Source organism: Balaenoptera acutorostrata, chromosome 18, assembly GCF_949987535.1.
Source record: "Balaenoptera acutorostrata chromosome 18, mBalAcu1.1, whole genome shotgun sequence".
Lineage (NCBI taxonomy): Eukaryota > Metazoa > Chordata > Mammalia > Artiodactyla > Balaenopteridae > Balaenoptera > Balaenoptera acutorostrata.
Genome location: NC_080081.1, coordinates 55,412,626 through 55,662,649, shown reverse-complemented (window position 1 = coordinate 55,662,649; position 250,024 = coordinate 55,412,626). Strand labels below are relative to the sequence as shown.

The 250,024-nt window shown below is 39.3% G+C and overlaps 4 protein-coding genes, 1 non-coding gene and 1 pseudogene across 20 annotated transcripts; 4 read left to right on the top strand and 2 right to left on the bottom strand.

Annotated features, from left to right (window-relative positions):
• Nucleotides 1-25,850: 25,850 nt before the first annotated feature.
• On the bottom strand, nt 25,851-94,497 carry NAA16 (N-alpha-acetyltransferase 16, NatA auxiliary subunit). Of its 8 annotated transcripts, none has more exons than XM_007186788.2 (20): nt 94,358-94,497; nt 90,523-90,607; nt 88,838-88,942; nt 87,237-87,394; nt 84,236-84,370; nt 77,788-77,941; nt 74,997-75,116; nt 72,123-72,218; nt 66,458-66,564; nt 51,198-51,270; nt 48,656-48,825; nt 48,164-48,316; nt 40,753-40,881; nt 34,609-34,822; nt 33,582-33,775; nt 32,192-32,300; nt 31,668-31,766; nt 31,182-31,325; nt 28,654-28,751; nt 25,851-27,450 (listed from the first exon to the last, which is right to left on the bottom strand). In XM_007186788.2, the coding sequence occupies exons 1-20, from the start codon at nt 94,409-94,411 to the stop codon at nt 27,253-27,255; spliced, it is 2,595 nt and encodes an 864-aa protein (XP_007186850.1). In that variant the 5' UTR covers nt 94,412-94,497; the 3' UTR covers nt 25,851-27,252. The 8 variants fall into 8 exon arrangements, 7 of the variants coding, with proteins under 7 accessions (XP_007186850.1, XP_007186851.1, XP_007186853.2 ...); XM_007186789.2 differs by having other exon boundaries at nt 31,182-31,301; XM_007186791.2 differs by lacking the exon at nt 88,838-88,942 and adding an exon at nt 87,967-87,996.
• On the top strand, nt 94,373-149,576 carry MTRF1 (mitochondrial translation release factor 1). Of its 9 annotated transcripts, none has more exons than XM_028167527.2 (13): nt 94,373-94,505; nt 103,526-103,686; nt 105,508-105,598; nt 105,832-105,906; nt 106,422-106,847; nt 111,406-111,497; nt 113,338-113,419; nt 114,532-114,639; nt 120,549-120,721; nt 134,821-134,938; nt 140,144-140,280; nt 144,291-144,389; nt 149,201-149,576. In XM_028167527.2, exons 5-13 carry the CDS (start codon nt 106,430-106,432, stop codon nt 149,312-149,314), a joined length of 1,341 nt encoding a protein of 446 aa, XP_028023328.1. In that variant the 5' UTR covers nt 94,373-94,505; nt 103,526-103,686; nt 105,508-105,598; nt 105,832-105,906; nt 106,422-106,429; the 3' UTR covers nt 149,315-149,576. The 9 variants fall into 9 exon arrangements, with proteins under 9 accessions (XP_028023328.1, XP_028023326.1, XP_057388719.1 ...); XM_028167525.2 differs by having other exon boundaries at nt 144,291-144,398; XM_057532734.1 differs by lacking the exon at nt 94,373-94,505 and adding an exon at nt 94,668-94,782 and having other exon boundaries at nt 144,291-144,398.
• On the bottom strand, nt 117,843-117,949 carry LOC114238471 (U6 spliceosomal RNA). The gene has a single exon (XR_003623823.1). It is a non-coding gene; the product is annotated as a U6 spliceosomal RNA (small nuclear RNA).
• Nucleotides 149,577-157,633: 8,057 nt separating the features above from the next.
• Nucleotides 157,634-162,369, top strand: KBTBD7 (kelch repeat and BTB domain containing 7). Its single transcript, XM_007186787.3, has one exon. It carries the CDS (start codon nt 158,014-158,016, stop codon nt 160,057-160,059), a length of 2,046 nt encoding a protein of 681 aa, XP_007186849.2. The 5' UTR covers nt 157,634-158,013; the 3' UTR covers nt 160,060-162,369.
• Nucleotides 162,370-221,623: 59,254 nt separating this feature from the next.
• Nucleotides 221,624-232,641, top strand: LOC103005111 (cell division control protein 42 homolog; annotated as a pseudogene).
• Nucleotides 232,485-237,336, top strand: KBTBD6 (kelch repeat and BTB domain containing 6). Its single transcript, XM_007186786.3, has one exon. The coding sequence runs from the start codon at nt 232,784-232,786 to the stop codon at nt 234,866-234,868; it is 2,085 nt and encodes a 694-aa protein (XP_007186848.2). The 5' UTR covers nt 232,485-232,783; the 3' UTR covers nt 234,869-237,336.
• Nucleotides 237,337-250,024: the final 12,688 nt, after the last annotated feature.

Below are 250,024 nucleotides of genomic sequence, written 5' to 3'. Positions count from 1 at the left end.
TAAGACAGTTTTCAGTCAATGTTGAAATGCATGGGGGAATTTAATTTGTCAAAATGCAATGTTTTAATTTATTGGTTGTGGAAGTCATGTAAATACTCAAAAGGATATAAATTTCAATGATTAAAGGAATGTTAATTGTTCAAAATATGCATAAGAGGAATACACTGTTACATTAAATAAGGCATAATAGAAGGAAGTGGTCCTCGCTTGCACAAAAGCCTCTTACACATTCAATAATGCATCAGCATGCATCGTACAAACACCTCCAGTCTTGGTCAGCACGAGCACACGCATTTGGCAAAGTTCTCATCAGTGTGCATAGATGATCCTGGGTTCTGTTTTTTCCACTTAATGACATTTCATATGTACGATATTAGCTATAGAAATAGCCCACAGGACTTCCCTGGTGGTGCAGTGGTTTAAAATCCGCCTGCCAATGCAGGGGACACGGGTTCAAGCCCTGGTCCAGGAAGATCCCACATGCCGTGGAGCAACTAAGCCAGTGCACCACAACTACCGAGCTTGCACTGTAGGGGCCGCATGCCGAAACTACCGAGCCCTCGTGCTGCAACTACTGAAGCCTGCACGCCTAGAGCCCGTGCTCCGCAACAAGAGAAGCCACTGCAATGAGAAGCCCGCGCACCGCCACGAAGAGTAGCCCCCGCTCGCCGCAACTAGAGAAAGCCCACTCACAGCAACGAAGACCCAACGCAGTCAAAAAAAAAAGAAAAGAAATAGCCCACAACGTTGTTGTTTTTGAGGTTCTGATAAGGCATCTGTGATATACCATAGTTTGATGATCTTTTCCTCCATTGTTGGGGCTTAAGTTCAAAATCATTAAAAATTATAGTTACCAATCGTTTCTTTCTCGCCATGGTACACTAGCAATACCCAGACCTGGCTCAGAATCCCGGCTCCACCTTGTCATAGCCATGTGACCTTGAGCAGACCACCTGACCTTTCTGATCCTTACTTATCCCAGGGTTTCCAAAAAGGATAAAATAAGGCACACCTGCAGCTCCTGGCACATAGTAGGTGCTCAGAAATGTTGAGCCCTTCAGGGGGCGAGGGTTCTATCCCTGGTAGGGAAACTGAGATTAAAAAAAAAAAAAAAAAGAAAGAAAGAAAAGGAAAAGAAATGTTGAGCCCTAGATCTAACACGTATTTTCCTGATGTACATACTCTTCAGAGCATCCAAGCCTTTCAATTTTAGTGTAACAATTACACCACTTTGGACCTGATATTCTTCATATTCTAGCCATAATCTTCACTGCTTTTCTTTTCTGAGAGTTGATTTACACTTCCATTTTTCATTCCTTCAATCCATTATATTCCTAAATTTTGTTTGTTTGTTGTGTTTGTGTTTTTGCTCCTACTTTTTCCATCTGCTACTCTGTCTGTAATTCATGGCCTTCAAATCATTTGTGCTGCATTTTCTCTTCTCCTGTTTGGTGTCTATCTTTTCAGTCTGTTTTCTTTAGGCATACATTGGTGTATACATTTTAAATAAGATCATACGTTATATTCTGTTTGTAACCAGTAATCGTATGATCAGTTTCCACGTCAAATATGTTTTCTCATTATTTTAATAGATGTGTTGGTAAATAGCAATTTAATCAATTCCTCATTTTTAACATTTAGATTGTTTTTACTTTTTCACTTTTATAGGTGATGCTTTGATGAATATTCTAGTAGCTATATCTTTAGGCTCATCCGTGATTGCTCCCTTTGAATTAATTCATACATGTTAAATTGCTGGGTCAAAAAAAACATAGAATTCTAGGTCTTTTAGTATGTATTTTCACATTATCTAGATAAAGATTATACACAATAGGGTTATAGCTTCCTGCAGAAAATCCAAGGCAATATTATCACATCGATTTCCTTTAGATACTCCCCTACAGATCAATCTTCAGAAATATTAATATATTGAGCCGTTTTCCTGAATAAAAAATTATAAATAAACTATTATGAGCTCACATTTTTACAATCTGATACAAAAGAAGTAACTACTCTCTGGAATGTCACCTTTATTAAACCAGTGCTCTCTGAGAGCACCTTACAATGTAGTGCCTGTTTTATAAAAGCACATTCATTTGATTTTGAGATCAGTATGTGAGGGGGCCTGGGGGCATTCCCATCCTCTTTTGTGCTCTCATTCGCCCTAGCAATGCCGACTAAACACTTTGTTTTCAACCACAGGGTCTGGGCCCTCCATAGCTATACCATGCCTTTTAGATTAAATCTGATTCCTTCCTTCAAGTGGATGCTTTATTCTCATAGCCAACAGGTCACAGAGTTCAGAGAAAGAAGATCATGTTCCATAATGTTTATTAATGTCTTAAAACTATGTGCCCATCTATTCTGAGTCTGAAAGAAATCGAAGTTAGTCTTACAGAAAATCAGGTGCAGTGAATCAATCAATTAATTAATCATTGCTGAGTGCCAACAATGTGTAAGGCAGCAGAAGTCCTCCAAATCAGAGAATAAGCTTAAAATACATTGGTAAATATTCTTCTTTCATTTTAGTTGCTTTTCCTGGAATATTGGATGAATGTTTAAGTTTGCATTTTGTTTTTCTAGATGTTATTTTTTCTTAGCCTGGAGGAAGACCATAGTAGCTAAGTTTTTAAAGTATCATGTATTTCCTCAAAAGATGCTTTTTAAATTGAGGAGATTGAGTGTCTTGCAATATGAATATTGGCTTTATGTGTTTCCTCTTCTGTGAAATGTCCATTTATGTCTTTTGCTTATTTTTCTATTGGGTTATTGTCCTTTGCTTACTGATTTGTAGAAGTTCTTAAAATATTCTTGATAGAGATTCTTTGTTATATATGATACATCTTCTCTATTTGTAGTTTACCTTTTCACCTTCTTTAACATGTCTTTTGATTAATACTAGTTTTCAATTTCAATATAGTCAAAGTCATCACACTTACTTGATAATGGGCTTTTTCGGGTCCAGTGTTTAAGAAATCCATCCCTACCCTCCAGATCTAAAGATATTCACTCATATTTTTTTTCTGAAAGTTTTAAAGTTTTGCTTTTGATATTTGAATCCTTAATCCATCTGGAGTTGATTTGCATGTCTGATGTGAGATAGGAATCTGATTTATTTTTCATATGGATAATTTTTTTCCTGTTCCATTTATTGAATTCCTCATAAATAATCCAGGAAACGCAAATCAAGACCATAAAGAGATACCAATTTACATCCGTTTAGCTGGCAAAAATTGAGAAGTCTGACAGTACCAAGTGCTGAAGAGGATAGATCAATAGGATGGTGAGAACATAAACTGTTACAACTGCTTTGGAAAACAGTCTGGCTTTATACTGCAAAGTTGAACATTCATACATCCTACAACGGACCCACATTCCATTCATAGGTATAAACCGAGGGCGACTCCAGCAGGTATGCACTGGGAGAGAAAACCACTTATGAGAATGCTCATTAGAGCAAGAAATGTGAAAGCCTAGACTCCAGCATCCAGGAGGCCAGATAAATAAATGCTGGTATAGTCAAACAATGAAATACTATACCTCAGTGAAGATGAATGAATCACTGCAAACCACAACTCTTAGTAATAGAAGTAAATGACTCTTAGTAATAGAAAACTAAATGGGAAAAAAGTCCCAGAAGACTATATACAGCATAATATCCTTTTTATAAAAGTCAAGAAGAGTTGAAACTAATCATTAATTTCTTTGCGTGCATATATGTGTGATAAAAAATAATTTAAATCGAGAATGAATAAAAATACAAGATTCAGAATTGTGGCTATACAGGTGGAGGAGGCAGGGGGATGGGCCAGGGCAGGGCACACAGAAGGTGGAAGTTTTTGTCAGTGTGTTGGTTCGCTGACTGGATAGTGAGATCGTGGGTGGTCGTTATATTATTTTATTATATTTTTTTAAAGGTAACTTTCTAAAATTGTTTATTTATTTATTTATGGCTGTGTTGGGTCTTCGTTGCTGCACGCGTGCTTTCTCTAGTTGCAGTGAGCGGGGGCTACTCTTCGTGGCAGAGCCCGGGTGGGCTCTAGGCGCGTGGGCTTCAGTAGTTGTGGCACACAGGCTCAGCAGTTGTGGCTCGTGGGCTCTAGAGCGCAGGCTCAGTAGTTGTGGCGCATGGGCTTAGTTGCTCCGCGACATGTGGGATCTTCCGGGACCAGGGATCGAACCCGTGTGCCCTGCATTGGCAGGCGGATTCTTAACCACTGCGCCACCAGGGAAGTCCTGGTCGTTACATTATTAACAAATAAACACACAAGTAGATAAAATAAAAGAGGGCCAAGCATGGACCAGTGATGAGAGTGGGAGAGAAAAACCAGCACAGAGCCTTTGAGGAATGAGCCGGCCTAAGGTGTGAAGTGATGACACTCAAAACGAAGGTCAAAAAGCAATTTGAGGGAATTCTCTGGTGGTCCAGTGGTTAGGACTCTGCATTTCACTGCCGAGGGCCTGGGTTCAATCCCTGTTCGGGGAACTAGGATCCCACAAGCCGTGCCGCGCAGCCAGAAAAAAAAAGGTTTTTGATGTAAGTAACAGTTAAGTATTACTAAATCAAAACTCCTAACCTTAGTAATTTTTTCACTAGATCCTGATTAGGTATTAGTTAGTTTATATATGCAGGCTGCCTAAATTCCATGTCATTTCAGGTCTGTTTGGATCACAGTGAAAAACATAAATTCTCTAGGGAGAGACTAGATAGAAAGAGAAGCAAGCTGACTAAGAAAACCTTCAGTTCTTCCAAGCACTCTCATTATGTCACAAGAATAAGTTAAAGACTATGGCATTTCCAAACTTCTAATAATAAAAGCAGCTTACATTTTTCTGGGATTTTATATTTGCTTAGTGTTCTCACATACATGCTTCATTTAATAATGCGTCAAAGAGCCTGAGAACTTACAAAATCAAGGCTGTCAGATGTTGGTGACAAGAAATAATAACAATACAAATAAAACTGAGTGCTGGGGTTATTTCAAAGCTGAGTCTCTGTAGATAAGAGCTTACTAAAGACAAATCAGAAAATGGGACATAAATTTATCAGCATGATCTTTTTGTGCTTCATTTTCTTTAAATCTTAGTCTAAACGGGAGGTTACCCTACTGTTGTTCTAAAACTCCAACTCAACAAATATTCGTCGAGTTCCTAAAATATGTAGGCACTGTGCTTGGATCTAGGAATAAAACAATGAACAAAGAAGACAATAGCCATGGAGCTATTGACAAACAATGTTTAGCAAAATAAATATATTTCTATTTTTATTTAAAAAACTGGATCATACATGATATCTTTCATGAAGGTTTACTTGCCTTTATCCAAAACATATCCAGTAGAATTGATGACCCCTCCTCTGTCCCCACTAGACCTCACTGTGCTTCCTTTATAGTATTCGTCATGCTGACTTACAATCATTTGCATACACGTCTGCAGTAGATGTCTGTTACTTTTATTCTGTCCAGGACCTTTTCTTCTCAGGAACTCCTTTCTCCACTTTCTAAGGCTGTCAGTTACATGCCCCCGCTTCCCCAGTCCGTGGGGAAGCACAAGATGCAGGCTGGCCACAGAGAGAAGGTGGGTCTGTGACCCAAGTAGAACCTTTTTTGGAGGCTTGATTTACATCCTGGAAGAGAAGAATCTGTTTCTCCTCCTAAATCACTAGTACTAATATGGATGCCTAGAACTTTGCCTCCATGGGAAAATCTAAGAACACAGAGGAGAACAGAATTGTGAGATGGAGAGAGAGACTGAATCCTGATGATCCTCTTTTTAAAATATGTATTTATTTATTTGGTTGTGCTGGGTCTTAGTTGCAGCAGGCGGGCTCCTTAGTTGCAGCTTGCGGGCTCCTTAGTTGCAGCTTGGGGGCTCCTTAGTTGCGGCATGCAGTCTCCTTAGTTGTGGCACGCATGCGGGATCTAGTTCTCTGGCCAGGGATTGAACCCGGGCCCCCTGCATTGGGAGCGTGGAGTCTTAAACACTGGACCACCAGGGAAGTCCCCTGATGATATTCTTTAAGCCTGAACCAGCAGTACCTGCAACCCATTATCCCAGTTAAAAGAACCAATATATTGACTTTTAACTTAAGCTTGTTAGGTTAGTTTTTTGTCACTTAAAACTAGGAAATCCCAGCCAATAATGTGTATGTCTCCTCCCAGACTGTCAGCTTCTAGGAGTACCTATGAGCGAGGGCCTAATTGGCACCTACACTGACCTGGTGGCAATGTCTGACAGGGTGACATGGCAGGCAAATGCCTAGATAAAATTGTTCAGCCTCTAGAGCAGGTGTGTGTAACCCTAGGCCCATGAACTCCTAATTGGATCCGTGAGTGGATGTGTATATGTGGATTTTTCAGGTAAGAAAGTTAATACTTGTCATCAGATGCTCAAAAGGATCCCAAACCAAGAAAGTTCAGGAACTCTCACTGGTTTAAAGGCTGTGCCTCGCAAACTCAGCCTGGTTTCAGTGACAGCAGTCATCACATCTGGATACATGGAGTCAGGGGAGAAAGAGCTTTGCTCGAACTTTCCTTCAAGTCTAGAGAATGCAAAAGCTTGCTGTATTCTAAGCGCAGTCATGCCATGTTTGTGCGGTTTGTTCCTTTTCGTGTGTGAGGATGCTTTCTCGTCTGCTCTTCTAGATCCACTGAGGGATATAGCTGGGAAATGTAAGGTAAGAAGAGAAATCCAACCCCCTTTGACCACAGCCCTCACTTCATATCACATAACTGACAGAACCCCTCCTGCACTCCCTCCCAGTCCCTGGGATCCCTTGAGCACTGACCACACCTAATCCTGTTATTAATCTCTAGATCCATTCTTTTCTTTTTTATTGTGGGAAAATACACATAACATACAATTTACCATCCTAACCATGTTTAAGTGTACTGTTCAGCGGCGTTAAGTACATTCACGTTGTTGTGCTACCATCACCACCATCCATCCCCAGAACTTTTTCATCATCCCAAACTGAAACTCTGTGCCCATTAAACACTAACTCCCCATTCACCTCTCCCCCCAGCCCTAGGAAGCTCTATTCCACTTTCTGTCTCTATGAACTTGACTAATTTAGGTACCTCATATAAGTAAAAATCATACAATATTTGTCCTTAAACGTCTGGCTTTTTGCACTTAGCAGAATGTCCTCAAGGTTCAGCCATGTGGTAGCATCTAGCTTCCATTCTGAGTCACCTGTGGACCACAGTGAGTTAGCTTCCCAAACCTGCCTCTTCACGGCTGACACATAGGCTGGCTCTCAGAGAGCCGGACCGAATGCTGAGCCAGATGCTGTGAATCTTCACTTCCCTGGCACAAATGAGCCTCTCTCAGGGGCTTCCTGGGGAAGACAGATGGGAGAGATTATTATCCCAGGCCCATGAGGTCTCCAAGTATTGCCAAATTAATTCATATGGATTTTCTTGATGTTTTTCTTTTTTTATTGAGGTATAATTGGTCTATAACATTATATTAGTTTCAATTGTACAACATAATGATTCAACATGTGTATATATTGCAAAATGATCACCACAATAAGTCTAGTTAACATCTGCTACCATACAATGTTACAAATTTTTTTTTTCTTGTGATGAAAACTTTTAAGATCTACTCTCTTAACAATTTTCAATTGATGTTTTTCAAAGATAAAAGACTGTCTTTGTGGGAAATTCCCTGGCGGTCCAGTGGTTAGGACTCCAAGCTTCCAATGCAGGGGGCACGGGTTCAGGGAACTAAGATCCCGTGGGCACGGCCAAAAAAAAAAAAAAAAGACTATCTTTGTGCACCAAATATGCACATGAATAGAAAAGGCTATCAGATCTTTCACTAGGTGAGGTTGGAGCAAGTTCTGGAGAAGCTCTAGTGAGGAAGAGAGGGGATGCTAATGAAGAATCAACCAGGACTGGTAGATAGTCCCAAAGCATCAGCTTTCTTCATGGGAAAGTTGGGCTGGAGAACACAGTGGGACCTCCTACTCCAACCCCACTTGACTGAGAGCAATCAGGCCTGTGGCTGTAGTGAGGATGTGACTCTCCTCCAGGAGGCCCTGCTCCAGGGTGCCTACAACACGAAGGTTGGAAGCACAAGACCTGCTCCACCTGAACACAGGCAGGTCCAAGAGGGGACAGTCAACTGCTCATGCTGCACAGGGGTACACGTGACTTTGACTGGTCAACCCACCCTATTGAGGATCCTGATCGAACTTAGCCAATGATCAATAAATCACTCTTCTATTAAGAAGCAGCCAGAAAAGGGATGAAGGGGGAGGCAGGAAGTGAAAGTATTGGGGATGGTCATTCCTCTCTGGGCTGAGGCAGGATGAGGGGATAAGAGGAAAATAAATCCACCTTGCAAATTCCAGAAAAGCCAGCCTCACTGTGCCTGACAGCAACGGCCTTCAAACTGGACGTAGCAAAGAGAGTTGCTAGTTTATGAGCTCTCAGCAACTTTTAGGGAATTAATTTTCAGATCCTGAACTTGAGTTTGTCTTCTTTCTTAAAATTGTCCTGCCAGAGAAGCAGTGTGGTCAAACTATTATACTGGTGCTCTATTTCTACCTCCCTGTTCTCCATAGTGCTTCTCCCACTTAGGAAAAGTGTTAGGGTTAGGGTTAGGGTTAGGGTTAGGTTTACGGTTTGGGTTTGGGTTTAGAGTAGGGTTAGGGTTAGGGTTAGGTTTGGGAACTCAATCTCTCGCTCATCTGAATCTTCCAATGGTGCATTGCCACTCAGTATAAAAATCTCCAGGCACCCAACAAAGGGCAATTTAAAATAGTGGTGTTGATGAGAAAATGAATAACTCTAAAGGAATGTCTTAGGTTGGTGTATTAGTTTCCCATGGCTGCCATAACAAGCATTTCCACAAACTTGGTGGCTTGCAAAAATAGAAATTTATTTGCTTACAGTTCTGGAGGCCAGAAGTCCAAATTCAAGATGTCAGCCAGGACCAGCTCCCTCCTAAGGAAAAATAATCCTTCCTTGCCTCTTCCAGCTTTTGGTGGCTCCAGGCATGCCTTGGCTTGTGGCTGCATCACTCAATCTCTGCTTCTGTCTTCATATGGCCTTCTCTGTCTTTGTGTCTCCTTGTCTTTCTCTTATAAGGACACTTGTCTCTGGATTTAAGGCCCCTCTTCTGGGGTAGTCCAGCATGATCTCATCTTACAATTCTTTTCTTTTTTTTTTAAATTTTTTTTCTTTTAATTAATTAATTAATTAATTATTTTATTTTTGGCTGCATTGGGTCTTTGTTTCCGTGCGAGGGCTTTCTCTAGTTGTGGCAAGCGGGGGCCACTCTTCATCATGGTGCACGGGCCTCTCACTGTCGTGGCCTCTCTTGTTGCGGAGCACAGGCTCCAGACGCGCAGGCTCAGTAATTGTGGCTCACGGGCCTAGTTGCTCCGCAGCATGTGGGATCTTCCCAGACCAGGGCTCGAACCCGTGTGCCCTGCATTGGCAGGCAGATTCTCAACCACTGTGCCACCAGGGAAGCCCCATCTTACAATTCTTAATTATATTTGCAAAGACTATTTTTCCAAATAAGGCCATATTCACAGGTTACAGGAGTTAGGATATGGACGTATCTTTTCGGGGGCCACAATTCAACCTACTGCAGCTGGGTTACCCCAGAAGCATTGCCAAGATCAAGACCTGAGTGCAAATTCTTTTTTAGGGAGGTGATCCCAGGAAGCATCAGCAGGAGAGTGGGAAATGATTGACGGAGAAGAGAAGGAAGCCAATACAGAGTACCTTAATGAGTTACCATTGTGAGAAACAGGGGTTCACTTCCAGAGAGAGCCCTGGGGAGACGGTGTAGAACACACCTCAGGGTTCTGAGTCAGGGAAGCTGTAGTATTCATGCTCAGAATCTCGTTTGTCATTGACTGAAGGCTGTCCCCAAGGGTATTAACTCCCTGATCCTTGAACACTCAGGCAAAGTGAAAGCTTTCAAAGGATCATTCATATATGTATTTGAATACGTAGTGCATGTACTGAAATGCTAAGTGCCTAGGGGATGTGGGTGGGGTATTGATAGCGTCTGCTACTGGGCAAGTCAGGTAGTTTTTATTTCATTGCTTCTATCAAAATTGAAGAAGGAGCTACTAGAGTTGTCCGCCGACAGGTCATTTAAAATAATATTTAATGGAAGATCACTGAGTGATTTTTGGCATAAAACCGAGAAGAATTTCAAAAAATTGAGTGACATTAGTATACAAATTACTTCCAGACTCCTCTGCACATTTATTTGAACAAAGTTAGTTACTATATATGGGGATTAAGTAGGAATATGTGATATTCATCAATATATAATATTTATCACTGGACACATGAATTAAAAGTTTAAAAGGCCAATAAAATTTTACTTTATGTTGTATAATTATGAAATTACATAGCATATTTAACTTGCTTTTAATACACTTAAAACCTTATGGTCACTGCAAATTTTAACATTTCTAATTTCAATTTACATAGGTATTTTTGTTCTGGAGAATTAAGATGCTGTGATCAATAAAAAATGAACAATTTGGAATGGAAACATAGGTTTAAAGGGAAAAGAGAATGATGGAAAATGTCCTGCTGTTAATATAGTGCTTGTTTTTTTTTTAAATGGATGATGGATGGATAAATTTAAGGGATGAATTTAGATACTGCTGGATATGGGTAAAAGAGTGACATGATTATTTTATTCTAAAATGTAAGTATTGGGCTTCCCTGGTGGCTCAGTGGTTAAGAATCTGCCTGTCAATTCAGGGGACATGGGTTCGATCCCTGGTCCAGGAAGATCCCACATGCTGTGGAGCAACTAAGCCCGTGCGCCACAACTACTAAGCCTGCACTCTCAAGCCCGCGAGCCACAACTACTGAGCCCGCACACCACAACTACTGAAGCCCGCACGCCTAGAGCCTGTGCTCCGCAACAAGAGAACCCACCGCAATGAGAAGCCCGCGCGCCGCAACGAAGAGCAGCCCCCGCTCACCGCAACTAAAGAAAGCCCACACGCAGCAACGAAGACCCAACGCAGCCAAAAATAAATAAATATAATAAAAAAATAAAATAAAATAAAATGTAAGTATTTATGTAACCCAGGAAATAACATCCTTTGCAATTCCATATGCTTACAATGAAAAATTTTAGAAGTCACTCTAAACTTCTTTTAGGAAACATTAACTAACCTCTAAATCTGAATCACAGATTCCTAGAAAAGAGGGTCTGATTGGCCCAATGTGGATCAGATACCTACCCCTGGTAGAATCAGTTGTGGTCAGTGAGGGTGGGGTCACACGGACTTTCTGTCCACTTGGTAGGGGCTGTGAGGGGTTGGGTAGCATGTGCTAGATGGTTCTTGGAGAAAAAGGTGGCACCCAAGAAAGCTTGACTACTTAATATGCAAGTGAACCCCAGTAAACTGATTTTTACGCTGAATCCTTTTTTTTTTTTTTTTTAATTTAGTGGGAGATTTTTGAATGAAATTGATACAGGCTAACGTCTTTTTTTTTTTTTAATTATTATTTATTTATTTATTTTTTTAGCTGTGTTGGGTCTTCTTTTCTGTGCGAGGGCTTCCCCTAGTTGCGGCAAGCGGGGGCCACTCTTCATCGCGGTGCATGGGCCTCTCACTATCGTGGCCTCTCGTTGCGGAGCACAGGCTCCAGACGCGCAGGCTCAGTAATTGTGGCTCACGGGTCCAGCCGCTCCGCGGCATGTGGGATCTTCCCAGACCAGGGCTTGAACCCGTGTCCCCTGCATTAGCAGGCAGATTCTCAACCACTGCACCACCCGGGAAGCCCCTGAATCCATTTTTTAAAATATATCTTTTGAGGGAATAGATGGTGGTCACTCAGAAATACATTAGCACCAACTCTCCAGAAAATCTCTAGGCACTGATTTTCAGAGGCAGTTGAGGGTGCTGCCCACGCAGCCAGGCCCTACCAGCTCTGTTTGTCTCCACTGTAGGATGAGAAGCAGATCGGGCTCTTTGTTCATGGATGGAAACACTCAGAACATGAAATACCACATAAACCTCCCTCATAACATAAATTTCCTTCCTTCTTCCAGGCAGTGGTCCAACATGTATTTTAGGTTCCTTCTTTAGCATCTGTCAGTGTCTCTACCTCTTATTTCATAAGCCAACCTATATTTTGCTCTTATATTTTTAATCAGGTTGAGTAATGCAGCTACTAGTCTAGACCAAAATTGGATTGATTTGCTTGTGACGATTAATAACACAACAGGGAATAAAAAGGAAACATGTGCAGACAGTGTGTCTCTGGAGAGGTACCCGAGATTCTCTGAGGAACCGGAGGCTCCAGTTCAGTGTTTCCCAGCATTTTGGACATTTCTGTACTCTCTTCATGAACTTCACTATATCGCTGACTTGTACTATTATAAAAAATAGCTGTGTTGAATTGTACACTCACCATTTAGAGTATACAATTCAGTGTTTTTTAGTATATGCACAGAGTTGTGCAACCATCACCATCAACTAATTTTAGAACATTTTCATCCTCCACAGAAGAAAGTCCAGACCCACTAGCATTATCTCCCCATTCCTCCCCTCTACCCGCCCCTACCCGCAAACACACTTCCCAGACCTAAGAAACCATTAATTGATCTACTATATATCTCTACGGACTTGCCTATTCTGGACATTTCATGTATATGGAATCATATAATTTGTGGCTGGCTTTTTTCACTCATATAATGTTTTCAAGATTCATCCATGTTTTAGCATGAATTAGTACTTCAATCCTTTTTATTGTCAAATAATATTCCATTATATAGATATATCTCTGTATTAGTCAGAGTTCTCCAGAGAAACAGAATCAACAGGATGTGTATGTATGTATATATAGAGATTTTTTAAAAATTTTTATTTTATATTGGACTATAATTGACTTACAATGGTGTGTTAGTTTCAGTATGTATACATATATCTATTCTTTTTCAAGTTCTTTTCCCATTTAGGTTATTACAGAATACTGAGCAGAGTTTCCTGTGCTATAGAGTAGGTCCCTGTTCGTTATCTATTTTATATATAGTAGTGTGTATATGTCAATCCCAAACTCCCAATTTATCCCCGCCCCTCCACCTTCCCCCTTTGGTAACCATAAGTTTTTTTCTAAGTCTGTGAGTCTGTTTCTGTTTTGTAAATAATTTCATTTGTATCATTTTTTTTAGATTCCACATATAAGCGATATCTTATGATATTTGTCTTTCTCTGTCTGACTTACTTCACTTAGTATGGTAATCTCCAGGTCCATCCATGTTGCTGCAAATGGCATTATTTCATTCTTTTAATGGCTGAGTAATATTCCATTGTATATATGCACCATATCCTCTTTATCCATTCATCTGTCGATGGACATTTAGGTTGCTTCCATGTCTTGGCTATTGTAAACAGTGCTGCAATGATCATTGGGGTGCATGTATCCTTTTGAACCATGGTTTTCTCCAAATACATGCCCAGGAGTGGGATTGCTGGATCATATGGTAGCTCTATATTTAGTTTTTTAAGGAACCTCCATACTGTTCTCCATAGTGGCTGTACCAATTTACATTCCCACCAACAGTGTAGGAGGGTTCTCTTTTCTCCACACCTGAGAGAGATTTATTTTTAAGCAGTTGGCTCATGTGATTCTGGAAGCTTGGCAAGTCCAAAATCTCATGGAGTAGGCTAACAGGCTGGAGCCCCAGGAAAGAGCTGCAGTTCAAGTCCAAAGGCAGTCTGTGGGCAGAATTCCTTCTTGCTCAGGGGAGGTCAGTCTTTTATTCTCTTTGGGCTGTCAACCGACTGGATGAGGCCCACCCTCATTATGGAGCATAGTCTGCTTTACTCAAAGTCTATAAATTTAATGTTAATCTCATCCCAAAAATACCTACACAGAAACATCCAGAATAATCTTTGATCAAATATCTGGGCACAATGGCCCAGCCATGTAACCATATCAAATCAACCATCACAACTATGTTTTATTTATACACGCACTGGGTGATGGAAATTTGTGCTGATTCCATTTTTTAGTTATCATGATGCTGTTATGAACATTCATGTACAAATTTTTGTGTGGACACATGTTTTCATTTATCTAGGAGTGAAATTACTGAACTAAATGACAACTCTATGTTTCACATTTTGAAGAACTGCCAAAACATTTTCCAATGCAGCTGTACCATTTTATAGTCTAACCAGTAATGTATGAGGGTTCTAGTTTCTCCATAACTTTGCTAATACTTGTCATTATCTGTCTTTTTCAATATAGCCTTTCTAGTAGTTGTGAAGTAGTATCTCATTTCCATTTTCCTGATGACTGATGATATCAAACTTCTTTTCACATGCTTGTTGAGTGGCCTTCTGTATATATTCCTTGGAGAAATATTTATTCAGATCCTTTGCCCATTTGTTAACTGGGTTATTTCTCTTTTTATTATTAAGTTATGAGTTCTCTATATATTTGGAATACAGGTCCCATATTTGATATATAATTTGCAAATATTGTCTCCCATTCTGTGGGTTGTCTCTTCATTTTCTTGATGGTGTCATTTGTAGCAAAAAACTTTTTACTTTTGCTGAAGTCTAATTTATTAGTTTTTTTTCTTTTATTGCTTATGTTTTTGGCTTCAGATCTAAAAAAAATCGCCTAATCTAAGGTTTCAAAATTTACTTCTATGTTTTCTTCTAAGAGTTTCATAAATTTAGCTCATATAGATGTGTCTAATTTTGATTTAATTTTTGTGTGTGGTGTGAGGAAGGGATTTAACATCATTCTTTTGCATGTGGCTACCTAGTTGACCCAGCACTTGAATTTTTGCTTTTATTACCTAACTTGTCCTGAAATCAATTCATTTTCTGATGAATTGATTTCAGGAAAATAAACAAATTATTTTAAAAGAAAACGTTATAACACTACCATAAGCGTAAAGCTACTATTATTTGCCATATAAAGAGGGGAACATAAATATAAATACTAAGAAAACAAAACAACCCTATAAAATGTTAGAGATACAGATAACTGCTAAAGGCCTCCTTTCTTTATTATCAATAAAAAGGGAAATCAGTGAGTATTAGGGAGTTATTAGGGATATACCAGCACCAAATGGAGATGTTCCAAGTTAGAAGGATAAAAAGAAGGAATTAAAAAGGAAACATTTGTCTCACTGAGTGATTTGGGGTGAATCAGGGCCTCCCGATGAATGAACAAATAGGGAATTCCCTATGCCCCCTAAGCGTGGGTCCCACCCGGTGGGAAACCCTTCTCTGTATCACTAACATCAACAGTAATGGAAAGAACCTGGGCTGACGGGGGAGCCCACTGTGGGTTTGATCCCAGGCTCATCACTTATCACCTGATTCTGGGCAAGTTACTCAGCCTTTCACAACACTGTTTGCTCAGCTTTCCCTTCCGAAAGGGTGGTCTGAGGATTTAATATTGAGGTGTATGGAAGGCAGTTCAACAGAGGGTAGGCATAAAGAAATGTGAGTGCCCTCTCGCCACTTCCAGAAAAACAGAGAATCCAATACCCAAGCAGGTGGGGTTTCCCAAAATGTGGGATGCTAGTGACATTGGAATCTCCCTGGAGAGGAGATTCCGTTGCACACAGTTGGGGGACTGCTCTCATAGACCTGCCTTGGGTCTCTATGGCTTCTGTCACTTCTGTTTTGACAGACTGGCCTTAGTGAATTTTCCATTCCTGAAGACACATCCTCTGACAACCACTCCCAAGGTCCTCTCAAGGCTCGGGGAATTTGGTTTTATGAATGACAGGAGAAAAAAGCTAAAAACATGGAGAATCCAAACACACTGCCAACAGAAAATACTTAGCTTTGAAATGGCAAACTCCTTAATTAACATTAAAAGTCCATTCCAGAGGCTGGCCAATGAAGGTAATTACAAATGAACACATGAATAAAAGTCTTCGGAGTGTAATCCTCCAGGTTACTAATATCAACTATTTAGTCAGATTTTGTTAACTGATTTTCATGTTGTGAAAAAAGTCTAAATATATGATGGCATTTAACAAGACAGTAAAAAAAAAAAAATGTTCTATATCTTGACCTGACTGGTGGTTAGACACACACACACACACACACACACGTGTGTGTATGTATGTATTTGTGTGTGTGCATGTGTATCCATCATATTGCACCCTTAAAATTTGTGTTACCTCTCAACAAAAAATAAATATAAGAAATTACTATAAAAAAACACACTGCCAAAAATTCAACCTTCCTAAAGACAGTAGCAGCATCCACGGTCTATCGCACTCGCATCCTCTTCCCAACCGCTGGTGACAAATACTAAGAAGCAGAAACAAGGTACCCAGGCTACCTGTGGGCTGCATAAAGGAGGGCTGGAAAATCCCAGCTGAGAATAACCAGTTCCTGAAAACCCACAAGCTCTTTCCTGCCATGAAGAGTTACTGACCCCTTCCCTCCAGACTGAGCCAGGCAGGGTGGGGTACAGATGCGAGATGGGATACAGGAACCCATACCTAGAACCTCTCTGCCCAGGTGGGGAGATGAACCACACAGGAGGGGTCCCAAGGTGTGACATCTAATCTGAGTTCAGGGGAAGGATGGAGAAATAGTGGCCGGAGAAGGAAAGAAAGCATATATTCCAGAAGACCAATGGGTGGAGAGGCTGGAGAGCTAAGATGCACAGTGGGGTGGAGGGTGGGCCTGAGGGGGAGAAGGCAGAATGGAAACAGATATCAGAAACTTGGTGTTCTTTCTTTAAAACAATCAATTCCATCCTGCCCCCCATTAGGTCCTGTATTTCCGATTCAGGAAAGAATGAGATGATGCCATTTGCAGCAACATGGGTGGACCTAGAGATTATCATACTAAGCGAAGTAAGTCAGACAAAGACAAATATCATATGATATCACTTATTTATGGAATCTAAAAAAATAATACAAATGATAAATAAGTGATATCATATGATATTTGTCTTTGTCTGACTTACTTCGCTTAGTATGATAATCTCTAGGTCCACCCATGTTGCTGCAAATGGCATCATCTCATTCTTTCCTGTGTTGTATAAACTTTAATCTCAAAACATTTCATGTGAGGTGGTAATGGTATGGTGGTTATAGAGGGGAGAAAAACCAGAGAAAGGACAGCATTACTAGAATCATACTGTTCCATAAATGGGTTGGGGGAGATAGAGGAACAGATGAAATCATATTGGCAGCCGCTGGGGCCAAGTCAAGTGGACATGGACCCCTTTTCTCAACCCTTCCCCAATTCATTTCACTCAGTTGAACCTGGGTGATGGGTACATGGGGTTTTTTTATCCTATTCTCTCTACTTTTTTGTATATTTGAAAATTTCCATAATAAAGAATTTTTAAATTGCCTAATTGATTATAATGTAGCTGGATATACCAAATTGTATTTAAAATGTATTTAAGAGGTATTTGTTGCTCCCAAAGTATTTCAAGTTTCAATTACTTTGTTCAACTGAAGACCCTGATTGGATGGATGATGAATAGATAGATTAATAAACAGATGGAGGGATGCATGGTCAAATTGCTGCTAAAATAAAGACTTGGTCTCCGGAGCCCTGGCCACAGCTCCAGAGTGCACTTACCTGCCCAGTTCTAATGTACTAACCCTTGCTGCTTCCATCTTTGATTTTCCTTCTAAAGCCAGATCTCTGTATCAAGACAGATAGACAAGATCCTTTTCTCTCCACCTCCAATTTCACTCAGGCTCCTTTTGGGTCACTGACATACCTGAAAGATGTGAAATGGTGACCTCAAGATGAATGGCTCCAGGGCCTGTTACCAAATCCCCCAACAACCTATTTTCAAACAACAGGCTTAAATTATATCTTAAATGTGGGTGTTTGCTGTTATTTTAAATTTTATTTATTTTATTTATTTTTGGCTGCGTTGGGTCTTCGTTGCTGTGCGCGGGCTTTTTCTAATTGTGGTAAGCGGGGGCTACTCTTTGTTGCCATGCGCGGGCTTCTCACTGTGGTGGCTTCTCTTGTTGCAGAGCATGGGCTCTAGACATGCGGGCTTCGGTAGTTGTGGCACATGGGCTCAGTAGTTGTGGCTCTCGGGCTCTAGAGCACAGGCTCAGTAGTTGTGGCACACAGGCTTAGTTGCTCCGCCGCATGTGGGATCTTCCTGGACCAGGGATCGAACCCATGTCGCCTGCATTGGCAGGCAGATTCTTAACCCCTGCGCCATCAGGGAAGTTCCGTTGTTTGCCATTATTAAGATTTCCTGCTGTTCTTCCCCATCCTGATCGTTTTTCCTTTGGGAAATTAATAGAGGTCTTGCATTCACTCAATCACTGGTTGACCCCCATTTGTTGAACTCCTATTGTGTGCTACTAAAAATTAGCAACACGGAACCTGCCATGGATTTTTTTGTGGTTCTATGAGGATTTACTGTTAACACAATTGCTTATATGAGGATAGTGAGGTCTTCAAACTCTTCGGGGTGCACTTTCCAGTGGTGTGCTCGAGCTGGCTCAGCCAGGCTCCAAAGAGCCTACTGTGGCTTCTCTTCCCAACTTCCCAACTCTGTATTCAGTGACGCTAAACTGGCAGCTTGCAACCAGCCATAAGAGGAGTATTTACACCACAAAACCAGCACGTTCTCCAAATCAGGGCTTTCTCCCCTCTCCCCCCTCAACCTCAGAGCCAGTTATTAAACATTTACCAGGACACAACAGACTTTTTGCATGTATTACCCCATTTTCTCTCTACGCTACTCCTTAATGTAAACAATTTACTCATGAGAAAAGCCAAACAAAACCACTAACTGCAGGACAAGACTGAGTGAAAGCTGCAGCCCGGTTCTTATGACTCCAAACCAGGGGCTCTTCCCCCGACAACCCACACTCCCCCCTAACCACCTCCTCCCCACCCACCCTCCTAACTGTAACTGGCTCTCCTTTACTTCTCATCTTTTCCCTTCACTTTTTCCAACCAGATTTTAAGGACAAGAAATAACAAGATAGAAGATGAAGGGGAAACAAGGCAGGCTATGGTTTTTTAAAAATATAACTTTTTTAAAGTAAATAACAAAAGTAGCATATAACCTAGAGTAGCACTTGTTATGGGCTCCATTATTCATAAGGATCCTCACAGGCTAGCCTGGGGGATTTCATAATATGTATTGAAAAGGGTGGATATGGGCAGTGATAATAGTTACTCTAAAGACCAGTAGGGGTCTTCCCTGGTGGCACAGTGGTTAAGAATCCGCCTGCCAATGCAGGGGACACGGGTTCGAGCCCTGGTCCGGGAAGATCCTACATCCCGCGGAGCAACTAAGCCCATGTGCCACAACTACTGAGCCTGTGCTCTAGAGCCCGCAAGCCACAACTATTGAGCCTGTGCACCACAACTACTGAGGCTGCATGCCACAACTACTGAAGCCCATGTGCCTAGAGCCTGTGCTCCGCAACGAGAGAAGACACAGCAATGAGAAGCCCGTGCACCGCAACAGAGTAGCTCCCACTCACCACAACTAGAGAAAGTCCACGCACAGCAACGAAGATCCAATGCAGCCAAAACAAATTTTTAAATAAATAAATAAATAAGACCAGTAGGATATTAGAAATGAAAAAAAGAATTATTAGCAATAGATTATTTATATTCCAAACAATAGAGACTATAGATAAGAGACCAGAAACTCAGAGCCTTGGGATTTTCAATCTCTCTCCATATATCTCTGAATTTGGTTTCTTTCTCTTTTTTCATTATCTGAGTACCCAGGTGCTGTGACAAATATGAAGATGACCTGTTAGAACCCGCAACTTGAATTTTCCAGGCTGGTTCCAATTTTTTTTTTTTTTTTTAATTATTAGCACCTTTAATTATTATTTATTTATTTATTTGGCTGTGTTGGGTCTTCGTTCCTGTGCGAGGGCTTCCTCTAGTTGCGGCAAGCGGGGGCCACTCTTCATCGTGGTGTGTGGGCCTCTCACTATCGCGGCCTCTCTTGTTGCAGAGCACAGGCTCCAGACGCGCAGGCTCAGTAGTTGTGGCTCACGGGCCTAGCTGCTCCGCGGCATGTGGGATCTTCCCAGACCAGGGCTCGAACCCGTGCCCCCTGCATTAGCAGGCAGATTCTCAACCACTGCACCACCAGGGAAGCCCTCCAATTTTAAATAATTACGTATTGTATCAAAACCCTAAATTTGTTACCTAAAGTCATTGAATTTTTATCTTTTTATAATCCTTTTCATATAACCATTCACAATTTTTAATATGATTTATGAGGTTTAGCCTGGGTCTTTGGTTCAGGAAACACAGCCACTGTATTGGGGACAGTCCCGATCCAGGGCACTTGTGGATTGCTGGAAGAGCTGGCTGTAGTTTCCGATTCAAGGTGGGTGAAGTTGCTTTGAAGAAGCAATTGCCTCTTTGGGCTCAGAAGGCTCCAACCAACTACCTTGCAGAGAAATAAAAAAGAGATTCAAACATTTGCTACACTATAGCGAACAGCTCCCATTTACAGACTGTTGCACAGCAGGGGCAGGCTATTACCAACAAGGCACAGTGGGGAAATGACTTGCCCAAAGTCATCCAGCTTGAAGAGCATCACCAACCAACTTGAAAGGCAATGCCTGTCTTCCTCCAAAACCTGTGTTCTTTTCCTCAGTGCCCCGGTCTCAGGTCATGTGCTGGCAAGAGATTTGTGAAGAACTAGGAAGATGTTCCTAAATAAAGCGATGAATGGTCTCCCGGATCCTCCTGCTACTTCCCTCCAGCACAGCCACCCCACGGTCTGCAAACTCCTCACCTCCTATCTTATCACCTCCCAGGACAGAGCGTCTCAACATCAAAATTAGTTCCTTAAAGGGAGCTTTAAAAAAATGTCTAAGGCCAAGCCTCCCCGCCCCCCTCCAGGTCAACTGAATCAGAATATCTGGAGGGAGGGTCCTAAGCGCAGTAGTTTTTAAACTCTCCTCTTGTAATTATAATGTGCAGCCAGGGTGGAGAACAATTGTCCCAGAGCCAAACACAGTAGTTCTCTGCCTGGGGCACACAGGGTTTTTTTGGTTTTTTAAATTTATTTATTTTATTTTATTTTTGGCTGTGTTGGGTCTTCGTTTCTGTGCGAGGGCTTTCTCTAGTTGCGGCGAGCGGGGGCCACTCTTCATCGCGGGGGCCACTCTTCATCACGGTGCGCGGGCGTCTCACTATCACGGCCTCTCTTGTTGCGGAGCACAGGCTCCAGACGTGCAGGCTCAGTAGTTGTGGCTCACGGGCCTAGTTGCTCCGCGGCATGTGGGATCTTCCCAGACCAGGGCTCGAACCCGTGTTCCCTGCATTGGCAGGCAGATTCTCAACCACTGCGCCACCAGGGAAGCCCCACACAGGTTTTTAAATAAAAGAAACATTCCCCAGCTTCTGTCCCAGGCCAATCAAATCCAAATGGCTTAGTGTTGTCTTTTAAACCAGCGGTCCCCAACCTTTCTGGCAACAGGGACTGGTTTCAAAAGTGGAAGACGATTTTTCCATGGTCGGGGCGGGGGTGGGGGCGTGGGGGGAATGGTTCAGGCGGAAATGCATCTGCCGCTCCCCATCACTCCCCATCGCTTGTGTTTCCGCCTGGACCGCAGCTCACCTCCTGCTGTGCGGCCTGGTTCCTAACCGGGGGTTGGGGACTCCTGTTTTAAACCATATCACTCTACAGTCTAATGCAGGGGTGTTGTTAGGATGCTATGCTTTGTTAATCTGTTTTCTTTAGTTAACTTCTGGGGCATATTCTGACCATTATTATACACTGATAATTAAGAAGAAAAGAATCTCGGTGAGGGGCCTAGCGTGGGTTTCTTAAGCTCCCCACCTGATGGCCATGGGCACCTCGTGGGGAGCCACTAAACACAGTGCTGTTTCCTTCAGGCTGATAGAGCACAAAGGAGTCAGAGGTCCCAGGAGGTGTCGGCCACAAAGCTCCTATTGTCTAAAAAGAAATTCCTCAAGGCACAACGGAAAGCCATCCTACTCTGTAGAATCCATCAGGAGCCCACATCCTGGTAGGCCTCCCTAGCAAGGAGGTATGGGAGAGACAAAGATAATAACGATAACTGCAAATGCTGATACGGCACTGTGTTCAGGCACTGTTCCAAGCGCTTTGCACGTGAATTCATTAATCCTCGCTGAAGCTAAGTCTGTGAGTCAGAGAGCCATATAAATGACAGCAATAAAGAGGGGTCTAGGGTAGTACCGCCCAGTGGCATTAATCTCCAAGAAACATGGGTTTTTGTATAATAATGGAAGAGTAATGGTCTGGAAGCAGTAGCTGGGAATGAGGCTAATGTGAACCGTCTCTCCAGATACATATTTTCTGTGAGAAAATAAACAGCCTCCGCTTGAAAGAACTGCATAATGGGTGGAGATCTCTAAGTTAAAGTTTTCAGTTAAGGTCAAGAGAAAGGAAAATGTTGAGGGCAGAGAGTGAAGATGTATAGAACTATAAAAACCATGGAATGGAACATTTCCAGAGGATAAGTTGCAAAGAATACAAGGAAGAGGCATAGAAGGAGGCTTGGCTAAGGAAGAGAAAACAGAACATGAGGATGAGAGTACGGTAGAAGGGAACAAGCCAGAGGGGCTTACGCCTTAAGTGGTCACTAAGAGATTAGCCACAGGTCTGCCAAGAGTTATTAGTCCCAACAGATCCCTGGTGGATTAGGAGTAGGGTGCAGATAGGGGGGTAGGCTTTCAGGCTCTCAGAGTTCCACAGTGGTCCAGATAGGAGTCCTTTCAAAGGCAGTCCTAGCCTCTGATGATTAGAAAAACTCCAACCAGTCCGAAATCAGCTGTGGGGTGAACTGATTATATGGCCGTAGATTCAGAGGCTACCAAGAGCCAAAGGTAACATATAATCCAACTCAGGTGCTACGAAGACACTTGAGGAACTTGGAGATAAAGAACGTTCACTTGATCACAACAGTTATCCTGAAGTGTAAAGTCACAAAGTACAGCTAAAATATTAACAGCAATTTGTATTCTAGAACATCTACACGTTCAGGGGGAAGGAGGTAGGGCTAGCAGGTATGCTATTAGTGATTAAAATAATTTTCTTTAACAATTTGTTAAGAACAAAATCTATTATTGAGGCTGTCCAGTCTAAGTTATTTCAGATAAAAACTTATCAGACCTCATTAACTATCTTCTCAGAGGACAGGAGTCACCAGGCACTGAAATCTGTTACAATTCTTAAGTTTCTGAATTACTTAAACCTACCCATCCAAATGTTTTCATTCCACAACATATTAAAGAACTTAAGACACACTGCCACCCAGCTACTAACAATTCTCACCTCAAGACCTTGAGCCGTTTTAGTCCTCCTGGAATATTCTTCTCCCCAATATCTGATCTGCAAAGCTGTCCAAATGTCATTCATTAGAAATGACTTCTTGCCCCATCCTACTTAAAAACAATAAACCCTTCCCAATCACCTATTTAGTGTAGAGTTCTATTTATCAATACATACTAGCTCAAACTAATTACTGTACATGGTTTGTCTTCAATAACTGCTCTCTGCTTGTCTGCTTTATCTTTCAGTTTTCGAGAGGGAAAAGGTGTACTAAAATCTGCAACTGTTGATATTTCTATTTCTCTCTTCAGCAATCTATTTTTGCTTGATATAATTTAAAGCTATATTAAATGCATATAAGTCAACAGTAGACATTATCTTTTCATATTTTCATTGACATATGATTGACATATAACATTTTATTAGTTTCAAGTATACATGACTCACTGTATGTATGTATATATTGGAAAATGATCACCACAGTAAGTCCAGTTAACACCTATCACCACAGTTAAAATTTTCTACCATTTTTTACCATTTAATTTTTACTGTTAAATTTGTTATTTTTTAATCAATGTATAAGTAATACCTCTTTGCCATTGTATTTTGCATTAAATTCTATTCACTATTCTCCATCTTTATTCTGGTTCATAGTAGCTTGCTATATCTATTTCCAGCCTTTTATTTCAATTTTTAAGTGTGTCTCCTGTAAATAATCTTTAATACAATCTGAGAATCTGAGTTTCCTAATTGGTTAATTTACCCCATTTACACTTACTGTCATCAGTGTTTCATCAGAATTTCTGCCACCTTATTTTTCATTTACTGTAATCTTTGTTCCTCTCTTTTTCTGCTTCTCATCAGATAAACTGAGTTTGCTTCTGATTTGAGTTTAACATTTGTGGTCTTACGGTAGTTTTTATAACCATATTCATGTTTTGTGCATGACAAAAAATTCACCAATTTCTTAATCTTTTTAACATCTATAACTTCCTCTTAAAAGGCACTTTAGCTCTCTTTTTTATTTTTATTTTTTAAATTTTATTTATTTATTTAATTTTTGGCTGCATTGGATCTTCGTTGCTGTGAGCGGTCTTTCTCTAGTTGTGGCGAGTGGGGGTTACTCTTGATCGTGGTGCGCGGGCTTCTCATTGCAGTGGCTTCTCTTGTTGTGGAGCACAGGCTCTCAGCGTGCAGGCTTCAAGTTGTGGCATGCGGGCTCAGCTGTTGTGGCACACGGGCTTAGTTGCTCCACAGCATGTGGGATCTTCCCGGACCAGGGCTCGAACCCGTGTCCCCTGCATTGGCAGGCGGATTCTTAACCACTGCGCCACCAGGGAAGCCCTGCCTAAGGATATTTTTAAATGCTGTCACATACTAATGCTAATTTGGTTGGATATAAAATTTTAAGCTCAAAATTATTTCTCATCAATACTTAAAAAAATCCCTCATCTTCTTACATTCAATAATGCTTTTAAGAAATCTGGTTTTTCTTCACAGTAATTATCACTACCTGATAGTTTATCATAGATGTGTTTCTCTCTCCCCCTACTAAAATATAAACTCCATGAAAATAAGGACAATTTTGTTCACTATTATATTTGTAATATCTAAAACAATGTCTGAAGCATAAAAGGTGCTCAATAAACACAGATTGAATTATGGTTCTTTACCCTTTAGGCTTTGCCTGTTAAATTCATTCCTCAAGAAAGAAACCACAAGAAACCTAAAGCCAAATTCTGAAGTTATCACACTGTCACTTGAATCTCTGTCTTTTCCTATCTGTTCTGATAAACTTGGCAAGATCAACAAAGGACTTTTTGTGTTGAGACTAGAGGCTTCACTAAGTACTTGGTTCTCAGATGCCTCTCCTTTAGGTTTGCTTATCATTATTCTCTTTTAGCTTTCCAAAACTAAAAGGCCCTCTGCCAAAGTTGGGGGTAGGCTGGAGGCAGGGGATGGAGGGACATGATACAAAACCCTGCCTCTCTTACCTAAAAAAGATCCCTATGCATATCCCAGGTTTACAATGTTTATACTCAAAGTGGGATGGGAGTAGGTAGGAGAATAGATAGAACCTCTACACACAGAGGAATATGCTACTGGATCTCACTCATCCCAGTGTCACTCTTTATCCTGCCTGCCACACCTTAAACCTAACTTCTCACATCTCCACTGTATCCACCCTATATATTTCAGAAACTCCAAATGATCTGAATGAAATACTTTTTAAAGATTGCTGTTGAAAGCACAATTTCCACATTAATTATGATTAACTGGCATCTTTTATAGAAATGGCATCTTGCTGAAAGTTAACATGACAAATTGCATGTTTCCCAGGATATTCAGTAACAAAGATAGCCTAGTTCTAATATTATTAAAACTCTAAAAAGAAGTCAAGCTGCTGTGGCACTAGAATATATTGGTAGTTGGTTATTTTTTAAAATAAACTTGTAGAAACTAAGATAATTAAGTTTTTACTCCCTCCAAGAAAAAACATTTTGCAAAAATATTTTGATAGTGTGAAACAATAACACAAACACAAATAAGCAACTGTGTACAAAATAATTTATTATAGCATTACATAGGTTGGCATTATTTTACAGTAAGGTTTTTTCTCTCAACAATTATGAATCTAAATATTAGCTTAGAGTGAAGGAAAACCATTTTAATTAGAATTGTTTCTCTAAATAAAATCTCCCCTTTTGAATTTATATTTGCCTTTAAAAGGAAGTATTAATGTTACAGACATTTATACAGTTCTGAAACATATTCAATGATTCTATTACTGTTTTCTGTACAAGATAGAACAAAAGCTACCCCCCCAAAATATTGCTCAACAATACTATGTTTTAATAGTTAAACTAGCTGATAGTTTAAATTCTCATCTTGTTGATATAAAAATGTATTTAATAGTCAATGCATGGCTATAAGAGTAAGAATATCTCATTGTAATTTGTATTCTACCCTATTATAGTCCCTTGAAGCACTCACATACAAACTACTTGGTAACGCAAAGCAATTTAGCCAAGAAAGCATAACTCTTGCCTGTGGGTCTTTAAGACTGATCTAGATATGCAACAAATTTACCAGTGAACCTCCATGATTAAGAGGCAAACAGATCCCCGTATTCTGAATCATCAACATAAAACTGGAGTACCCTTGTTCAACAGAAAATGGCATTTTCACGGCTATTAAAAAGGAAAACGGTAAATCACAAAAAAAGTAAAGTGGACAAAAGGTCAAACTGAAGTAAATTTTAAATAAATATCTGCCAAAAGGAGTTCCATATCACTTCTGACATATAGTTAACACTTTAATATTGATGTGCTTTAATAAAAAGCAAACAAACAATAATAAAACAAACCAATAAGGGATCAAAACATAAGATTCTGAAACGAAACCCAGATCTAAAGAAAATAATACAGTAGAGCTGTAGGCAACTTAGGTTAATTAAGAAATTATAGTTATGATACGAAGTGACAGCACCAATCACAATGCTGATAATTCAAAAGTTTAAGAAAGCTGTACAGGTATATAACAGGTAATTTTAAGAGCTTTTTATGTAAATTGGCATAGTCGGATAAAGAATAAAATAAGCTTACAGCATACTCCATTTAAAAATTCTATCCAATACAGTTGACCTTTGAACAAAGCAAGAGTTAGGTGCACTGACCCTCCCTCCAAGCAGTCAAAAATCCACATTTAACTTATAGGTGGCCCTCTGTATAAGCAGTCCCTCCCTATCTGAGGTTCTGCATCCATGGATTCAACCAACTGAAGATCGCATAGTACTGTAGTATCTCCTATTGAAAAAATCCACATACAAGTGGACCCTCGAAATTCAAACCCATGTTGTTCAAAGGTCAACTGTACTTCATTTCATATCTATCTTAACATACAAGCTGGAAAAGGAACCCTGATCTGAATTCAGCTTTGAGTTTTACAGAAGTCAACTTTCTACGGGATTTCAAATTTCACTTGCCAAGACATCACAGTTAGCTGTGTGGTTTAGAGCTGCGCTATGACCGCCGACTTCACTCACAGCAGGCAGGAAAGCAGAAGTAAAAGGAAGCAGGTTATGACAGGCCATCCTGTATTCTTCATACTGAGAATTACAGTTCCCAAAGCTTCCATCAAGCAGTGCCTCAGAAACCTTTATTAAAGTCTATTTAAACAAGGGAAAAATAAAAATTATTTTTATAAAAAACTCTGGTTAATAACTATTTTTTTGTTAATAACTATTTTAATCAAAAGATGCAATTTCTTAATTAAGCAAGAGAAAACCAACAATGCCACACTCTAAAATAACTTCTTGCTATCTATAATAAGTAGTCACCACAAAAAAAAGAACATTTAAAAAAATCAATTCTACAAAACCTTAAAAAAGCAATAGGGAACTTGCCTGCTGGTGCAGTGGTTAAGAATCCACCTGCCAATGCAGGGGACACAGGTTTGATCCCTGGTCCGGGAAGATCCCACATGCTGCGGAGCAACTAAGCCCATGCGCCACAAGTACTGAAGCCTGCGTGCCCTAGGGCCCACGTGCTGCAACTACTGAAGCCTGCACGCCTAGAGCCCGTGCTCCGCAAGAAGAGAAGCCACTGCAATGAGAAGCCTGCACACCACAACGAAGAGTAGCCCGCGCTCAGCAATGAAGACCCAACGGTCAAAAAAAAAAAAAAAAAAAAAAGGCGATAGAATTCTAATACTTAAAAAAAGTGAGGGGCTTCCCTGGTGGCACAGTGGTTGAGAATCTGCCTGCCAATGCAGGGGACACGGGTTCGAGCCCTGGTCTGGGAAGATACCACATGCCACGGAGCAACTAGGCCCGTGAGCCACAATTACTGAGCCTGCGTGTCTGCAGCCTGTGCTCCGCAACAAGAGAGGCCGCGATGGTGAGAGGCCCGCGCACCGCGATGAAGAGTGGCCCCCGCTTGCCACAACTAGAGAAAGCCCTCGCACAGAAACTTAGACCCAACACAGCCAAAAATAAGTAAATAAATAAATAAATATTAAAAAAAAAAAAAGTGAGTATCTGAAACTGTGATCACTGAAAGTGTCCTTTATTAATAACAATAGTTCCCATTTACTGAGAGCTTACTATGTGCCAAGCACTTCACAGTTTACTATTTCAGTTAACACCAACTCTGAGATAGACAGTATTTTCATCCTCACTTTATAAATGAGGAAAAGGATGCTAAGAAAGGTAACTTGCCTAACATGATACAGCTCAAAATTGGTAGAAGAGCTGAGATCCAAATCCATACATAACTCTGAAGGGCCACTCAAGAATTAGGTTGTAAAGATATGTTTTGTTAGATCACTCAGTATCCACAATCTCTGGGAATCAGTGTGTAAAAACTCTTACCTTTACATTTTTATCTTTTATGGTTTCATCCAGTCTAGTGGCAATAGCAATTGCTTTCTCTTGCCTTGACTTGTCCAGAAAATACATCATTTTAGCACCTGAAATACGAAGACATTACAAAATGAGTACATTCCTATGTCTTACATTTGATTTGATTTATACTGATCAGTGACTTAAAACATGGTTCCAGAGACTTCCCTGGTGGCGCAGTGGTTGAGAATCCGCCTGCCAAGGCAGGGGACACGGGTTCGAGCCCCGGTCCAGGAAGATCCCACATGCCGCGGAGCAGCTAAGCCCGTGCGTCACAACTACCGAGCCTGCGCTCTAGAGCCCGCAAGCCACAACTACTGAGCCTGCGTGCCACAACTACTGAAGCCCGCGTGCCTAGAGCCCGTGCTCCGCAACAAGAGAAGCCACTGCAATGAGAAGCCCGCGCACCACAACGAAGAGTAGCCCCCGCTCGCTGCAACTAGAGAAAGCCCACGCGCAGCAACAAAGACCCAACGCAGCCAAAAATAAATTAAAAATTAAATAAATAACAACAAAAAAGCCATGGTTCCAAGTATCCAATTGGTGGGCTAGAGCTGACTGTGATATCTTTTCCCAACTCCCTGTTCCATGACATCCCATTGATAGCTTAGGGTCACAATGGGAGTATTTATATTATGGCAAAACACTACAAATCAGGGTTTTTTCTGCCACAAAGAGATGGCTGTTAAACATTTACCAGGAGACCAGATTTAACAACTCCACCCCTCAGAAATGCTATAACTCAAAATGTAAATATGGGTTACCCCTGTGGCATCAATCAATATTTCAACTAAAATCATTTTTAAAAGATGATACCCTAAAATAAAACACCTAAGGAACAAATTATTATCAAAGAGCAGTGTGGGTACTTCCCTGGTGGCGCAGTGGTTAAGAATCTACCTGCCAGTGCAGGGGACACGGGTTTGAGCCCTGGTCCGGGAAGATCCCACATGCTGCAGAGCAGCTAAGCCCCTGCGCCACAACTACTGAGCCTGTGCTCTAGAGCCCACGAGCCACAACTACTGAGCCCACGTGCCACAACTACTGAAGTCCGGGCGCCTAGAGCCCGTGCTCCACAACAAGAGAAGCCACCGCAATGAGAAGCCCGTGCACCGCAACAAAGAGTGGCCCCCGCTCGCTGCTACTAAAGAAAGCCCGTGCACAGCAGCGAAGACCCAACACAGCAAAAATAAATAAATAAATTTATTTTTTAAAAAAAGAGAGCAGTGTGACAGACGGACAGCAGGAAAATGTTTGCATATTCATGAAGAAAATAATTTTTAAAGCTGTTTTAAAGTAAAATCCAGTTTATATTCCCCCTATGAATTACACGGTCCATGTTCTATGCTCATTTTTCTATTGGGCTTTTATTAATCTATATTTCTATTGTTAATTTATAAGAGTAGTATGTATATTATTAGCTTTTAATTAGTTACATATCTAATGTATTTTTCCCACTTGGCCTTCTGACTTTATGGATTTTTTTTTTAATGTGGCAAAAATTATCTTTTCCTTAGAATTTCATATGATGTTTAGAAAGGCATTTCCCATTATTATAATAAAGAAATGTCTCCTTCCATTATTCTGTGTTCTTGAAGAGAAATTCTTATTTGCCCTTACTACCAAGAAGTGCTGTAATTTTTCACAAGAATTAACTTTTTTCCATAGATATCACAACCAAGCAGTTTCCCTTTACAACAAGAAAGCTTAGGTTAAAATATTTAAAGTAGGAGCATAGTTAATTATATTATGTACTCCATTCCTTTTGTCCCCAACTGCTTTTCCACAATCTTTTTCCAGTTTTCATTTATGCCATCTTGTCATTTTATGAATTTGTATAAGCTGCCTAAAATCCTTCCTGTAACATGACAGGATATAGTAAATCCTCAAAACACAAAATACGGGGACTTCCCTGGCGGTCCAGTGATTAAGACTCCACACTTCCACTGCAGGGGGCGCGGGTTTGATCCCTGGTCAGGGAACTAAGATCTCACATGCATGCCATGAGGTGTGGCCAAAAAGTGAAAAAGAAAACAAACAAACCCACAAACGCAAAATATATACAGTAATAAAAAATACAAGAGGGGCTTCCCTGGTGGTGCAGTGGTTGAGAATCTGCCTGCCAATGCAGGGGACACAGGTTCGAGCCCGGGTCTGGGAAGATTCCCACATGCCGCGGAGCAACTGGGCCCGTGAGCCACAACTACTGAGCCTGCGCGTCTGGAGCCTGTGCCCCGCAACAAGAGAGGCCACGACAGTGAGAGGCCCGTGCACCGCGATGAAGAGTGGCCCCTGCTTGCCACAACTGGAGAAAGCCCTCACACAGAAGCGAAGACCCAACACAGCCAAAAATAAATTAATTAAAAACAAAATGGTATTGTGTTCATTTCTTTTTCTCTGATAGTTAGTGAGGTTGATCATCTTTCCAAACTTTTCTTTTTTCATCACATTCTAACTTTTTTCCATAAACATTTTAACCCTGGGAACTAAATACCAACCTGAAAGTAGATGCTGAAGAGAGGTAGCATTATGTTTGAGAAAATCCTCATTAAAACTTTCCAAATCCTTGTTAACAAATATTTTCTGCATTTCTTGAGACAGAACTTTGCTCACAACGTCTGGAAGATTACTATGATTAGACACTATAAAAACAGAACGTGTGAAGTTTATAAAATTTTTGGTCTGTGCTTTGAAACAAAATCAATTGAAATACATCTATATTTATTATTAAGCTTGATATATTTTACTTAATAAAAATAGTATTACTCCTTTGTAATATAAATACATTCTAGCTTAAAATGCACTAATTTCTAACATATCTTTGCTAGCATGTTCATTTTATAGATATATCTCCATTTAAATACTATAAACATTATACTTTTTTTGCTCTACATTGTTACAAATCTCTTTAATGTCCAGCTTAATGGAAGACAGCTGAACTGTCAAATTTACTTTTACATAAATATCACCTTTTTTATACTTACCAGATTTAGAAAATTTAATTAAACATTCATGTAACCATGGGTTATTCCTGTTGATGGCAAAAGCTCGTTTGACAGACTGCAGCATTAACAGAAACTTTCCTATGTCAGAAAAAATTATAAAAGTAATAGCATCAATATTTATGTACGTTATTTTCTTCACTTTATTTTAGCCTCACTTAAAATCCAGTAACAAAGTGTTATCTTTCCTATAACATTCAAAAGCAAAATTCAAAGCTGCCTTTGGTTATCAAAGATAATATTATTTTCTAAAGAAATGCTTGAAAAATCATGAAGAATTGCTTCAGGTAAGCAACTTGTATGACTATTCAAATTATTCATTTGATCATAATATTCCAATTTATTACTCAGTAAAGTTTTGAGTAGCAAAGGAAAAAGGAATTAAGAGCCTTTGTGGAAGGTTGAAATGAAACTCTAAGAAACAAAAATAGATCTAATTCACAAAGAGTCTACTGAATATGGCCACCAATAAAATCAAGGATTAAAATCTGAATTCAAACTATTACCTTTTCTAAAATATATTTCAAATGCTAATAGATGAGTGTCAATGTTATCAGCAACAAGGTTCTTAAGAGGTATAAGAAACTTGATAGCTTCTTCTAATGGATTTTCTATCTATTTTGAAACAGAAAGAAAAATTATTGTATTTAAAAAGCAGTTACACAAGTCAAATTTCCCCCCAAATTTTATATTAATACATAGCTGAAGTAATTTAGACAGTTCTCTTCATATAACTAGGTAAGCAAGAAAAAATTTTAAAACTATCAACTATAAACAACTAGTCAATACTTTTCAAAAAATGGAAATAGCTCTATTGCTTTTCTGATTATAAAATCAAGATAATTTTATAAAAATCCAAAAAAAAAAACAGGAAATTATTCCACAGACTTGATGAAATGGTACTACAAGTACCATTATGCTACCAAGCCCCTTAAACTACAAACATTTAAAGGAGACAAATATAATTGCACTACACAGTTGAAAAAAAGGACAAGTTTAAAATACTTATACTAGATTCATAGTGAATAAACCAGAAAGCTATTTCCCGAAATATTTAGCTATTCCCCTAAATAGGAAATATTTCCCTAAATCTGGTTCTTAAGTAACTATTAACACTTTGAGAAAATCCTGGAGATAAGATGTTATTCTCTTTGTAGCTAAAACATTATCTAGAAAGGTGTATGAAATGCTTCCATATTTAATTGTATTGCTGCTCTAACAAATTACCAAAAATTTACTGTATTAACACAAATTTATTATCTTGCAGTTCTGCAGGTTAAAAGTCCAACATGGGTCTCACCGGGCTTAAATCAAAGTGTCAACAGGACTGCATTTCCTTTTGGAGGCTTTAAGGGAGAATATGTTTCAATGCCTTCTTCCAGCTTCTCAAGGATGCCCACACCCTCTGGCTTGTGGCTCCCGCCCCACCCCCCTTCAAAGCAACAACAGAGGATTGAGTCCTTTTCCCACCACTGAGCCCTCCTCTCCTGCTTCCCTCCCCCACGTTTAAGGCCCCTGGCGATTAGTTACATTGGGCTTCCCTGGATAATCCAGGCTACTCTCCCTATTTAAAGGCCAGCTAAGTACAACCTTAAATTCCATCTGCCACCTTAATTCCCTTTGCCATGAAATGTAACATATTCACAGTATCCAGGGATTAGAACACAGACACCTTTGGAGGGCCATTATTCTGCCTACCACAACTACAATTCTATCTATAATTTGCATTAGCCAAAATTTGCATATTATCACTCAAAAATAATTGATGACTATCATAATGATCTTGGCTAATACTACAAATAACTTCTGATTTACAGATTTAAATAAATTATGTTTACGGTCAGAACAGAACAAAATAACAAATTTTATCAAATAAAGACAGTAAGTTCATCTCACCCTTTCTAATTTTTCAGGTATAAGTTCTTCTTTGAGACCACTGGTTTCTTCTTCTTCTTCATCTCGTTTTTTCTTTTGATTTTTTTGTTGACGTTCCCTTTCCACATGCTTTTTCTCTTCTTCTAATTTAGCCTTTTTCTGAGCTCTTCTCTGCTTGCTAAGCATTTTCTTCAATTCTTTGGCTGACAGATTTTCTATAAATATCCAAATGAATGAAAATTCTAGTCAATGTTTCCAATTTCCTCATATTCTTATTCAATACATACTATTAGTATAGTTTTTTGGGGGGCAACTACATAGAAGTCTTTAGAAAGTGTACTCCTAATGACTAGCTCAAACCTGGCACACAAAATGCAATAGCAAATGCTGCATCAACTAAAATTAACCAATTCTAGCCTGGTTCTGCTTCCTACACAATACATGGGTTTAGGCAAATCATCTTCTCTCAGTCTCAAGTCCCAAACTGTATAAAGTGGAGCTGAAGACTATCCTCTTGGAATATCAATATATCAAGGATAAGTGCCATGCACATAAACACCCGTGATCTGACCAGAAATTTGCCTCCATGCATTTCTCAAATATTCTTAGATATTAACATTTTAGTGAATAAAAGGCTCTATACAGATATTCTCATTGGCATTATTATTTTCAATCAAGTAGGTATTCGAAGTTGTACAAATATATTTTGTTTCCCCTATAAAGCTCAAAACTATCTTCAATTCCAATTTAAGAAAAAAAAAAAAAAACCCAGCCCATAAACATTTCTATTTTTCCTGAATGGGCCCTACGAACGATAAAAATTAGAATGATTGCAGGTCATTCCATTAGGGTAATTTAGAAGCGTCAGCTACAGCACATCATCCTGTCAACTTTTTCTAAGTCTTCCCCCCACTTTTTTTTGGTATATCAGTTATCTAATGTTGTCTTCACATCCATCTGATAATATACTTTTTCATCATTATGTTAATGATGTTCTGAAATTTTGTGTTCTTTTCAAATCTCTTTAAGCAAGTCCCTTTTCAGTTACCTGAATTTATTTCTTGTTGTTTGCTTTCATTGGTCAAGGGATTATCATACAATTTCAAATATATTTCAATAGCTGATCTAGCGGCCTTGAAATAGAAGGCATGTCTCCTGAGTATATCTTCTAATCTCAAAAGGTCAATGTAGGCACGAAGGGTCATCTTTCTCATGCAATAAGTATGGAAGTCAAATTGATCGTCGGTTATCTCAAAAAAATGCTTAAAAACAAAACCACAAAATTATCTCTTACGTTTATGTCAATAATGTCTACTTTTGAAAAGAAAATCATAAAAAGCCCGAAAGATAATGTAAGCAGTCACAATTTCACTTAGTTGCCCTCTCCAGTGTTTAACATATGAAGGACCTCAAGGTGTTCTTTGCATTAAACTTAAGTTTCTCTTCTCACGATCCATGCCCATTCCCTATACATCATGTTTTATTATGATACTCAATTTCTATGAAATAAGTCAGATGAAGGGAATTCCCTGTTGGTCCAGTGGTTAGAACTCAGCGCTTTCACTGCCAGGCCCGAATTCAACCCTGGTCAGGGAACTAAAGTCAGATGATCAGGTTATTTTTTAAACCTGGAAATTACAACATACTGATATTTTAGTTTTAATGAAATACTTCTCCTCAGTATTCCCCCCAAAAGTAGCAACGCAGAGTTAAACAGAGCTGAACGGAGACTAAATATATATAGGTTCACACTGAATGTCTACAAATTAGACAGTTCTTTTCAACCAAGAGCTCTTCAAGGACAAGCCTGTCATATCCATCCCCACTACCTGGCACAGGGCCCAGCACAGCAGACATTCAATAAGCACAATATTTGCCAACTCAGGAGAGAAGCTGCTTATCAGTCATGTGACTTGTTAATTTCCTAGAGCCTCCATTATTTAACCTAAGTTAGGAATAAAGATATATCAATACATACAGCTAATTTCATAAGGTTGCTAAGGGATCAAATAATTATTTTAAAGTTCATCCTGAACAGTAAACTGCTTTACAAATGCAGAGCATTATGGTTTTCTCTCACTCATTAAACTCCCATTTATCTACTGACATTCCATTTTAGCAAAAGTTCTTAATCTGGAGTCTATGTATAAACAAGCATAATAACATTTTCCTAAGGCTCTGAGAGCTTGAGGCTTTCATCCAATTCTCAAAGGGTCCATGGCCCAAAAAGGGTTAAGAACTAATCCCTTACACGGAAAAAAGACAACTAACCCTCCGACAAAACAATTTATACTTTTATTTTCTTCCCTACGTGCATCTCTACCTCCATCTTCTTTCTTTTCCCCTATTCTAGCTTCGCCAAAAATATATAGAAAAAATGAATGATTCATTACACAAACACAGATCAAACTCTGCTACTACTTCATTTTCCCTCTGTCCTGGAGGCCTAGTGACTCACTGTGCAGAGACCACATTAGTAATTGTCCATATCATTTGATAATTTTAGTTATCTTGGTAATTAGAAATACACTATACACAGAATTACAGTAAGTACCTGAGACTTTAAGGGAAGAATACGAAGATAAAAAGAATAAAAGTATACACTGTGAAGGAAAGAAATGGGGAAGAAAAAAAAAATGAACATTTTAAATTAGTTTATATTTCCTACTTCAAGAATCATGCTTTAATGTTATATTTGAAAGCTGCATTCCTCCCATTAATAAGACGAACAATAACATAAACTTTTTTTAAATCAAGGAATTACATAGTTGTTCACGGCTAATATAAATCAAGTTATATCTAGCACTGTAATATCTTAAAATTCAATACAGCTGACTGAGGAAAAATGGCAGTGCCCAAAATCATGATGGAAACATCTAAGAGATTACAGGACTTTTTTTTAAGGGTGAGAAACACTGACGTGTAAAAAGGCAGACACAAGTTTCAAGAGATGTTCCTAGAGCATTAGTAGACATAGATTTAAGTCCAGTCTCAGAGGGAGTCATGTGGAACCACAAACATTTAAGCCGCCTCTTTATCAGTAACAGCCCATAGGCCGCCTCTCTCCAGTTAATGTCTTCCGTAAATAGGGTAACCAACTTATCCCGGTTTGTCTGAGGCTTTCTCAGTCTTTCCACTGAAAGCCCTGTGTCTCAGGAACCTGCTCAGGAATGGCATATTCCTACTTAAAAACAATTAAATAATCTTAGGTTGATTTTCTGTTTTAACTTTTAATTTTGGAATAATTATAGGTAAAGGAAGTTGCAAAGATAGTAGAGATGTCCCATATACTCTTCCCTCAGTTTCCCCGCAAGGTTACATCCTATAGTAACTATCAAAACAAAAACCTGACATTGGCTTAATGTGTGTGTATAGTTCCATGTGATTTTATCGTGTGTAGATTTGTGTAACCACCACCACAATCAAGATAAAGAACTATTCCATTACCACAAAGATCTCCCTAGAACTACCTTGGGGTGATGTTTAAGTCTCCAAATTTATAAAACATAAAAATATACTAGATAACACAAACAGGCAAATAGGTAAAGTTACCTTCCTTGCACTTCAGCCAAACATGAACATCATATGGTCACTTAGGTCACTGCAGAAATTAGGCACCCTAATTTTAACATACAGCTCATGCCCTTAACTCACTTTCCCCCTCATCATGAACACTAGTTCTCTCTTTCGGGGGTGAGGGAAAATGCGGGGGGAATGCCGGCAGGAATTGCTTAAGTTGTCAAAATTAGGCTTGTATCAAAGTAAGACAAGTCAGCAAAAACTTAAGAAATGCTATTCACAGCTTAAAAGTATGGTTTTCTTTAGGAATTTCCTATTAGGCCTTCTCTTCTGACCCAGATTCTCCCACCCGTTACTTCTCAGAGTTGCTGCAGGAGACTAATAGGAGCTCATACATAGAAAGGCTACAAAAATCTTTGGACTTAAGAAATAATAATAACTAGACCAACTAGGGCAATAAGCAACTCTATTTCCTTTATAGAAAATTGGTTGTTATAAAAGCATGTGTCAGGACTTCCCTGGTGGCACAGTGGTTAGGAATCCGCCGGCCAATGCAAGGGACATGACTGACTTCGATCCCTGGTCCGGGAAGATCCCACAGGCCACGGAGCAACTAAGCCCGTGCGCCACAACTACTGAGCCTGTGCTCTAGACCCCGTGAGCCACAGCTACTGAGCCCACGCACCACAACTACTGAAGTCTGAGCGCCTAAAGCCTGTGCTCTGCAACAAGAGAAGCCACCGCAATGAGAAGCCCGCGCATGGAAACCAAGAGTAGCCCCCATTCGCCGCAATTAGAGAAAGCCCGCGCGGAGCAACAAAGACCCAATGCAGTCAAAAATAAATTAATTAAAATAAATAAATTTTAAAAAATAAATAAAAGCACATGTCAATTTGATAAAGATTAAGATGCACTAGAAGATAAATTTATGAACTTCCTATGGTTTTGATCTGTCAGAAATCTTAGATCTTATCAAAGTTTTAGAGATATACATTGTTCCTGTTTCAGATATAAATCAACACACTAAAATAATGAGAAACTAATCACCTGAAAAAAAAGGAAAAGAAAGCTCAATTCTTGAAAGATAAAATAGTTAAAAATATTATTCTGAACTCAAGTTTACAGCCAGTACTTTGAAGGTGGTCATTTTGTCTTATTTTTAATAAAACAAGTTCTAAACATCGGATTGGGTTGGACTACGTAATCTTTATATATAATCCTAAAATCCTATAAGGGAGGCAAGATGAAGGCAGAAAAAGTACTACAGTGGGCCATTCTAGAATTCTAATGTTTCAAATCCAATTAGTAAGAGCACACAGCAGTATGTCCTAAGCTGAAACTGCCTTCAATGAAAGAACTCTTGAATGAATTCTTGAAGGGAGAAGGACTTAGCCCTTCTTGAACTTATTTCTCTATTCAATGACCTTCTATTTAGAAGGTCAACTGCAAAATTTTATATCTGAAAGGTGCTCATTTCTTTACTAAAATATTTCAAACCTAGGCACAAAAGTAACTCAGATACCTATTATATCTTTGATTTCTGTAATTACTCGTAAATCCTTACAATTATATCATCAAGAATTTTCTTTTCGATTATATTAATTTTATTAGAAATTAATTTCAGAAGCATTAATCAGCAAACATTTAATCACCCTATTTGTACTATACACTAATGTTTTCACACATAACCACTAGAAGAGTTAAGTCTTACAATATTTACTTTTTAGTATAAATTATTCACTATAAAGACTAGCTTACAAGTGGAATATGAATAGGACCTTTTCTTACTTATCTGCTTCTGGTTATATTTTCAAGCACCAACAGCAAACCCTAAAGACACTCTGTAAAGTTTCTAGCAATAACAGTTATATAACATGACCAGAGGGTGACGATTTCTACCATGTTTTAATCTCTGATAACCAATGATTTCCTCTAATTTTTTTTCCTTCAAAAATGCTTTCTACCAGTCAAAACATATTTCTTGAACTGGAAGTACAGCTGACCCTTGAACACCACCACGTGGGCCCACCAATATGTGAATTTTTTTCAACAGTAAATACTACAGTACTACACAGTCCACGGTTGGCTGCATCCACGGATACAGAACCACGGATACGTAGGCGTCGCACATACAAAGGGCCAACGAGAAGGCACAGAGGGATTCTCAACCTCACACAGCGCTGGCACCCCAACGCCCACTCTGGTCAAGGGTTCAACTGCAGTAGTTCAAAATCACTGAAAACTCAGGGGAAAGCAAAATCTAAATGAAACTTAGTAATGGAGTAGCTAGCAATCATAGTCTAACAATCCTCAAAAAATATGAAAAAGAATAAAGTAGTACAGTTACTAATGTTAGGAGGAATGGGACTAGAGCTGGAAAAGTTCATGATGACCCCCCAGGTGTTCAAATTTGACTTTCACAGAAAGTCTGATAAATTTCTAATTATGGTCTTGCTGGAATTACTGGTCCATACGTGCCGAGCAAGCTGTTCATTCAGGAAACAATCTACCGCTCCCTGAGAATGTCCTGGTTAATAAAAATGTCTTTCCTTAGTAACAAGCAGCATGCTTTAAAAGTGACCATCATCTAGGAGTGTCGAAACAAGTTAGTGATCTAGGTTTTGTCACAGAAATAAGAGCCTGATTTAAACTTAGAATGCTTGGATACTGCCTGAATATTTCACATATCATCCAAAGGCTTTATATTTTCCAAGAAGATGAGAAGGATTTTCCCCAGCAATCCAGCCATCAAGCCCAGGCTTAAAAAGGAAAAAAACAAAACAAAACAAAGCAAAGCAAAAACTAAGCTATTTCTAAAAGGGCGCAGGTAGAATCCTAGTTCCAGTTCCCGACCAAAGCCACCCCCTAAGATTTAGCCTTCCTTTTGGGCAACCTCAGAAGTTTCATGTGGGAAAAAGGCCAAAGTGACTGCCAGAGTGCAGACATCAGGCTCACCTGACTACGACGCCTGTGGCTCTATACTGCGTCAGCTTGGGACAGTGCTGCCGAGTGACCCCCAGCTGAGGGCTGCTGAGGGCTGCCTCAGGGGTGCATTTGTGGCTCTTTTCCTCCTGTGGTCCATTTGGAAGGAGAGTGCTTCAGAGATGACAAAGAACAGGAAAACAAAAATTCACACACAAGGAAAAGAAAAGTCCCCTTACCAAGGCACATCACACACATAATCCTAGCAAGTAATAAAATAAGCTTGCCAACCAGCCACACATTGTGTACAAAGTGCCGAATGTGAGAACAAATATCCTGGGAAGACAAACTGGAGAGAGGCTGACTATAGAGCAGATCCTGACATAAAGAGGAGAGAGGTGGCCATCAGCTTGTGCATCTTTCTAGGCTAGAAATGAAAATCAATAATGGCCTGATTAGGGAATAGAAATTTTGAGTATATATTAATAATAGCAACAATAACTGACTAATCTTTTCCTTCTTCCTTCAGACAAAAGTATGCAGACATGTCGAAATCATAACCATTTGAGGATCAAAAGAAAGCAATCATTTATTCACAACTTTTGAATGTTTGAAAGGCTAAAGATCAAGAATTTTTTCAAAATGAAGTTTCCAAAGTAGTTATAAGAGGTAGATGATCCCATGTAGAAATCTACCTGCTTTTTTGGTCACCTTACAGGAGAAAAATAAAGCCAAAACTCTATTAACTTACCCTTTCTACTTCATGGCATTTTTTCAAAGCATCCCCGTATCTTCCCAAACGCTGATAAGCTGAAATGCATTCTGTTTGAAACCACATACATTGCATTTCATTTAGATTTTCCATGGCAGATGTTCCTTCCTGAAATGGAAGCAATCATAAATAAAGGAAACAAACAAATAAAAGAGATCCTAAAAATCTCATTTTCTCTTTTACAACTATGTCTACGAGGATTATTATGACAATAAATAGCATTAACAAATTATATAACAAATATATCAGTGCACTTCCAAAAGGCTCCTATCAACTTAAAATTACATGTCTTATTTTCCACCTCTGCTGAGATATTCAACAACCTACAGAGAAAAGACTGCAGATTACTGAAGCTAAGTTTTAAACACCAAAGCTTTTACTTAATCTATTTAAGACAGTAATCCTACAAAGCACTGCCTATCTTTTGTCTATTAAGCAAAAGCTGCTTACTTAATCTTTCCTTGCCAACTTAGGATCACTGTTATTTACAACATCATTTTCAAATCGCTTACTAGTAGTTCCAAGCCCGCTTTTCAGTTTCCCAAGTCTCTTCCCCCTCCACGTCAGGCTATCAGTTGTCACTTCCTTTGTACCCATGTGTCTGCTTCTAACAGCATGTCCTGTTCCATGCCAACTCTTTGCAGTGGGCTGACAAAACCAAATAATGGAATTTATTAAGAATATTTGTTAACTCAGGCTCAGTGTGTATTCTAGAAGAGTGTAAGACATAGAGCACCTAGTTTCAGCGCAGGGGCACTGGAGTTTTGTCACAATTTAGAACAGTTATTTAAAATATACTTTATGTGACCCCAGGAAAGATAGTAAAAATATGGGTACATTTATATAAGTTTAATATTCACTTCTCTTTCACAGCCATTGTGAGTTACCAGTTCAATTTTCAGAACTCAAGTATAAAAACCAGTTATCTCTGGGTAAAGGAAATTACGGTGGTATTTTATGTCATCTTTAGGGCTGCATATATATTCCATTTTTTGATGACTACATATGTTTATAAGAAATCTACATTATTTTTCATTTCAAAACTTTACTAACTAGAACTTTCCAACTTGCATCAGCAACTCTACAAATATTCTAAACTGTGAAAAATCTGCAAGAAGGAAATATGAGCACTTCACTCACTTATTACCAAGCAGATACAAACTGATTATCAGAGTCAGTAGCAATTCTCCTCCCCCAGTTCACTGTTACCCACCACACACTAGGGACACGCCTGGCCAGGGAAGCAGTGTGGCTACACTAACAGGCTCTCCATACGGCACAGCAGCTTGTCAAGAGCGGATGATCGGAGATGATCACGACGAGCAAGCTGAGCCCCAGACTCTGAGGACTATACTCTCCTCAAACAACCAACCTTTCCCCTTCTTTCTTCCCCTTCATTCTTCTGGGCCTTTTCAGACATATCCTAGTTGGCTGTGATTTGCTGTGTGGGTGCTTTTTGTTCTTTATTTTTTTTTTAAACCACTGAATTTATTTAACTTAAGAAGTTTTATATACTCATTTCTAATTGTACTTTACTTCTAATCTGGCTTGGCCTTCCAGGTGGTACTTTTCTCTACAAGCATCACTGCTTTTACATCTACTCTTGGACTTTCTTCTAATTTCTAATCTTCAAGATTGTGACACAGTGGAAAGGGCATTGAAGAGTTTGAGCCCCAGTACTACTGACTATGTGACCAAAGATGATTCAAGTAACCTCTTCAGAGCCTTAATTACCTTGCTGTAAAATGTCATGTGATTTTACATGTGATTAGGTGTTACATGAACATAAACAGTATTACTATTTTCCTAATTTTATTTTTCTCTAATACCCATCATCCTTTTTTTATTGATATGGCTGATGTACAATAATTTGTTATAGGTGTATAACAGTAATTCACAATTTTTAAAGGTTATACTCCATTTATACAGTTATTATAAAATATTGGCTACATTCCCTGTGTTGTACAATATATTCCCGCAGCTTATTTATTCTATACACAATAGTTTGTACCTCTTAATCCCTTACCCCCATCTTGCCCCTGTCCCCTTCTCTCCCGGCCCACTGGTAACCACTAATTTGTTCTCTATATCTGAGAGTCTGTTTTTTTGTTATATTCGCTAGCTCTATTTTTTAGATTCCATATATAAGTGACATCATACAGTATTTGTGTTTCTCTGTCTGACTTACTTCACTTAGCATAATACCCTCCAAGTCCATCCATGTTGTTGCAAATGGCAAAATTTCATTCTTTTTTATGGCTGAGTAGCATTCCATTGTATATACATATATACCACATCTGCTTTGTCCATTCTTCTGTTGATGGACACTGGTTACTTCCATATATTGGCAACTGTAAATAATGCTATGAACATTGGGGTGCACATATCTTTTCGAATCAGTATTTTCATTTTTTTCTGGATCTATACCCAGGAGTGGAACTGCTGGGTGATATGGTGTTTCTATTTTTTCTGAGAAACCTCCATACTGTTTTCCACACTGGCTGCACCAATTTAGATTCCCACCAACAGTGTTCCCTTTTCTCCACATCCTCACCAACATTTGTTATTTGTGGTCTTTTTGATGGCAGCCATTATGACAGGTGTGAGGTGACACCTGACTGTGCTTTAAATTTGTGTTTCTCTGATGATTAATGACGTTGAGCATCTCTTCACATGCCTGCTGGCCATCTGTATGTCTTCTTTGGAAAATGTCTATTCAAGTCTTCTGCCCATTTTTTCATCACGTTGTTTGTTTTTCTCATGTTGAGTTGTATGAGCTGTTTATTTTGGATATTAACCCCTTATGGGTCACATCATTAGCAAATCTTTTTTCCCATTCAGTAGGTTGTTTTTTCATTTTGTCGATGGTTTCCTTTGCTGTGAAAAAGCTTTTAAGTCTAATTAGGTACCATTTGTTTATTTTTGCTTTTATTTCCTTTGCTTTAGGAAACAGATTCAAAAAAATTGCTATGATTTATGTCAAAGAGTGTTCTGCCTATGTTTTCTTCTAGGAGTTTTATGGTTTCCAGTCTTACATTTAGATCTTTAATCCATCTTGAGTTTATTTTTGTATACAGTGTTAGAGAATGTTCTAATTTCATTCTTTTACATGTAGTTGTCCAGTTTTCCCAGCACCACTTACTGAAGAGACTGTCTTTTCTCCACTGTATATTATTGCCTCCTTTGTTGTAGATTAATTGACCATAAGTGTGTGGGATTTATTTCTGGGCTTTATTCTGTTCCACTGATCTATGTGTCTGTTTTTGTGCCAATACCATTCTGTTTTGATGACTATAGCTTTGTAGTACAGTCTGAAGTCAGGGAGCTTGTTTTGGCTATTCAGGGTCTTCTGAGTTTCCATAAAAATTTTAAATTATTTGTTCTAGTTCTGTGAAAAAATACCCTTGGTATTTTGATAGGAACTGCACTGAATCTATAGATTGCCTTCGGTAGTACGGTCATTTTAACAATATTAATTCTTCCAATCCATGAACACAATATATCTTTCCATCTGTTTATGACCTCTTCAATTTCTTTCATCAGTGTCTTACAGTTTTCTGAGTACAAGTCTCTTACCTCCTTGGATAGGTTTATTCCTAAGTATTTTATTCTTTTTGATGTTATGGTAAATGGGATTGTTTCCTTAATTTCTCTTTCTGATAGTTTGTTCTTAGTGTATAGAAATGCAACAGATTTCTGTATATTAATTTTGTATCCTGCAACTGAATTCATTAATGAGCTTTAGCAGTTTTCTGATGGTGCATTTAGGATTTTCTATATATAGTATCACGTCATCTGCAAACAGTTACAGTTTACTTTCTTTCTAAATTGGATTCCTTTTATTTCTTTTTCTTGTCGGATTGTTGTGGCTAGAACTTCCAATACTATGCTGAATAAAGGTGGCAACAGTGGGCATCCTTGTCTTGTTTCTGATCTTAGAGGAAATGCTTTCAGCTTTAGAAAGCATTTAGAAATGATTTAGAACATTACTGATGTTCTGTCTGGATGATCTGTCCACTGATGTAAGTGGGGTATTAAAGTCCCCTACTATTACTGTGTTACTGTCATGTCTCCCTTTATGTCTATTAATATTTGCTTTATGTATTTAGGTGCTCCTATGTTGGGTACATATATGTTTACGATTGTTATATCTTCTTCTTGGATTGACCCCTTGATCATTACCATCATTCTTGCTAATACTCTGCACCACCACTACATCTGCCACTTTGCACCTACTGTTGATCCTATGCCATATGAGTTTTAGAAACACTAGTTTGTTTCCTACTACACAATTCTAAAACATGGGTTTTAAAGAGTCTACCTAGGGCTTCCCTGGTGGCACAGTGGTTAAGAATCCGCCTGCCAATTCAGGGGATACGGGTTCGAGCCCTGGTCTGGGAAGATCCCACATGCCGCGGAGCAAATAAGCCCATGTACCACAGCTACTGAGCCTGCGCTCTAGAGCCCGCAAGCCACAACTACTGAGCCCACATGCCACAACTACTGAAGCCCACGCACCTAGAGCCCGTGCTCCACAACAGGAGAAGCCACTGCGACGAGAAGCCCACGCACTGCAACAAAGAGTTGCCCCCGCTCACCGCAACTAGAGAAAGCCCGTGCGCAGCAATGAAGACCCAACGCGGCCAAAAATAAAAAAAAATAAGTTAAAAAAAAAGAGTCTACCTAAGCTAGAATCCTGTTTCCAAACGAATGACTAGCTGGGTGAGCTCCAGCTGGCAGAGTAATTGACCTCTCTAAACATTCTCTTAACTGCAATATGAAGGTAATGATATAGGATTGTATATACAAACAGTAACATGTATATAAAGTACTTGGTTCAGTGATTAGTAATTGTTAAAGCCATTTTTCTCTTTTCCCTTACAAATGGTATACAAATTATTAGCATCACTCTAAACACCAGAAAGCAGAAGTCAAGCAGGTTCAGATGAAAAAGCTCTTTTATGGACTTCCCTGGTGGCGCAGTGGTTAAGAATCCACCTGCCAATGCAGGGGACATGGGTTTGATTCCTGGTCCAGGAAGATCTCACATGCCGCTAAGCAACTAAGCCCGTGCGCCACAACTACTGAGCCTGCGCTCTAGAGTCCGTGCGCCACAGCTACTGAAGCCCACACACCTAGAACCCGTGCTCCACAACAAGAGAATGCACTGCAATGAAAAGCCCACGCACTGTGACAAAGAGTAGCCCCTGCTCACCACAACTAGAGAAAGCCCACATGCAGCAATGAAGACCCAACGCAGCCAAAAGTAAATTAAAAATTAAAAAAAAGAAAAAGAAAAAGCTCTTTTACGATGAGAGAAACAAATGATCTATAAGTAGTAGCCTTTAATGAAAAATTAAACCTATATGTGTATATGTACATCACATGCATAGACCATACGTTGTTTCTTTCTCATCATTAATATATACACAATACAGATATATGGTATACGTATGTGAGATGTGTGTGCATGTGTGTGTTTGTGTATGAATGACATACCATTTGTCAATACCAAGTAATGTCAGACTTAAATTTCTGGGTAATTTCATGGGTAAAAAAATGATATATTGTCTTTTTCCCTGATTACTAATGAAGATATCTTTTGGCCATTCCATATTCTACTTCTGTGAACTAGTTATTCATCTCCTTTGCCCATATTTGTATTGTCTCATCTTTTTCTTATTAAGTATTGTGTGTGTATGTGTATTTAATGCTTCTATGACATCATTCTTGCAAGTAGTTAAATTTTCACAATAAAAGTTCAAGCTATTCTGTGGCTTCTAAATTATAACGGGTTTCAATTAACACCCAGACACAACTAGAATCTAGTTAACGTTTAAACAAGGTGGTACACTGGTGCTGTATTAGTGATACATTAGCATCACAGAGCACAGTGGTAACTTATTTTCATCCTAAACAACTTACTTACAAACACCAGCACTAAAGCCCTCCACTTTGTATGTAATGCACTTGGAGATATAAATTATTTATTTTGAAGTATCTTAATTAAAACTTGGAAATCAAACTTGAAACATGGTTTTCTCATAATGCCTCTATGTTACATTCAATGTGTAACTATTTCAGTGAATTCTTTGGCTTTCTTTATAAATTCTTTTCTTCTTATATGAGTTGGAAATATCTTCTCCAATTCTATGGTTTGCCTTGTCACTTTGCTTATAATTATTTTTTGTTATACATTATCCTTAATTTTGATATAATCAAGTGTATCAATTTTACTCTTGTACCTTTATGTGTTTGGTGTCTTAAGAAATGTTTCCTACCTTGAGCCCTAAAGATAAACTTCTATACTTTCTTCTAAAAGTGTGAAAGGTTTGCTTTTAGATCTTTAATCCACCTGTAACTGATCTGTGTGCAGTGTAAGATAAGGATGTCATTTTATTTTTTTCAACACGAATAAATAATTATCCAAACAATATCTTTTCATCTCTGATTTTTAAAGCACCTCTGATACATACCAAGTTTCCAAATATGTGTGAATAGTTTTCTATTCTGTTCCATTAGCCTCCTTATATTTTTAACCATAAGCATGTACTGTTTTTACAATATAACAGAAAGGCTGTGTAGAAAAGGATATGAAAGGATAGTGAAAGATGAAACAAAAGGAATAAACGTTTAGCCTAACAATTTGAAAGAACTTAAATTCTTCAATGTCACAGAGACCAGTAGTCCTCAGAAGTTAGTTCTACAGAGAAAGAACTCTATGAGCTGTTATGAAGTTAAGACACGGTAACTGAGAAATTAAACAGCAGTCACAAATTACTAGTGAAACAAAAGAACAATAAATCAAATCTTGCATATAAGCACTTAAGTATGGCATAATGCTTATTGCTGTATAAAGGTATTTTGCTCCTGTTATTGCTTTTTAATCATCTCCCATGAGAAGCACATGCACATACATCAACCACAGTAAGAAACCATACTCAGGATATGAGCTAAACAAGATTAAAAAGTAATAATAACAAAAGTGGGCTTCCCTGGTGGCGCAGTGGTTGAGAATCTGCCTGCCAATGCACGGGACACGGGTTCGTGCCCTGGTCTGGGAAGATCCCACATGCCGCGGAGCAACTAGGCCCGTGAGCCACAATTACTGAGCCTGCGCGTCTGGAGCCTGTGCTCCGCAACAAGAGAGGCCACGATGGTGAGAGGCCCGTGCGCCGTGATGAAGAGTGGTCCCCACTTGTCACAACTAGAGAAAGCCCTCGCACAGAAACGAAGACTCAACACAGTCATAAATAAATAAATAAAAGAAAAAAAATTATATATTAAAAAAAAAAGTGAATTCTTAGGAACTTCAGCAGCAAACTTCACACATCACCACAGAACTTAAGTTTAATTTTACTAACTCAGACAATTACACGCCATTTCCTACCCTTGTGAACTTGGAGCACATTTCCTCTGCTTCTTTTACCATATTTGCTCGAAGCATATATTTTGCACACTTGGAGTTGATGAATCTATCGGCTGTGTCTAAAGACTGAGCTTCATCCATCCACGTGGCAGCTTCTCTGAGATTACCTATATGCTTTAAGAAATGAAAGTATTAAAGAAATCACTGTTTATGACTAAGAGAATATGGGTACAACATAATGGAAAAAGTTCTTAAAGACAAATTAGAAATCTGTTACACTTCTGTCAAATTTATCTAGAAATCTTTAGATACATTACAATTAATATTTACTAAGAGTTGAAACTATTAATACTGACTATACAACTATATAACATAAAACTCCTCAGGATTATTAGAATATTAGGAATAGATTATCAGGGTGTCCTAACAGTTATCTCTACACAGAAAGAACTCCAAGCGTTCCTAAAATGGCCAAATTCTTCAACTACTCAAAAAACATGACAAAGATTTTACCTTGTAGATTTTTGCTTTCATATAGAATAATTCTATTAGAGTTGGAGTACTAGCAATTGCAGCATTAATATAATCCAAAGCCAAAGAATACTGCCCAAGTTTATCAAAGTGCTGTGCCAGGAAATACTGAACCCAGAGTAGTGTCGTTGGGGGTTCTGTCTCCCCATTCTCTGCAATCAAACAAATATAAAATCATTACAGGGAAGAAGGCAAAGTAGAGCAACTCACATACTTTCTTTCTCCCAATGCATACTGAAATTAACTATTACGATAAGCAGTAAAAATCCAGCAAAAATGACCAAGTTCAACAGAAAGAGATATGACTTCATGTCATAAAGTCCAAAAAGTAGCAGCCAAACAGAGAAACAAGATGCTGGTTTCATAGGCTTCTACCCATACCTCACTCCAAAGAAATAGTTTGGGGAAAAGAGGTAAATCAATCTAACTCTACGAATTCTCAGGCTGAGAGCATAAGGCAGCAGGTCCAGGAAAAGTCAAGGAAAATAGCTTGAAGAAAAGATGTCCCTAACAATCACTGCAAAATTTCCACAAAGGCAAGAATGGCCAGGGCTTACTTAGCATTGTAAGCAGGCCTCGACACTACATCAGGGAAACCCAAAGTTGAAGGGTATTAGGAGGACACATTCCTGACAAGATGGTCACATAGAATCAGCGGAGCTCTATCTGGTTCCCCACTCTGTACCCTCAAGCTACAGAAGAGTAGATAAAGAAATACCAAGCTCTCAAAATGGATTTCAGAAGGGAAGACACACAGGTATAAAATGAGGTAGAAAGAGCAGAAAGGAGAATTTACCCATGCCACCTCAGAAAACACAGAAGGTCTCCTAGACTAGATGACCAAATGAAATGACAACAATGAAAACACACAGATTAGCATAAAATTAAAACACAAATAATAAACATAGGCAAAGAGCCAAGCATTTATCTTGCTCCTCTCATATAAACTATATTTCAGGGGAACCAAATATTTGATGAAGAAAAGTTCTTTACTTGGGATTGACAATATATACACTAACATGTATAAAATAGATAACTAATAAAAAAAAAACCTCTCTATAAGAATTCCAGCTAATAAATGCAGATGGAATGATGATTAGAATGAAATAAGGGATGAAGGCAACGATTCTCAGTGGCCGCAAAAATCATTAGGTGAGTGGTCAATGAAGAAATTTTAATGGGCATATTAGGCTGACAAACATCAAAACCCTGATCAATCTTAATATCACAAAAAGGGAGACAACCAGAATGTTTTCTGCCTTCAGATGTGATATAACAGGAAGTACAAAGTGTCACGTATGAAGTATTCACATGGAACCTGAATCTAATCAAGCCTGTAAATCTAGGGGAATTGCCTGGCAGTCCAGTGGTTAGGACTCCACGTTTCCACTGCAGGGGGCACGGGTACAATCCCCGGTTGGGGAACTAAGATCTCACTTGCCACACGGCAAGGCCAAAAAAAAAAAAAAAGTCGGTAAATCTAACTCGAACTCTGTAAGAAATATGGATGACAGCAAAATGTATTAAATGATACCACGAGAAAACAATCAGCCAAATTCAAAACATGGTATGTTCCACAAGACAAATGACCTTTCGACAGCCTTTTTTTTTTTTTAAAAAAAGGGAAAGGAGTGGACAGTACTGCTCAAGATTAAAAGAATATCAGAGACATAATCAAATGTAGTGCGGATCTTAGCTGGACCCATATTCGAATAAACCAGTTATACAATTTTTTAAATAATCGGGAAAATTTGCATGCGGACTGGGTGTTAGATACTGTGGTATGAGAGTTAATTTTGTGTAAGACAGTGGCTACATCTTGTGTTTAAGTGTTTTAAACAGTTAGAGATGCATACTAAGGTACTGACAGGGGAAACAGTATGTCTGCTTTAAAAATACTCCAGGAAAAAAAAGTCGACAGAAGATACTTCAAATAATACCGGGAAACACTGATAAAAGAAGGTAGGTGATGGGGACACGAGGGTTCATTATTTACTTCTGTGTCTGTTATTTTATTGTGAAATTTGTTTCAAACTAACAAGAACAAAAGGGCGATAACAAATAAAAGATGCAAGAAGAAACCAAAGTTACCATTTGCATGACTGAAAGCATTCTAGAGTGTTTTCTAAATAAAGCTGCCTTGATTTACATATGCCCCTACAAACAGAAAAACAAAGAACAAAATTATACAGGATTTAAAGTAATATAAGAGTAGAAAGAAGAAGTAGGAATTCAGGAAAAATACATTTCAGCATAAACTACTTGATCTTGGTCAAGCTGCTCAACCTCTCAATTCTGTTTATTCATATTAAAATGGAGTCAACTCCTCCCGACAAGATTAGGACATTTTTAATTACTTAAGATTGCAAGTGCTCTTCTCATTTCATTCACTAATTCAAAAACTATTTAGGGAACAGCTATCATGTAGCACATACATAATAAACATAAGATAATGTTAGTGTAAGTGACTAAAAATGGATTGAAATGAGTAACCAAATTTCAACTCAATCTAATTTAAACTTACCATAAGGGCTAAAAAAGTCACACGTTTTCAGAGAGGCTTCATAATTAGTAACAAGCTCCTGGATTATAGAAATCTGTTAAAGAAACATAGTTTTAAAATTTAAAAATATTTTATGATGATATTTTTATTTACTATGGATTAAATTAGATTTGTAAGCAATATACAGCTTATTCCAGAACAATAAATTAATTATAAATTGGAGTGTCTGCTTTTCCCCACTCCCTGTGTTGGGGGAAAATGAGAAAAACAGAAAACGTACTGCTCTCTTTATTAAGAGTAAAACAGAATCTCATTAATTTCTCATCTCAATAAATATCAAGTTTCAGGTTTTGATGGACAAATCATCACTAGTTACCACACACTCCTTTTTTTCTTTTTGGCCAAAGAACTCACCTGTATAATTTATTATTATTAACAATTTATTTGCCTTTTGCTTCCCATTGTTACAGGGTGAAGTTGTAAGCCATTATATATTCAGATTTTCTAAAATGTCACTCATTACAAAAAAGTCAAGTGAAATCATCTAAATTATACAGTGAGTTGATGGAAGAAGTTAAGTAAACTCCTAACAAGATGTTTAAACTACCTTTGTTTTTAGTGATCATTTTGATATTTTCATTCCAGTGCTGCACTTAGGTAGGACTGAAATATTATACACTACACTGTAAACATGCTATGCCCTGAAAGTGCAAAAGAAAAGTGACATGAATTAGAAGTGGCAGGGGAAAAAAGTAGCTTCTATGCATGGTTTGTTTTAAATGTCTGTTGATGTTACCTGTTCAAAATGAGTTAGAAAATATAACCACCTTATTTGTGAACTTCAGAAAAACAAAGGTCAAAAGTGAAGAAAAACCATTAAAACTTATAATAGTATGTGACCAATACAGCATTATTTTAAAACTGTCCCACTGACAGCAGTCAAAAAAACAAAAAAGGTCAAATTAAAACACTTCTCAGGCTTACATGATATCTTTCTGACAAGAATGTTGCATTGTAGGGCATAATTCTCTTAGATAGAAGGGCAATAAGGAATAGGTGGGACAGTACACATTAAAAGTGGGGGAAAATATGTAAGTAACATATAAAAAACAGAACATGAAAAGAATTTACACACATTATGACTTCACCAAAACATATATGTATAGATACATACTCATTGGAAATATGACCAAATGGATTGGGGTAGTAGAATATGAGGACACTCTTTTAAAACACAATAATGCTGTATTATTTTAATAAGATTTTTAAAACAAAGACTGTTTAAAAAGAATGGTTATTAAAATGTGAATAGACCTATAACTAGTAAGGAGATTGAACCAGAAATCAAAAACCTACCAGAGAACAAACATAGGGATACCAAGGGGGGAAGGGGAAGGGCGATGAATTGGGAAACTGGGATTGACATATATACACTGCTATGTATAAAACAGATTAACTAATGAGAACCTACTGTATAGCACAGAGAACTCTACTCAATGCTCTGTGGTGACCAAAATGGGAAGGAAATCCAAAAAAGAGAGGATATAGCTGATTCACTTCGCTGTACAGCAGAAACTAACACAACATTGTAAAGCAACTATACTCCAATAAAAATTAATTTAAAAAACAAACAAACAAAAAACCTACCAACAAAGAACAGCCCTAGACCCAAGGGCTTCAATGGTGAATTCTACCCAACATTTAAAAAACTAATACCAAACTCTGCCAAAAAATCAAAAAGAAGGGAACACTTCCAAACTCATTCTGAGGCCAGCATTACTCTCATACCAAAGCCAGACAAGAACACCACAAGAAAACTACTGACCAACACCCCTGATGAATATGGATGCAAAACCCTCAACAAAATACTAGCAAACATGCCTCAGCAGCATATTAAAAGGATTATACACCATGACCAAGAGGAATTTATTCCTGGAATGCAAGGATGGTTTAACATAAAAATTGATCAATATAACTTGCCACATCAACAAAATGAAGGAAAAATACCCACATGATTATCTCAATTGTTGCAGAAAAAGTATGTGACAAAATTCACTACCATTTCCTTATAAAAACATTCACCAAACTATGAATAGAAGGAAACTATCTCAATATAATGAGTGCCAAATATGAAAAACCCACAATGAACATCATACTTAATGGTGAGAGACTGAAAACATTTCCACTATGATCAAGAACAAGGCAAGGATGCCTGCTTTCATCATATCTACTCATCACAGTACTGGAAGTTCTACTGCTGGAAGGCAAGAAAAAGAAATAAAATGTATTCAAATAGTAAAGAAAGAAATAAAATTATCTCTGCAGATGATATGATCTTACTAGTAGAAAACCCTAATGATTTCACAAAAAAACCTGTTAGAATAAATGAACTCAGCAAAGCACCAAGATACAAAAAGATAATACACAGAAATCAGCTGCACTTTTACACACATGAACAATCTGAAGAGGAAATTACTAAAGTGATTTCATTCACAACAGCATCAAAAAGAACAAAATACTTAGAAATTAACTTAACCAAGGAAATGAAAAACTTGTACAATGAAAACTATAAAACATTGCTGAAAAAAATTCAAGATGACACAAATAAATGGAAACACATCCCATATTCATGAATTGGAAAAATTAATATTATTAAAATATCAATACTACCCAAAGAGATCTATAAATTCAACATTATCTCCATCAAAATCCAAATGCCTTTTTTTTTTTTTTTGCAGAAATAGAAAAGCCCATCCTAAAATTAACATGGAATCTCAAAGAACCCCAAAGAGCCAAAACAATCTTAAAAAAGAACAAAACCAAGAGGACTCACTCCTGATTTCAAAACTTACTACAAAGTTATAATCAAAACAGTGCGGTACTGGCTTAAAGAAAGATGTAGAGACTAATGGAATAGAACAGAGAGTCCAGAAATAAACCCTCACATATGTGGTCAAATGATTTTTGACAAGGGTGTCAAGACCAATCACTGGAGAAACAGAAGTCTTTTCAACAAATGGTAATGGGAAAACTGGATATCTACATGCAAAAGAATGCAGGTGAACCCTTACCTAATACCATGCACAAAAATTAACTCAAAATGGATTAAGGACCTAAATGTAAGACCTAAAACAATAAAACTCTTAAAAGAAAACATAGGACAAAAACTTCACAATATCAGATTTGGCAATGATTTCTTGGATATGACACCAAAGGCACAGGTAACAAAAGAAAAAACTGACAAATTAGACTTCATGAAAATTTAAAAATTTGTACACCAAGATGCCATCCATAGAGTAAAAAGGCAACCCACGGAATGGGAGAAAATATTTGCAAATCATGTATCTGATAAGAGGTTAATATCCAAAATATATGGAGAACTAAAATTCAACAACAAAAATCCAATTCAAAAATGGTTGCTAAAATACTTGAATAAACATTTCTCCAAAGATATACAAATAGCCAGTAAGCACATGAAAAGATCTGCAACATCACTAGTCATTAAGGAAATGCAAATCAAAACTACAATGAGGGGCTTCCCTGGTGGCGCAGTGGTTGAGAATCTGCCTGCTAATGCAGGGGACACGGGTTCGAGCCCTGGTCTGGGAAGATCCCACATGCCACGGAGCAGCTGGGCCCGTGAGCCACAATTGCTGAGCCTGCGCGTCTGGAGCCTGTGCCCCGCAACGGGAGGGGCCGCGATGGAGAAAGGCCCGCGCACCGCGATGAAGAGCGGTCCCCGCACCGCGATGAAGAGTGGCCCCCGCTTGCCGCAACTGGAGAAAGCCCTCGCACGAACCGAAGACCCAATACAGACAAAAATAAATAAATTAATTAATTAAAAAGAAAATCCTTAAAAAAAAAAAAAAAAAACTACAATGAGATGCCACCTCACACCCAGGAGGATGGCTACCTTAAAACAAAACAAAACAGAAAACAACTGTAGACAAGGATGTGAAAAAAACTGCAACCCTTGTGCACTGCTGGTGGAAAATGGTACAGCTGCTGTGGAAAACAATATAGCAGTTCCTCAAAAAATAAAAAATACAACAACCAAATGATCCAGCAATTCCACTTCTGGCTATATATCCAAAAGAACTGAAAGCAGATCTCTAAGAAATATTTGTACATCCATGTTCATATCACTGTTCATAACAGTCAAAACGTGGAAGCAACCCAAGTGTCCGTGGACGGAAGAATGGATGAGCAAATGTGGTATAGACATACAATGGGATATCATTAAGCTTTGAAAAGGAAATTCTGAAATGTGCTACAACATGGACGAACCTTGAGGACATTACGCTAAGGGAAATAACCTAGTCACAGAAAGACAATTACTGTATGATTCCACTTATATGAGCTACTTAGAGTTGTCAAAATCGTAAAGACATAAAGTATAATGGTTGTTGCCGGGGGCTAGAGGGAGGGAAAAACAGAAAGTTATTGTTTAACGGGTACAGAGTTTCAGTTATACAAGATGAAAAGAGTTATGGGGATGGATGGTGGTGATGGGTGCACAAAAATGTGAATGTAGTTAATACCACTAAACCGTACACTTAAAAATGGTCAACATGGTAAATCTTATGTTAAGTGTATTTTGCCTCAATAAAACAACAACAACAAAAAGGTGGTTCTGAAAGTGCAATCCTCAGACCATTAACATCATAAATGTCAGCATTAGCATCACCTGGTAGTTTGTTAGAGATGCAAATTTTTGACCAAATCCCAAATTTATAGAATCAGAAACTCTTGAGTCTAGCAATGCTTTTAGCAAGCCGTCAGATAATTCTGATATACCCTAGAGTTTGAGAACTGATTTTTAAAAATGCTGCAATAAGACTATTACTACAAAGCAAAATAAAAACTAACAGGCACTTTTAGGGACGTGGTGCAGTGGTTAAGAATCCGCCTCCCAATGCAGGGGACACAGGTTCGATCCCTGGTCCAGGAAGATCCCACATGCTGCAGAGCAACTAAGGCCGTGCGCCAGAACTACTGAGCCTGCGCTCTACAGCCCGCGAGCCACAACTACTGAGCCCGTGTGCCACAACTACTGAAGCCCACACGCCTAGACCCCGTGCTCCGCAACAAGAGAAGCCACCGCAATGAGAAGCCCACGCACCGCAACGAAGAGTAGTCCCCGCTCACCGCAACTAGAGAAAGCCTGTGCTCAGCAACGAAGACCCAACACAACCAAAAATAAATAAATATATATTTATTTATTTATTAAAATTAAAAAAGTAATAGGCATTTTTAACCCACCAGGATCAATCTCACTGAGAGTATGTGTAACTTAAAAAACGTTCAGGGTTAGAAATTCAGTACTCAATTTACGGAAGCAAATAGTTTTCCATGAACTTACACTGCCATCTACTGGCAGTTACTAAAACCACAGCTAGAGCTTTAAATAAGGGTGTACCTTTCCATCTCTAGGGTGAAATAAATTTTTAAAATCAGTTTTAATCATTTTAAAAAGTACAACAAAATATATACTGAAGTTACACATAATTCTTCATCATAAAGGAGTGTAAAATACTACTGAATAAAATAGAATCTTCAGCTTCAGAACTTCAAAACAAGATTTAATTGAGGAAATAAATCAAGGTAATGGAAAGTTCACATGAAATGTCCTAAATAAAAAAACTGCAGAGAACACTGTCCTTCCTGGTTTATTAGGCATATTTATTGAATCTAAAAAATGTATATTATAGTCACTCACTCAGTAATTAAGTGAATAATTCAATTTTCCAAACTTGTCTATGAAAGTTAGTCTAAGGAGTTTTACTAAGGTATAAAGGACCCATTTTACTTCAAGTTTACTTACCATTTATATTTCAGTAATACTGCATAACTGTATATTCAATTATATAATTGATATACTGTATAACTATATTCAATTATACAATATAACTGTATATTCAACTCCTTTCTTGCAAAACAACATGTAATGGCTATTCTTCTTGAAAATAGCTATCTGCTGCTGCCAGTAAAATCAAGAAAGCCAATCCACTTGTTAGGTATCTAAGATCACAATAAAACTTTAAGCCTCAAAATAGACAGCTTAAATTATACAGTCAAAATTTTTTATGAACTGAAAAAATTTCCAAGTTCAACCACCTTCTCCTGATTTAAATATTTTCTTCTAACAGTTATAATTTGACCAGGATTGAAAAAGCTTTGTTTCTGCTAACAAAATCTAACCTGGGCAAATGTTGTGACTATTGTATATTTCCTAAATTACTGCCCTTATCCAGCTTTTCTTATGTATGAGTTAAAAGAATTCTTTACTAACCTTAAAGACAAAGCCCTACAAACCACATCTGATACACAATTTTTCACAGTATAAATACAGATCCCACTTAAAATGTTACTGTAACGTGAAAGGCACTGAAAGTGTCTTTTCGGATTTTTTTTTTAATCCAAATTAGAAAGCTAAATAAGCACAATACTTTATCAACAAGGACCAAAATTGTTGGATTAATTTCTAGTAAATGTACAATTAACAGTGACAATTTTGGTTCCAAAGGAGCTAGCTAGAGATAAGTTGTCCAAGAACTATGACACTAAAATGAAACTAGGTAACTTCTTGCAGAGATGAGGTGTGACCGGTGGGGATGGTGAGAGAACGACCAGTTCTTGAAAACCCTCTCTGAACCAAGCACTTTACAAACTTTATCATTTAATTAAAGAACACAGCAAATCCTTAAGTATTATCTTCCCCAACTTTATGATCCAGAAACAGATTCAGGTAGTTGCTCAAGCAAATGTGTGATGGAGTCAGGATTCCAAACCAGGCCTGATTCCAAAGCAATGCTCCTTTCCCTATACCAGTATTTCCCAAAGAGTGGTGCCCACGGTGGAACAAGAGATGATTACAGCTAATTCACCAACTGAAACTTTTTAGGTTAGATTTAATTTTATGTGTTTTATAAAAACTATACTAGCACAAATCTGTAGTTTTTACGAAAAACAAAAAAAGTAACCAAATTTACTGGAAAATATTTTTTAAATAACACTATAGGTGTTATGTAGATTTGGCAAAAATTGTGAAGGGGATTAATAAATGTCAGCAGACATTATACTATACTTTGATACCTTCCTAGGTATAGGAATACCTAGGAAAAGTATTGGGTTGGCCAAAAAGTTTGTTCGGGTTTTTCTGTAAGATGTTATGGAAAAACCCGAAAGAACTTTCTGGCCAACCCAATACTTGCTTTTATTTTCTTCTCCCCAAATTTAACTGTTTTTAAACAAACAAAAAATGAATTCATGAACATCATTACAATTACCATTAACTGTTGATCAGCATGTCTGAAAAATACTAACTCAGGGCTTCCCCGGTGGCACAGTGGTTGAGAATCTGCCTGCTAATGCAGGGGACACGGGTTCGAGCCCTGGTCTGCGAAGATCCCACATGCCGCGGAGCAACTAGGCCCGTGAGCCACAACTACTGAGCCTGCGCATCTGGAGCCTGTGCTCTGCAACAAGAGAGGCCGCAATAGTGAGAGGCCCGCGCACTGCGATGAAGAGTGGCCCCCGCTTGCCACAACTAGAGAAAGCCCTCGCACAGAAACAAAGACCCAACACAGCCAAAAATAAATAAATTAATTAATTAATTTTAAAAAATACATTAACTCATAAAAAGTCATTCCAGAACAACAACAAACCCTTTGCTTAAAAAAAAAAAAAATACTAACTCTGATACTGTTACCACTGCAAATAATGTCTTCTGGAATTTTTAAAGATAGAATTGTTATTGACTCACTTTTTTCCTTTTCGTGAGAAATCCAGGATTCTCACAAAGAAACATTCTTAATGTAGTCCTTCTATTACTTAGAGCATCTAAGAAAAAAATTCCTTATATTGCCCTGAAATACAAATCAAACTCTTGCTTTCCTTGCCAATTACTCCCCTATATCACCTTCTGAAACACCTAGTTTTCCAAAAGTATATATGAAATGAAGCATTTTTAGAATCATTTTGCTTGACTATTAACTGTGAAGCCATTTTTACAATGATGTTTAGCTTCATTTTTTTCCTAACTTACCTTTCACAATTACAGTTAGGTAGTAAACAGATACAAAACTCAAATTTTATACCTGCCTGAGTTAATGAAAAATAAAGAAAGAACCAAAGATACCTTACAGATAATATATTCCAGGATCAAAATCTAGTTTACCCACCACCTCCACCAACAAATTATAGTTGTTTCCCACTAACAACGGCCAAACAATTTAGTACTTCCCGTAGAAATATTCCAATGAAGTTCATGATGATTCTCTTTCTTCACTGAACAGGTCAAGTTTTTTGTAACTCTTTGGGCCTACTGTCACCAGCTTCTAAAGGGCACACATACCTCTACACGTTCTTTAACTGAACGAGGATCTTGGAATATTTTCATAGTATGGGCAGATTTAACACAGAAAAATGTCCTCTGGGAAACAGCCTACCTTCCCTTCCTGTGTATGGACACCCATACACTTTTTGTTGAGACATCTATGCTTCATCCAGTCAGTCTCGTCAAGTACTCAGTGTCCATGTTCTGACTCATATTCACTGCACCTGTGCACTGATGTCCAGCTTCAATGGAATCAAATGCACCTGTAACAACCCACGCAAACCTTGATGATTCACTGCCTTCACTCAACAGTCTGACACAGTGAATAGCTACAGATCAAAACTGCAAAGTACTTTCCATTATAGGTGAAAATGGAAGCCCAGAATTAATTTCCACCTCTTATTTAGGGTCATTCTGGTTTCTTTTAAAACACTAAAACAATATTTTTTAATGTATATACTGTAGCCTTGACAGTTGAACTAAAATTAAATAAAAACTGATTTTACTCAGTATCTTTCTGTGCAAATATAGATCTTTATCCTTAGAAAAAACATTTTTCTCATCGATTAAATCTGCAAAGTAAAAAACAAAAATACAGAACACTAAGCACATGTTAGGAAAAAAAAACTGGAAAAAGATGAGCAAATTAAACCTAAACCAGCATAAGTAAGGGTATAATAAAGGTCAGATTTGGGAACTAATAAAATAGAAAAGGGGGTTGGGGAAATCAACAAATCCAAAACTTGGCCTTCGGAAAAGACTGACAAAAGTGCCAAACCTTTAGCTAGGCTGACCGAGAAAAAAAGAAGACTCAAGTTATTAAAACTAAAAATGAAAGAAGAGACATTACTTACTACTGACTTGAAATAAAATGATTATAAAGGAATATGATGAACATATATGCCAATACTGGATAACTTAAATGGACAAATTTCTAGAAACACAAATTTCAGAAACCAAATGAGAATAAAGAGAAGATATAAATAAACCAATAACAAGTAAAGAGTTTCAACAGGTAATCAAAAACTACCCACAAAGAAAAGTCCAGGCCCAGATAGTTTCACTGGTAAATTCTACCAAATATTTAATACCAATACCAATCTTCACAAACTTTTCAAAAAACAAAAAAAAACCCAAAAAACAGGAGAGAACACTTCCCAACTCATTATAAGGCCATTATTACCCTGATATCAAAACCAGACAAAGACATCACAAGAAAACTACAGTCCAGTATCTGTTAGAAATATAGATGCAAAAATCCTTAATAAAATACCAGCAAGTTGAACCTAGCAACATATATAAAGAATTATACAGCACAACCGAGTGGGTTTTATCCCACTAATGCCAGGTTGTTTAACATCTGAAAAATCAATTAATGTAATATACAATATCAACAGAATAAAAATAATAAACACATGATCATCTCAATAGACAAAGAAAAAACATTTGACTCAATCCAACACCCTTTCACAATAAAAATGCTCAGCAAACTAGGAGTAGGAGGGAACTTCCTCAACATTATAAAGGGCATATACAAAAAAATCCATAGTTAACACAATATTTAATGGAGAAAGACTAGATGCTTTCCCACTGAGATCAAGAACAAAACAAAAATGTCAATTCTCATCATTTCTATTCAACATTGACTGGAGGTTCTAGACAGGGCACTTAGTCAAGAAAATGAATAAAAAGGATACAAACTGGAAAGGAAGAAATAAAACTTTCTATTTGCAGATGACAGAAATTCATTACACCAACTATGACAACTAATAAACAAGTTCATCAAGGTTACAGAATATAAGAACAATATACAAAAATCTACTGTATTTTATATACTAGCAATAAAAAAACCTGAAAATTAACTTTAAGAAAATAATTCCAATCCAAAGAACACAAAAACACTAATCCAAAAAGATAGATGCACACCTATGGTCACTGCAGGATTATTTACAATAGCCAAAATATGGAAACAACTTAGATGTCCATCAATGGATGAATGGATAAAGATGTGGTGTATATATACAGTGGACTATTTACTCAGCCATAATGAAGTCTTGCCATTTGCAACAACATGGATGGACCTCGACGGTATTATGCTAAGTGAAATAAATCAGACAGAGACAAATGTCACATGATTGCACTCATATGTGGAATCTTAAAAAAAATTTTAAAAAACAGATTAGTGGTTACCAGAGGGGAAGGCAGTTAGGGGGTGGGTGTGAAATGGGCAAAGGTGCGGCAGGGGGGTCAACTGTATGGTGATGGATGGTAAGTAGGCTTGTAGTGGTGAACAATTTATACTGTACACAGATGTCAAATTATAATTGGCCCTATATAAGTTTCAGGATGTACACCTGAAACTATATAATAAAAAAAAGAAAAGAAAATACTTCCATCTAGCATAGCATAAAAAAATAAAATACTTAGGAATAAATCTAACAAAAGATGTATAAGACTTATAAACTGAAAACTACAAAAAAATTGTTGAAAGAAATTAAAGACAATCTAAATAAATGGAAAATTTCCAATGTTCATAGACTGAAAGACTTAATAGTGTTAAGATGGAAATACTTCCCAAAGCGATCTACAGATTCAATGCAATCCCTATAAAATCCCAGCTGGCTTCTTTGTAGAAGCTGAAAAACTGATCCTAAAATTCAAATGGAAATAAAATAAATCTTTAATGGTCAAAAGAATATTAAAAAAAAAAAAAAGTAGGAAGATTCACACTTCCTAATTTCAAAATTTATCCCAAAGCTACAGTAATCAAGACAGTGTGATACTAGCCTAAGGACAGACATACAGATCAGTGGAACAGAAATGAGAGTCCAGAAATGAACCCTCACATTTATGATCAATTTATTTTCAACAAGGCTGTCAAGACTTTCAGTGGAAAAAAAAAAAACAAATGGTGCTGGGAAACTGGACAAACACATGCAAAAGAATGAAGCTGGGCTCCCACCTCACACCATATACAAAAATGAACGCAAAATGAATCAAAGACTTTAATGTAAGAACCAAAAGTATAAAACTCTTAGAAGTAAATATGTGTAAATCTTCATGACCCCGAATTTGGAAATAGGTTTCTTATATACAACACAAAAGCACAAGCAACACAAGGGAAAAAAGATAAAATGGGCTTCATCAAGACACTTTCAAGAAAGTGGAAAGACAATCCACAGAATGGTAGAAAATATTTCCAAATCATGTATCTGATAAGAAACTTGTACTTAGAATATATTTTAAAACTTACAACTAATAATGAAGAGACAAATAACCCAATTAAAAACTGGGTGAAGAACCTGAACTGACATTTCTCCAAGGAAGATATACAAATGGCCAACAAGCGCTTGAAATAATGCTCAAAATAATCAGTCATCAAGGAAATGCAAACGAAAACCACAAGGAGATACCACTTCACACCCACTAGGATGGCTATAATCAAATATCATATAATAACAAGTGGATTGTTGGTGAGGATGTATAGCAATCAGAATCCTTATACACTGCTTGTGGGAATGTAAAATGGTGAAGGTACTTTGGAAAAGAGTCTGACAGTTTTTTAAAAGTTTAAACATGGAGTTACCATTTGAACTAGCAATTCCACTCCCGGGTATATGCACCCAAGAGAAATGAAAATATGTGCATGCAAAAACTTGTACACAAATGTTCACAGCATTATTCATACCAAAAGGTACAAACAACCAAAATGTCCATCAACTGATAGATAAAATGTAGTATAGCCATACAATTGGACATTATTTGGACATAAAAGGGGATGAAGTACTCATGCTACCACACAGGTGAAAATATTTATGCTAAGTATAAGAAGCTAGAGAAAAAAAGGCCACATATTGTTTGATTCTGTTTGTATGAAATACTCAGAATAGGCAAATCCATAAACAGAAAGAAGACTAGTGGCTGCCTGATTGGGGGAGTGCGGCGGGCAGATATGAATGGGGTTTCTTTTTTGGGCGATGAAAATTTTCTAAAGTTACCGTGGTGATGGTTTCAAAACTCTGAATACACTAAAAATCAGTGAATTTGTAAACTTCAAATAGGTCAATTTTATTGTATGTGAACTGCATCTCAATAAAGCTATTAACAGAACAACAAAGATACTGGGGGTAAGCTGCTGACGTCTAAGTGGTAGAGGCCAAGGACACTGCCAAATATCCTGTGACGCACAGGACAGCCCCTAGAATTACGCAGCCCAACATGTTGGTGACGCAGTTCTTTGCTGTGGGGGGCTGTCCTGTGCACTGAAGAGTGTTCAGCAGCGTCCCTGGGCTACACCCACATTAGGTATCAGTAGCACACCCACCACGCTGACAACCACAACATCTCCAGACATTGCAGAATGTCCCCTGGGGGACAAAATTCCCTCCCCCGCCCCACCTTGAGAAGCACTGCTCAAGAGGAAGAGGACTTTCCAAACTGTTTCTAAAACAATAGGTGAACTTCCACAATAGAAATAAAGATCAGCAAATCTGGTTACATTAAATTTTGGCTTCTTTATGTTTAAAAAAAAAATCTCATTAGAAAAGCAAATGTAAGAAAAGAAAATACTTAACACTGCCTAATGCTGGTGAGGGCACAGTGAACCTTTCACACACTTTGGTAGTCGCAATACAAATTGATGTTTTCAAGAATAACAAAATGTTCATACCTTTTACCCATTAATTTATTCTGAGAATTTATGAGACAAAAAATCCTAAGTAAAGCTATGTGTACAAAGATATACTTTTTTAACTGCAAAAACTTTGAAAATCAAAGTTCAATTGGAGGTATGATTTTGATAAAAGACTATGCTGTCATTAAAAAGAAGATATTGAAGACTACATAACACATTAAGTGCTTGTGAAATTGCTGGGGGGAAAAAACCAAAATATTTATGGTCAAAATTCACAATTTAAAATGCTGGAGACATTTTTTAAATACTTTTTGACACTTGTACTATATCCTAAGCTAACTTCAAAAGATAATTTCATTTTCATGGTACCTGACATGGAGTATTCTTTAAGACTTGGAAGTTTACAAAACTATAATTGTTTATCAGCCTTAACTCTTTGAAATCCTTCGAGAGCTAAAATGCAGCCCTTAGCTAAAAACAGGACTCACTGCGGATTAGAAATACGCAAATTTTAAAATGCCCTCTTGAGTAATCACAAATATGTGACCAAAATGATTTGAGAAGGATTTCCCATACTTGTACATTTTTTCTCACTATACTAAGTTCTGACAACTTAAACTCAATTTTCTGCAGTTTAATTCAATTCTCAAAAACACATGGTAAACATTCCTGTTGCGTGCTCAAAAATTAACACTAAAGAGATGTCAGAGGTTCCCATATAGATGAATGCATTCTCACTGCCTTCTTTAAAAACACAATTTCCAAGCTTTAAAAAATAAAATACCAACAAATGCTTAACACCTTTAAGATGGTAATTTTCGATCAATATTGGAGGGATTTTTTTTTTTTAAGTCTATGCCTCTTATGAAAACTGAGAAAGCCAGTGAAAGCCCAGTGATAGCTTAAGAAATTCTGTAAGGAATTCTGTAAGGAACAAATTCTGTCTTCAGTACTTGCTGTAAGACAGTGTTACAAAAGCACTACTCTATTCTCATTCACATACATGTTCTTTATTATTTCCGACATTTTATCTCATCTTTCTTCTCTGTCACCCTTGCCTAAATGAGTAAGAGAAGAATTTTGGCAAATGCTAATTTAAATAACCTACAAAAATTACTGGTAGGCACTGCTACATGTTTTCATATGAATCCATCACTATCAAAGAAAACAACAGAAAAAAATTAATTGCAGAAAAAAATCGATAGCAGTACCACTGCAATCAAATAAAGCATACTACAGATATTAAATAATTGTAAGTTTTGTTTGTTTGTTTGTTTTAATGTAAATGACACTTTTTACTAGTCGGGTACTATAGGTCTCTTTCCCAAAGTGGGGATCTGCCCAGTTGGCAAGGAGACTGGGTGCACCAATGGTAGGAACAGAGTACAGAAGTTCTGTTAGCCATCCTCAGCCACTCCCCTCTAGATATTATCAGTTGTCCCTTTTAGTTTATGAAACCTGCTGCCAAAGGAAGAAAGTGTCAATCAGTTATACCTAACACTGACTTTTTTCAATATTTTATTATTCACAATTATTACTAATTTACAAATAATTATGGGTCAAAACTAAATAAACATGAAGTGATATAGGTTTAACTAAAAATATTTTAGCATTTCTAATAAAATCTTTTCCTTATCCACTAGTAACTTTCAAAAACTGATCACAGAAAAGAACACAAGATTTTAGACCTTAATAAATAAGAAGCAATGCTTGGAAATAGAAGTATAACTTATTTTCTATTAACTTTTAATTTTCTAATTATCTCTCTAATATAAAACCAAGTCTATTTCCTAATTTAAAAAAGCAGAAAGTGATTCTCTTCATTCGAAAACTAGTTAAAACTACATTAAAATGTAGCCTATTGGTTAAAACTAACAGCGCCAAATGACATTTTACTGTTGCAGTAACAATTTTCCATGCTCTAACTTTAAAAGCAAGCATAACAAATTAAAAAATCCACAGTCATACCATAAAATAATAGATAATTAATCATGAAATAGTTAAATATAGACCTCTGGTGACAATAGGTCAAACTTAAAATCCCACTAGACAAGTATACCCATTAAAAACAACAACCTTTATTTTAGTGCTTTTATAAACCCTTTACTTGGTAAATTTCAGATTGACATTTCCTTTGATACTACTTACAGTACATGCATACAATTTCAGTTCATCTATTATTAGATTAAGGTGCACACCATTACTAGAATAGAGAAAATGATTGAATCATAGCATATTATTTACATGGAAATCTTTCTATAATAATTAAGTTAGTAAGAAGACTACAATTGAATAAAGACCAAATTTTACCTTTTCTGTATTGTAATATAAAGATTTCAAAGTAGTAAACAAGGGTGGGCAGCCTTTACTGAAGTTAACCCTCAGGAACTTATCCATTAGTTCTCTAAATTTTTCACCTAGAAACAAAAGTGTACTTTGTTATACTTCGACTGATGCAAACAGTTCACAAAATTATTTCATAAATAAAAATAAAACTCCTTCAGAAACAATGATTCCCATATCCAATGTTTAAACCCAAAAAGTCAGTCAGCATTATTTGTTACCGCCAAAAAGCGTAACAACAAATATCTCGGTTCGGTTGGCAAGTGTATTTTCCCTAGATGTAGATTCAAAATATCTTCAAGGAACACTTCAAAAGATAGGTAAACAAAATGACTGTGCAGCTTTGAGGAAAAGTAACCTACTATCTACTCTGAATACAGTCCCGATAGGAAGTACCTTTCCTAACCTCACTGACCAGCAGAGGCTCAATCCTACTATCTCAATCCTACATCTCAGAAGGCACTCTGCAAACTATATAAGGATTCTACTGTAACCAGCACTATATTTAAGTAGCAGTCAAAATATCTTTTTAAACACTAACACGGTATTTACAAATGTTTTCTGAATCAACTAGTGATTTACTTCAACAGTCATTCATTCCACAATCATCTATCAGGCACCTACTATGTGCCAGGCATTGTTCCAGGTATCCAGGATATAGCGGTGATTAAAACAAAAAAAATTTTTTTAATTCTGCCCTCATGGAAATTATTAACATTCTAGTGGGTGAGACAGACAATAAGTAAAATAACATCCATAAGACATCAGACAGAGCCCTGAGGCATGCTAACATTAGAATTAAATAAATACCCTATTTGTAACATCAAGTAAATAAATCTCCTATTATTGCTAAACCCTTACCAAAAAGTTTCAGTGTCACTTTTTAAAAGCAGAAAAAATTGAAAAAAATTAATTTTAAATACAAAAGCTCTAACTTTTTGACAATAAGGGTTAATATGTAAGGACATGGATTTGCCCACTCAAAAGGAAAAAAAAAAAGATACATATATGTCATGAATGTTTTAAGCTAAAGTAAGACTACTGAAATGACCTTTCTTAAGGTTTCTTTATGTATCACATTTTACCAAAATACTCAACAACCCAAGTGGTTATTTTTATTTGTTCTGACTGACACTACTGAACAAAACATGCATACCCAACATATTACAGATGTCATAAAAATTAAGAGGAGAAATTTAAATTTTGAGTGAAAATTTTATCTAATATTTGTTACCTCAACTTACTAGGAAGACTGTTTTCAGATGATCTCTGATCTTTATAACAGAGTAGTGCTGGAAAGATTTGATCTCTAAAACTATTTTTGAATTTTAAGGAAGTAATCATGTATATTCAACCCAGAGTGGTATTTTGTGTTCCTTCGGTATACTCTGTATATAATCTTTTGAAAATCACAGATTATCAAGATTGCACAAAATTTCACTCTGGGTTAAATATACATCATTACTTCCTTAAAAATCAAAAAGTTTCAGAGATCAAATCTTTCCAGCACTTCCTCTGATATAAAGCAAAGGTTAACAGTATTGTGGCAGGCAGTCAGGGATGTTGTTGCTTACTTCGTGTGTGACACCGTCCACTAAAAACCTCAATTTCTCCACTGTAAGATGCCGGTAACAACACCAGCCTCAAGAGTACTCTTTCATGACTCACACAAGATGAAAAGTATATAGCGTAAGCACACAGTAACCACTCAATAAATGTTGTCTATCATTTACACCTTGACATCTGACAGCTATTGTATTTCTATAGTTAAGTTTCCACATTTGCTATCATCGACTGAGAAAACATGCATTTTACCTTCATGTCAGAGGCTACTCTGAACTCCCCTTCAACTTTCTCAATCTATTCAGATCATACTGGCAATTTTACTTAAAAGACAATGTACTCAGCTCTCAAGTATCCACTACATTGAAAGCCTCTTCTCCCATTAAACTTTTATTTCAACTGTGCAGCTAGCTATGATAAAGAATGAGGAAGGTCTTATATACTGATATAGGACTGAACTCCAGATACAGAGTTAAGTGAAAAGGAAAACAAGGTGCAGAACAATCTATGTTACTTTTGTACAAAAGGGGGAGGAAAAAGGAAAACTATACATAAACCCTCAAACACATACTTTTGCTTGTATATGCACAATGTATTTCTGGAAGAGTTAAACCATCTACGAGTAACAGTGGCTGTCTCTGGGGAAGTAAACTTGGTGGCCAGAGGACAGAGACACAGAAAAGACTTTTCAGTTAAAACCTGTTTTGCACCCTTTTATTCAGAACTGTATGAATGCACTGTCTAAACCAGAAGGCTACCCAGCTACTCAACTGCTCAGTCACACACTATATCCCAAAATTACTTACTATTTACCCATCTCAAAATTTTTTTCTTTACATATAAGAAAAACTGTTTCACAAAAATAAATAACCTCCCTTCTTCCTAACTATTTTAAAATAATTCTTTAGTACCCCCATAGTCTTTCCTTTAGGGGGGGAAAAAAAAGCTATCAATCATTATGTGCCTGACTCAGCCATAAAAAGGAACGAAATTGGGTCATTTGTAGAGACATGGATGGATCTAGAGACTATCCTACAGAGTGAAGTAAGTCAGAAAGGAAAAAACAAATATCGTATATTAATGCATATATGTGGAACCTAGAAAAATGGTACAGATGAACCGGTCTGCAGGGCAGAAATAGAGACACAGATGTAGAGAACAAACATATGGACACCAAGGGGGGAAGTGGGGAGGGGCTGGTGGTGGTGGGATGAACTGGGAGATTGGGATTAACATATATACACTAATATGTATAAAATGCATAACTGATAAGAACCTGCTGTATAAAAAAATAAATAAAATTCTAAAATTAAAAAAAAAATCATTATGTGCCTGTTTAGCACTGCAGCTTGTAAAACAAGTTATCTGACTACAGAGATGCTATGCTAATTCTTCACTAAATGTAGTACAGATTCACATAAAAATTGATATCCCAAAAACCACCACTAAAATAATGAACATAAACAGCAAGATCAGACTGTATCCGATAACCTGGGAATTTACTCTAAATAATGGTGCATGTTCTCACTACAAAAAAGAAATGATAATCATGTGACCTAATGGAGGTGTTAGCTAACACTACAGTGATAATAATATTGGAATATATAAATGTATCAATCAATACATCGTACACCTTAAACTTAAACATTGTATGTCAACTATATCTCAATAAAAAATAAAAACAATCCAATGAAACAAAAATAAAATAGGAGCAAAATGTGATTAGCATTCTCGTTTAATACTCTGGATTATCTCCTTCCCTCTTCTCCCTCCTTGGCCAGTGAAGACTAATAGATCACGATGAATTAAACTAGTTATTTTGAAAATTACTGTTTTCACAGCACTTAATATTTCAGGCTGTTGCAGAATCTCCCCAGGACTTTGGCTGTTCACTAATCTGTAGGCAATAAACCTTTTTATCTAAAAACCAGTAAGCCTTTTTCAAAACTTGCATTCTCAAATTCCATCATGTTTCTTGAAAAAGATCTTATTGCCTTTGATAATGCTAAGATACCTTTCTTATTACACATAAAAATATTTCTAAACAGGCAAAAAAACTTCATGAAGTATTCAGCTGTTGCAAAGGTACAATTAAGTAGTTGCACAATTTTATATATGGTCCCCAGAGCTTTGTAAATACATGTATGTTAGAACCTCAAATGATGCTGACCTTGAAGCCCAAGCCATCAAGACCCCTCATCTGAGGTCTAGCTTGTAAAAAGATCCTTTTAGCATTTCAAAGACAATGTCCTAGAGGGTCCAGAATGATTCCACTTTAACCTAAATCACACTTCACATTCAACAACTGGCTCCAGATTATCTTTCAGTAACAATATACTTCCTACCTTATACACAAAAGGCCACCTATGGTATGATTCTAATTATACAAAATGTCCAAAACCAGCAAGTCCACAGGTACAGAAAGTTAGGTTAGTGGTTGTCTGGTTCAGGGGTTGGGGGCTGGGAGTGACTGCTAATGGACATGAGTTTTCTTTTTGGAGTGACGAAAATTTCCTGAAACCTAGGAGTGATGATGGTTGTGCAACTCCCTGAGCACATTAAAACACGGAGTTGCACACTTTAAAAAGTGAATTTTATGGTATATGAGTTATATTTCAACAGGCTGTTATTTTTTTTAAAAGGAGATACAGAAATGTGAGCTCGAGCGTCTTCCAGAAAATGCTTTTACTAGGGAAATGTTCCTCTCTGCACAGTACATCCCACCTTGGAAATTCACAACTCATATACTGAAAGTTCTAGGAAGTCCTGCAGAAGCCTGATTGTTGTGTTTAACCAAAAGTTTCCCAAACTCATGTGACTGAAGAACATCTCAGTACAAGGCGTCCTCCCCACCAAGCCTATTCACATCCACTGGGACTTAATGTTCCCTGGAAAACATTAGGAAATCTGCCTACTTCACAAAGCCGAAACAAAACAGGGAGGATCAGAATACTATTCATCATTTACATAAATGAAAGGCACTATTTATTTATTTTTGAATAAATTTGTATCTACTGTCTAATCCAATACACTTCTAAGAGGTATTTCATGTATTTTTAAAGTCAGTCAAATAAAAAGCTTTTAATTTCCATTAATCTTTTGATAAAAAGAAAATAACACAATTACTTAAACAAATATTTCCATTGTAAATGAGAATTCATTAGAAAGTATACTCCCCCCCTCGCCCCATGCCTAGAATAGAGATTTTTAAGTTACACTAGCATTCTAGGGTCTGACTTGTATCAAAAGACATGCCAGAAGTCCCAATAAATAATTCATAATATATAGCACTTACAACTAAAAATAAAAGATGACTTTAAGAAAAAGGCACAATTTTGCATAAAATCATCAACAAAGTCATTAACTGAAGAGCTAATATACTCTTTACCTCCTATAAGCTCAATAGCAAATGAGTTCAGCTACATGCTACAACTCAGGTCAAGGTCATGAATATACTATTGTTCAAACAGAAGCAAATCATAGAATACATACCACAGTGCTCCAATTTACATAAAGTACAAATGCAGGGTTTTGTTTTTACTTCTAGGGATACAAAATACATGGAGCTCTACAAAAACAATAGCATGATAAAAGGCAAATTTCAAGAATACAATCAACTCTGAGGAGAGAGGGCCTTTGCACAGCATTGGTGATATTCTTTAACACTGTGGTGGGCACAAAGAGCTCACAACTCTTTCTTTGAATTTATGTCCTAAAAGGAAGATCTAGAATGTCAAAACTTCTACCACTTAAATCACAATACCTCGCATATAATTTGTCATCAATTCTAAGGAATTTAATTTACCTTCTAAATACGCTGTTTACTTTTTAAAGTCACATAAGAAAAACAATTTTATATAAATAACTTCTGACACTTAAAACCAACATAAAGCTAACAACGTAAATACTCTTAACAACATATGCATAACAAATAAATAACTGATCTCGCCCACCCCCAAGACTGGTGTAGATGTAAACTCTATTCCAGAAACAAGCTTTTAAAATGTGAATGGTGTTGAGTAATTTCAACAAGTAATTATTAGTGTTACAAAAGATATCCTAATATTACCTGGGACAAGATTCAAAGGTAATCTTCTAGGTGAAATTGCTCTGGGGTGCTGCTTACTAATTTCTTCATAAATTTGAAGCCTCTCTTCTAAAGTGCCTATTATCAGTAAATATGCGTCAGATTCAAAGCATCAAAACTTTTATCTATGATAAAATGCTAATAAACTTTAAAAATTATGTTATAAATTAAAAATCACATTATCAGTATTAAAGCTGCTCTCAATTTTTGTAAGAATGACATTAAAAACTCTGTGGCAATGAAATAATCACTAAATCACCATTTTAAACCCAAAGTCCAGAGAAAACCAAAATTTCACCACAACAGAGTCTACATCCAACTCTAATCATATACACACAAGACAGACTCAAGATACACTGCACTTCTCTGATATTCCTGCATGCACAACCCACGAAAAAGAAAATGTTCCTTATAACGTATCTTACATAAATCCTCTACCCCAATATAACCCACATAAACCCAACAAAGTCTGTAACGCCTATTGATAGGCTTAAAGAAGCAATAGTTTTAGGGTCATGAATGCAATATTTTAAAAGATGAACTAAGTTGCTAAGGAGGTTTGACACTTAAAATCTTCAGTGAAACTCTATTACAAAGAACTCCATTAGCTCATATCCCTGTCCAGGTACCAAAAAAAAGAACCCCATTAGAACAGACTTTTAAAGTGGCAATTACTTCTCCCAAAGATTATGATATAAAATATACTTCTAAAAGAAAGTTGTATCTTCCCTGTCAAGACCAACCTAATTTTATAGTACTAAATACAGGATCTATACGTAAACTACAGTAACAATCTGCAGAATCGGATCTAGGTCTAGTTTATTATTCTAAAATAATATCCTGCATAATTTACAAAGAGAGATCACATGCATTATTTTACATAAGCAATAAGATAATTTACAGCAGAATTTTTAAGAAAAAGCAAACCCATTTTTAAACTATAAGGTTCTAGGTGGATTTTAATTCAGACCACAGAAATATAATTATTATAAAAATAACCCTTGGTGCTAGCAATCAAGCCACAGTAAATGTAGTGTTCAGTATCAAGATTATAAACACAGCACTTTAAAAAGTAAAGTCCGATTTTGTTTAGACTCCTTCCTTCCCCCAATAATACATTCTGGAGCTCCAATGTGGTTTAATTTTAAAAACTGGGATATGTGAAAAATTATTTTCACGTTCTGTTAATGATTTGGAGACTTCATGAAATATTAAGGACCCTTATACTAAAATTTACAAGAAGCCTATTGCATATTTTTAAAAAGCAGTTCTCATATTTACACCTAATCTTAGAGAATGAGACAAACTATGAGTATAAAAAACATTTTCCCACTACCAGATAAAACAAGTCTTATAAATGTAGTTACACTGAGACAAAAACCAAACCATTTCAATGCCCCATTTGAAGTCACAAGTTGGAGCTCCAGAACCTACCATGGGGGAGAAAAGGTCCTAAGGAACCTAAAAAAAAGAATTCGTTTTATAATCAATATATTTTATAGTAAGCATGGATCCTGATATATGGAACATATTACATTCATTTTACTAAAGCAGTTAAGGGATTAACATGCCAGTAACTGGTAGTTTAAAGAAAAATCAGTTATCTCACATTTCCAACCTGCAGACACATGACTTTTGTCCTGTTTTTTTTTTTAAAAGACAGACTACTGATCTAATCAATATTTTAATTTTCATTATTTTCTTAAAAACAATTATTTAAGGAACTTTTTAAATAATTTGTGATATTAAATTTTAAATACACACAGAAAACCTGGATTCATGTATACAAGTGATTAAGATACAACAAATAAATTTTTCTCATAGCTCTTCCTACTATTAATGAATATGGGTAGCTACCTACTTACCATACTTTTTAAATTTAAAAATTCTGCTGTTTCAACACCTTCGAGTTTCATAATTATTTCATATTAGTTTCATAATTATTTCAGCCATATACTTACTTACCCATGACTAAATATGATTTTAGCAATATTAACTGCTCCTAAAGATATTTAATTATGAGAATATTAGGGAAAATTTAGAATAATATTCTAGATTTCTGAAAAGAGTCAAGGTAATCAAATTTCAAAAGAAGATGTATACAATTTATTCTACACAAATTAGCCTAGTTTGAAAGTAAAAGAATTGTTTTTATGCTGATGCTATATACAACATACTCTCAGCAACATTTCTTTGGCCCGATTCTTATTCTTAGAGATTGACACTAACAGTCCTCTTATTCTTTAAAAATACTAAACAATTATGACATTTCCCAGAAGGGGAATGCCCATTTTCTTCCCCACCACTCTAGTTAGTGTAAATTAGTAACATTTTAATGGATCAAGAAACCTAAAATAATCTGTAAGCATTTATCACTTAAATATAAAAATATCTGAATTCATCTTCACTCCCATGTTTAACCTGTAATTTTCCTAAATGGAAACATGAATGCTAAAACTAAAAATATGCATCCTCAAATATTCTTACAACTTTATATTTTACTATACTTCAAACACTAGCTGAGGGCTTCCCTGGTGGCACAGTGGTTGAGAATCTGCCTGCCAATGCAGGGGACACGGGTTCGAGCCCTGGTCCGGGAAGATCCCACATGCCGCGGAGCAACTAAGCCCGTGCATCACAACTACTAAGCCTGCACTCTAGAGCCCACGAGCCACAACTACTGAAGCCCGCACGCCTAGAGTCTGTGCTCCGCAACAAGAGAAGCCCCTGCTCACCACAACTAGAGAAAAAGCCCACGCGCAGCAATGAAGACCCAACACAGCCAAAAATAAATAAATAAATTAAAAAAAAAAAAAACACTAGCTAAGAGAAGGTAGGAGAAAAATCATTACATACTAAGTTGTAGAGCTTTTTCCAAGCCTTCATAATAACACCAATTTTCTGCATTCCGATCAATCAAGTTTTTGAATACTTCGCTCGCTTCTTTTAATCGTCCCAATTTCAACAGCATTTCCCCTAAAATTAAGTTTAAATGTCACATTCATTTTGCTTAAACATTAAATACCTTTCTAATCCCAGAGATTTCACTAAGCATTATTAGTATAATAGATGTTTATGAAAGACAACTGTACGGTGCTTCCCTTTAGGGCTTGTTGCAGTTTAAATAACTAAACATAGATTAATTCACAGCTTGTCTTCAGAAATGAACCTTCATTTACACATTCTATTATACTAACATTCATTTTTGGCTCCCTCCCACACCATATATATGATATTAACTTGTTAGTAAAAAATCTTTGTATTATGCACATTTTTGTACATCCTTTAAAGTAACTAAAGTTACCTTATATATAGATTGGTAAATAATTCTAATGAAATATCCCTGCCTTCCTACTGCAAGATTTTTAATGTACTTTTCCTAATCAATTCTTATGTTAAACAATTCTCCATTCAATTCTCTTACTGTCCTTTCCAGGTCACTAAAACTGGAGAAGTTTAACTCACAAAACAATAACACTAAATACCACTTCACAGCAAGAAACTACACAAACCATGTTTACATGTGGGTCACCTCTAAGACTCAACTTCTTTTACTAAGCCATACAAATTGAAAGTGGGCATGGGAAATAAGAATCTAAATTTCTCAGATAGGGACTTCCCTGGCGGTCCAGTGGTTAAGACTCCATACTTCCACTGCAGGGGGCGCGGGTTCAATCCCTTGTTGGGGAACTAAGATCCTGCAAGCCGCACGGCGCAGCCAAAATAAATAAATAACGAACTTCTCAGATAAGATGGAAAGCACACCTAATCAAGATAAAAGGCAGAATCTCAAAAAATATATCTCAACTTTCTATCCCTAAGCTTTCCCATTCCCTACAGAATCTGTTTCAGACAACCCTTTGAAATGTCTTCAGTCATACATACTATTTCAGCTTTCATCATCATCATATTACAGTAATTATTATATATATCATTTTACTATTTATTTTATTATATTGTATATTACTCAAGCTCTACAGTAAGACCAACAAGGTGTAACTACCAGTTTTACCACTTTCTAGCTCTATGACTTTGAATAACTTACAAAACTTCCAATTTCCATTTCCTTACCTGCAAAATATCAACTACATCAGTCCGTTTTTACGATAATCAACTGAAATAATGTACTTAAAATGGTCAGCACACTACTTGGTACAAAGTGAACACACATAAACATTTACTAGTTAAAACCATAAACAGTATGTTAAACTATACTTGAATTCAAAAAATAATAAAAGGAGAAAAAAAGAACTATGATCGTGCCCCATTCCTCCACAAGAGTAGAGGATAGCAGTTAAAAGGACTCATGAAAAGACATGAAAGAACCTTAAATGCATATTGCTAAGTGAAAGAAGCCAATCTGAAAAGGCTACATACTGTATGCCTCCACCTCTAATACATTCTGTAAAAAGCACAACTATGGAGACAGTAAAAGGATTACTGGTTGCCAAGGGTTGGGGGTAAGGAGAAACAGGCAGAGCAGAGGATTTTTAGGGCAGTGAAACTACTCTGTATGATACTACAATGGTAGTATGTAAAATGTCATCATACATTTTTTAAAACCTAGAGGGTATACAACACCAAGAGTGAACCCAAATGTAAACTACAGGCTTGGGGGGAGGGGGGTTGTGGGTAAGAGGAATTGTGCATGCGCAGGGACAGAGGGTATATAGGAAATCTTTGTACCTTCCACTCAGTTTTGCTGTGAACCTAGAACTGCTCTAAAAAATAAAGTCTATTTAAATTAAAAAAAAAAAAAAAAAGGAAAGGCTCTGAAGTCAGAAAGATATTTTTAGAAATTAACTCTACCTCCTGAAAGGCTGGGGGCAACTTGGGCAAGTCCTTAACCTCTCTTAGTTTCTTCAAATATAAAAAGGGACAATAAGTAATACCCATGTTAGAGGTGCTAAAAAATTAAGTGAAATTAAGCAGTTTAAGCAATTACCATACTGTGAAACACAGAAGAGTAAATAAACCTTAGCTAGTATTTTTAAGCTTTAGAAGTCCTGCAACTACATGAGATTTTAGTTTTAAACTAATTATTTATTTAGATGGACATTCTATTTAATACGGTCTTGCTCAGGAAATGGGTAATTGATGAGCAAAGCTATGTATAAAAAAGAAAATTTGTTTGACTTTGTTGAAAAACATTCTTAACAAACTATTTCTCAGAATCCTGTCTTCTTAATTAGCCCATAATGAAAATAAATGAATCTTGCTTTCATGAGGATCCCAAGTGTCATTTACTCTTCTCATTTTACTATATATGGAGATAAATACTGGGGGAGGGGGTTGAATATGAAGGCAGTATAACATACTGCTTAAGAAAATGGAATCTGGAGTCAAAATCCCTGCACCCAAATCCAGCACTACCCAGATTACTTAGCTGGGTGACTCTGGGCAAGTCACTTACCTCTCTGTTCCTCAGTTCCTGATCTCTAAAATGGATGTAACAACTACATCATAGGGTTGTTATGAAAAGTACATTAATTTTATTATTAAGCCATTACATTAATTAATAATGGTTTAATAATAAAGTGTTTAGAACATTGCCTGATATATAGTAAGTCTCATTTAAGTGTTCGGACAAGGTTTTATTCTTTTCTTTAATTGAGGCCAATAAAAAAGAAAAAGCAGTTCAACTTACCTTTAATTTCTTCCACCAAAAGTTTATCACATATCTGTTTCTCATATGTTTCTATATGTTCCAAAGATTCCTGAAATAGATCTGCCTCCCTCATCACTTGATTCTGGTACAGTATCAGTTCACTATATTCATAGTCTATTTTGTTGGGAGGAACCTGAAAAAAATAACCAAATTATCTTACTTATATAATAATATAAAGCAGTTACAGATCTTTAATTTAATTGCTTTCTCAGGACAGTCAGTCACACAGACTTTAAAGAGCAACCCACAGGGCTTCCCTGGTGGCGCAGTGGTTGAGAATCTGCCTGCCAATGCAGGGGACACGGGTTCGAGCCCTGGTCTGGGAAGATCCCACATGCTGCAGAGCAGCTGGGCCCGTGAGCCACAATTGCTGAGCCTGCGCGTCTGGAGCCTGTGCTCCGCAACGAGAGAGGCCGTGACAGTGAGAGGCCCGCGCACCGCGATGAAGAGTGGCCCCCGCTTGCCACAACTAGAGAAAGCCCTCGCACAGAAACGAAGACCCAACACAGCCATAAATAAATAAATTAATTAATTAATAAAAAAAAAAAAAAAAAAAAAAAAGCAACCCACAAGCAGTTACAAATAGAAGAGTGATTAACAGCAAAGAAGATTAATATATTCTTTAACACAAATAAAGGAGTGGGGACTTCTGCCTACAGCAAAGTGAAGAGGTTAGCAAATCCTATTACCAAAGGAAAGTATAAAAATGATTAAAATCCTAAAGAATCTTCCAAAAAAAACTACTAGAACCCATAAAGGAGTTTAGCAAGGTGACAGAATACAAGATCAATATATGAAAATCAATTATACTTCTATATACTAGGAATGAACAACCTGAAAATGAAATTAAAATAATTTTCAAAATAGCATCAAAATGAAAAAAACATTCAGGAATAAATTTAAGAAACAAGACCCATATACCAAAGAATACTCAATCTTTTTTTGACTCTATATTTATTCTCCCCAAATTGATCTAAAAATTCAATGCAATCCCTATCAAACTCTCAGCAAGCTTTCAGAAACTGATAAGCTGATGCTAAAATTCAAATGGAAATAAAAGGAACCCTGCATGGACAAAAGAATCTTAAAAAGAAAAACAAAGTAAGAAGACATGTACTTCAAATGTCAAACATCCTTTAAAGTTACAGTAATCAAGACAGTGTGGTTGGTACTGGCATAAGGATACACATATAGATCAATGGAACAGAATACAAGGTTCAGAAATTCGCCCTTATAATCTGGTCAACCAATGTGCAACAGATGTGCCAAGACAATTCAACAGGGACAGGTTAGTCTTCTCAACAAATGATGGTGGGACAATTTAATATCCATATGCAAAAACCTTAGACACATACTTCATACCATTTACAAAAATTAACTCAAAATGGATCACAGACCTAAATGTGAGCGCTAAAACGATAAAAGAAACCTTAGAAGAATAGGAGAAAATCTTTGTGACCCTTTGCATAGAAGAAAAAACAGGTAAATTGGACTTCAACAAAATTATAAACTTTCCTCTTCAAAAGACACCATTAATAACATAAAAATACAAGTTACAGACTAGGAGAAAATATTTGCAAATGATCTATTTGATAAGGAACTTGTATTGAGAATATTCAAGAAACTCTTACAACTCAGCTGTAAGACAAATAACCCAACTAAAAAATGGGCACAAGAGTTGAATAGACATTTCATCAAAGAAGAAATATAAATGGCTAATAAGAACATGATAAAATGCTCAATAGCATTAGTTGTTAGAAAAATGCAGAGAAACAACTAAAACAGATACTACTACATATCCACTAAGATGGTTATCATCAAAAAATTGGACAGTTAACAGGTGTGGGGATGGGTAGAAACTGGAATTCTCACACATTGCTAGTAGGAATGTAAAATGGTTCAGCCACATAGGAAGACAACTGGGCAGTTTATTAAAAAGTTAAATATATACTTACCATATAACCAAGTAATTTCATTCCTAGGTATCTACCCAAAAGAAATAAAAACATATGTCCACACAAAAACTTATGCACAAATGTTCACAGCAGCATTATTCATAACAACTAAAACTAAAAACAATATATATGTCCATCAATTAATGAATGGATAAACAAAGTGTTATCCATAGACCACAGTGTATCCATATAATGATGAAACAGTATTCAGCATTAAAAGGAATGAACCACTAATACATGCTCTAATACAGGTGAATCTCAAAAGCATTCTGAATAAAAGAATTCAGAGAGAAAACACTGCATTTGATTGCCTTTATTCGAAGTTTCCAAAAAGGGCAAATCTATAGACAAAAAGCAGATCAGTGGTTGGCTGGGGATGAGTGGAAACTGACAAATGGGCACAAAAGAACTTTTTGGGGGTGACGAAACATTCTAAAACTGGACTGTGGTAATGACTACATGACTATAAATTTACAAAAAAAAATCTTTGAGATGTACAACTAAAATGGGCAAATTTTATGGCATGTATTATACCTCAAAAAAGCCTTATACCTCTTAATTATACTTATTATTACAAAAAATGAGAAAATTCCACACACCTAATTTTAACCATCAAATTGCAATAACACTGTATTTAAGATGAAAGAGTGTTTATCAAACCCCAGTGAATATGGTACAGTACACCCTCTTATGGTAAGGACTTGATTCCTGGATAAAGACAAAGAACTAGTCTCAATACAGAATTCTCTAGTTCGCAGTAAAAAGCTAAGAATCTAAGTAAACATGATGAACTTACCACACTCCCTTATGAGAATAAAAATAATAGAGGATTTAAAAATATATTAACCTATGAAAATAGAACATACAAGATTTCAACAAACTTCTGGGAAATGGAAAGCAAATGAAGAATAAGGGATGAAGTAAAACAGAAGAAGCTAAAGCCTAGAGTAGCTATACAGAGGAAATCTTTAAGGAGGGTGGCTATCTGCCCTGGAAAACACCAAACAGGGTCAGGATTCTGAAATGACAAGTAAACAGAGGGTGCGGGAATGAGAAATGGGGCTCAAGATTAAAGGATTAACTGAAAGGCTGACCCTGACCCCATTTCCATCAACTCAGCAGCCAAATCCTTGTTTAAAATATTACCCTGTAACCAGGCATCCATCCCACTCAAAGAGTCAAGAGCTCTTCTTCAAAGAAAGCAGATAGTCCCAGAGAACTGGATGCTAAGGTGGGGGGGGGGGGGGGGAGGGGGGAGATATTCACTGCAGCATTATTCACAATAGTCAAGATATGGAAACAACCTAAGTGTCCATCAACAAATGAATGGATAAAGATGTGATATATATATACAACAGAATAATATTCAGCCATGAAAAACAAGGAATTCCTGCCATTTGCTGGCTTAAGACACAAAAGTATAAGTATATTCCCTAACGTTATAAAGGTAACACTTAAAGAACCAGAAATATTCATGCAACTATTATCAGGAGAAAGGGGAAGAGACGGTGAGGCGACATAAAAGAACTATATACTACTCTATTGTAGCAAAAACCATAGAGAATGCCTAAAATACATATAAAAAGTTGAACGTGCATTATTTAGACGTATGGCAGGCTGTGTTCTTCCATGTCTTCTCTGAACTAGACTCTGGATAGCAAGGCAGGGACAGAAAGGTAGAATAGGGGACTGTTATCATGTGTACCCTGCAACGAGAATTACTGGATAAATGAAGAGAAAAAAAAGTCTACCACTCTAGCAGGTAAAATTAGTTTGGCTATCATTCTAAAAAAACAGTACCTTGCTTTTACGGTAATGTGTCAAAAGAAAAAGTTTTCATCAGGAAAATACAAAGAGGATGATGTCAGGAAAACCGGCAGAGTAAATTAAGAACTCCAAAACTTCACCTCTCCAAAAGAGCGAGGGAAGAACTGGCAAAAACTGTCAGACTCACCTTTTTCAGAACTCTGGAAATTAACCAAAGGCTTACAGCACACCTGGGGAGCATTTATTGAAGAAAACAGCTAGATCTTGGTAAGACCAGTGAGTTTTGTGTCATTTTAACTTGCCCTAATCCTATCCAGTGCTCTCCAGCTACACAGTAGCCTTGAAAAATAAGCTTGTATTCCCAGAGCAGCTTGACAGCCACCAGTGAGAACAATAAAGCTGGAGCTCTTTCAAAGCCTCATTCCCGAAGAACTGTAATTAACTGACCTATCTGTTGGTTCACTGCAAGCCTCCAAGTACAAGCCTAACTCAGAGCTTGCCCAGAGCAAAAAAGCACTGGGGGGAAGGGAAGGGCCAAAAGTGCTTACTAAAAGTGATTACAGGCATGTGTTTTACCTTTATAGTGCCTGAAAGACAGCTAACAGTCAGGGCAAACAACAGACTAAACAAAAACCTTAAAGTAAAAGCTGGGAAATGTGATGTCCATAGGGGCTTTGAAAAGTCACACACATGTACAGAGTTACGCATATGTTCAAGAAAGACCTGAGAAAGCCCTAAACTCTCACCTCTTGCTGACCTTGAGACTCTGACCTTTCACCTTAAGAGGCGAAAGCTAAGGTAGAGTTGTAAACTACCTGGCTGAGTGCTAAAGCATACATACACCAACACACCCACAGAGAAATTTAACAAAACTACAAGTTGGCTCTTTGACAAGATCTACAAAATTGACAAACCTTTAGCTGGAATGACCAAGAAAGAAAGAGAGAAGACTACTAAAATTGAGACTAAAAGCAGGGACATTACCACAAACCCTACAAAAATAAAAAGGATTATAAAGGACTATTACGAAAAGTTGCATGCCAACAAATTAGATTACCTAGATGAAATGGACCAATATTTACATAAGAACTAACACCATGCATCACAAACTCTTTCAAAAGAGGGAACACTTCCCAACTCATGCCATGAGGCCAGACACAGACATCAAAAGAAAAGTACAGATAATATCTCTTATTCCAATATCCCTCACTAATAGTCAAAGAGACACAAGTTAAAAGAATAATGAGGGAATTCCCTGGTGGTCCAGTGGTTAGGACTTGGAACTTTCACTGCTGAGGGCCCAGGTTCAATCTCTGGTCAGGGAACTAAGATCCCGCAAGCCATGCAGCACAGCCAAAAAATAAATAAATAAATAAAAATTTAAAAAAAAAAATAATGAGATAAACTTCTTCACATCCAGAAGAATGGAAAAAATAATAAAGCTGACATCAAGTGTCAGTAAGGATATAGGCAAACAATAACCATAGAACCTTGCTAGCGGGCATGTAAATTAGTACAGGTGCTTCAAATTAGTAAAACTAAACACACAGAGCCACAACTCTGCAATTCCAGTTTTAGGTATAAACTGAAGAGGAACTCACAAATGTGGCTAATGAAACAGCAGACAAGAATATTCACTGCAGCACTAATTTTTAATACAGACAAAGTAGAGTAGATTAACTTTAGCTTATTTATATAACAGAACACCAAACAGCAGTTTAAAACGGATAAACTAGTCAACATGTATCAACACAGATATATCTCAAGAAATGTTGAATTTTAAAAACTACATGTCATTCATGTAAAATTTTAAATATACAAAATACTAGTTCGTAACTTTCATGGACTTACTTAAACATAATGTAAACATGACTAGAAATGATCTATACCAATTTCAGAATAGTGGCTACCTCTAGGGAGGGATGTGGGAGGACTTCAGCTGTTTCTGTAACATTTCTTTATAAAATAATTATATCTGGAGCAATTACGGCAAAATGTTAACATCTTTTTAATTTCTCTTGTGATACACAGTATATTTTTTGTATTTTTCTATTTTACATACATATTAAAATGTATTTATTAACATATTTATATAAAATATAAAGCAATATATATTAGAGAAACAATTCCCATAGTCACAAAACTATTTTCATTTTCATGTATTCTTTTCTTTATTCATTTGAATATTGCTGAAATTATAGTATACAAAAATCTTTATATTATTTATTTTGTATTAAGAATTCTTTGTTTCGGGCTTCCCTGGTGGCGCAGTGGTTGAGAATCTGCCTGCCAATGCAGGGCACACGGGTTCGAGCCCTGGTCTGGGAAGATCCCATATGCCGCGGAGCAACTAGGCCCGTGAACCACAATTACCGAGCCTGCACGTCTGGAGCCTGTGCTCCGCAACAAGAGAGGCCGCGATAATGAGAGGCCCGCGCACTGCGATGAAGAGTGGCCCCCACTTGCCGCAACTAGAGAAAGCCCTGGCACAGAAACGAAGACCCAACACAGCCATAAATAATAAATTAATTAATTAAAAAAAAAAAAAAGAATTCTTTGTTTTAACTTCTTCCAATTATTTCAAAAATTTTTCAAGTTCTTCCATAGGTCTGAAAGATTAATTCATGCTTGGGGGTGGAGGCAGTATAGAAGTTAACTATTTTAGTTTATGAAGGCAGAAGAAAATGTTAAAATGCAGTTCTTACTTGCTGAGTTTGTCTAAATTCTTCCAATAGTTTTAGTGCCATATCATAATCTTTCAGTAAGTGGTATGCAATAGCATATCCAATCCAGGATGCACGTTGTGTTGGGCGCAACTGAAGAAGCTGATATCTCGTCTCCTTTAAAAAAAAAAATTTCTTTAAAATTTTTTTCACTTTCTTAAGTTTCTCTAAAATATAATTCATCACAGAGTTTTAAGAAAAAATACCTTTAATTCCTTTCTAATGAATTCAACGAACAAACATCTCTGAACTCCAAAATAAAACAGAAATACTTTTTATGTTCCTGATCTAAACTTAAGTTCTAGAATACCCTGTAATGTAATGTCCTTGGGGTCAATGTTTTTAGACTGCCTTATAAAATTACCTTTATATAATGAGAATTTCTTCTGGTAACTAAACATCTCAGAAGAGAGACTAAGATAGCTTTTTATGAAACTAGAGTTTACTGTTTATAATATTGTTATATGAAATCACAACATATTGTACGTTATTATAATAGGCCCCAGAGATAGGACGGACACAGCCAGGGAAAACACTCAAACATCTGACTGGACTTTTCTAGCAGAAACACCACTGCTGCTGCTCTAAGACAGTTCAATATCTACAACATTAGGGAGAAAACACCAGAAATTCCACCATGGCTGCTCCAGAAGAATCAAGATACCTTCAGACCAGCAGAAAATCTAACCTCCCTACACAGCTCCTCATAGCTCATATCTGCCTCCAACTTTTAGGCAAGTGCAACTTTGCTTGGCCGAACATGGTCTCATGAAGAACACTAGCTGCAATGAGTTTTGAAAATGTAATGTTTAGCTTCTGTGACTCTGTTGTTGGAATGGGTGCCGTCCTTCCACGCTACATGCCACAAGGAGAACCATGATCAGATCTTTTTTAAAAAAAAGATATCTTCAACAAAACAACTTAGACAATATCACTCCTCTACATTCATGTGTAAATGTCTGCTCCTTTTAGGCATATGGCATTAAGCTCTACCAGTGTATCACCCTTACTTTCACTGTTGCTTCTCTGTCACTCCCCCACTTCATTAAAGTCTGACTCAGTTTTCATCTCTCTACCAAATTCTGCCATTATTCTGGGCAAATGCAACACTGTGGATCACCTATCCAATAACCTATCTTCTTAGATCCACGATTTCCTCATCTACAATGATCTCTACCCCACTTCAGGGACCCACTTCCACCACCACACCCTAGACCTTACTGCCACCCAGAAATCATAAATTCAGATACTCACTCTGGCTACAGCTCCTATGCTGCCAACACTGTCACTCAGTGACCTTCCTGCCCTTGTTCTTGGACACCACCAGTACCTCTAGTTCCTTGAATCCTTCACATCTAACCACCAGCTCTTTTATCTTCATTTATTTCACTACCCCTCCTAGCAACCAGTCTCTCGCCATTACTAATTTCTTTACTTAATTTCTAAAGATAACTGATTTTAACTCTCACCAAACTTAGGCTGCTAAGTCCTAATGAAGAAAAATCACACAATCGTGATGAATGGTACCATTATTAAGCTCAGCAGAACCCTTGAAACTTCTGCAAAAATCTATGCAAAGACTTACATGGCAGTAGAAGGACAACAGTAAAAATAGTAAATGAAAAAAGACTTATCTAAACAGAACTATTAAGAGTTGGTAGCCTCCTTCACATGAGAAAGTGAGATAATTCCATTTTGGACATACTGAATTTAGGAAACTAAGTGGAGTAAGCACAGGAAGATGCCCAGAGTTGAAGATAACAGTGTGAAGAGGCCTGGGACTACATTTCTGGCAATCCTCACAATATTTTGTATTTTCTAACCCATAATGAAGAAAGCTAATTAATCTCCACATTTAGATTTTAATTATAAAAGCTCTGTTTACCAAATCTGTAAATATCAAGCTCACAAAGAATATAGTACAGCATTAGCACATAGGCGATATTCTAGCTTTTCAAAAAGCATTAAATGAGGGACTTCCCTGGTGGTGCAGTGGTTAAGAATCCACCTGCCAATACAGGGGACACAGGTTCAAGCCCTGGTCCGGGAAGATCCCACATGCCACAGATCAACTAAGCCCACGAGCCACCCACAACTATTGAGCCTGTGCACCACAACTACTGAAGCTCGCGTGCTCTAGAGCCCACATGCCGCAACTACTGAGCCCGCGTGCCTAGAGCCCATGCTCCACAACAAGAGAAGCCACCACAATGAGAAGCCCGCGCACCGCAACAAACAGTAGCCCGCGCTTGCCACAACTAGAGAAAGCCCGCACAGAGCAACGAAGACCCAACGCAGCCAAGAATTTTTTAAAAATTAAATAAAATAAGTAAAAAACCATAAAATGAATAAACTAGTTATCCTTTTTTGATGATCAAGTATGCACTTCCAGGGACTTCCCTGGTGGCACAGTGGTTAAGAATCTGCCTGCCAATTCAGCAGACACGGTCCAGAATCCTTGGTCCAGGAAGATCCCACATGCCACAGAGCAACCAAGGTCCAGAATCCTTGGTCCAGGAAGATCCCACATGCCGCAGAGCAACCAAGCCAGTGCGCTACGACTACTGAGCCTGCGCTCTAGAGCCCACGAGCCACAACTACTGAGCCCACGCACCACGACTACTGAAGCCCACGCGCTTAGAACCCATGCTCCACAACAAGAGAAGCCACCGCAATGAGAAGCCTGCACACCGCCAATGAAGAGAAGCCCCTGCTCGCCGCAACTAGAGAAAGTCCGCACACAGCAATGAAGACCCAATGCAGCAAAGAATAAATTAATTAGTTAATTAATTTTTTTAAGAAGTATGCAGTTCCACTACTATTATTGGAAGGAAGATCCAAAGTGACTTTTCCCTTCTACTACAGACTGTAATGAACAATCAAGTCTACACAATCTTGTCTTAAGTTCACCTCATTCTGAATTCACATGCTTTTAAACTATATCTATTGTAAAAACATGTACATTTAAGACTACAGTACTTACTCGATAACCTTCAAGGTCTCTCATTTGGATCTGTAACAGAGAGAGATCTCTCAAAATTTGCAGATTATCTTTATCTAATTTGAGGGCATTTCGGTAACACTTAATAGCTTCATCATACTTCTTATCAGAACGCTGCAAGAGTCCATATACATGCCAACCTATTAAGTTAAGGAAACAGACATTCACAGATACTAGAATACACTATGCTACATGTCTAATAGAAAGCTTACCTTAACAAAATGGTATTTTGTTTGGGATTTACTTCAGAATGATCTGGCATCAGAGGGAGGGGGACAGTAAGCAGGTGATAAAATATGAAACCAGATCAGCCTTGATTGACAACTGTTAAGTTATTGAAGCTAGGTGATAGGCAGATAGCGGTGCATTATTCTATTCTATTTTTGTACATGTCTGAAATTTTCCATAATATATTTTTAAGTAACCTGAGAAAATTATTGGTAAAAATTCTTCACGTTGCCTACCTCCATCCCCTCACTTTCCTATGCCAGCACCTCAACACTCACTTATTCTCAAGCACTATGTATGGAAACAGAATATATACAAAAATTGCAATTATCTTTTAAAACAAGTATATATTCAATCAATTATAAAACAACATGTAACCATCAGTTAATTCACTAGTGATATTAAAGACCACAAAAATTAAGTTTTTATTTAATGTAAAGTCAAGTCTTAGGAAATCTTGGAGCCAAAAAACTATCATACTTACATGCCCTCTCTCTTCGCTCTAGGGTAAGCACTGGGATAAAGAAATAAGTATTTAGTATTTTGAGAGAACCCTAAGCTAAATATGTAAAAACACCACTAAGACTACTGATGTTCAATACTGGCCAATAACTAGATGATTTAAATGTTAAAAATTAAGATACAAGGGTAGTATGTGAAAAGGTTGTAAGTATATAAATACGTAAAACAGAGATTAAAACAATTTCAAAGATCCATCCCTACAGAATATTTTTGTTTTTTTAACAAACTGGGATACTAGTCAATGAAAAATACGATTATAAGTACCCAGTGAAGTAACAGCTAAGTCCCTGTGCAACAGAAACCAAGTTGAAGAATCAATATAATATTTAATACTAAATAAAATCTATTTTACATCAAGTTGCTCCTGAATTTTTCTCCTAAAATTTCTAAAGGGAAGTTTAAGGAACTTTTAAGGAACACAAGTTTTACTATACAGGTAAGTATTATACAGGTAAGTCATTATTTGGAACGAGGAAAGTATCACTCAGTTTATGGATGTATAGGAAAAAAATGGGTTTTAAATCACCTATAATTATTAGTTACTATTCTCTCACACTAAGCACAACTGCAGTAAATATACAGTGCATAGTAATTCTCTTTAAAATACTCCAATAAACAAAAAAATAAGAAGAAGGGAGCAGATGAAACTAATATTAAAAATGTTGATAATTATTGAAACTTGATAATGGGTACATAAAGTTCATTACATTCACTCTTCCATATAGTTTTAAACTTTTTCATAGTGAAGTTTTTTTTAAATTTGAGTTAGAAAAAACTCATAAATGGAAAATACATAAATGAAATTAAACTATTCAACTACTGCAAAAGGATACAGACATGACTCTTGACATCATTACGAAGTCCTTTACGAACAAATTCATACGCCTCTTCTTTTTTTCCTAAACAGTTCAATGTTAATCCTTTCATAGCCAAAGTCTCTGAAAAATATTTTTAACCTCTATTTACACATGAAAAATTCAAATTATTCTCTTAGCACTATTTTAATATCTGAGCTCTACCAATACTTACATTATTCATCCTTTAAATCCTATAGTTAGAAGAATTTCTCTCCAAATAAAAAAAGTAAAAGTATATTTATGTATCTGCTTAAAGCTTAGCCCAAGTCCTTTTCTGAAATTCCTCAGGCTGGGACTGAGTTGGTAAAATGCTTTCTGCCTTTCTGAAGACTCTATAAAGGAGGTTAAGATTATTCTGCTGAAAAAAGGTAACACAGCAGGGTCCTGAGTCCTGTTGAGTTAAATCTACTGCAACAGACCTCAGCTTTCACCTGAGATCAATCCTACTAAGAATCACATCATCTGATTTATACCCCACAAAATCATTCAATCTACTTTAAAGAGATGTACACAATTTAAAAATCACCTTACTCATTATTGGAACAGACTTCATTTTTGGCTGCAAGTTTATTCCAAAGAATCCCACTTAGGCTAATTAACATCAGTTTGCATTTGAAAAGCACGATACTGGACTATGGGAGTGGCAACCCAAAAATATGTTGAAGGTAGTTAATCAAAGATTGTTTAGAATGAAATAATTCTCTGAATAATCCACAAGAGAATTAGACAAGAAAGATGGTTTTTCAAACTGATCTCTATGGACTATGGTTTTCAGAACGGGTGATCCAGCAGTCCAGGCCCCTATGACCAAACATCTTATTTTATGTTTTTACATAATGAATTTCCCCACGAGCTCCCATTTGGATAAGGGTTCCACTGCTAAACAGCTTGAAAACAAGCTTTAATTTCTAAAATTCTATGAAATTACTTCTGTCCATTGCCTTCAAAGAATGTTTTAAGTGTTATTAGAAAGCTGAGTAGGGTCAGCCTTTTTTCCCAAAAAGATGGTCTCAATAATTACTCAAGTCTAATATTCAGAAATCCAATCAGCTTTGCTCTGCTACAGGACCATAATTTACATGCCTAACCTGATCCATCCTTTTACCAAACACTGGTCACCAGTGAAAAAGGATGAGACAAGCAAATACAGACTTACTAACATCAGTGCTAGAAAAACAACCCAAGATAATACAATGGTAAATCAGTAGTATCTTATTTACATATGAAGTTTAGCAGATAGATAAAAAATACATCTACCAAAAAATAAAATGCCTTTGATTGTATCTTAATACTACTTTGGTGTTGCAAATATTGTTCTAATTTTACACATTAGAAATCAAAGGATAAACTTAAATTCTATTCAAAGTAACAAATGAAATCAGGTCTATAAAAATACAGGTATATATGCCAATCACCAATATATCAACCAATCATTTCTCATCTAAAAGTAAAGACTGTAAATATACCTAAGCATAATAGAAGTAATCTAGAATAAGAATGATATGAGGCATATCTGAAAACGTTAAACATTTATGCACTCTAATAGAGAACTACAAGGCCATGGAATCTGGGAAGTATTCTTCTTTCACTGTTGGGAATCCTATCCATCTGATTTTAGAATTAGATTTCCCCAAAGTAATCTCTCATAGGTGAGATAATACCTCCATGTTCAGCAAATTTTGGATTTGAAAGAATCATCTTGCAAAACTTGAGGCCATTTTTGTATTGCTTCTGTTCATAACATTTCTGTAAAGAAATATGAACAAAAATTATTATATAAAATGAATACACATGTAGCAACTTTTCATTCCATTATATAAATTCTAAATTCAAGATCCAAAATTAGGTCTAAAACATATGTGATGGAAAGGTTTTGTTATCAATTCGTATCAGTTATAACATGAAGTTTACCTCTGCTACCTACTCCTTGCCAAACTATTCTGGTATCTGAGTATTTTCACTTTTATAGAAGATAAAGAAAAAAACACCTTAACTGTCAACCAACACACTGCTACAGCTTTCTTTTATTCAAAATCCAAAAGCAAAAACATATGTGATAACACAGAAAAATACTAGAAACTGCATTAAAAGTCTTTGCTACTTCAAGAATGGAACCAAGGCATACACACAAAAAAATACTGCTATTTACTGAGCAACTAACATGTGTCTGTACAAAACTTGCTATAACTCATAACAACTCCTTAAGGTAGGTGTCATGACCTCCACCTTACAGACGGAGAAACTGAAACTTAAAAGTCCATTAAATTAATTTATAAGTGGCTCAGCTTAGTTGCAAACTCTCCTCTGACTCCAAGACTATGGTCTTTCCATCACTTGTAGTCTAATCCAAGTGTAAGCAAATCTCTTACACTTGTATCAGACTAGATTTATTTAGGAATAAACCCTCTTTATTCCTCAGTGCCACCAGCCAGGCTAAGTAATCACGCCTGCCCTCCACAGCCATTAACCATCAGAACACAGCATCTTTAACTCAATCTCTCACTTACGTGGTTACGGGTTTTCTTTTTAGTACTCAACGTGCCAAGCTCATCCCCACCTCAGGGCCTCTGCACTTGTGTTCCTTCCACCCCCTGAAATGTTGTTCCTCCCCACATCTTCCCATGGCTGATTCCTTACGATCAAGTTTTACATATCATCTACCTGACAACTCTATCTAATACTGCCGGCCTCTTACAGCACCCCCCAAAACACTCTATCATATTACTCTATTTTCTACACAGCGCTATCATTTCCTGACATTCTCACTAATTTTTGTACTTATTTAGTGTCTATCTTCCCCACCATACTGTAAGCTCCTGAGAACAGGGATCTTGCCTATTTTAAACACTGCTGCATCCTCAGGTTCTAGACAAATAAGAACTGCTTAATACATAGTCAATATATACAGTCAAGTTCAAAGCAAAACAGTACCAGCAAAGGAGGAGGAAGAGATTAATTCTTGCCAACAGGGGTGGGATATGGAGAGGAGAATTAGAAAAGTATTCATAGAAAAAAAATCTTTAAGGCTTCTTGATTGCCTATGGGGAAGAGAACTTAGTGGTTGGGAAACAGGATAGGAAAACCTGAATTTTGAACCATGCGAATATATTACGTATTCCAAAAATATTTTTAAAAAAACAAGCAGAAGGAACAACTGGGGAAGAGGAAAAGAAGAGAAATATTATTTTTTTTTCTGCCTTACCAAGTGATCTGGAAGTAATAATATCATACTACCAATAACTGTAATAGTAATAGTTAACACTTATTGGAAGCACTTACTATGTGTCAGGCACTGTTCTCATTTACTCCTTAAATACCAGGAAAGCCTATGAGATACACGTTATCTACATTTTAGATGGAGAGACTGAGGCACAGTTACTGAGTTTACACAGCTAGTAAGTGTCAGAGACACAATTCAAGCCCAGGTAGTCATCTCCTGTATCCGAGTACTCAGGTTAAAGAAAAGTCTTAAGTTCAGTAAGGAATATCTACTTAGTAGAAAAGATAGACTCTAGTTTCAACTTTGCTACTAACCAGACTGAGAACCTTAGACACTTAGTCATTTACCATTCCTGGGTCTGACTGTCTCATTTGTAAAAGAGGGCCTGCAATAGCTCCAAAATTCAACAAAACATTATGGTAACAGCCAGTCTGGGGAATAAGATAAGCAGGTACAAGCCATGCAGAACGTGTGATAAGCACCCTGGTGAATTTGTATGGGTGTGTTTCAGTAAAACGATAATTTTTAAAAAATTACTGTTGGTGGCAAAGCATTTTGGTCCACCAACCAAACTTTAAAGAATAATTTTATTATAGACTTCTGTTTGCTATGGAATTTGTCATAGTAAAACTTCACCTACACTTACTGCAATTTGAGACGATCAAATCATTCACTTTTGCAGAATCCTCCTAAATTCATATAACGTTATAATAAACATTACATACCCAGATAAAAAATGTTTAGCATTTCCCAATTAATTTGGGGATAAAATTAACTCTGCAGTGGTCTTTACATTTTTTTTATAACTAGAGTAATAATAAATCATATAATTGTTTTTCATTATGCTACTGATAACATGATTTGAACTAGAAAATATCTATATAGAGAGAAAACAAGTGTCTGTCATCTTTTAGGTATAATACCAAATGTCCTGAAATCCAACAATTTATAATTTTTCATTAACATGTTTCAGTTTCCTTAGACAAAAAAAATAACAAAACGCCCCACCCAAAAGGGGCAAAAAAGTTCACTTCTCCAATTCCACACTGCGAAAAATACAAGGGTATGAGAAAAATGAAAGTAAAATAAAGAAAAAAATACATGCAAAGTCGAATGAAGCAATCTGCCACAATGCTTTAATTAGATTTATGTTTTTACACTCGTTTCTCATCGTTTGCGCAACACTAAACACCATATAAAATTAAGACAAAATTTTCATCCCATTTACTATGTAGCTTTTGTAACATTCTGAAGACTAAGTGTGACGTTTCTATTTGGCTTGCAACAGAACAGCTACTGTGATTTTTTTTTTTATCTGCAGTTGCTTATACTTTATTTTATATATAATACAGGTAAGCAACAGCTAATGGTCATATAACCAACACAAGCTCTGATTAATAAATTTACCCTTAAAATCTAAACGCTGGTTTTCAGATGAAAGACAATCAGTCTCCAGTGTCTATTGAGAAAAGTAAAGGCATGTTGCCCCTCCTCCCTGGAAAACCGTGAAGGTACCAGGACGGTGACACATAACCCACAGAAAACTCCCCTCTCCACCCGGCCGCCGTCATCATTACGGGGCCATTATTCAGGTTTCTGCTCGGAATCAAAGTAAATGCACCCCTCAAGTGCAATACCAGCCACTCCGCGCGGCTTTAACCACTTACAGGGCCTGTACGAGTTAAAAACAATCAGAGCTGTGTGTTCGGCTTTAGAACTTAGAAATGCAGTTCGAGTCACTTACTTCCCAAAGAGGATTAGTACGACACACCAAAAACAGGCAAACTCTCTACCAGAGGGACAATGAGTCTCCGTGGTTTTAGTTTCCCGTAACCGGTATAAATCGGATCCCACCCCATTACAGGATCGCTCCCGCTTGCATAGGTGTCGAGGTGCGCTGTACAATAGATTCCACATAAAGCAGTGAACGAACACCTGGACGCGGGGATGCCGGCAAAAGTAACTGGGGTGGACCGGGGGGAGGAGGTCGCGAGGCCGGCCGCCAGGCGCCGCAGAGGGCATGGGCCACTCCCGGCCGACGCGCCCAGGCCCAGGGTGACTGCGGCGGGAAGATTCTGGAAGGAGCGGCCGCGGAGAGAGGGAGGAGAGCCGGGTGGCGGGCCCTGCGAGGCGGGGGTAGGGCCATGCGGGTTCGCGCACAAACAAAGAACCCAGGGGGGCCGGGCCCGGCCGCGCAGGCGCCATCGCCGCCGGACCGCTCGCCGCGCCAGGCCCGGGGCTGCCGGGGGTGGGCGGCGCAGCCACCGGCCACTCACCAAGATGCGTTTGAAGAGGTTGTTCTCCTTTGGCGGCAGCTGCACGTTCGGCATCGCGGCTGGCGAGAAGGCTGGGTGCCCGCGCGCTCCGTTTCGCGGGATGGGCACCGGGACAAGCCGCGGCTAAGAGTCGAGCTGCGGGTGACGGGTCAGTTCATTGGCCTAGACTTGGGGCTGGGCAGCCTGGGCAGAGCTGTCGTGCAGGGCTGGCAATGGAAGAGGAAGCCGGTCTGGGTAGGATGCCCTTCAGCCCCAGCCTTGCTTTGGGGCAAGCGGCGGCGGCTCCCGCAAGGGGCAAGATGGCAACTAGGGCCCACCCCCACCCCTTCGAGCGAGGCGGCGTGCGCATGCGCAGGGCGCCCCGCGGCGAGGAACTGGGAGCCTGTGTTAGGCGGTCGCTTCTGTCACCTGCACCCAGGCCCCGGGTAGGGCTCTTACACCGTAGCCGTTCGTAAGTCGCTGCCTTGTATTGTGCTTTGGTTGTTAGGCTTCTGGCCCAAGATAATGTTAGTTATATCAGAGTCTGACTTTTTTGATTTCTCTCCACTCAGGAATTTAAACAGCGCTGGACTCAAAGTAAATTTCTTTATGTAGGACGAACTTGTTTTCCTTCTTTTCTCCCTCGACTTAGACTTTAAGAGAAGCCTTTTCTCTCCAGGGCAGAGCAAAGAAGTATTCACAACGTATGTGAGGTCACTGGGCAGGACTTGAAAAGGGCTAATGTGAAAGCACGTTTGAAATATCAGAGAAAAATATTCTCAGCAGTTCAGAACACCTCACATTGTCAGTGAGAATTACGGTGGTTTTATGCGGCGCCTGATTCCCCAGGTCTACCTACGCTTTCTCCTCAGGTGGTTCTCCTTTATACAAGCCCTATAATAATGAAAGAAAAAAGATTCAAACCCAGGATCTTCCAACTCTGGGGCGCTTTCTACCATACATAAAAGGCAACATAGTGGGGCTTCCCTGGTGGCGCAGTGGTGGAGAATCTGCCTGCCCATGCAGGGGACACGGGTTCGGGCCCTGGTCTGGGAGGATCCCACATGCCGCGGAGCAACTAGGCCCGTCAGCCACAATTACTGAGCCTGCGCGTCTGGAGCCTGTGCTCCGCAACAAGAGAGGCCGCGATAGTGAAAGGCCCGCACACCGTGATGAAGAGTGGCCCCCGCTCGCCGCAACTAGAGAAGGCCCTCGCACAGAAATGAAGACCCAACACAGCCACAAATAAATAAATAAATATAAACAAATAAATAAATAAATTGGGGAAAAAAACGTATTTGTTAAATTGAGCTGTAGTTGCTTTCACCTCCTCAGGAATAAGAAAGTAATTTACCATCTTCTGCCAAAGAGATTCAGAATTTGGGACTTGTATCTTGCTCCCCAGAACTGTAAAATGAAGTGTGAATAATAAATTGCTAAGTGTAATACAAGGAAAGATTCAGCAATATTACAAGAATTGTAATTGAGATTACATGAGAGCTTAAATGAAGGACTATGATAGGTGGATGAGCTGATCTATCAAAGACAATGACAGCTGGAATGGGGTCTGTTTTCCTCACCACTGAATCCCTAGCGCTTAGCAGAGTGCTTGGCACATAGTAGATATTCAGTAAATACTGGTTTGATGAAGATAATTTCAATGAATTGCACTCCAGGCAGAGGAGTTAGTATTGTCAAGAAAAATTGGGAGACTCTGACTGAAATAGGCAAAGAGATTATAAGACCTCCTGTTGAATTAACTGTTTTTCATTGTCTTTGAGCTATTTTACAACTCTTTTATGTTGTAGAAAACTGCTAACAATGCACATGATTCTTTTACTGAGATTGGCGGTTTTTTTAAATTAATTTATTTATTTATTTATTTTTGGCTGCGTTGGGTCTTCGTGGCTGCGGGGCAGGCTTTCTGTAGTTGCGGAGAGCGGGGGCTACTCTTCGTTGCGGTGCGTGGGCTTCTCATTGCGGTGGCTTCTCTTGTTGCCTAGCACGGGCTCTAGGCGTGTGGGCTTCAGGAGTTGTGGCTCGCAGGCTTTAGAGCGCAGGCTAAGTAGTTGTGGCACTCGGGTTTAGTTGCTCCTCGGCATGTGGGATTTTCCCGGCACAGGGCTCGAACCCTTGTCCCCTGCATTGGCAGCCGGATTCTTAACCACTGCGCCACCAGGGAAGCCCTGCACATGATTCTTTTCCCTAGAAATGCAAATTTGTATAACTGAGGTGCAAGTGGTTATGTCTTGCGTGTACTGACCAGTTTTTCATCTTTTAAACAAATTCATTTCAGCATTCCTTATGGTGTATTTATGTTTTCTCTTTAGATTTTGTTGAACAAATTATAACATCCCTCATTAATTAATAATTAATTAATTTAAAAAATTGACAGTTGTACATTTCATATTTATACAAAAGTCATAATCTTACCTTTAAAAATTATCTTTTAGCAATATGAACAAAAAAGACAAGTTTGAAGATGTGTTTTGGGGGAAATAAGGAGTTATCTGGTTGAGCTGAAACGTGAAGTTCTTGGAGGATATCATGAGAGAAGAAAAGAGGCTAGCTAGACTGGAGTCAGATCCTGGAGAGCTGGGAGAACGATGTGCAAGTTAACGAGAGAATACGGGCAGCAGAATCAAGGTCACAGTGCCGCCCAGCCTTTTTGGTTTAAATCTCTTTGGCCACTCTTCATCTGTCTGTTGGGCACAGTCTTGAGCAAGTCACCTAGCCATGCTGTGCCTCAGCAATTCGTAGCGTTGTTGGGAAGATTGAGTGAGTTAGTTAAATGTTAAAAATGTAGAGCACCACCTGGTAAAGAATAAGTACTCAGTGAATGTTAACTACTATATTATTGTTACAGTTCACAGTTCTTTACCTGAAATACTTGGACCACATGTTTTCAAACTTCAGGATACTTTGGATTTAGAAAGGAAATGCATATACCGTACATTATAACACTTTCAGCAGGATCTGGAGCAGCATCCTGTAATCTAACAAACAAATATTTCTTTTTTTTTTAATAATTTTTTTTTATTTTATTTAATTAATTAATTAATTTATGGCTGTGTTGGGTCTTCGTTTCTGTGCGAGGGCTTTCTCTAGTTGTGGCAGGCGGGGGCCACTCTTCATAGCGGTGCGCGGGCCTCTCACTGTCGCGGCCTCTCTCTTGCTGCGGAGCACAGGCTCCAGACGCGCAGGCTCAGTAGTTGTGGCTCACGGGCCCAGTTGCTCCGCAGCATGTGGGATCTTCCTAGACCAGGGCTCGAACCGGTGTCCCCTGCATTGGCAGGCAGATTCTCAACCACTGCGCCACCAGGGAAGCCCTTCTTTTTTTAATTAAATCAAATTAAATTTTATTTTTTATTGAAATATAGTTGATTTACAATGTTGTGTTAGTTTCAGGTGTACAGCAAAGTGATTCAGACATATATATATTCTTTTTCAGATTCTTTTCCCTTGTAGGTTATTAGAAAATATTGAATATAGTTTCCTGCGCTATACAGTAGGTCCTTGTTGGTTATCTATTTTATATACAGTAGTGTGTACATGTTAATCCTAAATTCCTAGTTTATCCCTCCCCCCATGAATAAATATTTCTTCAGTAAAAAATATGAATATTTATTCCAAGTGGGATAAATACGGATATAAATAGCCTCACTTCAGTCTCAGTTGGTATGCCTGCCAAACTGGGTTTGGGTTAGGGCAGATTTGGCCATCAAATAAGTTACCAAAAACCCTTCAGTTTTCAGAGATTTTTGATATTTGCATTGAAAACAAGGTTTTTCAGAGCTTTGGGGATTTGAGAATTACAGAGAATTGCCGTACTACTAAAGTAAAAAAAAAGATAAGATTGAAATAGAATTTGGAAATCCTGGGAATTGTTCAGAAAGCAAAATTTTGAATTTGATCACCTCTGCACTTTGGCAAAGTTTTAATTTTTTCTTTTAAAAATTTCAAAGCAAGGGCAACAAATAGTTGATGAGGAAAAGTTTCTCTTTATAGAGATTCCAAATAATAAATGAAGTCAGGGGACTTCCCTCGTGGCACAGTGGTTAAGACTCCACGCTCCCAATGCAGGGAGCCCAGGTTTGATCTTTGGTGAGGGAACCAGATCCCACATGCATGCCGCAACTAAGAGTTCGCATGCCGCAACTAAGGAGCCTGCGAGCCGCGACTAAGTCCCAGCACAACCAAATAAATAAATAAATGAAGTCAGAATGATAAAATATCACCATTTTGCAACTTCTAATGGAATAATGGATCTAGGCAATCAAGAGCTTCTAGTATTTTAAAAAGACACAACTAAATATTTCGCATCTTCCTTTGTAAGTATCTAACCCACCTATGAATTAGTTTTGAAAAAAAAAAAAAAGTAAATATGACTCTGCTCAAGCTTCCAGACCAGTTTATAGGAAATACAGGAAACAAAGGAACACGATAAACACCACAACACAAGTCTAGAAAAATCTAGACTGCGTGAAACTCCTCAAGGCAAAGGATCTGGTCTCTTCAGCAAATACATTGCAAGTAAAAAAAAGTAAAAAGAGGGGGGAACCTGTAGATTAAAACAAACCAAATATTATATATAGCAACAAATTGCAATGTATGGACCTTATTTGAATCTTGATATGAACAAGCAAACTGCCTCCCCCCCCAAAAAAGAAAAATACAAAAAATCTGGCACAATCAGGGAAATTTAAATACTGACTATATATTTGATAATATTAAGAAGCTATTTTTAATTTTTAGGGGTGATCATATATTTTAGAAGTCTTTATCTTCTGGAGATGTATGCAAAAATATTTACAGACGAAGAGTTACGATGTCTTGCATTTGCTTCAAATTAATCCAGTGAGGATGAGAAGGGGGAGGGAGGAGGGAAGGTGAAACAGTGAGTTGATAATGTTGAGAATTCATGATGAGTGCACAGGGGTCATTTTACTGTTCTATTTTTGAACATGTTTGAAATTTTTCATAATAAAAAGGGAAAAAATAAAAGGATATATATCTACACACACACAGAGTATGGATTACATTGTATTCCTCAAGGGAAGATTTGGATCTAAGTTGGAAAGTACTTAAATGCTTATAAAGGGTATTTGAAGACTACTGTTAGTAGAAAATGATGGAAAAACTAAACTCATTGAAATGAAAATTTGAAAATGTATAATTCAAAACTGAAGGAAATAATTTAAGAAAAATATTTAGCCTGAAATTTAGGATGAAAAATGGAAGAGATGAAATTACCAAGAAGTTGTAGGAGACAACACTAAATGATCTTGTTAACAAAGCTGACCTCAACCTAGGCTAATACCAGTTTATGGGGTAAAAGATGAGTTTCCAGGATCTACCCTTTTATTATTATTATTATTAGAGTAAAAGAAATACATCGTAAGTTGACATTTCAAGACCCCTTGAACATCTCTTGACTCAAAATAACTTGCGATCTAGTTTCAATAATGCCAGCAGGTGGCGTTTGTTAGCTTTAGTTTTTTCAAGCTCCGAAAAATTTGAGAACCAGTACGAACATGTGAAAATCAGAAATGCTCTTTTTTCATTCTTTGTATTTCACTTCTCTCGGGAAAAATAGTTTATAAGAATTCAAATAGAATAAACTCTGCTTTTCCACTTTTCCACCATATTGAGAACTTGAATTTTGTATTAAATTGCTACCTGCTTTCACTTTTTCTATAGTAAAATATATCTGATTAAAATCCCAAGCCATTGCCAGTCTTCCCATTGTGAAATGTCTCAACATGTGGTCAAGAGCCAAACTCCCAGGAATCAGAAAGCCAGGTGCATCTTCACAGTGTGCTAAAAAACATAATGTTTTATGGCTGTGTGCTGAGATTTTATGTTGCTTTCAGTGCCACTGAAAATTTCCCAGATAGGACCAAAGTTTCAGCTTAGCCTGGAACAATCTCTACACTCACCCTTGTCTAGCTCCCCAAAGAATGTCCAGGGCTGAGGAAAGTCTGGTGCTCTGCTTCTCTCGGGGTAAGCCCTAAGCAGACAGTTTACTGATGTGAAATCTCTGCTGAAGGACACAAATCGACCTCTTGTTAGTACTCTAGACGCGAGTGTCCTCAGAATCTTTAAAAGAATCCGGAGGTCTCTGAGAGGAAGTTAAGTGAAAATCCCCATTCCCTACCCCTTTGGGTTTGGGACTGATTTGCTCTAAATGGAGATGAAAAATGACCCCACGTATTTTGTTGTGTTAGCATGCTCCAAGTTGGAGGAGGGAGACACAGGTCATTTAGTTTCTGACAAAGAGATACCAAATCGTCAGTGCCCATTACAAATTCATTCAACAAAGAAAGTATTCATAGTTGACTTTATTGTGAGAAATATTTCAGACATGGTAGTGCTTGTTTCTAATTTAATCAAAATGCTAATTCTTTTTCTCCCGTTGAATCAACCTCTTTTATTACTATTTCTGGAAACTTTTATCCTGTAATATATCAGACTTCTTGCAAATAGAAGTTGTTTAACTTCATAGAACAATTCGAGAATAATAACTTCCATAAGGCTTTTCAATCAAACATGAGAGAATGTCTTTTTTCTTTTATAGCTTTCTTGTTTACAATACCCATCACAAAATTTCAAGAAATTCATAGTACTATGAAAAGGAAAATAGAGATTACCTATAATTCCACCAGATTTTTCTTTTTTTTTTTTTTGGCTGCACTGCACAGCTTGTAGGATCTTAGTTCCCCGACCAGGGATTGAACCCAGGCCACAGCAGTGAAAGCACCAAGTCCTAACCACTGGACCACCAGGGAATTCCCTCCACCAGACTTTTAAATATGCATCATATACTTTTTTTTTTTAATCAATTAATTATTTATTTATTTTTGGCTGCATTGGGTCTTCGTCGTTGCACGCCGGCTTTCTCTAGTTGTAGGGTGCAGGGGCTACTCTTCCTTGCCGTGTGTGGGCTTCTCATTGCAGTGGCTTCTCTTGTTGCGGAGCACGGGCTCTAGGCACGTGGGCTTCAGTAGTTGTGGCACGAGGGCTCAGTAGATGTGGCTTGTGGGCTTAGCTGCTCTGTGCAGTCTTCCCAGACCAGGGCTCCAACCCGTGTCCCCTGCGTTGGCAGGCGGATTCTTAACCACTGTGCCACCAGGGAAGTCCCACATACGTTTTTTAAGTGAAATAGTTTGATGAGTTTTTTAAACATTCTCTTTCACTTAATAATATATTGTGGACATCTTTGCATATTAATAAATATAATTATAACCACATTACTTTCTTTAAAAAAACATGGAGGAGGAAGCAATATTTATGGTCTTTAGGGATTTTCTTTAAATTTAGAAATAACATTCATGAAGTGTATAACGTTTCATGTATATCTCAATAAATGTTTACATTTGTAAATGTCTTTGCTTGGGCTGCCATAACAAAGTACCATACTGAGTGGCTTAAACAACAGAAATTTATTTCTCACAGTTTTGGAGGTTGGAAAGTTCAAGATCAAGGTGCTGGCAAGGTAGGTTTCATTCTGAGGCCTCTTCTCTTGGCTTGTAGGTGGCTGCTATCTTGCTGTGCGCTCACCCCCTGACCTCTTTTCGCTTGTTGAGGGAAAGAGGGGGGCAGGAAGAGACTACACAAGCTCTCTGGTCTCTTCCTGTAAGGGCACTAGTCCTATCAGATTAGGGTTCCCTCTATATGACCTCATTTAGCCTTAATCACCTTAAAGGCCCTATTTCCAGTGGGGTCATATTGGAGGTTAGCTTCAACATACTGAATTTGGGAGGGATTAGTCCATGGCACTAAAGCTTATTTTTTAAGAAGGAAGTTTTATGTATACTACTTAAGTTATATATCTGCATACATACATCAAAATAAAGAATTAAAGGATTTTGTTGGATAATTTAGGAGAATGATTTATGTGGGTACTTTGCTATTCGTGAGAGCAAAGATTTTTGTCTTTTCTGTTCATTGCTGAAGTCTCATGTCTAGAATAGTGATTAACACATAACTGGTGCTCAATATTTACTGCATGAATGACTGAATGTTTTCTTTTCTTTTTTCTGGAGGAGGGAGCAGTATCAGAGCTTAGAAGCCATAGATCATTAAGACAGATTTTCTTCATTGAATCTCAGCTCTATCACTTACTAGTTCTTTTACCTTGGACAAGTTACTTAAACTCTCTGTGCCTTAGTTCTCTCTTCTGCAAAATGGGTATTTTAGGGTTGTTGTAAAGATTAAATTAATTAATAGGCTTAAGCCATTTAGAGTAGTATCTAATATGTAGTTGGTAGAAGTAGATACCTTGAAATAGGCAATACATGTAAGATATTTATATTTATGCCTAATTCTCCTTTTTATATATGTGGTCATAAACTAAGAAAATATCTTGTGAAGTTGGTAATGTGGAATTCTTGTTGCCTCTGCTTTTCAGGAAGAAATTCTAGGGCACAGAGGTCAAATGACTTGTAAATGTGATCACCAATGTAAATGTGTATCCTACTTGAATATTCAAAGTAAGGCAATATATTTGCATTTTCCTGGAATTGTTTATTATTTAGGTTTTTTAATGCTTTACTTAATTGATGGTTTACAAGCTACAAACTTAAATTGAGCCCCAAAATTGTGTTTATGTATACAACAGCTATAAATTCAATAAGTTGTGGCTATATATAGTCTCTCATATTTTGGATCCTCCTTATGATTTTAAAAAATACAACTTTATAGTCTCAATTAGTCATTAGGTATCTTCTCAGGCATTGGAAGCTGAAAGTACAAGTATTAACATGCAGAATCCTGCAAATTTTTGAATGATGAAAAGGGATCCTCATTTTAAAAAATCAGGAATCTCTGCTCTAGTGGCTCTATATACAAGAAAATTCTTGTATATCTTGATCTCTTAATCAGAACTGTAGAGAATCTCCCTTCTGGGCTTGCCTGAAACTGTGAAAACCAAAGCTCCACCTTTGGCCTAGGGGGTTGGAGGCTGGGCGTCTGTCCGAGATAAACTACAACTCCCAAGATTCCCGGGTGGGAGCTCTTGGGAGTTGTGGTTCATTGAACACTGCGGCACCAATACCGCTGCACCTCCGCTCCGCTTTCCATCGCAACCTACACACTGGGCTCAGACTCCGGATGAGTAAGTCCCCTGGTCATCTCTCTCGTGGGAATTTTTCTCGCTTTTCCATTTTTCTCTTTTGTTTCCTCTGTTAGCTTATTGTTAGGCACACGCAAGGACTACTCTTCTGGAGAAGAGTCGAGACGGAGGAGGAGGCGGGATCAAGCGCTAAGCCGGAAGGGGCGAACCCGGCAGTGAAGGTGATCCGGTGCCTGTCGGGCTGAAACGTAGTGGACTACAGAAGGTTCTGACCTCCGTAAGGAAACCTAACGTCCTTTCTGTCTTTTTTTTTTTTTTAATGTGCTCACAGTTCACTTCTCTTTTCTGGTCTTAAAAGTCTATTTTCCTTCTCCAGCTTTTTTTTTTTTCCCCATGGTGTCTCCCTATGGGATCATTCCATATACCGAGTTAGTGTGGCTTACACGTGATGCTCTCGTGCCGGGTTAGTGTCACTTCTGACTTGCCAAGGCTGAGAGTTGTTCCTAGAGTATCATTTTATTTTTAATTTTTATTTATTTTATTTATTTATTTTTGGCTGCGTTGGGTCTTCGTTGCTTCGCGCGGGCTTTCTCTAGTTGCAGCGAGCGGGGGCTACTCTTCGTTGCGGTGCGCGGGCTTCTCATTGCGGCGGCTTCTCTCGTTGCAGATCACGGGCTCTAGGTGCGCAGGCTTCAGTAGCTGTGGCATGAGGGCTCAGTAGTTGTGGCTCACGGGCCCTAGAGCGCAGGCTCAGCAGTTGTGGCGCACGGGCTTAGTTGCTCCGCGGCATGTGGGATCTTCCCGGACCAGGGCTTGAACCCATGTCCCCTGCCTTGGCAGGCGGACTCTTAAATGACTGCGCCACCAGGAAAGCCCCTAGAGTATCATTTTAATCCTGTTACTGTGGGGGGGTGATGGAGAAGGCTTGCTATTCTCAGGTATAGATAAACCTAGAAGGTAAACGTCTTGGGATTTACTTAACATTGAGGTTCATGACCTTGAGAGTTACTTTTTCTCTATTTCTAAAATGGAAATTTAGCTAGGAGTGTTGTAACAAAAATCTTTTTGCCATTTTTTTTATGTCCTTTTTCAAATGGACACACTTTCTGTGACTAGATGTGGTTACAGACCAGGGTTCCTGGCCTCTTTAATCAATAGATATTGATCAGAGGCCAGACAAGAAATTTAGGCAGGGCTATATTGTGACCCCTGCTGCAGCAGAGGGGAGTGAGCAGGTTCCTTACATAGGGTGAGGGTAGGGGTGTGTCCAGGGATCCAGCAGAGGGGCGGCTTAAGTGGTTTGCCCATCCCCTTGGCTGTGTTGTGTGCAGGGGGCATGCGCAGTACCCTGCTTTTGCTCCCCACCCCCTGCTTTTGCTGCCAGCTCTTCAGAGGTGGCAGTTGGGCTTTTTGGTCTCCTTTTATCTAGTTGTCCAGAATTTGCCCCAACTGCACATGCACACAGTTATTTTTAGCCCCTTATCGTTTCTTTGTATTTTGTTGCTTAAGGAAACATTTGTCCAGGTGCAAGCATTGCAGCACTGCAGCAAAGGGTCCCAGGTCCCAGCTTGTCTCAATGTGAAGACACGCAGAAACTCCTGCTGGAGGACTGTAACATTTGTGGCTACTGCGCCTTGGTGCATGCTTCCCACAGTCCTTTTCTCAATGTGATTCAGTATGTTAAATTTCCTTAGTACAACCCTGCAAACTGTGAATATTTTAGAGACTATTCTGAATATTTTATTTCCTAGGAGATAACAATATCCAAGTTAGCCGACTTGTAATGATCAAATGAGCTAATATATGAATACACCTAACGTAGTAGGAACACTGGAGACAATAAAGGTTGATTCTGATCAATTTTGACCCTTATTTCAGCTTTGAACCTTAGGATTTTAAGGGCAAAGTATTTTTCTTAGAACACTTTATCTTCTCTTTCTTACTCAGTAAAACCATTGTGTGTGTTTGTTAGCTCTTTGATTACCTCTGTTAGAGGAAGAACAGATAATTATTGTACATAACTAATTTCACCTAACATGTAATTTTTTAAAGTAATTTTTTTTCCTGATTGTAAAAGTAGTATGTGCTAAATGTATAGGAAACTTGGAAAACACGAAGAAGTAGAAAAAAGAAAGGAAGCAAAAGGAATCGATAATCCCACAACTAGAGATCATCTTATTAACATTTTGGTATGTTTTTAGTTTTCTTTTTTCAAAATAAAGCTCTTCCTCAACTTATGATGCGGTTATGTCCCCATAAACCCATGTATTCCATATACTGTAGAAAAATTTGAAAACCTAATTGAGATTATATTGTTTTGATTCTGCTTTTTTCATTTAATATAATTATCATCATTGTCTTTTTTGTTTTCCAAACTTTCTACTTTCTTAGTCTGTTAATATGTAAATATTCCGTCCTTTAGGATCTCAGCTAAAAGGGAAGCACCTTCGAAGAGTGATTGCATAGTTGGGAATGAAAAGCACTGAAGTCTGAACAGGCAAGCTGCATTCACCTCAGCTCTGCCTCTATCCGGCAGAATGAATAATCATGATTAAGTTACTTGACTTTCTTGGGCATCTGGATACCTAAGAATTAGACAAGGAAGTAGTGTTTCCTTCAAACTTTAAAGATCTATTAATATGTGAACCACCTAAAGTTTGCATGATTATTTCATACTTGTCAAGAGCTTATTCACACACTCAATTTTAGATTCTGGGTACTTTCTAGAAAATAGCTGATTTAACCCCTTCTATTGATATATTTATTAGTTACACTCCTACTCATTTGCCTTAGTTAATTATATATGTTGAGTGGGTAGAAAACAGCACTACCTTCATTTATTTTGTTATATTCACAGATTTGAAGATTCGTTTTCTTTTTGTGGGTTATTGAATTTAGGGACTGTGTTTGGAGCTGGCTGAGGCAGTGAATTGAGCAAGATTTCTTGAGGCTCCTTCCAGCTTTTATATCTGTGGAGGTGATATTTCTCAGATTGTGTTTATTTTGTTTCAGATGCTGAAATGAATCGTCACCTGTTTGTTTGGCTTTTTAGACATCCGTGTCTTAATGGTCACCACCAGTGCCACGTCCATCTCCATTCTCATCAACTTACACAGACACCTCTTGACACAAGGCTGTGGGTTTTTAGACGAAACAAGAATCACATTCTCCATTGTCTGTTAAGGGAGAATTGGTCCAGGAGATATTGCCATCAAGATACCAGGATGATCTGGAAGCATAGAGCACTACAGAAATATATGGAGGACCTGAATAAGGAGTACCAAACACTTGATCATTGTTTGCAGCATATCTCTGTGAGTGAAGGGGACCGGAGGTCCTTGAATCAACGGCATGCTGAGCTGGCCCCGCTTGCAGTCATTTACAAAGAAATTCAGGAGGCTGAACAAGCCATTGAAGAATTAGAATCAATGTGTAAAAGTAGGTAAAAGATGTGTGTGTACAAGTACAGGATTGATTTTCTAAGTTAAAGGTATATTGAACACAGTCTTTTAAAAAGCCTGCATGTAGTTAGCCCTGCACTTGGAAAGGACAGGACTCTGTACTCTGGGTGTTTGAAGTATTTCAGCTACTAAAGAGCAAGTACTAAGAGACCGAGGTCCTTGTGGTACTTGCCAAGAAGCGCTTAGGGTCTGGGAGACTAAATATTGACCTTTTCAGAAGCTTTAATTTATTAATAGATCTTTATTGGGCACTGTCCTATGTGCTACGTACCAGGGACACAAAAATACAATTCCTACCCCGTCAAAGGGCTTATATAGTATGGATATTATTTCATCACCCCAAAAAGAAACCCTGCACCCTTTAGCCATCTCATCCCAATCCCCCCACCCCATCCCTGCCAGCCCTAGACAACCACTAATCTTTCTGTCTCTATACAGTTACTTATTTCAGGCATTTTATATAAATGGAATCATACAATATGTTACTCTGTGTGACTGGCTTCTTTCACTTAGCATATGTTTAAGGTTCATTTATGTTGTAGCATGTTTCTGTACTTCATTTCTTTTTATTGCTGAATTATGTCCCATTGTATAGATATACCACATTTTATTTATCCATTCATCGGTTGTTGGTTATTGAGTTTTTCCACTTTTTTGGTTATTATGAACAATGCTGTTATGAACATTTGTGTACAATTTTTTGTGTGGACATATATTGCTAAGTTGTGTGGTAACTCCATGTTTAACCTTCTGAGGAACTGCCAGACTGGTTTTCCAAAGTGGCTGAACCATTTTACATTCCATCCTCAGTGTATGAGCGTTCTGGTGTTTCTACATCCTCTCCAACCCTTGTGATCCGCCCTTTTCATTCTAGCCTTCCTAGTGTGTGTGAAGTGGTATTTTACTGTGGTTTTGACTTGCAATTCCCTGATTAATGGTGTTGAGTGTCTTTTTATGTGCCTATTGGCTATTGTATATCACCTTTGGTTAAATGACTGTTTAGATCCTTTGCCCATTTTTTAATTGAGTTGTCTTTTTTATTATTGAGTTGTAAGAGTTCTTTATATTACAGATACAAGTTCCTTATCAGATATATTATTTGCAAAAATTTTCTCCCATTCTGTGGGTTGTCCCTTGAAGCACCACAGTTTTTAATTTTGATGATGTTCAGTTTATCTTTTTTTTCTCTTGTTTGTGTTTTGGTGACATATCTAAGAAATTATTGCATAATCCAAGGTCACAAAGGTTCACATCTATGTTTTCTTCCAAGGGTTTTATATTTTTAGTCCTTATATTTAGGTCATTGATTTATTTGAGTTAATTTTATATATAATGTGAGAGGTGTTAATTTTTAATTTTAGTATCTCTTAATGTTTTATTGCCTTAACATTTTTTCTTTTATGAAAAATTTCCAAAATATACAGAAGTTGAGAGAAAAGTATAATGGACTAACCTGGGATTCAACATTTATCCAAATTTTTTTTTTTTAATATTTATTTATTTATTTATTTGGTTGCACTGGGTCTTAGTTGCAGCATGCAAACTCTTAGTTGCAGCATGCATGTGGGATCTAGTTCCCTGACCAGGGATCGAACCCAGGCCCCCTGCATTGGGAGCATGGAGTCCTATCCACTGCGCCACCAGGGAAGTCCCAATCCAAATTTTGTTATTGGCTTTTATTGTATTTTATTTTTAATATTTATTTATTTATTTATTTGGCTGTGCTGGGTCTTAGTTACAGCACACCGGATCTTCAGTTGCAGCATGCGGGATCTAGTTCCGTGACCAGGGATGGAACCCAGGCCCCCTGCATTGGGAGCACAGAGTCTTAACCACTGGACCAGCAGGAAAGTCCCTTGCTATTGGCTTTTAGTTTAATTTATAAACTTTCTTCGGTGCTCCATCCTGTTTCATTAGGCCTTAGAGATGTTAAGCAGCATCGAGGCCAGTCACAGGTATACCTGTAAAGTCCTGGATGTCCAAAGCCTTACCTTTTTCTGCCTTCTATTAGTGGTCTGTGAGTCTCTCACTTTTTTTTTTGGCCACGAGGCATGCGGGATCTTAGTTCCCTGACCAGAGATTGAACATGTGCCCCCTTCGGTGGAAGTGCAGAGTTCTAACCACTGGACCGCCAGGGAATTCCCTCTCACCTCTTTTAATGAGGATTATTTTTTACTCTTTTGCGTAATGCCACTCGAATTTGTAATTAATTAGTTTGGGAAAGTTGCTTGCACATAATAGGAGCTTACTAAATGCTTTCCAAATTAAATTGACATAACCTCTTTCAGCCACGTTTGTATCATGTGTAATATTAGTAGATTGGATTAAAGTATTAGTAGATTGCTTCTAAAGTTTCTTCTACAATTCCGCTATTTTATAATAATAGTGATAATAGCTACATTTACTAAGTCCTAGTATGTGCCAGGCACTAAGGTAAGTATTTTCCAAATATTATCTCATTTGAAATGTTCACAATGACCTTATGAGGTAGGAATTATTATTAATATTCTCACTTTATAGATGAAGAAACTGAGAGGTTAAAATGCCAAAGGTCACTTAGCCAGTCAGGAGAGGAGCAGGAATTTGAACCCAGTCAAGGAGACTCCACAGCCTCTGCTCTTATCCACTGCACAATGATTCAAAGTCCAATAGGGTCTACCTCTGTAATATATCTTGCATGAGTCCTCTTCTATTCTTTCCACTAGTTTATATTTTCATTATATCTCAGGCCTAGATGATTACAATAAATTCCTAACTTGTAGTCTCACCTCCAAGCTTTCCCAGCCTAAGTACAACCTTAATCATATTTCTCTCCTGCTCTGAATTTCCAGTAACTCCCATTGCCTATAAATATAGATTTCTTGGCTTGGCATTTAATAGTCTCTGCCGAGTGACCCCCACCTCTCTGTGTAGTGTATTAATTCCCTTTGCATATTCTCCCTTCCAACCAAAACAGACAATTTGCCATTGCCTGAATATACTCAGACCATCCCATGTGTATGTCTTTGCTCATGTTGTTAACCCACCAATTTCACCTTCTTAAAGTTCAGTCTGCTTACAAAGTATGGCTTGAATATCATCCTTTGGCTTCACTCCCCTCTGTAAAACAAATATGATTGCCTTTCTCTGTTTTCTATTCTGATCCGTTATGTAATTGTCTTAACTTCAGTCCCTTTTCCTGTTCCTCAAGTACAGGGCCTGTGTCTTATTCATCTTTATTTCCTGCAGCACCAAACATAAGGTATAATAGACTCTTGGATCTGTTGATACAGTGAAATTGAACTAGATTGGATCTTACAGTTCAGTAAATAATAAAAAGCCACAAAAATAATTTTATATGATTGCAGATCAGCAGGTTTTTCTGGTTCCTTTGACCCGAGACTTACGTGCACAAGGCGAGGCCAGTAGCGATATTAACAATTCTGCAACAGGTGATCCATAATTAGAATTGAGTTCAGATGGCACCTTATCCAGGAACCTTCCTTAAGGGTTGAAGTCTGGGTTAGACCACCCTTTAGGCCTCGATGGCGCTGCCCATACCACATATTGTAATCAAGTGAATGTGTCCACCTTTCCCACCAGACTCAGCCACTTTAGCCCTGAACCATGTTTTATTCCTCCTTGTGTCCCCAGCAAACTGGCAGAGTATTTAGCACAGAGTAAGTGTGAAATGTTGAAAGCAGGAATGAGGCATAGAATCCCGCCAGACCCCAATGACTTCCATGACTAGAAAAGAATTTTAAAGAGCCTTCTCTCCTTTATGAGTCTTCATTTCTATTTTCTTCTTTATTTTTAAGAATCAAAAATTTCTACCTCATCTAGCACGCATCACCAGTGACAAATGGAGTCTCTGGGCATCTAAAGCAATGGAGTCAAAGGTTATGGGATCCACCCTACTTGGCCACTATCTCATTGATAGCTTGTGTTGTTAGAGCTCCATGATTTAACTTTCTGCTTTGAAATGATGTGAAAACGACCATTCTTTCCATAAAGCAGAGGTTTGCAAAGATGTGTGGTTTTTTTTGACCCATGTGGTGTTTTTAAAAAATGTTTACTAAGTGTGAACATTTCAAGAGGTTTCAAAATTTTAAGAGGTCTTATTTCTGACATCTCTTGAAAAAAAAAAAAAAGGTTCTAGCCATGCTACATTACTCACAGTGTGCTGGGTAATGGCTGCCACCTTTAGACAAGAAATGGTCACCCCAGTTTACCCTGAAACTTAGCTTATTCGGGTTTACATTTAATTAGCCAGTCCCTTTTTAAACCTGTTTGATTAATCACTGATTTCTATAATTACTTATAGACATTCAAATCACCAGCTCCTTGGGGCAAGATCATACTTGTTTTCACACTGAGTTTTTTGGACACACTTAGCAAATACTTACTTTACATTCTGTAACTATTCTGTTATTTTGTATAATCCCTTGCCTTCACAACTGAAATAAAGCCTAGTAGGTAGAGATTAGGTAGCTATTTAAGAATTTCTTTGTAAGTATTTAAACATTTTTACCATTATTTCTGTCGATGGTTTGTAGGTCTAAATAAACAAGATGAGAAGCAGTTACAAGAACTTGCTTTGGAAGAGAGGCAAACCATTCTTCAGAAAATCAACATGTTATACAGTGAGGTATGTTTTAAGAGGTAAACTCATCTCAGTAATGTTAATGTAAAGGAATACTATTCTTGCTAGCCTATGTTTTGCTGCTCAAAGTATTTTCCAAACACCAGTTGATTAAGTCTTCTCTTATGATGATTGATAATGTTGGGTTTACTGCTGTCATTTACTACAGAATGAGATTGAACAGATTGTGTTGGCAAGGAATGAAACCACCTCCCCCCTGCCCCCCCCACCCCGCCCCCCGCCAGACAAAAGTATTCCAAAGCTGAATCTATTAAGTTACCAGACAAGGGAACACATGCTAGTGAAGAAATTTACTTCAACATGGGGAAGAGTCAGGGGGTTTTAAGTCTTAGAAAGAGGGAGTGGTACATGGTAACTGGGTTAATTAAGGATTGAAAATCTGCATTCAGGGTAGAATGGAATGAATCCAAGGGCATAGAGACAGTGGGTTAATACAAGTCTTTAGTCCCTTCTAGCTCAATGGATGGTTTGTCTAAAAGAAAATGAAAATACAGTGCTATGTACTGTGTTCCCCTTTGTCATATTTGCCATCCTCCTACCTTCAGTCTTCCCTACCCTGGGAATCCAGTAGAGAGACTTTTTTTTTCCTTGAAGTATAGTTGATTTACAATGTTGTGTTAGTTTCAGGTGTACAGCACAGTGATTCAGATATATATAGATAGATAGATAGATAGATATCTTCTTTGTCAGATTCTTTTACCTTATAGGTTGTTACAAAATATTCAGTATAATTCCCTGTGCTATACAGTAGGTCCTTGTTGGTTATATATTTTATATATGGTAGTAGATGTATGTTAATCCCAAACCCCTTTTCCCTTTGGTAACCATAAGTTTGTTTTCTATGTCTGTGAGTCTATTTCTGTTTTGTAAATAAGTTCATTTGTATCTTTTTTTTTTTTAGATTCCACATATAAGCAATATCGTATGGTATTGGTCTTTCTCTGTCTGGCTTGCTTCACTTAGTATGATAATCTCTAGAGGGACTTTTTGAGGGGTTGAGGAGGATGAGGTGGAGGTATCAGTTATTTTTTTCACTGATTTAAACAGCTAGTCAAAAGCAGATGTAGGACGTCTGAGTCTTAGTCTAATATTCTCTCCTGCAGGCTATATCATTTCTAGCAGAGATGGACTATTTCAGAAATTGTCAGTAGGGAGAATCATGACACATAGATACTTTCAGTTTGATTTGAAAGACCTTTTAGTAATACTAAAAGTTGCTTCCCTTTTCTTCCTAAGAGGTAAGTTGGTTGCTTTCTTTACTAGAAAACCCCTTTTTTTCTTGTCACACTGAGAGACTATTTGAGCCTTACCTTGGCAGTCCTCAATCTACTCTTTAAACAGCAACTCTGCTGAGAAGACAGGGCACGGCCTGGTGTCCGTCCGCTGTCGTTTATTGTGGGAGAGAGTATATAATCATATGTTAAAATTCCTCATTTTCTCCCAGTGAAGACTTTCAAAGCTTACTTCTTTCATTAGATGAAAGAAGCTACTGTTTAAGACTAATCAGAAGCAAAATTTGAAGAAAGTTGAATGGAACACTGGACTTTGATCTAAACTTTTGCATTTTAGAAAATTAAGATAATTTGATAGCATTGTAGAAAATATGCCAACAAGTAACTTCATTGTTAACATGAATCATCATTTATTTTAGGCCTAATTAGATCTACTTACTAAAGCATTTTAGGACCAGACCTCTTTGAGATGCTCTATGATTTTGTTAATTACTGATTTTTTAGTATTTGGGGGTCTTTTATCTAAGTTCAAGGAATAGCAGTATACCATGGAAAATATATACACTAATACTGATTTTTTTTTTCTTTTTCAGCTTCTCCAGAATCTAGTGCCAAAGGAGAAATATGACAAAAATGATGTTATTTTAGAGGTGACATCTGGAAGAACTACTGGAGGTCAATAAAATAATTTTATTGTAAATGATCTTTAAAAATACTTAAATGTTACCTTGATATGACACACTATAACTTTAAGTCTGTTAAATGTGTTTCACTTCGGAACTAGTCATTTCTCAACTCCTAAGGGGTTTTTACTTAAGGAGGACTCTCTAAGAAATTTGTGCTGATTTTTTTTAAATTTTTTATTGAAGTATAGTTGATTTACAATGCTGTGTTAGTTTCTGGTGTACAGCAGTGATTCAGTTATAAATGTATATTTTTTTCATATTCTTTTTATTTTGGTTTATTACAGGATATTGAATATTTTCTATCCTACTGTGCTATACAGTAGGACCTTGTTTATCTAATTTATACGTAGTAGTTTGTATCTGCTAATCCCAAACTCCTAATTTATCCCTTCCCACCCCCATCCCCTTTGGTAACCATAAGTTTGATTTCTATGTCTGTGAGTCTGTTTCTGCTTTGTAAATAAGTTCATTTGTGTCATATTTTAGATTCCACATGCAAGTGATATCATATGGTGCTTGTCTTTCTCTTTCTGACTTACTTCACTTAGTATGATAATCTCTAGGTCCATCCATGTTGCTGCAAATGCCATTATTTCATTCTTTTTTATGACTGAGTGGTATTCCATTGTATATATGTACCACATCTTTATCCATTCCTCTGTTGATGGACGTTTAGGTTGCTTCCATGTTTTGGCTGTTGTAAATAGTGCTGCTGTGAACATTGGGGTGCATGTATCTTTTCTTATTAGAGTTTGCTCCAGATATGTGCCCAAGAATGGGATTGCTGGGTCATATGGCAACTCTATTTTTAGTTTTTGAAGGAACCTCCATACTGTTTTCCAGAGTGGCTGCACCAATTTACATTCCCACCAACAGTGCAGGAGGGTTCCCTTTTCTCCACACCCTCTCCAGCATTTATTGTTTGTAGGTTTTTTAATGATGGCCATTCTGAGCAGTGTGAGGTGATACCTCATTGTAGTTTTGATTTGCATTTCTCTAATAATTAGCGATGTTGGGCATCTTTTCATGTGCCTACTGGCCGTCTATATGTCTTCGTTGGAGAAATGTGTGCTGACTGAATGTTTTTGTATTTTCTCTTAGGTGATATCTGCCAACAATTTACCCGGGAAATATTTGATATGTACCAGAATTATTCAAGCTACAAACACTGGAAATTTGAACTTCTGAATTATACACCAGCTGATTATGGTAGGTGTATTTGAGGATTTGTCCATAGATGATGCTGGAAGTTGTTTTTCTTCTGATATTGATTAGAACCATGTTGTCCCATTTTTTAAAACATTTGACCTGTATCTACTAAATACTGTGACACGGGCTCATCAATCACAGTGGCTTACTATAGTAGAATTCTTACTATGGGAGAAGAGAGTGGGAGGGAAGGAAGTATCCTCCTAGGAAGGAATATCTGAATTAGAGAAACTCTCCCTGTGGAGGGTTGATATATGCCTTGCCTGAAAAATCATTGCTCTGTTGTTCAAAGCCAAGATGTATTAAGGTTTTTACTCTAAAGTACTAATGATGTGTTAGAGGTTTATGGGAATGCAGAAAAAGTTAGTCATTTGTCTTTATTTTCAAGAAGCTCCCACCCTAGTTGGGCTAATAAACACTTAGACAACATAAACAATAAGAACCAATGTGAGTCTTTAAACTTTTAAATACTCAAGTATGTTAAATCAGAACATCTGATAGTAATTCTTTTTTGTTCGATTCTCTTAATCCATCTGGAAGTTTTTGTCTGCTTGGTTACACAAAGATACACTGTAGTAGACAGAGGGCCCATGAATAATAACCCACAAATTATCAAAGTGGGGAAAGAGGATTCATGTAAGTTAAACAATTGAGGGAAATGAAAACAAGTATAGAACATAAGTAAGTTTGTGCAAATCATATGGATTTGAAATACAGCCAGTGGTTAGGAAAGGTGAAACAGGAGGGAAGGGGGCAGGGTGCAACCTTTGAAAGAATGACATATCCCGAGGACATGACATAAACTGATTAGAACCAAATGGGTCCAAGATGGCGGACAAGTCAACTTCCACTAGACCTTGAGCCTCAGTATATGCTCATTGTAATACATCAGCAAGCTAAATGACACACCGACCGGCACCATGACAGTTCCAAGGCCAACCATAAGGATGAAAAATTGAGGGGTGGCCCAATTCCTGGAAATCCCCGCCCCCTTCCCAAAATAGCTGGAATACTCCTCCCACTTATTAGCCTATGAAGTTACCCACCCCTTAAAAACTGACAACCCCATACCCTGGTGCTGCTCTCACCTCCTGAGATGGCCCACGCTATATCTGTGGAGTGTATTTCTCTCTAAATAAATCCACTTCTTACCTATCACTTTGCCTCTCACTGAATTCATTCTGTGATGAGACATCAAGAACCTGAGCTTCATTAAGTCCTAAAACCAGGTGTGTGATCGCAGTTGGAAGACAGTGGGTTTTGGCCGGGTTTGAGTCCTAGCCATGTGGGTTCAAGTCCCAATCAGGGTTTAGGCTGGGTTCGTGTCCCAGCACATAGGTTCAAGTCCCAATCTGAGGTGCACGGTTTCAAAGGGAAGACCAACGAGAGCAGAGGGAAGGACCAATTTGAGCAACAGCATGGTGGTGGGAAAGATCTTGCTGTGTGTGTAGAAGTGAGGAAGCCAATTAAACCGGAGGATATTTGTGATGAGAAGTGAGAGGAAATAGGTTCAAAAGAGTAGATTTTGAGCAGACATTAAAGCTGAACAGGCCTTGATTGTTAGGGAGCTGTTGAAGATTTTGCTAAGAAGAATATGATTTGATCAATATATATTTTAAGAAGATTCTTTTTTTATTGAAGTATAGATGATTTACAACATGGTGTTAGTTTCAGGTGTACAGCCCAGTGATTCAGTTTTGTGTGTATATATATATATATATATATGTGTGTATATATATATATATATATATATATATATATATATTCCTTTTCAGATTCTTTTCCCTTATAGGTTATTACAGAATATTGAGCATAGCTCCCTATGCTATACAGTAGGTCCTTGTTGGTTATCTATTTTCTATATAGTAGTGTGTATATGTTAATCCCAACCTCCTAATTTATCCCTCCCCCCACTCTCCTTTCCCCTTTGGCAACCATAAATTTGTTTTAAGATTATTTTGACAGCAGTGTGAAAGATGGATTGAAGAGGCTAGATTTAAGGCAGATGGCAGAGAGGTTATTAGAGTAATCCAGGTATGACTAAGAGTTAGAATTGGGAGTAGGGACACGTGTGAGAGAACTTCAGAGGAAGAGTGAGCAAAATTTGGTAACTGACAAGAGGATCTCTTGCTTGCCCACTATGTCCTGAGTGCAGTATGGGTCGTTTGATCTTCACAACCCTGGGTATTGTTAATCCCATTTTACAGATGAAGATCTAGGCTCAGAGAGTAAGTAACGAATCCAAGATCACACAATAAGTAATGGCAGTCCTGGGATTAGATTTAAGTCTGTCTGATCCAGAACCACACTACATCCCATTAGTTTATTCTGATACAAAGGAGATGAGCCACAGGGATCTAATCTTTCTAGCTGGGAAGATTGTGATATTCATTCATGCCATTGAATGGAATAGAAATTGGAAGGCAGTCTCCATTTGGGCAGAACAGTGAAAGTTGCTTTTGAATTATTATGTGTGTTGTTATAGTGAGCATCCCTTTAGAAATATCCAGTAAATGCTGAAGTCGTGTAACCAGAGCTTTGGTGAGAGAATAGAATTGAGGAGAGAGATTTGATAGCTGTTAGCACAGAGATAATGTCTGATACTGAGAGAGAATAAGTGAGGGAGAGTTTATAGAGAGGGAACATTCAGGGTACCAAACGTTGGAGAATGGCCATATTTAGAAAGATAAACTAGTTGGCAAAAGAAAAAGAGGGGTCAGAGAAGCAGGAAAAAGGATGAGAACAGTATAATATTTTGGAAGCAGGAGAGGAGAGAGTTTCCAGAATGTAATGAGAAGCAGCAGCATAGGAAAGAGAGAATGTAATCTCTGAGACGTATATTTTGAATTCAACTTTCAGTAATGAAAGGGAGGTGAACTTAATAACAGGAAGAGAGATTCTGTTCCAGGTGCCCAGAGCAGCCCAAACAATGGTTGGGAAATCTTTCTTTTAGATACATTAACTCAGTAGCAAAATAAAATAAAGACATTTTAGAAAGTAAAAGGGCCTTTTATTTTATTTTATTTTTTATTTTTATTGAAGTATAGTGGATTTACAATGTTGTGTTAGTTTCACATGTACAGCAAAGTGAATCAGTTATACATACACATATATCCACTCCTTTTCAGATTCTTTTCCCATATAGGCCATTACAGAATATTCAGTAGAGCTCCCTGTGCTATACAGTAGGTCCTTATTAGTTAAAAAATATGGAACGCTTCACACATTTGTGGGTCATCCTTGCGCAGGGGCCATGCTAATCTTCTCTGTAGCGTTCCAATTTTAGTATATGTGCTGCCGAAGTGAGCACAAAAAAAGGTCTTTTATTTAAAAAGAAAACATTTTAAGGAATTCCCTGGGGGTCCAGTGGTTAGGACTTGGCGCTTTCACTGCCAGGGCCTGGGTTCGATCCCTGGTCAGCAAACTAAGATCTTGCATGCTGCACGGCGCAGCCAACAAAAAAAAATAAGGTAGAGAAAGAGGAAAAAGTACCTGCCTTATAAAGTATGTATATTAAATTATATGTATGGGCTTCCCTGGTGGCACAGTGGTTAAGAATCCACCTACCAATGCAGGGGACATGGGTTCGAGCCCTGGTCCAGGAAGATCCCACATGCCACGGAGCAACTAAGCCCGTGCGCCACAACTACTGAGCCTGTGCTCTAGAGCCTGCGAGCCACAACTACGGAGCCCGCATGCCACAACTACTGAAGCCTGCGCGCCTAGAAGCCATGCTTCACAACAAGAGAAGCCACCACAATGAGAAACCCGTGCACCGCATTGAAGAGTAGCCCCCACTCGCTGCAACTAGAGAAAGCCTGCACACGGCACCAAAGACCCAACGCAGCCAAGAATAAATAAAATAAATAAATTTGTAAAAAGTTATATGTATATATATTTAATGTTTAATTGAAATAGAATCACAGAGATACAGCACTAAAAGCTAAGATTGGAAAAAAATACATTTTCATGAAAAAATTCATATGTCAAATGACTTAAAGTCTTGTAGTTTTGTGACCTTGGGACAGATAGGGGAAATACTCAACCACTACATAAACAGTCCAAACTAAATAATTACAGGATAGTCATTGTGGAAGCAATGGAGGGTGATGGCTCTTGATATGTAGTGTAGGTCTGACACTATTATTCTGTATTCCTGGTACCTAAGGAATTGAAATATTTTTCAAGTTGTCCAGTTTCCGGATCCAGCTGCCCAATTGCAGCCAGTACAGAGGGCAGAAAAACAGGTTGAATCACTCCAAGAGTATGCAATCAGCAAAACCAGACCATGGGGGACTTCCCTGGTGGTTCAGTGGATAAGACTCCGTGCTCCTAATGCAGGGGGCCTGGGTTCAATCCCTGGTCAGGGAACTAGATCCCACATGCATGCCACAACGAAGATCCCGTGTGCCGCAACTAAGACCCAGCACAGCCCAAATAGGTAAATAATAAATAAATAAATAAAATTTTTTTAAAAAAATTAAAAATATAAAAATTAAAAAAATAAAATAATTAAAAACAAAAAAGAACAGAACGTGGGAAATTTCTATAGATCAACAGCCCTAGTTCCTCAACAGATAATTTGAAGTAAACAAAAGAGATGGATGACGAACTTATAGACTGAGAGATTTGAAAGACGTATCAAATTTTTTAAATGGACAAGACTAAACTGTAGTGGCTAGGGCAGCACATTAGGTAATAAAATTATAATAAAGAAGGGAATAGAAGGATAATGGTTACTCATGAGAAGGGGGGGGATTGTAACTAGGAAGGGGCATGTGAGAGGGCTTTGGGGGTGCCTGACAAAGTTCTTTTTCTTTCCTTTTTTTTTTTTTTTTTTTGTGGCCACGCTGGGCGGCATGTGGGATCTTAGTTCCCTGATCAGGGATCGAACCTGTGCCCCCTGCAGTGGAAGTGCAAAGTCTTAACCTCTGGACCACCAGAGAAGTCCAACAAAGTTCTCTTTCTTGATCTTGAACTATACATTTCATTCATGTGGTTTTCCATGTATATTATTTTGTAATAAAAACATTTTTAAAAAACATGGTCAATAAAAAACTAGCCTAGGGCTTCCCTGGTGGCGCAGTGGTTGAGAATCTGCCTGCCAATGCAGGGGACACGGGTTCGAGCCCTGGTCTGGGAAGATCCCACGTGCCACGGAGCAGCTGGGCCCGTGAGCCACAACTACTGAGCCTGCGCGTCTGGAGCCTGTGCTCCACAACAAGAGAGGCCGCGATGGTGAGAGGCCCGCGCACCGCGATGAAGAGTGGTCCCCACTTGCCGCAACTAGAGAAAGCCCTCGCACAGTAAACGAAGACTCAACACAGTCATAAATAAATAAATAAATAAAAATAAAAGAACGTGAATTTCTTAAAAAAAAAAAAAAACTAGCCTAGGCATTAAGATTTTTTTTTGCTTGTCTTCCCACTCCACAGATAAGCAAGAGCTAAATTTCAATAGATTCTTGAGAACTTGAGAGAACCTATAGAATTATTCATCATTATCAAATTACTATGTTACTGAACACTCTTTTATATATGGCACCAAATTAGCCTAAGATTGCATGGTATAGTTCAATGTAGAAAACATCCCAGTATTCTTTTTTTCTAATACTATTTTTGTAAAAGTGAAATTTGTTCATTATATAAAACTTAGCAACAAAAGAAGCATAAAAAGTAAAATGAAAAACATGCGGTTATTCTGTTCTCCAGAGGTAACCATAAATAATATTTTGGTATGTTTCCTTTTATATATTAATTCACTTACACTGGGAAAATATAGTTTTGTACCTACCTTATGTTCTCATCTCAGGCTCTATGCTCACATCCAGGCTTTACATTAAGGGCATCTAAGATCCTGATCCCTTTCAAAGTAGAATTCATTAATATCGCTGGAACATTTTTTCATAGGTGGGCTACATCATGCAGCCGCCCGAATTTCCGGTGACAATGTCTATAAGCATTTGAAGTATGAAGGTGGGATTCACCGAGTTCAGCGAATCCCTGAGGTGGGCCTGTCGTCAAGGATGCAGCGTATTCACACGGGAACGATGTCGGTTATCGTCCTCCCTCAACCGGATGAGGTAACCTCCTACCTAAACTCTATACCATTATCTATGAAGATCAACCAGAATTTCATTGTCTAGGAAAAACTCCTGTGTGTTCTGTATACTCACAGAGTACTTCTGCACTCCAAATGTGTGGAGTTCATTCCCCCCCCGACGAAGTAGTTCTTCAATTCTCTGTGGACAGCATGTGGTCGTCCTACAGTTCAACTCAGTTCTGACCCCATCTACCTGGAGATGGCGTCAGATCCTACAGGCTAGACTCAGTCCCACAAGAGAGCGTCCCCTTCCGCTTCAGAGGCCAATCACAGGCCTGGTTGTCTCCTGTGTTTCTGATCAACTGGTTATCCATCTGGAGGTTCCCAAGACCCCCTCCTTAGGTTAAATAATACTAAAGTGGCTCACAGAACTCAGGAAAACAGTTTACTTACTAGACTGCTGGCTTATTACAAAAGATACAACTCAGGAATAGACAGATGGAAGAAGTGCATAGGACAAAGTATGTGGGAAGACGTGCAGAGCTTCTGTACCCTCTCCAGGCTCGCTACCCTTCCCGCAGCTTCACGTGTTCATCAGCCTGGCAGCTCTCTGAACCCTGTGCTTTGGGGATTTTTATGGAGGCTTCCATACATAGACATGATTGGTTAAATCATTGGGCTTTGGGGATTCCGCTCCCTGGAGGTTGGAAGTGCAGTGGAGACGAAAGTTCCAACCCTCTAATTAAGTGGTTGGTTCCCCTGGGATCAGCCCCCCATCCTGTGGTTATCTAGAGGCTTTCCAAATATCACCTCATTAACATAAACTCAAGTGTGGTTGAAAGGGGCTTAGGGTGAGAACTGGACAAAGACCAATATATTATTATAAATCACAATATCACAATTTATTTTTATAGCAATTTTTTTAACCAGGATCCCGTCAAATTTCACTCATTGCAATTGGTTGTTATATCTCTTTAAGTCTGGAACCAGTCTCCCAACTTTTTTTTTTCTTTTAATGACATTGACTTTTTGAAGAGTCTAGACCATTTGCCTTGTAGAATGTTCCACATCTGGATTCATCTGATTGTTTCCTCATAGTATTCTTTAAATTGTTCCTTTATGTCCTATGTTGTATTGAAAGTTATATTTAAATGTTCCATTCTATTCAGGTTATACATATTGAGCAAGAATACTTTTCAGGTGTAGTTATATTCATGTTGCATCTTATCAGAAGGCATAGAATATCATATTGTCCCACTCTTAGTGAGGATTGGTTTGAGCATTTAGTTAAGATGGTGACCACAAAAATTTCTCCATTATGAAAGTGTATTTTTCCCTTTGTAATTACTAAGTAATCTCTAGGGTAATATATCCTATTCCCAACAACATTTCTTCTGTGGTTTTAACATCCATTAATGATCTTTGCCTGAATTATTTATTTAGTTTGGGATTGCAAAATGGTGATTTTCTAATTCTATCATTCCTTCTACATGTATTACCTGGCATTCTTTTCTGTAAGGAACTTTCCTCCCCACTACCTTCTCTCCTCCTTTCTTCTTGCTCTTTTTTTTTTTTTTTAACATCTGTATTAGAGTATAATTGCTTTACAATGGTGTGTCAGTTTCTGCTTTATAACAAAGTGAATCAGTTATACGTATACATATGTCCCCATATCTCTTCCCTCTTGCATCTCCCTCCCTCTCACCCCTCTAGGTGGTCACAAAGCACCGAGCTGATCTCCCTGTGCTATGCGGCTCCTTCCCACTAGCTATCTATTTTACATTTGGTAGTGTATATATGTCCATGCCACGCTCTCACCCTGTCACATCTTACCCCTCCCCCTCCCCGTATCCTCAAGTCCATTCTCTACTAGGTCTGCATCTTTATTCCCGTCTTGCCCCTAGGTTCTTCTGACCATTTTCTTTTCTTTTTTTTTTTTTTTTAGATTCCATATATATGTGTTAGCATACGGTATTAGTTTTTCTCTTTCTGACTTACTTCACTCTGTATGACAGTCTCTAGGTCCATCCACGTCACTACAAATAACTCCGTTTCGTTCCTTTTTATATATGTGCCGCATCTTCTTTATCCATTCAACTGTTGATGGACACTTAGGTTGCTTCCATGTCCTGGCTATTGTAAATAGAGCTGCAGTGAACATTTTGGTACATGACTCTTTTTGAATTATGGTTTTCTCCGGGTATATGCCCAGTAGTGGGATTGCTGGGTTGTAATGGTAGTTGTGTTTTTAGTTTTTTAAGGAACCTCCATACAGTTCTCCATAGTGGCTGTATCAATTTACATTCCCACCAACAGTGCAAGAGGGTTCCCTTTGCTCCACACCCTCTCCAGCATTTATTGTTTGTAGATTTTGTGATGATGGCCATTATGACCAGAGTGCGATGATATCTCATTGTAGTTTTGATTTGCATTTCTCTAATGATTAATGATGTTGAGCATTCTTTCATGTGTTTGTTGGCAATCTGTATATCTTCTTTGAAGAAATGTCTATTTAGGTCTTCTGCCCATTTTTGGATTGGTTGTTTGTTTTTCTGATATTGAGCTGCATGAGTTGCTTGTATGTTTTGGAGATTAATCCTTTGTCAGTTGCTTCATTTGCAACTATTTTCTCCCATGCTGAGGGTTGTCTTTTGGTCTTGTTCATGGTTTCCTTTGCTGTGCAAAAGCTTTTAAGTTTCATTAGGTCCCATTTGTTTATTTTTCTATTTATTTCCATTTCCCTAGGAGGTGGGTCAAAAAGGATCTTGCTGTGATTTATGTCATAGAGTGTTCTGCCTATGTTTTCCTCTAAGAGTTTGATAGTGTCTGGCCTTACATTTAGGTCTTTAATCCATTTTGAGTTTATTTTTATGTATGATGTTAGGGAGTGTTATAATTTCATTCTTTTACATGTAGCTGTCCAGTTTTCCCAGCACCACTTATTGAAGAGGCTGTCTTGTCTCCACTATATATTCTTGCCTCCTTTATCAAAGATAAGGTGACCATATGTGTGTGGGTTTATCTCTGGGCTTTCTATCCTGTTCCATTGATCTATATTTCTGTTTTTGTGCCAGTACCATACTGTCTTGATTACTGTAGCTTTGTCGTATAGTCTGAAGTCAGGGACCCTGATTCCTCCAGCTCCGTTTTTCTTTCTCAAGATTGCTTTGGCTATTCGGGGTCTTTTGTGTTTCCATACAAATTGTGAAATTTTTTGTTCTAGTTCTGTGAAAAATGTCAGTGGTAGTTTGATTGGGATTGCATTGAATCTGTAGATTGCTTTGGGTAGTATAGTCATTTTCACAATGTTGATTCTTCCAATCCAAGAACATGGTATATCTCTCCATCTATTTGTATCATCTTTAATTTCTTTCATCAGTGTCTTATATTGTCTGCATACAGGTCTTTTGTCTCCTTAGGTAGGTTTATTCCTAGATATTTTATTCTTTTTGTTGCAGTGGTAAATGGGAGTGTTTTCTTAATTTCACTTTCAGATTTTTCATCATTAGTGTATAGGAATGCAAGAGATTTCTGTGCATTAATTTTGTATCCTGCTACTTTACCAAATTCATTGATTAGCTCTAGTAGTTTTCTGGTAGCATCTTTAGGATTCTCTGTGTGTAGTATCATGTCATCTGCAAACAGTGACAGCTTTACTTCTTCTTTTCCAATTTGGATTCCTTTTATTTCTTTTTCTTCTCTGATTGCTGTGGCTAAAACTTCCAAAACTATGTTGAATTATAGTGGTGAGAGTTGGCAACCTTGTCTTGTTCCTGATCTTAGTGGAAATGGTTTCAGTTTTTCACCATTGAGGACGATGTTGGCTGTGGGTTTGTCATATATGGCCTTTATTATGTTGAGGAAAGTTCCCTCTATGCCTACTTTCTGGAGGGTTTTTATCATAAATGGGTGTTGAATTTTGTCGGAAGCTTTCTCTGCATCTATTGAGATGATCATATGGTTTTTCTCCTTCAATTTGTTAATATGGTGTATCATGTTGATTGATTTGCATATATTGAAGAATCCTTGCATTCCTGGGATAAACCCCACTTGATCATAATGTATGGTCCTTTTAATGTGCTGTTGGCATCTGTTTGCTAGTATTTTGTTAAGGATTTTTGCATCTATGTTCATCAGTGATATTGGCCTGTAGTTCTCTTTCTTTGTGACATCTTTGTCTGGTTTTGGTATCAGGGTGATGGTGGCCTCGTAGAATGAGTTTGGAAGTGTTCCTCCCTCTGCTATAGTTTGGAAGAGTTTGAAAAGGATAGGTGTTAGCTCTTCTCTAAATGTTTGAAAGAATTCGCCTGTGGAGCCATCTGGTCCTGGGCTTTTGTTTGTTGGAAGATTTTTAATCAGTTTCAATTTCAGTGCTTGTGATTGGTCTGTTCATATTTTCTATTTCTTCCTGGTTCAGTCTCGGAAGGTTGTGCTTTTCTAAGAATTTGTCCATTTCTTCCAGGTTGTCCATTTTATTGGCATATAGTTGCTTGTAGTAATCTCTCATTATCCTTTGTATTTCTGCAGTGCCAGTTGTTACTTCGCCTTTTTCATTTCTAATTCTATTGATTTGAGTCTTCTCCCTTTTTCTCTTGATAAGTCTGGCTAATGGTTTATCAATTTTGTTTATCTTCTCAAAGAACCAGCTTTTAGGTTTATTGATCTTTGCTATCATTTCCTTCATTTCTTTTTCATTTATTTCTGATCTGATCTTTATGATTTCTTTCCTTCTGCTAACTTAGGGGTTTTTTGTTCTTCTTTCTCTATTTGCTTTAGGTGTAAGGTTAGGTTGTTTATTTGAGATGTTTCTTGTTTCTTAAGGTAGGCTTGTATAGCTATAAACTTCCCTCTTAGAACTGCTTTTGCTGCATCCCATAGGTTTTGGGTCGTTGCGTTTTCATTGTCATTTGTTTCTAGGTATTTTTTGATTTCCTCTTTGATTTCTTCAGTGATCTCTTGGTATTAAGTAATGTGTTGTTTAGCCTCCATGTGTTTGTATTTATTACAGATTTTTTCCTTTAATTGACATCTAGTCTCATAGCGTTGTGGTCGGAAAGGATACTTGATATGATTTTCAATTTTCTTAAATTTACTGAGGCTTGATTTGTGACCCAAGATATGATCTATCCTGGAGAGTGTTCCATGAGCACTTGAGAAGAAAGTGTATTCTGTTGTTTTGGATGGAATGTCCTATAAATACCAATTAAGTCCATCTTGTTTAAAGTATCATTTAAAGCTTGTGTTTCCTGATTTATTTTCATTTTGGATGATCTGTCCATTGGTGAAAGTGGGGTGTTAAAGTCCCCTACTATGATTGTGTTACTGTCGATTTCCCCTTTTATGGCTTTTAGTATTTGCCTTATGTATTGAAGTGCTCCTATGTTGGGTGCATAAATATTTACAATTGTTATATCTTCTTCTTGGATTGATCCCTTGATCATTATGTAGTGTCCTTCTTTGTCTCTTGTAATAGTCTTTGTTTTAAAGTCTGTTTTGTCTGATATGAGAATTGCTACTCCAGCTTTCTTTTGATTTCCATTTGCATGGAATATCTTTTTCCATCCCCTCACTTTCAGTCTTATGTGTCCCTAGTTCTGAAGTGGGTCTCTTGTAGACAACATGTATACGGGTCTTGTTTTTTTATCCATTCAGCCAGTCTATGTCTTTTGGTTGGAGCATTTAATCCATTTACATTTAAGGTAATTATCGATATGTATGTTCCTATTACCATTTTCTTAATTGTTTTGGGTTTACTATTGTAGGTCCTTTCCTTCTCTTGTGTTTCCTGCCTAGAGAAGTTCCTTTAGCATTTGTTGTAAAGTGGTTTGGTGGTGCTGAATTCTCTTAGCTTTTGCTTGTCTGTGAAGCTTTTGATTTTTCCATCAAATCTGAATGAGATCCTTGCTGGGTAGAGTAGTCTTGGTTGTAGCTTTTTCTCTTTCATCACTTTAAGTATATCCTGCCACTCCCTTCTGGCTTGCAGAGTTTCTGCTGAATGATCAGCTGTTAACCTTATGGGGATTCCCTTATGTGTTACTTGTTGTTTTTCCCTTGCTGCTTTTAATATTTGTTCTTTGTATTCAGTTTTTGATAGTTTGATTAATATGTGTCTTGGCGTGTTTCTCCTTGGATTTATCCTGTATGGGACTCTCTGTGCTTCCTGGACTTGATTGACTATTTCCTTTCCCATATTAGGGAAGTTTTCAACTATAATCTCTTCAAATATTTTCTCAGTCCCTTTCTTTTTCTCTTCTTCTTCTGGGACCCCTATAATTCGAATGTTGGTGCGTTTAATGTTGTCCCAGAGGTCTCTGAGACTGTCCTCAATTCTTTTCATTCTTTCTTCTTTATTCTGCTCTGCAGTAGGTATTTCCACTATTTTATCTTCCAGGTCACTTATCCATTCTTCTGTCTCAGTTTTTCTGCTATTGATCCCTTTTAGAGAATTTTTAATTTCATTTATTGTGTTGTTCATCTCTGTTTATTTGCTGTTTAGTTCTTCTAGGTCCTTGTTAAATGTTTCTTGTATTTTCTCCATTCTATTTCCAAGATTTTGGATCATCTTTACTATCATTATTCTGAATTCTTTTTCAGATAGACTGCCTATTTCCTCCTCATTTGTTAGGTATGGTGGGTTTTTGCCTTGCTCCTTCATCTGCCATGTGTTTCTCTGTCTTCTCATTTTGTTAAACTTACTGTGTTTGGGGTCTCCTTTCTGCAGGCTGCAGGTTCGTAGTTCCCATTGTTTTTGATGTCTGCCCCTGGTGGCTAAGGTTGGTTCAGTGGGTTGTGTAGGCTTCCTGATGGAGGGGACTAGTGTCTGTGTTCTGGTGGATGAGGCTGGATCTTGTCTTTCTGGTGGGCAGGTCCACGTCTGGTGGTGTGTTTTGGGGTGTCTGTGGCCTTATTATGATTTTAGGCAGCCTGTGTGCTAATGGGTGGGGTTGTGTTCCTGTCTTGCTAGTTGTTTGGCATAGGGTGTCCTGCACTGTAACTTGCTGGTCGTTGAGTGGAGCTGGGTCTTGGCGTTGAGATGGAGATCTCTGGGAAATTTTCGCTGTTTGATATTACATGGAGCTGGGAGGTCTCTTGTGGACCAGTGTCCTGAACTTGGCTCTCCCACCTCAGTGGCACAGCCCTGACGCCTGGCTGGAGCACCAAGACCCTGTCCTCCACAGGGCTCAGAATAAAAGGGAGAAAAGAAAGAAAGAAGAAGAGAGAGGGAGAGAGAGAGGGAGGGAGGGAGGAAGAAAGAAGATAAAGTAAAATAAAATAAAATAAAGTAAAATAAAATAAAATAAAGTTATTAAAATAAAAAATAATTATTAAGAAAAAAAATTTTTTAAGTAATAAAAAAAAAAAAAGACAGAACCCTAGGACAAATGGTAAAAGCAAAGCTATACAGACAAAACCACACACAGAAGCATATACATACACACTCACAAAAAGAGAAAAAGGGGAAAAAATATATATATCGTTGCTCCCAAAGTCCACCTCCTCAGTTTGGGATGATTGGTTGTCTATTCAGGTATTCCACATATGCAGGGTACATCAAGTTGATTGTGGAGATTTAATCCGCTGCTCCTGAGGCTGCTGGGAGAAATTTCCCTTTCTCTTCTTTGTTCACACAGCTTCCAGGGTTCAGCTTTGGATTTGGACCCGTCTCTGCGTGTAGGTCACCTGAGGGCATCTGTTCTTTGCTCAGACAGGACGGGGTTAAAGGATAGGCTGATTCTGGGGCTCTGGCTCACTCATGCTGGGGGTAGGGAGGCGTACGGATGCGGGGCGGGCCTGCGGCGGCAGAGGCCAGTGTGACATTGCAGCAGCCTGAGGTGCGCTGTGTGTTCTCCCGGGGAAGTTGTCCCTGGATCACGGGACCCTGGCAGTGGCGGGCTGCACAGCCTCCCAGGAGGGGCGGTGTGGTTAGTGACCTGTGCTTGCACACAGGCTTCTTGGTGGCGGCAGCAGCAGCCTTAGCTTCTCATGCCCGTGTCTGGGGTCCGTGCTGATAGCTGCAGCTCACGCCCGTCTCTGGAGCTCCTTTAAGTGGCGCTCTTAATCCCCTCTCCTTGCACACCAGGAAACAAAGAGGCAAGAAAAAGTCTCTTGTCTCTTCGGCAGCTTCTGACTTTTTCCCGGACTCCTTCCCGGCTAACTGTGGCGCACTAGCCCCCTTCAGCCTGTGTTCACGCAGCCAACCCCAGTCCTCTCCCTGCGATCCGACCGAAGCCCTAGCCTCAGCTCCCAGCCCCCGCCCATCCCAGTGGGTGAGCAGACAAGCCTCTCAGGCTGGTGAGTGCTGGTTGGCACCGATCCTCTGTGTGGGAATCTCTCCGCTTTGCCCTCTGCACCCCTGTGGCTGCGCTCTCCTCCGTGGCTCCGCAGCTTCCCCCTCACCACATGCAGTCTCCGCCCACGAAGGGGCTTCCTAGTATGTGGAAACCTTTCCTCCTTCACAGCTCCCTCCCACTGATGCAGGTCCCGTCCCTATTCTTTGTCTCTGTTTTTTTCTTTTTTCTTTTGCCCTACCCAGGTACGTGGGGAGTTTCTTGCCTTTTGGGAGGTCTGAGGTCTTCTGCCAGCATTCAGTACGTGTTCTATAGGAGCAGTTCCACATGTAGATGTATTTCTGATGTATCTTTGGGGAGGAAGGTGATCTCCCTGTCTTCCTCTTCTGCCATCTTGAAGCTCCCCCTCTCTTTCTCTTTTTATTTTACCTCACTATAAACTCATATATTGAATTTCATATATTGACCTCATTATAGACCTATGGATTTTTTACATTCAGTGAGTTATCATCACTATTGTTTTTCTTTCTTATTAAATTGAGGTATAGTTGATTTACAATATTATATTAGTTTCAGGTGTACAACATAGTGATTCACAATCTTTTTAAGTTTTATAGTTTTTATAAAATATTGGCTATATTACCTGTGCTGTACAATATATCCTTGTGGCTCATTTATTTTATACATAATAGTCTGTACATCTTACTCCCCTACCTCTATTCTTCCCCTCCTCCCTTCCCTCTCCCCACTGGTAACCACTGGTTTGTTCTGTATATCTATGAGTCTATTTCTTTTTTGCTATATTCACTAGTTTGTTTTATTTTTTAGATCCCACATATAAGTGATATCATACAGTATTTGTCTTTGTCTGACTTATTTCACTAAGCACAGTACTCTCCAAATACATCCATGTTATTGCAAATGGCAAAATTTCATTATTTTTTATGGCTGAGTAATATGCCATTGCATATACATACCGCATCTTCTTTATCCATTCATCTGTTGATGGACACTTAGGTTGCTTCCATGCCCTGGCAATTGTAAATAATGCTGCTATGAACACCGTGGTGCATATATCTTTTCAAATTAATGTTTTCGGTTTTTTTCGGATATACACCCCAGGCGTGGAATTGCTGGATTGTATGGTAGTTCTGTTTTTAGTTTTTTGAGGAGCCTCCATACTGGTTTCCACAGTGGCTGCACCAATTTACATTCCCACAGCGTACAAGGGTTCCCATTTCTTCACATCCCCACCGATACTTGTTGTTTGTGGTCTTTCTGATGATACCCATTCTGACAGGTGTGAGGTGATATCTCACTGTGGTTTTGATATGCATTTCTCTGATGATTAGGGATGTTGAGCGTCTTGTCCTGTGCTTGTTGGCCATCTGAATGTTTTCTTTGGAAAAATGTCTGTTCATGTCTTCTGCCTATTTTTTGATTGGGTTGTTTGTTTTTTTTTATGTTGAGTTATATGAGCTGTTTATATATTTTAGATATTAACCCCTTATCATCATATCGTTAGCAAGTATTTTCTCCCATTCAGTAGGTTGTCTTTTTGTTTATCTGTTTTTTCCTATGCTGTGCAAAAGCATTTAAGTTTGATTAGGTCCCATTTGTTTATTTTTGTTTTTGTTTCCTTTAGGAGACATATCCAAAAAATATTGCTACAATTTATGTCAAAGAGTGTTCTGCCTATATTTTCTTCTAGGAGTTTTATGGTCTTACATTTAGGTCTTAAATTCATTTTGAGTTTATTTTTGTATATGGAATGAGAAAATGTTAATTTCACTCCTTTACATGTAGCTGTCCAGAGTTCCCAGGACCACTTATTGAAAAGGGTGTCTTTTCCCCATTGTATATTCTTACCTCCTTTGTTGCACATTAATTGACCATAAGTGTTTGGTTTTACTTCTGGGCTCATTATTCTGTTTCATTGATCTATGTATCTGTTTTTGTGCCAATACCATACTGTTTTGATTACTGTAGCTTTGTGGTGGAATCTGAAGTTAGGGAGTGTGATAGCTCCAGCTCTGTTCTTCTTTCTCAAGATTGTTTTGGCTATTTGTGGTTTCTTGAGTTTCCATACAAATTTTTAAATTATTTGTTCTAATTCTGTGAAAAATGCTATTGGTATTTTGATAGGGATTTCATTGAGTCTGTAGGTTGCCTTGGATAGTGTGGTCATTTTAACATATAATTCTTCCAATCTATGAACACAGTATGTTTTTCCATCTGTGTCATCTTCAGGTTCTTTCATCAGTGTCTTGTTGTTTTCTGAGTACAGGTCTTTTACCTCCTTAGGTAGGTTTATTCCTAGGTATTCTATTTTTGTTTAAATAAATTTATTTATTTTATTTATTTGTATTTGGCTGTGTTGGGTCTTCATTGCTGCACGCGGGCTTTCTCTAGTTGTGGCAAGCGGGGGCTACTCTTCTTTGTGGTGCGTGGCCTTCTCATTGCGGTGGCTTCTTTTGTTGAGGAGCACAGGCTCTAGGCAGGCAGGCTTCAGTAGTTGTGGCACGTGGGCTTCAGTAGTTGTGGCTCATGGGCTTTAGAGCGCAGGCTCAGTAGTTGTGGCGCACGGGCTTAGTTGCTCCACGGCATGTGGGATCTTCCCGGACCAGGGCTCGAACCCATGTCCCCTGAATTGGCAGGCGGATTCTTAACCACTACGCCACCAGGGAAGTCCCGGTATTCTATTCTTTTTGATGCTATTGTAAATGGGGTTGTTGTCTTAATTTCTCTTTCTCATAGTTTGTTGTTAGTGTATAGAAATGCAACATATTTATGTATGTTAGTTTTGTATCCTACAACTTTACCAGATTCATTGATGAGCCCTAGAAGTTTCGTGGTGGTGTCTTTAGGGTTTTCTATGTATATTACCATGTCATCTGCAAACAGTGACAGTTTTACTTCTTCCTTTCCAATTGGATTCCTTTTATTACTTTTTCTTGTGTGATTGCTGAGGCTGGGTAATCGCTATTGTTTTTAATGTTCAAATTGTCCCATTTGGCCCGTAGTAGCCTTTTTAGGGTAGCCCCTTTTGAAATGACCCAATCAGTCTTTGAGTGCTTACTTGCTTTCTGCTATAATAGACATACCAGGCTACCTTGTACTCTCCTGCCTCAGACTTGGAGTCAGACCTGGTTCTTTTTAGTGGGGAATGTATCCAGAAATCAACATATGGGTGCTAGGTCTGCTCATTATTACTAAAGTGTGCTTATTACATCAAGACTCTTCAGTGGATAGAATTAGGAAATACATATGATTTTAAATAAAAGGTTCCTATTAATATTACTTCCAATTCAAATTTACAGGGAGTATCTATTCTGCACCTTTTTGCATTTTGTTTTATATCTTTCCACTTGGAGTTAAAATCTTCTTTCTTAATCACTTTTAATATGTTTACTTTTTGCTTTATTATACTATATATAAAATAGTTTCAAATTTTTTCAGTAAACTACTTAGTAATGTTTAAGATTTCTGTCCTTAGAATGTAACCCACCAAGAAAGCACAGTCAGAGTAATATGTTCAAAGACCATCTGAAATGATGATTTTCTGTGTGGTTATGTTATTATTATGGTAAATATTTTGATTCATTTGTTTCTGCTTGTATTTAATTTTTAAGATTTAATTTTTCTTTCCTCTTTTCTCTTTTATTTTTGGTGTAATCAGCACTTATGTGGTTCAGAAATCAAAACCATAGAGTTGTCTTGCTTCCATCCTTATTCCTTCCACCCCATTTTCACCTATCCCCTTGTTGTCTTCATATTCTTGAAAATTAAACTCATTTAGTGAAGCTTCATTCTCCTAAACAGGGCCTTATTCTCGTAATTGACATTTTAAATTCTTTGTATATTAATAAGTCACTGTTTCTATGTTCAGAATTCCCCAAAAGTTATTAGGTAGTTTCTATAACATTTGGGAGAACATGACATATAACATCGACATATTTGCTGTATAACTACTTAATATACTGTAACCACAAGAAATGGGAAATTACTCTTCATCTTTTTAGTGTTTATTGAAATTTAATCTGTGTAATCTGTGTAATCTTTTTCTTCACCGTATAGTACTCATCTTAGAGGAAACAAAAGAACAACCAACTAAGTTATATATTAGATTCTAACCTCAACCCTGTTATTAGTGTACTTTTCAAAGAGAATGGTCATACTTGCTATCTGTCTTTCATGGAAATAAATGATAAATGTGGAACAAAATGTTAGGTCTCCCCTCAAAAACAGCATATTTTGTATATATATCTGTATATTCATATATAGATATATATTTCTGTGCATTCGTGTGTGTGTGTGTAAATATCACAAAATTTCCTAAGGCTGTCATAACAAATTACCACAAGCTTAGTAACTTAAAACCACAGAAATGTATTCTCCCACAGTTCTACAGGTCAGAAGTCCAAAATCAAGGTATTGGCAGGGCCATGCTCCCTCCAAAGGTTCTGGGGGAGAATCCTCCCTTGCCTTTTCCAGCTTCTGGTACCTCCATGTGTTCCTTGGCTCGTAGCTGTACAACTCCAATCTCTGACTCCAAATTCACATGGTCTCCTCCTCTCTCTCCTCTAGGTGTCTTTTATAAGGACATTTGTCATTGGATTTAGGGCCTATCCGAATAATCCAGTATGATCTCATCTTAACTCAATTATGTCTGCAAAGACCCTTTTCCCAAATAAGGTTCCAGTGGTTAGAATAGAACATATCTTTTGGGGTGCCTCCATTCAGTCCATTAACAAGCACACACATACACACACAGTGGAGTCTCATTCGCAGTAGTTATGTTCTACAAAGTCACAGTGAATACTGATTTAGTGAATACTGAACTATTTTTTCTAGGGAAAATATATATACATATCTCACATAGATTATAATCCTGAATCCTAGAGACACCCTATTCTGGTAGATTCTATTTTCTTTATTTTACAAAAGAGAAAATGATGTTCAGAAGTGTTAAGTGACTTGCCTTGAGGCACGTCATTCACAGGTGCCAGAGTTGAAATTCAAACCCTGTCCAGCTGGCCCCAGAGCCAGAGCTTCTTGCACTGCCCTGCCCTGCCCCTCCTGTCCTCATCCTCTGTCATCTCTGTAGGAGCTGAAACAAGAAAGCAGAGAGTCACCTTGTTGGACCTCAGCTGGGAACATGCATGTGTAGAGCAATGTGAATTTTTTGCTGCTCTGCATATGTCTGCAAATGACTGTGAAAGTGCTGCAATAATTGACTTGCGGGAACAAATAAATTCTAGGTATATTTGCAAATACAGAATCAGGGAATAATGAGGATCAACTTTATATGTATGTATATATATTTTTAAAATATATTTTGTATCTAATGTAGCTTTGTGGGATGATAGATGAAACTTCTGAAAGATTACATAACTCAGTGATCTCATAGCATCATAAGTCAGTGTTAAAAATAGCATCCGTTGGGGACTTCCCTGGTGGTCCAGTGGTTCAAAATCTGCCTTCCAATGCAGGGGACACAGGTTCAATCTCTGGTTGGGGAGCTAAGATCCCACATGCTGTGGGGCAACTAAGCCCACGCGCCGCAACTACTGAGCCTGCGCGCTCTGGAGCCCACGCGCCACAACTAGAGAGCCTGCAAGCCTCAACCAAGACCCAATGCAGCCAAATAAATAAATATTTTTTTAAAAAACAGCATCCGTTGGAATAGGGAGTTTATGGTTCTTTCTTTGGTATAAGTTATTTCACCTCTTAGTCAAATGGCTGTGACTTAACACAAAATAGTACAGTTTATTTGAAAGATTTGGGATCAATTTAGTATTAAAGTATTTGTTGAGTGTAGAATTTACTCATGCTATACTTTTTGTTCTAGGTAGATGTGAAAGTGGACCCCAAGGATTTACGAATAGATACATTTCGAGCCAAAGGAGCAGGAGGGCAGCATGTTAATACAACTGATAGTGCTGTCAGACTTGTCCATGTCCCCACAGGTAAGCTAGTCCTTTTGCTTTTGTACTTTTAACTTTTTTTCACATCTTATAAAACTATTTGGCATTTAGAAAGAGTCTTATGTTGCTGTCTGGTTCCTTGCACAAACCCTTTAAAGGTGACACTGGGGTCATGGGTCCGAGGTCCCCAAGGTGTTCATATTCCCTTCTGTTTGGAAAAGGAACCTCCTTGGCTGTGTGTATTTAAGAGTGAGGTTCTAAAAGCTGAGTGCATGGGTGCCACTTATCCACTAATAAGTTTCAGCTGAAGGGCAGACAGGTGATTAATCAGCTTTTTTATTAGAGCCCTTCAAATGTCAGCATTTGTAGATCTTTTCTCTTGGGTATTTTTTTCTCTTGAGAAGGATCCTCCTCCAGGACACCTGAGGGTAAGGTCAAGGTCTCACCATTCAGTAAGCAAACGTTTACTTAATCCTTTTTTATTCAGTTGTAGGCCTCACACTTGCCTTCCTTTGCACCTATTTAGACTCAAGCCTGGAACTTTCCTTATTTAATTCTCTAAAGACTATACCTCCTGCTTCCTGCAGATTGAGGGAGGGGACTTGAAGATCTAGTTGTTATATAGACTTTCTGTATCTAGTCCCCAGACTGTCAACCCTGATTTCTGGGGTGCCTCATTAGTGCCTCCATGCCAGAGCCTGTCTGGCCCTCAGCGGGCAGATGGGCTTGGTTCTGGTCAGCACCTCCCTCGACAGGGGGTTCGACCTCACCTTCCTCCTCTCTGCTGAGTCATTTGCCATTCTTCCAGCCTCTTTTTCTTTTTTATTCTTTAATTAATTAATTAAATAAATAACTTTAAATTGAAGTATAGTTGATTAACAATGTTTTAGGTGTACAGCAATCCATCCACTTTGTCTTTATATATTGTGTTTGGAGACTACACTCATCATCTCATTTTATTTCAGATGGAGTTTGTGTTCCTGTTCTTGTTGTTTCAGTGCAATTTATAAAAAAATGTTATTGAAGTATAGTTGATGTACAATGTTGTGTTAATTTCTGCTGTGCAACAAAGTGACTCATTTATAGATATATGCGTTCTTTTTTCGTATTCTTTTCCATTATGGCTTATCACAGGATATTGAATATAGTTCCCTGTACTATATAGTAGGACCTTGTTGTTTACCCATCCTGTACATACTAGTTTGCATCTGCTAATCCCACACTCGCCATCCTTCCCTCCCCCCACACCGCCACCCACTTGGCAACCACAGGTCTGTTCTCTATGTCTGTCAGTCTGTTTCTATTTTGTAGATATGTTCGTGTCTTTTTTTTTTTTTTTTTTTTTGTAAATCACCTGGGCTTTCTTTTTTTATATATAAATCTATTTATTTTATTTATTTATTTTTGGCTGCGTTGGGTCTTTGTTGCTGTGTGCAGGCGTTCTGTAGTTGCGGCGAGCGGGGGCTACTCTTTGTTGCCGTGCGTGGGCTTCTCATTGCGGTGGCTTCTGTTGTTGCAGGCACGGGCTCTAGGTGTGCGGGCTTCAGTAGTTGTGGCACGCAGGCTCTAGAGCGCAGGCTCAGTAGTTGTAGCTCATGGGCTTAGTTGCTCCATGGCATGTGGGATCTTCCTGGACCAGGGCTCGAACCCATGTCCCCTGCATTGGCAGGCGGATTCTTATCCACTGCGCCACCAGGGAAGCCCTGTGTCGTATTTTAGATTCCCCATATAAGTGATATCATATGGTATCTGTGTTTCTCTTTCTGACTTCGCTTAGTATGATAATTTCTAGGTCCATCCATGTTGCTGCAAATGGCATTATTCATTCTTTTTTATGGCTGAGTAATATTCCATTATATACATGCACCACATCTTCTTTATCCATTCATTTGTCGATGGACATTTAGGTTGCTTCCATGTCTTGGTTATTGTAAATAGTGCTAATAACATAGGGTTGCATGCATCTTTTCGAATTATAGTTTTGTTTGGGTATATGCCCAGGAATGGGATTGCTGGGTCATATGACAACTCTATTTTTAGTTTTCTAAGGAATCTCCATACTGTTTTCCATAATGGCTACACCAACTTACATTTCCTCCAACAGTGTAGGAGGGTTCCCTTTTTTCCACACACTCTCCAACATTTATTATTTGTAGACACTTTTTAATGATGGCCATTCTGATCAGTGTGAGATAGTTTTTGTAGTTTTGATTTTCATTTCTCTAATAGTTAGCAATGATGGGCATCTTTTCATTTGCCTGTTGGACATCTGTATGTCTTTAGAGAAATGTCTGTTTAGATCTTCTGCCCATTTTTCGACTGGGTTGTTTGTTTTTTTGTTATTGAGTTGCATGAACTGTTTGTATATTTTGGAAATTAAGCCCTTGTGTGTCACATCATTTACAAATATTTTCTCCCATCCTGAGGGTTGTCTTTTTGTCTTGTTTATGGTTTTCTTTACTGTATAGACGCCTGTAAGTTTGATTAGGTCCCATTTGTTTATTTTTGCTTTTATTTCTATTGCCTTGGGAGGCTGACCTAAGAAAACATTGGTAGGATTTATGTCAGAGTGTTTTGCCTATGATCTCTTCTAGGAGTTTTATGCTGTCATGTCTTACATTTAAGTCTTTAAGCCATTTTGAATTTATTTTTGTGTACAGTGAGAGGGTGTGTTCTAAAGTTTTTTTTTTTTTTTAATAGATTTATTTATTTATTTATTTATTTTGGGCTGTGTTGGGTCTTCGTTGCTGTGCACAGGCTTTCTTTAGTTGTGGCGAGCTGGGGCTACTCTTTGTTGTGGTGCGTGGGCTTCTCATTGTGGTGGCTTCTCTTGTTGCAGAGCATGGGCTCTAGGCATGCGGGCTTCAGTAGTTGTGTCTCACAGGCTCTAGAGAGCAGGCTCAGTAGTTGTGGCGCACGGGCTTAGTTGCTCCACGGCATGTGGGAACTTCCCGGACCAGGGCTTGAACCCATGTCCCATGCATTGGCAGGCGGATTCTCAACCACTGCGCCACCAGTGAAGCCCCTAAAGTTCTTTATTGACTTTCATTCCATAAGAAACTGTAAAAACCTAGAATTATATACATGAGCAAAATAACAGAAAACATTTAAAACAATCCCCAACAACCATTGTTGGTATATATCTTTGGTGTATATCCTTTCAAATTCTTTTCTATGCATATATAAATATATCCTTTCTCACCAAAAGTGAAGTTATAATGTTTGTAGCTTACCATAATTTACTTAAGAAATCCACAAGGTGTTGAATACTTAGTGTGTTTTACCTAAACCCTGTATTCTGTATTATAAACAGTAATAATTAGCTTAAGATGAATTAAAAATTAAAAACAAAGTAAAAGGTGACCAAATTTCTGAAAAAAATGAACTAAAATACTTTAAAACATTAGAGGATTATAAAACCACCCTGGGGACATCCCTGGTGGTCCAGTGGTTAAGAATCCGCCTTGCAATGCAAGGGACTCGGGTTTGATCTCTGGTTGGGAAACTAAGATCCCACAGGCTGTGGGGCAACTAAGCCCACGCACCACAACTAGAGAGCCCACGTGCTGCAACTAGAGAGCCCACGTGCCACAACTAAGACCCGATGCAGCCAAAAATAAAAATAAATAAATAAATAAAATAAGTGAATTTAAAAAGTAAAATAAAATAAAGCCTCCTTGAGAGCATAGATGGTGTCTTATTCAAAAAGAAAAAAAAGAAAAAACACTACACCCTGGTCAGCCATAAATTACTAACTTTGCAAAAGTGACTGAAGCTTGTATTGCCAGACTACCTTGGGCCAATTTTTTACCCACTTAGATGTGGTTCTTGGACCTAAAGAGGACTTAAGTCTTACCCACAAACCTTATTTTCAAAGCCCTTTTATAATTTTTTTTTAACAACTCCAGCACCTTGTTTCAACATACTCTACCCCTCCCCCCAGTCCTCTATTCCTGAGGGAGTATTTAACGATTAAATACTCTTCTACAGAAAATGTATTAAAATAGATAATGAAGTGATTCCCTCAGGAATTACTGAGCTGGTGAGTAAGAAAAGGTCTGGCTTGAGCCACTGGATGAGAACAGTGCAGGTATATAGACGAAGTCAGTATAGGTCAGCTAATAAGAGGAATTTGAAACAAATCTCATGACTGTCTGGTTATCTTGAAATGGAAACTTTCATATTCCTTTGGGTGCTGAAAAAAGGATTCCTGATTTAAGAGAGCTCCAAGCAAGTGCTTGGAAGACGTGAGCAAGTTGGTGCCCCAGCCCAAATGCATGGCTGCAATAAAGCAGTCAAGAAATAACATTAAACCAATAAGGGGGAAGCCTGCTTAAAGTTATTAGCAGGTGTGATTGTAGCTTATTTAGACAGGGTGAAAACATAGTTTGAAGGGTAGAATTTTATAGAAATTTTAAAAATCTCCAGCAAAATAGTTGCTGCCTTATCAGTGCAAATGGCCTAAGCTAAGAGGGTTTTGGTTTTTGTGATGCAGAAAGGAAAGTACCTTTCACCTCTAGTGTACCTGGGAGCAGGATTGGATATAGACCTCCAGAGTGGTAGCTGCAATGTTAAGAACACAGCCTGAAGTCTCAAGAGTCACCATTTCGGGGCTAGATTTGGGCTGGTAACTGGACGTCACACAGTGAGCCAAACCCACCCAAATCCAGAAGTCGACTAACCAAAACATGTGCAGTTAGATATGTTGATTAGCTGGATTTAGAACCAAGACAGCTGAGAAACTTTCACTATAAACCCTTCCTTTTAAAGAGTTTGGGTAGTTTCTTTTTATTGGTTTCTATATATAAAGTCTTTTTGTCTTTTTCCTGTTTTCTGTTATTTTTTTACTTGAAGTATAGTTGGTTTTTACAATATTATATTAGTTTCAGATGTACAACATAGTGATTCAATACTTTTACAGATTATATTCCATTTAAAGTTATTACAAAATAATGACTGTATTTCCCTGTACTGTACAATATACCCTTCTCATCTGAAATACCTCATTTAGACATCAGAATCTAAAGAGCTATCTAAGCAATTACCATCATAACCCAGGAATAGTTTCTGGAGTGTGCTAGATCTAAAATGTTTTTCATCCTTTTCCTGATTAACCTTTCCCCCTTTAAAATGTTCCTCAGTTCTATCTTTTTTATCAGTTTTATTGTGATATAATCGACACCTCATCTCTATTCTAATTTGATTTGTGGAGGCTCCAGTTTATCTCTGATCCCTGTTATTTTTCAGGACTTGTAGTAGAATGCCAACAAGAACGATCACAGATAAAAAATAAAGAAATAGCTTTGCGTGTGTTGAGAGCTAGACTCTACCAGCAGATTATTGAGAAAGACAAGTGTCAACAACGAAGTGTGAGAAAACTGCAGGTAAGATTTATTGAGCGAGGGCTTCCCTGGTGGCGCAGTGGTTGAGAATCTGCCTGTCAATGCAGGGGACACGGGTTCGAGCCCTGGTCTGGGAGGATCCCACATGCCGCGGAGCAATTGGGCCCGTGCGCCACAACTACTGAGCCTGCGCGTCTGGAGCCTGTGCTCCGCAACAAGAGAGGCCGCGATAGTGAGAGGCCTGTGCACCGTGATGAAGAGTGGCCCTCGCTTGCCGCAACTAGAGAAAGCCCTCGCACAGAAACGAAGACCCAACACAGCCAAACATAAAATAACTAAATAAATAAATTTAAAAAAAAAAAAAAAAGATTTGTTGAGTGAAATAACTTAATGCCTCTGTACAGAAAGCCGTCATTTTATGCAGAAAATGGAGTAAATATTCTTAATAGAATGGAAATATCTTGGAGCATAGGAAAACATGCTCATTTGTAAATAGCAATAATTTAAGACTGACTGGTTATGGCTAAAGTTGGACATGCCAGTTTGGAAATAAGTAGAGGAGATATGTGTAAACTAAAAATTGTTTCCCAGTTGTTTCCCTCCAGTTGTAGATCATACTTGTCTTCAAAGAAAATTAGTGTAAAAGACAATTCTCTGGAAATTAAGAGATTTTTCAGATTTTTAATTTAAAAGCCTATGCTTTTATTATTGTATAACTTTATTTTTTTTCCTACATTTAAAAAAAATATTTATTTATTTGGTTGCACCAGGTCTTAGTTGCGGCACATGGGCTCCTTAGTTGTGGCAGGTGGGCTCCTTAGTTGTGGCATGCATGTGGGATCTAGTTCCCTGACCAGGGATCAAACCCAGGCCTCCTGCATTAGGAGCGTGGAGTCTTATCCACTGCGCCACCAGGGAAGTCCCTATTATTGTATAACTTTATGTGGGATCAAAAATATATGGCACTGCAAAAAACTGGTAATACTGACTGCTTCTGATGCAGTCTGGGAACCAGGAGTAGAAGAGAGATTAATTTTTTGCTATATACCCTTTTGTACTTTTTGAATTTTGTACTATATACATTTATATTATTATTTATACAAATATATAAATAGATAAGTTTTAAGCAAAATGAATAAATGTCATTGTTTTAAGTAAACAAAGGGTTGTATGATTTTTAACTCTAAAAAGGTAAACTTTGTCTTTGAGAGAAATTGGAAGAGACAGTGGAACCCAGAAATAACTGTGCTTTTGTGTTATTTGCAGGTAATTATACTACAGTAAATTTGGAAGAATTTTGTGGCCTGTTAGGAAAATTAATTGTATAAAACTAAACATTAATTATTCTTTTCACCTAGATGTCCTAGTCTTTCACACTTTTTCCCTTCTCATTTCCCTTACCCACATTCTAACTTGCAAGTAGTAAAAGTGACAGGATGATTTATTAATCCTCTATCTGTGGTAATCCCAGTCTGTGGCCCAGCATCAGTATACACGTTTGCAGATAGGAATGCTCATTTACAAAGCGTTACTTCTTGGCAGCTAAGTGATAACATAAACACTGTCAGCTCTGCCACATTTGATTTAATAAAAGACATTGGGTTTTACTTGCCATTTGACATTTGGGCATCACATGTTTCACACAGTAATTCTCAAAGTAAGTATTCAAGATTGGCCTTACGCAGATTGTGGGCATGTGTGTCGTCTTCAGTAGTCTGGTTTGAAAGGCCAGAAATGACCTCCGTGTCTCCCATCTGTGAAATTTTTTAGTAGATATTTCTGACGCTTGGAGGAGTTTTTCTTCAGCTAATATATACAGTAGCTTTTATATGGAAGGCATTATGCCAAGTTCTCAACCCTGGTTCCACTTACCACCTAGAGAGCTTTGTAGATGTCTAGTCCCCATCCCCAGAGATTCTGATATAATTGATCTGGGTGGGATCCTAGGCATAACTGTGGTGCCTTGGGATAGCAGTTTCCAAACCTGGCTGGTTGCAGAATGGATGGCCTGGGGACTGTTTTAAAACTACATAATCCACGATTCAGTGTATCTTAGGTTAGGTTTTCATTTCAAATGAATCTTTCATTTAAAAACATTCCCCTGGTGATCAGCCATACTTAGGACTTTAGTTTCATATTGTTTGCTTTAGAAAGTAAGTTATAGCAATCTTTTTCTTTTATCTTAAAAAGGGAAAGTGAGATACCTGTTAACTTACATAATATTGTAGCAACTATGCTTCAATAAAAATAAATAATAAAATAAATTTTAAAATAAAAAGTGGGGGCTTCCCTGGTGGCACAGCGGTTGAGAATCTGCCTGCCAATGCAGGGGACACGGGTTCGAGCCCTGGTCTGGGAAGATCCCACATGCCGCAGAGCAGCTGGGCCTGTGAGCCACAATTACTGAGCTTGCGCATCTGGAGCCTGTGCTCTGGAGCAAGAGAGGCCGCGATAGTGAGAGGCCCGCGCACCGCGATGAAGAGTGGCCCCCGCTTGCCACAACTAGAGAAAGCCCTCGCACAGAAACGAAGACCCAACACAGCCATAAATAAATAAATAAATAAATAAATAAAATTTAAAAAAAAGAAATTACCTTTAAAAAATAAAAATAAAAAAAAATAAAAAAAATAAAAAGTGAAATAGATAACTAATAAGAACTGCTATATAAAAATAAATAAATAAATAAAGTGAAATTCAAAAATTCAAAAAAAAGGTAAAAAATAAAAATAAAAAATAAAGTAAAAAGTGAAAGTGAGTGAGAGAGGGTGTTGTGTGCATTGTATGTGGGGGGAGGGAGGGCAGATGAGCAGACTAGGAATACAAATAACCACAGCAAAAGGCAAAATGGTGTGCAGTGAAGAAGATTCCAAGTGCATGGGGTTTTGAAGGAGGAAGATAACATATTTCACATTGGGACCGGGAAAGACAGAGATGGTAGGAGAGTATTAAGGAAGGGCACCCCTTGAGATGCGGTTTTAGCAGAGTTAACAGACCTGCACGTAATTGTGATATGGTATAATAAGTGGCATTATAGAGGTTCATATAATTTTCAGAAGTGATGCTGGGAAAGTTGGCCACATTATGAAGTACCTTGAATACTGAGTTGAGTTGTGTCTGCTTAGTAGACAAGAAGGAGCCAAAGAAGGAAATTTATCAGAAAGCTGGGCTTTAGGAAAACTAAGCAGGGCAACACAATGTAAGCAGAGAAATGGAAGATTCATCAGGAGAGTTTTACAGGAGTGTAATGAAAGTAACGAGCCCTTGAATGATAGATAGTAGAAATGGAAAGGGCAGGATAGAATAAAAGACCCTTGAAACCACTGGAATTGGGCAGTTAGAGAATGGGATGAGCTGAAGTTCCTTTCACGGTCTATATCAAAGCCTGGCAGATAGTAAGCTCCCATGAAATGTTTGTTAAAGTGTAGGGTGTCAGGTTTCCTACTTAGATCAAAGGGAACATTGTAGGGTCATTTATAGAAACCAGCAGGAAGAACTGACTGAGATAGAAAGATAGTTTGGTTTTAAATATGTGGAGTTTGAGGTACCAAAGAGACATTAATTCTTTTTTGTTCTTTAATTTTTATTTATTTATTTATGGCTGCGTTGGGTCTTCGTTTCTGTGCGAGGGCTTTCTCTAGTTGTGGCAAGCGGGGACCACTCTTCATCGTGGTGTGCGGGCCTCTCACTATCGTGGCCTCTCTTGTTGCGGAGCACAGGCTCCAGACGCGCAGGCTCAGTAATTGTGGCTCACGGGCCTAGTTGCTCCGCGGCATGTGGGATCCTCCCAGACCAGGGCCCGAACCCGTGTCCCCTGCATTGGCAGGCAGATTCTCAACCACTGCGCCACCAGGGAAGCCTGACATTAATTCTTATAACTAAGCTTTACAGACCTGTAGTCCTAATAAGTTCCGCCCATTCCTTGTCACTTTGTATATATGAATTTAGAAAAGATTTAAACTGTTAAAATAGAAAAGTCATTTACAAGCACTTTTCCTATTGTAATAAAAGTAATTATAAAGTTAAAATATGAATTGCTTTTTGTTATGGCACAGGTGGGAACAAGAGCCCAGTCAGAGAGAATTCGGACATATAATTTCACCCAGGATAGAGTCACTGACCACAGGATAGCATATGAAGTTCGTAATATTAAGGTAATATCAGTGAGTATGCTTTATGTGCCTTTGATTTTCAAAGAAAGTGTAGTCAAATTCTAGAGAGTAATCTCTGAAATATTACCACGTAATTTAAAAACATTGAGATAGTTTATATTAGTACCCCAAATTTGCAAACACTTTTATTAGTTTGCTAGTAAGAAATATGGTCTTTATGCCAGTATGAAACAGCTATCTTTGAAATTCCAAATTCTTTGTTATGTAATCACAATGGATTAATGTATTTTCAGTATATGTCTATCAGTTTTCTATTACTGATTACCAAATTACTGCAAATTTAGTGGCTTAAAGTAATGCTTATTTATTATCTCACAGTTACTGTAGGTCAGAAAGCCAGGCACGACAGAGCTGAGTTCTCTGCTCTGGGTCTCACAAAGCTGAAAGGTGCTGGCCAGGCTGCATGCCTTCCTAGAGCTTGGAGTCCTCTTCCAGGCTCATGGGGTTGTCGGCAGAATTCCATTTCCTTGAGTTGTAGGAGTGAAGCCTCCATTTTCTTGCTGGTCATCAGCTGGGTGCTGCTCTCAGCTCCCAAAGACTGACCACAGTTGCTTGCTGTCTAGTCCCCTCCGTGTGCCCTCTCCCATTGAATCTCTTGCAGGAATGGCCTTCTTAAGGGCTCACCTGTTTAGGTCAGGCCCACCTGGATACTCTTCCTTTTGATTAACTCAGAGTCAACTCATTAGCCATCTAATCACTGGAATGATAGTCCATCATATTCACAGCTCTGCCTGCACTTAAGGGAGGGAATTTTGCAAGGTGTGTACACCAGGGGGCATCTTAGAATTCTGCCTACCACAATGTGTATCATTATATTCAGGTGTTACAATGATTCTGTTGGGGGGAAAAGACCCTGTCGGTTTGGTTTGAACATTCACCTAACTAAACCCCATGTCGTCGGGATCACTGACAGTAATACATTAATGGTGAAGCACAGAAAAATTTTTTTTCCTTCCATTGAAGGGGAAAGTGAACTGGTTCCCATAAAGGACATTGTGGACAAGGCAGAAGGGAGAAGGTTTGGATCCTTGTCCTTGGTGCTGTGTGATACCTCGGGCTTCTTTCACTTGATTCTGTCTCATTCTGTACACAAAATTAAAGTCCTAGTTTTACAGAGGAAATGTCTGTGTTTTTAACATATTTAGAAATTTCTGTGTATCTTTTGCCACTTCCTCTGTCTTTGCAGCAATTTAAAGCTGTCTTGCATAAGAACATCATAGCCTTGTTGAAAAAGAAAATATTTACTAGCTTCCCTTTCCTCAGGAAACACACAGTAATAACCAAACATGTTTGGCCATACTGTTCTAATTACACCATAGTCTTTCAGTTGCTTTTCTCGTGGTGGTGATGGTTTTTCATGAGACAGCCACATTCTCATGACCAGTAATACTTTTCAGAATAGCACATAGGTGCTCAGCATAGTATTCAGTCATGAAACAGAGGCAGATTAACTGGCTTTTATAGTTATAAAATATCTGACTTTGGCCTAAATACTAACATGTTATTATTAACTAAACTAGCATGCCAGACTCAGAAAGAGTAAGGACAATCATACTGGTATGCTCTACGAATCACTAAGCAACTTATTGGAAAGAAAGAAAATGCTCCATATTAGTGAAGGGGAAAAGTTTGAAAATGGTATAAAAAAAATGTTGCAGTGAAACATTAAAATCTGTATGCAGGACAGGAAAGAGACTAGTCGGACTGAATAATTTAGGAACTGAAGAGTTGCAGATGAGGCAGGAAGTGACGAAGGCCTTAACTCCAGGGTAGCCGCCACAGGACAGAATGGAAGGAGTGGAGAGGAAAGTAAGTGGGTGCCTGTGGGACTCTGCTCAGCTCTCCTCCCTTATTCTAGAACCTGGCCTTCTCCCTGCTCTGTCAGTTTGGTTTGAACATTCACCTAACTAAATCCCATGTCGTCGGGATCACTGACAGTGATACGTTAATGACGTATTACACATTAATAACGTAATACCTGGCCTTCTCCCTACTCCGTCCACATAGTTCCTGACGGAGCTGCTATGTTCCTACATGATCATGATTTTGACCCAAGACAATAATTGATTTGTTGGAGGAGGGGAAATCCAAACAAGCCCCAGTCAATGAGTTTCTTCCCAGGATTTTTAAACTAGAGACAAAGATGCTCATTCTCTTGGTGGATGAAGCTGAAATATGTAAAGCTTACAAGAGGTTAGAAGCCACATTTCCAGCCATGGGGAGAAAGCAGTCTTCAGTGAGAGAAGAATGAAGCTGATATATTGAAAGGAGCAAAAATGGGAGAACTGGATGCAAAGAATCCTGATGATATGAATCCCCACATTCATTTATTCCTGAGGCCCCGCTTCATTCCCAGGGTGGTGGCAGCCGCCTTGTACATTCGTGCCCTTGGGTTCTCTGAGGTCACTCAGGATGCTTGTTATGAATTCCCTTGTAGCTAATTTTATTTGTATTTGTATTTATCTAGATAATAAGCACGGACTACCATGTAATATATTATTTTGTATTTTTATTCTGTTTCCCAAAGTTCTTGTGCAGATTCCTTAGCATCAGCCTATCTCCTGCCCTGTTATTCCAGTTACACTGGAAATTTGCCCTTGTCCTGGGCTTTCAATGTATTTTGTTTCCGTACCTTTCTTCATATTTATTCTTTTGACTGAAATGCTCTGTTTGTCTCTATTTGGAGAAATACTGTTCTCTTTTTAAGACCTAATTCAAATTTTTCTTCCTTTATTTTTTAATTTCTTGCACTGTATTATGCTTATGTATTACCTAGGTCTCCCACTAGATTGTGAGCTTCTGAAAGCTGGGAACTACAGCTCCTTCATCTTTTTTTTTTTTTTTTTTTTTAATTTTTGGCTGCATTGGGTCTTCGTTGCTGCGTGTGGGCTTTCTCTAGTTGCCGCGAGCAGGGGCTACTCTTCGTTGCAGCGCACGGGCTTCTCATTGCGGTGGCTTCTCGTTGCAGAGCACGGGCCCTAGGCACACGGGCTTCAGTAGTTGTAGCACGCAGGCTCAGTAGTTGTGGCTCACGAGCCCTAGAGCGCCGGCTCAGTAGCTGTGGCACATGGGCTTAGTTGCTTCGCAGCATGTGGGATCTTCCTGGATCAGGGATCGAACCCATGTCCCCTTGCATTGGCGGGTGGATTCTTAACCACTGCACCACGAGGGAAGCCCCAGCTCCTTCATCTTTGATCTTTGTATCGCTAGCACTCTGGTTAATCCAATTGAACTCTAAATGTGATGTGATTATTAATAAGAGTAATAGGGCTTCCCTGGTGGCGCAGTGGTTGAGAGTCTGCCTGCCAATGCAGCGGACGCGGGTTCAAGCCCTGGTCTGGGAAGATCCCACATGCCACGGAGCAACTGGGCCCGTGAGCCACAACTGCTGAGCCTGCGCGTCTGGAGCCTGTGCTCCGCAGCGGGAGAGGCCGCGATAGTGGGAGGTCCACGCACTGCGATGAAGAGTGGCCCCCACTTGCCACAACTGGAGAGAGCCCTCGCACAGAAACGAAGACCCAACACAGCCAAAAATAAATTAATTAATTAATTAATTAATTAATTTTAAAAAAACTTTAAAAAAAAAATAAGAGTAATAATCCTTTTAACATAATTTCCAGATGATGAAATCACATTGGCAATAGTCATAATAATTTGAGCTTACAGGCACACTAATTTTATAAGCAATTTTCATATTATGTTCAAAATGGTATAAATCTTAATTTTAAAATTACATCATAGTGCTCTTGCTTTCTGTTTAATTTTAAAGTTTAATCAACATCTTACTATATGCTAGTGTTTTGTGGAATACAAAGATAGTAAGGCATATCTTTTCCCCTACAGTTTAATTTGAAAGAGAAATGTGTACACTTAACCTGAAATTTAACTTCCAGACCATTCAAGAAAGACTAAATATAAGATTAGTTCATGCCTACATCTAAACTTTAAATGGTCTATGTTCCAGATGCCAACATTAAAATATTTCTATTAAGCCAATGTCTGGGTTTTTAGCATTTCCAAAATAGGGGGCTGTGCTAATTCACTAATCCCAACAACTCTATTACACAGAACCTTTATAACACAAGAAAGGTACTTGAAGTCATTATTTTACTCGTTTCTCAGAGAGAAACTTCAGGGAAGTCTTAACTGAAACAGTTTCCACCCAATGGAATTATTTGGAGGTTAACACGAGAGAGGTTTTCCTCAATTTTTTATTTTGAAATGTCAAGCACACATGTTTAAAGACTAGTCCATATATACCCTATACCTAGATGCAACAGTTGTGAACATTTTGTTATGTTTGCCTTCTCTTTCTCCTCCACTTCCCGTTTCTCTCTATAGATACACCTGTGTTGCTACTGAACCATTGGAAAGCAAGTTGCAGACCTCAAGACACTTGTTCCCAAAATATTTCAGTATAAATATTTTTCAGTTACACAGGACTTCTAGATTTTAAAACCACTGTATTTCTAATTTAAGAAAAAACAGAACTATTATAAACCACTTACGGATTAAATAATTTGAATTTGGACGGTTGGCTAATTTAAAAATGCTAATTTAAACAATTTAAGAAAGAGTTTAATTCCATTTACTCTTTTGGGATTCACGTTTTACATTAAAAGGCAAAATTAACTAGGGATCCTCCCAAGTTAGCAATTGTGTTCCTTATATTGTGGATTAGTAATCCTTTGTTGCTATTGAATAATGACTTTAAAGCAATGAAATAAATGTATGCTTAATTCTTTGTTTTGTTCCTCCGTAATCAGGTTTTCATAGTAACTCTCTTTCACCAGGAATTTTTATGTGGGGAGAAGTGCCTGGATCAGCTAATTCAGAGATTGCTTCAATCAGCAGATGAAGAAACCATTAATGAATTTTTGGATGAAAACCTTAAATCAGCAAAATAAATACTGATTTATAATTTATTATTATATAAATGAAATGGACCTATGTCAAGAAGCAGACCGAGGTAGGGAAATCTTTATGAAAGTTGATAAAGAGCAGCTAAAAATACATGGCACTCACAAAAATATTTTTTAATGAATCCAGTCACATTTCTTGACCTAAGTTTATTTTAGGTTTCCTGTAAAGTACAGTCCAGCTCTTCAAGTAGAAACAAAGCATGCATTGTTGAAAAGAGAAATAAAGTATTGAGAATTGACTATGTGATGTAGGACAGATCACTTGTTCTCTTTATATGCCTTTTTTTTAACCATCTATAAATTAAACACATTTCACATCTGTTACTTCAGGACTTTGCCCGTGGTAAAATTTAGTGATATAAATTTATAAACTTGTTTGTAAACTCCTATTTAAAGACAAAGTACTATTAATCATGTTAAAGTTAGGACTTAAACTGCTACTTTTAAATAAAAAAGTAAATAAAAGTTGTGAAGAATATGAGTTGATAACAATGAGCATCTCTAGGATACAGATGGTAGAGCTCTTGAAGAGCTGAATGAACTCTGTGGTGTATAAACTACAAGTCGATATTTAAAGCAGACTCTCTGCTTGGATTCTATTTCTTATTGTTCTTTGACTTAACAAGCATCAACAGATGTGGTGTAATACGAGTAATTCACTGAGGTCGGTTTTGTGCCGTGATATATAAAACCTAGTCCTTAACCTTACAGAACTTCCAGCTGAGCGGGGAGCCAAAATATAAGTCACCAACTCTAATTCAAAGTGGCATGCTGTATTTAGTAATTTTTCTCGGGAAGTTTCTTGAGTAAAAAAGAGAGCGGTTGTTATTTTAGACAGTTCCTCAGAGAGGAACTGTATGCCAGGAAAGACTAATTAAAATAGAGTTTTAAGACCAATTGAATTATTTGGAGGTAAAGGTGAGAGATATTTTTTCCCAAATTTTTATTTTGAAAATTTTCAAGCACACAGAAAAGTTTTTAAAATAATTTTTAAGAAACAGTTCAGGGCTTCCCTGGTGGCGCAGTGATTGAGAATCTGCCTGCTAATGCAGGGGACACGGGTTAGAGCCCTGGTCTGGGAAGATCCCACATGCCGCGGAGCAACTGGGCCCGTGAGCCACAACTACTGAGCCTGCGCGTCTGGAGCCTGTGCTCCGCAACAAGAGAGGCCGCGATAGTGAGAGGCCTGCGCACCGCGATGAAGGGTGGCCCCCGCTTGCCATAACTAGAGAAAGCCCTCGCACAGAAACGAAGACCCAACACAGCCATACATACATACATACATACATAAATAAAAAGAATGTAAGCAGACAAGAATATCATTAAAAAAATTTAAAAAAAAAAACAGTTCAATGAATATTTTATCGTATAGATTCAACCGTTGTTAATATTTTGCCACATTTGCTTTTTTTTTTCCTCTGTACAAATACACACACACATAGTGGTTGCTGGACTATTTTTTTTTTTTAATTTATTTTATTTTTATTTTTTTTTATTTTTGGCTATGTTGGGTCTTCTTTGCTGCGTGCAGGCTTTCTCTAGTTGTGGCGAGCAGGGGCTACACTTGGTTGCGGTGCGTGGGCTTCTCATTGCGGTGGCTTCTCTTGTTGCGGAGCACAGGCTCTAGGTGCGTGGGCTTCAGTAGTTGTGGCGCACGGGCTCGGTAGTTGTGTATCGCGGGCTCTAGAGCACAGGCTCAGTAGTTGTGGCGCACGGGCTTCATTGCTCCGCGGCATGTGGGATCTTCCCGGACCAGGGCTTGAACCCGTGTCCCCTGCATTGGCAGGCGGATTCTTAACCACTGTGCCACCAGAGAAGCCCCTGGACTATTTAAAAGTTAGTTGCAGATCTTATAACACTACTCCTAAACATTTCATCACATCCTAGGAAAAAGGACATTCTCATACAAAATTATAACTCCATTATCACACCAATTGTATATCAATAATAATAATAATATAATAATTATATAATATGATCTAATAGCTATTACATATGAAAATTTCTTCAGTTATCCCCCAAATGTCTTTTTTTAGCTGTTTTTGTTTGTTTTGTCCAATCCAGGATCCAACCAAGACTCACACATTACATTTGCCAGTGTCTCTTTAGTTTCTGGATTAATCCCCCAAGGGTTTTTCCATATGACATTGACCTTTTGAAGAGCCCCACAAGGTTGTTTTGTAGAATAGTCTACATTCTAAATTTGCCTGACTGCTTCCTCATGTTGTTGGTAACTTTCATCCATCCCCTTAATGTACTATAAAGTAAAATTATGTCTAAAGATTAATTAAATTCAGATTAAACACACTTGGTAAGACTACTTCACAGGTGATGTTGTGATACTGTATCATATCAGGAAGTTCCACTATTAGTGATGCTAAGTTTGAAAACTGTCAAATCTCTCCATTGCAATGATGGTACATGCTCTCCTTAATAATCAGTATGTAATCTGTGGGGTAATACTTTGGCATCATATAAACATTTGATTTCTCATTGTGCAAGACAGCTTCTGAAATGACCCCAGTGACCCTATTCCTGGCATTTCATGCACTTGTATAATCTCCCCTTGAATGTGGACCAGATTTATTGACTATTTTCTAACAAGTAGAATACAGTAGAAGTGGTGGGATTGTCACTTTTGATATTAGGTTGTAAAAAGACTTGCTTCTGGCTCTGTCTTTTTTTTAATATAAATTTATTTATTTATTTATTTATTTATATAAGCCAAAGATAAATCAGGGTTCTTGTAAAAAATCTGGAAAGCCAAAGTTCATTGCCTCATATGCACAGCACCTTTAGAATATTAAGAAGTAACAAACTTTATTTAAAAAATAAACCTTAGAGATATTTTAAAATTGAATTTGAAATTGAGTCAAGGGACCTAGGATCACAAACTACTACAGTCAACTAAAAATTAAAAGAAATTATTTTTAAAATCATAGACTCTTAGACCCTCATAGACTCTTGGGGACAACAGTGATTAGGAAGACATGTGTTGGCAGGGGTGGAGCTTTTGGGATGCTGGTAATGTTCTATATCTGGACCTGAGTGGAAGTTACAAGGGTGTATTCATTTTGTGATAATTGCATTTACAGTTGAGTTAACTGAGTTTGACAATTGCATACACCCTTGTAACTGCCTGCCCATTCAAGAAGAGAACAATTCCACTGCCTCTGAAAGTTTCCTTGTGTTCCTTTCCGATCAGTCCAGTAATCTGCCAACTCCCCCTCCCCCAACAGTGGCAATCTCTATTATGATTTTTATTCACCATAGCTTATTTTACTGTTCTGTAACTTCACATCAATGGTCATACAGTATGTACTCCTGTATATCTGGCTTCTTTGTTCAAAAGTTTTGATACTCATTTACAATATTGCAGGTATCGAGGGTTGTTTCTTTTTTATTTCTAAGTATCACACTGTATGAGTATACTGCAATTCATTTTTTTCATTCTTCTATTGATGCACATTTGGATTATTTCCAGTTTTGGCTATTATGGATAAAGCTACTGTGAACATCCTTGCACAGGTCTTTTTGTAGACATGTTTTAATTTCCCTGGGGCAAATGCATAGGAGTGAAATTGTTGGGCATTTAACATTCAAAGAAACTACCAAACAGTTTTTAAAAGTGGATATATCAATTTATAGTCATAGTATTAATATATGAGGTTTCCAATGGCTCGCTATCATCACCAACATTTAGTATTGTTGATCTTTTTAAGTTTAGCCATTTTAGTGGGTATGCAGTGTTTTCTCATTGTGACTTAAATTTGCATTCATCTGATGATGAATGACATTGAGCAGCTTGTCATATGTTTATGGGGTGTATGTATTACGAATATTTTTTCCTAGTCTCTGGCTTGCCTTTTTATTTTGTTTTCACTGCTTTTTTGATGGGCAAACGCTTGTAATCTTGTTGAAGTTCAATTTATTAATTTTTTTAAAAGATTACTGTTTTTTTTGTGGCCTAAGAAATCTGCCTACCTCAAAGCTACAGAGATAGGTTTATGTTTTCTTTTAGCAGGTTTATCATTTTCCCTTTTCTATTTAAGTTTTCAATTTAACATTAAGACCCATCTCAATTTAATTTTAGTTTATGGTATAAGGCAGGGGTCAAGACTGTTTTTTTTTCACATTGTGATCCAGTTGTTCCAACACCATTTGTTGAGAAGACTTTCCTTTCGCCACTGAATTTCACTGATAACAATGCGGTGTTTCTAAATTTAAAAATTCAGTTCCTTGGGCCACTGGCCACATTTCAAGTACTGAAGAGCTACCCTTGGCTTCTGGATACGGGATGAGTCAGGGCAGACATAAAATAGTTACAACATTGCACACAGATTGTGATAGCACTATTCTAGAGCTTAGAGCACAGTACCCACTAAATATTTTGGGTTCTGTGAAAGGTAATCTAAACCAAATAACAAAGTATGGGCAGATATAAGGAAGATAAAAATTAATCACTGAACTTATATTAAGTACCTAGAGTAGTCAAATTCAAAGAGACAGGAAGTAGAATGGTAGTTACCAGGGATTTGGGGGAGGAAGAAAGGAGAGTTATTATGAATGGGTACAAAGTTTCAGTTTTGCAAGATATAAAGAGTTCTAGAGATGGGTGGTAGAGTGATGGTGGCAAAACAGTGTGAATGGGCTTCTCCGGTGGTGCAGTGGTTGAGAATCCGCCTGCCAGTGCAGGGGAGACGGGTTCGATCCCTGGTCCGGGAAGATCCCACATGCCACAGAGCAACTAAGCTCGTGTGCCACAACTACTGAGCCTGTGCTCTAGAGCCCGTGAGCCACAACTACTGAGCCCTCGTGCCGCAACTACTGAAGCCCGCGCGCCTAGAGCCCGTGCTCCACAATGAGAGAAGCCACTGCAATGAGAAGCCCGCGCACCGCAATGAAGAGTAGCCCCCGCTCGCCGCAGCTAGGGAAAGCCTGCGCGCAGCAACGAAGACCCAATGCAGCCAAAAATAAATAAATAAAATTAAAAACAAAACAAAACAAAACAGTGTGAATATACTTAATGCCAAAGCAATGAACAATTTAAAAATTGTTAAAATGGTAACCTCGGGCTTCCCTGGTGGCGCAGTGGTTGAGAATCTGCCTGCCAATGCAGGGGACACGGGTTTGAGCCCTGGTCTGGGAAGATCCCACATGCCGCTGAGCAACTGGGCCCGTGAGCCACAGTTGCTGAGCCTGTGTGTCTGGAGCCTGTGCTCCGCAACAAGAGAGGCCGCGATAGTGAGAGGCCCACGCACCACGATGAAGAGTGGCCCCTGCTTGCCACAACTAGAGAAAGCCCTCGCACAGAAACGAAGACCCAACACAGCCATAAATAAAATAAATAAATAAAATTTAAAAACAAACTAAACATTTAGAAAAAAAAAAACTAGTACTCTAAAATGCAAACACCACAGTTTAAAAAAAAAATGGTAACCTTTATGTTAAGTATATTTTATCAACTTAAAAAAAGTTGTTTTAATTGCTTTTCCCCCAGCTGGTGTTAGTGCAAGAGAGAAAGCAATCGGTGTTACTAATGACTTAATTGTCTCTGGTGTATCTGAAGGATACCCAATGAAGGTACAGAAGAGATTTTGGAGCCCAGAGCCCCACTTAGCTTAATGTCTCTGTCTTGGAGTATTTCCATTAGACCCTCATCAGCTAATCAGAAAAGAGAGAAAAACAATTTGAGAGTTATTCTGCTATATGTTATCCACCTACTCATGTAATAATACTAAAGATTTCATTCATTAGATTATGGTAACACATGGCAAACTAGCAGCAGGAGCAGTTTGGGGTTTTTTTGTTTTTATTTTTTTGGCTGCATTGGGTCTTCGTTGCTGTGCACTGGCTTTCTCTAGTTGCAGCGAGCAGGGACTACTCTTCACTGCAGTGTGCAGGCTTCTCATTGCGGTGGCTTCTCTTGTTGCGGAGCGCAGGCTCTAGGTGCACGGGCTTCAGTAGTTGTGGCTCACGGGCTCAGGAGCACAGGCTCAGTAGTTGTGGCTCACGGGCTTAGTTGCTCCGTGGCACCTGCTTTGCCACCAGGGAAGTCCCAGGAGCAGTCTGGTTTTTAAATAAAAGATCTCTAACTTAAAAAAATCTCTAAGCCCTTGATTTTGAATATTTAAATATTGATCAGTACATATATATATATAAAACTTTTGTAAAGCATAAACTACTATATTATTTCAAGGAATGTTACAGCATGTATGAATACCAAGTTTTGAGGATCTTGGGCTTTTGTGCAATACAAGGTACATTTGTTTAAATATTTTAATTTTGGGACTTCCCTGGTGGTCCAGTGGTTAAGACTCTGCCTTCCAATGCAGGGGACATGGGTTCGATCCCTGGTTGGGGAACTAAGATCCCAAATGCTGCAGGGCAACTAAGCCCGCACACTGCAACTACTGAGCCCATGCACTCTGGAGCCCGAGCGCCACAACTAGAAAGAAAAGCCTGTGTGCTGCAACAAAAGATCCCGCGTGCTGCCTCTCAGACTCGACGCAGCCAAAAACAAAAATAAATAAATATTTGAAACAAACAAAAAAACAATATTTTAATTTAAAACTCTCATTAAAACGCCTTAATGAAGACAATTCCAGAATCTTCAACTGATTTGTGGAAATAAATGAAAGTAGTGTAATACTCCTATTAAGAAGTTATGAAAATAGGCTTGCTCCCCAGAAGATGAAGTGTTGATTTGGTGAGATGCCACCCTGTCTATGAATATGCCTGATTTGCATATTTAAGGCCATCTATAAATGCTGTTCTCTAAGACCTCATCTTTGTCTAAGACATCCTAATGAACCTACATATTGTTTAGTAATGAGAATACTGTAACACACTTCAGGACTTCCCTGGTGGGGCAGTCGTTAAGAATCCGCCTGCGAATGCAGGGGACACAGGTTTCAGCCCTGATCCTGGAAGATCCCACATGCCGCGGAGCAACTAAACCCGTGCGCCACAACTACTGAGCCTGCGCTCTAGAGCCCGTGTGCCACAACTACTGAAGCCCGCACGCCTAGAGCCCATACTCTGCAACGAGAAGCCACCACAATGAGAAGCCCATGCACCACAACGAAGAGTATCCCCTGCTCACCACAACTAGAGAAGGCCCACGTGCAGCAACAAAGACCCAACACAGCCAATAAATAAATAAATTTATTTATTTTTTATTTTTTTAAGAGCCTCTTGGCTCAAGTTGACTTTTTTAAAAAATTTATTTATTTATTTATTTTTGGCTGTGTTGGGTCTTCCTTTCTGTGCGAGGGCTTTCTCTAGTTGCGGCAAGTGGAGGCCACTCTTCATCACGGTGCGCGAGCCTCTCGCTATCGCGGCCTCTCTTGTTGCGGAGCACAGGCTCCAGATGCGCAGGCTCAGTAATTGTGGCTCATGGGCCCAGTTGCTCCGCGACATGTGGGATCTTCCCAGACCAGGGCTCGAACCCGTGTCCCCTGCATCGGCAGGCAGACTCTCAACCACTGCACCACCAGGGAAGCCCAATAAATTAATTAATTTATTTATTTAAAAAAAAGAATCAGCCTGCCAATTCAGGGGACACCGGTTCGAGCCCTGGTCTGCCAAGATCCTACATGCCACAGGAGCAACTAAGCCTGTGCGCCACAACTACTGAGCCGAAGCTCTAGAGCCTGTGAGCCACAAGTACTGAGCCCGCGTGCCTAGAGCCCGTGATCTGCAACAGAAGCCACCACAATGAGAAGCCCACGCACTATAACAAAGAGTAGCCCCTGCTCGCGGCAACTAGAGAAAGCCCACGTGCAGCAATGAAGACCCAATGCAGCCTAAAATAAATAATATTATAATACACTTAAGAACCTTTGAAAAGAAGCAACATTAAACACTGGAAGTTTTCTTTGCAGAAATTGTTCATGGTTTCAAATAAGTGGGTGCCTCATTTTTCATAAATTCTAAAAGAAAAGCCAACACTTATTGAACCTTTACATTTTAGGCACAGTGTAAGCACTTAATTATTGTTCTAATCAACAAATATTTATTGAAGCGTTCTAGGTCCTTCGCAGTTTATCTCATTTCATCCTCACAATCCTATGAAATACTATTATCCCCATTTTGCAAAGAGGGAAAAGTTCTCAGAGAAAAGTTACACAACTAATGAATACTAAAACGGGGCTTCTACTGTGGAGTTCAAACCCACAGCTCTAAACCGTCAAATCCAGGAGAATAAATGCTTCCTAATTCTGTTAGTCAAAGCAGTCATCCCCCAGAAGCCTCGCGATATTACTCGAACTACTACTCCCAACATGCAAAGCGGTTTCTGTGAAGCCGCCTAAGCGGCAGAGGCCGGAGGGCCCCGGCGTACCTCGAGGCGCGGAAGGCAACCTGGGAGCCGTAGTTCTCCTGGACGCCTACCGGTATTGCCAGCGCGGCGGTGGCGGATCGCTCGGTTCCAGCCAGTGGGTCCTGTGAGTGCGAGCTGAGGCGGAGAAAGGGCGCGGAACTGGAAACGGGTGAGTCAGGCACTGTCTACGCGTTAAAGAGAGGCGGCACCGCGGCGTAGGGTTGAGTTAAGTCAGCGCGGCCCCCGCGCAGTCTCTTTAGGGACACCGCGGTCTTAGCGTCAGCGAGCAGAGGGTGAGGAGGCGCCAGAGACCGGTCCTTGCATCCTTACTCGTCTTCAGCTCCCCGCCAGCATCTCCACCATGCAGTCCCGGGAAGAAGCTCCGCGCTCTCGCCGCCTCGCCAGTCCCCGCGGCGGAAGGCGGCCCAAGAGGCTTTCCAAGCCCTCGGTTTCGGCTTTTTTCACGGGCCCGGAGGAGCTGAAGGACACGGCCCATTCTGCAGCCCTGCTGGCCCAGCTCAAGTCCTTCTACGACGCGCGGCTGCTCTGTGATGTGACCATCGAGGTGGTCACTCCTGGCAGCGGGCCTGGCACGGGCCGCCTTTTTTCCTGCAATCGTAACGTGCTGGCTGCCGCGTGTCCCTACTTCAAGAGCATGTTCACCGGCGGTATGTACGAGAGTCACCAGACGAACGTGACCATGCACGATGTGGATGCCGAGTCCTTCGAGGTGCTGGTCGATTACTGCTACACGGGTCGTGTGTCATTAAGTGAGGCCAACGTGCAGCGCCTGTACGCCGCCTCTGACATGCTGCAGCTCGAGTATGTGCGTGAAGCCTGTGCCTCCTTCCTAGCCCGCCGCCTTGACCTGGCCAACTGCACGGCCATCCTCAAGTTCGCCGACGCCTTCGACCATCACAAGCTGCGATCACAGGCCCAGTCCTTTATAGCCCACAACTTCAAGCAGCTCAGCCGCATGGGTTCGATTCGGGAGGAGTCTCTGGCAGATCTGACCCTGGCCCAACTGCTGGCCGTCCTGCGCCTGGACAGTCTAGACGTCGAGAGTGAGCGGACCGTGTGCCACGTGGCGGTGCAGTGGTTGGAGGCGGCTCCCAAGGAGCGGGGTCCCAGCGCTGCAGAAGTCTTCAAGTGTGTCCGCTGGACACACTTCACCGATGAAGATCGGAATTACCTGGAAGGACTGCTGACCAAGCCCATTGTGAGGAAATACTGTCTGGACCTTATCGAAGGAGCCCTGCAGATGCGATATGGTGACATGTTGTACAAGTCTCTGGTGCCAAAGCCAGAGAGCAGCAGCGGCGGCAGCTCTGTTGTGTCCATGGCAGAAAGTCCACCTCAGAGGCTGGGTATGTGTGCCAAGGAGATGGTGATCTTCTTTGGACATCCCAGAGATCCCTTTCTGTGCTATGACCCATACTCAGGGGACATTTACACAATGCCATCACCTTTGACCAGCTTGGCTCACACTAAGACTGTCACCTCCTCAGCTGTCTGTGTCTCTCCAGACCATGACATCTATCTGGCCGCCCAGCCCAGGAAGGACCTCTGGGTGTATAAACCAGCCCAGAATAGTTGGCAGCAACTTGCTGACCGCCTGCTCTGCCGTGAGGGCATGGACGTGGCATACCTCAATGGCTACATTTACATTTTGGGTGGGCGGGACCCTATTACCGGCATTAAACTGAAGGAGGTGGAGTGCTACAGTGTCCAGAGGAACCAGTGGGCCTTAGTGGCTCCTGTACCCCATTCCTTCTATTCCTTTGAACTAATAGTGGTTCAGAACTATCTTTATGCTGTGAACAGTAAGCGCATGCTCTGCTATGATCCTGGCCATAATATGTGGCTGAACTGTGCTTCTCTTAAACGCAGTGACTTTCAGGAAGCCTGTGTCTTCAATGATGAGATCTATTGTATCTGTGACATCCCAGTCATGAAAGTGTATAACCCAGCCAGGGGAGAATGGAGGCGGATTAGTAATATTCCCCTGGACTCTGAGACCCACAACTATCAGATTGTCAATCATGGCCAAAAGTTGCTCCTCATCACCTCTACAACCCCACAGTGGAAAAAAAACCGGGTGACTGTGTATGAATATGATACTAGGGAAGACCAGTGGATTAATATAGGTACCATGTTAGGTCTTTTGCAGTTTGACTCTGGCTTTATTTGCCTCTGTGCTCGTGTTTATCCTTCCTGCCTTGAACCTGGTCAGAGTTTCATCACTGAGGAAGATGATGCACGGAGTGAGTCTAGTACTGAATGGGACTTAGATGGATTCAGTGAACTGGACTCTGAGTCAGGAAGTTCAAGTTCTTTTTCTGATGATGAAGTCTGGGTACAGGTAGCACCTCAGCGAAATGCACAGGATCAGCAGGGTTCTTTGTAAATATTTTGAACTACTAAGATGTTTCTACTGCTATGGAATATATCTTAAAAAGATGTCCTTTTCTTTTCCTGAAAAAAAAAAAATTGATTAGGGCTGCAGGTTTGGTTTAGAAAGGATAATGTTTGAATTGCTAATGTAATGTTACAAAGTTTAAACAGTCCATGAAATCAACTATATAATAATTTACTGTGCAGAACGTTGAGATTAAAGTATGCAAAACAATGAACCATATAATTGATTAGAATGCTTGGTGGTTTTCTTCTTTGTTCAAGTATTTGTTGCACCAGTGAATCGTTTTGATTAGTTACACTGTTTATATTTTGATTATCTAATTTAGTCTTGTTAGTTTTTAAATTCTATTTAGTGTTGTGAGGAAGTTAGCTTTTTAATTTTTATATAGAAAATTGGACTAGAAATTGTTGGTAGGGTTTTGAAGGTTTATATATTCCTTCAGAATAATGAAAGTAGTAGATTTCCTAAATTTTCAAATAGTCAGTTTTTAGGATTCTAAGTTAATACAGTTAAAATTTGGTTTGGTGTTCTTCTCCTCTGCAAAGAAAACAAATTGGACATATATATTAAGGTTATTAAAGAGTGATTTCATTTTGATAATGTGCAGAATGGTCTTAAGCACTCATAGAAAGTAAAAAAAAAATCAGGATTCCACTGTTTTAAAAGAAATTTCATTTTTATTTTTGGAATATAAAATGTGTATTTGCTAAATATGACCATTTTTCTATCTTAAAAAGATCCATTCTGGTAGTATCACCAACTATTTAGTCCCTTCTAAACCAAAAACAATAGGTAAGTTGCCATATTTTTTCATCTATATCTGATACATGCTTCGTTGAATCAGAGGAACGACGGTTTTTTCACTGGACATGTGATTGGGTAATGTAAATTTTTATCCGTTGGTCATGCCTTGTCTTAAAAAGTTTATATGCTTTCCTACAATATTTTGGCTGTATAGTTTTGCTGTTTGTCTTAGAGGATTCTTTAGCAGGAAGTGACTTTTGTGAGGTGATACTGGTTTTGAAAATATGTATAAGCTAAAAACAGTGTTTTATTGAGATCAGTAGTAGTTACTGTGTCTATCAACTCTAACATCAAGTGCCAGGAGAGAACTTTAAAAGTTTAAGCTGTGTATAGAATTGTTTTATGTAGCATTGAAATTTTCTGTCAGTTTTGTAAGTCACTGTAAATGATTATCAGCTTGAAGGTATTTTTGTATTAAAAGTTGACAGTTAAAGAACATAAGTGGATGATAGCATTTGGGGCCAATAGTGAAAGTATGTTTCCTCTAAAATACTTCCCTAAGCAGTGGTGTACATGGTTATTTTATTAGGTTATTTGTATCTGTCCTATATTTCTCTGTGAACCATGCTCCAGTCTGTTTTTTGTTTGTTTTGTGTCACCATAATAAGAGAAGGTCTAGAAATAGAGACTAAATTGCACAAAATTGACATTGTTAAATACGAGAACATACAGGTGCTTACTTTTTGAGGGTCTGTTAATACATATGATTGTCACAATACATATACACGATAAATGGTGTATATATACAGATGCTTATGTTCTATAAATTTTTATGTACCCACTTAGTTTATCTTCTTGAATCTTTGTTCAGTAACATGCTAATTCCTCTTCTATGTTTATTCTCTAGTGACCAAATGCTAACTTTTTTTTCACACTGGCAGAGTACTGAGGCGTGTGTTCTGGGATGGAGAACAGAATTTTGAATAAGAAAAAGGAGGGAGGGAGAAAAGGGTTTTAAAAAGCCAAACACACAAATGATGTTTTCTTAGCCATTTTGATTGGCCACCTGAAGAGTCCACAGGACATTTCTGTTCAACATTATTTAGTGAAATAAGATTCTTACCCTAGCAGCATGTGTTCCTTCAAAACAGCAAACATGCTTTAGTTTTGTTTGTTCCATATCAAGGGTGTCAACAAGCGCTGCTCTTAACATGGAAAGCTGTATCTTAATAGTATTTTTCGACCAACTTTTCTTCACCAATAACTTCTTGTTGATAGCTTTTTGTTTTGTAAGGTGAAATAGGACAGTGCTGATCACAACCACATTATCCATCTACAGAATTAGGGTATGCAACCAGTTGATAAGAGACAGATTCTCTAACGTGTCATTCTCAACCTTTGAGTTAGGTATAAGCTAATTAGTCGTAAAATATTGGTTTACAAAGAGCTTTTCTTAGAAAGGATTTTGGTTTCATGATATGTTTGTGAATTAGGGAATAGATGTTAACCTTTATTTTATAGATAAGTGATTTGTACATGGTTAGTTACAAATAAAACTGGCACTAGAACCCCAGGCCTTCTGACCTCTTAATTTAGTTTCTGCTAAATGTACAGAACCCTTGCTTACATAGTGAGTGACACAACTAGCAGTGTTGAAATCCCTTCATCACAGGAAAGCACCTTTGTCTCAGTTTTACAGTTAATTGACACAAATTTTAGCAAATGCTCAATATAATGTCATTTTCAGGATTACTATTTGTAAGACTTAGAATGATCTTATTTTTTGTCTCTGCCTGCCTGAAGTCTGAAAAGCTCAGAGAACCCAAATTATTTCAAATAATTTAAATATTCAAATGATTAGCATTGGTATTTTCAAAAGTATAAAATATAAGACTAATTTAGCAAATAAACTTAATTTGGGTTTAGGATTAAATTTAAATTATAATGTCCTTCTATCTCCTCTAGTTGAGCAGTGTTTTTTTTTCTGTTTTGTACCTGAATCTTATTGAGAATCTGATGAAAGCTTTTGACTCACTCCCCAGAAAAATGTACATGTTTATGTTTTCATAATTTCAAAGGTGTTATGACACTTCTGTAGCTCATCCACACACCCAGGGTAAGAACACTGTGACAGTCCCAAGAACATTTCAACAAAAAGGAATTAGCATTTTGCACAAGATATATTGCTCAAATGTTTGTAAGGGGGGAAAGGCATTATTAAAATAGAGCTAAAGCAATCATATACATTTACCATCTGAAAGGGATGGGAATATTAATGGGTACCTCAGAACAAAGGCAAAGTTGACACTTGTGAATTTCAAATTTCCTCATGATGATTAACATAAGGACAGTTAAGTAAATGTAAGCGATTTAAAGTAATGGGTCAGGGCTTTCCTGGTGGTGCAGTGGTTAAGAATCCGCCTGCCAATGAGACATGGATTCGATCCCTGGTCCTGGAAGGTCCCACATGCCGCGGAGCAACTAAGCCCGTGTGCCAAAACTACTGAGCCTGCGCTCTAGAGCCCGCAAGCCACAACTACTGAGCCCATGTGCCACAACTCCCGAAGCCCGTGCGCCTAGAGCCCGTGCTCCGCAACAAGAGAAGCCACTGCAATGAGAAGCCTGTGCACCGCAAGGAAGAGTAGCCCCTGCTCGCCACAACTAGAGAAAGCCTGCGAGCAGCAACAAAGACCCAACGCAGCCAAAAATAAATAAATTTAAGTAAATAAATTTTTTTTAAAAAGTGTATAAAATATGTTACTTTAAAAAAAAATAAAGTAATGGGTCAGATGAGCTAGTGTATATGAAAGCTTTGAAACTTGAGGTGTTATACATACATGTGATATGAATATTGTCTAGGAAGGCTGTGTATATATTAGGATTTAAAGCAAATTATAGGTTCCAGGTGTTTCAAACTGTGGACATCACAGCTGTTCATTAGGTATCTAAATTGCAAGATATGTAAATTGCAAGAGTTCTTTATCTCATAATGAGCCGGCGAACAGGTGCTTGGAAAAGGGCATCTACCCATAAGGAACCTATTTAAAATATAATTTAAAAATATAAATTTGCTACTCACTGCTCATTAAACTAGAAACCAGTGTTTTGCCTGATGTCATTTGCACCAATTTGTGCTGAAATGAGGAAAAAATATAAAACATAATGAATGAGTTGTAAACTAAAATTATTTAATTGAATTTGTTTTAATATTCATGAATTGGAAATATAAAAAGTTTGCAGTTCTGTGTCAGTCCCCTAAACTTGAAAGTTTACTTGTCTTTTTTTTTTTTTTCAATTTATTTATTTTTGGCTGCATTGGGTCTTCATTGCTGTGCGCGGGCTTTCTCTAGTTGCTGTGAGCAGGGGCTACTCTTCGTTGCAGTGCACGGGCTTCTCACTACAGTGGCTTCTCTTGTTGTGGAGCATGGGCTCTAGGCACGTGGGCTTCAGTAGTTGTGGCACGAGGGCTCAGTAGTTGTGGCTCACGGGCTCTAGAGCTCAGGCTCAGTAGTTGTGGCGTATGGACTTAGTTGCTCCACGGCATGTGGGATCTTCCCGGACCAGGGCTTGAACCCATGTCCCCTGCATTGGCAGGCGGATTCTTAACCACTGCGCCACCAGGGAAGCCCTTGAAAGTTTACTTGTCTTTGAAATCCTAAAATCTGTTGCTTGCTTCTTAGCTGTTTTACTTTTCTCTGTCCTCTCCTCTGATTTCTCCCTTACCTGCTTAAAAATTTCAACATCTTTTCATCATAACTTTAAAAGAATACTTATTATAGCAAATATGATAGAGCAAGAAAGTATAGGAAGCAAAATTGTTTATAGAAAATGTGGCTAACTAGCAATCCTAAGAGAATTAATTGATAGGGTATTTTTAGAACCATAGAGATTGTTAAATATATACAAACCAAGTTTTTTTAACAAAACAAAGCAAAACAAGATAGTGCTCATAGAAGCTGCCAAGTCTTCAAGTACGAGATAGGCAATACGTTTTATGCCCTCTTGTTGACTCTGGGCCATTTTGTCACCCAGATCCGTTCCATCAGCTGCTGTTCTTCACTTATTTAAGCTTGTGGACTCAACACCATCCAAGACACAGGGTGTAGGGAACAGTATTGTTGCATACTATTCCCCTCCATATCTGAGGCATATTTTCTCAGAAACCATGCTACTCTGTGGGCAGTCACCTGTCTATGACAGAGTCAACCTTTTTACATTCTTCTCCAAAGCAATTTTAGCTGTTTGTAACTACCATGTCTTAATCAGGAATATAGCAGGGGCTCGGGGGCAAACTATCCCTTAATTCTGGGGAAACTAGCAAATAGCAGTGGCTGTCATTTCAAGGCACAGCCTGATCCAGTCTTAATATCCTTATGGCTTTTCTTTGTACAGAGAAGATATCACTGGGCAATGTTTTCCTCTCACTTCATACATTAGTTAGGATCTAGGTGTGGTATGTACAGAGAGACCCTATAGTTGTTTTAATAAGATAGAAGTTTCTCTGGGCTTCCCTGGTGGCACAGCGGTTGAGAATCTGCCTGCTAATGAAGGGGACACGGGTTCGAGCCCTGGTCTGGGAGGATCCCACATGCCGCGGAGCAACTAGGCCCGTGATCCGCAACTACTGAGCCTGCGCGTCTGGAGCCTGTGCTCTGCAACAAGAGAGGCCACGATAGTGAGAGGCCCGTGCACCGCGATGAGGAGTGGCCCCCGCTTGCCGCAGCTAGAGGAAGCCCTCGCACAGAAACGAAGACCCAACACAGCCATAAATAAATAAATAATAATTAAAGGTGCTAATAATTAAAAAAAAAATAAAACTAAAAGAACTCTTGCTAGGACCCGACCATGCCAACACCCTAATCTCAGACCTCCAGCCTCGAGAATTGTGAGAAAATAAACTTATGTTGCATAAGCAAAAAAAAAAAAAAAGACAGAAGTTTCTCATATAAAAGTCCAATCTGTTATGTAGGCCCTGATCTAGGAAGTCACCTGAGACCCACGCTTTTCTGTTTTCCTGTTCTGCTACCCTTAGGGTATTGTCCTGGTTCACGTGGTCCAAGCTGGTTCACCCTCATGTATATATTCCAGCCATGAGGAATGGAGAAAGGGAAAGGGGGGTAGGGGCATGACCCCTGTGAGCGAAGTTGGTCACATCACTTCTGGTCACATGACATTGGCCAGATCTTGACCTTATGTCCACACCTATATGTGTGCTTGAGAAAGGTAGTCTTTATTCTGGGTCAACATGTATCTTATTAAAATTCAAGGGTTCCTTCTTGTAGAATGCTGAGGAAGGGTATTGTGGTATGAATAGCAATCTCTACTGTACCATCTGTCAGGCTAGATTTTATCACGTGGCAGCCAAAATGATTGCCAGGACTCCCCAGACCCACATCCTACCAGCTTAGAAACCCCAGTGAAAAAAGGCAATATTTTCTAATATCTCTTGTAGATAATTCCTGGGGGACCTAGGACTCTGAATAACCAAATTGAGTCACTTGTAATAGATGAAGTTGGGAACATGGAAATGTTGAGGAAGATAGACAAGTAAGGAAATTACCTCAATGAGGATTATAATTCCTACTGTGGCAGACTCTTCAAAGACAGTACAGTTCCAACGGTGGGAATGTTCAGGTTACAGAGTGTATTTTGTTTTGACCCGATCCTAGGATGTGAGGGGAAACTTGGGATGAGAACAAGCTGGCAAAGCTCTTAAGCATCAGATCTTGAAGTCACTGTGTGCCACGCCCAAGGAGTTGACTTTTTTTGCATACAGTGTAAATTTCATTGAGAATTTTTTAAGTAGGGACTTGACGTGATTGAATGTTTTGTTGAGACTCCTCTCCGTGCAAAACGGAGGGGGCCAGACCAGTTAAAGGAAGGCAGATATAGTCCAGACTACTGCTGTGAGATGATGCAGCCCTCAGTGGGGGCAGTTGTTGTGGGCTTGATGAAGAAGGGACAGGTATAAGAGGGCTTAAAGAGACTGAGCTGGACCTATTACTGTATGTTTAGAGATGAGGGAGCTGCGAAAGGAAGTATGAAAGGAGTATGAGAAAGGAAGGACGACAGGCTATTTCCTAAGTTTTCTGCTTCCATATCGTGTGAGAGTACAAGCCGAACTTCTATACCAAAGAGACCCTAAAATATAAGACAGAAACTGGTTTCTCTCCATTCAGTCCAGAAGTGAGCTGTTAAGTGTTGGCAGGATGTTTCTGGCTCAATGAGGTTCTTCATGAACCCAGGTTCTCTCATTGTTTTCCGCCAGCTCCTAATGAGTTGTCTTCATCCTCATGGACAAAGCACACTCACCAGGATTATATCTATGTTGCAGCCTGCAGGGATGGGGAAAGAGAGGAAATGGAGAGCAAAAAATTCCTTTTTAAAGGACTTTTACACTACTTTTGCCATTTTTCTGCTGGGGAGAATTTAATCGTATCACCTCATCCAGCTGCATGTTTGGGAAATATTGTCATTAGACGGGTAGTATGTGTCTAGCTAAAACTCAGGGTTTCTCTTACTAAACAGATTAATAAATTAATATAGATGTGCCCAGGCTTCTTGTATTCAAATGTAGATAATTCACAACAACATGCAAACTTTATCGAACTAGATCTCCCTAATCCTCCTTCTATAATAAATTCACAGCCAAAAGTTAAATTCCATATAATGCTGAATAATGATTTTTCACAAACAAATGCATCCCTGAGTGCCTTTAACACACACAAACACACACACACACACACACACACACACACACACACACACAAACACTTGTCATATCCTTGCCATTAAGTTCTGTCTCAGTCCAAGTATTCCTAGAAATGACAGAAATTAAGCCTCCAGAGTCAGGGTCCTCTCCCTAAGTGCCCAAGCTCTTTTCCAATCCTCTCTCCTCTCGGAACTCACCAGTGTAGCCCTCTTACTCATCTCCCACTCCAACGACTCTCCCACTATTACTAAAAAAGAGGAAAAAGAATGAGTTTGAGAATACAGGAGTCAGATCAGATTTGGAGACACCAGTGGATGCATGTGGTATCCCATGGCCAACCTCTGACCCCAGCTGCAACTAGGATGGACACTCCTAGGCCATGGTAATAGGCTACTTTACTTCGTTTTTCTGCCTCAGGGCTTCCTCTGAAGGATCCTGCAACCACAGGACAGGAGTTTGAGGGGACATTAATGCCCCCAGGGTAGTCCTCATGTGGCGGAGGCTGGGAATTGGTAGATACATGCCTCAGAATCCCAACTTTAAGAAAGGTCCAATTCTGAAATGCATTCTGTATAGATCATCAGAAGGTCCCCTGCTGAACTGAACCCCAGTCTCCCACAGCAGTGATCAACTCAGTAACACTTCTTCCCTGTGTCGCTTTCAGGGTATGGTCAACCATGTTGCAACACAGAAATTTGATTTGGCAGTTAGAAGGTCACTGGTGGTATTTTGCAAAGAAGTTTCAATCTGAAGCTTTGCTTGGAAGCAGAAGCCTGCCAAGAATGGATCAGAGGGCTTCCCTGGTGGCGCAGTGGTTGAGAGTCTGCCTGCCAATGCAGGGGACACGGGTAGAGTGGCCCCCACTTGCCACAACTAGAGAAAGCCCTCGCACAGAAACGAAGACCCAACACAGCCATAAATAAATAAATAAATTAATTAATTAATTAATAATTTTTTTTAAAAAAGAATGGATTAGAATGAGTGAGATGAAACTTTAATTAGCCATGTGCCAAATACGGGTTTACCCCAACTCTAGAGTGCACAGGCAGATTCAAGCCTCACAGCCTTTCTTGTAACATGACAACAAAAAAATTCATGTTTTTATAAAAACTATGTTGCCAAAATGTTGCATCTGAATCTAATTAAGCCTTTAGAACAAAATTCCAGTTTACAGGAAAGACAATGGCCAGAAAGATGAGTTAATATCACCATGAAGATGCAATCAGCCAAATCCAGTCTGTGGGACATCCAACAGGACAGCTGACACAATGGCAACAGCAATTTATCTTCCCTCACATGGTGAGATGTAAGAAAGTAGAAACAGCAAGCATGGGCTATTCTTTGGAAGGGAATGAGTAGTACCTAGTCAGGAAGAGAATACCTAGGTTGTGTTTTTAGTTGCTGTAAGCCTTAAACACTTTACTAGGCTCAGGCAAAAAGCCATTATAAAGAATAATGAAGGGCCTGGGCTTAGAAGCTCAGAGGAAGGGAGGAGTTGGACCAAAGCACAGGTGGCAGGATTATACTGGAACAGGTGCCAGGAACCTTCTTCCAAACTGGAGGAAAAAAGGGAGGCTTGTTATAAATGGAGATGAGTTTCTAAGAATGGCTTTAGATGTCAGGTAGCTTATACCTCTAAGCTTAATTCTATCTTTAAATTAGGATGCAAGGTTTTCTGCTGAAAGAAAGGGAGCAGCATGGGAAGAGGCTTGAGGAAAGCGTGAACTAACTGAGTGGTAAGCTTCAAGAGAGCGGAAGGGATGGGGCTATTTTTTCTCTCATAACACCAATCAAAGTGCCCTGAACACAGCTGAAAAAAAAATTTATAGTACTAAATATATAGATACATTACTAAAATTTAAAAAATAATCCTTACATGGCTTGAATTTCTGTATATTGTTCTTGATCAGTAGCTGATTCTTGATTTTTTGTCAACTGGAATCATAGAATATGAGCCCATTTTTCTTATTTAAACCCAAAGAACTTTAAATATACCAAGGGTCATACTGCTAGTTGTTAGTAAAGCCAGAATTAGAACCGGGTTTCCTGTCTCTGAAATCAGGGTACTTTCTAGTATACCCTCTTGCCTCCCAAGTAGCATTAGTGACGAAGTTTATACCATTTTTTAAATGTGCACACCATCCAAACAGAGGACTTTGAAAGTAAAATCACTGTTGTTCTGCTTGAGATTTCTTTGGTCCTTTAGTCTTGTTCTGATGCACCTTAGGGCACTGAGTCTGGAATTTCTGCACACTTTACCAAGAACTCTGAATAAAGAGAGGCCCAGACCTGAAGCAAAGTCATCTTAGCACAATTGAGAAAGGAAATGAAAATTGGCTTTAATTCAAAATAAAACCCCAGAAAACCTCCAGTGATCAAATTAAAAGTTTTTAGATATTAAAAAATATGGTATTATTTTTAGTATTATGCTTGTATTTTAAATAGTATATTTAGTATTTATACTATTTATATTTTTACTTAGTGTTATATTTTGAACATTTCAGTTCAGATACAGTAATCTCAATCAGAGCATTGAGTTAATTTAATAAATATCAAATTCTTCTTATATTTAAATTCACAGTTATGATATTAAATATATCAAGGTAATAATAAGGTATACTTTCTCAAATACTACCTCTGTTCTGTGTACTCATGGAATACCAGTTGAATGAATGCTTGAGGAACAATAATATAGTCTCCAAATTTGAATCATTTTGAATGGTACTGTACTACTAATTTAAAGACAGGCTCTGTCATATTTTACTTCAAAATGCAATCTAAATTTATCAAAGGTACACATTTATTATCGTGAAGTTTTGTATTATAGCTGAAGTCACCCTCAAAGTTATATGCTATAATGCTTGAGATCTCTGACATGTCAAGGATTCTTAATGTAGTCAGTTCCTGACTTACTAGGAACTCAGGTTCTTAATTTTTCCCATGTTGGCATCTGCTGGCTCTGTTTGTGAATGTTCAAGAGAAGAGAAAGGATGGAGAACTGGAATCAGCCAACTGTATTGCTTATCAGTACTCAGAAGATCTGGAGAAAGGTGAGGCCTAGCCTAGTGTTTAAATAAGATCTCTGTAAGATAGGAGTCCTATTCATTTTTATGCATGTGGTTATCCAGTTTTCCCAGCACCATTTGTTGAAGAGACTATCCTTCCCCCATTAAGTGTTCTTGGATCCTTTGTCAAATATTGATAGTTGATTGTATGCATGGGGATTTATTTCTGGGCTCTCTATTCGGTTCTATTGACGTATAAGTCTGTTTTTCTTTCTTCCAGTTTTATTGAGATATATTTGACATACAGCGCTGTATAAATTTAAGGTGTACAGCATAATGATTTGACTTAAATATATCATGAAATGATTATCACAATAAGTTTAACGAACATCCATTATCTCATATAGGTACAAAATTAAAGAAATAGAAAAAGAATTTTCCTTGTGATGAGCACTCTAAGAATTTACTCTCTTAACATTTTTCAAATATAACATTACAGCAGCGTTAATTTTTTAAAATTTTTTATTGGAGTATAATTGATTTACAATGTTGTGTTACTTTCTGCTGAATAGCAAAGTAACTCAGTTATACATATACATATATCCACTCTTTTTTAGATTCTTTTCCCATATAGGTCATTACGGAGTATTGAGTAGAGTTCCCTGTGCTCTACAGTAGTTCCTTATTAGTTATCTATTTTATATACAGTAGTATGTATATGTCGATCCCAATCTCCCATTTATCCCTCCCCCCTTCCCCCTTGGTAACCATAAGATTGTTTTCTACATCTTTAACTCTACTTCTGTTTTGTAAATAAGTTCCTTTGTACCATTTTTTTAGATTCTACATATAAGTGATATGCGATATTTGTCCTTCTCTGCCTGACTTATTTCACTCAGTATGACAATCTCTAGGTACATCCATGTTGCTACAAATGGTATTATTTAGTTCTCTTTTATGGATGAGTAATATTCCATTGTATATATGTACCACATCTTCTTTATCCATTCCTCTGTTAATTGACATTCTTTTTTATTAATTACAAAAAATTTTTAAAATTTATTTCTGGCTGCATTGGGTCTTTGCTGCTGCGCTCGGGCTTTCTCTAGTTGCGGCGAGTGGGGGCCACTCCTTGTTGCAGTGTGCGGGCTTCTCATTGCAGTGGCTTCTCTTGTTGCGGAGCATGGGCTCTTGGTGTGCAGGCTTCAGTAGTTGTAGCACACGAGCTCAGTAGTTGTGGCTTGCAGGCTCTAAAGCACAGGATCAGCAGTTGTGGCACACAGGCTTAGTTGCTCTGCGGCATGTGGGATCTTCCCGGACCAGGGCTCAAACCCGTGTCCCCTGCATTGGCAGGCAGATTCTTAACCACTGTGCCACCAGAGAAGCCCTCGATTGACATTTAGATTGCTTCCATGTCCTAGTTATTGTAAATAGTGCTGCAATGAACAATGGGGTGCATGTATCCTTTCAAATTATGGTTTTCTCTGGGTGTATGCCCAGGAGTGGGATTGCTGGATCGTATGTTAGCTGTATTTTTAGTTTTTTAAGGAACCTCCATACTGTTCTCCATAGTGGCTGTAACAATTTACATTCCCACCAACAGTGTAGGAGGGTTGCCTTTTCTCCACACCCTCTCCAGCATTTATTGTTCATAGATTTTTTGATGATGGCCATTCTGATTGGTGTGAGGTGATACCTCATTGTAGTTTTGATTTGCATTTCTTGAATAATTAGTGATGTTGAGCATCTTTTCATGTGCTTCTTGGCCATCTGTGTGTCTTCTTTGTAGAAATGTTTATTTAGATCTTCTGCCCATTTTTTGATTGGGTTGTTTGTTTTTTTGATATTGAGCTGCATGTGCTGTTTGTATATTTTGGAGATTGATCCCTTGTCGGTTGCTTCATTTGCAAATATTTTCTCCCATTCTGAGGGTTGTCTTTTCATCTTGTCTATGGTTCCCTTTGCTGCACCAAAGCTTTTAAGTTTCATTAGGTCCCATTTCTTTATTGTTTTTATTTTCATTACTCTAGAAAGTGGGTCGAAAAGATCTTGCTATTATTTACGTCAAAGAGTGTTCTGCCTGTTTTCCTCTAAGAGTTTTATAGTGTCTGTTCTTAAATTTAGGACTTTAATCAATTTTGAGTTTATCTTTGTGTATGGTGTTAGTGAGTGTTCTAATTTCATTCTTTTACATGTAGCTGTCCAGTTTTCCCAGCACCACTTATTGAAGAGACTGTCTTTTCTCCATTGTATATTCTTGCCTCCTTTGCCAAAGATAAAGAGACTGTATGTGCGTGGGTTTATCTCTGGGCTTTCTATCCTGTTCCATTGATCTGTAGTTTTGTTTTTCTGCCAGTACCATACTGTCTTGATTACTGTAACTTTGTAGTGTAGTCTGAAGTCAGGGAGCCTTATTCCTCCAGCTCCACTTTTCTTTCTGAAGATTGCTTTGGCTATTCGGGGTCTTTTGTGTTTCCATACAAATTGTAAAATTTCTTGTTCTAGTTCTGTGAAAAATGCCTTTGGTAATTTGATAGGGATTGCATTGAACCTGTAGATTGCTTTGGGTAGTATAGTCATTTTCACAATATTGATTCTTCCAATCCAGCAGCATGGTATATCTCTCCATCTGTTTATGTTATCTTTGATTTCTTTTATCAGTGTTTTATAGTTTTCTGAGTACAGGTGTTTGCCTCCTTAGGTAGGTTTATTCCTAGGTATTTTATTCTTTTTCTTGTGATGGTAAATGGGAGTGTTTCCTTAATTTCTCTTTCTGATCTTTCATTGTTAGTGTATAGGAATACAAGAGATTTCTGTGCATTAATTTTGTATCCTGCAACCTTACCAAATTCATTGATTAGTTCTAGTAATTTTCTGGTGTCATCTTTAGGATTTTCTACATATAGTATCATGTCATCAGCAAACAGTGACAATTTTACTTCTTTTCCAATTTGGATTCCTTTTATTTCTTTTTCTTCTCTGATTGCTGTGGCTAAGACTTCCAAAACTATGTTGAATAATAGTGGCGAGAGTGGACATCCTTGTCTTGTTCCTGATCTTAGAGGAAATGCTTTCAGTTTTTCACCATTGAGAATGATGTTTGCTGTGGGTTTGTCATATATGGCCTTTATTATGTTGAGGTAGGTTCCCTCTGTGCCCACTTTCTGGAGAGTTTTTATCATAGATGGGTGTTGAATTTTGTCAAAAGCTTTTTCTGCATCTATTGAGATGATCATATGGTTTTTATTCTTTAATTTGTTAATATTGTGTATCATACTGATTGATTTGTGTGTTGAAGAATCCTTGCATCCCTGGGATAAATCCCACTTGATCATCGTATATGATCTTTTTAATGTGTTGTTGGATTCTGTTTGCTAGTATTTTGTTGAGGACTTTTGTGTCTACGTTCATCAGTGATATTGTCTATAAAATTTTCTTTTTTTCTGATATCTTTGTCTGGTTTTGGTATCAGGGTGACAGTGGCCTTGTAGAAAGAGTTTGGGAGTGTTCCTCCCTCTGCAATTTTTTGGAAGAGTTTGAGAAGGACAGGTGTTAACTCTTCTCTTAATGTTTGATAGAATTCACCTGTGAAGCCATCTGGTCCTGGACTTTTGTTTGTTGGAAGATTTTTAATTACAGTTTCAATTTCATTACCTGTGATTGGTCTGTTTATATTTTCTAATTCTTCCTGTTTCAACCTGGGAAAGTTGTACCTTTCCAAAAATTTGTCCATTTCTTCCAGGATGTCCATTTTATTGGCATATAGTTGCTTGTAGTAGTGTCTTATGATCTTTTGTGTTTCTTCAGTGTCAGTTGTAATCTCCTCTTTTTCATTTCTAATTTTATTGATTTGAGTCCTCTCCCTTTTTTTCTTGATGAGTCTGGCTAAAGGTTTATCAATTTTCTTTATCTTCTCAAAGAACCAACTTTTGGTTTTATTGATCTTTGCTATTGTTTTATTCGTTTCTATTTCATTTATTTCTGCTCTGATCTTTATGATTTCTTTCCTTCTACTAACTTTGGGTTTTTTTTGTTGTTGTTGTTCTTCTTTCTCTAGTTGCTTTAGGTGTAAGGTTTTATTGTTTATTTGAGATTTTTCTTGTTTCTTGAGGTGAGCTTGAATTGCTTTGAACTTCCCTCTTAGAACTGCTTTTGCTACGTCCCATAGGTTATGGATCATCATGTTTTCGTTGTCATTTGTTTCTAGGTATTTTTAAATTTCTTTGATTTCTTTCAGTGATCTCTTGGTTATTTAACAGCACAGTGTTTAGCCTCCATGTGTTTGTGTTTTTATACTTTTTCCTGTAATTGATTTCTAATCTCATAGCATTGTGGTAGGAAAAGATGCTTGAAACAATTTTAGTTTTCTTAAATTTTCCAAGGCTTGATTTGACCCAAGATCTGATCTATTCTGGAGAACATTCCGTGTGCACTTGAGAAGAAAGTGTATTCTTCCACTTTTGTGTGGAATGTCCTAAAAATAGCAATTAAGTCTATCTGGTCTATTGTGTCATTTAAAGCTTGTGTTTCCTTATTTATTTTTTGTCTGGATGATCTGTCTATTGGTATAAGTGGGGTGTGAAAGTCCCCCACTATTACTGTGTTACTGTCAATTTCCCCTTTTATGGCTGTTAGCATTTGCCTTGGGTATTGAGGTGCTCCTATGTTGGGTGCATAAATATTCATAATTGTTATATTTTATTCTTGGATTGATCCCTTGATCATTATGTAGTGTCCTTCCTTATCTCTTGTAATAGTCTTTATTTTAAAGTCTATTTTATCTGATATGAGTGTTGCTACTCCAGCTTTCTTGTGATTTCCATTTGCATGGAATGTCTTTTTCCATCCCCTCACTTTTAGTCTGTATGTTTCCCTAGGTCTAAAGAGAGTTTATTGTAGACAGCATATATAAAGGTCTTGTTGTTTTTTCTTTTTTTCCCAAGTAACTACTTTATTAATTAATTTTTTATAAATTTATTAATTTCACTTATTTATTTTTGGCTGTGTTGGGTCTTTGTTGCTGCACACGGCCTTTCTCTAGTTGTGGCGAGTGGGGGCTACTCTTCCTTGTGGTGCGCGGGCTTCTCATTGTGGTGGCTTCTCTTGTTGTGGAGCACAGGTTCTTGGCGCACGGGCTTCCGTAGTTGTGGCATGCAGGCTCAGTAGTTGTGGTTTGTGGGCTCAGTAGTTGTGGCTCACGGACTCTAGAGCGCAGGCTCAGTAGTTGTGGCGCACAGGCTGAGTTGCTCCGCGGCATGTGGGATCTTCCTGGACCAGGGCTCAAACCCATGTCCCCTGCATTGGCAGGTGGATTCTTTTTTTTTTTTTTTTAAGAGTGAAATAGAGAGAAAATCTTTTTATTTATTTATTTATTTATTTATGGCTGTGTTGGGTCTTCATTTCTGTGCGAGGGCTTTCTCTAGTTGCGGCAAGTGGGGGCCACTCTTCATTGCGGTGTGCGGGCCTCTCACTGTCGCGGCCTCTCTCGTTGCATAGCACAGGCTCCAGATGCGCAGGCTCAGCAATTGTGGCTCACGGGCCTAGTTGCTCCGCGGCATGTGGGATCCTCCCAGACCAGGGCTTGAACCCGTGTGCCCTGCATTGGCAGGCAGATTCTCAACCACTGTGCCACCAGGGAAGCCCCTGGCAGGTGGATTCTTAACCACTGTGACACCAGGGAAGTCCCAAGGGTCTTGTTTTTTGTATCCATTCAGCCAGTCTCTGTCTTTTGATTGGAGCCTTTAATCCATTTACATTCAAGGTGATTACTGAAATGTATGTTCCTATTACCATTTTCTTGTTTTGGGTTTGTTTTTGTGGGTCTTTTTCTTCTCTTGTGTTTCCCGTCTAGAGAAGTTCCTTTAGCATTTTTCATAAAGCTGGTTTCATGGTGCTGAATTCTCATAGCTTTTGCTTGTCTGTAAAGCTTTTGATTTCTTCATTGAATATGAATGAGATCCTTGCTGGGTAGAGTAATCTTGGCTGTAGGTTATTCCCTTTCATCACTTTAAATATGTCCTGCCACTCCCTTCTGGCCTGCAGAGTTTCTGCTGAAAAATCTGCTGTTAACCTATGGGGATTCCCTTGTATGTTATATCCTGTATGGGACTCTCTGCGCTTCATGGACTTGATTGACTATTTCCTTTCCCATGTTAGGGAAGTTTTTGACTATAATCTATTCAAATATTTTCTCAGACCCTGTTTTTCTCTTCTTCTGGGACCCCTATAATTCGAATGTTGGTGCATTAATGTTGTCCCAGAGGTCTCTGAGACTGTCCTCAATTCTTTTCATTCTTTTTTCTTTATTCTGCTCCCTGGCAGTTATTTCCACCATTCTATCTTCCAGCTCACTTATTCATTCGTCTGCTTCAGTTATTCTGCTATTGATTCCTTCTAGTGTATTTTTCATTTCAGTTATTGTGTTGTTCATCATGGTTTGTTTGTTCTTTAGTTCTTCTAGGTCCTTGTTAAACATTTCTTGTATTTTCTCAATCCATGCCTCCGTTCTATTTCTGAGATTTTGGATCATCTTTACTATCATTACTCTGAATTCTTTTTCAGGGAGGTTGCCTATTTCCTCTTTATTTATTTGGTCTTCTAGGTTTTTACCTTGCTCCTTCATCTGTAACATATTTTTTTGTTATTTCATTTTTTTCTTTTTTTTGATGGGTGGGGCTGTGTTCCTGTCTTACTGGTTGTTTGGCCTGAGGTGTCCAGCACTGGAGTTTGCAGGCAGTTGGGTAGAGCCGGGTCTTGGTGCTGAGATAAGGACCTCCAGGAGACCTCACTCCAATTAATATTCCCTGGGGTCTGAGGTACTCTGTTAGTCCAGCGGTTTGGACTCAGCACGTCCACCACAGGAGGTCAGGCCTGACCTCCGGCCTGGGAACCAAGATCCTGCAAGCCACTTGGTGCAGCAAAAAAAAAGAAAGAAAGAAAGGAGCAGTACAATAACAAAGAATAAGAAACAAAACAAAATTAGATAGATAAAAAATATATTAGGAAAAATAAAAATATAATTGAAACAAATGTAACAACGTAAAACAAAACCACAACAGAAAAAATAAAAAGAAGAAAAATAAATAAATAAATAAATAAAAATAAAAACAAAAAATGGGGGAACAAGCCAAAAGGAGCAGAACAATAACATAGTCTAAAGAATAAAATAAAATTAGAGGGGGCTTTCCTGTTGGCGCAGTGGTTAAGAATCCGCCTGCCAATGCAAGGGACATGGCTTCCAGCCCTGGTCTGAGAAGATCACATATGCCACAGAGTGACTAAGCCTGTGCGCCATAGCTACTGAGCTTGAGGTCTAGAGCCTGTGAGTCACAACTACTGAGCCCGCGTGCTGCAACTACTGAAGCCCATGTGCCCTGGAGCCCATGCTCTGCAACAAGAGAGACCACCGCAATGAGAGGCCCGCACACTGCAACAAGGAGTGGCCCCTGCTCGCCACAACTGGAGAGAGCCCATGTGCAGCAATGAAGACCCAACGCAGCCAAAAATAAATTAATTAATTAAATATAATAAATAAATTTTTAAAAATAAAATAAAATTAGAAAAATAAAATATATATTAGAAAAAATAAAAAAACAAATGAATCAACAGCAACAAGGTAAAATAGAACTCTGACCTAAAAGAAGAAGAAAAAAAAGAAGGCCCTGGCTATGGGGGGGGCGAGCTTAGGTGGGGGGTTTTAACTTAGGCAGGGGCGGGCTTTAGCGTGGGGTGGACTTATGACCCCCACAACTGGAAAAGGCCTTTGGGGAGAGACCTAGGCGGGGTGACGTTCAACGTGGGGTGAGGCCTCTGCTTAGGACCTGTGTGGAAGTGGAGAGGCTTGGCACCTGCAAGGAAGGGGAGAGGCATGCCATTTCTCAATAAGGAGACAACCTGTCAAAATTATGCATAAATAAAACCAGAACTAGAGGATCTCAGTCATTTACAGCCATTAATTTCTTCTGTCTTTTTTGTAAAAGCCTGAGGGAAGAGGCAAGTGACAAGCAGTTCACACACAAAGACATGGGTGTTCTCAGGACTCCTGCCAACTCTACAGGATCTAAAGTAGTCGTTTGACAACTCAGCAAGGAATGGGTTTCAGACCCTGAGGAAACCGAGCACATCAGAGGAATGGGTTCCCTGCCTCCAGCTAGGGCCCCAGCTAATCCTGCAGTCTTCCCAAGCAGGCAGCTCTGCTTTGAGGGCAGCCAACTAATGCTTGACAAAAGCCAGCTGGAGGGACTTCCTTGGTGGTGCAGTGGTTAAGAGTCTGCCTGCCAGGACTTCCCTGGTGGCTCAGTGGTTAAGAATCTGCCTGCCAGGACTTCCCTGGTGGTGCAGTGGTTAAGAATCTGATTGTCAATGCAGGGAACATGGGTTTGAGCCCTGGCCCGGGAAGATCCCATGTGCCGTGGAGCAACTAAGCCCATGTGCCACAACTATTGAACCAGCTCTCTAGAGCCCATGATCCACAACTACTGAGCCCACATGCCACAACTACTGAAGCCTGCATGCCTAGAGCCCATGCTCTGCAACAAGAGAAACCAACACAATGAGAAGCCCGCGCACCACAATGAAGAGCAGCCCCCATTTGCTGCAACTAGAGAAAGCCTGCACGTAGCAATGAAGACCCAATGCAGCCAAAAATAAAAATAAATTAATTAATTTAAAAAAAAAGAAAGAAAAAGAAGAATGAAGTTGGGCCCTTTCCTTACACCATATACAAAATGATTCTTGGAAGAAATAGTGACTATTTATAGGCATACCTCCGAGTTATTGTAGGTTCATTTCCAGACCACTGCAATAAAGTGAATATCATAATAAAGCGAGTCACACGAATTACAAAAGAAAAAAGAAAAAAAAGAATCCGCCTGCCAGCACCGGGGACATGGGTTTGATCCCTGGTCCGGGAAGATGCCACATGCTGCAGAGCGGCTGGTTCTGTGTGCCACAACTGAGCCTGCGCTCTAGAGCCCGCGAGCCACAACTCCTGAGCCCGCATGCTGCAACTACTGAAGCCCGCGCCCCTAGAGCCCGTGCTTGCAACAAGAGGAGCCACCGCAATGAGAAGCCCTCGCACTGCAGTGAAGAATAGCCCCCTGCTTGCCTCAACTAGAGAGAAGCCCACACAGCCCATGCACAGCAACAAAGACCTAACACAGACATAAATAAATAAATAAATTTATTTATTTTTTAAAAAACAAACATTATAAAAAAAAAAAAACAATGGGGGGACTCCGGAGTGTGGAGTTCCAGAGTTTGGAGGTAAGGCCCTGGGTGAGGGTGTGTGGGTGGGGTTTAGGCCCAGCGCCTTGGAGGGGGTCTCAGAGGGGGTCTCCGAGTGTAGAGGTGGGGCCCTGGGGGGGGTGTAGGGGCGGGGCTTGGGCTCTGCCCGGCAGGAGGGAGGCTCTGAGGGCAGAGGATTAGGCCTATGAGCCCAACAGGCTCCCCGGTACCTAAGTGGACAGGGAAAGTGCTGGCCCTGTTCCCTTCCGTTCCTTTGCTCCCCTCTGCCACCATCTCCCCCAGGGTCTCCCCCATCGCTGCTGGACCCCTAACCGTGGGTGGGTCCCGCTGGCTGTAGGAACTCCTCCCCTCCCCCAGCCACCCCTCAGGGGTGCCGGTCCTGGAGGTCCGGCCTTTATTTTTGCTCCCCCTTCCCTCCCTCCCTCCCACTCCCTCAGGACCTGCACAGCTGGAGGGGGCCTTGGTGGGCAGAGGATCAGGCCCAGGATCTCAGCAGGCTCCTGGGGGGCCCAAGTGGGCAGGGGAAACCCTGCCATGCTCCCTTTTGATCCTCTGCCCTCCCTGTGTTCCCCAATTTCCCCCTCTGGGCATGGGATCCCTTCCTCTCCCCCAGCCTCCCCTCAGGGGCGCCAGTCCCGTCCCACCTCCACTTCTCCCCCTTCACTCCCCCCGATGCCGCACATCCTACCCAGTCACTGGGGGTTCCTCCTGTCCTCTTAGGTGTCCATGGTCCCCCACCGGTGCCTGGTAGGTGCCCCAGTGCAGACACGCGGATTCTGCGTCCTCCTAGTCTGCCATCTTGACTCCACCCCCTCAAAATAAAGCAAGTCACACGAATTTAAAAAAAAAAAAAGAAAAAAGAATCTGCCTGCCAGTGCAGGGGACATGTTCTGGCCTGCAGAGTTTCTGCTGAAAAATCAGCTGATAACCTTATGGGGATTCCCTTCTTTGTTATTTGTGGCTTTTCCCTTGCTGCTTTTAATATTTTTTCTTTGTATTTAATTTTTGTTAGTTTGATTATTATGTGTTTTGGTGTGTTTCTCCTTGGGTTTATCCTGTATGGGACTCTCTGTGCTTCCTGGACTTACGTGGCTATTTCCTTTCCCATGTTAGGGAAGTTTTTGACTGTAATCTCTTCAAATGTTTTCTCAGACCCTTTCTCTTTCTCTTCTTCTTCTGGGACCCCTATAATTCGAATGTTGGTGCATTTAATGTTGTCCCAGAGGTCTCTGAGACTGTCCTCAATTCTTTTCATTCTTTTTTCTTTATTCTGCTCCCTGGCAGTTATTTCCACCATTCTATCTTCCAGCTCACTTATTCATTCGTCTGCTTCAGTTATTCTGCTATTGATTCCTTCTAGTGTATTTTTCATTTCAGTTATTGTGTTGTTCATCATGGTTTGTTTGTTCTTTAGTTCTTCTAGGTCCTTGTTAAACATTTCTTGTATTTTCTCAATCCATGCCTTCACTCTATTTCTGAGATTTTGGATCATCTTTACTATCATTACTCTGAATTCTTTTTCAGGTAGGTTGCCTATTTCCTCTTCATTTATTTGGTCTTGTAGGTTTTTACCTCACTCCTTTGTCTGTAACTTATTTTTTGTTGCCTCATTTTTTTTTTTTTTTTTTGAGGGCTGGGGCTGTGTTCCTGTCTTACTGGTTGTTTGGCCTGAGGCGTCCAGCACTGGAGTTTGCAGGCAGTTGGGTAGAGCTGGGTCTTGAAGCCGAGATAAGGACCTCTGGGGGACCTTACTCCGATTAATATTCCCTGGGGTCTGAGGTTCTCTGTTAGTCCAGTGGTTTGGACTCAGTGCTCCCACCACAGGAGCTCAGGACTAACCCCCAGCCTGGGAACCAAGATTCTGCAAGCTGCACGGCACAGCAAAAAAAAAAAAAGAGCAGAACAATAACAAAGAATAAAAAAAAATTAGAAAAGTAAAAAACACACTTAAAAAATTAAAATGTAAATGAAACAACAACAACAAGGCAAAACAGAACCACTACAGCAAAAAAAAAAAGGGTGGGGGGGCCGGAAAAGGTCTTGGCTTAGGCAGGAGCAGGGCTTAGGTGGAGCGGGGCCTGAAGGGGCCTCGGAGGGTGGAGGTTCAGGCCTGTGGGACCCCAGCAGGCTCCCTGAGGCCTGAATGTGAGGGGGAAATGCTGGCTGCATTCCCTTCTGATACTCCGATCCCCCCAGAGGTCTCTCCCTGTCCCCGCTGATTCCCTCGCCATGAATGGGCCCCTCCGAGTGTGGGAACCCCTCCTCTCCCCCAGCCACCCCTCAGGGGCACCAGTCCCCTCCCACCTCCACTTGTCCTCCCCTCTCCCTCCCCCACCATGTCCTACCCGGTTGCATGGGGGTTCCTCCCATCCCCTTAGGTGTCCAAGGTCCCCCACCAGTGCCTGGTAGGTGCCTTATCTGTGAGGAGACGTGAACTCTGCATCCTCCTATTCTGCTATCTTGACTCTGCCCCCCGTATTTTCTTTTCTTTTTTTTTTCTTTGCCTTGCGGCGGGCACGATCTTAGTTCCCCAACCAGGGATCAAACCCATGCCCCCTGTAGTGGAAGCCTGGAATCTTAACCACTGGACCACCAGGGAAGTCCCAACAATACTGTATTTTAAACTTCAAAGTTGCTAAGAGACTCAATCTTAATTGTTCTTACCACAAAAAAGAAATGATAATTATGGGATATGATAGGAGTGTTAGCTAACACTACGGTGGTAATCATATGGCACTATGTAAATATATCGCATCAACTATTTGTATACCTTAAACTTACACGATGTTATATGTCAATTATATCTTAAAACATAATAATAAAATGCTTCATTGGAGGAAATAGTGATATTATGTTGCATATGCAGGAATAACTGTGGGGGCCAGAATAGGACAAAGTTCATCCTATTTTTAATGTTCCACATTCTATTTTTTTTGTCCAAAATGGACACTCATTTGATAATGTCATTTTGAAGAGCTATCACAGAGCATTCCATAGACTCTTCGCAGAGACGTGTTTTTGGCTAAAGGTACTAAATTTGGTCAGCACTGGGAGCAGGCATTCTTGAAGGCCAATATTTGTTTTTATTTTCATTTGTGACCTTTCTATACCTGAAAGGTATAGAGGTCACCTTCCCCTCCTCCAGTAAAATAAGAATAAATTTTAGAAAAAATAGTAAATTAAATAAAATAAGATCTGTGGAGTCCAAGCTTCCATGGATGTCACTTTTTTTTTTGAGGGGTACATCTTAGTTCCCTGACCAGGGATCAAACCCACACCCTCAGCAGTGAAAGCACAGAGTCCTAACCACTGGACCACCAGGGAATTCCCTACCCATAGCCTTTTATAACTGAGGTAACTGTTAGTGTCTTTTTGATGAACACATACTAATAATATCTCTAAAACAAGAATTCCTCTAAATATGTAATTCCTCTAAATTCTTCTAAGTATGTATATTCCTCAAATCTTATAGTAGATACAACATTTAAAAAATCAATATAGGTTGTATCCATTTTGCCTTGAATGTAAGTCTGACAAAATTATGTTAAATTCTTTGGAATAGCATACTGGAGACATGTTTTATGAGCAGAACCTTGAAATTTTTTTCAGAATAGATAAGATTTTGGACACCAGAATCCCCAATTTTTATTTATAGTAATATGAAGGATAAGGAATATGCTGTATTCAGTTTTAACTAAGTTCCAGCACATCCAGAGAACCTCGATGAATCTTTGTTTTGTTCAGCTTATCCTAGGATTATTCATATCTATAATTTTTGAAACACCAATGAGACTACAATTTGATTTTTTAAAAATACCAGAAATACCATGTGCCATATTCTTTTTTTGCTTTAATTTTTTTTAATTTTGAGATAATTGTACATTCATATGCAGTTGTAAGTAATAATAGAGATCTCATAAACTCTTCACCTAATGTCCCCCAGTGGTAACGTCTTGTTTACTTCTAGTCACAACCAATAAATTAACATTGATACAAACCAGTTACATTCATATATTACCACTGTAAGCCGAAGGGCAGGGGATCCCTGGAGAAAGAGAACCAGGCATGGCTTTTTTCACAGAAGAGAGGTTATTTTTGGCTTAAACCATCTTGTGATCTAAGCCTGGCCACAATGTTTGCCCTTGAACAGGTCTCAGTAATTAATGATCTTAAGGGGACAAAAGGATGCAGAAACAAATGACTGTTATTAGGCAAGAGAAGTAACAATAGCAAAGATAATATATCTGTTGTGAAGACTCCCAGTTCTATTTCAATGGTAAAGATTAGCCTGGGGGGCTACCCTGGTGGCGCAGTGGTTAAGGATCCGCCTGCCAATGCAGGGGACACGGGTTCAAGCCCTGATCCAGGAAGATCCCATGTACCACGGAGCAGCTAAGCCCATGGGCCACAACTACTGAGCCTGTGCTGTAGAGCCCACAAGCCACAACTACTGAGCCTACGCAGCGCAACTACTGAAGCCCACGCACCTAGAGCCTGTGCTCCACAGCAAGAGAAGCCTGCACACTGCAACAAAGAGTAGTCCCTGCTTGCTGCAACTAAAGAAGGCCTGCGTGCAGCAACAAAGACCCAATGCAGCCAAATATAAATAAATAAATAAATTTATTTATTTTTTAAAAATTCCCCAATTTTGCTGTTCAGGGAGACACTGCTTCGGGAAGGATCCCCGGAATTCTCCTTACTTGCTGCAAGTAATAATAAATTCTTCCTTCTGATGCCAAAAACTCAGCCTCTGTGCCCGGGTGCCAAATTGAATCTCAGAGACAGAGTTTTGGGTGAAGTAGAAAAGAAGAGCTTTATTGATTTGCCAAGCAAAGGGGGACACAGCAGACTCGTGCCCTCAAAACCGTGTGTCCCAACCCCGGGGGGATTTAGTGAGGAGTTTTATAGCTATGGTTCAAGGTTGGGGGTGTGGGTGGCTGATAAGGATCAGAGTGTGTGCAGGGCCTGCATTCCTTGAATCTGGCCTCAGGTGGTCTCCCGATGAGTTTCTGTGGTTCTCAAGGTTAACAAGCTGTGATCTTCTCTCTGGAATGAAGACTGCTTCATCAAGTATCATAGTTAACATCTTCCATTTGCTCGGGGTTTTAGTTCTGCAGAAGAGCTCAAAGATATTGTTACATGTATCCCTTGAGGCAGAACCAGGATCCTGTCCCAAGGCTGCACTATTGTTCCTTGACTGCTCCTCCCTTTTCTCTGTATCCCCTCCCTTCCCTGATTAGCAACTATTTGAATCTGCCCTTTGGAAATCAGGGAAGGTCATGGAAGCTGAAACCTATTCCCTACAAACAAGAAATGGGAACACAGAAAGGCTTCCGGACCCAGGAGCCCCACAAGGTCTTGCTCGGTTTCATTTCTCCTCATCTTTGGCTTGGTTGTGTCTTTTGGCTTGACAAACACCAAGAGGTGAACCCAGTTTTCAGGTAGCAACACTTTTTTTTTTTTAATTACTTAATTAATTTTTGGCTGTGCTGGGTCTTCGCTTCTGCACGAGGGCTTTCTCCAGTTGTGGCAAGCGGGGACCAACCTTCATTGCGGTGCACGGACCTCTCACCATCGCGGCCTCTCTTGTTGCGGAGCACAGGCTCCAGACGCGCAGGCTCAGCAGTCGTGGCTCACGGGCCTAGTTGCTCCGCGGCATGTGGGATCTTCCCAGACCAGGGCTCGAACCCGTGTCCCCCACACTGGCAGGCAGATTCTCAACCACTGCGCCACCAGGGAAGCCCAAGCACCACTTTTATATGCATACATTTGTGTCTGTATATTTAATTCCATGAAATTACAGCACCAGTACAATTAAAGTATAAACAGTTTTATCACAAATATCCCTTGTGCTGTGCTTTTATAACCACAGCCTTTTCCCTCCTCACTTCCCTAACCTTTTCCACCCAGAGTCTGTAATCCATCTCTGTAATTTTTTTTACCTTAAAGAATGTTAGATAAATGGTATCATATAGTATGTAAACTTTTGAGGTCATTTTTTTCACTCAGCATAATTCTCTTGAGATTTATCCAGGTTATCTTTTGTATCCGTGATTCACTTCAGGGTGTAGACATTCCAGATGGTTCAGTAACAACCCCCTCCCCACCCAAAAATCTGCTTCTCCATAAAAGCAGTGAGAACACTAGCAAAAACTCTCAAAATAAACTTATTAGAACTCTGGAAATCAAAGGCTTGAAACATTCCAAGAAGTGTTTATTCAAGAAAAACAACTGGATATTGGTAAGAACAGTAAGCCTTGTGATGTTTTACCATGCCCTCAACCCATCCCCCTGTTGGCTGAAGAAAAATGCACAACCTCAAAGTTATGAGTTAAGTTTTATTTGGGAATCTTACTGAGGACTCTAGCCTGGAAGACAGTGTCTCAGAGAGCTCTGAGGAACTGCTCCAAAGAGGTAAGGGAGGAGCCAGGATATATAGCAGGTTTTTTTGCTGTAAAAAACATGTAGTTGAACATCAAAAGATTACTGCTAATCAGAAAAAACATATCTCAAGTTAATGATTTTAGTGTTTTTCTCTGTATGGGAAGATGCAAGAATCTGGGTTCATTGAAATTATTCCTTAGAATAATTTTTATTCTAAGGTAAAATAATAATTATTTTAAATAATTAATAAAAATAATTATTAATAAAATAATTATTTAAAATTAATAATAATATTAATATAATATTACTTATATTAATATATTAATATAATTGATATAATATTATTGCATTTTCATACAGATGAATCCTCTAATATAACACATTTAATGACCCACGTGAAAAATCATATTTCTGCCTTAAGTGATCCTCTTCCTAGTCTTGGTGATCTTTTAGGGAGCTGGTTTAGTTCATGAAGCTCATGGCATAAATCCCTACTTATGACTTTATTACTGTTACTAGCTATATTACTTATTTATATCCTGTTTTATAAGATTGTTGCCTCTTGCATCACCCAATATATAACCAGGCCCCTGACAAAATTAATGATAGCTAAATGTTTTGAGGCAATTGATCACATATTTAAGTATATAGAATAATTGTAATAGTGCAACTCTAGATATGGAAGAAACAACAAGGGAAACCATTTCCGGGATCATAATAGACTGGTAAGATAGATGATCCAGAGAATTTTAGGTTATCAATAGGGCCTAATCCAAAAATAGCACATTGAGTGGCCTATCAATGAAATCCTCATCTGATCTAGGAATGAGACTTCCTAGCACTGTAATTAATAATAATTATTATTTAATAATAATAATAATAATAAATAAATATTATTTTAAATTAAATAATAAAATAATAATTATTCTTACATCTTAACTATCTAGGGCCAGCATCCAAAGCACAGAATGTTTCCTGTTTTTCTCTATCCTAAATTCCTGTCAGGGCACACTGTCAGTGAGCAACTGCAGTAGCTAATGGCTTGATCCTTGTAGAATTGGAACAGCAGGCAGCATTCTTTCTTTACAATGCTCCCTGTTGGTCATAAATTCAACCAAGGTTTGGGAGGAATTTGACTACCAATTTATCCCGCAGCGCTAGGAAGTCTCATAGCAAACTCAGAATTCAGTAGGCTAAGAGCCTGATTACTGTCATTTAAGGGCTTTTGGGTGAATTCTGTTAAGGCTTCAGTGTGGACCATTACATCTCCCAATCCTACTTAAGGGACAAAAATAGCTGCTAAATGGTCATATCAGTGGAATACAGGTCTCTTGGTCCATCAGGCTCGTATTAATGGTAAATTTGCTGGAGTCATATCTAAATTGGCACACAAGTGACCTTGAGCCCAAGGGAATCCTGGGGGGTAGGGGTACCCCTTCCTTTCTATCCTGGTGGAAGTCAGAGCCAAATATTGGTCCTGCAAAACCATTGAGTTCCATTAGGTGCTACCCAGTATATTCCTAGTCACCTGACCCAATTTGTTCCATACCAATTACTATCTTTAAGGAAAATGATATATTGGCATTTTCTTTTTTTTTTTCTGATAAGAGATTTATATCTAGAATTTTTTATTTTTTTAATTAAAAAAAATTTTTTTTGAATTTTAGAATTTTATTTTTTTATGCAGCAGGTTCTTATTAGTTATCCATTTTATACATATTAGTGTATATATGTCAATCCCAATCTCACAATTCATCACACCACCACCACCCACTCCCCACCACTTTTCCTCCTTGGTGTCCGTACGTTTGTTCTCTACATCTGTGTCTCAATTTCTGCCCTGCAAACTGGTTCATCTGTACCATTTTTCTAGTTTCCACATATATGCATTAATATACAATATTTGTTTTTCTCTTTCTGACTTACTTCACTCCGTATGACAGTCTCTAGATCCATGCATGTCTCTAAAAATGACCCAATTTCGTTCCTTTTTATGGCTGAGTAATATTCCATTGTATATCCATTCGTCTGTCGATGGGCATTTAGGTTGCTTCCATGACCTGGCTATTATAAATAGTGCTGCAGTGAACATTGGGGTGCAAGTGTCTTTTTGAATTATGGTTTTCTCTGGGTATATGCCCGGTAGTGGGATTGCTGGGTCATATGGTAATTCTATTTTTAGTTTTTTAAGGAACCGCCATACTGTTCTCCCTAGTGGCTGTATCAATTGACATTCCCACCAACAGTGCAAGAGAGTTCCATTTTCTGCATACCCTCTCCAGCATTTGTTCTCTGTAGATTTTCTGATGATGCCCATTCTAACTGGTGTGAGGTGAGACCTCATTGTAGTTTTTTTTTTTTAAAGAAATTCACGTTCTTTTATTTATTTATTTATTTATTTATGACTGTGTTGAGTCTTCGTTTCTGTGCGAGGGCTTTCTCTAGTTGCGGCAAGTGGGGACCACTCTTCATCGCGGTGCACGGGCCTCTCACCAGCGCGGCCTCTCTTGTTGCGGAGCACAGGCTCCAGACGCGCAGGCTCAGTAATTGTGGCTCACGGGCCCAGTTGCTCCGTGGCATGTGGGATCTTCCCAGACCAGGGCTCGAACCCGTGTCCCCTGCATTGGCAGGCAGATTCTCAACCACTGCGCCACCAGGGAAGCCCCTCATTGTAGTTTTGATTTGCATTTCTCTAATAATTACTGATGTTGAGCAGCTTTTCATGTGCTTCTTGGCTATCTGTATGTCTTCTTTGGAGAAATGTCTATTTAGGTCTTCTGCCCATTTTTGGATTGGGTTGTTTGTTTTTTTAAAATTGAGCTGCATGAGCTGTTTATATATTTTGGAGATTAATCCTTTGTCTGTTGATTTGTTTGCAAATATTTTCTCCCATTCTGAGGGTTGTCTTTTTGTCTTGTTTGTAGTTTCCTTTGCTTTGCAAAAGCTTTTAAGTTTCATTAGGTCCCATTTGTTTATTTTTGTTTTTATTTCCATTACTCTAGGAGGTGGATCAAAAGAGATCTTGCTGTGATTTATGTCAAAGAGTGTTCTGCCTATGTTTTCCTCTAAGTTTTATAGTGTCCGGTCTTACATTTACGTCTCTAAACCATTTTGAGTTTATTTTTGTGTATGTTGTTAGGGAGTCTTCTAATTTCATTCTTTTACATGTAGCTGTCCAGTTTTCCCAGCACCACTTATTGAAGAGAATGTCTTTTCTCCATTGTATATCCTTGCCTCCTTTGTCATAGATTAGTTGACCATAGGTGCGTGGATTTATCTCTGGGCTTTCTATCCTGTTCCATTGATCTATATTTCTGTTTTTGTGCCAGTACCATATTGTCTTGATTACTGTAGCTTTGTAGTATAGTCTGAAGTCAGGGAGTCTCATTCCTCCAGCTCCATTTTTCTCCCTCAAGACTGCTTTGGCTAATCGGGGTCTTTTTTGTCTCCATACAAATTTTAAGATTTTTTGTTCTAGTTCTGAAAAAATGTAGTTGGTTATTTGATAGGGATTGCATTGAATCCGTAGATTGCTTTGGGTAGTATAGTCATTTTCACAATATTGATTTTTCCAATCCAAGAACATGATATATCTCTCCATCTGTTTGTATCATCTTTAATTTCTTTCATCAGTGTCATAGTTTTCTGCATACAGGTCTTTTACCTCCTTAGGTAGGTTTATTCCTAGGTATTTTATTTGTTTTGTTGCAGTGGTAAATGAGAGTATCTCCTTAATTTCTCTTTCAGATTTTTCATCATTAGTGTATAGGAATGCAAGAGTTTTCTGTGCATTAATTTTGTATCCTGCAACTTTACCAAATTCATTGATTAGCTCTAGCAGTTTTCTGGTGGCATCTTTAGGATTCTCTATGTATAGTATCATGTCATCTGCAAACAGTGACAGTTTTACATCTTCTTTTCCAATTTGTATTCCTTTTATTTCTTTTTCTTCTCTGATTGCCGTGGCTAGGACTTCCAAAACTGTGTTGATTAATAATGGCGAGAGTGGACATGCTTGTCTTTTTCCTGATCTTAGAGGAAATGATTTCAGTTTTTCACCATTGAGAATGATGTTTACTATGGGTTTGTCGTATATGGCCTTTATTATGTTGAGGTAGGTTCCCTCTATGCCCACTTTCTGGAGAGTTTTTATCATAAATCGGTGTTGAATTTTGTCAAAAGCCTTTTCTGCATCTATTGAGATGATGATATGGTTTTCATCCTTCAATTTGTTAATATGGTGTATCACATTGATTGATTTGCATATACTGAAGAATCCTTGCATCCCTGGGATAAATCCCACTTGATCATGGTGTATGATCCTTTTAATGTGTTGTTGGATTCTGTTTGCTAGTATTTTGTTGAGGATTTTTGCATTTATATTCATCAGTGATATTGGTCTGTAATTTTCTTTTTTTGTAGTATCTTTGTCTGGTTTTGGTATCAGGGTGATGGTGGCCTCATAGAATGAGTTTGGGAGTGTTCCTTCCTCTGCAATTTTTTGGAAGAATTTGAGAAGGATGGGTGTTAGCTCTTCTCTAAATGTTTGATAGAATTCACCTGAGAAGCCATCTGGTCCTGGACTTCTGTTTGTTGGAAGATTTTTAATCACAGTTTCAATTTCATTACTTGTGATTGGTCTGTTCATATTTTCTATTTCTTCCTGGTTCAGTCTTGGAAGGTTATACCTTTTAAGAATTTGCCCATTTCTTCCAGGGTGTCCATTTTATTGGCATAGAGTTGCTTGTAGTAGTCTCTTAGAATGCTTTGTATTTCTGCAGTGTCTGTTGTAACTTCTCCTTTTTCATTTCTAATTTCATTGCTTTGAGTCCTCTCCCTCTTTTTCTTGATAAGTCTGGCTAATGGTTTATCAATTTTGTTTATCTTCTCAGAGAACCAGCTTTTAGTTTTATTGATCTTTGCTATTGTTTTCTTTGTTTCTATTTCATTTATCTTTGCTCTGATCTTTATGATTTCTTTCCTTCTACTAACTTTGGGTTTTGTTCGTTCTTCTTTCTCTAGTTCCCTTAGGTGTAAGGTTAAATTGTTTATTTGAGATTTTTCTTGTTTCTTGAGGTAGGATTGTATTGCTATAAACTTCCCTCTTAGAACTGCTTTTACTGCATCCCATAGGTTTTGGATCATCGTGTTTTCGTTGTAATTTGTCTCTAGGTATTTTTTTTATTTCCTCTTTGATTTCTTCAGTGACCTCTTGGTTATTTAGTAACATATTGTTTAGCCTCCATGTGTTTGTGTTTTTTATGTTTTTTTCCCTGTAATTGATTTCTAATCTTATAGTGTTGTGGTCAGAAAAAATGCTTGATATGATTTCAATTTTCTTAAAATTACTGAGGCTTGATTTGTGACCCAAGATGTGATCTATCCTGGAGAATGTTCTGTGTGCACTTGAGAAGAAAGTGTAATCTGCTCTTTTGGGATGTAACGTCCTATAAATATCAATTAAATCTATGTGGTCTATTGTGTCATTTAGAGCTTGTGTTTCCTTATTTATTTTCTGTCTGGATGATCTGTCCATTGTTGTAAGTGAGGTGTTAAAGTCCCCCACTATTATTGTGTTACTGTCGATTTCTTCTTTTATAGCTGTTAGCAGTTGCCTTATGTACTGAGGTGCTCCTATGTTGGGTGCATATATATTTGTGATTGTTATATCTTCTTCTTGGATTGATCCCTGGATCATTATGTAGTGTCCTTCCTTGTCCCTTGTAACATTCTTTATTTTAAAGTCTATTTTATCTGATATGAGTATTGCTACTCCAGCTTTCTTTTGAAATCCATTTGCATGGAATATCTTTTTCCATCCCCTCACTTTCAGTCTGTATTTGTCCCTAGGTCTGAAGTGGGTCTCTTATAGACAGCATATATATGGGTCTTATTTTTATATCCATTCAGAGAGCCTGTGTCTTTTGGTTGGAGCATTTAATCCATTCATGTTTAAGGTAATTATTGATATATATATTCCAGTTACCATTTTCTTAGTTTTTATGGGTTTGTATTTGTAGGTCCTTTTCTTCTCTTGTGTTTCCCACTTAGAGAAATTCCTTTAGCATTTGTTTAGAGCTGGTTTGGTGCTGCTGAATTCTCTTAGCTTTTGCTTGTCTGTAAAGCTTTTGATTTCTCCATCGAATCTGAATGAGATCCTTGCCGGGTAGCGTAATCTTGGTTGTAGGTTCTTCCCTTTCATCACTTTAAATATATCATGCCACTGTCTTCTGGCTTGTAGAGTTTCTGCTGAGAAATCAGCTGTTAACCTCATGGGAGCTCCCTTGTACGTTGTCGTTGTCCTTGGGGTTATCCTGCATAGGCTCTCTGAACTTCCTGGACTTGGGTGGCTATTTCCTTTCCCATGGGAAAGTTTTCAACTATAATCTCTTCAAATATTTTCTCAGGTCCTTTCTCTCTCTCTCCTCCTTCTGGGACTCCTATAATGCGAATGTTGTTGCATTTAATGTTGTCCCAGTGGTCTCTTATGCTGTCTTCATTTCTTTTCATTCTTTTTTCTTTATTCTGTTCCGTGGCAGTGAATTCCACCATTCTGTCTTCCAGGTCACTTATCCGTTCTTCTGCCTCAGTTATTCTGCTATTGATTCCTTCTAGTGTAGTTTTCATTTCAGTTATTGTATTGTTCATCTCTGTTTGTTTGTTCTTTAATTCTTCTAGGTCTTTGTTAAACATTTCCCAGGTTGGGAAGCCTGACGTGGGGCTCAGAACCTTCACTCCAGTGGGTGGACTTCTGTGGTATAAGTGTTCTCCATTTTGTGAGTCACCCACCCAGCAGTTATGGGAATTGATTTTATTGTGATTGCGCCCCTCCTACCATCTCATTGTGGCTTCTCCTTTGTCTTTGGATGTGGCGTATCTTTTTTGGTGAGTTCCAGTGTCTTCCTGTCGATGAATGTTCAGCAATTAGTTGTGATTCTGGTGGTCTTGCAAGAGGGAGTGAACACATGTCATTCTACTCTGCCATCTTGAACCGATCTGATATATTGGCATTTTCATAAGGTACCCAGCCTAATTTTCTAGTCTTTTTTAGGCTTATTACCTTTAGTATGATTAAATTGTTCCCAACACAGGAGGCCCTTAAACTTAAATGACCACAATCTGGTGTTAGCCATATAAATCCATTCCATAACTGAGGGACAGTCTCTCCTAATAATTGATAAGTTATATTTTTTAACTGAAATTTAGCTCATTGTTCTGATTGAGCTTGAGCAACTTTAAAGGAAAATTATTTATGGCCAGCGTCATAGCAAGTATGATTGATTGGCCAACTGAGGGGTCCCATCTAGTAATAGCAACAGTCGCCCAGACATAACTATAACTTCTTTCTTCTAAAATAAATTTTCTAAGGGCCATCCAATCAGAGCCTTGGAGAGGAGAAACCCACCAAAGTAAACCAGAAGTATTGGACATAGTTAATTGACAAGAAACCCATCAATTGGATTGATTTCTAAATTTGCATAGGACTGTGCCCATAACAGAACAACATTTGATTTATGTTCAGAAGTCCAAGAAATTAAGAAAACATTATAAATAATCAAACAGGTCAGGTCTGGCATCTTGGGATAGCTGTCTACTTCTTACACCCTCATCTGTCCTGGCATGGGTGTCTTTCTTTTCTTTTAGAACGTCATTTTAAGAGGAGTTTTAGGTTAGCAGTTCTCACTATAGACCAGTTTGGTGCAGGGGCCCTTTTTAAGTGAGAAATATGAATCCAAGTGTCACTTCCCTCCAGTTTTGCTGAGCAGGAGCTAGTTAAAAGACCCTGATAAGGCCTTCCATCTAGATTAGAGAGAGTCTTTCAGTGATGCCTTTTCCAGCATACATAGTCTCCTGGTTGTAGGTCATGGGGCATCTGATCTTCATTTAAAGATAGATTACTGTGATAAGCTTCAGAAGCCAGCTTAGAATGTCCTGTTAATAATTCAATTAGACCCTTGCAATAATATAACATATCCCCTTTCAATAATATAGGTTCATATAATCCTTCATCCGATCTCATTGTTCTCCACGTGATAATCTCAAAAGGAGACAAATGGTGGAAAAAGAAGTGGATCTGAAGTTAAGGAGGACCAATGGAAGGGCCTTAGGCCAGGGTAAGGAATAAGCATCCATAATCTTAGCCAACTGGGTTTCAACTGTGCCATTTGTTCTTTCTGCTAACACAGAAGATTGGCTGTGATAAGCATAACGGAAATGCTGCATAATCAACCAAATCTTACAAATTTCTTTAACCATTTGTCCAGTAAAGTGAGTTCTTCTATAGCTATGTAGTTCTGAGGGGATTCCCCAAGTAGGAATCACTCTTTCTAAATTCAGTTTCCCTACTGATTATGCTGTTGCCCTTCTGCATGGGAATGCCTCAACCCAGTGTGAAAACATACAAATCATAACAAGAACATACTGATAACCTTGAGAGGGAGGCATTTGTATAAAATCAATATGCCAAATTTCAAAGGGACTTGCAGGTCATGGAAAATTTCCTTGAGAACTGTGTAATGACTTCCTCGCGTTACATTTTTGGACAAATGGTACATCTTTTTTTTTTGAATTTTATTTTATTTATTTTTTATACAGCAGTTTATTATTAGTTATCTATGTTATACATATTAGTGTATACATGTCAATCCCAATCTCCCAATTCATCCCACTTCCCCCCACCCCGCTTTCCCCATTTGGTGTCCATACGTTTGTCCTCTACATGTGTGTCTCTATTTCTGCCCTGCAAACCAGTTCATCTGTACCATTTTTCTAGGTTCCACATATATGCGTTAATATATGAAAACAAATGGTATATCTTTTTTTAATAAATTTATTTATTTTATTTATTTTATTTTTGGCTGCGTTGGGTCTTCGTTGCTGCGTGCAGGCTTTCTCTAGTTGCAGTGAGTAGGGGCTACTCTTTGTTGCGGTGCATGGGCTTCTCATTGCAGTGGCTTCTCTGTTGTGGAGCACAGACTCTAGGTGCACAAGCTTCAGTAGTTGTGGCTCACGGGCTCTAGAGCGCAGGCTCAGTAGTTGTGGCGCATGGGCTTAGTTGCTCCGCGGCATGTGGGATCTTCCCGTACCAGGGCTCAAACCCGTGTCCCCTGCATTGGCAGGCGGATTCTTAACCACTGCACCACCAGGGAAGCCCACAAATGGTACATCTTGAATAGACCTTTCGAACTGTTGTAAAAGAAGGCTTCCAAAAATATTGTTTACCCCATAATACCATCTTATCTAGGTTCCAATGAGTTACCTTCAGCGAGTTGAGCTCCAAACAGAAGGATAGACCTCCCATTTGGGCCTATCCAACACTCTTTGCTGGGGTTGAATCTTCCTCCTTTTTGTGTCCAGGTGTCTTTCTGGCGCCATTTCCTGGAATTTTAGCAATATGTCAGTAAGTTTACCAGGAGGCTGAAAATGAAAAACAGTCATTAGTTGGTTGTTTTTGTTTTGTAAAGCCACTGTCTTGGTAGCATGATCAGCTAGAGCTTCCTTTTGCATCTGCAGTGTCAGCCTCTGAATGATCCGATACCTTAATAACAGCAAGTGTGCTCAGAAGCAGATTTGCATCTAATAATTTCACTACTTGTTTCCCAATTTTAATAGGCTGCCCTGAGGATGTTAAAGATCCCCTTTGTTTCAAAAGCATGGCAAAATCATGTGCCACCCCAAAAGCATAGCAGCTATCTGTGTAAATATTAACAGGTTTTCCTTTTGCCACCTGGCAGGCTCTTGTTAGTGCTATTAATTCAGACTGTTGAGCAGCAAAGACATTAGGCAAGTGTTTTCAAGGATATACACTGGAGAAACAGTGGCAAGGTCAGCCTGGTACTTTCCATGAGGTCCTCACAGATATGACCCATCAGTAAATAATATAAAATCAGGATTATCCATAGGGCTTTCTTGAAGCTCAATCCTAGGAGATAAAAGATTGTCAGTTAAAACAAAACAATCATGTTTTTCATTATTGACGTCTGATTCTTCTGGGAGCAAAGTGGCTGGATTAAGTTTGTTATACCTGTGAAAAAGTTACATTCAGTGAGAGCAAAACAGTTTCACGAGAAGTTAATCAGCTTGCTGAACAATGTCGTGTGTGCTGAGCGTTTAATAAAGTTTCCATGGAATGGGGTACAAAGATGGTGAGAAGGGTGACTCATGACTATCTCTTCTGCGGTCTGACACAGCACAGATGTTGCTGTGATAGCCTGGAGACAAGAGGAAAGGCCCTTAGCTACCTAATCTAGCTGTTGGCTGTAATATCCTATTGGTTGCTGGGTTAATACTCCTGGTGTGACACCTTTGTTTTCATGTATAAAAAGAAAAAAAGGTAGGGAATTCCCAGGTGGTTCAGTGGTTAGGACTCGACACTTAAGTGCCAGGGCCCAGGTTCAATCCCTGGTCAGGGAACTAAGATCCCACAAGCCATGTGGCCAAAAAAAAATAAAGAAAAAGGAAAAGAGGTAAATCATAATTTGGATGCCCCAGGGCTGGGGCCTTTGCCAGGAGGTTTTAAAGGATTGCCATGGCTTCAGAATGTTCTATTTCCCAGCAGAGAGGTTCAGGTTGGTCTTTTTTTTATATATAAATTTATTTATTTTATTTATTTATTTTTGGCTATGTTGGGTCTGCGTTGCTGTGTGTGGGCTTTCTCTAGTTGCGGTGAGCGGGGGCTACTCTTCATTGCGGTGTGCAGGCTTCTCACTGCGGTGGCTTTTTTTTATTGTGGAGCAAGGGCTGTAGGTGCAGGGGCTTCAGTAGCTGTGGCTCACGGGCTCTTAAGAGCGCAGGCTCAGTAGTTGGGGCGCACGGGCTTAGTTGCTCCGCGGCATGTGGGATCTTCCCGGACCAGGGCTCAACCCCGTGTACCCTGCATTGGCAGGCGGATTCCCAACCACTGTGCCACCAGGGAAGTCCTCTAAGTCTGCTTTTAATATCTGGGAAAAGTAGGTGTGGCTTTCAGTCTAGCCCTATGGCATCACAGTCCACGTATATCGCTATTCATTCCAAGTGAAGGTAAAAAGATATGGGTCATCAGGATGTTCAGGGATACTAGAATGCACTGCAGAGATCTATCCCAGAAAAGAAGTCATTATTTTCAGGAATACAGGACAGTAAGGTATGGAGATTTGGCACTACAGAATGGTGAGGGTTAATAATAGCATTGATAGAGCTCAAATCCTGTACAAATCTTCAACCTTTGCCATTCAGTGTTTTAACAGTCAAAATGACAGTGTTACAAGGGCTGGTGCAAGGCACAATAAGCCTGTTATTAATGTAAGCTGATATCAAAGATTTTGTTCCTTCTCTGGCTTCCTGCCTCAATGGATATTGACAAACATTGGGCAGGGGGTTATTCTGGTCTATGGTAATTTTAATAGGTTATGTGGAATATATTTTTCTAATGTCAGTAGGATTAATTGCCCATAATCCTTGAGGTACTAAGCCCAGCAATTTTTCTTGTTCTGCATCACCCTCATCATGGGTCACAAATATTATATGATGAAGGAAATCTGATTAATCCTTCAGTTCTAAAAACATTCCCCCTTTAGGAGTAAAATAAATATGGGCTTCATGAGTTTCTGATAAACTCTCTACCTATCAGGTGAATAGGGGCACTTTCTACTAGGAAAAAGGAGTGTCTTCCTTTAATTTCTCCGAAGTGTCAATAAAATTCTAAAGGTAATGATTTAAGAGCCTTAATAGGTACATTAGAGACCCCTACCGTGTGCATTGAAGTATTACTCCGAGGGAGGGAGGCTTTGATTTTGGTAGGGTTTAAAACTGAAAAGGTGGCCCCTGTATCCATGAGGGCTTTGTTTCTCCTTGTATTTTCTCTTTTACTTATCCCAGGGTGTTAGAGAAAAGCAAAGGAAAGACTCCCAGTGTTTCCCAGGAGCAGCCCTATTCTTGCTTAGCTTGAAATTCTGGTTTGAAATCCTGTTTCGCCTGAAATCTTTCTGCATTTTTCTGCAGCTCCTTCTCTCATGACCAGATTTTCTACAGTAAAAGCAAATTCTATATTCCTTTGTCAGTCATGGATTGAACAGGGGTTTGTTAAACAGCGACTGACCTTGTTTACTTAATTGGGACAATTGAAAGTTTATAATCTTTTTTTTTTTTTAATTTATTTATTTTGGCTGTGCTGGGTCTTCGTTTCTGTGTGAGGGCTTTCTCCAGTTGCGGAGAGCGGAGGCCTCTTCATCGTGGTGCGCGGGCCTCTCACTGTCGCGGCCTCTCCCGTTGCGGAGCACAGGCTCCAGACGCGCAGGCTCAGTAGTTGTGGCTCACGGGCTTAGTTGCTCCGGGGCATGTGGGATCTTCCCAGACCAGGGCTCGAACCCGTGTTCCCTGCATTGGCAGGCAGACTCTTAACCACTGCGCCACCAGGAAAGCCCCCCTAATCTTTATAGATGTATTTGTCTTCTTCTTTTTAATGGTTTTGGAACATTGGCCACTGTGATAAGGGTGTTTGTATGTAATGCAGACCAACCTAAATCGTGCCTTTTAATTAGGCACGATTAGCCAATTTCTCATCTATGCCTTGTGAAACAGCAGAGTTAAACAAAGGATCATTTTCGTGGTGAAAGAATGATTCAGGTGTCATGCCAGAATATTGTTTAAAAGTTTTCTTGAGCCCCTCATAATAATTCAGAATTTATTCATCTGGTCTTTGTTTATACTGCTGAATCTTTGTCCAGTCTACAGTTTTGGGGAAGAGCTCTGGGATAAATCCGAGCCATTTATGACCTAATTTCTTGCATTCAACTCAAGCCTATGGACTATGCAAATCAAAATCTGTTAAGGGGTGTTTCCTTTCCGCTTTCTCCATCCATTCTTTTGCCTTACTTTCAGAAACTAAGAGCTGTATTAATTGATACAGTCTGAAAACCTGGACTCATAGGTTCAGATGGTTAACTCAGATTCCTTAGCAAATCCCAATGCGTCTTGACTAGGACCAGGAAATTCCTTAACTAAAGCTCTAAGTTCTGCTCATGTCAAGGTTGTATACCTAGGCACCAAGGATGGTTCACCTCTTCCTGTAATAGGTATCTCCTTAAAGGGGGCTATAATTACTTCGTTTTTTAAATTTTTATTTTATTGAAATAGAGTTGATTTACTATAATTACTTCTGATTTTATGTCCTCCTTTACTGGGGGAGAGGAAGCAGCAGGTGGCAGAGGTGACAGAAGAGAGAAAGAGATGGCATCTGGGTCAGGCAGTTCAGATAAAAGAGGATATGAGGGAGTAGCAAAGGGAGAGGCAGGGTTAACACTAGTGATTTCATAAAATTCCAATATCATTTCAAGCCATTTTGTTGTTGTTGTTGGTTTTCTGCAAAGAAGTTACTTTATCATTTCTTCTTTTAGAAGCCTCTAAAGACCAATCAAAATAAGCATTCCATTCAGCCTATTTGATCTTATGGCCATCTTTCTCTAGCTTCGCACACACACAAAAATTAATTTTAGAATGTCAGAAGAACCTCAATTTGGCCATTTTAGGTTGAGATCTCCTTTAGTATAGTTTCCCCAATTAACTAAGTATTTGCAAGTATAAATTCTATATGTATTGTACATGAGCCTGGCTGGGGTGTTAGTTAGAGGTTGGCAATCTGTTTCTCCTTTTTCTTTGGTTCTGAAAGCTTTGTTTCCCATTCCAGGGCTGGTGTGCCAAGATAAAAGTGCTAGTGATTGTGTGATGGGCCAACATGCTGTTTGTGAGCTTAACTCCTCTAGGTGTCGCCCTAGAGTCATTTCAGCTCTTCTACGTGTCTCGGTTTCTCCCTCCAGCAGTCTAAAACTGACGTACGTGCTCAGAACGCTCAGTGGCCAGCTCTCATATGTAGTCCTGGGACAAGAAGTTTTTAAATTACATGAGTGAGTTTGCCTATGGGACTGCTACATGGTATGAGGACTTGCTTCCACCACTCCTGAAAGTTTCTCAGTTGCCTAAGAAAGCCACTGCTGCCCAGGAGATGTTCCTTTTCTTCTTCAGAGCTGAAAGCTCTTATGTGATATTTTGACTTTTATTCCAACAAACTCAAAGTAGCCAATTCAAGGAAAAGCAATAGGCCAGTCTCCTAGCTAATCACCCAGTCCAAACCCACTCAGTGTCTTTCAACTGAGTAAAATCATCCCAGTGTATTTTTTTTTTTTTTTGGCCATGCTGTGTGGCCTGCAGGATCTTAGTTCCCCCCAACAGGGATCGAACCCGTGACCCCTGCAGTGGAAGCTCGGAGTCCTAACCCCTGGATCGCTAGGGAATTCCCTTTTTCTTTCTTTCTTTTTTTTGCTTGGTTTTGTTTTGTTTTTCTTTTTTGCCAGTGTCTTTCAATTGGGGTAACCCCCGTGTCTTTCAACTGAGCAAAATCTTCTGTTTTTCAAATGGGGTAACCCAGGTACCTCTTCCTGAAGCTAAGTTCAAGGAAAACCTATTCCTCACAGCAAGGAGTCTATCCACCACAGAATAAAACTTAGGATCAGCAGCTAATAACGGGAGATCCAACACCCAGGAGAGACTCACCTAAATTCTCCTGGACTCACCTAGCAGACAGGGGGGCACAAGGGGCCTCTGCTGGTACCAAAGTTCCAGATCCTCACAGAGTTCAGGCAAAGGAGAGAAGTCTACTCTGCGTCCCTTCGTCATTGCCAAAACTATCTACTGAATAAAAACACACAACTTAAAAGTTGTAAGTTAAGTTTTATTCAGGGACCTTATTGAGGACTATAGCCCAGGAGGCAGTCTCTCAGATTGCTCTGAGGAACTGCTCCAAAGAAGGTCCAGGATATATATAGGGGTATTTTGCTGGGCAAAAAAAAAAAAAAGCAAAACAAAACATGTAGTTGAAATTCAAAAGATGACTGCGAATTAGGAAGAACAGATATCTCAAGTTAATGCTTTTAGTGATTTTCTATGTATGGGAAGATGCAAGAATCTGGGTTCACTGAAATTATTCCATATATATATGCCTGTTAACTATCTAGGGCCAGTTTCCAAAGCACAGAATGCTTCCTATTTTGCTCCATCCTGAATTCCTCTCATGGCACAATGAGGGGTAGGTGACTTGGTGCGTGACTGCAGTGGCTAATGGCTTGATCCTTGTAGAACAGGAATGGCAGGCAACATTCTTTGTTTACACCTCTCTCCCCAGCACCATGGGAGCCTGAAATTCAACAGCTTCACAGCGACAGTAGCTGTGAAAAACAGTAGTTTAGCGGCCACTGTAGGGGACAGAATGGATTTGGAGCTCTCTAAAAGCCCTATCCCTAGAGGGCTGTCACTAGTTGACTTGTCTGATAGCTCACGGAAAAGCTCTATTATCAGGACTTGTCTTCATTTGACCTATTTCAGAGTACACTCTGTGAAAACAGCTTGACATACACAGCATTTGTCAAAAAGAAAAAAAAAATCAGTGGCACAACAAAAGAAAAAATAGGTAAATTGGATTTAAACAAAATTAAACTTTTATGCTTCTTATGACAGCACCAATAAAATGAAAAGACAACACATGCAAAGGGAGAAAATATTGGCAAATTTTATTTCTGATAAGGGGTTTGTGTCTAGAATATGTACAGAACTCATACAATTCAACAATGAAAATAAAAATAGCCCAGTCGAAAATGGAGAAAGGATTTGTACTGACATGTCTCCAAAGAAGATATACAAATGGCCAACAAACACATGAAAAGATGCTCAACATCAATAGCCATTAGGGAAAAACTAATCAAAATCACAATGAGATACTACTTCACACCTGCTGGATTACTATAATCAAAAACAGGGGCTTCCCTGGTGGCGCAGTGGTTGAGAGTCTGCCTGCCAATGCAGGGGACACGGGTTCGAGCCCTGGTCTGGGAAGATCCCACATGCCACGGAGCAGCTGGGCCCGTGAGCCGCAATTGCTGAGCCTGCGCGTCTGGAGCCTGTGCTTGGCAACAAGAGAGGCCGCGATAGTGAGAGGCCCCGCGCACCGCGATGAAGAGTGGCCCCCGCTTGCCACAACTAGAGAAAGCCCTCGCACAGAAATGAAGACCTAACACAGCCATAAATAAATAAATAAATAAATAAACAAAAAAACAAAAAAACAAAAAAAAAACAAAGCAAAACAAAACAAAGTGGGCCGCTCATGCCCCACAGGTCTGGTGCCTCAGGGCCTTCTTGCTGGGACTTTCGCGCTGCAGGGGATGGGCGGTGGTGGCCGGGCGTCTGCCGGGCTGAGGGCTCCTGCTGGGCCCCACTAAAATGTCAGTGGATGGAAAGAAGCAAAGACTCCTCCCTCCCTCCCTCCCTGTTTATAAATCTGTGATTTTCCCCATGAGGACCTTAAATAGCATCTCCAGGAGAGGAGATCTAACCATGTATCTCCTCAGCAAAGTCGCACCCCGGTCAGGAAATGCCTGGAGGCAGCACAGCGATTGCAGTTTCTAGTTTCCGCAGTGAAAGCCCAGGGGTCCGCAGTCCCGGGCGTGGACCTACACCGCCCTGCGGCCTGTTAGGAGCCAGGCCACACAGCGGAGGGCAAGCGGCAGGCGAAGGAACGAAGGTTCCTCTGCTGCACTTCCTCGCTCCCCATGGCTCGCATTACTGCCTAAACCATCCCTGCCCCGCCCCCGTCCGTGGAAAAACTGTCTTGCACAAAACCGGTCCGTAGTGCCAAAAAGGTTGGGGACCGCTGGTGTAGATGTGCAGAGTGCGCCCCTGAAGGGCAGAAAGAGAAGAGAGTGAAGGCCTAGAAAGATGAGAATATTGGAGCACAGATGAGTTCAGTAACTTAACCAGTTCACGAAAGGAGAAAAGGTGGCAGTGGAGAGAAGAGTTCAACTCAGGCGGAGTCCAGAACTATAATTATCATCACAGTGACAAATACTGATGGCGGAGCCAACAACCAGAAGACACAATAGCAATCTTTGATGCATGCCTCGCCTTCAGCTGGAGTACTGGCTGTGTTTAGATGAAGATGACAGGCAGGTGAATTTGCAGTCATAGCTCAAAAAAGTGTGTAGGCCTGGGGTAAGTCCTAGGCAACCTGGAAGTTTCTTATATGCCTGAGGATTGAAGTCTTTGAATGCACACAGATTCTTACATAAAAGTGAAGGAGAACTTGAAGGAAAGATGTCTGGAAATCTAACAAATATGAATAAAAAAAGACTGGAAATTTGTTAAATACATACATACACAAACTACAGCAACAACAAATGGAAAATAACAAGTGCTGGCAAGGATATGGAACAACTAAAACCCTCATTTCCTGCTGGTGGGAATGTAAAATGGTGCAGTTTCTTTGGAAAACAGTTTCGATTCTCAAAAATTTAAACATAGAGTTACCATATATGACTCAACAATTCCACTTCTAGGTATACCCAAGAGAATTGAAAACATACTTCCAGAAAAAAAAATGAAACTGGTACACAAAAGTTCATAGCAGCATTATTCATAACTGACAAAAAGTAGAAAAAAATGCCCATTCACTGATAAATGAATGAAAAATGTCAATATCAATGCAGTGGAGTATTATTTGGCCATAAATAGGAACAGAGTTCTGATACATGCTACAACCTTGATGAACCTTGAAAACATTAAGTGAAAGAAGGGTAGATATAGAAGGGCACATATTGTATGATTCCATTTGCATGAAATATCCAGAATAGGCAAATCCATAGAGACAGAAAGTAGATTAGTGGTTACCTGGGACTGAGGGGCTGGGCATATGGAGGGTTAGGAGGAAATGGATAGTCCCTGGTAATAGGTATGGAATTTCTTTGGGGGGTGATGAAAATGTTTTGGAATTAGTCTTGATTGTTGTACAACTATCTAAATCATTTAGAAATCTAGTTTTTATATCATGACTGTAGTAAAAAACAAGTGAATTGTAAACTTTAAAAAGATGAACTTCATTATATGTGAATTTATATCTCAAAGTTATTTTTTTTTCAATAAAGTTATTTTAAAAAAATACTTTATTTCCTTTTTATTGCTGAATAGTGTTTCAGAGGATATATGTACCATAGTTTGTTTAAACATTCACACATTGAAGGACATTCAGATTTATTTCCAGTTTTTGGCTATCATGAATAAAGCAATGGTTGCTTGATATGAAACAGTACTCATTTTTAAAATACACAACTCATTTTCATGTTGAATCCACCCAATTTCAGGGACATTCAAGCCAAAACAATAGCAATAATAATAATAATAATCAGTTAGCACATGTATTATTTTTATTAATAAAGACTGAAATACTCCATTTTTTATTCCTTTACTTTACTAAAGCTCACATACCTTAAAAGTCAAGATTTATGATATATGCATGCTGTATATTAGAACAGCCATTCTCTGCTTTGTCCAGTATCAAGGCTCATTGTTTTATTTCCTATATGGACTTTTCACATGCTGGAATTTTTAGTGCATTGACTTATTTACTCTTTATTTTCTGTCTCCCCCACTAGAATGTGCACTCCATTATAAGGGAGACCATGTCTCTCTTTTTCACCAGTTCCTAGCATATTGCCAGACATGGAGTCAGGACTCATGAAAGAAGAAATAAACGAATGTGTTTGGTGCTTATTTGCATTTATATGACAAACACCTGCATTTATAGATCGCATCATTTAGTGAGTTATCTATCTGTGAGGGAGAGCTATTATTGCACCATTTTTTTCTGGTTGCCATAGCAACCCGCTGGCCTCCAGAGCTACAAGTTAATTCTGACGCACTTATTTTCCCAGAAGTCCCACAGCATTTTCAATTATGAGATAATGATGCTATTATAAATCACATTTCTCATACTATAAAGGGGCATTGTGGGGTTTTCACTTTATCTTTTATGAAAATGGCAGAGAATTACAAAGGAAACAAATCTGTTCAAACCGATAAATGCTAGGAAAAACAGAACAAAACAGTATGACACACATCTCCTCTCCTAATCCTTTCCTCCAAGCTCTCCACCTTTCCATAAGCATCTGTGAATTTGGTTTAGTTTTCTGTCCAAGTTGTTACAGAAGTTTTGAAAGGTAAATACTACAAAATAAGCTCTAAAGAGTTCTGTTACAGCTTAAATATTTTCTCATTTTCTCCTTGTTGCTTTTTGCTTAAAATGTCATGTGAAAGTAGTAAATGATAATAGTCTTACAAAAATTGAGTTTTGCTCTGAAAAGATCCACTGTAAGGTATTCTCTATCCCTCTCTCCTCACATTTTAGGGACCGGAACTGAGAAAATTTTTATTAAACTGAGTTAGTCATCATAAAATGCTCATTATTTTCAGTTCAATAAGATGGGATTTACCTGGCCCATTCAACCAGCCACAATTGTAGTTTTTAAAAGGCAGAGTCTGGTTTCTAATGGTGGATACCCTAAGGGGATTTTACATGTATTTTATGCTATATTTTCTCTTCTGTAGGTTTTGGTCACATATATTGTACTAGGGAGAGTCAGGCACCCCCCAGTTCCAAGTAGATTCTATAATAAATACTTCACTACACCCTTCCTCTGTGCAGTTCTAATATATAGGGTTGTAATACAAACAGTAAACAGTCTCATAACTTTATCTAAAAGAAGTGATGCTGCAATTAGCTTACCTACTGGGTTTTGACATTATAAAAGCAGTAGCTACTTCAGTATATTCAGCCATCTTCAGTACTATATGATGAGCATATTGTCAGGAGAATAAAGAGAAAGATAAGGAGGGATAATATAGAGTGTAGTGTCAAGACTGCAGATTTTGGTAACTAAACCCCTGAGGTATTTTGATTTACTATTTGTAAGAACATCATTTTAGTCTTCTAGAAATCTCCATGCCTTTTAATTTTTTTTAAATAAGCACTGAATCCTACACAACATTTAGTTCAGATGTCAAACCTTTGAAACAACTAAACCTAGATATCTGCCTACTGAGAAAAATTGAAAATTGTCCGCTCAAATGGCAGGTTTTGTCAAGAAAGGATCAGATGTCCAGCCAGAAACATCTTTCAACGATTGCTTGGTAGAGTCACTGTTTCCCAGGTCTAATTTTCTGCTTTAGAAGTTTGGGTATTCAGTTATTACTATACCTTGATGTGGTTGGGTTTGGGTACTGAATCAGATTAACCAAACCATCAAGAATCAAATGTACAGGGGACTTCCCTGGTGGCGCAGTGGTTAAGAATCTGCCTGCCAATGCAGGGGACATGGGTTTGAGCCCCGGTCCGGGAAGATCCCATATGCTGCGGAGCAACTAAGCCTGTGCGCCACAACTACTGAGCCTGTGTGCCACAACTACTGAGCCTGCGCACCACAACTACCGAAGCCCGCGTGCCTAGAGGCCATGCTCTGCAACAAAGAGAAGCCACCGCAATGAGAAGCCTGTGTACCACAATGAAGAGTAGCCCCTGCTCACCGCAACTAGAGAAAGCCTGCATGCAGCAACGAAGACCCAACACAGCCAAAAGTAAATAATAAATAAATTAATTTAAAAAACGAATCAAATGTACAAAAACCATAATACTGGTATATTAACTTATAATTAGAAAATACAGCTTTCAAATAACTAGATAGATACTGATGATTTCTGACCAGCACATATTCTTTTTTTTTTAATAGTGAATGAAGGATGTTTATTCTTTTTTTAAAAATTTTTATTGGCGTATAGTTGATTTACAATGTTGTGTTACTTTCTGCTGTACAGCAAAGGGAATCAGTTATACATATACATATATCCACTCTTTTTTAGATTCTTTTACAGAGCTTTGAGTAGAGTTCCCTGTGCTATACAGTGAGTCCTTATTAGTTACCTATTTTATATACAGTAGTGTGTATATGTCAATCCCAATCTCCCAATTTATCCCTCCCCAACCCCTTACCCTCTGGTAACCCTAAGTTTGTTTTCTGTTTTGTAGATAAGTTCATTTGTACCCTTTTTTTAGATTCCACGTGTAAGCAATATCACGATATTTGTCTTTGTCTGACTTACTTCACTCAGTATGACAATCTCTAGGTACATCCATGCTGCTGCAAATGGCATTATTTTGTTCTTTTTATTGGCTGAGTGATATTCCATTCTATATATGTACCACTTTTTTTTTTTTTTTTTTTGTACCACATCTTCTTTATCCATTCCTCTGTCGATGGACATTTAGGTTGCTCCCATGTCCTGGTTATTGTAAATAATGCTGCAATGAACATTGGGGTGCATGTATCTTTTCAAATTATGGTTTTCTCCAGATATATGCCCAGGAGTGGGATTGCTGGGTCGTATGGTAATTCTATTTTTAGCTTTTTAGGGAACCTCCATACTGTTCTCCATAGTGGCCACATCAATTTACATTCCCACCAACAGTGTAGGAGGGTTCCCTTTTCTCTACACCCTCTCCAGCATTTATTGTTTGTAGACTTTTTGATGATGGCCATTCTGACTGGTGTGAGGCGATAGCTCATTGTAGTTTTGATTTGCATTTCTCTAATGATTAGTGATGCTGAGCATCTTTTCAGGTGCTTTTTGGCCATCTGTATGTCTTCTTTGGAGAAATGTCTATTTAGTCTTCCACTCACTTTTTGACTGGGTTGTTTGCTTTTTGATATTGAGCTGCATGAGCTGTTTGTATATTTTGGAGATTAATCCCTTGTCAGTTGCTTTGTTTGCAAATATTTTCTCCCGTTCTGTGGGTTGTCTCTTCATTTTGTTTATGGTTCCCTTTGCTGTGCAAAAGCTTTTAAGTTTAATTAGGTCCCATTTGTTTACTTTTGTTTTTATTTTCATGACTCTAGGAGGTGGATCGAAAAAGATCTTGCTGCAATTTATGTCAAAGAGTGTTCTGCCTATGTTTTCCTCTAAGAGTTTTCTGGTATCCGGACTTACATTTAGGTCTTTAACCCACCAAATGGACAGTTTCTTTGGATAGAGCTGGATCTATAATACCCATGATGGCATGGCTAAGTCTTTCCTAGGCTTCTGTACTGGTACTACTCCCCCATCCCTCTGGTTCCCATATACTTTCCTTTACCATTTTTCCTTCACTTCATTTCTATAGCTACATCATTTACTAAATCAGACTAATAGTAAAGTTGTGGAGTGGGACCTACTTTGCCTCTTTAAGATTACATATCTTCTCTGATTATTTTCTTTGCAATTTAAGTTTTTGTGGGGCATGTATACATATACCAATTTCCAATTTTTTTTGTGTTTTGGGGGTGGAGGAACCTGTGTGTTTTTTTGGCCTCCATGCACTACTAAGTCTTTAACCTATCATCAGCATATCATTAACCATGTATCAGTGATTTGGTCACCTTAGTATTATTAATTTTTGTGAAATGTTACTATGTAGAGGGCACAGGGAAGGACATCTTTTATGATTATGTATATGATGAATTTCATAAATTTGGAGATGGATCAACTATGTGATTTTAGGTATAAGTTTAGTGAAATATTGAACATAATCCATCCTGTTTTTCCCATGGTTGGAATATATAAATATTGAAGGATTAATTACTATGTTCAGCTCAATTTAAAGTGGAAAATCTAAAACACAATCTTGGTAGAAAAGTGTAAAGCAAAATTATTCTTTGTGTAGAAATGTAGTAATTGTACAAATTTGTGCAAAATTTATCTTCAGATATTTAGTCTCATTAAATGAAATAATATATGATAGCTTATGATAAAATGTTTAATATGAAGTAGATGATCAAAAATATTAATGCCTCATAATATTATGGAGAAAATTTTCAACATAAAATAACAGGTATCAGTCATACCAACAACCAAGAAAATCACAACTTGAATAAGAAAAGACAATCAACTGATTCACCACAGATAAATCAGGTGTTAGAATTATCTCAGAGTTTAAAGCAAGTATCTAAAAAATGCTCTAATAACGTGTTACAAATTCTCTTGAAATAACTGAATATCAGAAAATATCAGTAAAGAAAATGAAGTTATTTTTTTAAAGTGCAAATTATAAAGTTGGAAAATATCATAGCTACTCTACTGGATGGGCCAAATAGTAGAGTGGAGATGACAGAGGATAGAATCAGTGTCCTTCAGGACATGTCAATAGAATTTACCCAATCTGAAAAACAGAGAGGAAAATAGACTAGGAAAAAAATGAACAGGGCCTCAAGGGCCTGTGGGACAATAACAAAATATCTAACATTTGTATCATGAAAGTCCCGTAAAGGGAGGAAGAGAATGGAACTGAAAGAATATTGGAAGAAATAATTGCTGAAAACTTCCCAAATTTGTTAAAAGACACAAACCTACAGATTCAAGAATCTGAGCAAACCGCAAATGATAAAAACCTAAAGAAATCCCTTCTAATTAAGCTTAACACCATAATTAAGCTTCTTGAAACCAAAGACAAAGAAAAAACCTTGAAAGAAGCCAGAGGAAAGTGACAAATTACCTGTAGGACAACATCAATTTGAATAACAGAGGATATCTCATCTAAAACCAGGGCGAGCAGAAGGAAGTGGCACAAAATTTGTGTGTGTGTGTGGTTTTTGTTTTTTGGGTTTTTTGGTGGGGGGGGGATGTAAATAACAGAAATTTATTTTCTCAAGGTGCCAGCAAAATTGGTTTCTGGTGATGCCCCTCTCCTTGGCTTGGAGATGGTGACCTTCTAACTGTGTCCTCACATGATCTTTTTTCTCTTTTGCTCTCTGTTCCTCTTCTTTTTGTTTTTAAATTGAAGTATAACTGACCTACACCACTGTTAGTTCCAGATGCACAGCATAGTGATTCAATATTTGTATAAATCACAAAATGATCACCATGATAAGTCTAGATATTATCTGTCATCATACAAAGTTATTACAATATTATTGATCATATTCCCTGATCATATTCCCTATGCTTTACATTTCATCCCCATTACTCACTTATTTCATGACTTCTCTATCTCTTCCCTTTGAGCCTATGTGTGTCCTTACATCAGAAGAGTCTCTTATAGGCAGCATATAATTGGTTCTTGTTTTGTTTTGTTTTGATCCTTTTGACTGGTGACTTCAATCCATTTACATTTAGAGTAATTGTTGATACCTAGGGATTTACTGATGCCATCTTATTAATTGCTTTTTGGGCCTTTTGTAATTCCATTGTTTCCTCCTACCTTTGTAAATTGGTGATTTTCCATGGTGGCATGCTCTGTTTCCTCTTAATCTTTTGTGAATCCACTCTAGGTTTTTGCTTTGTGGTTATCATAAGATTTCCATAAAACTTCTGATAGATAAAACAGTTTATTTTAAGCTGATAGAAAATTAAATTCAATCACATATAAAAGCTCCACACTTTTGCCCTGGCCTTTTATATTTTTGATGTTATACTTTACCACTTTTTTCAATTGTATATCCATTAACAAATATAGTAGCTATAGTTATTTTATTACTCTGTTCCTTTAACCTTTATACTATAGTTAAGGGGTTAATACACGATCCTATTACAGAATTAGAGTTTTCTAAATATGATTGTATATATACCCTTACCAGTGTGTTAGATACTTTTGTATGTTTTCATTTCACTAATTAGCATCTTTCCCTTTCTGCTTGAAGTACTCCATGTAGCATCTATTGCAAGGCAGGTCTGGTGGTGGTGAAGTCCCTCAGCTTTTGTATGTCCAGGAAAGTCTTTACTTCTCCTTCATAACTTTGCTGGATAGAGTATTCTTGGCTGGCATTTTTTTCCCCATCAATATTCTGAATATGTCATTCCACTCTCTCTTGGCCTATACAGTTTTTCCTGAGAAATCTGCTGGCTGACTAATGGGGTTCATTTTTAGGTTATGATCTTTTTTATCCTGGTTTCTTTTTAGAATTCTGTCACTATCTTTGATTTTTGACAGTTTCATTATAATGTGTCTTGGAGAAGGTTGTTTTGCATTGAGATGATAGGATGATCTCATGAACTTGGATGTCCAATTCTCTACCCAGGATTGAGACATTCTCAGCTATTATTTCTTTAAATAAACTTTCTGACCACTTCTCCCACTCTTCTCCTTCCAGAACCCTCATTATTCTAATATTTGTACATTTGATCGCGTCCCATATATCACATAGGCTTTCTTTGGTCTTTTTCATTCTTTATTCTTTGTTTTCCACTGATTGTCTTGTTTCAAAGTTCCTGTCCTCTAGATCATTTATTCTGTTTTCCATTTGGTCTACTCTGCTGTGGATACTCTGTTGTGTTTTTTGCTGTATTCATTTGTTGTTTTTTTTCAGCTCCAGGATTTTTGTTTGGTTCTTTTTTATTATTTATATTTCTGTTAAATATCTCATTTTGTTCATGTATTATTTTACTCATTTCATTGAATTGTCTACTTGTGTTTTCTTTTAGCCCCTTGCATTTCCTCAAAACAACTGCTTTGAATTCTTTATCAGCTAGATCACAAAATTCTGTGCCTTTGAGTTTGGTTATTGGAGGATTGTTATCTTTTTTTCATGACATGTTTCCTTGATTCTTCATGTTCCTTGGAGTTTTGCATTGCTGCTTTCTCATTTGAAGTAGCAGAAAGCTCTTCAAATCTTTACTAGTTGCCTTCAGGTGGGATACTGTTTGTTGGCCCTGTTATATCAGAGATTTTCTCTGACCTTTTATGGATACACCTGCTTTGCACGTCTTGCTCTCTCTCATGGTAGGACTCTTAGGCCTTTTTTGTCTTCTCCCGTTTTTTGTTTTTTGCCTCACCACACAGCTTGAAGGATCTTAGCTCCCCGACCAGGGATTGAACCCCAGCCCATGGCAGTGAAAGCCTAGAGTCCTAACCACTGGACCGCCATTCTCCCGGTATTTATAACTCACCAGGCTGGCTGCTGAAAACTTCTCTTTTGTTTTCTAAAAGGTGGAGCTACAGCTCAAGTTTGTGGCTTCTTCCTTGCCCACAGACCCTGGTCTATTTTTTGGACAACGACTCTGCCAGACCGAGCTCATTCTCACTGCTGCATTCAGGAGTGCACCCAAGGAGCCAGCCACAGACTTGGGCGAGGTGTGGGTTTAGCACACAGGGCATTGGTGGTGCCCTTGGGCCTAGTGGGGGAATCCTAGGGTGAGGTACTCCCAGAGGGTCTTGGGTGGAATTCCTACAGAAATCCTGGGGGCAGTCATCAGGAACTGTGTTCCTTTAATGCCTTTTGATATTCTTTATCTTTCCTGATCTCCCTCCCCCCAGTTATGGACACCCCACCTCAGTACTCTGCGTGCTACTGGAGAGAAACGGGTTTCTCCAGCAGCATCCCATACAGCTGGAGAAGCTGAGCACTCAAACATCACTTTTTTCTCTCCGCTATGGGAGAGGTCGCTGCTGGCTAGTTCTGCAGTGTTACCTGGTGGGAGTGGTGGCACTGGCAAAGTTCCTCTTACCATCTCCTATGTGTCCAAACTCGTATGTGTTTATATTTTTTTGCTGCAACTATGTGCTGGAATCTCCCTTTGGGAAGGTTCACTTCTACAAAGTCTCTGTTGTCTCTGGGTTTCTGCCCAAGTCAGCACTCTCTAGGTTTTCCCAACTGCAGCCTAGAAGGGGTTAAGCAGGTTCACCGACTCTTGCTGTTTCTGCAGCCCATACTGAGGACTGTCTGCCTATCACCAGAGGCACAGGTGAGCAAGACTCCTACCATGTCCCTTGGCAGATGGTGCTGGATCCCTCAATTTGCACAGAGGAACTTTTGTTAATGGATGGATGTTTAACTAGTTGTTAAAAAGGACAAACAAGAGAGATGTCTTACGCCACCGTGATGCTGATGTCACTCCCCATATAAACTTTAGAATCAGTTTGTTGTTATCCATAAAATAACTTTCCAGGATATTGGTTGGAATTGCTTGAATCTATAGATCAAATTGGGAAGAAGCATTGTTACTTTTATTTTAAAAGAGTATTTACAAATTATGAAGAATTTGAGTCACTCAATAACACTGAGCAGCTCCAGGATACAGATTATAAGGTTCTTTAGGAGTTGAATGAATTCTATACAGTATAAACTATAAACCAATATTTAAAGTATTGTCTCAGCTCTACTTCTTTTTTTTAAAATTTTTATTGGAGTATAGTTGATTTACAATGTTGTATTACTTTCTGCTGTACAGCAAAGTGAATCAGTTATCCATATACATATATCCACTCTTTTTTAGATTCTTTTCCCTTATAGGTCCTTGCAGAGTATTAAGTAGAGTTCCCTGTGCTATACAGTAGGTCCTTATTAATTATCTATTTTATATACAGTAGTGTGTATATGTCAATCCCAATCTCCCAATTTATCCCTCTCCCCACTCCCCCCCCCAGTAACCATAAGATTGTTTCCCACATCTATAACTCTATTTCTGTTTTGTAAATAAGTTCATTTGTACAATTTTTTTTAGATTCCACATATAAGCGATATCATATGATATTTGTCCTTCTCTGTCTGACTTACTTCACTCAGTATCACAATCTCTAGGTCCATCCATGTTGCTACAAATGGCCCAGTTCTACTTCTCTGCTTCACTTCTTATTCTTGTTTTTCTTTGGCTTAACTGAATAAGCATCAACGGATGATCTAATAAGAGTAGTCTACTGTGTAGTTTTATGGAAATGACAGTGATAAATAAAACACAGTCCTTACCTTCAGGAGCTTCCAATTGAGTTCCTATGAAAATAATTAACTGTACAACAATGTGGCATGATGAATGTAGCAACTGTTCTGGGGAATGTTTTGGAGTGAGTAAGACAAAGTTTATTATTTGAGGCATTTCTCAGAGAGGAAATATGTGCCAGAGAAGACTAGCTGAAACTATTTTAAGCCTAGTGGAATTATGTGGATGAGAGATATTTTCATTAACTTTTTATTTTGATAAATTTCATGCATACAGAAAAGCTTAAAGAGTATTCCAGTGAACATTATATATGCCACACATAGGTTTAATGATTATTAAAATTTTGCTACATCTGCCTTCTTTCTTTCCCCTTTCTCTCTCACATATGTATCTGTGTATATATATGCCTATATGTGTGTTTGTGTGTTTGTTTGTTTTGTCCAATTTGGGATCCAACTAGGATTCAAACATTCCATTTGATTGCATGCTTTTGTTTTCTAGATTAATCCCTCTAACTTTTTTCCATATGACATTGATTTATTTTATTTATTTTTATTTTTATTTTTTAATTGAAGTATAGTTGATTTACAGTGTTGTGTTAATTACTGCTGTACAGCAAAGTGATTCAGTTATATATATATATATATATATATATATATATATATATATATTCTTTTCCATTATGGTTTATCATAGGATATTGAATATCGTTCTCTTTATCCATTCTATATATAATAGCTTACATCTGCTAACCCCAGCCTCCCACTCCATCCCTCCCCCAACACCCTCTCCCTTGGCAACCACAAGTTTGTTCTCTATGTCCGTGATTCTGTTTCTGTTTCAAAGATAGGTCCATTTGTGTCATATTTTAGATTCCACATATAAGTGATATCATATGGTATTTGTCTTTCTCTTTCTGACGTACTTCATTTAGTATGATAATCTCTAGTTGCATCCATGTTGCTGCAAAGGGCATTTTTTCATTGTTTTTTTTATGGCTGAGTAGTATTCCATCATATATAGGTACCACATCTTCTTTATCCATTCATCTGTTGATGGACATTTAGGTTGTTTCCATACCTTGGCTATTGTGAATAATGCTGCTATGAACATAGGGGTGCATGTATCTTTTTGAATTATAGTTTTGTCTGCATATTGCCCAGGAGGGGATTGCTGGATCATATGGTAATTCTATTTTTAGTTTTCTGAGGAACCTTTATACTGTTTTCCAAGTGGCTACACCAACTTACATTCCCACTAACAGTGTAGGAGGGTTCCCTTTTCTCCACATCCTCTCCAGCGTTTATTTGTAGACTTTTTAATAATGGCCATTCTGAGTGATGTGAGGTGGTACCTCATTGTAGTTTTGATTCGTATTTCTCTATGACATTGATTTTTGAACAATCCAGCAAAGTTGTTTTGTAGAGCAATTTACATTCTGGATTTGTCTGGCTGCTTCCGTAGAGTGTTGGTAACTGTATGTTTAATTTTGTGTGTCAACTTGAGTGGATCACAAGGTGCCTGAATATTTGGCCTGGATATTTTTTCTGGGTGTGTCTGTGAGGATGTTTCTAGAGGAGATTAGCATTTGAATTGATAGACAGTAAAGCACATTGCCCACCCCACTATAGGTGGGAATCATCCAATCCACTGAAGGCCAGAATAGAACAAAAGGGCAGAGGAAGAGAGAATTCACTCTCTCTGCCTGAATGAATTGAGACATCAGTCCTCTCCCACCCGCTGGCTGGGATCTGTACCATCAGTGCTTCTTTCTCAAGCCTTAGGACTCAGACTTGAACTACACCACTAGCTTTCCTGGCTATTTAGCTTACAGACAGCAGATCACGGGACTTCTCAGCCTCTATATTCATATAAGTCAACTCCTTGTAATAAATCTATCTATCTATTCTTCTTTTTTTTTAAATTAATTAATTAATTTATTTATTTTTGGCTACATTGGTCTTTGTTGCTGCACGCGGGCTTTCTCTAGTTGTGGTGAGCGGGGGTTACTCTTCGTTGCAGTGTGCAGGCTTCTCATTGCCGTGGCTTCTCTTGCTGTGGAGCACAGGCTCTAGGCGCACGGGCTTCAGCAGTTGTGGCTCGCAGGCTCTAGAGCACAGGCTCAGTAGTTGTGGTGCACAGGCTTAGTTGCTCCGCAGCATATGGGATCTTCCCGGACCGGGTCTCAAACCCATGTCCCCTGCATTGGCAGGCGTATTCTTAACCACTGCGCCACCAGGGAAGTCCCCTATCTATCTATTCTTCTAACAAAGGGTATGACAGTGGCAGTGGGATGTCTCTTCCAAGATCAGGTTATGGAAAAAACTGTGACGTGGGCTCCATCTCTCTCTCTCTGCTTTCATGCTGGGATAGTGTGGTATGGGGAGAATCTGAGGCCCTCATTCCAACAATATTTAAGAAACTGAAGCCTGATAACAATTTTGTGAAAGAGCTTGTGAACAGGTTCTGCAGTGCAAGTAGAGTTTCGAGATGACTGCACCCCTGGCCTACAGCTGTTGCAACTTCATGAGAAACAGCGAGCCAGGAAAACCCACCTAAACCTTTCCTGGATTTCTGGTTGGCAGAAACTGCAGGGTAATAAATGTTGCTTATTTTAAAGATGCTGAACTTGAGTGTTACTTGTTTTCCAACAATACGTATTTACCCAAAACTGTTCATCTCATGGTTTTAGCATCCACTAACAATCACTGCCTGACTCTATGTTTACTAGTTGCTATTCTTCTGGAAAGAAAGCTTTCTTTGATTTTTATGTTTTTTCTGAGTTGAAAGATAATTACATCTTATTTGAATCAATAATGTTATTTCCACTTCGAAAGCAAGACGGCAGATTAGGAGGTTCCAGGTTTTGATCCCCCTCACGGAAAGACCAATAAGCAACTATTCACAGACACAACTATTCTTGGGTGTGGAATTCCCTGGCGGTCCAGTGGTTAGGACTCCATGCTTTCACTGCGAGGGCCGGGGTTCGGCCAAAAAAAAAAAAAAAGAGTACACCTTTGTGAAAATCCTAGAACCCAGGGCTGAGGATGAAGCACCCCTTGAACAACAAAACTGAGAAAAGCCACATTAAGTGGGTAAGAGGAGTGGTTTCACTTTGACCATGTGCCTGCCCCTCCCCCAGGCTGGCACAGTGCCACACAGACAGCATTCCCCTGCACCTACAGTTTCTCCAGCGGGGAAAAGAGAGCCCGAGGTTGACATCCTGCTTGGCCAGTGTTCTGGAGTGCTTCCCCACGGGCACGCTTCTGTCTCATCTCGTAGGAAACACTGGGTGAATCCGCAGGGCTGCACCAAATGGGGTCAGCTGGAAACAAGGTAGGAGGGCAGAGCTCACAGCAACCAGTGCAGGGGTCATGCTGTGGCACGGCGCTCCTGCTGGTGAGGGCGGCCAATCAGAGCGCCCAGCCAGGGACTGCATCCACCCACGCATCCGAGCTAGTTGCTCCCCATCTGGCCAGAGAGCACACTCAGCAGCTCTATCCGGTTCTGGTACACAACCAGCAGTCCGGCCAGGCCGCGGAGCTCGTTCTACCGCCCCAAGGGCACCGGGAACCAAGCTAGCAGCCTTGCCCAAACGCAGAGCGCGCTGTCTCTCCCCACCCATCCGGAGGAGCCCGTGTAAGGCGCCTGCACTGTAAGCCTGTCAATCTGTAGAGCCTAGCCTTCAGCCCCGCGTGCATTGCAGCCTACGGCCCCGCCTGTTTGTTGAGTGTAGCCTGCAGCCGAACCTGGACAGAAAGCCCCGTTAGTTCCCCTGCCCAGCTGTGGAGCAGAGCCTACAGACTCCCCACCAGGGGGCCCAGAGAGTAACATTGTCTGACTGCAGAACAGAGCCCGCCCCCCAACATTAGAGCACAGGCAACAGCCCTGCCCAGTAGAGACCCCATAGCAAGCCCTGCTTGCCTGGGGGTGCTACCAGCTGACACATGCAGAACCCCAGACTGGGCTGTCTGGCGAAGGGTTTCTCTGCCAAAGTAAATCCGTAGGCTCTGGAAGAGGAGAGCTCTTCCTCAAGTATGCAGATAGCAATGCAAGGATTCAAGAATCACAAGTAATCAGGTAAACATGACACCATCAAAGGAAACTAATAAAGCTCCACTAACCCTAAAATATTTAGAGTTATGAATTGAATAACAAAGAATTCAGAATAAACTCAAAGAAATTCAGTAAATTAGGGAAAAAACACAGAGATAACTAAACAAAAATAGGAAAACAGTACATGAACAAAATGAGAAGTTCAGCAAAGAAATAGAAATCATTAAAAAAAAAAATCAGAAATCCTGGAACTCAAGAACGCAATGACTGCACTGAAATATTCAATAGAGAGTTTCAACAGTCAGATGAAAGAATCAGTGAACTTGAAGATAAGTCTTCTGAAATTTTCCAGTCAGAGGATCAAGAAGAAAAAAAGAAAAAGAGTGAAGAAAGCATACGGGACTTATGCAATACCATCAAAGGAAGCATCATTGACATTATGGGAATTCCAGAAAGAGAAGAGAGAGAGAAAAAGGGAAAATAAAATTAGTATAAGTATCTCTTCTGACCACAACAATATGAAACTAGAAATCAATAACAGGAGGTAAATTGGAAAATTCACAAATATGTGGAAATGAAACAATACACTCCTGAACAAATATGGGTCACAGAAGAAATCAAAAGGAAAATTCAAAAAGTTTTAAAGACAAACAAAAATAGATACGCAACGTACCAAAACATATGGGATGAAGTGAAGTAGTTCTTTTTTTTTTTGGCTGTGGCACGTGGCTTGCAGAATCTCAGTTCACCGACCAGGGATTGAACCCGGGCCACGGCAAAATGCCGAATCCTAATCACTAAATCACCAGGGAACTTCTGAAGGTAGTTCTAACAGGGAGGTTTATAGTGATAAATGTCTAAATTAAGAAAAAAAGAACTATCTCACATAAACAACCTAAAGTTGAACTATACCTCAAGGAACTAAAAAAAGAACAAACTAAACTGAAAGTTATGAGAAGAAAGGAAATAAGCAAGATTAGAATAGAAATAAATGATAGAAACTAGAAAAACAGACACCATAATCAAGTGGCAGTTATGCCTGGGATGCAAGATTGACTTAACATACACAAGTCAATAAATGTGAAACAGCACATTAAGAAAATGAAGGATTAAAATCATATGATCATCTCAATCAATACAGAAAAATATTTGATAAAATTCAAATGACCCGATTAAACAATGGGCAAGGACCTGAATAGACATTTTTCCAAAGAAGACATACAAATGGCCAACAGGTGTACAAAAAGGTGTTCAACAGCACTAATCATCAGGGAAATGCAGATCAAAATCACAATTAGCTATCACCTCACACTTGTTGGAATGTCATTAAGAAAATGAGAGATAAGTGTTGACGAGGATATGGAGAAAAAGAGAACCCTTGAGCACTGTTGTTTGGAATTTAAATTGGTAGGGCTAATATGGAAAATTGTATGGAGGTTCCTCTAAAAGTTAAAAATAGAGCTACCACGTGATCCAGAAATCCCACTTCTGGGTACATATCCAAAGGAAATCAAGTCAGTATTTTGAAGAGATATCTGCACTCCTGTGTTCACTGCAGCATTATTCACAATAGCTAAGAAACGGAAATAACCTAAATGTCCATCGATGGATGAATAGATAAAGAAAATGTGGCATATATAGAGAGAATGGAATATTAGCCACAAAAAAGAAGGAAATCCTGCCATCTGCAACAACATGGATGAACCTGGAGGACATTCTGCTAAGTGAAATAAGCCAGACACAGAAAGACAAATACTGTATGATCTCACATATATATGGAATGTAAAAATCTCAAACTCATAAAACCAGAGAGTAGTATAATGGTGGTTGCCAGTGGCTGAGGGTGGAGAAAATAGGGAGGGATTGGTGAAATGGTACAAAATTTCAGTCGTAAAATGAATAAGCTCTGGGGATCTAATTACAGCATGGTGACTATAGTTAATAGTAATGTATTGTATACTTGAAATCTGCTAAGAATAATCTTAAGTGTCCTTACCATAAAAAATGTAAAAAGGTAACTATGTGAAGTGTTGGATGTATTAACTCTCTTGATTGTGGTAATCATTACACAAAATGTATTAAATCATCATGTTATACACCTTAAAAATCATGTTGTATGACCTTAGCATATATATAATTTTTATTTGTCAATCATACCTCAATAAAGCTGAGGGTGGGGGAGAAGTGTGTTGTTTAATCTTCACGCATTTTGAGATTTTCCTGTTATTGATTTCTAGTAATTCCACTGTGGTGTGAGAGTATATTTTATATGATTTCTTTTTTTTTTTTTTTCCGGTCACGCTTCGCGGCTTGCAGGATCTTAGTTCCCCGACCAGGGATGGAACCCGGACCCCCAGCAGTGGTGTCTGACATTAAGTTGGAGAAATTCTAGGTCATTATTGTTTCACTTTTTTTAAAATTTCTTTCTCTCTCCTTTCCTTCTAGTATTCCCCCTGTGTGTATATGACACCTTTTGTAGTTGTCCCACAGTCCTTGGAGATTCTGTTCCAGTTTTTTTTTCCTAGTCTTTGTTGTCTTTGCTTTTTATTTTTATTTATTTACTAATTAATAGATTTATTTATTTTTATTTACTTATCTTTGGCTGCGTTGGGTCTTCGTTGCTGCATGCGGGCTTTCTCTGGTTGCGGCGAGCAGGGGCTACTCTTCGTCGTGGTGCGCGGGCTTTTCATTGTGGTGGCTTCTCTTGTTGTGGAGCATGGGCTCTAGGCACGCGGGCTCCAGTAGTTGTGGCATGCAGGCTCAGTAGTTGCGGCTTGAGGGCTCTAGAGCACAGGCTCAGTAGTTGTAGCACACGGGCTTAGTTGCTCCACGGCATGTGGGATCTTCCCAGACCAGGGATCGAACCCGTGTCCCCTGCATTGTCAGGCGGATTCTTAACCACTGCACCACCAGGGAAGTCCCTCTTCGCTTTTTAGTTTCTGGTGTTGCTTGATATATCCTCAAGCTCAGTGATTCTTTCCTCAGCTGTGTCCAGTCTACTAACAAGCCCATAAAGGCCTTCTGCATTTCTCTTACGGTGTTTTGGACCTCTATCATTTCATTCCTCTGTTTCTTCATTTTGCTTGACGCTCTGTGTTGGTTTCTATGCACTGGATGAAACAGTTACCTCTCCCAGTCTTGCAGCATTGGCCTTGTGTAGGAGATGAGCTTTATTGTTCTAGCTGTCCTAGCTCTTCATTCTCTCAAATCTTTGTGAGCCAAGCAGTCTATTTTACCTTTAACAGCTCCCCGTCATTGAGGCTGTACCAAGACCAGTCAGTGTCAAAGGAGAGGAGTCAGGCTGATTGGAAGCCAGACCCTCAGGCAGCAGCTTTTACAGGATGCAAACATACACAGTCCCGTGGGGCGGCAAGCATAAGCCCCACTGGCTACCAGAGCCAGGGAACCTGGAGGCGTCCTCGGGGTAGCAGTCACAAACATCAGGGCTCCAGACAAGTGTATTAGTTCCTTTCTAGGAGATACCGGTGAGCTGTGGCAAGGCAGAGGGACAGTATAAGATGGCGTCCCCTGACCTTCATTCCTTGAGCCCCTCCGTAGCCACTAGATGCATGCCAGATTTAAAGCCTAAGCCAAAGCTAAAGCCTAAGCCAAAGCCAAAGCCTAAGCCAAAGCTTCAGGACAAGCGCGTAGGCCTCTTTCACAGAAAGCCCGGGGGTGTGTTTCAGTCAGCTGTTTGGGCAGTGCCCTGGGGTGGTAGCCTGCCAAGAACTGTGTATGGGATTGTTGCAGTCCTGCGCATATGCAGGAGTGCAAACCCCCCGGCCACCAGAGCCAAGGAATCAAGCTGCCAAAACCAGGGCACCAGATGTAAACACTGGGGCACCAGATACGTATAAGAGCTCCTCTCCGAGAGATGCCGGCACACTGGAGCAGGGCAGAGGTGAAGCGTGACGATAGCATCGTCCTCCGAGGTCTCAGGAAAGGTCTAAGGTCAGCCTTAGATGTGTCATTAATCAGAAGCCTGCCCCTCAGGCTGTGGCTATAATGATAAGCCTATAGGCCTCTCCCACTTTCTGTGGGAAAGACAGACCTCCTGGGTCTGTTGCCTCCTCCCGTGCCCCAGGGGTGGTAGGAGTTTATGAACTCTTTCCCCTTGGTTCCAGTTGTAGGACTCCTGGAGCATAAACCCCACTGGCCAGCAGAACCAGGTGATACAGAGATGTCTCCTGGCAGCAGCCACAAAAGTCAGGGCACCAGACAAGGGTATAAGCTCTTTATGGGAAGATACCAGTGAGCTGGAGCAAGACAGAGGGAGAAGGCAAAGATTGCATCCATGGGTCTCCATTCCCTGAGAGCACCTCCATAAGCCCACATAAGTGAGTCAAAGCAGAAGCCTGTCCCTTAGGGCAAAGATCCTGAAGAAGGAAACAGGGGGACTTCCCTGCTGGAGCAGCGGTTAAGAATCCGCCTGCCAATGCAGGGGACACGGGTTTGCTCCCTGATCCGGGAAGATCCCACATGCCGCAGAGCAACTAAGCCCATGTGCCACAACTACTGAGCCTGCGCTCTAGAGGCCACGAGCCACAACTACTGAGCCCATGTGCTACAACTACTGAAGCCCGTGCGCCACAACTACTGAAGCCTGTGTGCCTAAAGCCCATGCTCCGCGAAAGAGAAGCCACCGCAGTGAGAAGCCCGCGCACTGCAACAAACAGTAGCCCCCGCTCGCCGCAACTAGAGAAAGCCTGCACGCAGCAACGAAGACCCAACGCAGCCAAAAATAAATAAATAAATAAATACATTTTTTAAAAAAAGAAGAAGGAAACAGGCCTCTTTCTCAGAAAGCCTGGGGAAGCATTTCAGCCCGCTATCTGTGCAGTGCCCTGGGGTGGTACCCCGCCAAGAACTGTCTCTCTGTGGGACCCAGGAGCACAAGCCCCTCTGGCTTCCAGGGCCAGGTTATCAAGGGGCATCCCCTGGGTGGCAGCTGTAGAAACCAGGTCACCAGACATACAAACTGCGGCACTGGACATGTGTAGAAGTTCCTGCCCTTTGGGAGATATTGGTGCTCTGGAGAGCAGCAGAGAGGGTGGTGATGCACCCACTGGCTGGAGCAAGGCGGGGGGGGGGTGGGTAGTGCAAAGATGGTACCCACCAAAAAGAGAAGAAAGGGAAAAAAAGCAAAATAAAAAAAAAGGAAGGAAAGAAGGAAGGAAGGGAGAAAGAGAAAGAAAGAAAAGAAAGAAAAATAAAAGAAATGAAAGTTAAAAAGAGGGAGAGCAGGAAGATTGCACCTGCCAGCCTCCATCCCCAGAGAGTTTCCCAGCAGGCCTCTGCCCCTCAGACCAACACTGTCGAAAGTAGCAAGTGAGTCCTTTTTCACAGAAAGCCTGGGCACTTTTCAAAGGGCTGCTTCTTTGCTGGGCCCTGGCACCCATGGGTCTGTGCACCAGCCCTCTGTTTGCTACAGCCCATGAGTCTCCCGGGTGCAGGCTCCGCTGGTCTTCTAAGCCAGATATTTGGGGGCTTGTCTCTTGGGTGCAGGTCTTAAAGGTTGGGGTGCCCAATATGGGGTATAGACTCTTCACTCCTCAGTGAGACGATCCGGGTTTTGAGTTCCCTCCTGTTGCAGATCCCTGCACTGGGGGTGGGGGATTTATGGTGAGATTCTGCCTCAGCCTTTCCCACCTGCTTCCATGTGGCTTCCCTCTCGTTTACCAGGTGTGAAGGGCTGCTCTGCCAGGTTTTAGCTTTCTTTCAGAGGAAACTGTTCCACATAAATTGGGTGTGTCCATGGGAGGAGGTGAGTTCAGGATTTTCCTACGTCACTGTCTTGAACCAGAACCTCTGTCATTTCTTTTTGGTTTTTTTCTTAGGATTTCCATCTCTCTGCTTACATTGCCCCTCAGTTCCTGCATCCTGTCTATTTCATCCTTAGAACCCTTAGCATATTATTTATAGTTCTTTTCAATTCCTGGTCTGATAATTCCAACATTCCTGCCATGTCTGGTTCTGATGCTTGCTCTGTCTCTTCAGACTGTGGTTTTGTGGGCGGTGGAGCTGAGGTCAGCATCAAATTTGAAATATTTAAAGTGGATACAGAACTGTTTCAGCAACGCAGACAATTAAGTGTGTTGTTGTCGGCGATGGTGCTGTTGGTAAAACATGTCTCCTGGTATCCTACACAACAAACAAATTTCCATCTGAGTATGTACCGACTGTTGTTTTTTTTTTTATTTTAATTTTTTTGCCACACCACACACAGTATGCAGGGATCTTAGTTCCCCAGCCAGGGATGGAACCCATGGCCCCTGCAGCGGAAGCATGGAGTCTTAACTACTGGACTGCCAGGGAAGTCCCTGTGTGGACTGTTTTGACAACTATGCAGTCACAGTTATGATTGGTGGAGAGCCATATACTCTTGGACTTTTTGATACTGCAGGGCAAGAGGATTATGACAGATTATGAGTTATCCACAAACAGGTGTATTTCTAGTCTGTTTTTCAGTGGTCTCTCCATCCTCATTCAAAATGTGAAAGAAAGGTGGGTGCCTGAGATAACTTACCACTGTCCAAAGACTCCTTTCATGCTTACTGGGACCCAAATTGATCTCAGAGAGGACCCCTTCACTACTGAGAAACTTGCCAGGAATAAACAGAATCCTATCACCCCAGAGGCTGCTGAAAAACTGGCCGGTGACCTGAAGGCGGTCAAATATGTGGAGCGTTCTGCACTCACACAGAAAGGCCTAAAGAATGTATTTAGGGCTTCCCTGGTGGCGCAGTGGTTGAGAATCTGCCTGCCAATGCACGGGACACGGGTTCGAGCCCTGGTCTGGGAAGATCCCACATGCCATGGAGCAACTAGGCCCATGAGCCACAGCTACTGAGCCTGCGCGTCTGGAGCCTGTGCTCCGCAACAAGAGAGGCCGCGATAGTGAGAGGCCCGTGCACCGCGATGAAGAGTGGCCCCCGCTCGCCACAACTAGAGAAAGCCCTCGCACAGAAACGAAGACCCAACACAGCCAAAAATAAATAAATAAATAAATAAATAATAAAAATAAAGGAATTCCTTTAAAAAAAAAAAAAAAAAAGAATGTATTTAACAAAGGAATATTGGCTGCCCTGGAGCCTCCAGAACTGAAGAGGCGCAGGTGTGTGCTGCTGTGAACGTCTCTCCAGAGGCCTTTCTGCACAGCTGGTGTCGGCATCATATGAAAAGCCATGTTTCAATCAAACAATCTTAAAAATTAAGATTCGTTTTTGCAATGATGACAAATGCCCTGCACCTACCCACATTCACTCCTGTGAGACAAGGCCCATAGGTATGGCCCCCTTCCCCCTCTCAGTACTAGTTAATTTTGAGTAATTGTGTATTGTCGGAAAAAAATGATCAGTACTAGCTTTTGTCATTTCAAAAAAAATTTTTTGTTGTTGTTTTTTTTTGTTTGTTTAAAAGCAAGGCATGCTTGTGGTGACTCTGTAACAGACTAATTTGGGTTGTTGAAACAGTTCCCGGGTTCCACTCTGGAGAGCAATCTGGGATATCTAGCTTTTTTTTATTTTCTTTTTTTTGGGGGGGTGGGGCAGGGAGGTGTGTGTGGGATTTGTTTTTATTTAGTCATGTTTTTTTAATTCATTAACCATTGGACAGCCCTTAAGGGGAGGAGGACGGATTGATTCCACATTCTACTTCCTAGATCTAGTTTAGAAAACGTGTTCCCCACCGGGTGCTCTCAGGAAGGAGTGTAGTAAGCGCCTCATTTAACGATATACGCCTTTTTGGGAATTCCCTGGCGGCCCAGTGTTTAGGACTCGGTGCTTTCACTGCCGTGGGCCTGGGTTCGATCCCTGGTCAGTGGAACTAAGATCCCGCAAGCCACGCAGTAGGGCTAAAAAAGAAAAAAATTACACATATATATACTCTTTTTGAAAGTTGCCTTTTCTCTTGACCCTTGAATAGGTCCAGTATTTGACGAAACTCATGAAAAGTGGGTGGAATCTGGCTTGCCCCGCCTCTGTTCGAGGATGCACTGTATATGTAACCCTGACTCTCAAGGAAATTGGTTTGCCATTTGCCACTGATTTTTTTTTTTAAGTTAATTTCTAACTTTTTTCACTGACAAATGAAGAAAAGTATTGCACCTTTTGAAATACACAAAATGGATTGAGTACGCAATTAAAAAACATTTTTTTCCCCATCAAAAAAAGAAAATTGTGGTTTTGCCTTTTAATTTTTTGTTGATATTGGGACCTGATGTGCTGGGTAAAGGAAACTGCAGTAAACAGGCCTGTAGTAATGCCGCGGTGGGGAGTGGGGAGGGGAAGCCCTATTGTGCATGATTAGGTTTCAGCCTTTTAGGGAGCCTGGGCCTCTGAACTGTGAGCTTTAAGTGTGTTTTTTACTGTTTTCCTTCCCCTTAGGTGGGATAGAGTGGGCTGGAGCTGGGTATTTCCCGCCTCCCACCTGGAAGGCTATAGTTAAGTGGAGTTGGGTATTTCCCTTAGTCGGGCTCTTATAAGACCCCAGCAGATTAGGCTCTGATTAACTAGTTCCTCCTGAGGGCAGGCCTGGTAAGAGAGTGCTCTGGGGTATTTAAAAACAGGCTCCATTTTCCCTCTCCCTTTGGAAGCAGGAGGGGATTTTTCTCCCATGTTTACCGTGAAAACTCTCAAGCTCCCAGAGTCGGAGGCCCCCCTTTGATTGGGTCCTCTGGAGCTTTTAACTTCAGAGTTGTCCGCCCTGAGCCTCTAGCAATTTGTCAGTTGTGTTTGGAGTCTTCCTACCTCAGCCCTGGTTCCTGCCACGATTCCTGCTCCTGCGTCTGCACTCCCGGTAAGCCAGTACTCCCTGTTGTTGCGTCTCCAGCCCTGGGAACAGCCGTGTGCCCTGTGTCCTCCCCTCTCTTACGGATCCAAGAAGAGTTGTTGATTTTTCACTCCATTCAGCTTTTTAATTGTTGTTAGGACGGAGTGGTGACTTCCACGCTTCTTACATGAGAAACCGTAATTGTTTTGCTTTGTTTTTTTTTTTTTTTTTTTTTTTTTTGCTGATGGCATCTTTTTCTTTTTTGAAGTGGTCACCAGTTCTGAGCGCTCTACCAGGGACCAGAAGGGAGGGTTTGGGGGAACATCCTTCTCTCTTTTTTTAGTTGGAGGAAGTCAGCTGCCCTCCTCCCAGCCGCGCACGCAAACGGCAGCCGGGGCCCATGGAGGAGTAACGCTGCTGCCTGCTCCGGGGGTGCCTGTTTTGCATTTTTTAATTGTGACACATAAAGTACATGTTGTACCCCTTGTAGTTTTGTAGCGGTATTGGTGGTTAGGACACAGTGTAAGATCCCTTCCACTGGGATTCAAGATAGGTCTTTTGGTGGTATCTTTTCCAGAAGAGGGAATTTCCAATTTGAAGGTCATGTAGGGTGTGTGGTGGGAAAGGAAACCTGACCTGTTGATGATAAATATGAGTGTATTTAATAAAACTTTAACAATATTTAAGGATAGATGTTATTTTTTTAAAATTTTATTGGAGTATAGTTGATTTATAATGTTGTGTTAGTTTCAGGTGTATAGCAAAGTGATTCAGTTATACGTGTACATATATTCATTCTTTGTCAGATACTTTTCCCACATAGGTTATTACAGAATATTGAGTAGAGTTCCCTGTGCTGTACAGTAGGTCCTTGTTAGTTATCTGTTTTATATATAGTAGTGTGTATATGTTAGTCCCAAGCTCCTAATTTATCCCTCCCCCCACCTTTCCCCTTTGGTAACCATAAGTTTGTTTTTGAAATCTGTGAGTCTGTTTCTGTTTTGTAAATAAGTTCATTTATATCATTTAAAAAAATTAGATTCCACGTATGAGTGATATCATATGATATTTGTCTTTCTCTGTCTTACTTCAATGAGTATGATAATCTCCAGGTCCATGCATGTTGCTGCAAATGGCATTATTTCATCCTTTTTATGGCTAATATTCCATTGTATAGGTGTACCACATCTTCTTTAACCATTCCTCTGTCGATGGACGTTTAGGTTGCTTCCATGTCTTGGCTATTGAAAATAGTGCTGCAATGAACATTGCGGTGCAGGTATCTTTTCGAATTATGGTTTTCTCTGGATATACGCCCAGGAGTGGGATTGCTGGATCATATGATAATTCTATTTTTAGTTTTTGAAGGAACCTCCATACTGTTCTCCATAGCGGTTGTACCAATTTACATTCCCACCAACAGTGCAAGAGGGTTCCCTTTTCTCCACACCCTCTCTGGCATTTATTGTTTGTAGACTTTTTTTTTTTTTTAGAAGTTTCCTGTAATGTCTGAAACATTTATATTAACATATTTCCATACATATTTCCATTGTTTGTAGACTTTTTGATGATGGCCATTCTGACCAGTGTGAGGTGATACAAGGATAGATATTAGATCAAATTAGGGTCACTTAAGGTCCAGAAGAGGTAAGAAATCTTCACTGGCCTGCCAGTATTATTTCATAATACATAATTATTCATAAGGGAATAATCAGTGTTGACTGGAGGGGGAGGATCTGAGGATCACCAGGACCAAGGACCAAGTACAAGATCTGGGGCGGGTTGGGTGCCTCAGAGAGTATGGCTGGTTTGAATTTAAGAGCACTGTTGGCTGGCTTTATTTTTCCAGAGGATTGAGGGTGGCTAAGACAGTGAAATTTTTGTAGCAGTGAAAGTACTTGTTGAATATCCTCAATAACCTTACTGTTGAAGTTGGTTCCTCTGTCACCAGAGAGGAACAAAGGGACCTCCACGTAGGGAAAATTCTTTCTGGTACCAGCTTAGCTACAGTTGTGGCAGTAGCCTGTTTGCAGAAAAAAAAGCTTCTAACCATCCCGCAAACAAGGATATACATGTCTTTCTTTTTTTGTGTATAAAAAGGGAAAAGGGTAACGAGTAATTGAGGGGTCCAAAGGTGGAAGAAGAGGATAGAGTTTTTCAGGTTTTGAAACACAGACGTGGAAGGAGTCCCATTTCGGGGGATCTGCGTTGTTTCCTTGGTCGTGGCATAGAGAGGCGAGGCGATCGTGAAAAAGCTAGGGAATCCAGCTCAGCAATAGCCACCTAATTCGAGAAACCCTCAGGGTTGTCTTGGTCTCAGGGAAGGGGTCTTTTTTTTTTTTTTTTAATTTTTATTGGAGTATAGTTGTTTTACAATGTTGTGTTAGTTTCTGCTGTGCAGCAAAGTGAATCAATTATACGTATACATATATCCACTCTTTTTAAGAATTCCTTCCCATTTAGGTCACTACAGAGCTATTAAACAATAGCTAGCAACAAAACCAAACCAAGAGATGGCCCCCAAAACCAAAATCAAATCCTTACCGTGCTACCACAGACAATTGTCTGCGGCTCAAAAAGCCTCAGGACCTGGGCGGAGAAGATGGGGGCCCAGAGGTGGGCTTCTAGTTCCATTCCAGTAATGGCACCAAACTGTCAAAAACAAAAACCAAACAAGTAAGGAAACTGAGTTTCTTCAGAATATTGCCATCGTGGAGAACAGTTCAGAATCAAAGGCAGGGTGAGTTTGCCTTAGACTGTTGTAGGGAGGGTTTGGACAAGTTTTAGGTAGAGTGGTTTACAGTTAGAATTGCTTTTGTAACTAGGGGAAGTCTTGGGCGGCTGACTAGGAAATGTGTATTTTGGTGTCTAGCTAGTTTGGGTGCACTTCTTTTTTTTTTTTTTTTTTTTTTTTTTTGCCTCACAGCGCATCTTGTGGGATCTTAGTTCCCCGGCCAGGGATCAAACCTGGGCCTAGCAGTGAGAGCACCGCGTCCTAACCACTGGACCGCCAGGGAATTTCCATGGGCACACTTCTAATCTCAGTTAATCGTTCATGAGACCAAGGACTGGGAGTTAGAGACCCTGTGTCTGGCCTTGTTGGCAGGTTCAGGCAAAAATGGAAAGGTCTGTGTTTAACCTTCTCACAGGTAAATAAGGGGATCCTCTGTGAGCCTTATAGTAGTCATGAGAAAGAGTGGACCATGACGCTTATCTAAGTCACGTGGGAGAAGGTGGTTTGCCATGGTTACCTATTTCCAATCACAAAAGGATAGGATGATCTCCAGGGAGAAACAAAAAAAAAGGTTGAAGGGATTTCTTAATTATCGCTGTTTGCCCTGTGGCACAGGGATTAGGTAAAGTTCAACGTTGTCAGTTTCAAGGTTAATTTTTTTCCGTTATGATCCAGTTGTTTTGGTAGCATTTGTTGAAAAGATTGGTTGCTGCCAATGCTATGTTTCTAAAATTAGAACTTCAGTTCGTCAGTTGCATTAGCCACATTTCAAGTGTTTAAGAGCCACATGTGGCTAATGGCTACCATAATGGATAACACAGATATAGAATATTTTCGTCATCACAGAAAATGTTATTGAACAATACTGCTGTAGGCCTTACAGCACAGTGTCTAATAAATATTTTGAATTTTGTGAAAAGCAGTCGAAAGCAAATTACACTGTTAGAGGCATATATGAAAAAGTTAAAACTCAATGCCTGAGCACAATTTATTTTGAGGATTTTATAGTGAAACAATGTTGATAAATACAAATATAAAAACACTTTTGTAAAGCATACGTTAGACCAGACTAATTCAAGGGATGTTTGGGCATGTATGATGCCGAACTCTTAGGATCCCGCACAGTACAAGGTCTCTTTGTTAAATATTTTTATTTAAAATTCTCCTTAATAACTAGAATTCCAGAATCTTCAGTTAATTTGGGGATGGTAGTGAAAGGAGCTATATTGGATTAGTTATGAACATTCATATCAAGAGAATTAATGAAAATACTTCAGCACTACTTCTGGAACATGAAATATAGACTTTGTGAGACCACCAAAGCATCTATTAATATTCTTTTTTTTATATATAATTTTAATTTTATTGATTGATTGATTTTTGGCTGTGTTGGGTCTTCATTTCTGTGCGAGGGCTTTCTCTAGTTGCGGCAAGTGGGGGCCACTCTTCATCGCGGTGCGCGGGCCTCTCACTATCGCGGCCTCTCTTGTTGCGGAGCACAGGCTCCAGACGCGCAGGCTCAGTAATTGTGGCTCACGGGCCTAGTTGCTCCGTGGCATGTGGGATCTTCCCAGACCAGGGCTTGAACCCGTGTCCCCTGCATTGGCAGGCAGATTCTCAACCACTGCGCCACCATGGAAGCCCCTATTAATATTCTTGATTTGCGTATTTGAGAAAATTCATACATACTGCTGAGACCACAGTTGAACAGCCCTGAAGATATTGCTAGATGTTTAAAATATGATCAGATCCTTCAGAATTTTTTCCCAGAGAGGCAAGTTTAAAGGCTGTACAGTGTAAAATCCAAAACACTGACAATACCAAATGCTAGGGAGGATGTGGAACAATAGGAACGCTCATTAATTGCTGATGGGAATGCAAAACAGTACAGGCCACCACTTTGGAAAACATTTTGGCATTTCCTTACAAAGTTAAACATAGTATTACCATATGATCCAGCAATCACAGTCCTTGGCGTATACCAAAATGAGTTGAAAACTTATGTCCATGCAGTAACCAACACGAGTGTTTATAGCAGCTTTATTCGTAATTGCAAAAATTGAAAGCAAACAAAATGTCATTTAGCAGGGAAACGGATAAGTAAACTGGTATACGTACACAATGGAATATTACTCAATGATAAAAAGAAATGACTATCAAGCCGTGAAAAGCCATGGGAATCTTAACTGAATATTGCCAGTGAAAGAAGATATATTCCAACTGCAAGACACTCTGGAAAGGTAAAACTAGACAATAAGAAGATCAGTGTTTCCCAGGGGCTGGGGGGCAAGGAAGAGGAGGCATAAGTAGATTGAACAGAGGATTTTTAGGACCGTGAAACGATTCTGTATATTATTGTAATGATAGGTACATGACATACATTTTTCAAAACCCATAGACCTGTACAACACAAAGGGTAAACCCTAAAATAAACTACATGCTTTAATTAATGATATATCAGTGTTAAGTTCATCACTTGTAACAACGGCATACACTAATGCAATATGTTGTAAACAGCGGAAACTGAGAAGGGGTGGAATATATGGGAGCTTCCTGTAGCTTTCTGTTGGATTTTCCAGTAAACCTAAAACTGATCTTAAAATCTATTTATTAAAAAAACAAAACCCCCAAAACTTAAAGGTATCTCTGCAGAAACCTACAGGGTTTTTCCCATTTTCCTACAGGCTCATGATTTCAAATGAGAGGTTGCTACATCTTTCATAAACGTTAGAAGAAAAGGTAAAACTTATTGAACCTTTATATTATGGGTACTACGTATAGGTATGTTATTCTACTAATCAACAAATATTTATTCAGAGCAAGTATATCCAGCCTACGCAGCTTATGCGTATATCGCCTACGCAATTTAGTTCAATCGTCACACGCTATGAAATACTATTGCTATTAACGTTTTCAAAAACAAGAGCTCTGAGAGAGAAGTCAAACAATTGATAAACAGTAGAACGGGTATCTAATCTGAATTCCACACCCAGAGTTCGAAACCATAACACCGAATAGAAGAGAATTAGCGATTTCTAACTCCGTCATCCGAAACAATAAACAGCCAACAAGTCTCGCGATGTTGTTGCGGCTACTACTACTCCCAACATGCAAAGCGGCTACCGTGCCGCAGCCCGTGCCGCAGCTGGTGCCGCAGCCTATGCCGCAGAGTCCGGAGGGCCCCGGCGTGCCTCGAGGCGCGAAAGGTAACCTGGGAACCGTAGTTCTCCTGGACGCCTACTGGTGTTGCCAGCGCGGCGGTGGCGGATCGCTCGGTTCCAGCCAGTAGGTCCTGTGAGGGCGAGCTGAGGCGGAGAAAGGGCGTGGAACTGGGAACGGGTGAGTCGGACGCGGTCTACGCGGTCGAGGGAGGCGGCACCGCGGCGTAGGGTTGACTTAAATAAATGGACCCGTGCTGCAGTCTCTCCGGAGACACCGCGGTCTTAGCGTCAGCGAGCAGAGGGTGAGGAGGCGCCAGAGCCCGGTCCTTGCATCCTTACTCATCCTCAGCTCCCCGCCAGCATCTCCACCATGCAGTCCCGGGAAGAAGCTTCGCGCTCTCGCCGCCTCGCTAGTCCCCGCGGCGGGAAGCGGCCCAAAAGGGTTCACAAACCCACGGTTTCGGCTTTTTTCACGGGCCCGGAGGAGCTGAAGGACACGGCCCATTCTGCAGCCCTGCTGGCCCAGCTCAAGTCCTTCTACGACGCGCGGCTGCTCTGTGATGTGACCATCGAGGTGGTCACTCCTGGCAGCGGGCCTGGCACGGGCCGCCTCTTCCCCTGCAACCGTAACGTGCTGGCTGCCGCATGTCCCTACTTCAAGAGCATGTTCACCGGCGGCATGTACGAGAGTCACCAGACGAATGTGACCATGCACGATGTGGATGCCGAGTCCTTCGAGGTGCTGGTCGATTACTGTTACACAGGTCGTGTGTCCCTGAGTGAATCCAACGTGGAGCGCCTGTACGCCGCCTCCGACATGCTGCAGCTCGAGTATGTGCGTGAAGCCTGTGCCTCCTTCCTAGCCCGCCGCCTTGACCTGGCCAACTGCACGGCCATCTTCAAGTTCGCCGACGCCTTCGGCCATCGCAAGCTGCGATCACAGGCCCAGTCCTTTATAGCCCACAACTTCAAGCAGCTCAGCCAGATGAGTTCGATTCGGGAGGAGTCTCTGGCAGATTTGACCCTGGCCCAACTGCTGGCCGTCCTGCGCCTGGACAGTCTAAACATCGAGCATGAGCAGACCGTGTGCCACGTGGCGGTGCAGTGGTTGGAGGCGGCTCCCAAGGAGCGGGGTCCCAGCGCTGCAGAAGTCTTCAAGTGTGTCCGCTGGACACACTTCACCGATGAAGATCGGAATTACCTGGAGGGGCTGCTGACCAACACCATGGTGAAGAAGTACTGTCTGGACCTTGTTGAAGGGGCCCGGCAGATGCGATATGGTGACACGCTGTGCAAGTCTCTAGTGCCAAAGCCAGAGAGCAGCAGCGGTGGCGGCAGCAGCGGCAGCGGCAGCGGGGGCGTCGTTAGCAGTGTCGTTAGCGGCGCTGGCGGCTGCAGCAGCAGCTCTGTTGTATCCGTGGCAGAAAATCCACCCCAGAGGCTGGGTGTGTATGCCAAGAAGATGGTGATCTTCTTTGGACATCCCAGAGATCCCTTTCTGTGCTGTGACCCATACTCGGGGGACATTTACAAAGTGCCATCACCTTTGACCTGCCTTGCTCACACTAGGACTGTGACCACCTTAGCTGTCTGTGTCTCTCCAGACCATGACATCTATCTGGCCGCCCAGCCCAGGAAAGACCTCTGGGTGTATAAACCAGCCCAGAATAGTTGGCAGCAACTTGCTGACCGCCTGCTCTGCCGTGAGGGCATGGACGTGGCATACCTCAATGGCTACATTTACATTTTGGGTGGGCGGGACCCTATTACCGGCATTAAACTGAAGGAGGTGGAGTGCTACAGTGTCCAGAGGAACCAGTGGGCACTGGTGGCTCCACTGCCCCATTCTTTTATTTCCTTCGATCTGATGGTAATTCAGAACTATCTTTACGCTCTCAATAGTAAGCGCATGTTCTGCTTTGATCCCAGCCACAATATGTGGCTGAAGTGTGTTTCTCTGAAGCGCAATGATTTTCAGGAAGCCTGTGTCTTCAATGATGAGATCTATTGCATCTGCGACATCCCTGTCATGAAGGTCTACAATCCAGTCAGAGGAGAGTGGAGGCAGATTAATAACATTCCCTTGGTGTCAGAGACTAACAACTACCGGATTATCAATCATGGCCAAAAACTGTTGCTGATCACCTCACGCACCCCGCAGTGGAAAAAGAACCGAGTGACCGTGTATGAATATGATATTAGGGGTGACCAGTGGATTAATATAGGTACCACATTAGGCCTGTTCCAGTTTGATTCTAACTTTTTTTGCCTCTCAGCTCGCGTTTATCCTTCCTGTCTTGAACCTGGTCAGAGTTTTCTCACTGAGGAGGAAGAAGTACCCAGTGAATCGAGCACTGAGTGGGATTTAGGTGGATTCAGTGAGCTGGACTCTGAGTCAGGAAGTTCAAGTTCTTTATCTGATGATGATTTGTGGGTTCAGGTAGCCCCTCAGTGAAATGTGCAGGGTCAGCAGAGTGTGTTATGGATAAGCTGAAACACTAAGGTGTTTTTACTGCTTTGGAAAGTATCTTAAAGAGACCCTTTCGTTTTGCTGGAAAAAAAAAAAAAAGAAAAAAAGTTGATTAATTTCAGGTTTGGTTTAGAAAGGGTATTGTTTGAAATACTAACGTAATTTAATGTTACAGAATTTAAACATTAAAAGAAATCAACCTATTTAATAATTTACTGTTCTAAAAGTCCAGTGTTGATTGTTTAGTATGTTTATGTTTGATGACAATATAAGTTAGTTGTAATCAATAGTCTTCTGTTATTAAATCTTACATTCTGTCTTGTGCCACAAGTACTTCAACTTGAATTTTAATTTCTACAATAGAAAACTGATTGGATAGGAATTACTAGGGAGGGCTGGAAAGCATATATTTTCCTTCGGAACAGTGTAGTAGATTTCCAAAACTTTAAACTAGTGGGTTTTTACAAAATGTGTTCTAACAAATATAGTCTGCTAAGTTTTAGTTCAGTTTTCTCCTCTTTTGTGAAAAAAAATACATATGTTTAATGTGACTGAATGGTGATTTCATTTGTGATAATATATAGAATGCTCATAAGCTCACTGAAAGTAAAAACAAAAAAACAGGATTCTACTGTTTGAAAAGAAATTTCAGTTTTAAATCTGTAATATAATGTGTATTTGCAAATAGTGACCAATTTTCCATCTAAAAAAATTCCATTCTAGTAATGTCACCAATCATCTAAAAACCTTTAAAAAAAAAAAAACAAACCCAGTAACTTGCTTTGTAGGTTCATATTTTAAATCTATACTTGATACATGCTTCATTGAATCAGAGGAATAATCCTTTTTTCACTGGACATGATTGTGAAAATTTTTATCCACTGTCCTGAAAAGTTTATGTGATTCTTAAAATATTTTGGCTGTACAGTTTTGGTGTTTATCTTAGAAGATTTGTCAACAAGATGTGATTATTCTTTACTGTTTTGTGAGTAATATTGGTTTTGAAAGTATGTATTAGTTAAGAACAGTATTTTATTGAAATCAGTAGTTATCGTGTCTATCAACTATAAAATCAAGTGCCAGCAAAGAATTTTCAAACTTTAAGTTGTGTATAGAACTGTTTTGTGTAGCATTGAAAAATTCTGTCAGTTTTGTAAGTCGCTAAATGTTATTATCAGCTTAAAGGTATTTTTCTATTAAAAGTTTACAGTTAAATAACATACGTGGATGATAGCATTTGGGGCCAGTAGTGAAAGTATATTTCGTCTAAAATATTTCTCTATGCAGTGGTGTACAAGGCTATTTTATTATGGTATTTGTATCTGTTCTGTGTTTCTCTATGAACCATGCTCCAGTCTTTGTTTCTGTCAGCATATGTAAGGGAAAGAAAGTCCAGAAATAGAGAATAAATCACACAAAACTTACATTGTTAAATACATGAAAACATAAGTGCTTACCTCTTGAGGGTTTATTAGATATAGTTGTTATTGATACATATACATGATAAGTGACCAGATGTTTATGGTGTATAACTTTTTCTATACACAATCAGAATTATCTCCCTGAATCTTCATTCAGTGACATGATAATTCCTCTTCTGTGTTTATTCTCTAGTGACAGCGTGCTAACATTTCTTACACCCGGGCAGAGTGCAGAGGAATGTGCTCTTTCTGGTAGGGAACTGGATTTTTTATTGAAATACCATAGGATGAAAACAGAGAGGAAGACATAAAAGGTTTTCTTTTTTTAAAGATATTTCTTAGCCATTTTGATGGGCTGTTTGAAGATTCTACAAGACATTCCTGTTCAACATTTTTAGTGAAGTAAGATGCTTGCTTATCCTACCAGTATGTGTTCCTTCAGAAGGGCAGACATGCTTTTAGTTGCCTAAGGCTCAATTTTGTTCCATTTGACATCAAGGTTGTTTTCGGCACTGTCCTTAACACAAAGCTGTTTCTCAATAGGGTTATTTTTTGGCCAACTTTTTCTTCACCAGTAACTTCTTGTTGATAGCTTTTTCTTTTGTCGGGTTGAAATAGAACAGTGATGATCTCAACCAGACTATCCTTCTGCAGAATTAAGGTGTGCAACCGATTGATAAAAGACAGATTCTCCAATTGTCATTTTCAACCTTTAAGTTAAAGCCTAAGCGAAATAGTAGTAATACCTTGGTTTACAAAGAGGTTTTCTTGGGAAGAATTTTGGTTTCGTGCTATATTTGTGAATTAGAGAATAGTTGTTAATCATTATTTTACGGATAAGTGATTTGTATGTGATTAGTTACAAATAAAACATACTAGAATCTAGACTTTCTGATTTTTTAATTCATTGTTTCTGTTAAATGTATAAAACCCTTGCTTGTACAGTGAATGACAACTAGCAGTGTTGAAATCCCTTCTTGACTGGAAAGTACCCTTGTCTCTGTTTTCCAATTAATCAGCACATCTTTTAATAAATATGTTTGTAGGACTGCTATTTGTAAGATTTAGAATGACGTTAATTATCTTTCGTATCTGTCCCTGTATTCTGAAAAGCTCAAAGGACCCAAATTTTTAAAAATTCTTTTAAGTTCAAACCATAAGTGATGTTAGGATTTCCAAAAGGGTAAAGTAGAAATATTTGTACCTGATCTTGCTGAGAATCTGGGGAACACTTTTGATCTACTCCCAAGAAAAAGGCCGGTGTCATAACATCCCTGAAATTATAAAAGTATGACTACTTCTGAAGCTCATCAGACTCAAGATAAGAGCACTTGTGACAGTCTCTCCTCCCCATACCCGTGTAAAACCTTTAACCCTTTCATCATTCTAACTAACTTTAAAGGAACATTTGTTACAGCAAATATGATAAAGCAGGGAAGTATGAGGAAGCAACCTTACTTATAGAAAATGTGACTATCAGTAGAAACCTAAAAGAATCAATGTCATTTTTAGAACCAACTAGAGGGTTCAATGTATACAAACCTAATTGTTTTTTTTAATAATAATAAATAGCAGGGCTTCCCTGGTGGCGCAGTGTTTGAGAATCCGCCTGCTAATGCAGGGAACACGGGTTCGAGCCCTGGTCTGGGAAGATCCCACATGCCGCGGAGCAACTAGGCCCGTGAGCCACAGCTACTGAGCCTGCGCGTCTGGAGCCTGTGCTCCACAACAAGAGAGGCCGCGACGGTGAGAGGCCCGCGCACGGCGATGAAGAGTGGCCCCTGCTCGCCGCAGCTAGAGAAAGCCCTCGCACAGAAACGAAGACCCAACACAGCCAAAAAAAATAAATAAATTAAAAAAAAAAAAAAGTATTTGGTCTTTATAAATAAAAAATAATAATAATAATAATAATAAATAGCAAAAGACACTGTTCACAGAAGTTGCCAAACCTCAGAGTACCATGGAAGCATAGGTTTGTGCAGAATAGGGGGAAGGGCCCCCCTCCTTTACTCTGCACCCTTTGTCATTCTTATCTGTTTCATCAAACTCTTCCATTCCTCACATCTTTAACCTTGAGGACTCAACATGGTCCAAGGCACAGGGAGAGTAGGAAACATACTGTTGTATAACATTCCATCCATATCTGAGACATTTTGTCCTAAAACAGCCTAGTCTGTGGGGAGTCACCTGTCTATCCTGGAGTCACCATTTTTCATTCTCACCTCTAAAGCTAAAATTGCTGCTCAGACCCACCGTATCAATCAGGAATATTCTTTTGGGCAAACTATTCATTAATTGTAGGAAAACTAGTTTAAAGGGACTATGTAAATGTCAGGCAAAGTATTTCTTCCAAAACAGATAATGTTTGTGCCTTGAAGAAAAAGAAGAGCCAGGACTCTCAGATAAATTAATATCACCTTAATTTAGATCATCTTAAGAAAATAGAATAGAATTTTGTTTTTGCATACTATAACTGAAAAATTCAGCCGTGGCACTCACTTCAGGTACAGCTTGATCCAGGGTCTCAATGTCTTCAGGGCTTTCTTTGTACAGAGAAGATATCATGGGGCAATGTGTTCCCTCATTTTGTGCGTTGATTAGAATATAGAGGCGGTTGTAGGTAATGGAGACCCGTAATTGTGTAAATAAGTTTCTCATACGAAATTTCTCATGTGAAAGTCCAATCTGTTATGTTATCCCTCATCTAGAAAGTTGACTGGCGCACCCAGGCTTTTCTGTTTTCTTGTTTTGCTACCCTTGGGGTGTTGTCCCGACCCACATGGTCCAAGCTGGTTCATCCTTGTGTCCACATTCCAGCCATTAAAAGGGGAGGAAGGGGGAGGGGAGGGCATGACCCTTCCCTGTGAGGGAAGTCGTGAGCATTGCTTCAGTTGCATGACATTGGCCAGATCTTAACTACATGGACATACCTAGCAGCAAGAGTGCCTAGGAGAGGTAGTCTTTGTTCTGGGTCAACATGTATCTAGTTAAACTTCAAGCGTTCCTTCTTATGGAATGAGGGAAAAGGCTATTAGGTTAAACAGCAGTCTCTATCACACCATCTGTCAGGCCAGGTTTTGTCACATGGCGGCCAGAGTGATAACACCATCCCAGCAGTCACTGCAGTCAATGCAAGATGGCTAGGCCTCCTACCCCAGAAACACTCAGAGCTCCCTGGGCTCCCGCTGCCGCTCTGTACAGAAAAGGCAAGGGCACTTCATCTTGTTTTGATTACATAAAGCCTCCTAGGCTCAGTGTGTACTGGTACCCTACATCATGAGCCAAAGTCTCATATTGGCATTATATCGTAGAATGTTCCAACTTCCTAAAAGGAAGGAAAAGAGTACTGAAAAATGGCTCTGTGTAATCAATGGCAGTATTAATTAAACAGCAAACGTTGCTTCTAATTAAAATGTAAGATATCAATTATAGAGCAATGATGAAAACTGGACATTTCTTAGAGCAAAATAGGCTATTTAGCAACATTGTAGCATTTTCTGCGCCTGGATCATCTTTGCAGTGCTGTGTGAATATAAGCTACTCCTCTCCCCCTCTGTTGAAGCCCAGACCAATTAACCACAATAGTCTATTCAAAACTTAGTTTCTTGCTGAATTATTATACTGATTTCAGGTTAATCATAGTTCGTGCAATATACACATATAGTGTCACTTTTTGTGTTTGTGAAAACTTCAAAACAGCTGCCAGAGAACATTTTGAGTAATTGCTTCTGTCAAGTATATAACTTTTATCATCATAATTTTCATTACAAATAGCCATACTTATTTTAAAAACACTCAAACAACCCTGATTTTCACATGGAATCCTAACGCCCGCCCGCAAGTGAAGAGTAAGTAATACTTCTGTTAGTAGTTGTATTTCTATTAGTACATGAATGAAGAATATGACTCCATTCTCTATTTCACTTCATGTCTAAAGACAAGATTTTTGATATATGCTGTGACTGGGTTCTTCTCCGTATTCTGTACTAGATACTGCTTGTTTAGTCTCCCAGTCCCATTACTTTCCTGTACGGCCTCCTCACATGCTGGCATTATTCCATGTATTGATTTGTTTACTCTTTATTATATGTCTCCTGAACTAAAATGTGCACTCTTCATGGAGGAACCATGTCTATCTTTTCCACAGCTCCTAACATAGTGCCGGGCACCGCATCCGCATTCCATGAATGTTTGTTGAACAAAGAAAGAAATGTATTTCGTGCTTGTTTGCATTTATATGAGAAACACTTGCATTCAGAGCTCTCATCTTTTTGTCAATTTTCCAGCTATGAGGGAGAGCTATTATTAAACTCTTTTGTCTGGTTGTCATAGCAACCCACTGGCCTCCAGAGCTACAGGTTATTTCTGATGGGCATATTCTCCTAGACAACCAAACACGCAGTGTTTTCAATTATGGAGTAATGATGCTATTATAAATCACATTTCTGACACTATATATTTCTCTATCTTTTATAAAGATGGCAGAGAATTAGAACGGAAACAAATCTGTTCAAATCAACAAAGGCTAGGGGAAATAAAGCAGTATGACTCACATCTCTCCTCTCAACCCTTTCATATTTCCTCCAAGTTCTCCACCTTTCCTTAAGCACCTGTGAATTCACTTGGGTTTTCTGACCAAGTTGTTAAGGAAGTTTTGAAAGTTAATTGCTACAAGACAAACTCTAAAAAAGCTCTGTTACAGCTTAAATAGTTTCTTTTTCTCCTCCTTGTTTCTTCCTTCCTTCCTCCCTTCCCTCCCTCCCTTCCTTCCTTTTTGGCCGAGCTGCGCCTTGCTGATCTTAGTTCCCCACCAGGGATCGAACCTGTTTCCCCCTGCAGTGGAAGTGCGAAGTTCTAACCATTGGACCGCCAGGGAATTCCCAGTCCTTGCTTGTTTCTTAAATTTCATGTTAAATTAGCAAATGATAATAGCCTTGCAAAAATTGAGATTTGCTCTGAAAAGTTTCAAAATGAGGTCTTTCCCAACCTCGTTCTTCCTTCCATTCATATTTTAGTGGCAAGAATTGAGAAGAGTTTTATTAAACTGGGTTAGTCATCATAGAAAACTCATTATCAGTTCAGTAAAACAGGGTTTTTCTGGCTCATTCAACAAGCCATGACTGTAGTTTTTAAAAGGCAGAGTCTTCTTTTTTTTTTTTTTGGCTGCGTGGCTTGTGGGATCTTAGTTCCCTGCCCAGAGATGGAACCCAGGCCCTCAGCAGTGGAGAGCACAGAGTCCTAAACACTGGACTGCCAGGGAATTCCCAGCAGAGTCTATTTTCTAATGATGGATACCTTAATGGGATTTTACATGTATGTTATGCTGTATTTTCTCTTCTGTAGGTTTTGGTCACATGCAGTAGGGAGAGTCAGGTACCACCTAGTTCCAAGTAGATCCTATGAAACATACTTCACTACACCCTTTCTCTGTGCAGTTCTAATGCTTTTGTCATACATACAGTTGTAATACCCATCAGTAAACTGTCCCATAACTTTATTTAAAAGAAGTGATACTGCATTTAGCTTACCTACTGGGCTTTGACATTATAAAAGCAGTAACACTTTAGTACATGCAACCATCTTCAACAAATAGCATACAATGGAGATACTGTCAGGAAGACAAAGAGAAAGATAAGGAGGGATGGTATCGTCTGTAGTGTCAAGATTGCAGATTTGGGTACCTGAACACCTGGGGTATTTTGATTAACGTATTTTTAAGAACTTCATTTTAGTCTTCTAGAAATCTCCATGCACTGTTACTCTTTTAAATAAGCTCTGAATCCTACACAACATTAGCTGAGATGTCAAAACTTTGAGACAGCTAAACCTAGATATCTGCCTATTGTAAAAATTGAAAATGGCCCAGTGGAAGGGAAGGATTCTCCAGGGCAGGATCAGATGTCCAGCCACACAGATCTTGCAACAATTCTTGACAAAATCACCAATTCCCAAGTCTAGTTCTCTTCTTTAGAAGTTAGGGTATTCAATAATTATTGCACCTTGATTTGGTTGGATTTGGGTACTGAATCAGATTAACCAAACTATCAAGAAACAAATATACAAAATCCGTAATATTGATACATCAAATTACAAATAGAAAATAGAGCTTTTGCATTCAGGAGGGAGCCCCAGTGCCCAATTTCTCCCTTGGGAGTGAAGAGTTTGGACCATGTATCAAGTGCCACAAGTTCGAAGGGTGCCACCCAAGGGCCTGTGTCCCAAATCACATAGCTTGGGGAGCCTTGGGGAACCAAGCAGCCAGCCTTGTCATTTCCAAGTCCTCCAGGACCACATTAAAAAAAGGAGTGATTTCAAATGGGTACTCAAGTACTTCCATGGCTATTCCCCTCCCTGGGCTCAGCACAGAGGGAACAGGCAAACACACCCCTCATCTAGTTTCTCCCTTAAAGGAGCTTTACTGCATACTTTCCCAGCTACTGCCTGAAGGTCCAGCTTCTAATCAGCTTGTGTATGGATGCTGACTGGGGTTCTCCCAGGAGACTGAAGGAGCCCTGGGCAGTCCCCCTGCTTGCTCTCTAAAGCTCGCTCCAACACTACAAACAAGTCTCCAGCTTCTCTCTGGAAGGAGCTTGTCCACACATCCAGCACCCCAACTTATCTGGCTGCCACCTGAAGGACTGGCTCCCAAGTCACCTTGCTCTGGAAGCCAACAGGGCCCAGCTTTCACAACTACCCTGGAGCCCCATTAAACCAAGGGGCAGTTTGATACAGAAATGTCAGCAGGCTCAACACAGAGGGAACAGACAAAAATGCAAGGCTCTCAGTTTCTCCCCAGAAGGTGTTTGCATAATTTTCCAGCTTCTGCCCAAGGTTTGGGCTTCGAATTAGCGCACACCTGAGAGCTGACAAGGCATATAATTAGTCGTCATGGGAGGGTCTGAACCGGCATGTGCCTTCTCCTTCCTGTGCCTTCTCCCCACCCAGCTCACCCCAGCCATAAAGCCCTGTCTCCAGATACTCTGTGAAAAGAGTTTGTCCACATGTCTAGCACCCCACCTTCTATGGCTACAAGCTGAGGGACTGGTCCTGAATCTCCTAGCTCTGGATGATGATGGGGCTCAGCATTTATGAGTCCCCTGAGACCACAGAGAACAAAGAGGCATTTTTATATGGTTGCACAAGTGTTCCCAGCAGTGATTCCCTCTGGCTCAGCACAGAGTGAATAGGCTCAAATACCCAGCTCCTGGTTTCCCTTTGATAGGGGCTGGACTGTAGAGCTAACATCCTGCCTTTCCCAGTTGCTGCCTGAAGGTCAGGCTTCCAATTAGCCTGCACTGGGGACCTGAAGGGACAAGCAATTAGTAGTCCTTTGGGAGCCTGAACGTGTGTGTGGGCATTTCCCATGCCTTTGGAGCAATAATGGGTCTTGGCACGCCCTAATCTGCTAGAAGCCACCAAGAATAAGGACTGTGAGTTGGATAAGCACAAAAGTTTGAGAGACGGGACTTCCCTGGTGGCGCAGTGGTTAAGAATCCGCCTGCCAATGCAGGGGACACGGGTTCGAGCCCTGGTCCAGGAAGATCCCACATGCCGCAGAGCAACTAAGCCCCTGCAGAGCAACTAAGCCCCTGCGCCACAACTACTGAGCCCGCGCGTCCTAGAGCCCGTGCTCTGCAACAAGAGAAGCCACCACAATGAGAAGCCCGTGCACCACAACGAAGACCCAACGCAGCCAAAAATGAATAAATTAATTTTAAAAAAAAAGTTTGAGAGGCAATCAGGAGCTCAAGCCGTGTCGAATGGCAAGATTCATCTCCAACACAAGGCTACTCTTTCTAAACTGTGAGAGGGGGAATTCCCTGGCAGTCCAGTGGTTAGGACTCTGTGCTTCCACTGCTCGGGGTCCGGGTTCAATCCCTGGTCGGGGAACTAAGATCCCACAAGCTGAGCGACCAAAAAAAAAAAAAAAAAAACACTGGGAGAGGTGGCTGTTTTATCTGATGCACAGAAACCAACACAGAGAGTCAAAGAAAATTAAGAAACAGAGGAATATTTTCCAAGCAAAAGAACCAGATAAAACCCCAGAAAAAAGACCTTAATGAAATGAAGATAATGACTTACCTGATAAAGTGCTCAGAGTAATGGTAATAAAAATGCTCACAAGGTCAGGAGAACAATGCATGAACAAAGTGAGAATGTCAACAAAGAGAAAATGTAAGATACTGTCTTATACTTAAAAATATTTTGATAACTATATTTTAAAACAATTGATTTTGTATGTAATCCTATGTATTTTAATAGTTTTATTGAGATATAATTCACATACCATATAATTCCCCTACTTATAGCATATAATTTAATAGTTTTTGTATATTCAGAGTTGTGCAACCATCATTACAATTAAACATTTTTTTTCATCACTTTAAAAAGAAACCCTGTATCCATTAGCAGTCATTTCCCATTTTCCCTCAACTTCACCCCCTTCTCCAAGACCTAGGCAACCAATAATCTACCTTCTGTCTCTATGGACATTTCATACAAATGAAATCATATCATACAAAATGTGGTCTTTAGTGTCTGGCTCCTTTTACTTAGCATAGTGGTTTCAAGGTTCACCCATGCTGTGGCGTGTATCAGTACTTCATTCCTTTTTATGGCCTGATGATATGCCGTTATATATGCCATTATTTGGATGTACCATATTTTATTATACACTCTCAATTGATGGACATTAGGGCTTTTTCCACTTTTTGGCTATTATGAATCATGCTGCTATGAACATTCACCTACAAGTTTTTGTGTGGACATATGCTTTCAGTTCTCTTGGGCATATATGTTTACCTTTTTGAGAAAGTGACAGACTTTTCCAAAGCTGCTGCATCATTTTGCAATCCTTTCAGCAATATAAGAAGGTTCCAATTTCTCCACATTAACAATTGTTATTTTTCTGTCTTTTTTATTATAGCCATCCTAGTAGGTATGAAGTACATTCTCATTGTGGTTTTGATTTGCATTTCCCTGGTATCAAACGGCTAATGATGTCGAACATTTTTCCATGTGCTTCTTGACCAAATGTATATCCTGTTTAGAGAAATGTCTTCTCAGATGTATTGCTCATTTTTCAATTGGGTTGTCTTTTTATTAATTTGTAAGTGTTCTTAGTATATTCTGGATACTACTGCCTTATCAGATATATGATTTGCACATATTTTATTGCATTCTATGTGTTATAGGCTGAATTGTGTTCTCACAATTCATATGTTGAAGCCCTAATCCCCCAGTGCCTCATTTTGTGTCTGTATTTGAGGATAGGGCCTTCATGGAGGTAATTAAGTTAAAATGAGACCCACACGCAGGATGGACCCTAATGCAATCTGACTGGTGTCCTTATAAAAAGAGTTGATTAGGACACATACAAAAACACCAGGGATGCGTGTGCACGTAGGAAAGTCCATGTGAGGATTCATTGCAATGGTGGCAATGGTGACAAGCCAAGGGGCGAGGCCTCAGAAGAAACCAAACTTGCTGGCACTTGGACCTCTAGCCTCCAGAATTGTGAGAAAATACATTTCTGTTGTCTAGGCCATCCTTGCTGTGGTATTTTGTTATGGCAGCCTTCCAAACTAATATAGATTTTGATACTGGAACTGAGGTGCTGCTATTTTAAATACTTAAAAATGTAGAAGTGGCTTTGGAACTGGGTAATGGGTAGAGGCTGGAAGAATTTTGAGTGCATGTTAGAAAAAGCCTAGGTTGCCTCGAGGAAACTATTGGTAGAAATATGGCTGTTAAAGTTGCTTCTGGTGAGACTAATGCCGAAAACTCAGTCTCTGTACACCAGTGCCCAATTGAATCTTGGAGACAGAGTTTTGGGTGAAGTAGAAAAGAAGAGCTTTATTGCTTTGCCAGGCAAAGGAGGACACAGCAGGCTTCTGCCCTTGAAAACTGTGTGTCCCCACCCAGGAGGATTTGGTGAGGAGTTTTTTGGTTTTTTTTTTAATTTTATTTATTTTTTATTTTTGGCTGCGTTGTGTCTTCGTTGCTGTGTGCGGGCTTTTCTCTAGTTGCGGTGAGTGGGCACTACTCTTCGTTGCGGTGCGCGGGTTTCTCATTGTGGTGGCTTCTCTTTGTTGCAGAGCACAGGCTCTAGGCACATGGGCTCTAGGTGCATGGGCTTCAGTAGTTGTGGCTCGCAGGTTCAGTAGTTGTGGCACGCGGGCTTTAGAGTGCAAGCTCAGTAGTTGTGGCGCACGGGCTTAGTTGCTCCACAGCATGTGGGATCTTCCCGGACCAGGGATCGAACCCATGTCCCCTGCATTGGCAGGCGGATTCTTAACCACTGCACCACCAGGGAAGTCCTGGTGAGGAGTTTTATAGCAATGATTCAAGGGTGGGGTTGATAAAACTAGGGTGTGTGCAGGGCCTGCAGTCCTTTAATCTGGTCTCAGGTAATCTTTTGATGGGCTTCTCTGGTTGCTTTAATCTGGCCTCAGGTGGTCTTCTCTGGAATGAAGAATGCTGACATCTTCCATTTGTTGGGGGATTTAGTTCTATAAAGGGCTTAAAGATATTGTTATGTGTATCCCTTGAGGTGAGAACCAGGACCCTGTCCCAAGGTTGCACTCTTGTTTCTTGACTGCTTCTTCCTTTTCTCTGCATCCCCTCCCTTCCCTGATTAGCAACTGTTTGAATCTGCCTTTTGGGACTCAGGGAAGGTCATGGAGGCTGAAGTCTGTTCCCTACAAACGAGGAATGGGGGACACGGAAAGGCTTCCCCAGTAGCCCCACAGGGTGCTGCTCGGTTTCAAGACCTCAGATGGAAATAAGGAACGTGTTACTGGACATTGGAGGAAAGCTGATCCTTGTTATAAAGTGGTAAAGAACTTAGCTGAATCATGTTCTAGTGTTTTGTGGAAGGTAGAACTTTGAGTGATGAACTTGGATGTTTAGCTGAGGAGATTTCTAAGCCAAGGATTCAAGGTGTGACTTAGCTTTTCCTTGTTGCTTGTAGTAAAATGTGAGAGGAGAGAAACTGAAGAAGGAAATGTTAAGCAAAAAGAAACCAGAAAGTGAAGATTTGGAAAGTTCTCAGCCTATCCTTATTGCAAAAAAATGAGAAAGCGTGTTCCAGAGAGAACATCAAGGGTATAGCAGAACAATCACTTGATAAAGAGATTATGGATGTGAGTACTGGATCTAATCAGCCATTTCAGCAGAGGCCAGGAAAGGGACAAAACGGAGGAAGGCTATTGAACTTCTGGGATTCAACAGAGGGGATGACAGAGCTGTTCTCTGTGAACATGCCTTATCTTTCAAGAAAAGGGAAGAATGACCCTGAGGGTGATTCTGAGACTGGGAGGGCTGCCACTCCCACAGGGTCCCTGAGTTTCAGCAGGACAGGCTGCCCAGGGCCTCAGGGCTGGAGCTGCTCCCTGGAGCCTGGTGGGGGGGGGTCTTGGGGGTGAGGGCCACTACCTCAGTGGGCCTGAGGTCAGAGTATCAAGCCAAAGAATATTATTCTTGAGCTTTAAAATTAGGGAATTTTTCCTGCTAAGTTTTGGCCTTGCTTGGGACCCATGACCCCTTTCTTCTTTCCAATTTCTTCCTCTTGGACTAGGAATGTCCATTGTATGCCTGTCCCAACATTGTATTTTGGAAGCAGATAATTTGCTTTTACAGGTTCACAGCTTAAGAGGGATTTTTGCCTCAGAATGAATCAAACCTCAAGTCTCTCCCACACTTGATTTACTTATTTATTTTTAAATATTTATTTATTAATTTATTTTTGGCTGCGTTGGGTCTTCGTTGCTGTGCGTGGGCTTTCTCTAGTTGCAGCGAGCGGGGCTTACTCTTCGTTGCGGTGCGCGGGCTTCTCATTGCGGTGGCTTCTTTTGTTGTGGATGGGCTCTGGGCGCGTGGGCTTCAGTAGTTGTGGCACTCAGGCTCAGTAGTTGTGGCTCGCAGGCTCTAGAGCGCAGGCTCAGTAGTTGCAGCGCACGGGCTTAGCTGCTCCACGGCATGTGGGATCTTCCCGGACCAGGGCTCGGACCCACGTCCCCTGCATTGGCAGGAGGATTCTTAACCCCTGCACCACCAGGGAAGTCCTCCACACTTGATTTAGATTATACTTAGCTGAAACTTGGGACTTCAAGCGGATGCCAGAATGCGTTAAGACTTTTGAGCTGTTGGGACGGGGATGAGTGTATTTTGCATGTGGGACATACATGAATTTGGGGGTCCAGATGGTAAACTGTTATGGACTGAATAGCGTCCCCCTAAAATGTATATTTGAAAGCTTAATCCCCAGTACCTCAGAATGTGACTGTATTTGGAAGTAGGGCCTTGAAAGAGGAAATTCAGTTAAAAAGATTGGATTAGGGCCTCCTAATCCAATCTGACTGGTGTCTTTATAATGTAAGGAGATCAGGACACGCAAAGAAACAGCAGGGATGCACGTGCACAAGGAAAGACCAGGTGAGGATACAGAGAGAAGGCAGCCATCTGCAAGCCAAGGACACAGGCCCCAGAAAAAACCAAACCTGCTGGCACCTCGATCCCAAACCTTGAGAAAGTTAATTTCTGTTTTTTTTTTTTTTTTAGCTTCTTTTTTTTTTTTTTTAATTTATTTATTTATTTATTTTTGGCTGTATTGGGTCTTCGTTTCGTCCGAGGGCTTTCTCAAGTTGCGGCAAGCAGGGGCCACTCTTCATCGCGGTGCGCGGGCCTGTCACTATCGCCGCCTCTCTTGTTGTGGAGCACAGGCTCCAGATGCGCAGGCTCAGTAGTTGTGGCTCACGGGCCTAGTTGCCCCGCGGCATGTGGGATCGTCCCAGACCAGGGCTCGAACCCGTGTCCCCTGCATTGGCAGGCAGATTCTCAACCACTGCGCCACCAGGGAAGCCCCAATTTCTGTTTTTGAGGCCATCCTGGCTGGGGTGTTTTGTTATGGCAGCCCCAGAAAACTAGTACATCATGGGTTATCTTTTCACTTTCTTCTTCTTCTTTTTATTTTTTTCTTTTTTGACCTCACAGTGTGGCAGGCAGGATCCTAGTTCCCCGACCAGGGATTGAACCCACACCCTGCATTGGGAGTGCGGAGTCTTAACCACTGGACTGCCAGGGAAGTGCCTCTCTTGATAGTGTCCCTTGAAGCACAAAAGGTTTTAATTTTTCTGAAGCTCAATCAATCTATTTTTTCTTTCTTGTGCTTTTGGCATTATATCTAAGAAGGGAAAGCCCTATCCTTAGGTCGTAAAGATTTATTCCTACATTTTCTTCTCCAAAAGTTTTATAGCTTTACGTTTAGGTTTCTGATCCATTTTTTAAAAATTTTATTTCATTGAAGTATAGGTGATTTACAATGTTGTGTTAATTTCTGCTGTACGGCAAAGTGATTGTTATAAATATATATATATTCTTTTTCATATTCTTTCCCATTATGGTTTATCACAGGATACTGAATATAGTTCCCTGTGCTATATAGTAGGACTGTGTTGTTTATCCATTCTATATATAATCGTTTGCATTTGCTAATCCCAAACTCCCAAGCCCTCCCTCCCCCTTCCCCCTCCCCCTTGGCAACAAGTCTGTTCTCTATGTCGTGAGTCTGTTTCTGTTTCATAGATAAGTTCATTTGTGTCATATTTTAGATTCTGCATATAAGTAATATATGATATTTGTCTTTCTCTTTCTGACCTACTTCACTTAGTATGATAATCTCTAGGTCCATCCATGTAGCTGCAAATGGCATTTACTTCAT

Bases quoted from the DNA above. Each gene is read 5' to 3' on its own strand.
- NAA16 (XM_007186788.2), bottom strand. From the start codon at position 94,411: ATGCCGAACGTGCAGCTGCCGCCAAAGGAGAACAACCTCTTCAAACGC. The intron at 40,882-48,163 runs GTAGGAAATGGC...CTTCCATTTCAG, and splicing joins TGTGCTCCAAGTTCACAAGG to GAAGGAACATCTGCCATGGA. The intron at 33,776-34,608 runs GTAACTGAAAAG...GGATATTTATAG, and splicing joins ACAACAAGAAATAAATTCAG to AAAATCTGTCAGCCAAAGAA.
- MTRF1 (XM_057532737.1), top strand. From the start codon at position 106,430: ATGAATCGTCACCTGTTTGTTTGGCTTTTTAGACATCCGTGTCTTAAT. The intron at 111,498-113,337 runs GTATGTTTTAAG...TTTCTTTTTCAG, and splicing joins TCAACATGTTATACAGTGAG to CTTCTCCAGAATCTAGTGCC. The intron at 140,281-144,290 runs GTAAGATTTATT...GTTATGGCACAG, and splicing joins GAAGTGTGAGAAAACTGCAG to GTGGGAACAAGAGCCCAGTC.
- KBTBD7 (XM_007186787.3), top strand. From the start codon at position 158,014: ATGCAGTCCCGGGAAGAAGCTCCGCGCTCTCGCCGCCTCGCCAGTCCC.
- KBTBD6 (XM_007186786.3), top strand. From the start codon at position 232,784: ATGCAGTCCCGGGAAGAAGCTTCGCGCTCTCGCCGCCTCGCTAGTCCC.